The sequence below is a fragment of the Podarcis gaigeae genome (assembly GCF_964106915.1).
Source record: "Podarcis gaigeae genome assembly, chromosome: 12".
Classification (NCBI taxonomy): domain Eukaryota; kingdom Metazoa; phylum Chordata; class Lepidosauria; order Squamata; family Lacertidae; genus Podarcis; species Podarcis gaigeae.
In genome coordinates, this window is record NC_139688.1 from 25,701,681 (window position 1) to 25,938,998 (window position 237,318).

The following is a 237,318-nucleotide window of genomic DNA, read 5'->3' on the forward strand; positions in this document are numbered from 1 at the left end:
GTTTGGGATGGATGGATAGACAGTGAGACAGATGGATATCTCTCCATAATGTTTGACCCTGTAATCCCAGTGATCCACCATAGCTGTAATCTTTTATCATTCTTAATATGTAATTAGTGGATTTATTCCAATTTCAGCACATATTTTTCAGCATGTGAAGTCCCATCTCTCAGGTGCTCAGATGCTTTTCTGTTCCCTCTTACCTTGTCCAAGCTCACTGTTTACTACTGTCTCCACTCCTCCAAACAAGACAGCATCCCAAGACACAAAGGCGAACTGTATTCTATTCAGTAAATGTGGACTGCTCTGCAGCTCTGGTTCTGGGCTCAAGGAGACCCTTGGCATGTCTTGCTCTGGCAAGTGAATGAGGTGATAACAAGGTTTTCAACTTTGTGGCAAGTAAGCACTGAGGAAGTCAAAAAATGAGCAAAGTAATTGAGCAGAGGCTAGATACTCCCCCCCTTTCTTTTGATGGGGTTCCTACTTCTTTGCAATGCTGTCTGCTTTCCAAATTGCAGTTGCACTTCAGCTGCCTGGAGATCACTTGTTGAAGCTTAGTATGTTTGGCAAGTTGACCCTGTGCAGTAAAAAGGAAGCCCAACTGAGTTGCATGGCGTTTACTCCTGGGGAACTCTGTACAGGACGGTAAGTCATGTAAAACCTAATCAACTGGTTATTCTGCTATGTGCTGCTGCTGTTCGGCGTGGGTAGGTATGTCACCACAGCCACCTGCATTTTTGGACTGTTCTTGGGGATGTGGCTATGGGGCTGTCATGTTGAACTTCTGCACTTCCAGAATCACAACTGTGCCCCCAGTAGGGGCTTTGAGAGCAGCTTTTCCTTACATACAGACCCATAACTTGATGCAGCTGCATATGCAAAATCAGGGGAACTAATGCAGAGAGATTAGGAGCTGGATGCTGTCAGCCACAAATTATCATTTAACTTTGGATCTGATGCAAAAACATATCCGACTTACATCATACCATTGTAGTTGTCCATTGGTCACAGTCTCTGGAATGAATACTTTATGTACTAGCCATTATGATGGTACCTCAGATTGGCTCAGCTGTTTTTGCCATGCCCTGTTATGGTGTGCTGAGGGGTGTGGGTGTGTTTACAATCCATTGGAGAAATCTTTCATGGATTATCACTAATGCCTTTCCTCGATACAAAACAAACACACATACACACCAGATGAACTAAAAGCCTGCTGGAAAGGTCACATGAAAGGAAGTCTAGTAAAAATTTCTAAACTTAATTAAGGGCCTTTTTTTTAATTACAGAGACTTTTCACCTTAAAATTAGAACTCTTTGTAAGCTGAGGTTTGCTGGCTTTGAATGGAGGGTGACACACAAACACAAGATTTTCCATTCATCTAAGTATTTCAGCAGATGAGATAGTTTACACGAGAAATAACTTGCTGTTGAGATCATAAATCTTTATGAAGGCTTGGATCCTAAGGTAAGTTAATTGAAAGAAGTTCGGGGGGAATTTCCCCCTTCCCTCTCCCCTGCAGCCATCCATGTCCCCCCCCCCCCCCCCCGTTGTGAATTCCTCACAGCGCTTTTTAGCGAAACACTCAGAGCCCCAAGTTTCTTTTCAGTGCAGTCTTTTTAATGTGAGCTATATACAAGTATTTACAAAAACAGCCCATACAGAGTACCTGCTCCTTAAGGCAAACAAATACTCTCCATCACAGCACCACCACACTACAGCACAACCACCACACAACCACAACTACTGTTGAACAGGCTTTGCTTTTAAAATAGGTGATAGCCAATCACATTCCTGCTGAGTCACTCTGACCCAGCACTTCACAGAGTATTGCATCAGCCTGTTGAAGCCTGCAGACTTACTCATCATCCTGCGAATCCCAACACACACACCCCAAAATAGCATCTATGCAGTGTCATGTCGCCCTCCTGAACAATATGTGTTGGGGCACAGGGGACTCATATCCCTCAGAGTTGGACTTGGGTTGTAAGATATGTAAAGGAAGTTCATGGGGAGAAATTTTCCCAACCTCTCCTCCACCCATACATCCCCTCCCCATCATACATTGTTTTGAAGGGGTCCTTAATCTTCCAGGCAAGTTTTTTTTTGGGGGGGGGTCAAAAGCAGAAACGTTTAAAATGCTGCACAGTAGTTTACAGTGTCTGAGTACTGAGTACTGAAATAGCACTATTTCAAAGAAAGTCCAGAAATCCGTTCAAGCAAATCCCCCACTCATCTCAAAGAGAGAGAAATGTTATTGATGCTATGGGTAGAAATGTCTACGCTGTCCTTCAGTCGAAATACTTCATAGGCTAGCTAGACATCTACCGTGTCTTCTCAACACAAAATGGCAGCCATCTTGGATTTGACAGAGTCCTTCTTAGTCATGATGCTTATATCTAGGATAGCCAAAATGGTACCCTCCAGACAGTGCTGTACTATGACTTTCATCAGCCTAAACCAGTATGGATAAAAGTCAGGGATGACAGGAGTTGTTGTCCACATAAGCTAACCCTGGCTTTTGTGCTTCTGCCAGTGCTGAGAGCATTCTTCCAGGAGGCAGGACATTGTAATTTCACCTCAGGTGACAAAATGGGATGGGCCACCCTTGGTCAGTGCCTGTGGCTTTTGGAAATCAGGGTGTGGAAGGTACGCAGGAGTTGCCTTTTTTTTTTTTTTTAACAACACTGATGCCATTCCTCACCAGATCCTCTATTCTGGGAGGAAAAGTTGCTGGGTTTCATTTCCAGAACAAGTGGACTGATTTTTTTCACCCACCTGGGTTTTCTCAGGCTCCCCTCGCACTGTTTAAACTTGGCTGTACATATTCACTGGGTCGCCAGCATGACGACAGGCAAGTACAAATATAGTATAGTAAGATAAGATAATCCTTCAAACACCCCTCATTAGGAAGTAGTAGAACATCTGCTTTGCATACAGAAGATTTCTGGTTCGGTCCCTGGCATCTCCTCAGAAAGAAATCAATGTAGGCATTACTGAACTAGATGGGTCAATGGGTTGACTCAGTGTAAGAGAGCTTCCTATGTTCCTAACCTTACCACAGCCTTAAAGCACTGACCTTCATGAAAGGATTGCCTATTAATTTAAGAGAAAACCACATTGCGGTGGCTGTATTACCCTGACAACGCAACAAACTCAAGTACATTGTTTCACAGGAACTCTCTACCTAGAGTCTTAAACTCCCACCTTTAGGACTTGAATTTTATTCAGCCATGAAAATGCTTCCTTATTCATGACTTAATAGGACAAAATTGATTCCTTATGCCGACCCAGAGATAAAACGATCTGTTCTCTTGTTTCTGCTGAGTCTCTTTGTTAGTGCATGTGCTATCTGGACAAAAGAAAGAAAGGTTTGCTGGACATTTTGCATTTGTTAATCTCAGGAAATGCTTTTGAGATATGACACAGGACTCTGTACAGTAACAGATTGTTACAAATGGCTCTGATTCTCAAATACATCTGCCGGAGAAGTAGTATCCTTACAGCAGCATTTTGTGACATTTTATTTACTCACTCACTCACTTACGTGGAAGGTGCTGTGGAAGTCTCCACTGACACAAATAACACCATGCTAAATATTCCTCCAAAAAAAACTCTTTTGAGGTAGGGGAGAGATAAAAAAAATGTGTGTCATGAGAATTCTTCCTCAAAAGACAGACTCTTATAAGATTTAAATTCAGAATCATTTCAGATTAAATCAAAGTGGCTTCCTGTATAATCCTTTTCACATCTGCCCAGAAGTGAATCCTATTGAGCTTGATGAGACTTACTCCCAAGTCATTGAATAAAGGATTGCAGCCATACTGTGTTTAAAATAAAATGCATGAAATAAAATGCTTAGTTTGAAAAGGAAAGATAAAGCCCTCAAATAAGAATTAATAAAAACACACGTGAAACATAATCTTGCTTGCCTCTTCTACACCTAAGTATGTGTACATAGGATTGTATGCAGTCTTAACTAAGATTTACTTCGGAATAATCATGCATATGTTCTGCCAAAAAGAGCAGTGCAAAAAGACTGAGGGCAACCAATGAAATGCTCAATGTGATGCTTTAAAAGTTTTTGCTTCTTAAAAAATAAATAGTTGTGGATTAATATGGAAACAGGACAAAACCAACTTATGAACGAACACATGTGAATTGAAATGAACTGGCGACAGGCTGATCCATCCTTTTCTATACATCTGTAATGCATTGGTTTCAAAGGCTACATTTACTTTTGGAAGAACTTAAATTTCCTGATCATTCAAAAAAAGCATTTACAAGGGAAGCAGAAAACAATTGTTTCCAAGGCAGCCAACGCAAATACATTTCTGATTTCTCCTGCTGTAATAAGTACTTACAGTATAATGCCAGATATTTCCCAACAATTATTACTTCTCATGATAATAATGTCATACGCATTGACCGATAGTAGTCACATTTGAAAGAGTGGTATCATTACCATTGCTTCATTTAAAATCTGTTGAAAGTACACTATCACCATCTACTGCTCACTTGGCTGAACTACTGATAGGGTCTAAATAAGCCAATTTAGGTTGGGTTGGAGTTCAGCTGATGTACGCAACCTTTTAACTACCTAAATATCACAATAAGTTTTTTTTAGGGAAGGAACTTCTCAACGTTGTGTTCTTGCCATTCATCATATCTGTGCACTGAAGAGAAAGTGCCTTGTGTCAATTCATAGCAGTTACAGGTGTCACAGAATCCAGCTAACCTGAATAAGGACTGGCAAGAGAAGATAAGCAATAAATGGGAAGACCAACACAGGGTATCACAGCTGAGTCAAAAGTCTATTATCCTAGAGGCAAGTCCCTATGTAGTCTGGTGTCAGGAGACTCCATAATAATTTGTGACAAGGAGTGAATAAAGTTTTGCAGAGTCCTCAAGCTATGGGGTCATCTACAACCAATATCAAATAACCATATTATTTAAACCCATTAATTAAAAAATAGGATGTGGCCTGAGTTGGGTAATTAAGGTTCTTAATAACAATAAATAATATTGCTTAGGTAGAAGTAAGGAGTGTGGAAATCAAGAGTACAGTAAGCTGCCTTGTGCCAGGTTGGACTAAGATTTTGCTCATCATCACACCAGAGAATCAAAATTAAGTAAATTAAGAGTATGCCAATTGAAACTAACGAGAGAGTAACTTATGCTTAAAGTATATGTATGTATCCAACTTTTTGTATATAAAAGGGTTATCTTCAACCAACTTTTACTAAAATCAGACGCACTTAAATTAATGGACCCAAGTTAGTCATGGCCATTCATTTCAAGAGGTCTACTCTGAGTTAAAGTTAGTTGAATACAGCCCAAAGTCTCTTTAAGCAAGAGAAAGAACCCCCCCCAAAAAAAGTATTTCCTTTGGCTCACAATATCGACAACAAGGTTATCTAAGGAGATTAAATCCACAATATAAACAACGGGAGAAAGAACACTTTACAATATCTAAAAAAGCAGCAGCATATTTAGTGGATGGTTGCATGTCCTTAAAACCCTTTTTTGTACCACTTCACATAAAAGTGTTCAGAATTTGGATAAACGTATTTGAAATGTGACATTCTCCATTGTGACTTTGTTCTGAAATACAGGTGGGAAGTCTGTGGCTTTCCAGATATTGTCCAGCTCACATCAGTCCTGGTGGCTGTTCATACTGACTGGGGCTGATGGAAGATGGAGTCGAACAATTTGGAGTCCACGGGTTCTCCATCACTAGTGAAAGCCAGCAGGTGTCAAGGTAAGCACTGGTAATATTTAGTGAACTCCGTTTTCCATTCCCTAATCCATACTGTGGACTACTTTTCAGGTGAAATTTCCTTCCCCTTGTCCTTCAGCATTTCCAGCGCATGATTTTAATTAATACATTTAATATAGAAAAAGCAAAAACCTTGTAAACTATGCAGATGGAAACTAATTATTCAGAATCAGTGAGTGCATAATATTCTGAAGACTATGTCTCGGGATTAGTGCTAATATGTCACACTTGATGTGTCTGAAATCATCAAAGACAAGTATTGCACAAGACAATGTCAACAGCTGTTCAGAAAAGGGATGGTTATGAAGAAACACATTGTTGAGTCTATATAATCTCTTGCTTGTCCAAGCCACCACCAGCTGCTTGCACTGATTTCAGTCCTTAGAAAAAGGGGTTTAGAATGGGAATTAAAGAAGAGAGAGCAAGGGCTCGTTTATTGGCCCACGTTCTTGATATTTTCAAAGTTGCTCTTTTAAAAAGATTAGGAATTATGGCTGCATACACTCTGCGTTTAAAACACATTCAAAGCATGTCTTTCCCAAGAGTCCTGGGAGCTGTCGTTTGTTAAGGCTATTGGGAATTGCGGCTCACTGAAAGGTAAAAACCGTGTTCAGAATTCATTTGCGGGGGCTGCTTTAAATGTATGGTGTACATGCTTTGAAGAATGGTAACAAAACAGCTTCCAAGAACTGGAGCTGGGTTCCATAGTCTTGCATCGGTACCCAACCCTATATGCGACTAAGTGATTGCCTGAGTTCGTAGGCTTCGTAGTAGGTTTGAAAGTCAATAATTCAAAAGTCTCCATGTAAATTGTGGGCTGAGATAGTTGGCCAGAAGTGGGGTCTAGAGGCAGAGGCAGGGGAAGGAGACCCAGGACAGGGGGAAATGGACTGGATGGTGGACAAGGCCAACAGGTAAGTGAACTGAAGCCAGATGGATGAGTCAGTGGATACAGCAGGGAAAGAGAGAAACAGAGATCACATCCACACCATACATTCAAAGCAGGTAGCTTCCCCTCAAAGAATCCAGGGAACTGTAGTTTGTTAAGGGTGCTAGGAATTATATCTCTGTGAGGATTAAGCTACAGAGCTCAGGACTCTTTTGGGGATGGTGTCATGTGATTTAAATGTATGTTGTAAATAGGACCAGAACTAAGGGGAACTAAGTGGGAACTTAGGAGTGTTTGGAAAGGGAAAAGGCTGGGCTGGGGGAGAAGCTGGGCCTTGTGCCAGGGTATGGCAGGACTGACACTGAAGTCAAGGCCAGACAGTGACATTTTGCTGCCTGAGGTGAAGGACAAGATGATGCCCCCCTGCATTCCATGTGAGCAGGGCCAGCCCAAAACATTTTGGCACAGAATGGCACCCCCACCCAACCAGAAAAGAAGGGGTGAATGAAGACGGACATCAGGAAGAAGGGTGGAGTGAAGATCTACATCTGGGGGGGGGTAATGAAATCAACCTCACCAGAAGTGGGAATCAATGGCTGTTATGGGGCTGTTATGGGGGGGGGGGACAGGCCTACTCTGAATCATGTTGGCCAAGAAACCCCAGAGGGCAGCCCCCACCATTTCCTCCCTAGGGGATGGGCGACCAGCAATGTCTCCTACTTGCCAAGAGGCCACCAAGAGGCATTGGTGGGGGTGCTGCCAAGAAGCTGGCAGTTGTGGCCTCCAAGGAGTGCGCCGCAGCGATCACTGCTACCATGAAAGCAGCAGCAGCATGGGCCAACCTTGCATATGAAGCTCCCACTTTTGTTTTGGCTTCATGGCCGTTTGCTGTGATGCTTTACTTTGATGCCAATGTCACAGCTGTTAACACCTAAAGCAGACGTTTGCACAAAGGTCCAAGGAACTTTACACAAAAATGACACAGGTGTATGACCTAGTATCATCCATCTTAATCCATCGTGGCTGCTCTGCTGTGTGCATTAAACTTACTGTAACTGCTGAGTATGCAGGCCTAGCAGGGCCCAGATTAATGGGAGAAATCAGACTATAAGTGGAAATGGCAGAAATCACTGTTATCGCTCAGTGCATGTCTACTCATAAACAATGAGTTCAATGGAAAGCACTCCCAGTATGTCTAGCACAGGACTGCAGCTTTGGAAATCAAGTGAGATCAAAGACATCGGGTTTGTGTGAGATGCAGGATGTCCCTCAATGTTCTATTTACAAAACTCAGTTGATTGCTCAACTTTATAAATAAGAAGTTGAAATCAATAATGATGGTGGTCCTCTGCAACACATGTGCCATAAATGCAATGTCTTTGATCATACAGGATGTTTCTGTAATGACCATCCAAAACAGCTGAGGGGATTTGCTGGCACATCAAATAAGAAAAAGGCCGTCCTTACTGAGAACATGCAAAGGTCAGGCTAGTAGCTTATAATTACATTAAAATTTAATCATGCTATACCAAGGTGGATATTTTCTGTTTGCCAGCAGTGATAGATCTTGCCGGATGACAACATCCCACATTCTTACTTTAAGTTCAGTTGAGCAGATCCATCTATTCCCTGTTTATATCACTTGTGTGTGTGTTCATTTCATACGTCCATTCTTCCTTACTTCTGCACTAATCTGTGGCTTTTTGAAATAAGCACAGAAAAGACGTAACAGGAAACTGCGGCTAATCATCATGGCATCTGTTGACTCATGATGCACCAAGAAGGGAAGAGGGAATGCCGTGAAGATGGAGTCTGTTAACTTGGCTTAATAATGGGGCTAGTCCAAGACACAGCAGAAGATACCCTCTTTTTAAAAAGTCAAGATGTGTAGGCTAGCCGGTTATTTTGGCACCTGAGGCAAGAAAATCCCACAATGGCTTCTTCCCATCTCTAACAGTGAAATAATGCTAAATATCACTTTTCATGACACCCAAAATCAGTTGTCTCACTTTGCCTAATGATAGGGTTGGTCCTGCTTCGTAAGCTGTGATATGGACACGGGAACCAGGCTATAGACTTTTCTCATGTAAGTGTCTTTAGGTTTTCTATATAAAATTTCTATGCCTTGCTCACAGAATCATGGAGCAAGCCTACTCTGGTTGGTTGCCTGTGCTCTTGATGAAAAAATATGACTCTCCTGAACAGAATGCCCTTTCTTTATGATACATCCTCCCTTAGGAGTCCCTTTACCTCATTGTAACTGAAGGAAGCTGAGCATCAGAGATAACTAACATAGCACCCTCCAATATGTTCTTAGACTACAACTCCCATCAGCACTGGCCAGCAGGGCCAATGATAATGGATGCTGCCTTATGTAATCTAACAACATCTGGAGGGCATCATGTTGGATACTACTGCTCCAGGTGCTAGAGATCTAGGTGGGAACTTTTAATAAAGGGCAGTATAATAAAATAATAATGATGGTGGTGGTGGTGGCCATCTCACTGCAATTGAAATACTGGGCAGTCTTCCCAGAGAAGCACCTGCTTTCCCACAAATATTTGCCAGAGAGATAGAGAGAGAGAGAGAGAGAGAGAGAGAGAGAGAGAAGGTTTCACTGCAATTAGTGCTGATCTTGTTTATGTGACCCAGGGCACAATAACAGTAGTTTTAAAGTAGGCTTTGAAAGAAGATATTTCACCCTTCCCTTCAACCATCCGATACGTTTTTCGTACACCGAGGACATCCTGCACCAATTCGACAAAAACAGCCAGACACATTTACAGTCAGATAATGTATTAATGGTGAGTGTTGTTTGTGTGTGTTTTTTTAAAATGTGTTAACTAGGGTCAGGAACTTGAGCTGGCACACACATTTGTAATTTCGATTTCATGAGCACATTGCACAGCTTTGTTTTCTGTGATGCAACACTGTTGGCATTTGCTCTTAGGTCATCCATTTTCTCTTCGTGCAGACACAGAACTTTTCCTGTTCCTTACAGTTCTGATCCTGCAAAGAGGAAGAAGAAAGCAAATATCCAAATGGATCTTTAGATGGTGAAGAGGGCTGCACTGGAGGAGAGGTTTGCTTAATGGTGCTTCTGCTGCATGGTAACAACATGCAGTGTTAATTTATCGTGATTGTTTAGTTGCTTTTTTCACAAAAGTGACCAAAAATTACTTACAAAAAACAAATATTAAAAACAAGAATAAAAACTAGAGTAAAAACAACCTAAAATGCTGAACAATCATATGTATAAAAAGCCAGATCCAACTCAACCCACTAAAAAGGTGATTCAAATAAGAGCCCCAAAGCCTGCCTGGCTTCTCTGCCCAGGGAAAATGAAGGGGAAATGATTATGCCTTGGCAACCCAGTGAGATGAGTGGTGTACAGATAATAAAATTATAATTATTATTATTAATGGAAGGACCAGCAGGGCTGCATTGGGCTCTTGGGCGGGAGCTTTTCCACCTTTGCTCCAGATTTTTTTTTATTCTTTACAAGAGGGAGGTTTTCGGATGGCATTCCCCCGTCAAAAGTTGAGTGTAGCATAAACTCTGGCTTACTATAGCTACTGCAAAAAGAGAACTTTTCTGCAAGATCTTCAGAATGTAAATGCATTCAGAGGCCTGAACATTTATTTATTTTCAATTGGCACCTAGCACAATTGATAATGTTGGTCCCTTGATCAATAATGCCGTTTCTGTAACCGGGGTGTGTGTCAAAATGCCCCTCCCTCACCTGTTAAAGGTGTTGGGGTGAGGTGGGGAAGGGTTTCATTCAGAGTAGGAATCCATTGAACGATGTCTATTCACGCGCAGGTTCATAGCGGGGCTCATCTCTAAGACCTGCCGGAGGGTCAGGGAGGCCGGCGGGGGCTGGCGCCCACCTGCCTGCCTCCCCTGGGCAACAGCGGCAGGCCCTTTCCCCATCCGAGGCGGGCTTTTGTGCGGGCGGAAGCAAGCCCCTCGCCAGCCGGCAGATGGAGCTCCGACCCCCGGACTCCGCTCTTGGAAACCGGGGAGAGAGCCTGGGGAAGGGAGGAAGGGGTTAAGGAGCTGATGGTGGTGGTGGAGGAGCCTCGACGCCTCTGGAGGGAGACCCACCCGCCGCGCGCTCCCCCTCGCAGCCCACCCAGCCGCAGTGGTGGGAGCAAGGCGCGCGGGATGCTGCCGGGGCGCAGCGCAGGGGCAACGATGCAGCAGCAGCAGCTACCGGAGAGGGCAAGCGGGGCAGCGGCAGGAGGCGCGGAGGGAGGCGCGGAGCGGGCCAGCCCCTGATGCGGCTCTTTCTCCTCCTCCTCCCCCTTCTGCTGGGCAGCGGCTCCGGCAATTCCCTCCCTCCCACCTCCTCCTCCTCCACCTCCTCCTTTCCCGGTGGCGGCGGCGGCCGCTGTTGCCACGGCGGGGGAAAATGAGCAAGGCGGCGGCGGCGCTGCTGTTGTGTCTGCTGGGCTGCAACGTGTGGAAGGCGGTGACCAAAACCTTAGGAGCGCCCGGCGCCGCTCAAGGTCGGTGCGAGGGGGGCCCGCTTTTGTGCTGCGGCGACGGCGAACCGCAGCGCCCAGCGCGCACCCCGGCGAGGGTCTCGGGATGGCGGGCTGCGTTATTGCTGGGGGGGACGGACGGCGGAGGGGGGGTGCGGCTGGAGGGATCCGGGGGTTGCTGCATAGAGAGAAGGAGCGCCGGAGGTAGCTGCTTCTCTCGGCGCGAGGGGGCGGCGCCCGCCGTGACGCCCATCGCCGCCGAAGTGAGCTGCGGGGCGCTCGGTGGTGGTGGCGGCGGCGGGGCGCCTGGCTCGGAATCCGACGCCCCGGAGGCTATTGTTACCGCAGCCTCCGCTTCGGCTTTGTGCTTCCCGCACGCTTCGCTTTGCTTTTCCGCCTTCTCTCCCGCCCCCCCCCCAATCCTCCTTGCCTCCCCTTCGCAGGCTTTTTCTGCGCAAGTCTTGAGTCCCCTCCTCCCCCTTGACTCTTGTCGCGATGCTGCCACGGTGATGGGCGCTTCACTCTCTCTCCCCCCTCTCCCCCCCCCCAGTTGCTTCCTCTTTGAGGATTCGGATTGGTGTTAGGGCGGCTGGCCTCTGCGTGCATGTTTCTGCTGGAGGCTGCTTCGATTTGGGGGTTACTGGGTTGAATGAGGACGAATGGGAGCCTTTCTGTTCAACTGCAGGACTCACAAGGTCCTGAAATAAAATAATCTACTGTATTATGCAAGAAGGGGGTGCCTGACCCCCAAAAAACGTGGGGGAGAAGCGCCATCTGGCAAACCTTTGATTTCCACCCCCACCCCCGGAAAAAAAGACCCCTTGACAAACTGTTCTGCACTATTGGTTCCATAGGGCTTCGCTTCTTGCTAAAACCCCTTCCTGCTGCCGCTTTGCTCCACCAGGTGTTTGTTGTATTGTGGCTGGTTTTGCTCCTGTGGCCTTTCAGGTTGTGTGACACACACACACACACACACACACACACACACACACACTTTCTTTTGGTGGCATTGGCTGTCTTTTATGGACCCAGCTTGGCAGCGACAACCCCTGCCCCCGAAGGTTCAGATTCTCTTCTCTGCCGCCTGGCTCTATTAAGATTCTTACTCTGGGGAAAGCGGCTTTCAGAAGAGCTGCCCATCCTGTAGTCTTTGCACAGGGCCCTTTTGCAGGCTTTGCAAATACAAAAGCAGCGTGTGTGTCGCTTGCTAGTCACGCTTTGGGCTCATCTGTTCAGAGGTGACCATATGCGATTCTCATTTCTTGCTATGCTGATTTTATCCATCCCCGCCCCCTACCCCCGGCACAAATAGTCCTATATGGCAAAAGCCTTAAGTTTAGAGGGAGCATAGATGATGCCGAAGCCAAATCTGTAAAATTAGCACTTATTAGGCCTTATTTTTATTGGAACCAATTTTTGCCCATTAAGCTCCAACCTATTTGCTGCATATCCTTCCACCCACAAAATGCACCTGTGTGCTGTAAACCTGCCACTTCCACAACAGTGCTGGAGGTGGGAGAGCTGCTCAATCACCATTTAGTCAAGGTCCCGTGTGCATTTCTATCCTTCATTGTTGCCGGAATGTTTTCCCTTCTCCCCAGGCTTCTCTTTGCATCTTTTAGAAAAAGACCCTCTCAAAAGCCACTGATCTGCTGTGGCTTATATTTATGTTAACTTGCAGCAAACTAGAGGTTTTCTTGGAGGGGTGGGGTTCATGTTTTGGTTTAATTACCTGCTGCAGGATTGACTGCAAAGTAGCTGGTAATGAAACCATCAAGGGCATTTGCAAGAGTGTGTGCTTATTCTTGTAAAAAGCTTCATCAAGGCAGGCTAATAACATCCCACCAGTAATAAGGATGAGAAAGCAAGTGGTGCCATGGCAACAGTCCCTGCCTCCACTTTTGGTGGGTATGCATGTAAAGGCCAGTGACCTTTAAGTGACGCTGTTCTATACCCAATAAAAGATAGATTACAATAGTGCCTTTTACTACTGTTATGTCATTGTTTCTGAATAAATCATCCCCTCCCTTCTGCACTATGCACTCTTAACCTCCCCCCCCCAAAAAAAACCCCCATGGTCTGATTCTTATTTTGACAAGATCAGTTTTGCTTTGACTTCTTGAACTTTTGACTGCTGCTTTTGTTGTTTTGCTTTCTTGGGGACTCCACAAAGTGGTCTGTCCGTGTGAGTGTGTGTGTGTGTGTGTGTGTGTGTGTGTGAAGAATTCCTATTATGATTGAAAAACTGATCAATGAGTTGAAACAAATTGCTAATCTACCAGATTTTGTTTTTAAATGATACTCATTTGGACCTGCCCTGTGCAGGTAGGTATTAATATTCTCATTTCACACACACAATAATGTAACAATCCATCATGGGGAGAGAGGTAAACTTAAGCCCTGTTGGTTTTAGTGGGAATGAAGTTTGCATAGGTGCCCTGTATTGTGGCAATTGGGTTTTTAGCTGGTTTTCAAAACATTAATCAATGCCTGTTGTTTTGGTGAACGTAAAATTCATATTGCCATTAGGTTCCCATAAAATGTGACTTGGGATACTGTAGTACAGTGGTGAAGAAGTTGTGTTCTTGCAGATGCTATAGGACTCCAGCTCCCATCAGCCTCAGCCAGCCTGGCCGGTGGTGAGGGATGATGGGAGCTGTGGTCCAACACTGTAAGGAGGAGATTTCCCATCTCATCTATGGCATTTGTATGGATAAAGGTGAGGAGCTGCTTAACTTGTTGAAGGGCCATGAAGTAAGGCTAAGAGGCCTAAGTGATGCTATGTTCATGATTTTGCAATTGAAATTTATACCATAATGTGGAATGAAAGTACAGCTGTGATCCTGTCATTCTTGAGTGGGAGTAAGTCCCATTGACATACTTGTTTCCTAAAGCATTCTCTCATAGGATCAGGTTGTTGGTTATCGAATGAATGATAACATGGAAAATATGTGTGCCACATAATTCTTTTATGTAGTAGCTAAATTCCTATAGAATTCTTGATACATTTGCCAGATCATTCCTTTTTAAAATTTTACAGTGTCTCGTGTCTCCTCAGGCTTCTGTTTTATTGCTAAGATGACTTAAAGATTGGCCTAACCCAATATCCAGATGAAGGAACTATAAAATGCAGCAGCTACAGAATAGCTTGATTTGTAAATCAAGGGAAAGGTTTAAAGATGGAGAGTCAGCTGTTATTATCTAGCTGCTATCGTGAGGACTTGCTCTCTCTCATCCTCTTTGAAAAGTTGACCTCTTTTCTGCTTTGAGCTGTGTCACCCTTGAGTGAGCAGAGAACATTGATTTATGGTGAATAGAGTGGTCAAGTTCTGTCATCAGTAGTTGAAAATCCAGGGCTTACTGCTGTATAGTTTGTCAAGATACCAAACCCCATGGATTATTTTCTTGGTTTTCCTTCCTAATATAGATGGATTTATACACTGAGCAAGCTCTATGGAGTGATTTAGTATCAGGTGGGGGTAGATAAAGTGTTGGCAATACAAGCAGTAGCCTTGTTTTGATGTGCCGTCTATTTGATATTATAATCCAGTTCTTACTTACTCTTGTTTGTATTAGAGAACCCATGTTTATCTGTTGTACATGTTGGTACTCCTGTTTACTCCAGCTTTGTTAGGTAAGGTCAACACAACAGTTTGGAGGACTGGGGCTCCCTTTCTAGAAGTGTTATACACTCAATAGTAGAGCCCATGCAGGAGAGTTTGGGTTCAAACCCCAGGAACAGTGAACAGCATCAGGTGGGTTGGGGAAAGACCCCAATCCAAAACCACTGCTGCCAGCCAGAGTAAACATTGCTGCGCTTGATGGACCAGTGGGGAAGGGCCTTGCATAGCTCAGTGGTAAAACATCTGCCATGCATGCAGAAGGCCCTGGGTTCAATCCCCAGCATCTCCAGGTAAGGCTGGGAATGTCCTCTGCCTGGAAAGCTGGAGAGCTGCTGACCGTCAGTGTAGACATTGCTAAACTGGATGGGCCATTGGTTTGACTTAATACAAGGCAGCTTTCTGTGTTATGGATGGGTTTGTTAAGGGCAGAGGTTTTTGTTATTTTCTGTTTATTTGATTAGCTGACTCTTTGGACCTATCAAAACAACTTCTCAGACAAGCTGAGGAGCTTGCAGATTTCTGGCTACCTGTATAATGAAATCTAAGACCAATTTATTAGTGTCCACCACTCCAAAAAAACCAGTCTAGATGGGGTAGTGGTACCCTAGCTATGGAAGAGTTTTACCAGAAAGTTGCACCTGGTGCCTTCTCCAGGATATTTGCTAGGAAGCTTTTCGCTATCTGCTGCTTATGGTTGATCTTCATTATTATTTATTGTATTTGTAATGTGAACATAAACATGGAAAGGAAAACTAAAACCCAGTAAATGTTGTGATAAGAGCTGCTTTGAAGTGTTTGTCGGTTTTTCAGAGGACTTGGTTTGTACAGCTTTACTTAACGGGGCTAACGCAAACTTTGACAGAATTTGTTTAATTTGTATGGTGATGTTCCACCCCCACCCCCCGCACACATGCCGTCTAACTTAATGTCAGTTCTTATAGGATCATTTTGAAATTAGAGTTGATCTAAACTGAAATGCCTTGAACTCACTTGATGATTACCCCAGAAAATTTCACATTACTGTGATAAAGCCCAGCATGTTTCTTTGAGCAGACACAGTTATTCTATTTTTAGGACAATGTGTCTCTGTTTATTCAGATCGAGATGTTTGGTGATTTGACTTCTGGGCGTCATGCAGCATCCTCATTGCCAATGGGGTTTGGGTCACTGAGGTCCCTTAAAGCAATATTAGCTATGGTGTTTTGCGCACAGTTCAGTGGTGCTAGGAGAAAGAGAGAGAGAGCGCGCGCGCAAGCCCTGTATGGCTTTGGCCCAGCATAACTCAGAAAACTCTTCCTCTGTGCTCTGTCATGATTTCTTAGATCAGTAGTGTAGTACCTGGAGTGGCAAATTAGAGCAAACACCATGCAGAAAACTGTTTGCTGGCTGTTCCCGTTCTGTAGATGTTTGCCAGAGCCTGAGCATCTTCCAGAAGCAGACTGCAAACTTTGCTGCTTGGTGTAATACACAGCAGCTGGTGACAACCAATGATTTTTCCTTTTCTCCCCCTTGGTATAGTTTTTTAAAAGAGTGTGTTTACCTTTGCGGAAGCCATGCTGCTTCAGCATGATTTGTTCTTCTATGTGCTTGGTAATTTCATCCTTAACTATGCTTCCCACCCGCTTTCCAGCAACAGACACTAAGCTAAACAGCCTGTAATTTCTTGGATCCTTCCTGCATACCTTTAAAAAAAAATTACATTGCTCACTTTCCAGTCCTTGGGTATGGAAGCTGATCACAGGGACATTAATATTTTTATTTAAAAGGTAAACGGTTTTGCATTTGAGTTCTTTCGGGTGGATGCCAGTCTGGACATTGAGATTGTTTATAATTTCTGAATAAGTCCTGGAATTTTTGTCTCTTGTCACCACCACTTGCCTCAGTTCCTGAGACTCCCTTCCTGAAAATTTCAGCACAGGTGCAGGGACGTGCCCTGTATCTACCACTGCGAAGACAGATGCAGGGGGTGGGAGTGGGAAAATCATTTGGCTGCTGTGCAATCTCCTTTTCCTCCTTTAGCGCACCTTTTACTCCCTTGATACGTTTGCTGAACAAATGACAGCTGAGAGTATTTACAGACATTCTCCTGCAGTTGCTTAGGCATAGGTGCCACAGATGTGATGCCAATGGGATTTACCTCTGCATTTCTAGAAGCTGAATGCATTCTGCTTGCTCCGAACATTCTGAAATAATAATTTTTTTATGCCCATTAATTCTTACCTAGGTGGCAGAAAATGTCAAAGCTCAGAGATTTCAGAAGTGCCCTTTAATGCTTCTGAAAATCCTCTTTCCCCTCTCAGCAGCTACGGCTTTTGTATGTTTTCTAATAGCTTAATATTCTGAAGTCTGTTCCAATTAGCGCTTAATGAATGGCTTGTAGCTGTAAACAGGCTTGGAATTCAGTCTCCGAGAAACTCCTACATGAAGTCACACTCAGTCTGTTGTAAGGGTCTTTCAAGTTGCCTTTTTGTGCCTGAGCTGAGCCCTAATAATAGTCTTAATAGACACAGTGCCAAGTCAACTGCAGTGTGGCCAGTGAGAGATGGGAGAGTCCACTCCAGCTTAGAGGAGGAGGCCTGGGAGAGAGAGGGGGAATGTTGTGCTTTGGCCATATGTCTTCTCTCCTACCACCTCATTGTCCCACCTCTAAAGCCTCTTCAGATGTTTTGCCTGATGGGAAGGTGTCCTTAAACTGCTGCCTCTTGCTAGTCTGGAGGGAAGATAAGAGAGGTGTGCTTGCATGTGTTGAAACCTCTGTGTGACTCAAATGTAGTCTTTGGACAGCGGGTAACATCCATCCGGTTTTGCCACTGGCATGTGGCCCCTGGAACTTCACTTTTGAAGAATTGTGGCCCTTGGGCTGAAGCAAGTTTCCTACCTCGTGGCTTAGACTGACAGCTTGGACTGAGGAAGACCTGCACATCTCTTGGATCTCTCTGTTACCACTCTAAGCCAAGTGTAGCTCTGGATATATCCTATGCCAGGGTAGAATGAAGAAACTGATGATTATCGAGTGTATATGCATGTATCAAACAGTCTTGTCACTCCAGAGGCTTGCCCCCTTCTTGAAAATCTAGAATTATATCTGCGAAGAAGAAGAAAATGTTACTTTGAAGGGTCAAAAAATATCCCAGCGGTCTTGAGGACCTGGCATATGATGCGTTTACATGAAATATTTTCTTTTCATCCCAGTAAAAAGGCTGTTGTCTGACCTTTTGGTTGTGGTTGCTAAAATTTCAGGATGGTGCAAGGAATTCCAAAATATTTTTTTCCGCCACATTTTGGGCAACGCTATTAAACCAAAGGGTGGGATCCTTAAGCCACAACAGTACAGACTACAGTGGTACCTCGGGTTAATTACTTAATTCCTTCTGGAGGTCTATTCTTAACCTGAAACTGTTCTTAACCTGAAGCACCACTTTAGTTAATGGGGCCTCCTGCTGCTGCCACGCCGTCGGAGAACAATTTCTGTTCTCATCCTGAAGCAAAGTTCTTAACCTGAAGCACTATTTCTGGGTTAGCGGAGTCTGTAACCTGAAGCGTATGTAACCTGAAGCGTATGTAACCTGAGGTACCACTGTATAAGTGATGCAATTATCTCTGTGACTTGAAACAGCCTGACTCCCTCCAAGTCAGTGAAAAGAAGTGAAATGGAAACAGCAACCAACCAAGTTCACAACTGTTTCATCAACAATGGCACAAGATTTTAAAAAGACCAAGGCAGGCTTTTGGCCAGGTCAGCATGTCACCTGCTTTTTAAGCATTTCACAAAGCAGAAACAACAGCTGTCAAGCAAGTCCCAGGTCTTTGCCAGCCCATTCCCACGTGCAAAGTGTGTAAAAGAACAAATGCAGCTTTTCTTAATGCTCAGCTGCAACTTTATCCTTCATAATCTGCAGCAGCTCACAGTGAACTGCAGTGTAACCATCTAAATCAGTGCCTTAAAAGAAGCTTACTTTCGTTTTTCTCATGTGGTTATGGGTGGATGGGGTGGCTGCTTGTAGATCCAACCATGCAATTCTCTAAGCATGGCTTCACCAGTTACGTTATAAACAGCCTCTATGGAAACTTGGCCAGCTCTCCATGGCATTTGCCTAGTGACCCACAGTGACTTAAGACATAGCTGTCATCAATGTGGTTTCCAAATAGAGGCTTGTACCTTGTGCAAGTTACCTGAAATTCCGTCAAATAAAAAAGTGGTTTGAAGAGAGGAGATTGTGCGTACAGAGTGCCCACTGTAAATGGAAATAATCTCATTCCACCCTGTAAAATTATAACAATGCACTTATTTAGGTGCGTATCAAGAAAATTAAAAGTAAAGAAATCCAGCATGTCAAAATCAGTGTTACAATGAAATAATATAACTCTGTAATTAATACATATCAACTACAAATACAAGAACCAAAACTTGACAAGATCAAAGCCTGCTGTTCTTTAGCAGTGCCTCCAATCTGCTGTCTGAGGCAGGCTTGCTTCTCTCTGCCTAATGGTAGGGCCAGCTGTGCCCTAATCCATGATGTTGTGTTCCAAAGGTTATCTTATCATATCAGCATGGCTTGGCAGGATGTTATCTCTTGCGGCCTTTCCTAAATCCTAACACAACCATGTTAGCTGCTTTCAGTCTCTCCTGGAGACATGTGAGGCATGAAGTCTGACCTTCAGTTTCCCAGTGGTGACCTCCTCTGTTGCTGGTCTTCTGCAGTCATTGTGCCTTGCTTGCAATTCTATCAATCATTTTGCTATATGAGCACCTCAAGGGTTTAGCTGGTGTCTCTACCACATCAGCCTACTTCATCCAGCTTTCCCTTAATTTTTCTAATCGGTGCTCTGAGTGTATTTATTATCTCCATCCATCTCCCCCCCCCATCGCCTTCAGGGCCTGTCCTTGGCTTTCCTCACTGCATATTTTCTCCCTCTGGGAAATGTAATTGCTGTGTTCAGGCTTATGCCTCATTTCCTGAAGGTTTTTGGCTGACTTTACATATTCTTCTAAGTTCAGGTTCTCTACATTTGCCAGTTTGGTGTCTGTCTGGTCCATAGTTTTTTATTCCTCTTGTTTAAAAATAAAATAAAAAATAGGTTGGCTTTTATCCTCTTCTTCTGCCGCCTCTCCTCATGGCGAGTGTTCATATGATGAGACCCTCTTCTTTGAACGTGTCTTATAAAGTGTGAGGGACAATGCAGAAGAGAACAAATCTGGGAGAGAACGAAAGAAAACGCTGGACCTGTGAGTTCTGTATTTGCCCTGGTAAGCCTTTTCTGTAGTGTCCTTGTCAACTTACTTTATGACAGGATCCTATGCGTGTTTACTAGGGTGTATAGTAACTCAGCCATATCTATATACCCACATATATCCTCTGTAAATCAGTATATCAACACACCACTTTCCAGTCCCTCTCGTGTGTGTGTGTGTGTGTGTGTGTGTGTGTGTACAGTAATTGAGGGGAGGGGAATAGAGAACACTGGTACATGAATTTGAATACACATTCATCTGTGAGTACAGACAACTGGAGGTGTACCTGGGCTCCCTTTGCAAGTTGTAATAGTGCCACCAGTTGACTGAGGAGCAGGCTCCATAAGGCTTCTGCGATGGCCCCCACTCCAAGCCAGAGTGGAGACATGCCATTCTTGCAGCCCCTGGGCCTGCACCCTTGGTGGGGGTCAACCTGGTGAACCCCTAGGTACGCCCCTCAGAGCAACACGAATAGTAGCTGCTGCTTTAGAGGACATTATTGGTGAAGTTGTATACAATGGCAAATCCTAAAGGCACAGTGTGAAAAAACAATTCCTGTATGATTCAAAGGCTTTGTGTGAACACAGCCCCTTGGTGCCTCAGATTCTAGCCTCAGTCTCTTAGTCACACACAGGCTGAGGTCTCTACATTGTTTATTGCATTTCTTGCCCATCCTTCATCACAGGATGTCAGAACCGCGCACTTGGTTCTATTCTACCCTCGCCTTATTTTATCTCAGCAAAAGGTCTGTTGGGTAAGGTTGACCAGAAGAGAGCAGCTGGCCCTAGGTCACAGGGCAGTTTCATGACTGTGTAGGTGTAATGGTTATAGGGGTTGCTCATGCATAAGTTGCCGCCACTCCTGGCTAGGTTGCCTGGTTAAACCTTTTCTGTCTGGACAGCCCTTCACTTCGTGGCTGTTTCAGTCGCTAGCAGAATCCGTCAGTGGGCGTTTCTTGAACCTCTTCCAGCAAAGAAGTTCTTTGACGCCAAGTCTCCGCCTGCTCTCCCTGCGCGGAAGTCTTCTGCGCAGGGTGGGTGTGGGCAGCGGAGGACCCGTGCTCTCCCTGCTGGTCTCCGGCGAGGAGTCCTGGAGCCCCCTCGCTGATTCCCCCATCTGTCCCCCTTTATCCCTGGTGTTACGCTGATTACCTTCCCCAGCCGATGAGCTGCCTCTCTCCCTGCTGGGCCCTTCTCCAGCATCGCTTTGGAGCCTTGCCTCCGCCTCTGGCTCCGGTGGCAGTTCCCTGACAGTAGGGATTTGCACCAGGGTCCCCCCCGCCAATCCATGTCTGACCCTCTTAGGATAGGGGACCTTTTCCAGTCTTGAGACACTATTCTCTTCTGGGCAAGCTTCTGAGGACCACATTCCAGTGATGGTTCAGGGACATAGGCAATAGCAGATGGAGAAAATGATGTAAATTTCACATTGTACACCCTTGTGCAAATTAATTGAAACAAAGCATGTTTTCTATGCCACATCAATCAGTCTGTCATGCACCCACAAACAATATGCAAGCAATGAATTCAGTACAGTAGTTTATTGTACAAAACTCACATATACGTACATTAATAACGGAAATGACCTCTGCTATTTTAAAGCAGCATTTGAACACGGTTTGGCATGGAGTCTACTAGTTTCGAACAGTCACTGTTGATTTTCGGATCCCTGTACCACACTTGAATCAGCGCCTGAATGAGCTTCTCCATAGTCGTACAGTCTACAACACAGAGGCGACTTTTGCATATAGCCCACAAATTCTCAATGGGATTTATGTCCGGGGGTTTCCCTGGCCAATCAAATACCTGTATTTGCTGGTCTGTCATGAATTTCTTCTCCTGCCAACCTAGCAGTTCGAAAACACATCAAAGTGCAAGTAGATAAATAGGTACCCTTCCGGCGGGAAGGTAAACGGCGTTTCCGTGCGCTGCTCTGGTTTGCCAGAAGCGGCTTAGTCATGCTGGCCACATGACCCGGAAGCTGTACGCCAGCTCCCTCGGCCAATAAAGCGAGATGAGCACCGCAACCCCAGAGTTGGCCACGACTGGACCTAATGGTCAGGGGTCCCTTTACCTTTACCTTTACATGAATTTCTTCACCACATTTGATATGTGACAGGCGACTAGGTCCAGCTGCAATATCACAGTACTGTCAGGATACTTCTTTTCCAGCTCTGGAATAACACTCTTTCGTAGAACCTAGATATATTGTGGTGAGCGCATCATTCCTTCTATTGGCTGCAGGCTTCCAACACCATAATAACTGAAGCATCCCCAAAACATCATCTTTTGTGGGTGCTTGGCAGACTGATCAATGTTGCATAGAAAACATGCTTTGTGTCGATTCATTAGAAGTAGGGTGTACAGTCAGGCTAGTTTCCATACACACCTTTCTTGTCTTCTATCCAGACAAGAAAGAGGCATTATCAGAGTTCAAGGACACAGGCAAGCCAGGCAAAAACACTCATGGTACAAAACAGAGTCAGTGAGGGGTATGGCCTGGGAAGAGCTCCAGACCAAGAGGCTTGAAGGGCCACATTTGACCCCCACCCCCCCAGGTCTGAGGCTCCCTCCCCTTGCTCTGGTCACTTCCCCATGCTGTCTGGTGCCAACCATTGTGAGCCTGGAGAAGGACCAGAGAGCTCTCCAACACACATTGTGTTTGTTAGGGCTTTGCAGAACAGGAAGCTCTTTCTTTCTCTGAAGGCGAGAAATCCTTAAGGGTTTTAGTAGGGGATGGGAATGTGGGGACCTTTATGCGGAATATTATGAACTGTCCCAAAGTAGTCGCAGGAGAAGGCAGCCAGAACAAAGGATAGGAAATAAGTCAGCAAATTTTCGCAATAAGGGAGTTAAAATAGCAAGCAGCTCCTCATATTCACACACAGATGCATTCTGTTTAACGTTCATTTAAGATGCCTGCATAGGAAGTGGGCATTGCAAAAAATATTCAGTCATTCAGATAGACCCAAAGCAGAATACTGCTTGTTTGCTTATTTGTGGATATGTGTATCTTGTCTATGATAACATTCAAACTCCAAGCTGCTTATGATAATGATACAAATCATAAGAAAACTGAAAACCAACTAAACAGTAGAACAGGCAGCAGTAAAACAGTCTTGTGAGCCAACCCTAGGGATGTCCACATTCAACGCAACATGCTTCATGGGCGAACATGTCCCAAATGTGACTCTCCATTGCCAACACAATAGACAAGAGTGCAGTAACTCCAGCTTTCTGGGGGCTTTGGCCCTTCACACAGGTTCCTGCTCTCTTCCTCAGTTTATAATTTAAGGGTGCTGGGATTTGTAGCTCTGTCAGGGGTAAACTATAGTTTCCAGTTTTCTTTTGGGGAAACCATGTGCTTTAAATATACGTTGTGTATGTAACTTGGAGTTGCAGCCCTGGCTCCTGTAGAGATGGATTGGGGCCTTCTTAAGGCAATCCCCTGCAGATCTTTGCCATCATTATACAAACTAAATCTACACCAGCAAACTTGCAATTTATTCTTACTGTTTCGTCTTGCTTTTAATCTTCTTGCTCTTAAAATCATTGGGGCCTATCTTTAAAACGACAGCACATAAGCTCACACTTGTATTAATTTCGCTGCAAAAACTTCCAGCTGAGCAGCAGAAACTCAAATGGGCAACTCAAGTTCATTATCAAAGTTGCACATCTCTTCAGGCGGCATCTTCTCAGGTGACAGGTATAAAAATTAATTTGGTGACAGTCTGTTGATCACTGTGACACATGTAGTCATACCTGCCTGATCCGTTTAATGTTTAAGCCCATGGGTCTTAGATGCAACTGAGCATCACTATGATGGCCAGAAATGCTGAATGGGCTTTTGTTTAATTAGATCAAATTAAAAATTTTAAAAATTGGGCTAATCTTTATCAAAAGTATTCTATGGTTGCTGATTCAATAACAGAGGAAGAGGAATTTCACCCTTTCCTAGCAATGACATGAGAAAAATGCAAGCGATGGGTGTCAAGGTAGCAATATTCCCCTCCCGCATTTGTCAGGTGTTGACAAAACTAGGGATCTGGATCTACTGTAGGCAGACAAGGGGTCCATGAACTAGAGCAGGGATAGGGAACCTGTGGCCCTCCAGTTGTTTGTCTCCCATCATCCCTGATCATCGGCCAGGCTAGCTGACTTGATGGGAGTTGGAATTCAGCAACTCCTGGTGGGCTTCAGGACCCCCATTTTTGGACTGGAGGAGGAGGACGTGGTCTAAGACATGCTGGAGGTCAAGGTCAAGCCAGCAAAGGTGACCTGTGTGCTACTTGGGTGGAACAAATGGCTTAGACCAGCCTGTGCTGGCTAGAGTTCCTGAGAGTTGTAGTCTCAAACAGCTGGAGATTACCAGGTTGGTGAAGCCCAGCTTAGACTAATTAGCCAGGCCCCATAGTGTTGCATATATGTCACAACAGTCTTGGGATGACTTTGAACTTGACATTTTAGACCACCGAGTGTAGCTGATTTACTGCTTGGCTCTGGACATTTTTCAGACATTCACATAGCGTTTTAGACAGCTGAAATTGGTGTGTGGCACAGGCTTGCTCATGGTCCAATTTTTGTGTGTGCATGGAGAAATCACACATTTATTTTTGTATACGGGGGTTTTTTTTGTCTCTGAGAAGCTGGCAAATAGGCATGTCCCAGTTGGCCCCAGGGGAAGTTGTGGCTCTCCAAATCTTCCTGGCCTCCCAGCTCCCATTGGCTCCAGCCAGCAAGGTCAGCAGCCAGGAATGAATGGAGTTTTAGGGCAACAGTGTCTGGAAGACCACAAGTTTCCCCCTCCTGCTCTAGAGCAACTGCTTCTTTCAGCAATTTTAGCCTTCAAAACTGTTTCCAATGAAACAAGTTGTAGTATTTATTTATTTTTAGCTGTTAAATAAAAAATGGTTAATGTTGGGTACTTTTCCTCATGGTTTGTTGATAGTTTCTGCTGTACTTAAGTCATGCTTTTTAAAACAAAAAACAAAAAAAGACTAAACAACAAACCAGATGTTAGACATAGTAATGTGCAGGCTTTCACTTTGTCAGGCTTATAATGTCATGCAAGTTGACTCGGTGTGCTTATACTAGCAGTTTCACAATTACAATTCCATATGGATTTTGCTCTATATTTGGAAGCGCAATCAAATTCTTCCGTGAGGCAAGCCAGCCAGTTAGCCCATGGATGGAAACTCACAATACCAATGGGGTCCTGATTTTTGAATGGGTTTGAAAGCTAAAAAAAAATAGCAAGCTAAAACAAAAAACCCTGCCCTTGCATAGATCACAGAAATAATTAAACTAAGTTATTATAACACTCATTATGTGGCTTGTGGGGTGAATTTCAGTGGAGTCGTTATATATAGAAGCAGTGGTGTGTTTTGTCTTACAGACACTAGAGATATAAATGTTAAAGATTTGGTTTGGACAAGCTGAGGTGTCGTATTGAATTTTGCTACTTATGCTAATCATCTTTGGCTAAGCAAGGCCTTTTTTGTAGTGGTCCCAGTACCATGGAATGAGATGCTTCAGGAGGTGCAATTATGCACCTCACTCTGTTTAAATAGAAGCTAGTATGTCAAGAAAGAGACTGGACTTGAACCCTTCTGCCTGATACACTAATGTTCCATGTGCGGGGGATCAGACTATATAGTGGTACCTTGGTGTACAGACGCTTCAGATTACAGATGCTTCAGGTTACAGGCTCCGCTAACCCAGAAATAGTACCTTGGGTTAAGAACTTTGCTTCAGGATTAGAACCGAAATTGCGCGGCGGTGGCAGGAGGCCCCATTAGCTAAAGTGGTACCTCAAGTTAAGAACAGTTTCAGGTTAAGAACAGATCTGCGGAACAAATTAAGTTCTTAACCCGAGGTACCACTGTATTTGGAGAAGGTCTGTAGCATATTTTATTTATGCATGTTTGGCTCCTAAGAGTATAACTAATCTGGCAACTTATGCTTCAGGTTTGTCATTTTGTGTTGTTCAATAGAACAGAAATGCAAATAGAAGTCATAAGTGCAACCGTGCTGCCCACAAATATTAAGATGGCAAGGGTAAGGCCACCCTGTTCTCATTCAGTGGCCAAAGAAGGATCGGCTGAGATGAGCTTGCTCCCCACTCCATCCTGTCAAGGGGAGAACCTCTCTGCCCCACTGCTAGTTAGCATATTCTGGACTCAACGATTGGCTAGGACTGAGGTTGACAACACGAGTCCCTCCAGATGTTGCTGCCCACTGGCCATGCTGGCTGGGGCTGGTGGGCATTGGAGTTCAACAACATCTGGAGGGTAGCACATTGGGAACCTCTGGACTGGGGGACTAAAGCCTGCTAGGTTGTGTGACTCTGGTGTTAGTGTGTCCCTATTCTTCCATTATATTTTGTTTAAAATATAGCCCATTGTTTGTCTGCTGATCCCAGGGTGGGTTGCAAAACACACAAATATTAAAACAGTGTGGAGAAGATTAAAAAATGCTATATTTAACATGCTATCATAAACAACCCTAAAGCTACAAGGGAATCTTTCTTCTATAGGCTGGAAAAACGCCACAGGGCGACATAAATTTCTGGGCAAATAAATGTGTTTCCATCTATCGTAAGTCGCTTTGAGGATCAATTGAATGGTGTCGAGAGATAAATCTTGTAAATAAATGTGTACAGCTCCACCAATAAAGCAAATGCATTTTTAAACTAATGTATGATAATGCCAATTTGCACAATACATGATCATTTAATCATGTAAAGAATCCTAATGTTCTAATGTGTTCAAGTAGGAATATACTAGGGAACTGTTGTGTGGGAAGATGTTTGATTATAGTAATGCAACAAATGGACTAAACCTGAATTGAACCTGAACTATAAAATGGTGAATATTGGGCACTTTGCCTAGCGGTTTATTGACACTCTCTGCTCTTCAAAAACTGTACTAAAATGTTTTAAAAGCAAACAAACCAGATGTTAGATATAATAACGTGCGGACTTTCACATCGATGTGCTTATTGTGCTATACCAGTTGATGTAGTGTGCTCATATTAGCTGCAGGGAGAGTACTAGATGCCATATTTGAATGGATCTGCGCCACGTCCTTACAGCAATTTCCTTCTTGGGATATTGCCAGTCAAGACACTGACTTAATTCTGTCACACCAGATCTGTCAGGTGGACTCTACCTAACCTCTGGCTCCCTCCGAGCCTAAACTTGTGTGATTAAAACCCATATCTAACACACAAGCAGAAATCAATAAATGAATCAGTTCTGTGCTACATCTGCAGCTTGCTAAGTGCAATATATTGTGCTGTGTAGAAATCCTGTTGAATATACTCTTTACATAAACTTTCTGTAGAAAAGAAAAGATTCACCCTGATGAATTTGATTTCATCTTACTATTTATTGTTCTTACCTAAAGAACAGAAAACAGCCCCCTGGCTTTATCTCAATTTAGAGTTAGAATTTCAAGTTGAAATTAAAATATAAACTGGAAAATGTGTATAATGCAATTTAGTATCCCTAGACACAGATCAAATGTTGCACCTTATTATAGAATACTTAAATACTTTTTAATTGCAATGTATGGTAACAATAACATTCTTGATTGGCATTCCAAAGCAGATGTGGAGAATCTTTGGCCCTCCAGATGTTGCTAGACTACAACTCCCATCAGCCCCAGTCAGCTTGGCCAGTGGTCAGGGATGATGGGAGTTGTAGTCCCATCTGAAGGGCCACAGGTCCCCCACCCCTGAATTACATCTTCCATCTCAATGCTACCTAATTGTAGTATATGTCAGTGAAAGACTCTTGTTTTGTTTTGCGTTCATTTGACTTGACGACTTATTTCTAGTTTTGCATCCTCTAATACTAATGTATTCTTGCTTGATATCATGGAATATGGACGTTCAAGTGTGTAATCTATATGTGTAATCAAAATATGGGGACCACATTTTGCTAAGCTTTTTTTAATAATAATAATAATAATGCCAGCTTCTTGTACCATGTTTAGGAAATGTTAAGTTTGTTTCCCTTAATACATATTTAGGAAGGTGATGCTGGAGAATTAAAATCTGTCAACAATGACAAAAACCCACAACACTATAAACAAATAGTAGCTGTGAAATATGCTCCGAGATCTTCAATATAATATGTGAGAATAAGTATGGTTCCAAATATGCTGTATAGCTATGGCTGCCAAGTGGTATGAGTTGAATGGTTGAATAATGAAGTTTTGTGATACTTCTGTATTGTGCTTTGTGCTGATTGGGGTTTATGTATTCTCTGTGCATGAGCAAACTGCCTGAAATTGACGTTGGACTTGATAATATCGGATATCTTCTGTTCATTGTGTAGGCACCACCACAGTCTGCCAAGACATTTGGGTCCTTGTTAAAGATGACTAATGCTGGCTTTTCTTTAAAAAAAATGTGTTTTAATCATGTTATTCTTGCAAGGCCACATTGCAAAGAGATTAGATATTTCCCCCTAGAATTTGTAATTCTTAAGAATTAAAGTCTAGGTCTTTCATGTTGAGAAGGAGCAGTATTTTGACAAGAGTATGAAGACCTCTTCAGTTCTATAAAGTATTTATCGTTTATGCATTTATATAAGAGCTAGCATTTTTTTTTATAATTACTTGGTCAATTGCTTGGTATATTGCTCTTTATTAAATTTGTATCCCACCCTCCCTCCCAAAGGAACCCAGGGTGGCAAACAACAAGCAATAAAGCATCTTAAAAGCATCTTTGAAACAATTCCAGCACAGATCCAGACTGGGAAAGTGCACAGGCTACATATTGCTATGGCTCCTGTAAGAGAGTATTTCCTAAATACATTTGTCAATCAATGGCTCCTATACTGCCTTTCTTCCTGGTGGTGCACCTTACGAATCTTCTTACAGCAGTAAACTTGGATCCAAAACTCAGGTAGTGCAGAAGTGGCTAAACTTTTCCAGTCAGAGGGCTGTGTTCCCTTTTGGCAGCTCTGTTCCAGTGGGGGGGGGGGGTCCCAGCCTGATGCAATGGTGGGCAGGGGAGGAGGAAGGGGGAGCAGTGGGGGCGGTGCACCCCAAGTGTCACCACTGAGGGGGGGGTGACAAAATGCCGGGCAGCACCACCAGGGCCTGCAGCACGCCCAAGCCATGTGTCTCCCCTGGGAGAGACATGGTGGCTTGGGTACGCGCAGGCTCCCCGCTGCCCAAAAGGTCCGCCGGCTCTCCCCCCCCTCCAGCCGTAGGGCAGCTGAGTGGAAGGAGGCAGGCAGACACCTCGGAAGCCTCATGGAGCATCCTGCCCCAGCTCACCCCTCCCCGCAGGCAGCTGGCCCTGCCTTTGGGCACAGGGCACATGCATCGCTCCAGGCGCCTGATCGACTTGCTCTGCCACTGATGGTGGGTGGAACCCTGAACGTGAATCTTGGTACATAGGCTACATTTCAGCCTTCAAAAGTCCGAGGGTCCTGCATACACACTTCTCCATCCAGGCATGCAAGAGGTGTTGCTACAGTTCAAGGACTTCTTCCGACCAGGCAAAAATACTGGAGAAGCAGGCGGAGCAGAGCCAGAGAAATGTGTGTTCTGGGGAGGGAGCTATGGAGAGTCCTGAAAGCCAAATACAGTGGTAGCTCGGGTTACATACGCTTCAGGTTACATACGCTTCAGGTTACAGACTCCGCTAACCCAGAAATAGTACCTCGGGTTAAGAACTTTGCTTCAGAATGAGAACAGAAATCGTGCTCCGGCGGCGCGGCGGCAGCAGGAGGCCCCATTAGCTAAAGTGGTGCTTCAGGTTAAGAACAGTTTCAGGTTAAGCACAGACCTCCGGAATGAATTAAGTACTTAACCCGAGGTACCACTGTAGAGAATCCTGGAGGGCCTCATTCAGCCATCGGGCCTGAGATTCCTCTATTCTGTGCTAGCAGAAAGCCATTTCCACTTTTGGAAGGCCTTTTTGTAGCTTAACAGATGAGTGTGGGTGAGGAAAGTCATATCTAATCCAGGAAAGTAGGTCTTTGCAAGATTTTTTTTTTTGAGGGGGGGATAGGCCTCAAGAACAACCTTCCCCCAAATTGGGTCCCCAGATATTGTTGGATTATATTACCTTTGGTCATTGGACATGCTGGCTAGGGATGATGAGGTTTGTCAACATCTGGCTGGGCAAAGATGGCGAAGACAGCACTGGATCATATTTATTTTCTGCCTGCGTCATCTTTATTCACTCCTGCTGTAATTCAAACTCTAGGAACACTGGTACATTGCACTCTGGCCAAGTCTTCTGCTTTGGCCTGCACAAGAGTTCACAGAACAGCATGAATATATTTTTATCTTTCTGCTCATGGTTCTTTGGATCCAAGACAGAAACTGCTAGCTTGTCCACCTGCAAGCTCCTTCCTCTCTCACAGTTTGCCTAAGTTGCTGTGATGGAAACCTGGCGAAGAGGTGGGAAAGCATAAAGATGAACGTTGGGTAGAAAAAGTACCGTATTTTTCGCTCTATAACACGCACCAGACCACAAGACGCACCTAGTTTTCGGAGGAGGAAAACAAGAAAAAAAATATTCTGAATCTCAGATGCCAGAACAGCAAGAGGGATCGCTTCCCTCTTGCTGTTCTGGCTTCTGGGATAGCTGCGCAGCCTGCATTCGCTCCATAAGACGCACACACATTTCCCCTTAGGAAAAGGTGAGTCTTATAGAGCAAAAAATATGGTAGTTCTGAATGTGAAGACAATTTGGGGCCAGGGGGGAAAAGGGAGCAGGAGGAAAGAACGGAGCCTTTCAACAAGGGATGGAGGAGTTAGGGTGCAAGGGAAATGGAGAAAATAAATTGGAGGGGCACAGAGTGTAGGCTGCCAAAATTGTTTGAGATACAGTGGTACCTCGGGTTAAGTACTTAATTCGTTCCGCAGGTCCGTTCTTAACCTGAAACTGTTCTTAACCTGAAGCACCACTTTAGCTAATGGGGCCTCCCACTGCCGCCACGCCACAATTTCTGTTCTCATCCTGAAGCAAAGTTCTTAACCCGAGGTACTATTTCTGGGTTAGCGGAGTCTGTAACCTGAAGCGTATGTAACCTGAAGCGTATGTAACCCGAGGTACCACTGTATTATGTAGTCACCAAATGCGGGTGTAAAATCAGGGATTTGGGTAGGATTTTGGTGAGAGGAGGTACAGAAGGATAAGGAGGGCTCAATTTAGAGTAAAGCCATTAGAATAAACCTTGGTTCTTATCTGTATAGTGATAGGAACCCCCATGCATACTATGTGTGCTCTAAGCCCATTGTTGTGGCAATGTCGAGTTCATTTGACAGCTGTTAACAAAAGCTTTGCAGGGGGGAGGAAATCCCTTTAAGGTTGTGGTGCCTGTCACAATGTAATAATAAAAAAGGCATGCATTTTTTTTAAAAAAATGTAATCTCAAGGACTAGTAACACACGCACACATACAGCTGTCAAACTGTCAAAATCCTCTCTTTGAACTCTGAAGAGACTAGGAAGGCAAGGGCAGATTTAAGGTCTATCTATGTGTAACACGCAAATACCACTTCAAACGTATGTTTAGAAACCCTCCAATAGGAAAGGGGGCAGGGGAGGGAGCAGGGACAATTTGAAGTGGATAAGTGGGCATATATGCATTTTAATAATAATGTAACATGCAAGATGCTGCACTCTAAATCTCCATGCCAAAGCTGCTTTTCTTTTGTTGCTTTCATGTACACTGAGCATGTGGCTCTGCACTTGTCCTACATGAGCCCCAGCCTTAGGCCCTTAAACAGCCTTCGGTGTCTTCCTTTCAGTGTCCTTTCATCACCAGACCATCCCCCCAATACCCCATGGTTGTGGTCATTTTTGTAGGGTTGTGATTCCGCTTCTAAAATACTCATATTCAAAGCTCCACAAAGTTTGGCTGGCCATTGTGGCACACCCAACACCAGGACCATGACTGTACTTCTAAAATATAGGTCAGGGACGATGCCCTTCACTCACCAAGCCCTTGCTAAGAGACCAGGCCGCTCACCTGTGCCACCAACGTTCAGGTCAGAGATGGGTGAGACACGTGAAGGACTTGCTGTGTACTCCGAAGGCCTCTGCTCACATCCTCCAGCTTGAGGCCAGAGAGGACAAGCAAAGGCTTGCTTTGACTCTGTGCTTGCTGTTCATTGAGACTCTGGCTGAGCACAGAGCCAGCAAACCCCAGGCATCATCTGAAGGAGAGAGATGCAGAAAGTGCATCAGGGGAGCAGGAAAACCATGAGCTCATGGTGCTTGTTGGAGACTGAGCACTCACCTTGGCAAGTGTGGCTACTGAAATTGTAGAGCCCTGCAAATTGTTGTTGTTGTTTTCCTAAATTCAGAAGTTCCCTCATTGTAGTTAGCCAAAAGTAAGATTTTTCACCTGAGTTTTTGGCTTTCTGATCAGAATTCACAGGAAAACTTACGATCACATTATTTAACAAAACATTAATTCGCTCAAGATTCAGGTAGGTAGCTATGTTGGTCTGACGCAGTTGAAATATACCGTATAAAAAAATTAAAAAATTGTCCAGTAGCACCTTGCTTAGTTGGTCTCTAACTAAGTTTGTTCTTGGTACAGTATAAGCTTTTGTGTGCATGCCCGCTTCTCAAGATACACTGAAACCCTTATATGAGGGTCTGGTGACTTCTGTTTCAGTGTATCTGAGAAGTGTGCATGCACATGAAAGCTTATAACAAGAACAAACTTAGTTGGTCTCTAAGATGCTACTGGACAATTTTTTAATATATTTTGATTAATTCGCTCAGTTATTCTCTTGTCACACAGAAACATAGGTTTGTGCAGAGTGCCGTAATTGCAATTGAGGTCTTTAGCATTGCAAGTTCACAATGGATTATAAGTTCTGAAACAAAGGATAGTAGCTGGCCAACTTCCAAAATGTTACAGTTTCTACCATTGACAGACCTCCTGTCTCACCTGCTGCCAATTTTTGGACTTACTACATGCATCATACAAATGCATCTTAAACAACAGTGAAATTCTAAAGTGTTTTTTTAAAAAAATAAAAAAATAAAATGTTATGCTGAAAAGCCAACATGCACATGGCAATAATAGGCATAACAGCACAATCCTAAAACATTTAGTTTTAGTCATTTAGTCCCATTTAGTTGATAAGCAGCTTTAAAATGCCATTGAAGAAACTGAAGACTTGTTTTCTCCTCACTTGGGAAACAGCTTAATAATGAACTATGTGTGCATGTGTGTGATTGATCTTATCTATAAAAGAGAGAGGCACTCAGTTTTCTAAATGAGTGTTCAGGCTGCTTTAATGCTAGTTTAAAATCTCTTCCATTATATTCCATTACCGTGTTTTGTAAAGGTTTAAATAATATATGAAGAGGCACAGATGCTAGGTGAAGGTTTTTTTTTAGATCTTAACAAAGTAAAATGAAAGGAACTCTGTGTGCTTCAGATACAGAACTTTTTGCTTGTTGGAAAGTAACTTACTTGGAATCTGAAAATTCAGACAAGTAACCTGTTGACCGCAATGTAAATGTGTGCTTGAAATTCATTTTTATATAAACATGTGTAAAGCACACACTTGTGCTGCTTTTTTTGTATAACTTTACATTTTGTGGGATGCACAAATAAATTATTATGTATGATTGAAAATGCCAGCTAATTTCACCACTTTTGTTCTTTGATGGATAGTTGAGCCAAGATTGATCATAGGCCCCATACACACTATACATTTAAAGCACATTTTAAAGAGTCATGGCTTCCCCCAAATAATTCTGGGAGTTATAGTTTACTAAGGGTGCTGGAGGGTCATAGAGCTGCAATTCCCCCTGTGAAGGATTGATTGTTAAGCCACTCTGGGAATTGTAGCTCTTTGGAGGCTATTGGGGGTTTCCTAACAACTCTCAACATCCTTACCAACTACAGCTCCCAAAAGATGACCCCTAGTCTCCTCTCCCTGATTATGCTCTCTCACATGCAGAAGTTACAGGTGGGCAAAGGGTGTCGGTGATGACAAATAATACTTGGCTTATGCACCAAGCCAGAATATGTGGATTGCTGCATAGTGATTGCTGTGCTTTTTTCTTCTTTTTATTACTGTTTTAGCATTGTTCACCCAACAACTGACTTTTTGATGTTAGATAAATAGCAATAATCATATAATCTCAAGAACTAACTTCAGTTGGTTCTTTGTGCACTAGCTTAATGGCCCACCAAATGGAGGTACCTTTTTCACCATCAGTGAAGTAATTTGAGATGATTGAGCACTCGTTTTTAACGAGCAAATGGATTTATGGATCGGACTGTAAATGCTGACATTCTCTTTTTAAGCATGTAGGTTGGGAATATGAGTGTAACTGGAGCACGGTTTCGGCAGTCATTCAGAATTTTATAACTCTGCGCATTTATAACTTTGTGGATCTGAAGCTGATTTAATTTAACTTGGGAGAGGTTTCCCCTTTTTGTTTTTACAAAAATGTAGCAAATAAGTTGCCTGTTCTGTGCTGTTCATCCATACATATAATAGAGTAAAAGCTGTAGACTATTCATGCTGGACTGGGTGGAACCCTTGGGTATGAATGAGAATATCCAACAAAGACCCATAAAGCAAAACTGTACTATTCGGTTTCCATTGGTGTCATAGTGTATTAGACTTGTTTTTCCTAATTGGGGTTAAAATGTATAGAATGGAAAGGGAAAAACTTGTGTATTGGAACTCTTGGAGAGACATCATGTGGACAATATCCAAGGGCTAAACATTCTAATATGGAGATACTCTCTGAAGGCTCCTAAAGAGAGTTGGCAGTGATTGGATAAGATAATAGGGAGCAAAGATTAGGGAAGTTAACCACTCTGCTTCCCCTCCAATTTACTGCGGCTGCATAAACACCATACATTTAAAATACTGGTTTCCCTCCAAAATAATCCCTGGAACTATAGTTTAAGGGTGCTGGGACTGTAGTTCTGTGAGGGGTAGATTGCAGTTAGCACAGTTCTTTGGAGGAAGCCATATGCTTTAAATGTATGATGTGAACATTGCCTGTAACATATTTGTTCACTCATAATTCACATTTGCCAACACATAATGCTCCTGTGATTTCTTACTCTTCCTTCCGTTTCTCGTCACTTCCTAAACCTGGAGTTTTTAACAATGGAGGGAAGCACATAGCCATGTTCTTACGAACCTCTGTTAGGAGGACTAGATAAATTTACAGAATTCATAAACGATCTGAAACAGTGAGGCAGCCAAATTGCTTAGGATCCTGAATTCAGGTACAAAATGGTATGCCTCTGACTGACTGTAACCAACCAAAGAGAAAAACTTGTGGTTTCCATAGAAAGCTTTCTGAAAAGTTCCACTTAGAATTTACCGGAGGTGGTGGAAAACATTGTAAGGATGTTTGAAATCACAAAATTACATTCAGCAAGAAATTCTCTCTCAAAATGCTTGAACTTCCGGTCATCCCCTAAAACCTTGCTGAGTGGGTAGCAAACAAGTACGGCTCTGCTCCGCTTGCCAGATATTCTGTGGTACCCAGCTACCTAGATCTTTTGCATTTCTGACCCACACCCCCAGGCAAGAGTGGCACTGAGCTCAGCCAATAGGACGCTAGCTTTAAAGTTGGGGGACCATAAAGAGTATTGGAGTGGCAACGGGGTGGACCAATCCCTGTCAGTCCACCCCCTCACTGCTCTCCCTGCCGCTCTCAGTGTGGGATGAGGAAATGGTAGACAGTTGGAGCCTCGGCTGCTGATACAACTGTTCATGTGTTACTGCTGCTTATTGCTATTGTGCCAGGGAATCTCTGGGGTCATAAAAACGAAGCTGGTCTGCAACAGGGCACCAGACCAGCACCCTGTAGTCTGGCACCATAAAGTATAAGTATTGTTCTTAAAAGGGATGGTTATCTCTCCTCTGTCCCACTGGTGAATTTCCTCAACCTGTTGAGTTTGATGGGTAAAGGTTTATGGGTGTGGTGCTTCCTACTCCTCCTGTTAAAATAGGATCTGCCTACACAACATTTTCATGTGTCCAGCTGAATGAGTATACAAGGCCACAGTTGCTGCTCAGAACGTTTTCATATTTTGCAGCAGTCTTTCAGCCTAAACTACCTCAACAGGGTTGTTGTTGGGAATAAATTAGGGGGGGGGGGGACAATATATACTTCCTTGAGTTTCTTAGAGTGAGAAAAGTGTATATTTTGTTTGTTTGTTTGTTTGTTTTGTTTTGTTTTTTTATTCCTTATGCGGAAACGTTTTCTTATGAGGCAGCTAATATATATTTCAATGCCCGTTAATATTAGTGGGGTAAGAACTGCTAAATTTCATTGACCCTGCTGGCCATTACATTTAAAGTCCATTGATTTCTCCTGCCCACCTTGGTCCCTGCTCCAGCAAGGAAATTGTTACATTTTTTTCTTAAGTATGATCTGTTCCAAGATGCAAGATCAAAATAATTTGTTAGTGTGCCCCTTTGATCTAAAAATTATCTCTTCAGTTACCCTAGCATTGTTGAGCATTGTGTAGTATGGAGCCTGGGTGGAAGTATTCATCTGAAGAATAATTCAGAATGATTTGGAGGCAAATGGGGGCCTGCCTGACATTGAAAACAGGATGGAGGAATAAATGATAGCTATTATAAACGACTGTAGGTTATGCTAGAGGAGTTTTATTATAGTAACGGCTAAATAGGTTTTCTGCACCCGTCCTGTAATTTAATGTCTCTATTAATTATCTGGAAAAGGGCTGTGCAGCAGTTTAATTAAGCATTTTCTATTGAACAAGGAGACATAAACATGGCAGAGTGCAAATATAAGCATTTATGTTAAGAAATGCTAGGAGCGTGTGTAGGTAGGAAAGCAAGGTAAGCGAGATCTGATGCGAGAACAAAAATAAACTGGATAAATCCAATGAAAGGGGTGGGGAGTAAAAGCATATGCTCCAGACCAGGGGTAGGAAACCTAAGGCCCGGGGGCCGGATGCGACCCAATCGCCTTCTAAATCCAGCCCGGGACTCAGCATGTTTTTACATGAGTAGAATGTGTCCTTTTATTTAAAATGCATTTCTGGGTTATTTGTGGGGCCTGCCTGGTGTTTTTACATGAGCAGAATGTGTGCTTTTATTTAAAATGCATCTCTGGGTTATTTGTGGGGCATAGGAATTCGTTCATTTGCCCCCCAAAAATATAGTCCAGCCCACCACATGGTCTGAGGGACGGTGGACCGGGCCACGGCTGAAAAAGGTTGCTGACCCCTGCTCCAGACTGATTCTCTGCAAACTCTGTTGCATATAACTGAAAAGTATATTCCTGGCATCACTGGAAGGTGTGCTGAAATACCGTGCTGTACTTTACCTACTTTCTCTGGGTCCGACACAGAAAATTCTGCCAAGGAGAAACAGTGCTGGTAATGAAACAACATCAGCTCAGAGTTGCGTGTTTTAAGAATTTGTGGAAAGGGAATCAGTTGGGTGAGTTAATTTTCCAAGATGCTGCTTCTGCTGAATGACTATGAGGTTTCTTTTCCTGTGTGCCTTTCCTGTTGGAATTCTGCCTGGGTCAGAGGAATGTGCCACAGCGTAGGCACCGGCAGATATTCCTTGTCGACCTCCCCACTGCTACTCCTGGCAGATAAGCAGGCGAGGTCTCAGCGATTCTTCCCAGATGTGAGAAGAACACACCGTTTCTTCTCTCTCCCCTTTGGTATCCCCAGGAAGGGGAAAGAAGCAGACAGAAATCTATTTACATCCTTTATTTCTGTCTCTTACATCAGTACAGAGAAACATGTCTGCACTCAACAGCAGTGAGAAACAAACTCCACCCATGTACTTCCAGTACGGGTCACATGACACACACACTGAGCTAACATCCGGTGCTCAGTACAGAATGGACTGCCCCTATGTTCCCATGGCAACGGTCACAAACATCCTGTTTGGCTTCCCAGCCACCAGCAGCTGACTTGGCTGCTATAGCCTTTGCTTGCTGCTGCATTGGTGCTTTATGGTAACATTTCCTTCATCTAAAAAGGCAGAAATTATCTTTGTGGTAGTACGCAGATGCTTTTGGGGCCGGCCATCACATTTGCAAAATGGAGAAACTGCAATGGATACCACAACTATGCACACACAACCACCACCAACCCACAATTGTTTCCTCACCCACCTGCCACTGCCAGCAATTAGGCTTGGAAAAATGTGGTCTTCCTGGAGAGTTCAGCTGGGGAGGAAAGAGGTAACCATACCTCCCTTAGTGCAGTCTCCAGGAAGATATCACATCAACCACAACAGGTTTGGAGCCAATAGAAGGGGTGGCATTTGCAGTGGGGGGGGGGGTTTCCAGCTAGGCAGGGAAGGGGTAACTTTTCCCTACCCAGCTATAAGCCCCCCACCCAAATATTCTCTTCTATTGTAATCAGGCTTCAAAGAAACCTAATAGTGTAACTGATAGAAAGCATAGTTCCAGTTACAGATAGGTAGCCGTGTTGGTCTGCCATAGTCAAAACAAAAAAAATTCCTTCCAGTAGCACCTTAAAGACCAACTAAGTCTGTTCTTGGTATGAGCTTTCGTGTGCATGCACACTTCTTCAGATACACTGAAACAGAAGTTACCAGACCCTTCTATATAGTGAGAAGGTGGGGAGGGGTATTACTCAGAAGGGTACAGTATTACTCAATCTCCCAGGACATTCTATACAAGAACAATCTTCCAGGACATTCTATACAAGACAATCTCCCAGGACATTCTATACAAGATCTCAAAGTAGCTGTTTTACTACAAAGGAATTTCAGAAATAGACTGGAAAGAGAAGCTGCTGAATTGCAATTTATTACCAAACTTAAAACCATGGAGAGACCTGGTCTGAACAAAGACATTGGATTCTTATCTCATTATACATGACAAAGCCATTTTTCACCTTCTCACCCCTTGCTTTTTCCTGTAAGAACTATTGCAGTTGTTAAGAGTCATCAACAGGCTCATCACAGCTATCTGCCAATCACCCATTCCCACCACCCTTCTGAGTAATACCCCTCCCCACCTTCTCACTATATAGAAGGGTCTGGTAACTTCAGTTTCAGTGTATCTGAAGAAGTGTGCATGCACACGAAAGCTCATACCAAGAACTAACTTAGTTGGTCTTTAAGGTGCTACTGGAAGGAATTTTTTTTTTTTTTTTTTTTTTTTTTTTGATAGAAAGCATCTTTGAGATGTAATTGCATCATGGGGTTGGCTCGGTGTTTGTGGTTTTGGGTCGCAGCTTGGGAAGGGGGAGTTAATTCTTCCCTCCTGAGGTGTAAACCTCCCCCCCCCATGCCTCTATTAGGCTTGAAAGGTCTAATCCCAGTGGGGTAGAGAACAAACCCTATAGGTACCACAGAAGGCCTCTGGCCGGTTAGCTCAGTCCATAGGACACGAGACTCTTAATCTCAGGGTTGTGGGTTGGAGCCCAACCTTGGACAAAATATTCCTGCATTGTAGGGGGTTAAACTAGGTGACCGACGTCGTCCCTTCCAACTCTATGATTCTATAACCCATGGACACTGTGTTATGGCCCCATAAGTTCTGTAACCTTATGGGTTGCTTCTGAGTCACGTTAAAGCAAGAACAGGTATGTTTCAATAGCGGTAAGGAAAGAGGCCATAGCTGAGTGGCAGAGCACATGCTCTGCATGCAGAAGGCTGCAAGTTCAATTCCTACTGTCTCTACCTTAAAAGGTCAGGTGGCTGGTGATGGGAAAGACCTCCATCTGAGGCCTGAGGAGCCGCTGCCTGTCAAAGTAGACAGCAGTGAGCTAAATCAACACATAGTTTGACCTGATACAAGGTAGTTTCCTAGGTTCCTAAAGTTTCCCAAATGTGGCTTTCTGTTTTTCACCCCTACAGGCATCAGATCTTTAACATTTTTAAATCATCAGTGCTCCCTTCTCTCCAACTTGTGACCCAGCTTTGCTTCCACTAGGTATTTAACATACACATGACTTTACTGGTGCTGGAAGTCATGTGCAGATTAATTATTAAATATTTTTTCTTAAGTAGGGAAAGACTTAAAAAACATCCACTGCAGAGTGGGTTATTACAGAATACTGCTAGATTATCAATTTGAAAAACGTATTAGAGTTTATTATTTGGTAATATGCATAGAAATTAATGCCTCATTTCTGAAAATGTTGCAATCGATTTCTCATATCTTTTAATTGTTTTTCAAGAAACAGATTGTATTTTTTAAAGGGATCTCTTTCTAAAAATATGCTATGGGACAAGTTCAGGACATCCAGCCCGGTATTTTCTTATGGTATCATCATGCAATAACAGATATAAAATATGTGTTTATTTATTCCATAAAATTTATATACCACTTGATTGTAAAGCAAAACTTCAAAGCAGTTTGTTGAAAAAGATATTATGGTTCGGCATCTCAAAAGATCAAATATAAGACCATTAATGTGACTATAAATATTTGTTTCAACTTATTTATGAGTGTGGTTTTAATCACACAACAGAAGAACATCCACAGACTATGCCACCTTCTGGTTTTAAAAATTAAAAGAGAATTCTGCTGGGCTTGCAGTAAATTAGATATTAGGAACCTGATAGTGTAGGATTTAGAAATTCCCCTCTTACAGATGGACACCGTATTACAGTGTTTTTCCATCTTGGTGACAAAACAGTTTGGCAGCTAGTTGCCATTGGAGATAATGTAGGAGTTACTTAAGTCCCTTATAGAACAATCACTTATTTTGGGTAGCAGTGCTTGAATTATTTTTGAATATTTTCATGTATTGCATAACCAATCCAGATTGCGCCCAACATGTTCCCAAAGCCCATACTGTGTTTACAGATAAAATGCCATGGAATATATGCCCCTTCATGTTGACATTTCCTTTTGCATTGCACTTTTCCTCATTGTGAAATTGGCCAGTTCAGATCAAGTGGTGTTCGCATTAAATTTATTTGCTGATGTGTGTATAAACGTGTCTATTTGGGCAGATGCAAAGAAAGAACTTTGTGACAATGTTTGAGTTGACTTCTGTTTAAAAAATGGCAAATAGATGCAGCAGTGGGACAGATTGAACCTAAATTTGGAAAACATGAGAGATGAGGGCCTGAGAAAAATTATGGTCATCTTATTCTTAGGTGAAGTGTATCCTTTCAGAGCTATTGCTCAAGGGATTTTAGGGAGAAGGGTACAGTTGGACCAAGATGTAGTATCAGCCAACATTTAAGCCACAAATAGCCAATGTGGTACCCTATAGATGTTAAATTAGATATTTATACCCCCTTTTATATTAAAATAACACTCAAAATGACTTGTTGGACTGCAATGGAAATTTGGCCCAGTGAGCCATGGAAGTTCTAGTCTAATGGAAGGCACTGTGTTGAGTATCTCTGATTTAATCCATGATTATGCCACTGTTTCTCTGCCTCAGTAAAGAAGTACATTTGGAAATCGAGATTGATCCCACCTGGAAAGTCTTAAAGCAAACATCATGTTGAACATTTGTTATCCAAACACATTCTGTGCCGACAGTGAAAGCTAATGGCTCCATCCTCCCTAGATCAGCACTTGTCTGGCAGCCAGGAAACCTAGCTGCTTGCCAAGTGACTATTTCAAGTTGTTGCTTTGGGACATTTCATGGAAGAGCCTTTCTTTTTAGCAAACGTGTTTTAAACAGCGGAAAAATCTCCGTTTGCCAAAACAGATGGAGCAGCGAGGATTCGTGTCTAATCAAATGTAGGTTTTCCCTGAACTCTTTGAAACATCACATTGACAGTGCAGAAAGGATTGTAGGTTTTGGATTGTGGCCTGTTTTGGATTTACCTCTTCCCAAATGATAACCCACACCGTGGTTTCGTTGTTCTTTATATGAGAGAACAAATTTAGCAATAGGAAAGGGCAGCTATATTTGCGCGGCTGTATTTCACCCAAACCCAGTGATTTTGGTGTGCCGTCTTAAGTTGTAAAAACAAGTAGGGTATAATTTTTGCAAGGAGCTGAAGGAGAAGGAATGTAAATGGTAGGAAGTATGTGTAGTTTGTGAAGCCGCTAAATGCTACGTGACTTCTGGGGTTGTTCCCTTTACTGCTGACCTACAATATTGCTTGCTATTTGTAGCCCACATATTGTTGGTTTGATTTCGTTTCTTTAAAAGTGCTCTATGGCTTTAGAAGCACCTTGCAGGTGCACAGTCTTCTTCCACAGTGCTGTAGCTTAGGTTGACACACTGGGCAGCTGACTGGTCAAATATTGTCACATGACTGCTTAATATTTAACTATGGCCAAATATCATTCTAAAAGTTCCAAGAATGCCCCTGTGAAGATGGCAGCTTGCATTTATCTTGATTTCATTATTATTACATTCCTATCCCGCCTTCCTTTCAAGAGAGTACAGGGTGGCTACAGTGTTTTTTGCTCCATAAGACACACTTTTTCTCTCCTAAAAAGTAAGGGGAAATGTTTGTGCATCTTATGGAGCGAATGCAGGTGGGAGGGTCTGCTCAGAGCTCCTTTTAAAGAGCGTGTGGAGCGTATGTGCAGTTCTTGGGGGCTTTTCCCTGAGGAGGGAGAAGGGCAGCCCATCAGTCCCTTCTCCCTCCTGAGGAAAAGCCCCCAAGAGCTGCACGCACGCTCCACACGGCTTGTGAAAGGGAGCGCTGAGCAGAGCCTGGGATGCATGCGCTCCCTGTAAAGAATATTTTTTTTCTTGCATTCCCCCTCTAAAAACTAGGTGCATCTTATAGAGCAAAAAAATACGGTAAATGGTTCTTCCCCCTTCCCCTCTTGATCCTCACAACACCCCTGTGAGGCAGGTTTGGCTGAAAACCTTTGACCGGCCGAAGGTCACCTAGTGAACTTCATGGCTGAATAAGGATTTGGATCTTGGTACCCCAGATTCTAGTCCAGCACCTTAACCATTACGCCAGACTGGATCACATTACGGTTCCTATCTTCTTCCAAACAGGGAAGTTTTGTTTTCTTTGCCTGTTTGTTCTTTCAGTATAAAATGTGTAATTCTAGAATCGGTGCTTCTGAACAGTCTTTTGTAGCTGTAATGTTCACCTGCCCCTTTTATTACTTCACTATTGTTTCTTGCATGCCACATTATTCCTTGCTACACTGGTTCTTCTGAATTAATAGTCAAGTCAAAGGAAAATGAATGCTAACAGTGCATGCCCTAGCTATCTAGCTTTAGATCACAGAGCTTCAGTTTCTTACAAGGTGTTTCATATTCTGGAAAAGAGCTAATTTTGTTGCTTACTTTACAACTTGTAGAAGTACAGATCACAAATCGGTTTCTCCTTAATATACACAGCGTTTCACATTTGACAGGAATTTCTGAAGCATTTTGAGTGTGTGAGCTGGAAACTTCAACGTATTAATCCCAGAATTAAAGAATTGAAGGGCTGGAAGGGACCCAAAGGGAAATCTACTCCATCCCCTTGTAATATCCCAGACTAGGGCAGAGGGTAGCCAATATGGTTGGACTACCATTCCCATCAGCCCCAGCCACCATGGCCAGTGGTCAAGAATGATGGGAATTGTAGTCCAACAACATCTGAAGGGCACCGTGATGGCTGCCTGGGTTTCAATGGCATGCCTCATTGGTTTACATATAAACTGTCAAGGCTCAGGATTTCCAGAGAAAGTTGTTGTCTTTTGTAATAAAGTGGTATATAAATTTGGTTAAATAAAACAAATATTTAAGCACACCAGAGCTGATAGAAATGTAGTGATAGGTCTGTAAAATGAATTGGTTATTTGGTGCATCTGTAGCACAAATATGAATATGATGGAAGACAAGTTGTGTGTTCATACCATAAATTGGTAGAGATTTACCCCCTTGCATATAGAACACAGTGATATGGATGGTTTTGGGGGGGTTTTAATCATATGCTGTTGCTATGGTGACATTATTGAAGAATGGCACATGTGTGGGAGGCCGAAAAAATCTAGACAGCAAGTACTTGTTCTCAGAGTGAATTTTGGATCGTGACTGTTGTAAATAATAACACAGTGTATTTTAGCAAGGATGGGGTTGTGTAATGCATTCTTAAAGATCAGGAATGTCAATTCCTAATTGACCTATTAGCACCTAATGGTATCCATGCAATGGCACTAGCTTCTAGAACAGGATCAGATTGGCTCTTCAGAAACTTCTTCAAAATGGCAGCTTTTTGTGTATTTATAAGTAAGATATGCAGAGCTGAGTTACTGTGGTTGTAAATCAGAAGTACATAGGCAAAACCTCTACAGCAGGGGTAGCAAACCTGTGGCCCTCCAGATGGTGTTAGATTCCAGCTCCCATGAGCCCAATGGTCAACTTCTGGGGAGGCCACAACTTAGAAAAACACCTGCTCCACAGGCACACTGGAGTTGGATCTGGGATTTTTTCCCTTCATGGCATGAGGTCAAAGTGCTGTTGAAACTCTTTCCTCCCATCAGTTCTGCTTTTATAAAGCAGATGGGGAGAAGGTGGCACAAAAACTTTACAAATAAAAAATTGGGTGTGAAATTTCTGTTTGGCCTCCAAGCTGTTCTCCACCCCTCCAGTGTGATGTAGTGGTTAAGAACAGTAGACTCGTAATCTGGTGAACCGGGTTTCACGTCTCTGCGCCTCTGTTGTGGGGGAGGAAGGGAAAGGAGAAATCCGCTCCACTTCGAACTCTTCTTCTCCTCCTTCTCCTTCTCCTTCTCCTTCTCCTTCTTCTCCTTCTCCTTCTCCTTCTCCTTTTTTTCTTCCTGGTTTTACTTCCACCACAGAGACAGACAGACAGAGAAGGCGGGAGGAAGGGATTACTGTATTAAAATGCAGTTTTGGAATTGAATGGGAAAGCTTTCAGGAGGGGAAGCTGTCCCCCCTCCCCCGAAAACCCCCTAAGGTTCAATCATTCATCTCTCTGGATTCCAACCTACATTTTGTTAACATCTTTATAGCAGTGGTGGGTAGCCAAGGTGTGAAGGGCTGGAGCCAGCAGAAGGCTAAGAGCCAACATTAGACCACCCCCTTTTCTCTCTCTCTCTGCCAAGCCCCGCCAGCCGCTTTCCCCTTTTGTCTTTCTCCCCTTCTCATTGCCATCCTTACAGAACCCTCTGCTCCCTATTGGAATTAGACTTGCAGGGGGAGTTCCTGTTGGCATCAATGGGAGCAAAGGTACCTTGAGAAGGTGCTCAGGTGAAGATTATATGGAGTTTAATTAAGGAGTTTAATTAAGGTTAATCCTAGCATTTGGAATGGGTACTCCCGTTCCTTCAATACCTCATATATACCTTTTTTTTGGCACCTGTTTTGTGCAAATGTGGAATGTGAAGCTTTCCCCAAGGTTAACTGCTACGTTGTTGTTGTTGTTTGCAGATGTGACTCTGAAGGTCCACGTAAGTGATGCCAGCACACATCAGCCAGTCACCGAAGCCTTTATTGAGATTTTTACCAACCAGATCCCCATTGCCTCTGGAACCTCAGGAGCAGATGGCACTGCCTTCATCAAGTTTCAGTATAAGCTGGGCAGTCAGCTGATCGTTACTGCGACTAAACATGCTTACGTGCCAAACTCTGCACCATGGAAACCAATAAGATTGCCTGGTAAGAGATCTTTATTTTTGTTCTGAGGTAAGATTTTATTTCTAAAGGGGGGGTGCAAAACTGTGGTTGTTTTTTTAAGAACAAAAAAACCCCAAAAAACCCTGAATGCTGAAAATCATATTTATCGTTTATTTATTTATTTATTTATTCATTCATTCATTCATTCATTCATTCATTCATCATTTATATCCCATCCTTTCTTTCAAAGGAGCCCATGGTGACAAACACATCAATAATACAATATATATATTTTTTCAAGCATTCTAAAAGCACTTAAAATCAGTTATCTCAGGGCTGTCAGGAAAAAGGGGGCCTTTCAGCCATCAAATAAATGCCTGGGCAATGCCTGTTTTTAAATTGAAAGTCAGTGAGACAGGTGCACCTCTCTCAAATTGCAAATTGCCACTGAAAAAGCCCTGTCTTGGGTCAGTGCAAATCCAGCAGCCCCTGGTAGCAGCAGCACCAACGAGGCCTCATCTGCCAATTTTAGGGCCCAGTGTGGTTGATATGAATATGATAATAACCTGATGGTTTTCACATGAGAAGAATATGGATGCCCAGTAAGAAAAGTGCCTCTCCCCATAATCCTTTAGTTTGACTGTGCTTTCCTTAGCTTGGCTTCAGCGCCAGTGTTTTGTCTTGGATCATAATGAAGCTGAACATGTGAAGCCAGAATGAGGAATCTCTGATTCTCCAGAGGTTGTTGGACTCCAACTCCCATCAGCCCCAGTCAGTATGGCCAATGATCAGGAGTGATGGGAGCTGTAGTCCAGCAACATCTGGAGGGCCCATAGCTGTCAACTTTTCCCTTTTCTTGCGAGGAATCCTATTCAGAGTAAGGGAATTTCCCGTTTAAAAAAAGGGAAAGGTTGACAGCTATGGGAGGGCCCCGTCTTGCCTACCCCGGCCCTAGCAAATGGATGGGGCCAGACTATGGTAACTGGCAGTGGGGCAGAGAATTATTTCTGACCAGAGGGGAGAATTACTTCAGCTGATCTTTCTTTGGCCTCTGGATGAGGACGTTCTCGCCCGTTTTTTTCATCGATGTTTCCTCCATTTTGGAGTTAAAAGGGGCCTCTCTGATATTGGCTGACCTGGCATGCTTGAAAAGAGCAGTCATGCATTAAATAGAGCAGAGGTTCTCAAACTGATAGGTAGCTGTGAAATATAGAACAAAGGAAGCTGCTGTATAATGAGTCAGACCATTGGTCCAACTCACTCAGTGCGGCTACACTGACAGGCAGTACCTCTCCTGGGTTTGGGGCAGGAGGCTCTTCCAGCCCTACCTAGAGATGCCAATGATTGTATCTGGGACTCTCTGCATGCAAGGCTTCTGAGCTATGCCTTTCCTACAGGTGAGACATAGGGGCATGTATGAGGCACAGTTGCACCCTTTTCTAGTCAGTGAGTGAACAAGTGCCCTTCTGCTTGCATCAGAAGATGCTGCGGACTCAGTGCAGCCACTGTTGCTGTATTTGAAAAACGATGAACTAAAGAATATTGTTTTTCTTTTTTCATGTCTAATCAAAATTTTTGGCAGGGGGAGTGGGAGGGACTCGAGGGTGCCATTAGTGTGCAGGGTAGATTATTCCTTTTATTTCAGCCCATATTTCTTGTATATATGGGTCCTTACAGTGCATTTTTTTTGCCTTTAATATTGATTTTGTTTTAATTTTTTGAGGAAAGAACCAGTTTCGCAGAGCTTTTGACAAGTCATTGAAATCTGAACTAGGCTTTTTGTGCGTTTTCAAGAGAAGGCACTCGAAATGAGTGTCTGCTTCTGAAAGGAACGCTTGTTTGGGCATCCTCTGCCGAGTTCATTAGGCATTTTGCCACAAATTGCAGTGAGAAGGAGCTATTATTTTGTCCCCTTATTTGCACTTAGTTCCTCTGATAAATGACCAAATGAGATGAAAAGGGGGGGAGGGAGAAAAATGTGTGGTGCAAAACCATTCTTCTTTATGATTAATAATAAATTAATGCAGCTTAATGCAATCCACAAGTTTTAAAGTGTGCAAACATTATTATTTTCAAACTGGCTTTTACTTCAGTTCGGATACTGCCAACTGGGACACGGCTTTGAATGGAGGTAAAACAAGACTTTCATAAGCTCAGCTGTGAGCCGTGGTGGGAGAAGATTAAAGTTCCTCTACTGGGAACCCCAAAAACATTTAAGGGATGGTAGAAGAGCTTGAAGAAACCTAATAACAAAGCGGAAAACTAGGGAGACCTCCCTGACTTTGTGGCCTGGGTTTGGCCCTTAGTGAGAGGATGAACCAATGATCCTAGAGCAGCACTCTGTCCCCTGACTACATCTGCCGTCAACCCTGACCTTTACCTGTGACAGACGGGGCTGATGGGAGTTGGAGTCCTACAACTTCTGAAGGGCACCAGGTTGAGGAAGGTTGTCCCAGACTGTCCAACAACTAATCCATATAATAATCAGGACAGTAAAGGTAAAGGTACCCCTGCCCGTACAGGCCAGTCGTGTCCGACTCTAGGGTTGTGCGCTCATCTCACTTAAGAGGCCGGGAGCCAGCGCTGTCTGAGGACACTTCCGGGTCACGTGGCCAGCGTGACGGAGCTGCTCTGGCGAGCCAGCACCAGCGCAGCACATGGAAACGCCGTTTACCTTCCCGCTATAAAGCGGTACCTATTTATCTACTTGCACTTGGGGGTGCTTTCGAACTGCTAGGTGGGCAGGAGCTGGGACCGAAGATGGGAGCTCACCCCGCCGCGGGGATTCGAACTGCCGACCATGCGATCGGCAAGTCCTAGGCACAGAGGTTTTACCCGCAGCGCCACCCGCGTCCAATCAGGACAGTAGTAGTATATTTATATCCCAGGTACTCCTCCCAGGTACTGGGACGAGGTGGGCAGGGAATGAGGCTGAGGAACTGGGCGGACAGAGCTGTGTGATGAACCATGTAGTCTATTCTGCACCCACTAAACTTGCCTGCTGCCTTCAGGTGTGGTGGATGCTATTCTGTCACCGGTGTTAAAGTAACATTCGCCTGCCTGTCCAGTTGGCTTCTGGGTGCAGAATGAAGCAGACAGCATCTTGTCCTTTGTGCCAGGTGGAAAAATGTTTTGGGGCGGCCCTAATAATCACATTAAGGGAATGGAAATATAAAATATGGGGCTTTTCACTCATGATCGCATTAGTACCCTACACAAGAATAAATGAAAGAAGACAAAGTTGGAACAAATTTACTGCAAAATGGTCTCCACTTGTTTTTGCATAAATAATGCTCTAAATCCAAATACAGAAGCACTTTTCAGCGATTTAGAGTAATTTAAGATCTCTAATAATATACGCAATGTGCCTTAAATATTTTAAAGTATACTATAACCATGCAATGAATTGGTAATGGTGCAATTATGCAGCTGTGCTGTTTGTATAAGCTTGTAGTTAACGTGTTGTGTTGTGTTTTCTTTCTTGTTTGTTAAGGTTATTGTGTTAAGATTATTTTGGAAGTAAAAATAAAAAACAACAGACTTTTTACCAGATGTGTTCTATGGGACATGCTGTTATTTGTGAAACTTAATAATATGAGGACAATAAAATGTGATTTTTAATTATTGTATATTAATGTTTACAAATGGCTAATAAACTGTCAAAAAGGAGTCAAAATCTCAGGAACATTCATAGGCTGTGCTTGTTTTGATTTGCTGATTAATTGGGAACTGCGCTGGTACATATTCTTCATTTCTTCAAGCTATTTGAATTGCATTGGCTTTAATTCTTACCAATAAAAATTAGGTGCAAAAAAGAAATAAATTATTATATTTCTACCCTTCAGAGCTACCTATTCCGTAATTCATTCTCCTTGTAGTACATTATGCCTGACACATGCTTTTAGTATGAGCAAAGAAGTTATTGTGATGGAACAGCTGAAATTTGAGAAGATTCTGATTTATAGTGTGAATTTATTAATGCTTAGCAGAGCATTCTCAAATGTAAATGTGGTTATAGCAGTACTAGAAAAAAATCTTTATACATATAACGTTTACATGACTACTAGCGGGTATCTCCTGCTATTTTAAATACAACTAGTAGTTCCCCAACTTCATGAAGAATGTTTGGAATTCAGGGAAACTGCTCCTGACTTTTGAAAGATACAGATCGTCTTACAGATTAATACTTAGTGGTATTGACACCAAGCTCCTTTGTTTGCTGGGAAGAAAATCTGTTAAACAACACCTCAGATTTGGAGGGTGTGCTCCCATCTTCTGGAAAAATATGTTTTTCTTTCTTTCTAGATTTGGAGTTACAGGAACTGAAACATTTAATTTGATGCAAAATTTTAATGAACTCTGTTAATTACAGTATTTCCTTAGATTTTGAATTCTGTTCTTATTTTTAGAAAAATTGTGCTGTAACCACTGAATCTGAATTCCAGTACAACTTGCATTTAAGACTGGGTAGGGTGACAGCTCTCCAAATGTTTTTGGACTGCAACTTCCATCACCTCTGACCATTGACAATGCTGGCTGGGACTGAAGGGATCAGAAGCCCAGTAATATCTGGAGCAGGGTTTCCCAAACTTGGGTCTGCAGCTGTTTTTGGATTACAATTCCCATCATCCAAGACCACTGGTCCTACCAGCTAGGGATGATGGGAGTTGTAGTTCATAAACAGCTGAAGACCCAAGTTTGGGAGACTCTAGTCTGGAGGACACCAGGAGTTGCTGAGCTAGATCCTTATATAGACCAAATCTGCCATGTAGAGGAGACAATGAGACTGTATTTTCCATCGTGTGTTTAAAAAAGTGATCACATGTGGTGTACTGCTTGTGGAATGTTCGTCATTCCTCTCACTATACATCAGGATTCTTTAATTATTGCTGTCTTAAGTTGATCTTCTACTTGTGGACACATAATGTACAAACTCCTGCATACAAAAGTTGTTGAAGCCAGTGCATGTTGATATATTTGGTAGATGCAGTAGTTCAGAAAACAAATGCATTACCCAGATGCATTACCTAAAAAAGGCATTAGTTGGTAAACTTTGAAAGATTGGGGATCTGCAGGAAAGAGTTCTTTCAATATTACTTTATATTGCACTTAACCAATTTCCCTTCCACAGTGTTTTCTTCTCTAAGTCTTGGCCTTCTTCCTGAACGTTCAGCTACTCTAATGGTATATGAAGATGTTGTACAGATAGTCTCAGGATTTCAAGGTATGTGGTGTAAAGGGACCTTCTTTACTTTGTCATAATAGTTTTTACCTGTCTCACAGCTAGAGCTAGGACTTTAGCCTTTTCCCACCTTGACATCCTGATGGTGGCAGGAAGGTGTGTTAGCTGAGCTGAATTAGGTGATCTAGAGAGCCAGTAGAAGCCTCTACTGCCCTTACCTAATAATTTATTATGCCTGGCAAGTCACGTGAACAACTCATCCCTTTAAAAACAGATATTTGCTCTTTATAAAGCAAGTTTTAAGTTGTGCATCTCCCAAGATGGAATTGGAACACCCTGAGGTTTTCATAGTAGGTGACGAATAATACAGATAAATTGCAGGAGATTGGGTTGCTTGATTAATGACATATGCATAATCTGCATATGAATAAAGCAAACTCTCTGAGGAAAAAAAGCCGACTTTATTAGTGGTTTTGGATTACGCATGCACATTTGACAGCTGTAAATTCTTTAAAGTTGACAGTTGCTGTCTGTAGCAATTGTAGTTTTGTGATGGTGCTGACAATTCTGTCTTAAAAGAGATCCCACAATTCCTTGAGGGAAAGGAGCCATGGCAGTGGAACCGGTTTACGTCTGTACTGCTGTTATGGCCTGAAGCCACAGCCCAACACCTTGTACATCCTGTATTGAAGGAGCCAAAACTGTGCTTCTGCTCCACAGCATGAATTGTCTAAGCTGCAGCTGAGGATTCTTGGAGAGGTTTCTTTTCTTTTGCAATGAGTCTTCTGAGATAATAAAATTATTCTGCGTTATTCTGCTGCTTTTGTTTTTGTTGTGGATATTCATCCATATGCAAAGCAGCGCAGGCAGAGATTTATGACTGAGCAGAGCTATCCCTGAGGTAGAGCAAATATCACTACGTACTGTACAACATGGGGGAGCTATGCATGCTCCAGCGTTTCTCATAGTTAACTTCGCTAATATGCAAAAATAAAAAATGCTACCTTCAATTTGCCTTCGACTCCTTTAAAAGGGGACCTCTTGCTATTTGAGAAATCTTGGGTTACCAGCTACCTTTGCCACCTCCTGACAAAAGGGATGGTGAGTGCCAGGGAGGGGCTCAGGGGCTTTGCAAGCCCCCAGGGGCTTCATTGTACCCAAAGGTGCCCTGATAGGGATCCCAGATTTAGCAGCTGTCTGTGGTTTATGCTCGCATTGTGCTTCAGAAAGCTGCTGTAATTGTTCCAATACATTGCTGTTGTTCTAAGTGAAAACTGTTTATTATTTATTTTACTTTATTATTACATATATATTTCACCTTTCCTCCAAGGAGCTCAATACGGCATACAAAGTTCTCCCCCCTCTCCGTTTTACCCTCACAACATTTTGTCCTTACCTGGGAGTAAGCCCCATTGAACACAGTGAGGCTTTATTTTGACTAGGCGTAAGTTTGTACTGCAAGCTCTGGTTCTGAGTACATAACTGGATATGAATTTATTTTTATTGGCGGCAGGAAGCACTTAGTCATCTTAGTGGTCACTTGTGGCATTTGTAGCTCTCCCCATAGCATAAATTTCTCTGAGTGGCTTACAAATAAATAGGTAAGAAAAAGAATAGGTAAGAGAGCAATTTGAATACAAATAAGACAAAGAATCAAAAGCATCATAAATAGGAATGAAAACAAAATTCACTAGGCACCTTAAGTCAAGTCAACAGATTTTAAAACTGAAAGGCCCAGACTACATTGAATATTTGAAAGGCCTGAATGAACAGAAAGGTCTTCACTTGGAGCTGACAAGACTGCTAAGTTTAGGGTTGCCATGTGTCCTCCTTTTCCAGGACACATCCTCTTTTTCAGGAGTAAAATTTGAGACAAATTGCATTTATTTGCTTTGAATGGCTGTCATAGTGCCTTCTTTTTTGCTCTTCAAAATATGGAAACACTAGATGACACCAGTTGTACCTCCCTGGGAAGGTTGTTCCATAATTAGGGTGCCACTACTGAAAAGGCTCTGTCCCTGGTGATTCCCAGTCCCTGGTGATTTTAATATTTTGTTGGAAGCCGCCCAGAGTGGCTGAGGAAACCCAGCCAGATGGGCGGGGTATAAATAATAATAATCATTATTATTTCATTCTGGGGAAGCATTCATTTACAAAACTACTGTAAATGACAGAAAGCTGTTGAAAGTAAAGCTTATCTTTTGAGTAAGCATTAAAATTATGATTCCTCAACTCATTTTTACACAGATTTAAAGCTAGATGTATTGAATGAGGACCCCAAAGCAATATAGCTGGTCACCCTAGAACCACATACCATACCTTGTAATAAGGAGTTAATCCTTGATTAGCAGGGTTTTTTGTTTTCTTTAAGTACACTCCATGTATTGAAAAAGAAGCTCTTGGGAATACAGTAACAGCTGTTTTAAATCTTCATTTGCATGTTATGCAAAAGCTTGCAGATGGGGCCTGGCTGTGTTTGCTGCAAAGCTTTGTTAATGGTACAAATTTGTGGAGAAGTGCTTTTGGCTTCAGAAGCAGATACCTAATGGGACCTGAAATGATAAATACTACATGAAGCTGTCTCTAATCCTTCCAAGACTCCAAACCCTCCAATCCCATTAAGTGGCTTTGAACAAAAGTTCATTGTTGGTTGAGAGTTCAAGGAAAGCATAAATCATTAGAAGACGGCTTCCCCTACAGGGGATTTCCACAGGGGTGGAGGCTTGGTATATGACGGGCAGATTGTTTGAACTCTTCAACAGAATCAAGCCAAGTTGCTCTAGACCTGGAGGACGGAGGTTTGAGGTGATAGCTCTTTTCTTGACACTAGAGCCAGCAAAGACTCCTGCACTCCTGGCTTTCTGGAACTACTGCCCTGATTCAGTGACTATAAAGTAGCATGAATTTAATGAACGAGGGCCATTCAGAAACCTTGGGAGGACCATAATGGTTTCTCTGGGCATGATTCCACCCCAGAACTGCCTTCAAGCTGAGAGATGCTGCAGGCCAGTGGTGCAATGGCTTCCCTGTGTTCACATTATTCCCTCAAGAGGCATCCTCCTGGGGCCTCGATGCCAGTGGTGGGTGGGGTCATAGGCAACATTGGGTGGACCATAGGCTGTACTTAAGCCTTTCAAAAGTCAAAGATTTCTGCATACATACACACATGCATGCAGCCGTCACGTAACTTCCTCCTGCATTATTGCAGTTTAGTGACATGTTCTAGCTGAACATGGAGCAGGGTCTGCAAGTGGCCTTTGGAAGGAGTTTAACTTCTTACAGCAGGATGGTAAATGTAAGTGAAGGCACAGACAGAGAGAGAAAGCAAGTGAACACCTCGAGAACAAATGAGCCCCCCTACACATGGCACTGTGGTCTAAACCACTGAGCCTCTTGGGCTTGCTGATCAGAAGGTCAGCAGTTCGAATCCACGCAACAGGGTGAGCTCCCATTGTTCTGTCCCAGCTTCTGCCAACCTAGTAGTTCAAAAGCACGCCAGCGCAAGTAGATAAATAGGTACCGCTGCGGTGGGAAGGGAAATGGCATTTCTGTATGCTCTGATTTCTGTCACGGTGTTCCATTGTGCCAGAAGCAGTTTAGTCCTGCTGGCCACATGACCCGGAAAGCTGTCTGTGGACAAACGCCGGCTCCCTCAGCCTGAAAGCAAGATGAGTGCCACAACCCCATAGTTGCCTTTGACTCGACTTAACCGTCAAGTCAAAGGCAACTATGACTCAGGTGGACGCAGGTGGCGCTGTGGGTTAAAGCCTCAGCGCCTAGGACTTGCCGATTGAAAGGTCGGCGGTTCGAATCCCTGCGGCGGGGTGCGCTCCCGCTGCTCGGTCCCAGCGCCTGCCAACCTAGCAGTTCGAAAGCACCTCCGGGTGCAAGTAGATAAATAGGGACCGCTTACCAGCGGGAAGGTAAACGGCGTTTCCGTGTGCAGCTCTGGCTCGCCAGATGCAGCTTTGTCACGCTGGCCACGTGACCCGGAAGTGTCTCCGGACAGCGCTGGCCCCTGGCCTCTTAAGTGAGATGGGCGCACAACCCCAGAGTCTGTCAAGACTGGCCCGTACGGGCAGGGGTACCTTTACCTTTACCTTAACCATCCAGGGGTCCTTTACCTTTTTTACCTTATACTACTTTAGTAGTCATGGCTTCCCCCCCACCAAAAAATTCTGGGACCTGAAGTTTGTCAAGGGTGCTGAGAGTTGTTAGGAGAGCTCTGTGTTCATCACATACCTACAATTCCCATAAAGGTTTAACAGTCCTCCTTTCCAGGAAACACTGGGAATGGCAGTTCTATGTTTTAAATGTACTGTGCAAATGTACATTGAATTGCATTGCCCTGTCACATTACTTCTGTGTGCCTGATCGTTTGCTCACGTTCAGGATTTACATGTACTAAAACAATTAGCCGTTTCCTGCTGCAGATAACTTTAGACAGCAATCTTAGGCACATTTAACAGTGAATGCAATGGAACTTGCTTCTGAGAAGGTATACATAGGACTGCACCATTAAAGGTACATTTTGACTTTGAAGAGGGATGATGGCTTCCTTTTAGATGAAATAGCCAAACATCCTAGCTGAATTAACCATTGGGATCTTGTATCACTTATTGCTTGCTTAATTTTCGAATGCTAATTGCTGCTGGCGTTGTTTGCTTTCACTGGAATCCATTAAATTAAGCAAACCATGAATGCTGGCTATCTCCCATAGATATCATAAACGTAATCCTGTGGGGAATATGGGGAATATCATGGCTTTGCTACTAAAGTTATAATTGCATTTATAGAAAACTTGCTTCATGTAGATTCATTTGCTTAGTTGCTCTGTTCCTTTGCTTATTGCTAGGTGCACGGATCCAGCCCAAAGTTCATTTTCAAAGGAGAGCCTTGAAACTGCCAGAGAATACCAGCTTTAGCGACCTCACAGCATTTCTTACTTCAGCTAGTTCACCTTGGGAAGTGGATAGTTTTCCTTATTTACAAGGATATGATGGCAATGGAACTGGTAAACTTTTGTTCTTGTGATTATTAAAGCATGTTTTAAGTTCTATCGGACTAGTTTAGTTCGAGTATTACCAGAATAGTACCATTTCTGTGTAGCCACTAGTACTGTTATTTACTGCCTGTATTAACTTTTTTTCCTGATTTATTTATTTTTTTAAAAAGGATAACCCAACCCCCCCCCCAAATCATTTGTAGCCGTCCTATGAGACTTGTGACCCACCAAGCTGAAGTCAATCCTCCAGGGACTCTGCTGTTCTGCTTCATGGGTCACAGACTGTGCAGGCCTGATTTATGGCCTTTTAAAGTGCAAAGGATAAAAATAAAACCCTACATTTAATTTATACTTGGTCAGAATGGCCTGTTCCCCTTCCCTTCCTCAAGGCTGTCTGCATCTAGTTCTCTGCATCAATATTGAAATGATAGGGCACCTAGCAGGCACTCCTGCCATTGCAGAAATAAGGGGTCTTGTCCTAAGAGAGCTTGAGGCTCACAGGGAAAGCTGGACAGTGTCCCAACAAGAAGCTAAGTCAGGAATGCAAGGCACCCAAAGTATCTACAGGACCTTGGAGAGCTCCCAGGGTCCTGCTGAGCTAGCATTGCAAGCTGATGTCTCAGCAAGCATCTAGCACAGCCTTTCTCAACCTGTGGGTCCCCAGATGTTGTTGAACTACAACTCCCATCACCCCTAGCTAGCAAGGCCCAAGTTCAGGGATGATGGGAGTTGTAGTCCAACAACATATGGGGAGAACTGCTGATCTAGCAACAACAAATTTCTTATAAGTAGTCTGGACCTGTCATGCGGTACACCCCACCATCCCAAATGAACTGACTGGCTTTTAAGGGGCCGTCACCATATTCTGCAGCCCTTGGATCCTGATAGGCTGGGGAGACGGGTGCCATGTCTCAGTCAGGGGGGTCTGGAAGACAGTCCTAACTGTTCTTTCCCCAAGGCTAGAGCTGAAGCTTCATCATCCTCTGAACCCCCTGTGTTGCACAGTGCATGGTCTCTGGGTTGTGGATCACGGCAGGGTGAAGGGATGCAGCTGAATGGGGAAACTGACAGGTCATTCATATGTGCGTGAAAGTACTTTCAATTCACACCTTGGATTTATTTGCTAAATGTCCACATGCAGAGAAAGCATCGCCGCCGCAGGATGACAGGAACAACAATTGCTTGTCATTGTCATCCTTCGCTTGCCACTTCCTTTGTCACCAGCAAGCTGTCGGTGTATGGGATGGACAGAGCAAGACAATGTAATCAGTGGTGCTTTCATCTGAGAGGCATGTGGCCAAACTCTTAAGCAATTTGAAACAAGGAAGTTAAAACCTCTGTAGGATTGTAATGTTGAATTGGAATGAGCTGAAGGCCAAACTGTACATTAGTTAATGATGTGATTAGCAATCACGTTGTAGCTTTCTAAAATAAAAGTAAAAATTGGGTATTGTGGGGATGGTAGTCATCAGCCATATGGATAGGGGTGTTTAAGCCTTCCATCTCCAGCTGCAGTCATGAAGCCCATTTGAGTTTCCCCCCTCTAATGTCACATGGGAAGAGGGGGATTTTTACCAAGAACTAGCCCTTTTTATTTTTTAAAAAACCACATTGTGATTGTTAATCACACCATTAACGCAATGTTCATTTTGGCTCTGCCACTGCCTGTAAGTGGCCTCATATGCTTTAAATTTTGCAAAGAGGTGTCCAGGTCATGCCACCCTTAGGTAGCAAGAAGCTGATTCGTTAATAAAAATAGTGGGTGTTCATATAATCATTCTATGTATTAATTGGCTTTGAAAGTTATATTTTATGCATTTTCATACTGTTGTTCATTTGCTTACAGGAAATAACACTAGGTATGATCTTACTCCTGTCACTGCAGTTAGTGTTCACTTACTCAGAAGCGATGGGACTCCAGTTCCAGTGAATGGACCCATCTATGTAACAGTGCCTCTCCCTACAACCAACAACTTGAAGCATAGCACCCATGTGCCCGCTTGGAGGTTTGACCAAAAATTTGGTAAGGAGCCTTTTGTCACTAATCCTCAGTTTTCAAACACTTCATTAGATAATTCACAACCTCAGATTAGAACACAGCTGAAGTGTAATGAGAGGCAATTATTCATGATGGTTCAAGAATGATTTGTTGTTGCTTGATTATGAGAATTCTCCTTTGCGGTTCTTATTTTACAGTTTGGGGTAGAATTTTTATGGGAGCCTCCTATTTAAGTGAGACTTAGCATTTTGTGTTTCACAAAGCCAAGTGTGACACTGCCTTTATTGTTGTTTGCCAGTTGGATTTTGGCTGTCTTTTAGTTTAATTCCAGGATGTAGAATCCATTAATTCAAGAGCCCATTTACTTCAGTTTTCATTTACGATTCAAGATTGCCATTTTTACTTCTGTGAAGGGAGACAGAAAATTGACTCATGCTTGCCTGGTTTATTTCCTGCAAGTAGCAGTCCACCTTTTCCTGTATCCTGTTTAAAAGGTTGGCACATACATTTGCAAATGATTGCGAGGAAAGAGGCTTTCTGAATTAGATCATTAAGTCACAGTGGCCAGGCACTTAAATCTCTCGCTCTTCTGGTTATCTGCTTTATATATTGCTCCCTGCTGAGTATTTTTAAAAAATGCTACATGTGCAGCTGTAAATAGTATGCAGTTGGTAAGCTGAATGAAGGGAATTTCCTTATCTGGTATTTAAACATCTGTTTCAGCATATACGGATAGAACAGTCCTTGGCAAATTTAGCCATATTCACATTAATTTAGGGCAGTGGTGGCTAACCTCAGTACCAGTAATACTGGACTTCAGTACCCATCATCCCTGACCATTGACCATACTGGCAGAGGCTCATGGGAGTAGAAGTCCAACACCTAGAGAGTCACCATCCCTGGTTTGGGGCTTTTGTTTCCAATGGCATGGGGACACTTTTTATTTTCTCATGATAAATTTATTAAATATGACAATAGTTATGAGTAATATTCTTAATAACAGCAGTAATAATGAGCAGCATCTTTGCTATGAATAAAATTATTTTATTTCAAGAATTAGGACATAAAATTCAATACTTGTAATTTTTAGAAAATTTTATGAAGCTGATTTTTCAGTTTGCAGACAAAACAGTACATATACACAGAAGTAAACAAAGTACCATATCAGATATACTGTTAAATTACCAATGTTGATAAACAGGGGGAGGGATTTCCTAATATAATATCCTGCTTAGCATTCCAAAATCATCTTCAAATTTCTTAACACTTAAAATCTTCCTTGTCCAACACTCATGGACTGCATAACTGTATTTAACGTCACAAGATTGCAGAGTTTCATGTACCATTCTCTTAAATGTGCCAGCTCACATCTCCACCCCAATTTTTTGCCAAGCTGTTTTCTTCCCCTGTGCTTTATCGACTTATCAGCAATGACTGAAAACATCCATTTGGCCAAGCCTTGACTTTACCTGCCTGACATGTGACATCTTATATGTCATATGTGACATCACGATTAGGGCAGGTGGGAAAAATGGCAAAAATGGCCTCCCAGGCCAATTGGAGAGACTTGGTGGGTATAATTGAGCCCATGTGCCAGAGTCTCCTCACCTCTAAAGAGGAAGGACAACTTGTCAGACCACTTAAATCCAGAGTCTGAAATCAGCTGACTTCATCATTGACATGCATTGGCACATATCACTAGGGATGCTGTGCTCAGAAAGTGTCATGTGTTGTAACCCAGTGTAGGAAGATCCACTGAAATCAATAGCTCTTTCTTCCACACAAATGTCCTTAGAACTGTTATATTAAAGCAAGAAATAATAATAAATCACGCTGATCGTTTACTTTGCAATTATCCATTTATATGCCATATTACTCCAGGCAAGAATGAAGCATTGCAAACAAAACTTAACTGCCTTGGATGCAAAGCATACTATATTAAAGGAGTGGCACCTTTTGAATAATTGATAAAATTAAACAGCCTAATTGTGCCCTAGAGACATTTCGAAGTTTATTCCACGAGCTGGAGATACACTCCATGTCTTAATCTGCAGCAGTTGCCTCTACTGGAGATGACAGGCAGAGAGATGCATTAGTGGGATGTACTGTCACGCCTTTGAAGGAAGCCCTCGATTTTTTGGGTCTAAAGTAAGCATACATCCATTAGCCTGTGATTTTAATGTACAGGTGGAGATAGAATGGTAGCCTGCCAGATTTCCCACGACTTGATGACATTCACCGACTTATAGCGCAATGTGAATTATTTCTGATGTTTGTTAGAAGTCCATCAGTGGCCTTTTGACTTGTTCCCTTTCCTCTTCCTGCTCAAGCAGCTTTGCCAATGTTTGCTGTGCCTCGTATGCAAACAGGCCAAGGACAATGGGTTGCTCCTGGATTGCTCCTTGTGCCTCACCCTGAATACATTTTATGCCAACATCATTAGGAGTCCCACCAGACTGCTGTCGCTTTTGGCAGGTGTGTTCTGCAACACAATAATAGAGCTTTAGTGGTTTGATTTATACTGGGCCATCCACCCATCATTCTGCTTTATTTAGATGTTCTGCGACACTTCACCAATGTTGTTGCATTGCCGTTGTCTGGAGGGGTGCTCTCGCACTACAGCACAACTATAGTGGAGCAACCCACCCACTTCCCCAGAACATTTGCAATATTAAAAAGTTACAGGATTTCAGCAGGACATTTTGAGACATGCATCGCTTATGTCTCTGCTCCAAAACTTTTGCAGGCACTTAACAGTATCAGAAGTAGCATTTATTGGCTTTGTCTGCATGATAGGAAAGGGAATTTGCGTGCTTTGCTCTTGTGTGCTCTTTCCTTTTCAGTTTCCGTGAGATGCAGCTTCTTGTGTACCATCCTCCTTTTCCTGAACACTTAGCCGACATCCTGGACCATAACCGTGTTTTTAGCTCTATTTCATGCAAAATAGACCACTGTGACCCCCTCCTGAGTAAATCTAAACCAAGCGCCAGTTAATCCAAAAGTAATTGTGATGGACCTTGGTTTGCATGCCAAGGTGCTGCTCACCGGCTTAGTGTACTGAAGGTGCTTACCTGCACCGCTTTGGGATAAAGAGTTTGGAGGTGATCCTCAGAAAATGCCTGACATATTTTGAGTCAATGCGCACAGTTGGCCCTTCAGGACTGACTGTGCAATACCTACAAACGTCAGGCATTGCTTTCCCCAGAGATTTTCACCAGGAAAGATTGGAGATGAGCCTCATGTTTTCATACTTCCTCTTCCTGTGGTGAGGAGAGTGGAGAAGGGAAGTCCTACAGCCCACTGGATTTAAAAGAGGAGTAAACTGAATGAACAAATATAAACTGAATGAATAAATGCCGAACAAATACATTTTATATTGTTGGATCTAAAATTTGGCAAAGGTAGCATGTGGTGTACATGTTGTTGTTGTTTAGTTGCTTTTCTCACAGAGTGACCCAAAGCAGCTTAAGTTAAAACCAATTAAGAACAATAATAAAAGGGCAGCTACAAGACAGGACTACAACTCCAGTCTCAGTAAAAGAGGCCACAGCAGTACCCTTCAAATGAAGGGCCAGGATCAGATAGTTTTCTTTTCTTTTTCAAAGTGTTACTGTTTGCGATGGGCACAACTCATCCTGCTTTTGCCTTTGGTAAACAGGCTTTGGAAGATTCTGTATTGGTTGGAAAAAAAACTGCAAAGCTTGTTTGATCAGCTTTGGGGACAAAAGGGATATTTGGGGAGGTAGTAGAAAAGCCCTGCCTCTCCCAAAATGCTTTTCATTTGTTTCCATTTGTCTCCAGCCTCAAAATCCTCAGATGTGTACACCTACTCGGTGGTGAATGTGTTCAGGTTTAAGGTACACAAATGTATACAGAAGTGTGCAAATGCACAGCAGAACTGTGGTAAAAGACCACAGCGGCATACAAAACACATCTTAAGAAATTATCTTTCATCCGTTCAAGTCGTACCTCGGAAGTCAAACAGAATTCATTTCGGAAGTCCATTCGACTTCCAAAACATTTGGAAACCAAAGCTCCTGCAGCCAATCGGAAGTTGCAGAAGCCCCGTCAGACGTTCGGCTTCCAAAAATAGTTTGCAAACCAGAACAATCACTTCCGGGTGTGCGGCGTTCGGGAGCCAAAACATTCAAGAACTAAGCTGTTTGAAAACCAACGTATGACTATAGTCACTGTAGCCAAACCGTTTATTGTTGTGCCTACCGAAACAACATTGTTAACAACATCAGATTGCTTGTTATATAAGTATTGTTTTCAAGCTACAGAGGGGAAGTTGAGCCGCTGCAAAGTTCACAGCTCATGCTGTTTTTTATTTGGCAGTTGCTGATAACTTGCTTTGGACATCCTTTTCTGCCTTAAGAGAATATCATTGTTAAGTGCTTCTTTCTGAAATAAAAAAGAGACTATCCTGCCCAAGGATTATATGTTTTAACCATTTCCAAAGAGTGAGGTATTCCCTGGTTGCTATAGAAATGAACCCCCCCCCCCAATAGTTTTAAATCAGTTGCAGCAACTACATAATGCAATGGAGGCAAATATAATTGCATGGTAGCAGACGTGCTGTGGTGTAGGGAGGAAAAGATCTGCTGCTGTGTTGAATGCTTTGCATTCTGTTTAGGTTCTACTGGAAAGGAGCAATTAAAAGCTAAGGGTGCAGACATGTTGGTTTGATTTTCTGAAGTGCAGGTGTAAAAGCCAAAGTTGCATACAGCACTTGCAGCTAAACCTCCTCCTATAGACACAGCAGTCCAGTTTGCACATCACAGTAAACCATAGTTAATGGTTTGACATCAATGTACCTAAGAGGGTTCTTTTGCTCCTTTCCACATGCTGAGAAGAAACAAACTGCAGTCCCTGGCTTAGCGTTATATCTTTTCGTCGTAGTTTGTTCTGCTTCAAGTAAACCATGATCTGTAGCTGATGTTTGTTCTTGATTTTTTATTGTGGTTTCTTGTAGCACAGTCTCTGAGTCTGATATAACACTAAGTAGGGGATTGTGGCTTTTTTTCCCCCTTGTAAGAGCAGAGAGAGACAAAACAGACAGGTGTGATCATAGTAAAGCATAGTTAGATGTATGGTTTAGCATTATGAGGATTCAGTGCTGATGTCATATCAAACCATGGTTAAAGAATAATATATGTGGTTTAGTGTGTAGTTTGAGCTGATGTACACTGGTTTATGATTGACTGGCAAAATAATTGGAAGCCATGAGTTGGAGTGGATTTGTGCACCAAGATTTGTGCTAACTATAGTCTGGCATTCTTTCAGAATTGACAAACCATAGTTACTACTACTACTACTACTACTGCAATGGAGATGGTAGAGGGAATGTATTCACATTACACACTGAGTGCTGAAGAACAAAAAACAAAGTAGCAGCTCTGACTCGTGGTTTGCCTGTTGAACATTTCAAAGCTCAAAACATGGCATCGGGTTCTAAACTGTGGTTAGCGCAAACCATGGTTGAGCTGAGCCAGAGACTGCAGACAGCCACCAAAAAGAAAACAGCCTTGGAGAGACTGTTGCTGTAGGTAAAATAAGGCAAGTCTATGCTGCATTGGGATTGAAGCCTACAAGGAACAGATCCCCATTTTCAGTGAAACTTCGGTAGGTCTCTGGCAACAGCTCTCAAGGGTTTCAGGCAGAAATCTTTCCTTAAAAGTCTTAATTTTGCTTTATATGCATATACAGGGATCTCCCCGCTGTTAAAACAAAGCCTTCTCCTCCCTGGTGCCCTCCAGGTTTTGTGGACAACATCATCCTTGTCCATTGACCATGCTGTCTGAGGCTGATGTGAGTTGTAGTCTAAAACACCTGGAGGCACCAGGTTGGAGGAGGTTGGTGTTTTCATACAAATTAGCTCAGGTACACCTGAGTGATGGGTATAAGCTTTGGAAGCTGCCTTGCTACCAGGCCAAACTACTCACTTGTCAATTCTACTACAGTGCTACCTCGGGTTAAGAACTTAATTCGTTCTGGAGGTCCGTTCTTAACCTGAAACTGTTCTTAACCTGAAGCACCACTTTAGCTAATGGGGCCTCTCACTGCCGCCACGCAATTTCTGTTCTCATCCTGAAGCAAAGTTCTTAACCCGAGGTACTATTTCTGGGTTAGTGGAGTCTGTAACCTGAAGTGTCTGTAACCCGAGGTACCACTATAATATTGCCTGCTCTGGCAGCCACGGACTGATCCCTTGCTACCTGATCTTTTCGACGGCAGGGTTTGAATTCGGGCCCTTCTGTATGCAAAGCATGTCCCTTTCCACTGAGCTATGGTCACTCCCTGCCCATGATTTGCATTTATGGCCTCTGCCAGGCAAATCAGATGATCTCCCAGGAGGCTGCCTTCCTTTATAGGATTCGCTTCTAATCAAAACAGTGTGAATTGTGAACTGGGGTGGTGGCTGTGATGTGGTGTCTGAACGCTAACCGTGAAGAGTTGCAACTGAAAAAGAATCTTTTGCATTTATATTTTCTTTTCTTTTTTTCACCAGAGAAGGAAGCAGTATAGTCTATGCCAACCGTGAAGCAGTAATTTGCAGTATAATGTATAATGTCCCTGGAGCTCTTCCTTCGTAGTTTTCCCCCCACCCCCGGGAAAAAAAAAAGCATTTAGGGAGCAAAAACAATGGAAAGCTACCTGTGTGCATAATTCGCCCTCCCTCCTCCTTCAGATGTAATTAGAATTGCTAAGTGCAGGGAAGAGCTGTGTTCTTTTGTTCAGTATTAGACAGGTAATTTAAACATACAACGGAAATGCAGACTTAAAATGACAGCGGTAACAAAGGAGGGGGAAAATGAAAAGTTCAACTTGGATTTTAGTAATGAATCAAGCAGTTATCCTTTGCGGGGAGGGATTTCTTTTCCTGCACTTAGCAAAAATCATATAGATTGCATGTCAGAACAAGTGTACATGTGTGATTTTTAATTTGGTTATCCTAAAGCACGCAAAGTAGGGAAGCCCATCGATACGTTGTAGAGCATCTGAAGTATACCCATCATTCAGCCCGTACACTGAGGTCCAGCTCCGAGGGCCTTCTGGCAGTTCCCTCCCTGGAAGAAGTGAGGTTATAGGGAACCAAGCAGAGGGCCTTCTTGGTAGTGGTGCCCACCCTGTGGAACGTCCTCCCATCAGAAGTCAAGAAAATAAACAACTATCTGATTTTTAGAAAACATCTGAAGGCAGCCCTATTTAGGGAAGTTTTTAATGTTTGATGTTTTATCGTGTTTTTAATATTCTGTTGGGAGCCACCCAGAGTGGCTGGGAAACCCAGCCAGATGGGCGGGGTATAAATAATTTGTTGTTGTTGTTGTTGTTGTTGTTGTTGTTGTTGTTGTTGTTGTTGTTGCAGATGTTCAGACCCCAGCATCTCCAGGTAGGGCTGGAGGTCTGCTGCTGATCCATGTAGACAGTGCTGAGCTAGATGGATCTATTAAGAACATAAGGAGAGCTTGCTAGATCAGGCCAATCATAGATCATCCTATTCTCACAGGGGCTGAATGGATTCCTGTGGGATTTCAACAAGCAGAACATGAGCACAAGAGCAGGCTCCATTCCTGTGTCTTCCAGCAAATGGCATTCAGAAGCTCTGCTCTCTCCAAACTCTGGAGGAAGAACATCTTCTTCTTTGGCGATCATTCGTAGCCAAGTAAGATTGTCTTCCATAAACACAGTTTTAACAGTGAGTCCGTAAGTGACTGTGGAGGCCAATTCTGGATCCACACGTCCTTCCACTGTGGGTACATAGGTTTCCGGATGGGAGTTGATCACGGTGCAGGTTTGCTAAGCGTGCCTTCCTCTTAGTACATTTCTCCCTTTCGTCCCGAGTTCGAGCATCATCAAAGTCCATGACACTTCTGGTAAAGGCTGTTCTCCCATTGGAGCACGCGCAGGCCATTGTTTCCCAGTTGTCGCTGTTTATTTTTAAAGATTTGCCTTGAGAGAGTCTTTAAACCACTTTTGTTGACCACCAGCATTACGCTTTCCATTTTTAAGTTCAGAGTAGAGTAATAGCTTTCGAAGACGATAATCAGGCATCCGCACAACATGACCAGTCCAACAAAGTTGATGTTGAAGAATCATTGCTTCGACGCTGGTGATCTTTGCTACTTGCAATACACTGGCATGAGTTTGCCTGTCTTCCCAAGTGATGTGTAAAAGTGATGTGAGGCAGAGCATAGCCATCATGACTAGTAGCCACTGATAGCCCTTCCTCCATGGATTGGTACAAGGCAGCTTCCTATGTTTGTTGTTTGCCAAGCCATGATATTTGTGCTATGAAAAGGGTAGCAGGCTGAAGATAAAATGGTTCATCTGGCTGGAAGCCTTTAGGAAAAAATAGTCAGTGAAAGGCAGGAGTAATGAAAGTATGATCTCAGACTATATATGCTTATTTCTTCTGTTGCCTGGTAACTTCAGAACAATGGTCGGAGCCCCCTATGTATTACAGGAGCAGGGGGGTGCAGGGGGAGAACCTTAAGGCTGAACTGTTGCCACTGTTGTAATTGCCTAGGAGGAACTTCTGAAGTGTTTTATGTTCTCCACTGATAGCTTTCTACTCTAAACAAACCCCCTATATATATTTTTTTTGAGGAAAGCTTTCTCGGGCTGATTGATGGCAAGGCATTGTTCTGCCTGGTTTGAGGATAAATGTTTTAACTCTTCATGGGGAAGGTAATTTGCCCGCATTGGAGGAATTCTCCATGCTAAACGTCTTCTTTTTAAAAAATGTAATTAAAAGATGAAAGAAAAGTTGACCATAATGTTAATCCCTATAAGGTGGGGATATAACTTTGAAGTGGAGAGTTAACGTTCAAAGTGTGGTGCAGTGGTTAAGAGCGGTAGTCTCGTAATCTGGGGAACCAGGTTCGCGTCTCCGCTCCTCCACATGCAGCTGCTGGGTGACCTTGGGCCAGTCACACTTCTCTGAAGTCTCTCAGCCCCACTCACCTCACAGAGTGTTTGTTGTGGGGGAGGAAGGGAAAGGAGAATGTTAGCCGCTTTGAGACTCCTGAAGGGGAGTGAAAGGTGGGATATCAAATCCAAAGTGCTGCGTGCTAGATCGTTCTGTTTTTGTTCCCTCCGTACCTGTGTGTGTTTCCTAGAAACGTTGTGCAGGCTACCACCAAGTGGAGCAGGAGGTGGACAAAAATGAATTCTAACAGCTGCCCACACATACATGTGGAGGAATATCTGGCCTAGGCCCCCTAAATCTATACCACGGTTGGGGAACCTATGGCTCTCCAAATGCTTTTGGGCTACATCTCCTATATTTCCTGAACATTGGCCATTGGCAGCATCGAAAAGACTACGGTTTCCTCACCCCTGGTCTTACTCTGACTTAGCTGTAGCTCCCAAAGATATTTTCCCAATCCTGCTAAATGTATACCTTTGAAATGGAGATGTCAAAAATTAAACTTTGGAACTTCTGCATGCAAAATGTGCTCTGCTGTTGAGCTTGTTCTGTAAATCACAGAAGAGTGGGATTTGAACTTGTGCATGCAGAGAACATTGGATTTCCAGGCTGTTAACTTCCCCCTCCCACAGCCATCACCTTGCATGCCTTAATAAAAGTGGACATCTTTTCTAGCTGCCAGTATGGGAGAAGGTGAGATAATCTGTGGTCCCAGGAGCAGAAACTGAAGGCTGTGGGTTGTATTTAGCCAACTTTTGCTCAGAATAGACCCATTAAAATTAATGGGCCTAACTTAGTCATATTCATTCATTTTAATGTGTCTACTCTAAGACTTTAACTTGGATGCCATCCAGTTATCTCAACTATACCACAGCAGCTAAATGCCCATGATAGTGGGGCTTCAGTATTTATCCTAAAATACGGTAAGTTTTCACCTCTATCTTCAGTACATTTTATTTTGTTTAATTGCTATGGCTAGTGGCTGACGCAAATAAAGATTTTCTGATCAGCTCCTCTAACCCTGGAGAGAGACCAGTAGGACTTCGGATAGGGCAGATGAACTACCTTCTAGTTGTTTCCCAGGCCAGTCTTAGGATCACAAGGCAAACCAATTTTCCTGGTTATCATTCTGTGCAAATGTGACCACTCTCAAAACAAGAGGCTTGCATTTACTTTGGGCATGATCTACGCCACCAAGATAAATGGGACCAGGAGGTTGGCTAGATTGTGCCCTAGGCATTTTTACATGTGGTTGGTGGTACCTGAGTTAGGGCTCTTTGACAAGGCCAAAATCATAGCGATCATTTTTTAAGTGACATTCAATTGTGCATTTAACAATGGCTTTATCTTTTTCCTGCCTCTTCCCTTCTTCCTCTCGTCCCCCACCCCTTTGCTATTTTAATTCTTCGGTTTTGTTCAGACTTTCTGTAGCAGTTACAAACATCTCCTTAGGGAGGCCTGCCTCCCACTCTAAGAACTGAGAATCTCCATCTGAATTCCTGGGGAAAGGTAGCAATGAGCTACAGAGTCTCCTCTGCAATTCCTTTGGGGTTCTTATGCCGTAGATGTCCTTGGTAGTTTTTCCTATGTGCTTTCCTGAAGACTGCATGCTCATCTGTTTTCAGAAGGGAGGACATTGCCTTTTTTTTTTTACTAACAGTTTTCATATGCCACCCAATAACTGATATTATTTGGGCAGTTCACAATAAAATGTTAAGCCATAAAGATTAAAACGAAACAAAAATCCAAACCAAATAAAGCAAAACCAATGTAAAGTAAGGTTATTCAAAAACCAGCAGCAAGATTTTAACACACCTTGGGAAACAAAAATATCTTTTCTGGTGCCCAAACATCCATAACGTGTGTGCCAGGTAAATCTGTCTGAGGAAGGTGTTCCATAACCGGGGTGCCACCACCAAAAAGGCCCTCTGTGTAGTATTCAGCCATCACACATTGTTGGGTAGCATGCTGCTGAAGAAGGGCCTCTGAAGATGGTCTAAAGATCTGGGTACATAGTCCTGTTGGACAGCACAGTCAGAGATGCATGTGTGCATTGCGCCCCCCCCCCCCCCCGGCCACCCAGACACAAACACACTTAATCTGAAAACAGCTCTGTATCAAAAAGCTTTTAATGTCTGGTGTATTGTGTATTACCGTATTTTTTGCTCTATAAGACTCACTTTTTCCCTCCTAAAAAGTAAGGGGAAATGTGTGTGCATCTTATTGAGTGAATGCAGGCTGCGCAGCTATCCCAGAAGCCAGAACAGCAAGAGGGATTGCTGCTTTCACTGTCCCTCTTGCTGTTCTGGCTTCTGAGATTCAGAATATTTTTTTTCTTGTTTTCCTCCTCCAAAAACTAGGTGCATCCTGTGGTCTGGTGCGTCTTATAGAGCGAAAAATATGGTATGTTCTGTTGGAAGCCGCTCAGAGTGACTGGGGCAACCCAGCCAGATGGGCGGGGTACAAGTAATTTATTATTATTATTATTATTATTATTATTATTATTATTATTATTAAACATTTGTTGAATGTGTCAGGGGGCTTTGTAGTCACTCAGTGTAGACGTACGGCCCCTCCAGACAAACATTTTTAATACGTATTCATCATGCCTCATGCTTGTGGTTTCATGGCGGTTCTACACAATCCCACTTTCAATACGGCTTGTGCCTTCCAATGTTTTGGGGTTGAACCGTGTGTCCCGTAACTTCCTGCTGAAATCCTGTAGCTTGTTATACCACAAATATTCCCACTTAACTTGTTTATTTTTCAGCCCTAGCTGCGCTGTATAATGCAAGGGGGCCCCTCCAAACAGCAACCGTGTGGTAACATTGGAAAAGCATTGCGGAACAACTAATAAAACAGAATAATATGTAATATAAATCCACCATTAATGCACCATTATTGGGTAAATGATGTGCGGCAGAATATACCAGCGAAAAATACGGGTATAGAAAAATTGCTATTCTTAAAAACATAAGAAGGGCCTGCTGGATCAGGCCAGTGGCTCAACTAGTCCAGCATCCTGTTCTCACAGTAGCCAATCACATGCCTGTGGGAAATCTGCAACCAGGATTCAGGTACTCTCTCCTCCTGTAGTCTCCAGCAGCCGGTGGAATGCAGGTGGCACTGTGGTCTAAGCCACTGAGCCTCTTGGGCTTTTGCCAATCAGAAGGTCGGTGGTTCGAATCCACACAACAGGGTGAGCTCCTGTTGCTCTGTCCCAGCTCCTGCCCACCTAGCAGTTTGAAAGCATACCAGTGCAATTAGATAAATAGGTACCGCTGCAGCGGGAAGGTAAATGGTGTTTCTGTGCACTCTGGTTTCCATCACTGTGTTCTGTTGCACCAGAAGCAGTTTAGTCATGCTGGCCAGATGACCCAGAAAGCTGTCTGTGGACAAACGCTGGTTCCCTCAGCCTGAAAGCGAGATGAGTGCTACAACCCCATAGTCGCCTTTGACTGGACTTAACCGTCCAGGAGTCTTTTACCTTTTACTTTTTTATCTTTATTCAGAAGCATTGCTGTCTCAAACTGTGGAGGCAGAGCATAACCGTCATAGCTAGTAGCCACTGATAGTCTTCTCCGTGAGTTTGTCTCTTCTTCTTTTAAAGCCATTGAGTTTGGGGGCCCTCGCTGCTTCCTGTGGGAGCAGGTGCCATAGTTTAGCTAGGTGCTGCCTAATCTTCCTTCCTCTCTGCAGCAAGAGCAGCATTCCCTTATTCCTTTAACAATATTTATATGCCACGTAGTCAACAGAGGGCCTGCAAGCGGATTACAAAGAAGAATATGAGATGTGATTAAAAAAAAATTGATTAAAAGCAAACGTTTAAAAAAGTTAACATTAGAAAGATTAAACATAAATAAAAGCAGCATTTAAAGAAAAGCATACCCATGAAAATTGCATGTTGATATTACATGCTTGGGTAGGCTTGCTGAGACAAATAATGTCTTCCTTAGCAGGAAAAGAAAGTACCTTGGCTGGATGTTACCTGCTAACTCTGTCCCCTCACAAACAATTACATCACTTTTCTTTTCTTTTCTTTTCTTTTTTTAAAGTATTATAATATTGATAGCATATGTTTGGAGCGGAATCAGAAAGCATTATCTCATCTGGGTTTTGCTGGAGCCAAATGATCATTGATATTGGCCTATAAAAACCAGCTGCAGTATTTCCATGGAAAATTCCAGTTTTGTTTTTTTTAAGAAGTTCCGTTGTCTATGTGGATAAAAATGTATATATTGAGTGACTAGGTGGTGTGTTTTTTTAGGCCAGCGTTATTATGATAAAACGACCAGAGCTGTGTCTTAGTTCATATGAAACTGTCAGGCAGAGATTTAGAGGTTTTTTTAAAAAAAACAAATAAATAATAAATAAATAAATATGCCTCCCCTCTCCTCACTGTATTCTATTTATACTTTGGACCCATTTTCTGGCATGTTCAAAGATAAACATGGCGACGATAAAAGATTCCATCTTAGGTTTTTTGGCAGGAGGTGCCTCCCTACAGGAACTTAGAGAGATTTAATTGGGGTGACTGATTATGGGGCTGTCTGGGAGCTGGGTGGAATCCACTCGCCAGCTCTTGCCGTCTCCTCCTTGATGCATCCAGCAGAGATACCTAGATAAGAACAGAGGCAGCTTTTGTGACGAAGAAAGTAAGGGTGGAGGAGAAATTCAATTCAGCTCACATTTGCAGGCAAACTTACTGTACCTAGTTTTCACTTTCTTGAAAGTATTATCTGCACAACAAAACTCAGCCACCCGTCAAAATTCTCACTTCTCCAGATTTCGCAATGTGGTTCCCAAGCCAAGGAATGTGTACCAAAAATACATAAAAGCCTGTATTAAAATGCATGGATTAGTGAAAAATCACCTGCAGAAATGCATTCATTAAGGGAAAATGGTTCTGCCAAAATGTTTATGTTGACCAAAACTACATAAAAAGATGTGTCCAGTGGTACCTCGGGTTACAAACACTTCAAGTTAAAGACGCTTCAGGTTACAGACTCTGCTAACCCAGAAATATTACCTCAGGTTAAGAACTTTGCTTCAAGATAAGAACAGAAATCGTGCTCCGGCGGCGTGGCGGCAGCGGGAGGCCCCATTAGCTAAAGTGGTGCTTCAGGTTAAGAACAGACCTCCGGAACGAATTAAGTACTTAACCCGAGGTACCACTGTATATTGGATTTTGCTGGATGCTGGATTTTCACAAGGACTTGCTTCTTTAAAATCCTCAAACCAATGCAGAAACGTGGCAAAATGAACTAAAGAGTGAGGGGGGAAATGAAAAACTGAGCGAAACCAAAATTCACCCATCTCTACAAGAAAACAATTCTCTGTTTTAGAGCAGTTGCCGGCCTCCAGCTCCCATGAGCCTGAGCCCACACGGCCAGTAGTCAGGGATGGTGGGAGTTTGAGTCTAGCAACATCTGAGGGGCTGCAGCCCCACCCACCCAAATCCCTCTCCCACAGAGAAAGCGCTGCCCTAACCAGGACTGCTTTGTGTTCTGAGGGGTGTTCCTGACAGGGGCCCAAATGTTAAGGAGCAACAGCAGGCGGGCGGAATAAATGAGTATTGTACATGCAGGAAGACGGCCTCTTTTGTTGGCTACCTTCTTCCTCCACGGGTACAGTATTTCCTTTTGTTGGCAAATGCAAAGTGATCTGAGCCATTCCTTAATTCAGCTGGAACCATGGCCGAACTCTACCTTAAAAAGCTTGTTTGTGTGTGTGTGACCTCCGCCTGGCTCTTGATGGCTGCACTGCTCAGGGACAAAATTCACTCAGCGGCAGCAACAAAGAACTTTTAAAAGAGGGTTGGGAAGGATTTTGTTTGTATTAATGAAGTGTAACGTGAGTCAGGGAGGATGCAAGTCCTCCCTCACCCCCCCACCCCACCCCTCTACCCCCGCTGGCGGAATATCAGTCCTGCCGTAAACTCATATTTTGCCCGAGCTGTTAAATTAATGATTCCCTTTGGTTGTCCACGAGATCTTATCAGCATGCAGTGAGGAGCTGGGCACAGGCTGGCTTTGCATTCCCAAGTTACTCAAATATCCCTGGTTTTGTTGATGGTAACGTTAATCCATCTGAAATACAATTGCAGCGCAAGGATATACTTCTAATTTCAAGTGATTGTGGTGGTGGCACAGCCCATGTTTATATGATTTTTGAGAAGTGTGCAGGAGTCGTCCCACCAAATAAAAAAAATGACTAGGGCATGGGTATGCAAACTAAGGCCCGGGGGCCGGATCTGGCCCAATTGCCTTCTCAATCCGGTCTGTGGACAGTCCGGGAATCAGTGTGTTTTTACATGAGTGGAATGTGTCCTTTTATTTAAAATGCATCTCTGGGTTATTTTGGGGGCATAGGAATTCGTTCATTCTTTCCCCAAAAATGTAGTTTGGGCCCCCCATAAGGTCTAAGGGACAGTGGACCGGCCCCCTGCTGAAAAAGTTTGCTGTCTCCTGGACTAGGGTAATGAATACAGCAGAACTTGAATTGAGCTCATCTCCAGGTACTTTGCCTGCTTCCCTCCTTATTTGTTAGTTTTGGCGCCCACTGCTGACGGAAAGCAAAACTACTTGCGCTTGTTTAATAAAACTCTGCCTAAAAGTCACGATGGTTGTGCTACGATGGGCACGTAGACATTCTTTAAATTGAAAACAATGGGGCGCGTGCGCACACCTCCCTTTGCTAAAAGCTTGCTGCTGTTGCTCCTATGTGATAAACATGTAGCTTCAGAGGTTTGAGGGACACCAACAGAACACTCTTATACCCATAAGTCACATTGTGTCTAATTTGAGCTTACTTCCAGGTCAGTGCGCATAAGATTGCAGCCTTAATGACCTACGCTAACGTGGATTTTGATCACTGGGGCTGCTCTTTTCCTCCATGAATTCCTTCCTAGAAGTGCACTCACTGCATCCATGACAGCCCAGCATCTAAATGTTTGTACAGGAACTGCATCTACAGCCCCTATCATAAACTCCAAACATTGAGATTATAATGCTAAATGCCTTTGTGGGCCATTGGGGACCGTCTCTTCCTGGCCAATACCATCTTTGTTGGAACCAAGGAAAGGGTCAAATCTTACCTCCCAGCTCAGTCCCCTTCATCTTCTGTTAACTCTCTTGTTATTCAGCTAACGTATTTCCATGTGACTCATTTAGCATCACGGCCAGCTTTTGTCTTCATAGCACAGTCCTCTGCATGCTTACTCGGAAGCAAGAAGTCGCACTGTTTTCATTGGGGCTGAAGGGCCACGTAAAAGATAAATACAGCTGCAGCCTTGGTCTCTCTGTTATTTTAAAGCAAAGCAAAACAAACAAAAACCACCTCAAACAAGGCCTTTCACCACAAGGTGACTTGTGTCAATGCACAGAATTGTTAAGGCTTCCTTTTATGGTGTTCCTAAGTACATTTTGAATCCCTGTGTTACAGGAACATGGTTGAAAAGCAGCTTGGGCATCGTAGAACAAGAAGGAAGCGAGATGACCTGGACTTATATTGCCCCACAGCTGGGATACTGGGTTGCAGCCATGTCCCCTACAAATCCAGGTGAAATGAGAGTTTTCTTTTCTTCGTTCCATACATATCTGCACACCTTGCTGTGAATGGGCCTGTGTGTTTCACTATAGTATCAGTGCACCCGCCATTTTAATTACCCACAAGGCCCTCCCAGCGTACTACTGCTCTGGGGCATTGTGGGAAGTATGAATGGTGGGCCACTTGTCACTGTCTGGCGTGGGTGGCATCACTCCTGCTGCCTGCAGAAGCACCTACAGGGGAGCCCCTCTGAGAAGAGGTGGTTTTAGGATAGCATGATTGGTTCAGCTGCACTGGGTGCCAGCACTGCAACAATAATGTAGAATGGGGTGCAAGAGTTGGGGGCACTGAATTGTAGCATCACAGAGAGTGCCACTGAAATTTGAGAGACCAAAGTCTGCCCCTGTTCCAAGGAAGGGAGGGGTGCACACTAGGACCCAGAACCAGCCTGTCCCTTAAATATACACTCAAAGGGGAATTGGAAGGCTCTGTATTGGTTGGATTGCTTTTCTTCAGCCTTTTCAACTTTTTCTCTTCTAGGTCCCGTTGTAACCCAGGACATAAGCACTTACCACACAGTGTTTCTTTTGGCTATTCTAGGAGGGATGGCTCTGATACTTCTGGTTTTACTGTGCCTCCTCTTGTACTACTGCAGGTAAAAAAAAACCTCTCTTTTTTTTAACCAATTACGAGTTTTCCGGTAAATTTTCCATCCTACATTTCAAGCATCCATTAAAAAAAAAAAAACGCAACCTAAAACTGCAATGTAATTACATTGTCCATCTCATACTTCCTAAAAGGGTCTTTGTATACTGAGCATATTTTGGTCCATAGCAGTAAGTCACAATATCGGGACCACAGATGTTTGAGCAAGAGGTCATGTCAAAATGATTTGGGGGCCTCTGGAAGTTTCACAGTTCAATTTAGTCTTGATGTAACCATGGTAAGAGAATATGAAGTCCCTATGAAAGTGTATTGATTTTGCTGTCCTTCTAACTCGACTCACTTCTTTAGTTTCTCTACTAAGGCTAACTCTTGTACCTTGGAACCACCATCCTTGCAGCATGAATGGGGGTTTCTGGCGCAAATGTTTTGCTGCCAATAGGGAAGAAATTAAGTATAATCTCCACTGTGTTTCCTCAGTTTGTGTACAGAGACCATCCCATTTTGCTTTAATACTAAGGGGGAAAGAAACATTCCATCCTGATGAGTGATCCTTTAAATTTTCTCTCTCTTGGCACAGAAGCTCTCAAAAAGAAAAAGAAAAAAGCATTAGATCTCTAGGAGCACCTTGAGTGAGATAAAAACAAGAACTGAATGAGAGGGTCTGAACCATCTGAAACTAATTCAGACCAATGTCCCCTAGTTGAGCCAGTAACTGATCGGTTTGAATAGATGGTGCATTTTGTACAACCCTCTAGTTGTCCATTTCTTAAATTGCTTAAATTTTCTTTCCTCTGTGGTATAAAAAGGGGCACAATGGGGAACTAGGGAGTCACGCCCATATTCCCCATGTTACAAAAAGCTGGCTTTACGCAGGGGGTTATCAATTTCATTTAAACCATATGCAGTTATCTTTAGAAAGGGAAGCACTTTGTAATAGTGATCTTGGTCCCAGTTCAGCAGTCCACATCCTGATCTCCCCTTAAGATCTGTTTCAATTGCTTAAGGTGACAGGCATCGTAGTATAACTGGAGGAGAGGCATCCAAAGCCATCAGCTTCATGTCTATTGTTTGCCATTTCATTTTGCAACGAGGGGAAATGGTGCTTTCTCACAAACACTTTCAGTTGGTGCACTGATACGTATACCAGCTGCCATAATAGTCAAGCAAAATTACACCTTTGGATTTCAGTTCCCTGTTATAAGCTCTGCTCAGGCATTCTGAATAATAATAATAATAATAATAATAATAATAATAATAGTTTTATTATTTATATCCCACCCATCTGATTGCATTTCCCTCGGCCACTCTGGGCGGCTTACAACACATAAAAAATTGTAACACATCAAACATTTAAAACTTCCCGATACAGGGCTGACTTCAGATGTCTTCTAAAAGTCAGGTGTTTATTTCCTTGACATCTGGCAGAAGGGTGTTCCACAGGGCGGGCGCCCCTACCGAGAAGGCCCTCTGCCTGGTTCCCTGTAACTTCACTTCTCGCAGTGAGGGAACCGCATGTGATATCCCCCTAGTCCAAATGAGGGCCTCCTTTTCAAAGGGAAGAACAGCAATGGGAGAAAAAGGATTTCGTTTGAAGGAAGATTTGATTGCCATTATGTATTATTTATTTCCCAGCACTCCTGAGGCCTTTTCAGTGTGGCTTACAAAAGTGCAACAATACCAAAAAAACAACAACACACCATTAAACACAAAAAGCAGCAGCAATAAATTATATGTAAAAGCAGCATTTAAAAGCCATAGAAATAAAAACAACTTAGGCCAACACATGGAAATGGCAGAGCATGGACGGGCATGCTAACTCTGACTCCGTCGTCTTTGCCTCAGCATGTAACCTGGTGACTCTTTGTGCTGTGCCAAAACCTCCTTTACTTGTGAAGACTTCCCGCATTTTGAAACCTTCACCTCACACAATATTCTAGCCAGGAGAAACTCCCAAGACAGACTGCTGTCCCTCTGAGAGCAGAGGATGCATGGCTTCCACAGCCAGAAGGACAGTTTTGGATGCAACCCAGTGAACCTAAACAAGCTTACTGGAGGGTCACATATTAAAAAGAATCATCTTTTTTTTTTCTTTTAACATGTGAAATTAATGAAAATATAAGTAGTTGATGTATTCCAACGGAACTTTTAAAAGATAAAAAGCAGCACAGACATTTAGGAATTCTATTATCATCATCATCATCATCATCATTATGTCTCTTTTCACAAAAGTGACTCAGCAACTTAAATGGGGGGACAGGAATTAAAACCAAGTAAAAGAATGGAGAATAAAATAAAAATGTTCATATATATATATATATATATATTTGCTTTCGTAGATTTTCACGGGTACAGGAATGCAGGTTTTGGTGTCCTCGGGTGTCTTCCCGTGTAAAAGTTGGGGTGTCTAGGCGACGTTTCGACGAGGTCTCACTCGTCATCTTCAGGCTGGTGCTTTCGGCTTCTTGTTACTGGAACAGAGCTCTGTTCCAGTAACAAGAAGCCGAAAGCACCAGCCTGAAGATGACGAGTGAGACCTCGTCGAAACGTCGCCTAGACACCCCAACTTTTACACGGGAAGACACCCGAGGACACCAAAACCTGCATATATATATATATATATATATATATATATATATGTACAGTCGCACCTCAGAAGTTGAACGGAATCCATTCCGGAAGTCTGTTCAACTTCCAAAATGTTCAAAAACCAAAGTGTGGCTTCTGATTGGCTGCAAGAAGCTCCTGCAGCCAATCAGAAGCCACGGAAGCCCCGTCGGGCATTTGGCTTCCAAAAATAGTTTGCAAACCAGAACAGTCACTTCTGGTTTTCCATCATTCAGGAGCCAAAACATTTGGGAACTAAGCTGTTTGACTTCCAAGGCACAACTGTATATAGAAATAAAATGTACAGGCAAATCCAGCCTCACCTGCCCTACTAAAAAGATGAGCACAAAAATAGGCCACAAATATACAAATTAAGGGCCAAATGCCTGGGTAAATAATAATGTTTCTGCCTGGCAACCAAAAACAGATAAAGATGGTGATGGGCATGCTTCTCTAGGGAGAGCATTCCATGAACGGGGAGCCAACCAATAAAAAAACCTGTTCTCTACAGAGCTGTCAGGTTGGAACCCTGAATAGGACCATTCACTTAGCACCTGCAACAAGATATTGTCTTTTGTTAACTATTTTTGTTCTCTTTTTACGATAGGCGAAAGTGTCTGAAGCCACGTCATAAGAAACTGCAGCTGTCCTCAACGCTTAGTGGCGCTAAGAAGGATCAGTCGACCTCTATGTCCCACCTCAACTTGATATTTTCGCGCCGCGAGTCAGAATTCCCTGGTGGGTTGTCCGTTGCTAGCAATGGACACACAGAATCCTCCGGCCACAAGGAGCTGATGGGAGCTGTGCGCATGGAGAAAGTGTGTTCGGGGGGAGAAGCAGATATGCGCACTCCCATGCTCAAGCACACATACAGCACCTCGCAAGAGTTCAGTTCCCGAGAAGAGTTGCTTTCCCATAAGGAGAAGGATCAGAGCCGTATGTCTCTGGAGAACATGGCCTCTAGCGACACTCTGCGAAAAGACTACCTTAAATCAGTGGATAGCTTTCCTATAAACCCCAGGAAATCTATGGAGGCATCAGAAGGATATGACTCCCCTGACAAGGAAGATCACAGGAGGAGTTACAGTGCAATGTTGACTCGGCCTTTATTTGAGAAGCCAGAGCAGGCCTCCATGAACCATATTTCCACAGGAAGTAAATACAATCTCCAGGAACAACTGTACCCCATCCCTTCAGCACCCGAAACAGAACTGTTAGACTGCAGGCCCAGTGAATGTATGATGTCTCGCTCTGTTGACCACCTCGAGAGACCCACTTCCTTCCCTCGGCCAGGTCAGCTGGTCTGCTGTAATTCTGTTGATCAGGTTAATGACAGTGTTTACAGAAAAGTATTGCCTACGCTGGTTATTCCAGGCCATTATATGAAACTTCCCGGAGAACATCCTTACATTAGCCAGCCTCTGGTTGTTCCCACCGATCAGCAGATCGACATAGAAAGGCTCCAGGCGGAACTATCGAGCCCTCATTCTCAGCTCTTCCCACACTCGCAGCAACAGATGCAGCCCCAGCAGCTGGCCGCTCAAGCAATATCTCAGCAGCATTTGCAAGAAGCTGGAGCAAGCGAATGGAGCACCCAGAATGTCTCAATGTCTGAATCTGTATCCATTCCGGCATCACTCAACGACGCCTCTTTGGCGCAGATGAATAGCGAAGTGCAGCTTCTTACGGAGAAAGCTCTCATGGAGTTAGGAGGAGGCAAGCCTTTACCTCATCCTCGGGCGTGGTTTGTTTCTCTTGACGGGCGTTCCAACGCTCATGTTAGACATTCGTACATCGATCTTCAAAGAGCTGGGAGGAACGGAAGCAACGATGCCAGCTTGGATTCTGGGGTGGACATGAACGAGCCCAAATCCGCCCGGAGAGGAAGGGGAGATCATTTGTCCCTGCACCAAACCCACCTGCAAGTTCAGGTACATCCGCAAAAGGAGCAGAAAGCTCCCGACAGCACAGCTTACACGCAGCTTGTGTATTTGGATGATATGGACCAAAGTGGCAGCGAATGCGGTACAGCCGTTTGCAGTCCAGAAGACAGTGCGCTAAGGTGCCTCTTGGAGGCAGGGAGCAGAAGGACAGGCAGCCAGCTGCCCAGCCTGCAGGAGGAGACGCTAAAACGAACAGTGGAAAGTTCACCAGAGCCCTTAACGAGCCCAGAGCACGGAATGACTGTCCATAACGAAGCTGAAGATGATGAAGACGACGAGGATGACGATGACGATGACGATCAAGGAGAAGATAAGAAGAGTCCTTGGCAAAAGCGAGAGGAGAGGCCACTAATGGCATTCAACCTAAAGTGAGCTGCGGTCCATTCATCTTTTCCCCCACCGACCCAGGGGAGTATTAAAGTTGCCAAATATTTCTTTCGGCGGATGTTCTCAGTTTGTCTGTGGAAAAAGGAGAGGGGGGGAGAACCCTCAGGGTGGGGGCAATGGAGGAAGTGCAAAGAATTACTGTGCAGATTCAGATAGTTGCTCTGAAGAGGCCGCGCGAGGGACGCTTCCTACGAGAGAGCTTTTAAGAGTGTGACTCTTGATTCCATTTACTTGACATCAGCCATCAAGGACGTTTGGACATGTTTGGCATGCGGTATGGCGGATTATGACCTCAGATTTCCCCGGAAAGGGATCTATGTGAAACTTCATTGCGTTTTCTTAAACTCAATTGTATCATGACAGTGCTACTGAAAGGGTATCTTTCATTAGACTTTGAAACTTGACGTCTACCGATATGCATTATCTCCAAGGAAGGCTATGCATTGCTGCTTTTTAGTAACCTTTTTTTGCGTAAACTATGCTTTTCTTACTTATGTACAAGGTAGTTGTTAAACATTTTATGTCCTTACGATAAGTCTGCTCAGCAACTGATTTTTACCTACACAAAAGCCTGAGTAGAATCTCTTGGTATTTTGAAGAGCCTTTTTTTAACGAAGCCAAACTGAATTTTAAAGTCAGCTGCGATTCCTCTGGTTCCAATCCCCCACTCCCAAGTGCCTTTTTTACAGGAACAATGAACAGCCCCTTCTTTTTGCTAGCGCCTTGAATATTCAGATTTCTTTCTCTTTCTAAAGCTTTACATTTTCTTTTAAGAACTGCATGCCATCAAATGTCTGTGCTGATGGGACTCCTTTCACCACAGTGTGTTCCCTAGTTATGGTGTGTACTGTGGATTCTGTTTAGCAAAGATAGGCTAGAGGACATCTTTGGAAAAGCAAAAACCCGAAAGTAGCCAAGAAGATAGTTGCAATGACTGTAAATATGGTGTATATAGGCTGAAGTAACATGGACTATGGACCAAGCAAGTGGACTGAATGTGTGTTTTAGAGAGTTCGGGCAAAAGTTATTATGTACTATCCAAAAGTGCCAGATAAACACTTCTGTGCTTTCTCTATATAAAGCTGCTTGGTTATCCAAAAATTGTAAGTGAAAAATAAACTTTTTAAAAATTTAGGATTTTTTTTAATTCCTCCTTTTAGTTGCAGCATTATTATTATTTACTAGCAATTTGAACTCTACAAAGTGGCTGCTGAGGTTGGTGTGCTTGAATTTTATCACTTAATTCTCATGGAATCTCAATGCCCTCCTTGGTTCATCTATGGCAAGGGAGGGGCAATGCCAAACACCCGGCTTTCCATTTGCCACTGTTGCGGAAAACATTGTGGACATAGGAGATAATTGAACACAGAAAGTCCACTGACAGTGATTCAAAGGCCAAAGTGCAGCTCTAATGCAGAACCCCAAATGCAGTGCAGCCATATAAATCCTGTACATTTCCCCGGGGGTAATTTTAATACCTGTTGTGTTGTTTTTGAAAGAAAACTCAAGGCAATTAAAATTAACATTGCCATCTGTTTTAAATGGCTCCCTAAACTGGGGGGGGGGGGGCAAAGGTGAGTGTATCATTAAAGAACATAATAATTCTTGTGGTTTTCCCAGATGTTACACAATTTGCTTTGTATATTTTGTTCTAATGTTGTCGACAACAAATATTAAGAAAGCTATTATGCATACACTACTTGAGACCTTTGGGAATGCTTGTATTAAAGAATACATCTTTAACGTTCTTGCTATGTTTCAAGGGCAAGGGTGGTCTATACAGGATTGGAGATCCATAATGGATGTATTGCAGTACATTAAATAAGAACATAAGATGAGCCTGTTGGATCAGGCCAAAGGACAATTTAGCCTAGTGTCCTGTTCTCACAGTGGTCCAACATATGCTTATGGGAAGCCTGCAAGCATATTATAATATACATAATTCCTGTAAAAAGAAACTAAAGCTTCATTCATACATGGGGTTTATTACATTCATTTTACTGGTTATAATGAAAGAGCTTCTGTCCCAATTTGCAATGTTCCTTTTACACTGCAATTACCTATTGCGTTACAGAACTTTGGCTTTCTGATTAATTTACCAGAATCCCATGCTAAATTTTAAAAAACAGGAAAGAACTGCATGTTGGCATACCGCTTCAGATTTCATCGCATGAGCAGCTGAGTTGGAATCATGAAAAACCATGTGAAAATGGCAATGCAAAACTGCGATTTTCTGGAAACAGCATGGAAATGAGCAGTAGTCAACTTCCTCAAATTCTGCTACATTTCCAGAAGTGGCTTTTACATCATGTGATGAAAGAGCATACAAAATGTAAACATTTAGCAGGTAAGGAAACAAAGGTCTCTGATACGTAGTTACTCTTCTCATCCTGGGGGTCGAACAAAGAAGATACTCGGAGGAAAACTTTCTCCAGCTCTTCTCCAGAGTACCTGGTGTAACTTAGATGGCACTTCCCTCAGCCAACATATTCAAGAATCCCCCCCACACACCTTGGTAGGGCAAAGGACCCCTGTTTGTGGTATCAGGAAAGCTTTGGCATTTGCTTGGGGCAAACTACTCTCTCAGAATCCTACTTTTTTCCTCATCTCCCTTACTCCACACCTCAGCCGCTGCTCCTCGCTCTCCCTCACCATCATCTTGCAAAAAGGGGACACTTTATGGTTTTGTCCTCCCTAAGAGGTGTTGAAATGCATATTTACTCTGCACCCTGTCCTACAGGCTTCATAGTATAACATTTATACTAGTGGATGTATACCAGGGGTACCTAAGTCCTAGCCCAGGGACCTGATGTGGCACCCACAAAACAATTTCATATGACTCTGCAGACCGCTCACAATTTTGGTAGTAACCATGGCATACACAAAAAACAAACAAACACAACTATCCACCAGCAACTCTGGGCCACTGCTGTCACAGAGTGGCATTAGTTTCTGCCATGTTCACTGGCTGACCTTGGGCCAGGTCACTGTTTGAAGGACCTTGCAGGATTGTATTCAAAACAAAACGAAGTAACCTAACATTCCTCTTTGCTGTGTGAGCTTAGTGGAGAAAGAGGGTGGAGTCCAAATGTGAAGAATGTTCTAGGACAAATGTGTTCCTTTGTAATATATTTAATGCAGAGATCTGGTACTTTATAATACTGCAGGTATTTGAATGAATACGACATAATCCTGTCTTCCTAAACTCACCTCCCCACAAAAAAAGAGAGATTACCATATTGGCAAATACAGCTCCTGGAAATGTCAGCTGTACTGGCAGGAAGAGCTGAATGGAGTATGTGGCTAGGCCAATAATGAAGATGACTCCCACACCCAGTAGAGAAAACCCTCAATGGCAAATTCAGCTCCCCTGTTAATCACACAGAAGTGATGCAATCGTTGATTGATTGATTGATTGATTGATTGATGCAATGCCTACAACACCTAAACAAATCTGAACTTTGCCTCTCCTTCCTTGCGATGGCATTCTGCTTCTCCAGAGAGCCGTTTGAAAGTGCCACTGTTGTCTTTTTGACCTAGATGCTGGCACAAGGAGCAGTGCTTGAAATTAATTGGGCCAGCAGTCTTTTTGATAGTAACTCTCGGCAATAACCCTCAGTTACCCACCAAGGACCAGGTTATAGCTCAATAAACGGCGGCACCAGCTCCACTGTGCTTTTCGTGAACTTATTTCTGGCAGTTTTTTAATTTCAAGCAAAGGCTGTTAACGAACAGGATGTAATTAGTGTGTACAAATGAGGCACTTCTCGGGGATAAAACAGCTACCCAAACAAAAGCAATGATCCTAATTTAAGAAATCAAATCTCTTTAACACAAAAACCTGATAACAATAAGAGAGTCACTAAGAGAAGCACGTATTATTTCTTCAAAAGATTCATAGACCGTGTTTCAAACAAAATGCTTCCCCAAGTGATTTACAAACATGTTGTTTACAACAAACTAAAGCTCAGCCCAGATAAGATGAGGCACTGTTGGTGGGTGGTTCCCAAGATCAGATGGATGGGAGGTTTGCTTGCTCTTGATGGGGTTACGCTCCCTCTGAAGGAGCAGGTATGTAGCTTGGGGGTACTTAGGGATCCATTGCTGTCACTTGAGGCTCAGCTTTAGCCCAGCTGTGCCGCTATCTGGACAGGGATAACCTAATTTCTGTTGTCTATGCTCTGATAACCTCTAGGTTATAATACTGTAATGCATTATATGTGGAGCTGCCTCTGATGACAGTTTAGAAACCTCAGCTGGTGCAAAATTCAGCGAGGCAAGATGGTTTGAGCGTATTACACCAATCTTGGTCTGACTGCCAATTAGTTTCCAGGCCCAGTGTTTCCCAACCTTGTGCCTCCAGATGTTTTTGGCCTACAACTCCCATCATCCCTGACCACTGGTCTTGCTAGCTAGGGATGATGGGAGTTGTAGGCCAAAAACATCTGGAGGCACAAGGTTGGGAAACACTGCATTAAATGACTCCTTATGAACCTACCTACCCATTAAATGACTCTCCTTATGAACCTACCTGGACCCTGCAACCATCATCTGAGACCCTTCTTCATGTGCTGCCTCCATGAGAGATCTGGAGGATGGCAGTATGAGAAAGGGCCTTTTCTGCAGTGGCTCCCTGTTTGCACAATCCTCTCCCCAGGGAGGCTCACCTTGCCCCTTCATTATACCTATTTAGGCACTGGGTGAAAACATTCCTCTTCAACCAGGCCTTGGGCTGATTGGCATTCTATGGCCTTTTACATGTGTTGGGTTGGGTTTTTTGTTTTGTTTTGTTCTTGGTTTTGTTATGTATTTTGTATTTTTATGCTGTGAACCACACCATGAGATCTTCGGACGAAGGGCAGTATACAAATTTAATTGATAATAATAATAATGCATACAAGCAAACCACAATATAATTTTAAAATCAGATTAAAAACAGACATGTCATTGCATTTTAACTGTTACAGAATATGACTAAGGTCAGCATAAACTAGCACCAGACTAGCAATTAAAAGCAACAGTCAGAAGGTAGGTCTTCACACCCTTTTTAATTTGTTAAGGAATGGGCCCTGCCTAACTTTGTGCAGAATTGAGTGCCGTAATTGTAGGGCCACTGCTGAGAAGGCCCTGTTCCGTGTGCCCACTAACCTAATAGTCTTTGTAGGTGTGCACTTAAGTAGGGTATGTGAAACAGGGGCAGATTACTGGCTAGCTGCTAGAGGAGAAAAAAACAGTCAATCGTGTGGGCGGTTGGGGAGAGGTAGAATGGATCTGGCTAGCCACTCCACAGTTAAATGTTGTAATTTGCTACCACAATGTGTGTTGATGGCCAACTTATGTGGCTTTAAAAGCAGATTGGGTAAATCCATTGGCTATCAATGGATGCTGGTCACAGTAGCTGTATTATGTTACCTCCAGGTCCAGGTGCCTCTGAATAGCTGCTGAATAGCAGCAGTCGGAGAGAACCAGGGCACTCACTTCCTGCTTGTGGCTTTCCACTGGGGGGGGGGGACAAGATGCTGGAATTTGATAGGCTTTTGCTTAGTGGCTCTTCTTAGTCCAGCCTCGTCCTTGTGAATTTCCTCTAAAACTTCTATTCATGTAAGCCAACAGTGGGGAGGTAGTGCCCTTCCAAATGTTGCTGGAACTACAAATTATATCCCTATCGGCCATGCTGGCTGGGGCTGATGAGAATTGAAGTTCACCAACATCTGGAGGACCATAGGTTCCTCACTCCCTTACGTAAACAGTGGGCACACTGCTTTTTAGTATAACAGGCTTATTTAAAGAACGTGTGCATCCTTTGGCTAAAAGGTAAAGGTAAAGGTACCCCTGCCCGTACGGGCCAGTCTTGACAGACTCTGGGGTTGTGCGCCCATCTCACTCAAGAGGCCAGGGGCCAGCGCTGTCCGGAGACACTTCCGGGTCACGTGGCCAGCGTGACATCGCTGCTCTGGCAAGCCAGAGCCGCACACGGAAACGCCGTTTACCTTCCCGCTGGTAAGCGGTCCCTATTTAGCTACTTGCACCCGGAGGTGCTTTCGAACTGCTAGGTTGGCAGGCGCTGGGACCGAGCAGCGGGAGCGCACCCCGCCGCAGGGATTCGAACCGCCGACCTTTCGATCGGCAAGTCCTAGGCGCTGAGGCTTTAACCCACAGCGCCACCTGCGTCCCATCCTTTGGCTACAGAGGGTTTAATTTAAATGTGGGTTTAATTTCACACAATGGATGGAATGTTTTGGCCCCAATGCAGTGGATCCAGTACACATGCAGATGGCCACATGAAGCCCCATCTGTTAACCATACAGAGCTCAGGGTTGGGGACACCACCACCCATGCAATGGGTGCCTGCACAGGACTTTCCCCAACATAAAAACCATGGGTAATGTTAATATAAATTTATTTCTCATACTCTGCCCATCTGACTGGGTTGCCAACAAAAACACAGGAAAAACAACAACAACAAACATTAAAACTTACCTATACAGGGCTGCCTTCATATGTCTTCTGGAAGTCAGATAGTTGTTTATTTCCTTGATATCTGAAAGGAGGGCGTTTCACAGGGAGGGTGCCACCACCAAGAAGGCCCTCTGCCTGGTTCCCTGTAACTTCACTTCTTGCAGCGAGGGAACCACCAGAAGGCCCTCAGAGGTGGAGCTCAGTGTCTGGGCTGCATGATGGAGGTGGAGACAGTCCTTCAGGTATACAGGGAACTGAGGCCGTTTAGGGTTTTAAAAATCAGCACCAACACTTTGAGAAAACAGGGAAACACCTCTGCTTGAAGAGGTGCTGCCACACAGGCATGCATAGCTCCAAAGGAAACAATGTACATTATTCATCCTCCCCACTTTTAGAATGTTTTTTAATTGTGCCTCTGACCTATTTACATAAAACAATAAGGAATATTCATTTAACCCCGGTAAACCCACACATTAAAAACAAGTTGCCATAAAATTTATTAAAATGCAACCAGCAGTTTTAAAACGCATCTACGTAATAAAATTCCACGTTAAAAATATACAAATTTGTGCAGGCTTTTAGATATATATATAGCCTGCACAAATTTGTATATTGTATAGGCTCTGTCTTCTCATTCATCATATATATATATATATATATATATATATATATATATATATATGCAGGTTTTGGTGTCCTCGGGTGTCTTCCCGTGTAAAAGTTGGGGTGTCTAGGCGACGTTTCGACGAGGTCTCACTCGTCATCTTCAGGCTGGTGCTTTCGGCTTCTTGTTACTGGAACAGAGCGGGATCTCAATGTTTGAGTTCCTATAAATACTGTAGAGGGGGTGTGGTGTCTAGCCTCCAATGTTCTGGGCAGAGAGGAAGTTCCCAGGCTAGTGTGCCTTTTCTTCTTTTGTTCCTTAATTACTTGAGAGATACCTTGAGTGATTTCTTGAGTGATATCCTGAGTACCACTTAGGTGGGTCATTAGGTGTGGATTAGTTGCTAAAGTCTTTGTGTCTTGACCTCTTGAACTTTGTGAAGAGTTTTCCTGAGAAGATGGATGTATTGCACTTAGTTGTGCTTTGGCTTGGCTTCGTGTATAGGGGCGAGCTGTGGTTTTGTGGCTTGTGTCAGCCAGATCTGTGTAGGGATTGCAGGGGGGTGCAGCATCCGGAGGTGCCACCATGGATTGGCTACTGGATGGTGTCAGTAATTCATCTGTGGAGAGGGTCTGGGTTTGGGTCTGGTGTGGTTGATTGGTGTTGGCGTTCTGTGTGCCTCTGGATCTGGTGTCAGTTTTTGTGGAGAGGGCTAATTTCCAGATGTCTGGCAAGCGGGATGTGTCGTCACGCTTGTTCATGTTGTGAGGGTGTTTCTCTATCTCGATGGCTTCCATGATTATTCTCTTGTGGTGATGTTCCGTGTTAAAGAGCAATTTGGAATCTGCAAAATTAATTTCGTGTCCTGTTTCTTTCATGTGTTGGAAAAGAGAGGAAGTTTTTTCTTCTTTTTTGACGGCATTCTTGTGTTCTGCGATACGTGCATTTATTCGTCTGTTTGTTTGTCCAATGTACGTGGCTGGGCAGACTTTGCAGGGTATTTCATAGATCCCTTGGTTTTCCAACTGGATTTTATCCTTGGGGTTTCTGAGGATATTGGCTATTTTTTGGTTGGTGCAAAAGGCTGTTTTGATATTGTGTTTATGGAGGATTTTGCTAATTTTATCTGTAGTGCCCTTGATATAAGGAAGGAGGGCCATGCCATTGTTTTCTTCTGTGTCTTGGTTTTTGGGGGGTGTTTCCTTTTGGATTAGCTTCGTAATCCTGTTTTGCTGGTATCCATTGGCAATTAACACATTTGAGAGATTCTGTAACTCAGTTGTCAAGTGGTCTTTGTCAGCCAGGCGTTTGGTTCTGGAGATGAGAGTCTTGGCTACGGAGTTTATTTGTGCAGGGTGGTGGTGTGATTGTGCATGTAAGTAGCGGTTGGTGTGTGTTTTTTTCTGGTAGATAGTGTGTCCTAGGGAGCCATCAGGTTTTTTGTAGATTAGGACGTCAAGGAAGGGAAGTTGGTTGTTGGCTTCTATTTCCATAGTGAATTGTATTTTGGGGTGTAAGTTGTTGAGATGTGTGAGGAAGCTATCCAGTTTTTCCTTCCCGTGTGGCCAAATTACAAAGGTGTCGTCAAGGGATCTATGAAATACCCTGCAAAGTCTGCCCAGCCACGTACATTGGACAAACAAACAGACGAATAAATGCACGTATCGCAGAACACAAGAATGCCGTCAAAAAAGAAGAAAAAACTTCCTCTCTTTTCCAACACATGAAAGAAACAGGACACGAAATTAATTTTGCAGATTCCAAATTGCTCTTTAACACGGAACATCACCACAAGAGAATAATCATGGAAGCCATCGAGATAGAGAAACACCCTCACAACATGAACAAGCGTGACGACACATCCCGCTTGCCAGACATCTGGAAATTAGCCCTCTCCACAAAAACTGACACCAGATCCAGAGGCACACAGAACGCCAACACCAATCAACCACACCAGACCCAAACCCAGACCCTCTCCACAGATGAATTACTGACACCATCCAGTAGCCAATCCATGGTGGCACCTCCGGATGCTGCACCCCCCTGCAATCCCTACACAGATCTGGCTGACACAAGCCACAAAACCACAGCTCGCCCCTATACACGAAGCCAAGCCAAAGCACAACTAAGTGCAATACATCCATCTTCTCAGGAAAACTCTTCACAAAGTTCAAGAGGTCAAGACACAAAGACTTTAGCAACTAATCCACACCTAATGACCCACCTAAGTGGTACTCAGGATATCACTCAAGAAATCACTCAAGGTATCTCTCAAGTAATTAAGGAACAAAAGAAGAAAAGGCACACTAGCCTGGGAACTTCCTCTCTGCCCAGAACATTGGAGGCTAGACACCACACCCCCTCTACAGTATTTATAGGAACTCAAACATTGAGATCCCGCTCTGTTCCAGTAACAAGAAGCCGAAAGCACCAGCCTGAAGATGACGAGTGAGACCTCGTCGAAACGTCGCCTAGACACCCCAACTTTTACACGGGAAGACACCCGAGGACACCAAAACCTGCATTCCTGTACCCGTGAAAATCTACGAAAGCATATATATATATATATATATATATATATATATATATTCATCAGATATATATATTTGATGAATGAGAAGACGGAGCCGATTGCGAATATAACATTTATTAACGTATAAGCAAAGCCAGCAGTCTTAAAACGCACGTGCCCGTTAACACTACAAATTGGTGCAGGTTTAGCAAACTTCAGGAGCGGTTGAGTCGACTGCGCTCGAGCCAGCCTTGCAATCCTGAGCCCGGGGGATGGAGAGCAGGGAGCGCCTCCCCGGTGTTTCACCTGGTCAGCTGGGGCGGCCTCCCGGCGAGGGGGCGTCTCGCTCCCCGGGCTGCGTCTGGCGACGAGCGAAGGCGGAGCAGCGACGGGGGGAGGCCCACAGCTAGGGGGAGCTCCTCCGGCCGCCGCCGCCGCCGCCGCCGCCTTGCGCGCCCAAGCTGGTTGCCTTTCATAGGCTTGTGCCGGCGAGTCCCTCCTCCCTCCCTCCCCCCCCACCTTCCCCCCGTGATGGCGGAGGACAGCGAGTCCGCCGCCAGCCAGCAGAGCCTCGAGCTGGACGACCAGGACACCTGCGGCATCGACGGCGACAATGAAGAGGAGACGGAGCACTCCAAAGGGTAGGGACGCCACCCTCCTCTGCCCAGCCCGGCGCAGCTGCGCTCGCCTCGCCTGCAGCGGCGCCGGAGCCCGGGTGGGCCCGGCCTGGCGGGTGGGTGGGCGGCCAGCTCCGCCGACGGCTCCCTGCGGCATTGGCGGCGCGCGGCGTGGCCCGGGGAAGGCGGCGGCGGCGGCGGCCCAGGCGGGAGGCAGCGCGCAGGCCACGCGGGTGCAAGCGGCCGCCTTGGGCTCGGCCGCCGCTTTTGTGTGAGGTGGGAAGGCAGAGCGAGCCGCTCCCCTGCGCGCCTTGGGCGGGCGGAGGGGCGCGGGGCCCAGCGGCTGCTGCTCCTGCTGCAGCTGCCGGGTGGCCGCGGAGGAGGCAGTGTGCAAGCCGGGGTCCCTCCACGCGGACCCGACGCCTCCCTCGCCCGGCCCTTGGCCTGGCATTTGCTGCAGCTGGCGAGCAAGGGAGTCTGCTTGGGAAGGTGGCCTGGCCGCCCTCTGCACTCGCCGCCGCAGCAGCCGCCCCCCTTCCGCGGTTGCTTCTTTCTCTTCCCCCACCTTCCCGCGTGCTTCCTTTGTGGACAGTCTCTCGTGTTTTGCAGCCGTTTGTCTGCCGTTCAGAAGGGCGCCGTCAACATCCCTCAGTGCAGATCGAGTTGGCCCTTTTATCACACACACCTACATACACACAGAGCTAAATCCGGCCGCAAGGATATGGTCCCTCGCTTGCGCCCCCCACCCCGGGAGAAGGAAGGGCTGTTTGCACCGCTAAAGTGTCTGGGAGTGGTACCAGTCTCTGATGGATTGATGCAGAACCCAGGGATGTGGTCCACTCCATCACCCCCATGGAAATTAGGTTGCAGTGGGTTATCTGTAGCCCTGCTGACATCCCCCATCCCTCAAAGTCTTTCTTGCAGGTAAAGCAAAGAATGTGTGACTTCTCTAGCCAGAAAAAAACTGTAATCTATAATAAATAGGGTTTGGAGGAGAAAACTTGTATCAAAGAGTTATATGCAGTGTGTGGTTGGTTCTGAAAGCCGCAGCTCAGCTCTGATGCAGATAGAGGTAAAAGCCGGTAAACACATTGAGCATGCACAGAGTGCTTTTTAATATTATGGTTGATTCACTAATCAAGCCCTCATTTAAGGTGAAAGGGCTCGGGAGGGCTGAACTTGCAGTCAGATGTAAGCCACCTAGGGAGATTTCTGCTTCAGTGATATTTTCTTTTTGCAAATGTACCTGCTATGCATACATATACAGTGGTACCTCGAGTTAAGTACTTAATTTGTTCTGGAGATCCGTTCTTAACCTGAAACTGTTCTTAACCTGAGGTACCACTTTAGCTAATGGGGCCTCCCACTGCCGCTGCGCGATTTCTGTTCTTATCCTGAAGCAAAGTTCTTAACCCGAGGTACTATTTCAGGGTTAGCTGAGTCTGTAACCTGAAGCGTCTGTAACCTGAGGTACCACTGTACATTCAGCAAGCTGAGTGGTTCCAACTAGAAAAATCAATGAGGGGAAAAGTAGTTGTTTTCCCAGGTTAGTAACTACCTATCATGGGAAATGTGTTGGGTGCTAACTGACCAATTCGCTTGTGTTGCTGTGCAGACTCTCCTGAATCTGATAGTCAGACTTAGGATGCAATCCTTCCTTCCAGCTATGCAGGTTGGGAGAGCTTAGGATGTGCAATATAATCTTGTCCCATCTCCTCCTACCACTGGCTGAACTTAAGCTGGCATAAATAACTTTTCCTGATGTTTCTACTTAGGCCGGCTGAGGGACAGCTCATGGAAATTAAGCCAGTGGAAGCTGCACAGGTCCAGGACCAAAAAGGGGCATTTAAAGGGTATGGAAGGGGCATGTTGGAGATACGTAGAGAGATAAACAAAGTTACACTGCCTTCTAATTTCCTCTGTTCCCTGGTCTCGCTCACAGAGCATAGCATAACTTGCACCACCAGAAATGCAGGTTTCACTAAATTCAGCACCTAGGAGGTCTTTGAAAGGGCAGAAAACACAGTTAGGATGCAGCTTATCTTCTATATAGAGGATATCTGCCTGTTTAGGGTTGATCTGTTAGATGAAGAAGGAGCTTTGTCTTTAGATCATGGGTCAGCCAGACCCTCACCTTCATGATCAAACCCTTTGAGCCCGGGAAAAGGAAATTAGGCTATGCTGGCAAAGTCACAGGGATCTGCAGGAGCTACTGGTCAGCTCATTGGCGCTGCTTTCAAACTGTGTGCAACAGTGGGTTTGCAGGCACTGCCAGTGAGCTTTTTGGTGGCACCTGCAAACCCTGCCTTCATACATGATGCCTAGGTGTAGGGCAGATAGTTATGGCTGGTGCATCTTCTTATGTTCTGACATTGGTGCCACAAGAAGCAACAACTAAAGCGGAAGTGGGGGAGCCTCTGGTCCACGTGCCAAATTAGGATTCTTGCTGTGTCTAATTTGGCCTGCTGGATCAGACCAGTGGTCCAGCTAGCCCAACATCCTCTTTTCACAGTGGCCAGCCTGATAGATGCCTGTATGAAATCTGCAAGTAGGACAAGAACACTCTTCCCTCCTGTAGTTTCCAGCATCTGGTGTTCAGAAGCAGAGAACCTCTGGCCATAGAGGGCAGATCATGGCCTCCGTCATGGCTAGTAGCCATTGATCCTCCATAAATTTGTCTGAACTTACAAAGCCATCCAATTGGGTGGCCATCACTGCATCTTGTGGTATTGACATTAGAACATCGGAAGGTGCCTCGTACCTTGGTTCATCTTAGGATTTCCAAAAGTAATAAACAGTGACTATTTAGGGCAGGTATGAGGAACCTCAGACTGGGTGCCAGAACTCTCTCTGTGGCCTCTCCCCAGGCCACACAGCCTCTCTAGCCACACCCCTCACCAGTCCTGATATGTGCTGTCCTTGATTGTGGCTTTTTTTTTGCCTGGCTGATATGTTGTATTCTTATTTTGCATTTTTCTGTTGTGAACCGCTCAGGAGGTGTCTTCAGATGAAGGATGGTAGAATAATAATAATAATAATAATAATAATAATAATAATGTGTCCTTGCTAATATTTCCTGCTGTTTGGATGAATAGAGAGGGCTGTGTGAATGTGCAGAAACTTGCCCACTGAAAAAGGTTCCCCACCTCTGCTCTAGGGTTTTACACAGGAGTCTTTTTCAGCTGTGTTTGGAGAAGGCAGGGACTGAACTTGGCAGCATGTGCCCAACCACTGGACCCAGGTTGTGTCTAGTATATAATGGGAAACACCTCATTTCAGTTTGACCTCATCAGGGGAAAGCCCTTTTGCAACCCAAAACTATTTAACCCTGTATCTCGCAAATGAGAAGTATGATTCATGGGCTTTAAGGGAAATCACTTCTTACACTTTCCCCTTCTTTTTCTCAGATATGTTGGTTTCTTTTTATTTATTTTTAAAAGCTTCTAGTGTTTGAAAGAGAGGCATTCAGATTTTCCTAACTCAGATAAATTGTCTAAAATTAAAGGCAACTACACAAATAAAGCTGGAGGGCTGGAAAACAAGATTGTCTTGTTGCTCAGCAGACGTAAAATGTTTGCCAAGGGAATAAATGTGCTTTGCTGTTGAAAGAAGAAGTTAAGTTGTGGCAGAAGCAAAAGTATTAGATGATGCTTAGAGGTGTATCGAATCATCTTAGCAGGTGCCTTCTGCATCCTTCTGGCCAATGCATAGATTATACAAGACAAACTTGGGGTGTGCCCACTGAGTAGACACTTGGTGACCTGCAGATCTAGTACACCCCGATTACAAGTATGTTTGTCACTCTCACATTTATTGCTAAAATGTCCTGGGTGTATTTTCCCACACAACTCTCTCCCCATCCACTTTAAGATCTGTCAGCAAAGTCCTGCTTCAGATAATACCATCTTCTGTGGATGTTAATATCAGCATCTACTTGGAGCAGGGCCTTTTCAGTATCTGCCCCCAAACTCTGGAATGCCTTGCTTCAAGGAGGTGCATTTGGCCCCATAACATCTGGCAATGGAGGAATATTTTTGCTCCACAAGCACTTTGGTAGCAAGACCTCTGTTAATTGGAAGTAATATCCTAGGACAGCGAGGAAACCTCTGGCTTGTGGGTCTCATTACGGCTTCTACACCTCCCCATTTGGCATGGCAGACCCATTTTGGTCAAGCCACAACCCCATGCCAGTCACTGGACATCATGACACTGGACGTTGCCTGGTCAAAAGGTAGCTGGACTGACCAGCTGGACTTCAGAAGCATGGCACACCTGGCTTGTGTGAAGAGGCAGATTTGAGAATTGATGGATTCTGTGGCTATTTGGCTTCCTTTTTTTGATCTTGCTTGTTTGGTTTTGGTTCTGTTTTAAGATTGCCTCTTGGCATCAGTAATGCCTGTTTTGTTTTTATTCTTTAAACAGCTTTGGAGATTAGATAGAACTGTTGTAAATTTAGTTAAATAAATAAAACTGTAATGGATGATGATTCCCCTAGGCTCCTTATTCATTTTGGTTAAAGGATTTCTGAAGCTCACTGGTGTCTTGAAAGCCTGGGACCTGCTAGGTAACCACTGTCTTTGCAAACATTTTACAAGTATGCTGTGTGTATCCTCTTTAAAGGGTAATTTCAGCTCTCCATAGACTCCAGCTGTATCATTCAATTTGCACTATGCTGCTGAGATAACAAGAACTAATTAGAGCAGAGGTAGGCAACCTAAGGCCCATGGGCCAAACATCTCTTCAAAGTTTCCCCCAGCTTTTCTCTTCATTGAATCTTCTCTGCTTTGCTTCGCAATTTCCTTGAAATGCAGTTGCTTAAACTTTGTGCTAAATCACCTGAAATGCACAAGGCCCCTGGGTCAGCTGAAGTCCATCCAAATAAGGAACTGGATGGGCTTGGGATCCTGAGGTTACACCACCAGTGCCTGACATCTACACGAAGCTGCCTTATACAGACAGAGTCAGGCCATAAATCCACTTAGCTGAATATTGACTGCTGCCACAGGGAACAGTACTTTTAAATCAAGATGTAGAGGACTTAATCCAGTAACGTCTAGATGTGAAATGTGTGCTGTAATACTGAGGTAAAGGTAAAGGGACCCCTGACCATTAGGTCCAGTCGTGGCCAACTCTGGGGTTGCGACGCTCATCTCGCTTTATTGGCCGAGGGAGCCGGCGTACAGCTTCCAGGTCATCTGGCCAGCATGACTAAGCCGCTTCTGGTGAACCAGAGCAGCGCATGGAAACGCTGTTTACCTTCCCGCCAGAGCGGTACCTATTTATCTACTTGCACTTTTTGGCATGCTTTCGAAGTGCTAGGTTGGCAGGAGCAAGGACCGAGCAACGGGAGCTCACCCCGTCACGGGGATTCGAACCGCCGACCTTCTGATCGGCAAGTCCTAGGCTCTGTTGTTTAGCCCACAGCGCCACCCACGTATGGCACTCTAAAAAGGCCCCACTCAAAGGCTTCTTCTTGTAATCAAAGTATTTGGCTTAATATTTCCCATAAGGCGGTTCTCCCTGTGTGTAGATGGCAGCACAGCTTATTGACCTGAGGTTTCTATGGGTGTAATTCAGATGAAGGAGCCCAATGCCAGTAGTAAGAGAGGCCAGGCAGTCTAGACCTGAGGAGGCTTGTAAATAGCCACTAGCCTGGTTGTCGGTGGTAAGGAAAAATTGCTTCCAGGTGATCAGTCAACAACCCGCGGAAGCATACAGGCATTTGAACTACAGTATGCTTCTTTTGGACCATAGGTGTGCTCCAAATAACTAATGACAGTATCTCAAAATCCATATTAGGACAATGTCTTTGTGAGGTCGACCGAAACATTACAAAATGGTGTGTGAGCTTTCGTGTTCACCAGGCGAGATGGTACACGATTGTGGGGGGAGTTGGCTGATGCAGGAGCTGTGGGTAGAATCTGCATTTAGTCACAGTCTTAAGATGGAATGTGGGAGGAGGTAGCAGACATTCAGAAGAGGCTCTTGTTTGGTGCGTTACAGGTTTCAAGTTGTATTGGGAAGAAACATACAATAGTTAATGTCCCAGTTCTGAAAATACAAAATCCAGCTGTTACCTAGATTTGTCTCCATCCTTAGGCAATACACATAGGCCCTTGACAGATGGAAGACAGCAAAAATAGGCAAATTTTCACATCAACAAAACTGCAGATCAGTTTCGCTAGGTGAAAAATAATTTATAGAAGCCAAGTTAGGTTGCTTTACCTAATAATTGGAGGGAACATTCCCTCAGAGAATAAAGTCTCATCTTCCTTTTAAAAAGGAATGTGTATGTATGTAAGGGCTTGTGAAAATTCTTGCTTTTTAATTTATTTATAAAGCTCATCTAGGAAGGCTGACTCTACCGTAACTATTGGAGTTGCCTCTGGCTATTTCCCTGCCTCTCTATAGGTCTGCTTTTTAAAAAAATCAGCATTAGTTTGTAATTAAATTGCTGCTGGCAGTTTCTCCCCTGGGGTGTTTGAAATAATCGGTGTGCAAAGTTCTGAGGGCCAGACTCATGTCTGTACCCCTGATCAGAATTAGGTTGCGTTAAAATACGCCCCCCTCTCTTTTCATTCTTATTTAAAAAAATAAAATAAAAAATTCCTTTCAGTAGGACCTTGGAGACCAACTAAGTTTGTTATTGGTATGAGCTTTCGTGTGCATGCACACTTCTTCAGATACATTTTTTTAAGGCAGCCTTGTTCACGCATCCTAATTTAACGCAAGGGACTATGACATAGCTGCTGCTTTCTTTTTGTCATGAAGACAAATCAGGTTTTCAACCCCTATTTTCCTCTCTGCAAACAGAAGGTGCAAAGTGTATTGGTTGGAGTGAAAATTTCACTGCTGAAATGAATGTGCAAGTAGGCTGCAAGCAGTAGTTATGAACACTTTGTCTGCCTTGTAAATAAGTTGTTAAAAGCTACTAACCTCCCCACCCCACCCCCCAAAAAACCCAGTTCACTTTGTTTTTGTGCTGGACACAGAGGAGAGACACAGTGTACCATCTTTCCTCTACCAGCCTCCTTACAACTTCTTGTGCAATTCCTTGTCACTTATGGCGACTGCACAAATATTTAAAAACAAATCTGATTCAGGTGGTGTTTTTTTTAATTGCATGGGGTTTGGGGCAGTCTCCAACCCAGACCTGCTTAAAGTGCAACACAATTGCATGCGGTTAGGTCAGCTATTGCCAGCCTGATGCTGTCCAGATGTTTTGTACTGCAACTCATCAGCTGCGGCATCAGGTTGGCAAAAGTTGTGCTCTGAGTCCAGCTCGTATACACACCTGTGCCCAAGGACGAGAATTAGGCAGGTTCATAATCACTGGGCTTGATAACAACTTGCCACAATAGGAGTCCAGAGCCACTATATGGGCACATGGAATTGATGTTGCAGCTCCTTTGGATCCTGGCTGTTGATTCTGTCACTTCTACAGTATGCATATAGCAAGGTGCCATGTTCTATCAATTGCCTAGTGTTACGGGGCAGTGAATCATACCATTCACTTGTTGAAATTTGTTGAGCATAGTGATGCATCCTCAGTAAATAAGCAAATGACAGGAATACATCAGCAATTACTAATGAGCGATGGGATGCAGTAAATAAAAGCACAATGGAATTGATTGCCTCTCGTTCCTCAAAATGCAGAAAAATGTATACCTTGTATGTCATGAAAAGGAACAAATTATTGGGCTGGTTCATATTTAATGCTAACCGTGATTTAGTGCTGAGTGAACAAGCAGGCAAAGCAGAAGGGACCATGAGCTTTGCTTATGCATGTAGCATTAAACCATGTTTAGCAATATGCAGTATTCAAAATTAGCCAGGCATATTTTGCACCTGAGAAGGTGCCTGGGTGCCAGGATGGCACCTGACATCTCCACCATCTGGAGGTACATGCCAGGGGATCATTGGATCTGGACTGCTCTCACACACAAATACCATATCCTGTAGGAATAGGCCAATATATATGTGGACTATCCCTGGATAAAGGGACACGGGTGGCGCTGTGGGTTAAACCAGAGGACTTGCTGATGAGAAGGTCAGAGGTTCGAATCCCCGCAATGGGGTGAGCTCCCATTGTTTGGTCCCTGCTCCTGCCAACCTAGCAGTTCGAAAGCACGTCAAAGTGCAAGCAGATAAATAGGTACCGCTCTGGCGGGAAGGTAATCAGCATTTCTGTGCGCTGCTCTGGTTCGCCAGAAGCGGCTTAGTCATGCTGGCCACATTACCCGGAAGCTGTACGCCAGCTCCCTCGGCCAATAAAGCGAGATGAGTGCTGCAACCCCAGAGTCGGTCACGACTGGACCTAATGGTCAGGGATCCCTTTACCTTTACTTTACCTTTATCCCCGGATAAAGTGCCTTTTCTGCTTTAGGTTCTCAAACTTCTTACTCTAACTTAAGATTGTCATCTGAACTAGCCAGATGTTTAACTGAGAATCAATCACAGCCAGTCCATCATTTGGAATATAAGACTTTAGAGCCGCCTGGCCCCAAAATGGCAACCAGACATTCCATTTTGGTGACTGCAACCTTGGTTTAAGGAGCCATTTATATATCTGACACTGGATGCAAGAACTAGCTCATTGTATGAATATTTTGAGTTGCTGCTGAGGGTTTTGTAAGGGTAGATTTGGTGCCCTCCAGATACCGTAGAAATGCAAGTCCCATCAGCGCCAGTCAACACAGCAGTGGTCTAGGATGGTGGGAGTTTGAGCTCAACATCACAGGCTCTCCATCCTGGTTTTAAAGGGGGAACCATAAAATCAGAATGGGAACCTGTGGCCTCCAGATGTCGTTGGACTCCAAACTCGCTCAATCTCTGACCACCAACATCTCAAGGGCACCACCCTGGCTATATGAAGAGTCAATATGTTTCAAAGGAAACCAATTCACAGCAGAGGATGTTACAGAGAAGACATGACTCAGAGATGGTGGTAGTTATAGTCTGACAACATTTGGAAGACAACACTGTGATAGAGGATTGCGGGGCAGGGTTAGGTTCCTAGGCTCCATCATAAATTCTTCAAGGAACCAGATAGTAGGCCTACCTAGCTAATGGAAATTTCAGATAAAATGGGCTTACTTTCAAAATGAAATAGGTAAAGGTAAAGGGACCCCTGACCATTATGTCCAGTCGTGACCGACTCTGGGGTTGCGGCACTCATCTCGCTTTATTGGCCGAGGGAGCTGGCGTACAGCCTCCGGGTCATGTGGCCAGCCGCTTCTGGTGAACCAGAGCAGCGCATGGAAATGCCGTTTACCTTCCCACCGGAGCGGGACCTATTTATCTACTTGCACTTTGATGTGCTTTTGAACTGCTAGGTTGGCAGGAGCAGGGACCGAGCAACGGGAGCTCACCCCGTCACGGGGATTAGAACCACTAACCTTCTGGTCGGCAAGACCTAGGCTCTGTGATTTAACCCACAGCGTCACCAAAATGAAATAGGAGGCCTCTAATTCTGCAGGAACCCTAACTGTAGTTCTGTGTTTAGGGTTAGGGAGCACCAGTGGAAATTTTCATCACCACCCACTGCACAAAACAAAACAAAGAAACCTACCCTCCACTTCCCAGAATTTGTTGTGAGGGGTGAAGCCATAGCAGTAAACTGGTAGAAAACCAAAATAGATTTGCTAATAGTGTGTGAGTAATTGGGAAGCATAACAGTAACAGGTATCTTCCAGAAATGTAGAACACAGAAAGCCTTTTGCTGTTAACTACCAGGAAATTTCCTTTTTCAGTTTTTTGCATGCACCAATGTGCAGAGAAAGGTTTGCAAGCGAATAATGCTGCTTAAAAGATGTGATCATGTCAAATTCCTTGCTGTATTTAGAATCACCTGCTTTTGAGGTACTGAGCACACAATCCCTTTTGATCTCAAGCTTCAAGGGAGGGGACGACTGCAATATCTCTTTCATTCCATGGTGTGACGCGAACATTTAAATGAAGACATTTCCCCCTAGGTTGACACTTTAAAATTAGATTATACGCTGATGACCACAAAGCAGTTTCGTGATTCTGTGGAGGTGTGGTAAAAATAGTCCAGAGCAGATGAGGCTACATAAACTTGATACAGAAAATAATATCATGTGAGGGATACAGGTATCATCATTTTTCAAATATGATCTGTTCTGCTGGATGCTGGGAGTGTATGCAGTGCAATTCAGATAGCCGAGTCTTACATTTTTTTCTTCCCAAAGAACCTCATTCTATTATGATTCACTACAAAGAAGGTACTTCCATGTGCGGGTTGCATTGGGGGGGGGGGGGAGAGATGGAATTGTTTTGGGGAGGAAGATGATGTAATTTAGCTCCACTTTTAAATACAGAGACTGCATGAATGCACCTCTCTTCCAAGGTTTAATTTTATTTTTCCTTCTGTAGCAGAATTGGGGAATATTTTTGAATATGACAAAAAGAACCACCCTGAGTTACTTTTGGTACATTTTTGGAGGGGTGCATGCGTTTTAAAAAAGAACACCGGGTCATCTTTTTCCAACTCTCAATTTCTTTACAGAAGTCCTGGAGGAGACTTGGGAGCGAAAAAGAAGAAAAAGAAACAGAAGCGAAAAAAGGAAAAGCCAAATTCCGGAGGTACCAAATCAGACTCTGCATCTGACTCCCAGGAGATTAAAATTCAGCAACCTTCAAAAGTGAGAGCCTGGGCTTCATTTTAACTTTGGTAGCATAGTGTGAGAATCGTAATAGGCAGTGCTAGGTGAAGGGTGCCCTGAATGGGCTGCTTGTCACAATTGCAGGTAAACGCGACTGTCCGACAGAAAAAAAGCTACTTTAATAGACTTTTCGAGGTCTAAGTGTCTGGTTCTACTATCCTGTTAATCCAAAATTAGAACCTTTCCCTCGTCTCTTTTTGGCTCCTAAAATTCATTACCCTTGTTACCAACCATTTTGTAGAACTCCTCCCCCGGAAAGGTTCATATGTGCCAAATGTAAGAAATCTTCATTTAAATTTGTCTTATTTTGATGCACTGTAATTACGAGTCTATCTTCAAAACGTATTTTAAGTAGTTTTCCAAATTTTGGTAAGTTATTTGCTTGCTTTGCATTTGAATAACTGTTAAGGTATCACAGCCAAATTTTTGCACGATGGGTCCAAGGTACAGTCTTTTGTCTTATGTTTGGATATAATTGGATACCATTCAGAATCACTGGTTTGATCCCCCCCTTTTTTTAAAGCATCTAACAGTGCAATCCTGTATGCGTTTACTCAGAAGTAAGGCTCAATGAGTTCAAAGCGCCTTACTCCTAAGGAAAGTGGATATAAGATTATAACATCCATTATAGTTGGAGGCCTTTGACACAAATCTGCATTTTATCCAGTTGTTGTTTTGTGTAGTTACAGCACAAATTACTTTGAATTACTTGCTTTCTGGTTTTGCCTGGTGTTTGTTCTGCTGCTTCTCTGCATGTATCTCTCGCTGCGTATTTTGGAAAGTTATTTGCTTGCTTTGCATTTGAATAACTGTGAAGGTATCACAGCCAAATTTTTGCACGATGGGTCCAAGGTGCAGTCTTTTGTCTTATGTTTGGATGTAATTGGATGCCATGCAGAATCACCGATGGTGGGCTGAACCTTTCAAAGCTATCTTGGATTTTGACCAGGGATTACGAAAACACTGATATTTTGATTTCTTAGAATTCCTGGCAACACTGGGCATGAGACGGTAGGTGCTTTATAACACCACTTAGTCATAGCGGTTTCTAGTGAATACCACAGGACAGAGTGACAGAGAGTTCAAATACGAGAACCTCTGTGAACCTATTTCTTAGAACCTCCGTGAACCCATTTCTTTGAGCAACTCTCTGTCTCACTTGGCGCACCCCACCAGATTGCCTTGAGCATAACAACTGCTAGGTTGTTAAACCTCTTCCCGCAGTGCTGTAGAAATATAATTGCATACCTACCCACACAGAAAGGGCCTGTAGGTTTTTCTGCTAAATCACAAAGACCAAGTACTACTTTGTATGTCAGCAAACTTCAAGCCTGCCTGTGACCCATTGTGTTCTCCATAGCGTCGGGTTGAGGTTATTTTTATTCCATTTACAAACGATTGCAGCTTGTCGTAAGTTCTGAAGCTTCAGACTGAAACTGTTTACTGTTGCTGCCTTCTGTTGCCTCAACTTTATTCTGAGGGCAGCGATTCTAAACCGATTTCCTTGGAAGTAAGTTCCACCTGAATCTCAAAAGCCTCTTCTCCAAGTAAATGCTTTCCAATTGCCAGTACATCGCCTCCGTGTGCATTTCCTCTATGGTTGGTTTTCCCCTCAGACAAGTGCCACCTCAGGTTGGTATCTCGGGCAAATCTGACAGAACACAGGCCTCATCAAAATCCTCCTGTGGATGCCATGGTTGATTGGGTATATTTGATGTGCTATGGCAGTGGTTTTCAACCAGTGTGCCGTGGCGCCCTGGGGTGCCTTGAATGATGGTCAGGGGTGCTGTGGACAACACTGGCCTCTGTCCCTCTTTCTTTCCCTCCTTCCTCTGATGCCCGCTCACATCTCTGCCTCCCAAAGGTTTGCACAGCTGTTTGTTGCAGCAGCCCTGGCTATCAGCTCTGCAGGCAAATGGCACCTATCTTTGGGACAGGTGGTGGGAAGCCCAGAGACCAGGAGTGGGAGCAGCGGCTACCCAGAGGACTCCCAAGGAGAGGAGGCTAAGGGAACTCTCCACAAGGGAGAGTGTTTGAAAAAGGGTGAGAGGCTGCCAGTTCTGCAGGCAAAGGGTGACATAACTGGGCACCTGAGCCCCATAGGGGTGCCACAGAAAGAATGTACAGTGGTACCTCGGGTTACATACGCTTCAGGTTACAGACTCCGCTAACCCAGAAATAGTACCTCGGGTTAAAAACTTTTGCTTCAGGATGAGAACAGAAATCGTGTTCTGGCAGCGCGGCAGCAGCAGGAGGCCCCATTAGCTAAAGTGGTGCTTCAGGTTAAGAACAGTTTCAGGTTAAGAACGGACCTCCGGAACAAATTAAGTACTTAGCCCGAGGTACCACTGTATTTGGTCAAGAGAGCCATGGACTCAAGAAGGTTGAAAACCTCTGTGCTATGGTTATGTGCTGTGGATTGGTCATGCAGTATGGATTTCAAATTCATGGCTTTCTGTCCCATGTTTGGCAGATGTAGGTGGGGCAGAGCTACTGGCAGGTGGGTTGCATTTGCTTACAGGGAGCGGGAAAAGGCAGAGAGCTCACCATGTTGCAAATGCACCAGCAGGGCCAATATGGTGCTCCTGCCAGTGCATTTGCACTGCGCTGACCACACACCCCCAGCCCTGCTCCCTTGCACCTTCCCACCTCCCTCCCAGTAAGCAACTGCGACCCACCTGCCACACAGCTAGCATAGTGGCTCCGCCCTCCTTCTGATGCTTAGATGCACCTAATCAAAAGAAACTTTCAGTGGCTAGTCTGCTTAAGATTTGGGTCAGGTTCTGCTGTTTACATACAACTTCCTTTCCGAAGATTGCCGTCATGCAGATGAAGTGATGTCTGATCCAGCGCGCCCCCAGATCACTTTCGGGTGGCGTTGATTCCCATGAGTGCTGCAGGATATTTTCCAGCTGCTGTGTGTATAGAAACCACTTGGCAAAAGAGGTGGCTGAATATCTGGTTCTTGGTGTAGAGGGATTTGTCGGTGGTTATTCAAATGTGGGTTTGATCTCTTGTATTTTTAAAACGATAACACAGCATCTGAAACCTCTACCTCACCTGGTGCAGTTCCCTTTCTCAGGCAGGTGAAGGAAATGAGCCTGTGCTTACACCCCTATTTCTTTCCTAAATTGTATTTTAAGATAGATTAACAAAGTTTCAACCTATTATATGATATTGGAAAACAGCAGAGAAAACAAACAAGGCTGGCAAAGAGGATGTTTGAGTTAATCTGTTACCCATAAAGTGTATTCGTAAGTCAGTCGGGGCAATAGTTTAAGAAACAAGTTCATTTAAAGCAGTGGTTCCCAAACTTAACGTTTTTGTGGTTAAAATACCTAGATGGGTGTTAGAAGGATGTTGGAATGAAGTTATGTGGTTTTAGCAGAAATGTTATAAAGGATTAAGTAAAAATATTGTTAATTGGTGAAAGGAGGGAATGTAAAGTTACATTATATTAAGATAAATTATAGGACAAAAACTGGGAAAGATGGAAAGGATTTGCTGAAATAGCTAACCGAACTGGAATACAAAAAAGGGAGGTGTGAGGAGGTCAAGGAAACAAGTAAATGAAAGATAAGTTATGGGAAGGTCCGATGTGTTTTTTAATTGTTTCTATTTTTCTGTTTTTTGTTTTTTTTCCTTATTGTGATGTGTTGTCTTGTTTTTGCTTAATTTGGTGTTTTCTCTTTCTTCTTTTTGTAACCTTTAAAATTTTAATAAATATCACTTTTTTAAAAAAAAAACCTAGATGGGGATGATCACCTGACTTCAGTTACCTGTGCTACAATGCATTGTCTGTGGGGCCGCCTTTAAAAACAGCTAAGAAATCTGCAAGCTGCTACAGAATGTGGTAGCACAATTGTTAACTGGGAAACGGAGTAACGGTAGACTTTTCCCAAATTGGGGGGGAGGAGGGTTAAGTTAGTGGCTAGGATTTTTTTTTTAATTGTCTTGCAATCTCTTACATAAAAACCATCCATCTGACCAGGTTTCAGCTAATTCCATCTGTAGGAGTTGTTGTGCCAACAGCCCGATGTTTCTGTAATCAGCTCTTCAAAGTATTTAATTCTATTTCATTCAGGCTAAACACCTGTATTGATGGCAAAGATGACAGCCAACATCTCAGAGCTGAAGTTTCCTGCTGAGAGCACCTCAAAGTCCAGGTGCTCTGTGAATTGAAAAAGTGTGGGAATCACTATTTAAAGCGTTTAAAAAAAAGAAAAGAAAAGTGACTTATCTTGTCTTTTCCCTTATTATTCCAGTAGTTGACAAATAAAAGGCCATCATTATTGGACTGTTTCACGTTACAATTTTCATCACAGAGGTTTCCTGAAACCTGGAAGTCTCTCTTTTCCCGGGCATCATTTTGAGGGCTTCTCATATGATTACAATTTAACTTTTAACTAGCTCCGGAGTGTGGTAGGTCATGTACAAGCAGACAAGTGCAACAGTTTTTGTTCCATATGGTTTCAATCAGGCATGGCCAAACTTGGCTCTCCAGATGTTTTGGGACTACAACTCCCATCATCCCTGGCTAACTGGACCAGTGGTCATGGATGTTGGAAATTGTAGTCTCAGAACATCTGGAGGGCCGAGTTTGGCCATGCCTGGTTTAAAGCCTGCAGAACAGAATAGTTCAGGGTTGGGGGGGGGGATTCAGATTTTTAGAGGCAGCACTACATTTTGAGGTATGTTGTAAGTGGGTACCAAGTCCCAACTCACCTGCTTTGGGGCTTCACCTGAGAGGTATGAGATGGAAGACCAAGTGCTAGTGGACTAAGTTCAGTGAGCCATCCTAGTTGGTGGCTCATGAGCTGGTGGTCCACTGCGAGTGCTTCAGCATCATTGCATGATTGAGTTGAAACCATAGCCCTTGAGTTGGCCAGTTGTGGCTCTGCAATGTCCTCCTTGAAGTGAGGGAGGGGACTGTACACAGCATTCCAGGTGTGGTCGTGCCATATATTTCTATAACATTATGCACCAAAAGATTACTTATTCACAGTGAACCACAATGAGCCCAGCAACCCTGGCTTATAGTGACATTTGAATGTTGACATTTTTAAAAAAAACATTGGGGAGCCAAATTGGATTTGTTGGGTTATTCGTATTTGCTTTTTATACTATGTTTAGCTGCCGGTTTTAGATTGCTGTCTTCGTTTGATGCCTTTTGCATAATGGTGTTTGGTTTCAAATGGTTCTTTTTAAATAATATGGTATTGAGAAATAAGATATGGGCGGCATATTATTATTATTGGGGCGCAGGTAATGCTGTGGTCTAAACCACTGAACCTCTTAGGCTTGCCGATTGGAAGGTCAGCGGTTCAAATCCCCACAACGGGGTGAGCTCCTGTTGCCCTGTCCCAGCTCCTGCCAACCTAGCAGTTCGAAAGCATACCAGTGCAAGTAGATAAACAGATATTGCTGCGGCAGTGGGAAGTTAAATGGCGTTTCCGAGTGCTCTGGTTTCCATCACGGTGTTCTGTTGCACCAGAAGCGGTTTAGTCCTGCTGGCCACATGACCCGGAAAGCTGTCTACTGACAAACCCCGGCTCCCTCGGCCTGAAAGCGAGATGAGCGCCGCAACCCTATAGTCACCTTTGACTGGACTTAACCATCCAGGGCTCCTTTACCATTACCATTACCTTTTTTATTATTATTCCTCGTTTAAAGCCATTCAAGGTGGTAGCCATCACTACTTCTCATAAATCAGTTTATATTACAGTATTAATATGCTTGTGTATTTTTATCCTGGTTGTAAATCACTTTAGGTCTTTTTTTTGTCATGAGAAGTCATATAAATTTAATAAGCCCAAACTGAAGAGAGTTTTTGACATCTGTTTTTACATTTACTTTGTCTTTCCATTTGACCTTTATTTGCTTTGGTCAGCGGCTGGAAAGCAGGAGGTTGGGAGGTGATAAAATGCTCCTGCGCCCAGTTTTTGTATTGTAAACCCAGTGCTGCAATATTTGTATTGCAAACATCTCTTTAGGGCAAATGTAGATGCAAAGAAAAAGAGCTGAAAATTTCAAAAATAGAAAGGCTTGGCAAGTTTGTTTAAAAGAAAGCAGAAACTGTGGAGTGAACTGTCCCAGCTCCTGCCAACCTAGTAGTTCGAAAGCACATCAGTGCAAATATATAAAGAGGTACCGCTGCAGTGGGAAGGTAAACAGCGTTTCCGTGCGCTTTGGTTTCCGTCATGTTGTTCCGTTGCACCAGAAGCAGTTTAGTCCTGCTGGCCACATGACCCAGAAAGCTGTCTGTGGACAAACACCAGCTCCTTCAGCCTGAAAGCAAATGAGTGCACAACCCCATAGTCGCCTTTGACTGGACTTAACCATCCAGGGGTCCTTTATCTTTACATTTATCCTGTCACAGCAGCCAACCAAACATCCCCCAAGCCCACCTTGCCTGGTGCTCCAAGGCATTATCTGACCCTCCAGAGCAGCTTTCCATGGGGCTTCTGGGGGAAGATTACATTGGTCAAAACCACTCCCCCACCACCACCCCCACTCTTTCTGTGATACTAGGAAAAGTCTTATCATAAATCTGGATCGAACCCAATGCATCTCTAGAGCAGGGGTGGCCAATGGAGTACCCCCACCCACCGATGTTGCTGGACCACAGCTCCCATCATCTCTGACCATTGGCCATGACTGTGGAGCTGATAGGAGCTGAGGTCTGACCGCATCTGGAGGACACCCCACTGGCCATCTCTGCTCCAGAGTGTTCCAGACATTAGTGAAAGAGGAGAATAATTTCAAGACAGGCCAGCCATTCCTGGATGGGGAACCTGCAGGCAGTGTTAGAAATTACCTAGACGAGAGCAAGTGCAATATATGGCATTAATTCATTCATATATAATAAAAGTTACCATGTGACAAAAACTGTTAATTCCTGCAACATATTTGAGCTTTCACACAATCCTAAAAGCCATTTCCGGAAAGCTAAGGCAACATAGCATGTGTTTACTACTCATTTCCTCTTGTTTGATTCCAAGGGGTGGGGTGGGGGATCCATTTGTAGTCCCCTTGAACCTAGAAAATCACAGGAGAGAAGTGATGAAATTTGGAGCTCTATCCCGGCATATATTGTTGTTCCCTGTTGTTATCACGGGCAAAGAGAAACACACACATGTGTGTAAAGGGTGGAGGGGTAGTGACATTGCCCAATGGCAGTTGTTGTTGTGTCACACCACACCTACTGGTGCGAGTGAAATTCAGCATGATATATCGGTCAGGAAGCCACAGTTCCATAGCACAACAGGTAGTGTGCAGTGAGATCGGGACCTTGGAACACAGGGCAGTAGTCCTAGCATTTTAATCAGGAAAACTAATGCAATATTCCCATCAGGATGCACCCTAATTGACTCTGCATATCTCTCTCTCTCTCTTTCTCTCTCCCTGCAGAATCCAGCCATTCCAATGCAGAAACTGCAAGATATTCAGAGAGCCATGGAGCTCCTGTCAGCATGTCAGGGCCCAGCAAAGAACATTGACGAGGCGAGCAAACGTAAATACCAGTTTTGGGATACACAGCCTGTACCCAAGCTTAGTAAGTCTGTAGCCGGGACCGGGATAATGAAAGTATTCTGATTGACTGATTGAATATATCGATTTGCAGCCTGCCTTGTAAAGCAACCGTGTGAAATCCTAGTGCAACAACAACCAGAACGAAATAATAATAATAATAATAATAATAATAATAATAATAATAATAATAATTTGTACCCTGCCCATCTGGCTGGGGTTCCCCAGCCACTCTGGGCGGCTTCCAACAAAGATTAAAAATACATGAAAATGTCACACATTAAAAACTTCCCTGAACAGGGCTGTCTTCTAAATGTCAGGTAGTTGTTTATCTCTGTCATTTGATGGGAGGGCGTTCCACAGGGTGAGTGCCACTACCAAGAAGGCCCTCTGCCTAGTTCCCTGTAGCTTTGCTTCTCGCAGTGAGGGAACCACCAGAAGGCCCTTGGCACTGGACCTCAGTGACTGGGTAAAACAATGGGGGTGGAGACGCTCCTTCAGGTATACTGGGCCGAGGGCTTTAAAGGTCAACACAAAGAAGCAAGTGTATCGGCAGCATTAAAACCCAGTCTAATCGGAGGTTGAAACTTCTGGGGAAGGATGGCAAAAAGGCACCTGATGAACCAGCAGAGAGAGAGGAGGGCAGCCATGTTTGTGTTGTCCCTTCTGCCCCACTTTGGGGGACGCTGGTCAGAAAGTGCGATACATACCTACGATCCATTAGCAGTTCTACGACCCCTATCATCCTTTCGCTGTATATGGAACTTAATAGAGCAATTTAAGCAAAGGGGGCAGCAGAAAGGAGAGAGCTCAGACTCATTTCTGCGAGCTTGCAGTGGGATCCTGGGGGAGTTGACAAAGGAGAGGCAGAAGGGAAAAGAGCAAGCTTAACAGCAGATGGATTTTAACATCAGGTGCTGCTCCTCAGATATAGCCACGGCTTAAAAAAACAACAACTTACGTTATATCTGCCTACTTAGGGCCCTTTGACACAGGCCTCCTCTGCACTAAACATTTAAAGGAATATTATTCCACTTTGAACAGTCGTGGCTTCCCCCCCCAAAGAATCCTGGGAGTTCGTTAAGGGTACTGAGAGCAGTTGGGAGGCCTTTATTCCCTTTGTTGTTGTTTAGTCATTTAGTCGTGTCCGACTCTTCGTGACCCCATGGACCAGAGCACGCCAGGCACTCCTGTCTTCCACTGCCTCCCGCAGTTTGGTCAAACTCATGCTGGTAGCTTCGAGAACACTGTCCAACCATCTCATCCTCTGTTGTCCCCTTCTCCTTGTGTCCTCCATCTTTCCCAACATCAGGGTCTTTTCCAGGGAGTCTTCTCTTCTCATGAGGTGGCCAAAGTATTGGATCCTCAGCTTCAGGATCTGTCCTTCCAGTGAGCACTCAGGGCTGATTTCCTTAAGAATGGATAGGTTTGATCTTCTTGCAGTCCATGGGACTCTCAAGAGTCTCCTCCAGCACCATAATTCAAAAGCATCATTTCTTCGTCGATCAGGCTTCTTTATGGTCCAGCTCAGAAATACAATTCCCAGAGTTCCCTGGGAAGAAGGATCAATTGTTAGACCACTCTGGGAACTGTAGCTCTGTGGTCCCACCCCTGCTTTTTAACCCTTTCCTCTGTCCGGTCTTTTTTATGCTTAATTGGATTTGTGATGAAATGTCAAAGGAGAAAAGGGATGAGTAAGGACTGTAAAATGAGAAGTATAAAACCAGTTAAAGAAAAACTGCTTTTTTAAAGAGTATATAATTTCCAAAGGGAACCTTTCCTCTGACAGACAGGCAGGAGTCATACCAGTGGGTGTTGAATTCCCAGCCTCCACCATTCCATAGAAAATTATTACTCCTTTAATTGGGAGCCATGAGTCTGCTGTTGGGGTTTGAATATGCATTTGAAGTGATCTTGAGGAGCTGTCATGCTTATTATTTTGTTTATATCCCGCCTTTTCCCCTGACAGGCACTCAAGGCGGCTTACAGCTAAAATAGAAACAGCTAAAAAAAACAATTAAACATGCATTATAGCATTCAGCAAAAAGAGGCAAAAAGTGACAGGCTGACCAGTGACATCCAGGGAAATTGTGTACTCAGTGTGATTATGCTGATGTAACCAATCAAGATACAGTACATTGGACTGACTTGAGCAATTGAGGGCAGGCTGGGAGAATGCAACCTGAAGTTTACTTTACTATGACGTGTAATATTCTCACTTCATATTCGTTCCGTAAATCTTCCCCTTTTCACTTAAAAGTGGGGATTTTCAGAAGCATGCCTGTAAGCTACACACAATGCAAATTTTCCCCTCTTTCCCCGCTTCTTCTTTTATGAACTAGGTGAAGTTATTACATCTCACGGCGCAATTGAGCCTGATAAGGACAACATCCGCCTAGAGCCATATTCTTTGCCACAAGGTTTCACATGGGACACTTTGGACCTGAGCAACGCTGAAGTCGTAAGTAGAACTATTTACAGTCCTTAAAACACAAGCTGGGGAAGCCCATATATTTCACCGCTGGGCATGTTTTATGTGCACAGATGCACTTGGGCACCAGGGCAGTTTTGCACAGGTTGCGGAAGTAAATGCAGCACTACTATGTACTTTGAGCCACTGGACTACAGAGTCCAGTGCAGAGTTCTAGTTAGCGCATTGGGATTAATGTTTTCCCCTTAATGCCTTTTCAGCTCAAGGAGTTGTACATGCTGCTAAATGAAAACTATGTAGAAGATGATGATAATATGTTTAGATTTGACTATTCACCAGAGTTTCTCTTGTGGTGAGTAACAAAATTCCATGCTTTTCCAAGTAGCAAACTTTGAAAAAATTAGTACCTGACTGTACTTGTTTTCCTCGTCCCTCCTCAACTCTTTTTCCTTCTGTGTCATGTCTTGTTGCATAACAAGTCTGCAGGCAGGGATTTATTTATTTTTTAAAAAAATGTATATCTCAGAACCGTGCCTAGAAAGCTGTTAGGTTCTTTGTAAATAACAATAATAACCTGTGGTTTTCTTCTTTCCAGGGCTCTGCGGCCTCCAGGCTGGCTTCCGCAATGGCATTGTGGTGTCAGAGTATCATCCAATAGAAAATTGGTAGGGTTCATAAGCGCCATTCCTGCACACATACGGATTTATGAGAGGTAAGTCCTGACCATGCCTGATGTCAGTTTTGGCTAGGCATGTTTTTAAAAATCAGTTTCATCAATGACAGAAAGGGACATGTTGGAAAGATGTTCAGTGTTTTCTTAGGTCGAAATCCTGTATTCAGTTACACTAGCTGAAGTCCCATTTCCAGATTCCAGCTTTGGCATTTATTGGAAATGTCCTCGATACAAGTCTGTCCACCTCGGCAACTTCTTACTATTCAAAATAGTAAGGGATACTGCTCTATTTTGTGATAGTTCCGAACAAAAACCAAGATGTCCATCAAGGCCCTGGTCTGTGGGGTTCCACATATCCACCTGGGTGGAATTCAGGATCACCAAGAGCTACCAGGCTAGTGCTTAGAAGCAAGGTTGAATCAGAACGCCCTACATTTAAAAACACAAACCGTTAAGCCAGCAATATGAAGCTCTTCGAAAAAGTTTTTGAAAGTCAGAAGGCCCCAGTATGCAGCAGCAACCCAGATGTTTACAGTACAAAGGTCTGTATAATAAGGGAAGAACTTGTCTAGCCGTGCAAAAAAAAAAAAAAAAACCCTTTTAAGGGAATCATCCCAAGTGCACCTCCCCAGGAAAGAGGGTTCCAGAGAGCAGTTGCTGGCAAATTATTTCCAAAACATGTTTTGTTTATACAGCTGGAGGAAGGCAGGATTTTAAAAATGTGTTAAATAGTATATGGTGGTACATGGTCTGCAAAGAACACATTCCTTCCAATAAGAAACAGCCAACGTACCATTGGAATATTCTCTCTCTCGAAATAATTGAGCATTCCTTTTGCTGAACGGAGCCAGCTTTGAATTCTTCGTTGTTTTAAAAGAGGGGTGGCTCAACTCCTTTGGTCCAAAGGTCCTGCGTTCGCCCTTGGCCACCCCGTTAGATGTGACCAACAGCTACTGTGAGAGCCATTGTACTACAGGCTCGAGGTTGTCACCCCCACACACTTGTACACACACACTTACAGGTACACACACATAGCACACAGCTTCTTCCTTCTCAGCAGATCTGTGCAGATCCGCTGAGGAGGGAAGTTATTGCCCTCTTAACCACTTACCAAGTGACCTATTGGATGACCAGGGAGGGGGCAATTTGCATCCTCAGTGGGGCACTGGGCTCCCCACACCTGATGCTCCCTAGGCGGGGAGCATTCCACAAACGGGGAGCCACTGCAGAAAAGGCCCATCGCCTGCTGCCACCTCTGGACCCTCTCGTGGAGGAGGCACGCGAAGAAGGGCCTCAGAGGTTGATCTCAGGGTCCGGGAGAGAGGCAGTGAAAGTTGGGAGTGCAAGGGAATTATGCTTCCCCTGTAACCTGTGAAAAGGGCATTTTGCAGAAGTTCTAATCGTGAGAAGAGCTTGTGATTCCTAGTTCTGCAGCTGCATCTTTTGCACATTACATCAGTGCTTGAATTACTGTACAGAGAGAGGCCTCAACTCCCTTACATTCTGCAACAGCCTACTTGGGATGCTCTTTTGGTTTGCCCAGAATCAGGAGGTGAGGCCTATGGCCTCGCTTTCTCTCTCCCACCTCCTTGCAAATCCCTGCATTACGCTGGCAGCATAAGAGGAAGTGAGCCTTGCAGGCATCACCTCTCATTTATTTATCTTTGCAAAGGTTTATATTACATTTCTGCACCACAGGCAGAATATTAGAGAATATTTGGATTGTTGTTGTTTAAAAAATAAGTGGTGGCTTATAACTTTTTATTCCCAGTGAAAAGAAAATGGTAGAAATTAATTTTCTGTGTGTCCATAAAAAACTGAGATCTAAGCGAGTAGCACCGGTCCTGATTCGCGAAATAACCAGGAGAGTAAACTTGGAAGGGATTTTTCAGGCAGTTTACACTGCAGGAGTGGTACTTCCCAAACCTGTAGCAACTTGCAGGTAAGCAAAGGGTTTTCCTGAGATAAGGTTGCTTTTCCAAAAGCTTGCAGGTGGTGGTGGTGGTATGGGGTTTATACATGCAGATTTCAAAACACATCTTGTGTTTTGAAAGTTTCCAGTTTAATGATAAATCCCTTGCTGTGCACAAGCAGGTAAAAATAATTCAGCAAGAGGAATGAATAGCTTTATGTGGCGTCCAAACCCCGAGATTGTGGTTTGTTTATCCCTCTATAAGCCAGGATTGGTAAGCCAACCACAAGCCTTGATTTAAGTCTTAACTAGGGATCCTGGCTTGTTAGGGAGGAACCAACCACAATCCCAGACTTGGCTGTAACACTAAGCCATTTCCTTACTGATTTGTTTGCCTGCTCATGCAAAGCGGGAGCATTCAGGCTGTATGTGCAGCCCATAACTCACACACAGTATGGATTATTAAGCAAAGGCCCTTGGCTTAGGAACATCCCTAAAAGAGGAGATTGGTGCTGGAACAGTGAACCGGCATTGGGGGGGAAATATGATTGAGAATACTTTGAGCCAGTGAAAGCATCTTTTCATGCCCAGTGTTCAAAATGGTCAGTGTTGCCTCAGTATATGTTATTGCATCCATTTCTTTTTCTCCATCCTTCCGCTAAGAGAAACCAGCTTGCAGGTGAATCACTTTATGGTGTCAGTGTGAGGCTGCAAAGGGAGATTTAGTGGGCTGCGTGTTCAGCTGTCATTTCCTGTTAATGGAAGATGAAGTAGAATGCACTGTCCTCCTAAATTTTCCTGCCCACAGCCAGCATGGTGTAATGGTTCGAGTGTTGGTCTAGGACATGGGTAGGCAAACTAAGGCCCAGTGGCCGGATCCAGCCCAATCGCCTTCTAAATCCAGCCCGCGGACGGTCCAGGAATCAGTGTGTTTTTACATGAGTAGAATGTGTCCTTTTATTTAAAATGCATCTCTGGCTTATTTGTGGGGCATAGGAATTCGGTCATCCCCCCCCCCCAAAAAAAATATATATATAGTCATCGTCCCCCAAGGTCTGAGGGACAGTGGACCAGCCCCCTGCTGAAAAAGTTTGCTGACCCCTGAGCTAAGACCTAGGAGAGCACAGTTCAAATCCCCACTCGGCCATATATAAAGTTCACAGCTGACCTTGGACTAGTCACAGTGTCAAGGGAGTTTGGGGGGGCACATACCTTAAACAAACGAATTAATTCAGTAGATTGGTAGATTGTGCTTACGATATTAGCTGTCAGTGTGTTAAATTTGGTGGATGCTTTGCATGGAAACACATTTCAAAGACCGACATGAGATTTCTGCATATAAAAATTCTGCTCGGTTCTTTTCTAGGTCCTGTCCCAAGCAGTGGAGCAATAACTTGCCTTAAATTGGAGAATTTAGTTTAAGAATTTAATTTTACTTATAATGAAATGCAGGGGTTGCAGTTCAGGGACTGAGGTCAAGTGAGATAAATTTTATTTATTATATTAGGCGTTGTATTTTTAAAAAATGCACTGTATCCTGTTTGTAACAGTCAAGAGGGGTAGTAATAAATATTTTGAATAAATAAAATTAATATGTATATATATTAACATTTCTAGGTATTGGCATCGATCCCTGAATCCCAGAAAATTGGTAGAGGTGAAATTTTCTCATTTGAGTAGGAATATGACTTTACAGAGAACGATGAAGCTTTACAGACTTCCTGATGTAAGCATTGTGTCTGTTCACAGCACCCTCACTCTCACAGTGGGGCCCCAAGTCGCCTTCTGTCAATCCTTGACAAGGCAGGTTTTCATTTTGGGAAGGCAGGACTGTTCGAGAGATGTGGAAATAGTTAACTCTGGTTAGGAAGCGGCTTTCAGAGAGTTGTAGAGTTGAATGTACTAATGGCATATACCAGGCATGTCCAACTTTCAAGAGACTGCGATCTACTCCCACTATAAAAAAACTGGCAGTGATCTACCAAAGTTGAGCTTTTTGTGGGGGAGGGGTCCCGCAATCTAGCACAGACGCCCCATAATCTACTGGTTTATTAAGGGGAAATAACTATGGCCTGTGAACCTCCTGGATGTTTTGTTGGACTCCAGTTCCCATCAGTCCTGCCATTTTGGCCAGTGTTCAAGGATGATGGGAGTTGTAAGTCTAGTAATATTATTAATAATAATAATTTATTATTTGTACCCCGCCCATCTGGCTGGGCTTCCCCAGCCACTCTGGGCGGCTTCCAAAAAAATATTAAAATACTATAACACTAGCAGTAACTTCAAGGCCAGAGGTTGCCCATCCCTGTTTTAAAGGCAGGCTTTGTTCCATACTCATTATGCTCCCATTAAGCATTAGAGAAGACATGGCAGATATGCTGTGACAACACAGAACCCTGTGTTTTTCTGTAAAATCTGATGAGGCCATAAGGAGACTTAGAACACAGTACTCTTGAAGCCACTGTTTGTTTTCTACGAAGTCCCTCTTGGTACTCAGAAAACCGGGGTCATTTTTTTTTGCTGCCCAAACATCCATACGCATGCAGAACTTCATGAAGGATGACTTTCCTGCTTGGTTGGTGTCTCCTTGAAGGTGATGAATTTGCTGGGAGTTATGCAAAGCATCATTCGACAGCAGGGGTGGGCAAACTTCAGGCTTAAAGGATGTGCTTTGGATTTTACTGGTAACCTGAGATCCATCACCCAAAGCAAGATGCAAAATAGCAGCTCTGCTGGGTGGACATAAGCTAAGGAACAGAGTGTCTCCACGCGCAAGCTCAGCCAGGAATTTTCGAACAGTGCCAGAATCCAGCTCCAAAGCAACTTCACACAAAAATTCACTTCTGCTCTGCCCACCCCAGCATTATCAGCAACGTAATGGGGGAGACTGTGTTTTAGTTGTCGCTGTTCTCTTGCCAAGCCACCATAAAACACCTAGAGATCTCTTGGAAGTTCCCGATCTGTCTTCTGCCTGCCATAGTAATCTAGAGGATAGGCACAGTAGTTTTTCCTCACTGAATGCCCTAGCATTGTTTTTCTGCTTAATGTGTAAGTTCTCTCTCTTTTTAATCTCTGACCTCTTTCGTTATAACAAGGCCACAAAAACTTCAGGTTTGAGACCAATGGAACGAAAAGACATTAAAGCGGTGCAAGAATTAATCAACAATTACTTGAAGCAGTTTAAGCTCGCTCCTGTTATGGACGAAGAAGAAGTGGCCCACTGGTTCCTGCCTCAGGATCACATTATTGATACCTTTGTTGTAGAGGTAAGAGAGAGTCTGTCCCCTGCCTCCATCGAGAATGTCAGAAACACCCAGCTGCATCAGACCAAAAGCCAATCTAGTCCATCATCCGTTTCTCACAGTGATGGACCTGATGCCTGTGAGAAGCTCTTCCCTTACGTTAGGAACTCCTGCATCTCCATTTTAATCTATTATTTGAAAGTTGCTGGTTGTCAGCTGACTTGTGAACTCTTTGTTCTGGAAGACAGTGTTGAATTGTTCAAAATAAATGTTAAAGTCTCTCCCAGAAAACCGGCAATGGTCCTTTTCAGGTGCAACATTAAAATCCAGTTTTGTTATGGGCACAAACAGCAGTGAGCCTCAAGCTCAGATTTTTTCCTGTTCTCCTCCAGCACAGCTGTGTGGATATCAGAAGCATCCACTTTTGCTTTTAAACTAAACAGTTTCTTTTTACATCTGAACTTGATTAAACTCTGGATTGTTCAAAGAAGACCGTATCAACCAGTAATTCCCCAAGTGTAGATGTAATTGAGAGAAAGTGTGTAGTTTAAAAGCAAAGCAGGTGCTTCTGATTTCTCACCGAGGCAGGAGGAGTGTGCAATCCCAATATTTGCTGCTGCTTGTGCATGTAAAACTTTAAACTATGATTTAGCATTATGTCCTAGCTGGGCAATAGTAACTTCTCTCCTTTGAAGTAAAACTTGGATAATCCTATACTAAAACTTGGGTGATTTCAGATTGGCCTCCGTTGGCCTGATAATAATCACGATTACTTCTACCACTTGGAATTGGGAGCTGTTCTTCTTTTGTTTAAATAAGGATAAATATGCACAATGTATCTGGGATCTGCAACAAAATGATGCAGTGTAGAATGGTCATGTTGAGGATTCCAGGTATTTCATTCTACAGAGTTACATGTCCACTGAGCAATATTTACTTCTCATTGGACTGTTTGCTTGGGTTTTTCATACGTATGCAAAACTTGGGGTTCACCCAAGCATGCGGTTACCTCCTTCTTGTGTGTTGAGGTGACAGTTTGACCAATGCTCATACAGTTGAGATCACTCTTTTGCAATATATGATACAACTCAGCATGGATTGACGCTGCTGGGCTTGAGCCTTGCTGTTAATAGGCTGTGCTATGCAGGCTGCTGTTCTGCCTTTTTAAATGGCAGGCTGTGCACTTCGACACTAGAGAAGGAAGTGAGAGCCAACGTGATCATTGACTGGGGAGACCCTGGTTCAAATCCCTACTCAAGTCATGAAGCTCACTGGGACATAAATGTAATAAAGGAGACAGCCTGCACATTCAGCATCTTTGTTCTAGCTGCATGAACCTTTGGCCCTCCAAATCCCATCGTTCCAAGCCAGCATAGCCAGTGGTCAGGGATGATGGGAGTTTTAGTCCAACAACATATGGAAAGCCACAAGTTAGCCAACCCTTGGCCTAAAGCAGTGTTTCCCAAACTTGGGTCTCCAGCTGTTTCTGGACTACAACTCCCATCATCCCTAGCTAACAGGACCAGTGTTCAGGGATGATGGGAATTGTAGTCCAAAAAAAAACAGCTGGCAGCCCAAGTTCAGGGAAACACTGGCCTAAAGTAATGGCATTATAGATTGTGATCAGCGTGAGATTGTTTTGAAACAAGTTTAACAGGGCTAAAATAAGCCAGAGCTGCTGGCCATATTTATTTGGCTGGCTGTAAACTCTCAGCACATCAAATACCTCTTGGCTGCAGTAGTTTTTCTTGACCTGTAGTTCTGCCAGCCAGCTTGAGTTTCTTATGTCTCCAGAGTGCTATAGTGTCTTTTCGCTTTGATTTCTCAGTAGTGTCTTTTTCTTCCCCTTCCTTTCCTAGAGTTCAAATGGTGTTTTAACCGACTTTCTGAGTTTCTACACGTTACCTTCGACGGTCATGCACCACCCTGTTCACAAAAGCCTCAAAGCAGCCTACTCCTTCTACAATGTTCATACGGAAACCCCTCTCTTGGATCTCATGAACGATGCACTCATTATAGCAAAGCTGGTAAGTAGCCCTGGCATCGTCGGGTCACTTGGGCTGCTTATATGGAAAACAAGGTTGCCTCTCCCAAGTCTTCCGTGGCCAGGAGAGCTGGGAGAACACAACTCCTGGTGTGACACACCTCTTGGCGCTGGAGAGAGCAGGGCAGCCTCTGCTTATGGGCTTGAGCTCCCAGGAGGCCTTTGGGTTGTATGGAACAGCTCTCAGACAGAATCATAGAATTGTAGCGTTGGGACTACCAATGATCATCTAGTCCAACCCCCTGCAATGGCAGAATCTTGGCTAAAGCATCCATGGCAGATGGCCACCCTAGACTCTGCTTTAAGACCTCCAAGGAAGGAGAGTCCACCACCTTCCAAGGGACAGGGGATTAACAATACACCCACATATTCCAAGTCTATTATTTTCTGAGAGGCCTCTTTTTTGCCTGCATGCTGCTGCTGCTGCTATTTCTGGATGAAGAAACAACTGAATGTAAAACTGCAGCTTTCCTTCTCCCCGTTTCATATCATTCTCTTCATCCAAACTTAAGACACAGCAACAGTGGCTCATTACAGGGCTCTAGAGAGAGAAGAGCTCTTAACCTATTACAGTGGTACCTCGGGTTACATACGCTTCAGGTTACAGACTCTGTTAACCCAGAAATAGTGCTTCAGGTTAAGAACTTTGCTTCAGGATGAGAACAGAAATCGTGCTCCGGCGGCGTGGCGGCGGCAGAAGGCCCCATTAGCTAAAGTGGTGCTTCAGGTTAAGAACAGTTTCAGGTTGAGAACGGACCTCCGGGACGAATTAAGTTCTTAACCCGAGGTACCACTGTACCTTCCAATGAGCCCATGGGATGGTATTTGACACATTGATCCTGTCAGCACAAAGACTTGAGGCTGTGCAACAGAATTTCCCTGTTTTCTCACATTATCTGTTTTGTCAGTACTCAATTGAAAACCTGCAGAAACTTTTTTCAAAAAGAGCTCTAAATGAAATATAAACTAATGATAAAGTAACTTTCCATCAGTAGATGTCATTTTAGTTCCGGTTAAAGTAAATATAGCTCTTGGTCTCTCTCAGTTGTTTTTTTATACCCCCTGCCATCATTAAAAGTCTCGATGTATTGGTCTGATTACAGTTTTCATGTACAATAGATTGGCTTGCCAAGCGTGCTTCAGGTTTGTCCAGAACAACTTTGTCTTGCACAAACTACAGGTCAGAAGCTAGCAAACTTTTTTTAAAAAAAAAAATCGCTTTGCCATTTGTCACATGTAAGCTGGTTCCTCCTGTTTGTCAGGGGTGAGGATTCTGCAAACTGGACTCCTTTGGCACAGAACCTTGAATGTTGCCCATGGTGCATTGAGTCAAAGCGAATTTGTGTATCAATTCAATTCCACTTGCCCACCACTTGGAAGTTTTTGCATGCTTCAACATACATGTGACTAGCAACAGAATTGGGGAGCTAACCCCCAGACATGCCAGCAGGGGGGTTGCAAGAAATGGAGGGGTGACTATACCTACTGTGCAGGATGTGTACCAAATGATGGGATCACATTGTAAGCACAGCACCCTTTTATAGGTAACCTTGATGCAAATGCTACTAGAAAAAAAATCATTATTTTTTTCTCATATTGCCAGAAAGGATTTGATGTGTTCAATGCACTAGACTTGATGGAAAACAAAACATTCCTGGAAAAACTGAAGTTTGGTATCGGAGACGGCAACTTGCAGTATTACTTGTATAACTGGAGGTGTCCTGGCATGGACTCTGAAAAGGTAACACATTTCACAGAGGCCCAGTTGTCTATAGTGATTTGAATTACCTAGATGCCCTGTGACTTTGCTCTTTCTTGTACCATGGGGCAGGGGAGGCTGTGGCTCACCAGATGTCACTAGACTACATGTAAAATCATCCCTAACCATTGGCCATGTTGGCTGGGGCTTGTGGGAGTTAAGAGTCCAGCAACATCTGGAGGGCCAGAAGTTAGCAACAAGTGTGTCTGACAAAGCCCGTTCTAGTACTAAGTCATAAAATGGGTGGGGAACTGGATCTGTCCAGTGGGTCACTCTCTCACTCCCCATGGACTGCCTCCCTATTACTCACCTGGTGTCAGCTGATTGACACCTGTGTTCAAAGAGGATCACGTTAACAGCTACCTCCTTTAAGGGCCAGCTCCCAGTGCCAATCATCTGATGCCTTTAAAGGGGCATACTCTGCCAGTACAAATCAATTTGTATTGAATCCCAAGGGAGAACTCCCTAGTGCAGCCAATCCCCATGGGTCTCCCTGTCAGTGCCGATCAGCTGATTGGTGCTGACAGGGACTTCCGCTTGCAAAGGAACCGATAGGAGCTGCTGGTGGTTTCTTTGTAGCCTCATCCATACTTGCCCAACAGGTGGGGTGGAGCAGGCAATAATGGTTTCTGAAGAACTGTCTGCTGGGCCAACTTGGCACCTGTGCTGGGCCTAATGAAGCCAATGGGCTGGAGATTTCCTTACCAATGTTTTTATTTGTTACCCTTACCTGCACTGACTAACCCGCTGTTGTCTTTCTAGGTCGGTCTTGTATTACAATAATGAGGAAGGACACTTCTATTTATAGTTCTCGGAAGTAATCACCTGGGCTGATGGAAGCTCTTGGATCGGTACCGTTCAAGAGGAGAGAAGCACAAAGGCTGGTGAACTTTAAAATAATCCTTTGAACCTTGGGGCCACGCGGAGGGGAAGTGAGGAGACCCATGCCTGACCAATCCCTCACACCTTCAGCTCAGCTCGGACCAGAGAGATTAAAAGCTCATGAACCTTTTACTGTTTTGTCGATGAAACAAAATAAAAGCACATTTCTTTTAATTTCCAACGCTTAGCTCGCATCTTGATGGAAAAGGGTTTTCTCTTTTCCCCCCCTTCCCTTCCCCTGCGTAAAAGACTGTTTTTTGTACAACCAACTCGATTGCAGTGGTGGAATAGAGTACAAATTCTTTACTGTTAATGTGACTGAACTGCTGCATTTCTATTTATTAAGTGGTAGTGTACATTTATCAATGTAACAAAATGAAGGAGCCGATTTTGAGTGTTTCTGCTTATTTTCCATCACGTGGATGTCATCGTCGGAAGGAGGAAATCCTTGGGGAGTATTATGACTGTCTGTTAGGAAACATGGAAAACCTTGGATGTATTTTGTAACTGTGGAGTGGTACAGGAAATGCGCTGGTCTTGCCTAGTGCATTTGTTTCTCCATAAGCAATGCTGCCAAATCAATAAAATAAAAAAAAATTACAGATTTGTACTTCGATCTTCAGTAGATCACTGACTTGACTTCAAAAGTATTGCACTGTTTAGTGCGGGTGTTTATATGTTGCCTGAATTGTATATTACTCTATTAATCTTGCAGCGATGAAGGAGGAAAACCTTTCGGAGGTTTCTTTCGGTGGCAGAGTTATGAGCAGCCTGTACATAAAAAACTTAAGAATTTTAGTACTGTTATCAAGATGTTACAACTGAATGTGTTCAAGGCTTTTGCAAAATTGCACATATTCCTTTTGTCTACTTGTTGTTTTTTTAAAAGGGGGGGGGGGGAATGTCCATTTTAAACAAAAAGTATGTTTGTGTAAATAAGTAAAATTTGCTTATACTAGCAGTAGTATATCCTGGATTTTGGAGCAAAGGATTTCACTGTCCCTTGTGCTTATTATAAGCAAATGTTCAGAACCCTGTAAGTACCTTTTTTTGGTTGTTACCAGCCTTAACTAATATGCCATAATGTGTCTCTTTCTTTCTCTTTCTTCCTTTCTCCCACCCACCCACCCTTGTTCTTTAATTCTAATAATGGCAACCAGCCTAGAAAAAAAGCAAAGGCCATGCACAGACATTGCTTGCTTGAAACGAAGGTATTTCCCAAGCTAGACTCACCCCAGATTGATTTCTCAGTGAGTTGGTATAGGTTGAATGGCTCTTGTAAATGAGTCCACGCTTCTCTAAGCTTTCAATTTGATGCACCATGATTCAATCAAAGGTGAAGATGTTCAGTAGTGATCTGGATAAGTTCACATGATGGTTAAACAAGTGTGTGTGAGTGAGAGAAAGAACATTAAAATAGCACTGAATAGCTGAAGTTAGTGTGGATGTATGAGTGAGGAAAGCCTCAGAACTACGCAAGACTTCATAAGATTAATTATAACCCTTCATTTTTCTCCTTCACTAGACAACTGAGAACAATCTTCCCAATTATTATCCAATAAATTGCTGGAGCCAAGCAGGACTGGTCAGTGCTTGGATGGGTGACCACCAGAGAACCACCTAGGTTTCCATGGCAGAGGAAAGGCAGAATAGAAATGTAATAAAATTACAACAAATTAAATATTTGTGCTGGAAAGGTAAGAAAGCAAAGCACAGTTGGTGTAGACATGTGGTGATTTCGCCTTTCCATAACCATTTAAGCACAGACTACTGCAAGCACAAAGTTTTGCACCTGACTAAATAGGTAATAATTTAACTACACATCCTATATCCGGTTCTTGCTGCTGCTGCTGCCTCCTTACTGTCCCTACAACTTGCCTGTTTTCAGTATTAATATATTAATAGCAGCTGATTGAAACAAGATTCCTCTGAGCAGCTATTTTAAGTTGCATCCCCGTTTTAGCTGTTTAGGGGCATTTTTAGTTTTTAGATTCAATAGCATGCTGTTAAACTGAACATGGCAAGGCTGTAACCTCTGTTTAGGAAATCTGCATTGTGGGATCTGCAAGAACAGTTGTGACCTGCATCCCAAAATCCAAATCTGAAGTGCTTTTCTTCTTGCAGATATTTGGGCTGATTGACATGCTAAAGAAAATACTCCTCTATTAAAGGCCAAATGCATCTGGGGTCAGTTCTGCATGCATTATTTGACCAAATGCAAGTGTCCAAAGGATAACATTGTGCTATCAAATTTGCAGATGTTTTATGATTCCGGCATCTTAAAGAGATTACTAGCTATTGAATCTATCAGCACAGATGGATGTTTGAATAAACGTTATCACTTCCATACTATTTTGTTTTGAATTACATTTAATCCAGAAAAAGGCTTTGTTCCAAGCACTTTTAGATTTTATATAATGACATGTGTGCAGTACCAAGCTATTAGCTTGAATATCTTGCCACAAATATGAATTTTGTAATGTTGGTATATATTCTTAACTGCAAGCCTAGTTAATATTACATAGCTTTTACTGGCTTCTTAAACACACACACACACACACACAGAGGCAAATAAGAAATATGGGAACAAGCTAATATAATTGATTACTTTGAAATGCGCTTTTTAGTCTTGGGAAGCTTCCTTCGCTTGTTTGGATTGGGTACTATTTTTTTAACCTTGAGTGCTTGCAGGGCTGTAGCAGGAGAGGCAATCCTGCTGCAATCTGCTCTTTTCCGCTTGTGGTTGGGAGAGCGCTCTTCCGGGTCTGACTCTGTGCACTCGCCCGCCTGCAAGTTTGCCGGAGGAGCATCTTCAGTGGCCAGCAAACGTTCTGTCCCGTGCTGAATCCAGGGCACATCCAAATGTGGTATTCGCGGGATAATGGTTCTGGCTACCTCTGCAAAAGCATCGGTGTCCTTTTTAAACCCCAGGGCTAGGACGGATGTTAACCCGAGGAGCGGTGCGAGGCTTTCACTGAGACGTGGAACCTGGCCGGCTGGAGTGGCCCGGCTTGCGCAGAGCAGAATAAGGTGAGACGTTAGCATAGCAGGTTTGGCAGACTTGCAAACAAGCACCAGAAGCAGCTCATTTTTTTCCAGCGCTCTTGTTACTTCATTGATCCCAATAGCGAGTTGGTTCCTGATCTGCAAGTTTGTCCACCCATGTGCTTTAGCATCTCCAGGGCAATTCTCGTCTTGAAGTCTGCTGGTCTGGCCATCGCCTTGTTCTTTCTCCTGCTTCTTTCCAGAAGAGGGTTTCGTCCTTCTCCGAGTCTCTACCTTTTCTAACCCAGTCTGTTTCATAACATCTCCTAAGGCTTCCAGTATGTAGTGCATGTCTGCTCCATCCACAGGGCTCCACTGCAGAGTATACGGGTTGCTCAAAGATGTCTTTACAGTCATTTGCTTCGATTTACGGGCTGACGATCCCTTTGCTGCCTGAAGGGACATCTTTGATGCTCTTGGTATGGTTCGCCAACCTGAGCTGCGAATGAAAAAGCAGCAAAAAATTCTGCAAACTAAACCAGAGATATACACAACATCTATAGGCATGCATCCCCCATCCCAACACATTCTTGCTTCTTTAATATATATTTTTCTAACATATTTGGCGCTGCTAGGTTCTTAACTTCTACCTAGCCTTGAAACTGCAAAATAAACTGTTCATTTGCACAAAGCATGGTTGCTAATATCCAGCACTACACGCTTAGCCATACAAAAAGGGGAGTCTGCAAAAATTTGCAACGAGCATCTAAAAGTTGTAAGCGACAAATGTGTTTCCATTTGATGCTGAAATATTTTTGGAATTAGATTTTGGAAATAATGCACGATATACTAGAACAATGAAAAGTCTAGGAGGAAGAGCTAGTAACTTTAGAAGGACATTTAAATCCTAAATTTTAAAAAAAGAGTGTTCCTAAAGAAATCTCAGAAATGTGTCTTTCCACTGGGCTCTCTGATCTGTGAATTCAGTTCGATTTCTGCATTTCGTGAGATCTCTGCATATAGGCTACAATCTCAGGAGGGGGTTCCCTGTACTAGCCCCATTCAAATGAATGAAAACAACAAAACACTACCCTGGACTCTGCCAACAATGTACACTATCTAGTTAAGTTCAATATTTAAGCTTCCCTTGTCTCTCAAGAAGACATGTCACAACCCATCTGTATATCTGACTCCTGTCTCAATGCATCAGTGCAACGTCTCTCGATGTTAAACCATGTCTGTTCTATCATCAACTTTACTTATTTAAACCCTGCTTTTTTCTTCCCAGAAGCAGGACTTACAGCAGCTGATGAAAATAAAAACAAACATGGGTAAAACAGGAAGCTAAAAACATATAAAGGATAATAGATAAAAAGTAACGAGAATATCTAAACAGTAGATTTAGGAAGGCTGCTTGTTTGCTCAACATCTGTCGCTTGCATTTGAGATAGAGGCTGCAAGGCAAACTGTGGCTGCATGACTCCTACACTAAATAGGGGACTGCACTAGTTCAAGACAGTGGGCATAAAATTTATTAGTTATCAGGGGTCAACAAACTTTTTCAGCAGAGGGCCGGTTCACTGTCCCTCAGACCTTGTGGGGGACCGGACTATATTGGGGGGGGGGGGATGAACGAATTCCTATGCCCCACAAATAACTCAGAGATACATTTTAAATAAAAGGACACATTCTACTCATGTAAAAAAACGCTCAGTCCGCGGGCCGGATTTAAAGGCGATTGGGCCGGATCCAGCCCCGGGGCCTTAGTTTGCCTACCCATGGATTAGTATCTACTGGGAGATCGCTGGGTAATTTGCAATAGCTGATCAATAATTTCTGACTCCCAATTTTTCAGCAGCAGAAACATAATGGCTTTTCCCACAGAAAATATGTTGCTGAACTGCAGAAAGCTAACCAGGAGTGGACCTTTTATGCAAAAAGATCTTCGTTCGGATTTAGAAGGGAAACTGGAAGTCTAGACTCAGAATACGGTGCCGCGCACCCTGCTCTTTATACCTGGCCCTGATAGGCAGATCTACCGACACTGACATCTTGAGCATCCCTGCACTAAATCACTTCCGAGAATTTAAAATTCAAGGACTCCTTCGGGTTGCAGCTGAGATGAGCCTCTTTGAAAGCTTCCTTAAGCGTAAAAGGGGAAAAAGCACCTCTCTGCAAGTTGAACAACGAAGCCCAACCTTCCCTGTTAAAGAGACGTGCTCAATCCCGGCCTGCTCTCTCTTCTCCGGCAGCAAGAAGCATTCGGAAACGTTGCTACCACCTCTGGCCGCTGCACGTGTAGACTTGGCCATAACCCGCCCCCATTCCCACGTGGCAACAACCCACCACTACAGCAGACAGCAGGACTCCTTCCGACCCTCGTGGGAGTCCGCTCTCAGGCTCCTCTCCGGCGGCCGAGCGCGCTGCGGTGCCGGCTTCCCTCCCGCGGCCTCCAAAACCTTCCTGAGTGCGCGGAGGGAAGCGGAAGAGCCAGGCTTGCCTGGCCCAGGACCGCCCTCCTTCCAGGCGGAGCTTGCGCCCGGAAAGCCAGGCACAAGGCAGGCGCGCAAGCCGCGGTTTGCCCCTGCGGCGGCCGCCAGAGGGCGCTGCGAGCACAGTCTTCGCGTAGGTTTCGTGCGAGCTGTGCTCGACGGGGCTTTACTCCGAGGATAAGGTCACGCCTTTCTGCCGTACTAGTTCCCTCGGACTCCCCACAACCCAAGACATAGGGGAAGGGGGCCCTGGAACCCTCTAAGCCATGGGTAGGCAAACTAAGGCCCGGGGGCCGAATTCGGCCCAATCGCCTTCTAAATCCGGCCCGCGGACGGTCAGGGTGTTTTTACATGAGTAGAATGTGTCCTTTTATTTAAAATGCATCTCTGGGGTATTTGTGGGGAATAGGAATTCGTTCACCCCCCCAAAAAAAAAAATCAAAGTCCGGTACCCCACAAGGTCTGAGGGACAGTGTTCCGGCCCCCTGCTGAAAAAACTTGCTGACCCCTGCTCTAAGCGTTACTGGAGTCCAGCTCCCATCAGCCCCAGCAAGCATCGTCAGAGTCATAGAATAATTGTAGAGTTGGGACCCTGAGGATCATCTAGTAGTCCAACCCCCCTGCAGTGCAAGAATATGCAGCTGTCCCATACAGGGATTGAGCTTGCAACTGTGGCGTTATCAGCTCTAACCAAGTCCAGCAACAGCTGGCAAGGCATGGAATGCCCATCACTGCATAATATCAACCAAGAGACCTTCCCACCGTTTCCCTCCAGCTGGCAGAGGTTCCTGTGCTACACACACACACACAGAGAGAGAGAGAGAGAGAGAGAGAGAGAGAGAGAGAGAGTACAGTCATACCTCGGGTTGAAGTAGCTTCTGGTTGAGCATTTTCAGGTTACGCTCCACGGCGACCCGGAAGTAACAGAACATGTTACTTCCAGGTTTTGCCGCTCGCGCATGCGCACTCAAAATGACGTCATGCGTGGAAGCAGCGAATCGCAAACGCGGGTTGCGTTCAGCTCAGGATGTGAACGGGGCTCCGGAAAGGATCCCATTCGCATCCAGAGGTACCACTGTATATATAAATGCAGATCTGGGTAGTTCAACAGGTACAGCTTTCTCCTTTGGTAAGCAAATTGAAAACACTGTAGTGGAATATCTGCTTGCTATTCTGCTGTTAGAGACAAAGGACAGGAGTCCTACTGAAAGAGAGAAGTAACAGTTCTTAGATGGCTATTAAATAAAACCCAGCAGCATATGATCTAAGAGGGCCACCAAGTCCTTATTCAAAAACAGGAAATGGGTCTTATAACACTTGAAAGCATGGACAGCTGCCCCCCCCATCAAGTAAAACAACAGAAATACTCCTAACTGACCGATCACATTGGTTCTGCCCCCCCCCCCACAAAAATCCTGGCTGCACCCATGGTTTAAAGGCTGACAGCTCTATGGTGGCATAAGCCCTATTTCATCTGCCGAATGACTGAATGAATAAAGTTGAATGAACTTTATTGTTTAAAGCCTATAAATACAACAAAAAGTCACTTTGAGATAGTCTGAACAGACGTGTGTGTGCGCGCGCACACACACACACCAAAAACAAAACTGTTGCTCCCCCACGTAAACCACATATTACCCTCCTACAATAAACTTTAAAATACATTAAACATTGCTAACTTCATGGTTTAATGTGTGGCAAGACCAAGTGGGGCTGGGGAGAGAGCTCCTCTTCAAACCTGTACAATCTGTTAGCACAATGACACCCATTTAGCAAGTATAGGCAAACATGGTCCTCCAGATGTTTTGGGACTACAACTCCCATCATCCCTAACCACTGGTCCTGCTAGCTAGGGATGATGGGAGTTGTAGTCCCAAAACATCTGGAGTTCGCCTATGCCTGCCCATTTAGGATCAATGATGTAATGCAAGTGTGCATGACGCATCAGCCCTAATGGGCAAGAACGAACTAGCACTGCATGAAATAAACACTAGGTGGCACTAAACGAGCGATACGTACAATGGGATGCACATTGCAATCATTCCCGCTTCAGTGCATTCCAAGGGCACGGTGGAAATTCAATGTATGTATTCCTGTGCAAAACCTTTGTTGGCTGACATACAACATAGAAATAAACTGTAACATAATATTCAGAAGGAAGCAATACATTCCAGTGACCAAAGTCTTTTCTTTCAGTTTGCTTTGTTCCCATTTTAAACTGCAAATGCAAGAGGCCTGCTTTAAATTGCATTTTTTTTTGGGGGGGGGGGAGGTTGACACACAGAGAAAGGCAAGGATCTGTGTCGGACTGCTGCAACAAGTTTGTTTATTTTTTAAAAAGTTTTGGCGTAAGCTGAAGTTTGAGACATTAAGCGAAGAGATCCCTTGCACATTGGCGGAGTAAAGAATCCTTGGATTTGGGAGGTCAAAGGGCGCTGGGAAACAAATGAGGTAATTTGCATCGGCTGATAATGACATACCTCTCTCCGCTCTGGTGTACAGAGCAAAGTTAAATTGCAACTTGAAATGCATCAGGGGGGAGCAACCCTGCTGTGTTTTAAACTGCCAAAATGCATATAGACTAAATTTCCAATATGCCTTTGAACCCCACCCTCAAAATACTGACAAGTTTCGTTGGCAGCCAATGAGTCGCTGACTAACAATTCCATTCTGTTTTCTTGCCTCTCCTTGCTGTTAGATTTTTCCCACATCAACACCATACATATAAAGCACTATTATTATTATTGCTTTATTGGTTTAACAAAACAGAAAACAAAATCAAACTATATATAGCAATTAACAAGAAATAGCTTACGTACCCAAAAGAAAGACACAGAATTAATTGCATCCTTTACTAATTCTAATGTGATTTCCGGTCCGTCCCCCCTCATTGTGGTTCCTAAGTTCCCTTTCACTGCACACTTACCGGTAATTTTATCTCTCCTAGTTTCTCTATCATTTTGTTCTGTAACAGTCTCCTGTTTTCAAGCAGAAACTCAATCCAAGCCTGCCAATGAATTGATAATATTACAATATTCTTTTAAGTAATCTCTGTAAATATTGCACTCTCTGTTGAATATTTGATCTGTATGGTCTCGGAAGCTTGCTGTTAATCTTGCTAGTTCAGCATATTCTAGCATTTTACTTTGCCAATCTAACTTTGTGGGTGCAGAGTCCCCTTTCCATTTTTAGCAATAACGATCCTAGCTGCTACTACCACGTATATAAATATTTTCCTTAATCTTTTTGGGATTTCATTATTCATTATGCTTAGTAGGAAGGCTTCAGGCCTCTTTGGGAAGGTACATCTAAACATTTTTTAAAATTTCATTGTAAATTGTTTCCCAGAAATCCTTGATTTTCTTACAGTTCCACCACAGGTGGATCATGGTGCCTTCTGCCTCCCCTCATCTCCAACAGATGTTTGATCTAGTTTTATACATTTTGGCAAATTTAATTTTACAGGTGTTAAATACCAACTGTAGAGCATCTTCATGTAGTTCTCCTTCAAGTCATAGCATGCTGTGAACTTGAAGTCCTCCCTCCACAGCCTCTCCCATGATTCCATCTGGATGTTGTAGCCAAAGTCTCCAGCTCACGGCACCATAACACATTTCACTTCCTCCTCCTTGACCTCCCAGTCAAGAAGGAGCTTATACATATTAGAGAGCATTTTTTTATTTGTGCTTATTAAGTCTTTTTCTAATTTTGAAGGTTTCATGGAGAGTCCCTTCTGTTTATCCTTTTGAAATGTTTAATTTATCTGAAAAGCACTATCAACCTCTTTTTAAAATCATGGTTTGTTATTATTACTATTTAGTAAATCTGTACTACCCTTCATCCATAGAGCTCAGAACAGTTTTCCTAAAGTATCCTGGGATTTGAAAGTTTGCAAAGGGTGCTGAGAGTTGTTAAGAGACCATTATCCCCCCCCCCCAGTGCTGTTTAACAATCAATTCTTTTTCTTACCAGGGAACTCTGGGAATTGCAGCTCTGTGAGGGAAATAGGGAACTCCTAACAATTCTCAGCAGTTGTAATGTTGTTTTTATTTATATCCTGGTTTTTAAACCAACAGATATGCAACACAGCTTACAAGGCTTATAAACATATGCAATAAAACGAACCATAGACTAAAATGTACAATATGACAGACGGCGGAACAATAAATCAGCAATAAACAAAAGGCAGCTGAAAAATAAGTCAACCTAATTGGAAGACAATAATAACATGGGGAAATTAAAAAAATTCTTAAGCAACCACCTTGAAGCTATTAAAAGGGGGATCCAGTGGCTTTCTGCAGGGAGAGTATTCCGCAGGCATGCTACTGAGGAGAGCTGCAGTCTAACAAAATCTGGAGGAGACCAGTTCCCCAATCCCCATCGTCAGAATCAATGGTACACTGCAACATTTTGTTGCAGGTCGTACTTGAAGATCAGCCCATTGCGAGCGGGTCTGCAGCTCACAGCGTTCGGCGCTCTCGCGCGCTGCTCACCACTGCCCCCTAGCGACTCGACGGGCTGCTGCCGCAAAGCCCAGCCGCCAATCACCAAAGCGCGCTGCCTCTCCGCAGCTGGTCTGGTTTCCAAGGCGGCGAGGCAGCAGCAGCAGTAGCATCACCTACTTGGCTCACTTTTCGGGAGCTCGCGCCTCTGGTGCGACGTCACAGTGCCTTCTTGTCCAATGGGGACGCTTGGGCCGACGGCATTATAAATAAGGGCTGCGAGAGGGAGCAGCGGCTTCATTCCGGACGGGGGCGGGGCTTTGCTGAGAGCGCAGGAGCCGTCGCAGGTTGTGCACCATGACTCTGGAGGTAAGGGAACCTGGAGGGAAGGAGCGGGGCGGGGGGAAGCCCTGCGGCGCCTGAAGCAGCGGCGTGAGCGCAGCTTCCGGAGATGGTGGGCTCGCCTGGCGCCTCACCCGAGGGACCTGGACTGCGCCGAGAGTGGAACTTGGTGAGGAGGAGCGGGGGAGGGCGGCTGGTCCTGAGGTTTTGCAGCAGTATCCGGCGAGTGACCTGTGCTGTGCAGGATCGGCTGCTGGGTTCGATCCAATCCAGCGAAGCTATTCTTGGGCAAACCCTATGCCTGCACCGTGCAATCCTATACCTGGAAGGATTGAGCCTCATTGAACTCAATAGAACTTATTTTTGAACAGACGTGTATAGAATTGCTGTGTAATACACTCTTTTAAAAAAAGTACAGAGTAGTGCGTGATTTGGGTTTCCCTATTTGACTATTTCCTACACCTTTTGGTTGGAAGGGAATTCCCCCCCCCAGCTGTTTGGCTCAGGGCCCCCCCCCCCCACGTCACTATAACATTGCACCTCATGTCGAAGTATATAGGTGAGGAATTGAGGACTTAAAACTTTAGAACCTGGACAGTTATAGCCGTGCATTTGCAGCTCCTCCAGCTAGTACAGTGGTACCTCAGGTTACAAATGCTTCAGGTTACAGATGCTTCAAGTTACAGACTCCGCTAACCCAGAAATAGTACATCGGGTTAAGAACTTTGCTTCAGGATGAGAACAGAAATCGCACAGTGGCAGCGGGAAGCCCCATTAGCTAAAGTGGTACCTCGTGTTAAGAACAGTTTCAGGTTAAGAACGGATCTCCAGAATGAATTAAGTTCTTAACCCGAGGTACCACTGTACTGATTCATGAAGCATAATGTGATGAAATGAGTCCCTCCGTCCCCACCCAACCACACAAATGGGAGTTGCAATCCATTTAGTGTTGAAACCATAAACTTGGGCAAGTTTCCGTGCACAGTTGCAGAAGATCTGTGTAATTGCTTGGGGACAAGGCAGGGACCTACCTGCCTGATGGACTGGTTTAGGGTTTCAGCTTTAGAGAATTATAGGGGAGCAGTGGAGAGTCTTGTCTTTCAGGATTTGGGTGCTGCATGTTCATTTTTTGTTCATGTGCTAGCTAGTCTCCACTCCAAGTGTGACTGCACAAACACTTACGGCTTCCTCCATCGGAGCATTTATGGCTGGGGAGCAGAAAATTTTGAGGACTGCAACACTCCACTTGCATGCTAGGATCGGAAGCCGCAGCCTCTTCTCTTTCTGATGTGCAGACCTCAGCTTTTTCCTACATATTCTGCTGGGCCAGCATTAGCATCATGCAGAGAAAGGCTAGGATGAGCTAAAGTGATGCAGCTGGTGAAGGCAGATTCAGCAGCATCATAATCCCTCATTCAGAAGTACTCAAACTCTGCACACAGCAGCTCTGCTTAACTGCCTGGATTTTGGCTGAATCTTTCGCAAGGGGGATTTGAGGACTACAGATGATTGTTGTGTAACATGCAGTCTTTGTGACTCTGCACACAAGCAAGCCACAGCCCCCCGCTCCAATTTAAATGAATGGCTGCTAGCTTGTTTCTTATAATGCCATCTAGATGTAGAAATGTAATAAAGCAACGGAGCAATTTAGAATTAAAAACACAACTGTATTCAAACGTGATTAGCATCCAGTTAGAATACAATAGTTTTTCCACATCAGTTGCAACTGTAAATAGATTTTAAGATTTTTTTGTTTCTTTAATAATAATTGTATGCCACCTTTGTGATTTAATGGGGTTCCCCCCCCCCCATAAATGTCTTTTCCCCAAAGTGCATGGCCATGTAGGGGCCGCCTTCTCGGTTTTGGCATTCCAGAAAGGATGCTGCAGCATGCAGTCAGTCAATTGCAACCTATTTTATACATTTATTTAGGCAATTCTATATTGTGCAATCAAGCTATGCCTTCTGGGTGAGCTGTAATATGCTATTTGCAAAAGAGCTCACAAGGTGATTACAGAATATTTAGGGATACCTAATGAGATTACATATTCGTGGAAATTTTTTTTTAATGTTTCAGTGCCCCTGTAACAATACAGATCTTCTTTCTCCTATTCAAAGTAAGAGCATAAGTGACTTTATGCAAACAATCCTGAATATAGTTTATCAGATAATTTCAAAGCACCCGCACTAAGAAGTATGAGATTTTATGTTCTTAGCTAGAGGGGGAATTTACTGGGATTCCTTCTTTTTACAAAGCCATTGCCACCCTGGTTGGTATCTTTTAAAAAGCACAGGTAGGTCTGCATGCTGAAAAGGACGTCAGGGTTACATTGCACAATAGCAATCCCCCCCATGCTATTGCCCCTGGCAGACCACTTTTGAGGTGATAGTGCAGTCCTATGAGTAGTGCAGTCCCAGTAATCAATGGGGCTTACTTGTAAGTATACAGTATAGCATTGCAGCCAAAGGGTACTTTTAAAAGCATTGATTTAGGCCAGTGGTTCTAAAACATTTCCCCTCTAGGCCACAGTTTCAGAATAATAATAAAAAATGATAAGAAAATAAACTGGAAAAGAAATACATTGGAAAACAAAAAGAAGCACTCCTAGCAGTGCTTGATTTTGAAAATATAGCCATATTCTGCATATAAGAAAAAAAATATTTTGATACTATATTATCTTATACTATACTACACTGAAATTTTAAAATTTGATTGTTCTTTAATCTTCCCACCACACTTGACATCTCCTCCTGTAACACCAGTATGGGACCCCATGCCCTGTTAAGGCCACTGATTTAGGCTGTGTATAAATCATTGGGTTTAAAGTGTATTCTCTGGCCCCTGGAAAAATCACTAGAACTAATTTGCGCCTCACAGGCCTACAACATGAAGCACTCTTTAAAAACTACAGTTCCAACGATTCTTTAGGGAGGGGAAATGTCTTTTAAATGTATGATGTGCATGCTGGGGTGGGCAGGCTGCACAAAGTATATAAAAAAACAACTACTGGACTAACTTAAGCACTCCTTACTGTTGCTTGAAAAACAGCTCCTGGTGATCAAGTTTGTAATAATCCTATTGGCTATTCGTATTCTCTGGAACTGGATAAAGGTAAAGGGGCCCCTGACCATTAGGTCCAGTCGTGACCAACTCTGGGGTTGCGGCGCTCATCTCGCTGTATTGGCCGAGGGAGCCGGCGTACAGCTTCCGGGTCATGTGGCCAGCATGACTAAGCCGCTTCTGGCAAACCAGAGCTGGGCACAGAAACGCCGTTTACCTTCCAGCCAGAGCGGTACCTATTTAGCTACTTGCACTTTGACGTGCTTTCAAACTGCTAGGTTGGCAGGAGCAGGGACCGAGCAATGGGAGCTCACCCCATCGCGGGGATTTGAACTGCTGACCTTCTGATCGGCAAGTCCTAGGCTCTGTGGTTTAACCCACAGCGCCACCCGCATCCCTCTGGAACTGGACAGTTCACCATAATTTTGTGGCAAGCTTTTTATGGCTAGGTGTAGTTAAATCTACTATTCTAATATTAATAGAAGCATGTGGGAAGAAAGAATAGTGAGAATTAATCAACAGAAGGGTGGGAAACCAACTCTGAATTTGTAACGGTATTTGTATCAGTGGGTCTAAAATAGGATAGCATGAATGAATGAATGGATACTATGGTTACACATAGTGGACACAGTAATGAATGGGTGCCCTGTTATAACTGCTCTGTAATGGAACACAGTAGCTCATTGTTTAATTTCAGTGAGGTTTATAGTTGTTTCATCTAATGAATGTTTGTTGGGGGGAGAGGTTATGGGAATTTAAGAGTTGACGACTGCATCTTTGTGAGCCAAGGATGTTGATTAAGAGTCTGGATTTTAGTGCTGGCTGTCTGCCTATTTGGAAAGTTTCATACTGAATTATTTGTTTCTTTGCAGTACAGTATTTTACTTTCTGATAGGAGAGACAGGTTCCTTATGACACCTTTGTTAAAATAGTCACGATGCTTAACCTGACCTTTATTTCTCATAACAGACATTAGAGCACTTGTGAGGAAAGAGCCCGATTGATTTGCCACAGGCTGGCATGCAGTTCTGGCAGGATCATTGTGTCATGAGCTTTGTGCAAAATGTGCATCCTACTGCTCATGCATCATGCATATAACTGTAGGTCTGCCTGGATATTTCACAGTGCTAATCAAATAAATAACTTAGCAATGTAGCCATTGGGGCATAGGTAATGCATGTCAGTTGTTGGCAAAGAAGGGTCAAGACAAGAGCTGTACTACATATAGTGGAGCAGTATCTCCTTTCCTGCATCACTGTAATGCGTCTCTTGTGACTTAGAATCATAGCAAAGGCAGATGAGAGAATTATTGACACTGACTCAAGGTTACCCTGAAGTAGCAGAATAAAAAGATGCTGGGCATGTCTTGCTTTTTGTAAAATTAGCTCTGCTCTAAAGGGGAAAGGAGATTGCTAAACCATGTGGACTCTAGACTAGCATCTTTATTTTTAAGGGGGTTTTGTGTGGGGAAAAGTGGCCAATGTGTTATATAAATGAATATGTAAAACTAGTCAAGTTCTTCATTTAGAATTCTTGAAACATGATCTGTGATTCTTGGAGACTGACAAAGAGAACCGAAAAACAGACTTTCCAGTCCCATACATTTCTCTTTTTAAAAACATCATTGTTGTAGGAGCCAATTCACAAAAATGTACACTCGCTCTATCCTTGAGTTACTAGATTCACTTATTCAGAGCTTCCTGCTCTTGGGAGCTGTCATTAGTGCCACACACCTGGTCTTGAGAGGATTAGGGTGGAAGAAGTTGTTTGCAGCCAAAAACCATTCTCTCCCACCACCCATGGGAAGGAAACCTTTTTCTATAAAAAATAATATTGAACTTGGGATAACTGTCTTTTTTCAGCTCAAAGACAGAGGAACTTGGGTTGTTGATTGCGTGCAATATGTGGTTCCATCACTAGTGTGGTTATATGACAATGCAAGCTAACTGAGCATGCCCTTTATGGAGAAACAGGGGAGCAGAACTTTATCTGAACTTATCTGTGTTTCACATGTAATGTAGTTCTGACCTCAGTGTAGTCAAAAATCAGTAGAGCTGACAGAATATTGAACAAATGGCAGCCATGAAGCCCAAAATGAGGCCTTTTGGCAAGCTCATGGGTAGGCAAACTAAGGCCTGGGGGCCGGATCTGGCCCAATCGCCTTCTAAACCCGGCCCATGGGCGGTCTGGGAATCAGCATGTTTTTGCATGAGTATAATGTGTCCTTTTCTTTAAAATGTGTTTCTGGGTTATTTGTGGGGCCTGCCTGGTGTTTTTACATGAGCAGAATGTGTGCTTTTATTTAAAATGCATCTCTGGGTTATTTGTGGGGCATAGGAATTCGTTCATTCCCCCCCCGCAAAAAAATATAGTCTGGCCCCCCACAAGGTGTGAGGGACAGTGGACCGGCCCCCTGCTGGAAAAGTTTGCTGACTCCTGGGCAAGCTGCTAGCTCACCCTAGCCCGCCTGACAGAAATCTTAGGATAAAATGAGCATAAACCTGCTTTGTGGTGGAACACTGTGATACTGATATGGAAATAATAAAACCCCATGCCTTTTACTCAAATAAACCTGGGTAGGTAATTCCAGTCTATAAACATGCTTTAAAATCAGTGAGCCAAATTAGCCCCTTGCTGATCATTAAAGTGTTACAGAGAAATAAACCTGCATTAAGGCTGCCATTTTATACCACCTTCCTGGGAGCAGGTCCATTGGGACTTTTGAACCAACGTGCATAGGACTGAGAAGTAAGTGGTTTTAAATATTGGTCTTATCGCAGACGAGCATATTCTGGCCTGGTAGTATAATGTGACATTCTTGTAGCCATGTCAGACTGAAACCTTACTTCAAGTGAAACCTTATACCCAAGAATAGAAAAATACCAAGGCAAACAAAAAACAACCCAGCTTGCTGAGAGAGCTGATATTGAACAGACTTGGAAAGATGTCCAGTGTCTTCAGTATCTGCATTGCAGCTTACACAGAGAAAGAGAGTGAGATTCAAGCGATGCTGCAACTTGACTGCATGCAACTTGACTGGTTGCATGGGAAGCTTCTTAGCATAACTCGCTAGTAGAGCATTTGTCTTGTGTTTCAGAAGGTCTCAAGTTTGAAATGGCATGACCAGGTGGGGCTCAGAGAGACTCCTCCCTGAAGCATCACACTCCTTGGAAGCAATATATGGCTGTTTTAAGTGAAATTCCTATATATATTTTTTTGCCTCTCTTCAGGCCGACTTCAACACTGTGGCAGAAAAAGTAAAAAAACTAAAGACCAAACCAACTGATGATGAACTAAAAGAACTGTATGGACTCTACAAGCAGTCGACCGTGGGAAATATTAATATTGGTAACTTTGTACATACCTACATGTTTATATATTCATTTCAAAGATACTTTGCATGGGTTTTTATTGAAACTTAGTTGTTGTCTTTTGGCAGAGTGTCCTGGGATGCTGGATTTGAAAGGCAAAGCAAAATGGGAAGCATGGAACCAGAAGAAAGGTGATGGATTTATTACAGCTCTTCATTATTCTGATTCAAAACAATGTCATGTGAAAATAACAAATAAGGCATAGTAATAAAGCTGATTTTTTTTCCCCTTTACAGGTATGTCAAAAGAAGATGCCATGAAGGCTTACATTTCTAAAGCAAATGAGATGATAGAGAAATATGGACTGTAGATTTTCTTTGGACAATTAGTTCAAAGGCAAGGGCACTATTCATTTTCAGACTGATGTGAACATCATTATTTGCAATAAACTTTTTTCTTCTTTGGACATGGCTTGTTTGGATCCTCTTTAACCTAGTAATATTCATGGTTTTGGCTACTTAAATATTCACAGCAATCTTCTCCTTGCCCATGTCAATATAAAAGTTTGCACTCACGCGGTAGGAAAATAATAATTCAACAACTTTGGGAATGGCAGTGATGTTAGGCTATTATAATACATCTGATTAGTTCTACTTACAGGAAATACTGGTAGCACTTCTGTTCCAACTAGTGACACCAGAGATGCGGAACCTGTAGTGCAGCTCCCATCAGCCCTGCCAGTGCTGGCAGTGATAGGAGCTGTCTTGCACTGATGGACCATTTCAGATGGCATAAGGTTTTGAAATTGTGCATTTACACCTACACACCCATTGCAAAAGAAACACAAAACCACACACAAACTTCTCAAATGTGATAAGTTGCTTCTGGTTGCATGCAATTTCCTTGCCCGAAAATCAATTTACCTATTAATTAAACGAAACACTTTCTTCTTTAAAAGAACAAAATATTCCAATTAACAGGCAAAAATTTAATAAAGACTGATTGCAATCAAAACGTATTTGCAACTTATGACACAGTCCTTAAAATGTGAAGTAATCATCTCTGCTTCCGCAGATTTCATCACACCAGATTATCAACCGCTGTTACATCTTGAGATTTAGGAGGATATATTTGAGTTTTGGAGGAAGCATGTAGAGTCATACCCAGACAGGCCTCCATTGGCCTCATGTACATGACTGAACAATGTCTAATTAGAACAAGGATCAATTAAGGCCAAATGCCACCTCATTTCACTGCAGCTTTAGAGTCTTAAATTTTTGGACATACATTTATTTTGCTGAGGAGGTTGCTGACTAATGATTCTGAACACGTAGCGGTGGGAGGGAACTAGAATGCTCTTTGAATGTTCTGGTAGGGGTAAATCATTGAAGAAGGCTGTTGCTGATGGTGATATTTATCTGCCACCCATCTGAAACTTCTCGCCATGTAGGAAGTGGGACATGCTGAACTACTTCAATGGACTAACCAGTTCTTGAAATCTCAGTGTTTTTTTTCATGAGCTGTAACTGTTTGGGATAAAATGGAAATGGTTAGCCTGGACCTCTGCCAGAGGAACAAAAAAATATCCAAAGGAACGACTGACCTAATTCCAGATAAATTGCAAGAGGTTCACGTTTATGTAAGCCCTTCAGAAACAACATAGCGATACAAATATGCAACAACTTGCAGTGAGCTGTTCCCATTCTTCCAAGCTTGGTTCTGAACTAAACTGCTATAACACCCTGCTTATTTCTTTGGCCACAGTGAACATTATTCTACAGTTCAGGAATCTCTTTAACTGAACGTGTTCTTACATCTACTGAACAAAGGATTCAATTGTCTCAACACTTGCTTTCCTCTCCAAGTTTAGTTTACAAGTTTGGAAAGAAATTGGATGTGACTTGCACAACAAATTCAATAGAGCCATTCAGGGACCTACTCTATATTCATGATAATGTGCCCATTTGATGCCTGGTTGGTCTTTTTCCTTGAAACGGGTCTGGAAACTCCAGTTGCCAGTACAACACGATAGCCCTGGGAATTGCTTTACTCAGTAATTGGATGCTGTTTCATTGTTACAAAACCATTTAATGTTTCAAAATTAATAATTTTTGCCCTTTGCACAGGACAGAAAATTGCAGTTCACTGTTTTGTAAGAAGCTTGAGAATTTTCCCATGTAAAAGGTCTTCAAGTGAATGGACTTGCTGTTTATGGATTGTAAAAGGGGGGAGAATCCTAAAATAATTTTCTGCTTTCTAATATGTTTCTTCTGGCCTACCTAATGATATCTACCTAAATTTCTTTAGTGAATTGTACTTCTAATTTGAGAAATACTTACCCATCTGCTATTGAATTGTCCCTTTTGTCTCACCATGTGCAATATGAGGACCTTCACTGCCACTTGAAAGCAGATAAATAAACCATTAAATAACACTGGGCTTTCAGGCAGATGAATCTTTTCCTTTCTTTAAAAACAAACAAACCAATTGATGCTTTCATTTAAAATAAAATTCACTGAGTCTTTCAGAAGAGCCACTTCTATTTCAGATCTTCAATTTAGGTATTACCTGGTGTAATAATAGCAGTATTGATAATCTACATTAGCAGTTACATTCCCAGGCTAGGCAAAAATCCTCATTGGCCAGGGCCATGATGTCACCACCTTAAGGGCTGCAGTGAACATCAGCACCTGCAAAGAAAACACTGGTAAATATACCATTGCTACTGCCTGGGAGAGGACGCGGGTGGCGCTGTGGGTTAAACCACAGAGCCTAGGATTTGCCAATCAGAAGGTCGGCGGTTTGAACCTAGCAGTTCCAAAGCATGTCAATAGGTACCGTGTTTCCGTGCGAAGCTCTGGTTCGCCAGTAGCGGCTTAGTCATGCTGGCCACATGACCTGGAAGCTGTACACCGGCTCCCTCGGCCAATAAAGCGAGATGAGCACCGCAACCCCAGAGTCGGCCACGACTGGACCTAATGGGCAGGGGTCCCTTTACCTTTACTGCCTGGGAGAGAAGTTCATTAGTAGCAAGGTTGCATCTGTGAGTCCTTTTTTTGATGGGCAGCAAGGCTGTGCAGTAGCAACTGGTCACACTGCTAGGGCCATTTGTGACTCAAGTTTTTCTGAATGTTTAAAGGCTCCCTTAAATATGGTTAAAGACTTCACCCCCCCCCCCCAATGAGGATATTGGGAGTGTGATGTCATAACAGGAGATGGAATTCAGCAGGTAGGTCTCTCCTAGCCCAATACAGCAATATTGCAACCCCAACTACAAAAGCAACATAAATCTGACTCCACACCTTGCTTTTGAATATATATGTTTTCATTTCTAATTTGTTTCTCTCGTTCTCTTGAATGCTCAGAATTTAAAAGTCACTAATTTAGATTGCAAGTTCGGCATTCTACAATATCAGTTATGCTCTTTCTGGCTATCGCAAGCAGGTTAATGGAGTCACAAATACTCATCCAACTTGCTGGGCAAAACATCCTGATTTATTTATAGTGCGCTAAATGATGTCCACTGTTGCAGCTATGACCAACAGACAGAACTTAGAAGTTCAGAAACTGCCAATACACACGTTTTTGTTTTTTAAAGTAGGCAAAGAAGTCAAATGCAGAGGATGGTTTGAAAGAAAACAACTACATATTTTAGACAAACTAAACATAGTATAAGATTCTGCTGAAACTCTGGTAAGGACAAAAGATTTCAAAGTACAGTACTTGCGACTGTTGTAGGCAACACTGCCATCTTGTGGACATTCCAGCTGCAACATGCCCTACAGTCTGACTGTGAGAGGTTGCTGTTCTCCTGCGTGCTTCACTTAAACCACATGTACCTTTGCTTAACTATGTGGAAATACAACAGGGAGCTGGAACTAACTGAACCATCCCTGCAGTGGTTGCTGGTGCTTTTTGGGGCTGGGGGGGTGGAAGGCAGGGAGACCAACAGTAGGTGCAGCTGCTCCCTGACTGGTTGTAAAGTTGGCTGAGAGGTGGAGGCTAGTTGAGGGCAGACTGTGATGTGATATACTGAGGTTGATTCAACAAAAAAATACTGCATCAGGTCTGCTGGGCCACCAGTGAACTTTAAACATCTTAGCATTTTGCCAACTGATGGATGCTGGAAATGCAGACAGATCTGAAGCACCCCCTGTGGAAAGCCTCCCCCCACTCCCCGTAGATCCTTTTTCAAAGGAAGTACAAACCAGAATCAATTTGGATATAGTAGGTGTCAGTTCTACAATCTGTCATAAGGACAAAAAAGAGGCAAGGCAAGGCCACACCAGAAGCAAATGGAATAAACTTCCAGTACGTACTGGAAATACAGATATGGGAGACTGGATGCGAGACCATCTGCAGTTGGAAGACCATGAGAAGATCTAATCCAAGAAACTATTGACAAGTCACATGTAAAATGAAGGAAGTTGGTGGGAGTGTAGAAACTGGAGATTTTCAGACTGATTTTCTGACTTGGTTTGTTTACTTTACCTCACATTTGACTAATTACCGATCAATTAGCCACAGTTTGATAAATACCTGAGAAGAACCTCCATAGCTCATTTGGTAGAGCAACTATTTTACATGCAGGAGGTCTCCGGTGTCTCCAGGTAGGGCTGGGATTGGAAGGGACTGTTGTTTGAAATCCTGCCACACAATTCTAAACTAGTGTAGTACAAGTCAGCTTCCAATGTTTTGATGACTGACTGGCAGAAATATAACACTGTACAGCAGACCAGTGGGTCCATATTGTAGAAAAAGAGAAAACAAAAACCAGAATAAACTTAACATAACATACGAGAGCCAATTGTGAATGATCTGCCACCCTGCCTAGCTACACCCTAAGTCAAGCCACGTTTGGGGGTGGCAATGACCCAACAAACAATGGGGTTTCCACATTGACACAATGATTATATATGTCAATGTCAGGTAAGCTGGGTTCCAGAACTTTATTTCCTGAACAATTCAAAACACTGCAGGCTGTACAGAAACAAGATGCTATTTAAGCAGTGGGGTCTCAGTGGGAATGAACTCACTAGAGTTTGTATGAATCTTCCAGTGTGACATGATGGTTAAGAGTATTGGACTATGACCTGGGAGACCACCAGGGTCCAATTCCCCACCCAGCCATGAAGCTCACTGGGTGACTTTGGGCCAGTCACCATCTCTTAGCCTAACCTACCCCACAGGGTTGTTGTGAGGATGAAATGGGGAATAGGATAACCTTGAGCTCCTTGGAAGATAAAGGTGGTATATAAATTAAGTAAATAAATGGTTAGGTAAACCACATAGTAAAGATTACATTTGAAATTCAAAGCCTTGCCCCAAGGCTATTTTGCAAGTATTAAAAATGGCTTGTGCTTTAAATAAACATAAATACATGTTCCCTTAAGAAATATTAAATGCTATGGATTAATACAGATACAAATATGTTTAAAAGATGGCCTGGTGATCTGAAACAGGCAAGATGCAAAACTCAGCAGTCGGAATTGTCATAAAGTTTGTCAACTACGCATTTCTTTGTGGCCCACACTTCCAAGAAACAGATGAGCTATCAAGACATTTTATTTATATGTGGCAGATGCCTTTCACCATAGTTCAAAATGAAGACTGGAAATTAATTTGAATCTACCTTTTCCTGATGTGATGATAGCACATTATCCTGCAGGCAATCAGACTTGGCTAAATGATGATGTCACAAAGCCAGCTTGGAAAAAGGCCAGTGCTTCATACTTTCACTTTGAATGGGTGAACATTTCCCTCTTTTTGCAAGGCTCCAGAACAATAACTAAAATTGTGAAGTTTGGGGCAAACAAGGTTTCTCTCTCTCTCTCTCTCTCACAAACACACCAGTTTCAGCTGAGGCTTAATTTTAGCTTTGATTGTGTTACAGTACTTATATAATTGGTATTAGAAATGTTGTAGAGGGCCCTACTAATATCCTTACTAATACAACACCAAAAGTAAATTTCTGAGATGCGCAGACTAATTTATATACACTGTTCATGGGAATACCTCCATACCTTTTGCAATCTGTAGTATAGGTGTGGTAATAATTATGGTTGCATTATATTGTAGTTGTCATGCATATTTGTTAATGTTTGTATTCTTCTGAATAATATCGCTTCCAAAAAACTCTAATACCTAAGGTAAAGGTAAAGGGACCCCTGACCATTAGGTCCAGTCGTGACCGACTCTGGGGTTGCGGCGCTCATCTCGCTTTACTGACCGAGGGAGCTGGCGTACAGCTTCTGGGTCATGTGGCCAGCATGACTAAGCCACTTCTGGCGAACCAGAGCAGTGCACAGAAAGCAGTACCTATTTATCTACTTGCACTTTGACGTGCTTTCAAACTGCTAGGTTGGCAGGAACTCTAATACCTAGGATCAGAAAATCTACACATAAGACATCTATAAGAAAGTTCTGAAGGGAGTCACCCGGAAAGAATTGTTAGGGGGCATAGGCGCCGACTCCATGGGGCCTGAGGGAGCCCGAGCCCCCTCAAAAAATCGTTTGGGGGGGCTCTGCCCCCCAATAATTTAAGAAAATTATTACCGTAAATTTCGCTCTATAACACACAGATTTTTTCTCCTAAAAAGTAAGGGGAAATGTCTGTGCGTGTTGCTTTCCTGCATTCTGCCTCAGGGTCTTACTGCCCTCCCGCTTCTGTTGCTGCGTTTGCTCAAACTCAACAAAGAGCAGGGAATCCCCTGCCCTCCTGGCAAGCAGAGGGTTAAGGAAAGGATCGAGTCCTTCCTTCTAATTCTTTCCTAGTCACACTGCGTGCAGGCTCCAGCCCACCACCTCCTCCTCTCCGTGCTCTAGGGACTCGCACATGCAGGTGGGAGAGAGAGAGAGAGAGGGCTGGCTTGGGGGGGGGGGACTTTTGCCTTCCTTTCTTCCCCCCCACCCCGTTAAACTCCTCCCCTGCATTCTTAGCCAGCTGCTTCTCCGCACACCCCTCTTGTGCTTCTTGTCCCTTCTGTGTTTTTCCTTCCCTCCCCACTTAAAACGTGGTGACAAAGCATGGATCCACATGGATCCTCAGGATTTTTGCATTGGGTCACCCCAAATTCACCATCAGATCACATAGCATGTTCATGGCTACATCTTGCACCAAAAAAATCACGCACCCACTGTTGCCTAGGGTCACAGTGGTGCAAAAACGTGGTTACAAAGCACGGATCCACATGGATCCTCAGGTTCTTTGCATTGGGTCACCCCAAATTCACCATCAGATCACATAGCATGTCCATGGCTACATCTTGCACCAAAAAAATCACGCACCCACTGTTGCCTAGGGTCACAGTGGTGCAAAAACGTGGTTACAAAGCACGGATCCACATGGATCCTCAGGATCTTTGCATTGGGTCACCCCAAATTCACCATCAGATCACATAGCATGTCCATGGCTACATCTTGCACCAAAAAAATCACGCATCCACTGTTGCCTAGGGTCACAGTGGTGCAAAAACGTGGTTACAAAGCACGGATCCACGTGGATCCTCAGGATCTTTGCATTGGGTCACCCCAAATTCACCATCAGATCACATAGCATGTCCATGGCTACATCTTGCACCAAAAAAATCACGTACCCACTGTTGCCTAGGGTCACAGTGGTGCAAAAACGTGGTTACAAAGCATGGATCCACATGGATCCTCAGGATTTTTGCATTGGGCTACTCCAAACGCACTGTCAGATATTAAAAATCTTTATAAAATAGAGAATTAAATACATACAGAATGTTAAATTTTCAGTTTTGAAATATTAGTACTAGTTTAGTACTGTATTTCTATATTACTATAGTACTGTATTAGTTATTTTCAAATACTTAAATATTTTTAGGGTGTAAGACCCAATTAAAGCCCGTTATTTACATACAGTATTACAGTATTTACATACAGTATTAGGCATACTGTATTAACTTTATTAACTGTATTAAAGCATTAACTTTGAGATATTATATTTATTTAATGAACCCTCAGCCTTATTCAAAGTAAGCTTAAATTAGCTATTTCACTTATTAATCAAAGTGCTATTACTGTGCGACAGCAATATTTTATGTTTTATTCTTTTAATGATAGTTTAGGATTTATTTAAATATCATTTCAGTCTTTTCAGAGCTATATATTCACTGCTCTGTAATAGTCTATAAGCATAATTGTTACTGTAAATTAAATTAGCTTTTTATGAAAATACCGTTCGTGTTTTTGTTTTGTTTCTTTTTTCAAAGCCAAAAAGTGTTTCAGGCTTGTCGAGTTTCCCAGAGTGTGGAGTTATAGAGAGTCGAGTTTTCGGGGTTCTAATGTTGATCATATGACTCTAAAATACTTTTAAAAAACTTTAAAACTCACTAATTTTCATCTAAAATTTAGAAAACTTCCCGGGGCAGGACCCCGGTATGGGCCCCCCCCCCAATATTTTTTATAAGTCGGCGCCCCTGTTAGGGGGAAAGAATCACATATCAGATCACATCAGTGCCTATAGACTGCACTAGGAAAACCATGCACCAGGGGTTCCATGGTGTAAAAGTTTAAATAGCATGGATCTTCTGAGCTTCCAGAGGGGACCCTCCCCAAACCATGGTGTGTCCCACGGACTCAAATGTGATCCGTAATTAGAAGTTTTGGCAGCGGTAAGAAACCCTTAAGATTCTGGCTTTGTGCCTCTGGCTGCAGCATCAGCAAGCACAATTGCGATGTTTACAGTGTGTACCGTATATATCCTGTGGACACCTGGATGCGCTCTTCTTTTAAGAGTCGCTGTGAGTGGGTGTGGGAAAACCTGTTCAAAAACCCAACGAAATTCACGGGGTTCGTTGCGAAACTCCGCCTGAAAGTGCTTTTTCTTTTCGGTTTTTTTTTTTATTTTCGCGCACCGCTTCTTTAAAAGGAGCACGGCGTTTTAATAATAAAAAATAAGGAGCAGGTGTGGCGCGCAGCAGCTCTTCAGAAATGTAGCAAGTGGGTCGGGCGACGCGGAGCTGGAATGCGTGCGAGCCGACAGACAGCGGGGGCCGCCCGGACTGCTCTGCTTCCCGCCCCGCGCAGCTGCTCCCGGTGCCCCCGGGTCTCTCCCTCCGCGCCGGCCCTGCCCCAGCCCAGGCGACCCAAGGCCGGCCTCCAACCCGCCTTGCGCACCGCGCGCTCCGCCTTGGAGAAGCCCCGCCAGGCGCTGGCACTTCCTCCTTCCCAGCAGGCCTGGATGTGGGGTAAAGGTGAGAGGAGAAGCGAGCCAAGAAGCAGAAGACTCCGCCTCCCGCCGCTCCCGCCTGAGCAACTCCGGCTTCACTGTTTGGGCTGGAGGCCGAAGGACGGGCGGCGGCGAAGACCCCGACTGCTACGCGGAGGCCTCTCCGAACGCGAAAGCGAGCAAGCAGCGCGGCCTGCCAGGCGCCGGGGCTCAGGTAGGGGGAGGCAGCGCAGCGCTGTGGGAAGAGGAGGAGGAGGGCGCCCGGGCGGGGTGGGAGCCCCGCAGAAAGGTGGGGGCGCCCTGCAAGTGAATTTTTGGGGGTCTTGCTTGCTCCCCTGTCTCCTTCCCTCACCGTAAGTCGCCTGCTGTTGTTTCTGCAGCTCAGCAGCCAAAGGCAAACAAACTCGACACTTTGCAAAGCGCAACCCGATGAATTCTGTAAACAACAATAACGCGAAAACAGGCAAAGTTCGCGACGGAGCGTGACAGAGTTTTGTGCTATTGATTTGCTGTGCAATCAGCCGTCCTGGTCTAGGGCTGACGCCAACAGCAAAACTATTTTAGCCCACTACTGTCCCTGCAACTGCTTGCTGTAGAGCAACTTGGGCGCAGGGTACCTGACCGCGAAACTAGGGTTGCCTACACATTTAAAGCATATTTCCCCTCCCCCCCCCCCGAAAAAATCCTGGAAACCGTGGCTTGTTAAGGGTGCTGCGGATTGTAGGTCCGTGAATGAACGACTGTTCTTGGGGTTCGTTTGGGAGGGGGGAATGTATTTTCAACGCACAGTGTGTATATGCAGCCTTCTTAAGCTGTCAGCTGCCTTTGTAGTTTTACTTTTTGGGAAGCACTTAGGGCGTATGAACAAGAAATGATAGCAACGTTGTCAGGGTTCGGGAAGAAAGTGAAGTGTGTGTTTCTCAATCGCCCTGCAAAATAAATGCCTTTTAGATTACCTTTTGCAAAGGTGCCAGGCAGACAGAGCACACAGTCAGGGAACATTTTTGCCATGGGTGCCCAAGATGCTTCACAAAAACCAGTAAAGACTGGCTTGTTCTGGACTTGTGACACAACAACCTACTGGTGGTAAACAAAGGGCAGGGATCGAAATAATATAATGGAAGGTTGTCACAAAGAGGTATCGTCATATGTACCACAGAGGGAACATACATGTTGGGTAAACCCAATTGAATATGATATTAAGATCATGATGTATTATTACTATACATTAATTACTATAATTCATAAGCTGCACAAGGTGGTTTGGTTGTACTTAAATTTGCATATCATTATCAACTTCAGTGTCATTGAGAGCCCCTCTAGATTACAGTCATACCTTGGGTTACAGATGCCTCGGGTTGTGCGATTTCGGGTTGCGCACTGCACCGAACCCAGAAGTACAGGAACGGGTTACTTCTGGGTTTCGGCGTTTGCGCAGAAGCACTGAATCGCGATCCGCAGATGTGCAGGTCGCGGGTTGCGAACGCTGCAGGTTGCAAATGTGCCTCCTGCACGGAATCATGTTCGCAACCCGAGCGTCCACTGTATGATCTTTCAGAAGGGCGGGATTAATACCTTTTTCACTAGGCACACCCAGGACTTGGAGTTCTGTTTCCCATTCCCACAGATTAGAAGCTTTGCTGTGAGGGAATAGCTTTGAAGTTTTGACTTTTAAAAAAAGGTCTGTAGAAGATATGCACTCCAGCAGAAGGAGAGCGTGAAGTCTCTGGAGTAAAAGGTATGATTGTTTTTAAACAGGCAGGGACATTCAAATCGACTTGGATCGTGGGAGAGGTTTACATTGTAAATGACCCAAGTAAAATGAATTAATGACAGATCAGGAAGTGCAATCAGTTCATAGGAGTCTGATTATTTTTATTTTTTAAAAAAATACTGTTTTCTGCAGATCATCATGGAAAACCAAGTGACTGATTCTTCCGAAGAGCGTACATTTCAGTATCAGAGTTCACTCCCTTCACTGCCCGTTCCTGCTCTCGACGAATCTTTAAGGAAGTACCTCGATTCAGGTCTTAAACAAACGTTAATGTTTATTGTGGCTAAAGACTTAAGTAACATGGAAAGAATAACCTGCTTTTTGTCTGCTTAGTCAAATAACTTCATGCATGTTAAGAGTCTGAAAGTACTAAGGATTTTGAAACACAGTTACTATAATACATTACTTTATTTGCAGAGTTAGCACGAAATGTACCAGGATGCTTTCAATATTTAAAGCACATGAAGTCACAATAAAAATGTTTGTCACTGAACTGTGCAAAGGTTGTAAAGCATTATCCAACTCTGCACTTTCTAAAGTCAAATGGGAGCAGCTTGAAACAGTGACAGTGTCCTTGTTAAAATTACTTGGTTCCTACCCAAGACAAACAACCTTCAAAATACAGCAGATTTCAATATACTGAAGCTGTAAGTGACACCATGCTTAGAAACAATAATTAAGATGTTAATAAAGAACTTATTATCAGGTAATTGTGTATAGGGTTGCAGCCTAAGAGAGTACTATTGAACTCCGTGGCGGTTACTTCTGAGTAGGATTAAGCTGCAAATGTAAATAAATTTGTCTAGATTGTCTAGTATTTCGAACTAAAATGCCTATGAGATGTTACAGTTTAAAAGCCAAAAAATAGCAGTCATTACTAGAAGGAAAAAAATATTTTCTTATTCCTGTTACAAACCCTATAGCTTTAAAAAAAAAAGTTCCTTTTAACCTTAACTCTCATATTCACGATTTAAAATCAGGTGAGTTGTATCCACTGAGGGTTGGATACCTTGGTTGGAAATAAAATAGCTCCCATTGATTGCTTGATCGACTAAAGCCGTAGTTGATTAATATTTGCAACCCTTATTGTTGTAAGTTTTCATTTTTCATGAAACATTATTAGAAAAGAATGGTTGTTACCAAGGACTTGCATACTTCTTCTTTTTTAGCAACACTTCTGAATCAAAATAATTCCCACTGAATATCTTCCTAAACATTGGGTATTTATGCCAATGTATAAAGTTGTCATTGTACATTGTGCCTTTAAGTTTAATCTTTTAAAAGTTTCATAGTCCTAAGAATCAAATAGCTTCAGATTTCTCCAGGCAAGCACTGTAATGACTGTGTCCTTAAGAGTCAATTTACCAGCTACACCAGCCTGTTGGAATGCTCCTTAGAATTGCAGTGTAAGTCTCTGACAATATGGAGGCTTGAAAGAAGTTCAATAGAAAACAAGCAGACTTGGTAAATGGACGTAGGATTGCCAGCACGATTTAGCAATGGTGGATAATCACTGAGTGATTATTGCTGCCCGACTCTTCCATGGCTCACTGTTTTTTCTTCAGGTGTAATAATCTGAAACCAAGCCAGGGAATAGGGTGTGCATGGTATTTGGCTCTATTCTGATTTGGCAAAAGGGTAGGAGATAGCAATTTGCAGATTTTACAGTACAGAAATAGCCCTGGCTCAGTTATACTTAAAATATAGGCTTGGCAAAATATTCAAATATTGCCAAAGGACTTGACCATGTCGTTTCACTCTTCATCTTCTCAGGATTAGTTGTGGTGACACTTCTTCTCAAAGGAAAAAAACAATACCTTATATCTATGATATATCTACTGAACACTGGTTACTGTTCAGGCTCAATGTGAGCTTTCCATTTTACTTTGAGAGTGTAGTGACTGCAGGCTACCGTAATTCACCCAGGCATCTTCTTAGTCTTGTTAACTAAGCCACATGTGCAAACTCTGTCCATTCCAATAACATTGTGTTTCAGTTGATACTGGATGGTAATGGAAGTTTTGTTTGTGGTTATTAATTTATAACAATTCTTCTGCACAGGTCATTTAGTACGACAGAGATGGGTTTGCATGACCGAAAGCAGCAGAAATATGAGATGATTGGACCCTTACTGAACTCAAAGCATGGGAACCCCCAACAAAAATTTAAAATTTGGCAAAATATTTGGACTTAATGATATGTATTGGTATAATTTGGAATAACTAATGTGGTATGATTGGATTGTTAAATGGAAAGTTTAATAAAAATTATTTTTTTAAAAAAAGATGGGTTTGCATGTATGAACCTGCAATGTGTTTGTCTCGTTAACATTCAGCTGTTAAGAGATAACTATTTACAGATACTGTCAGCCATGGCAGTTGGTTTTTTGTTTGTTTTCTATACACTGATTTTGAACTTTGGAACATAAATGCAACTTGGAAGTACAGTCATAAAAAGGTTCAGAACATTTTTGTTTAACTAAACATTTGTGTTTTGCAGTGAGACCTTTCCTAAATCAAGAAGAATATCAAAGAACTTCTGACATAGTAAAAAGATTTGGAAATGGGATTGGGAAAGAGCTACATCAAAAATTAGTTGAAAGAGCTAAAGTGAAGAGGAACTGGGTATGTTTTAAGAAAGCTTGCATGGTTTGCTAATTCATGCTGATAATCAGTTTTCTAATGAAAGACAAGAAAAGGGTGCAAGGCTTATATCTTAGAAATATCAGTCATTGACTCAATACTTTGATCCTTACTTATACTTCTTCATCTCCTGTTGTGGGATGAACCACACATTCTAGCAGAATTTTCAGGACAAAACCCTCTTTTTATGTGTAGAAAACCAGCACAAATGCATAATAACCAGATCACCAGTTCAGTTAATCAAAAATACTATACAGTGGTACCTCAGGTTAAGTACTTAATGCATTCCGGAGGTCCGTACTTAACCTGAAACTGTTCTTCACCTGAAGCACCACTTTAGCTAATGGGGCCTCCTGCTGCTGCCGCGCTGCCAGAGCCCGATTTCTGTTCTCATCCTGAAGGAAAGTTCTTAACCTGAAGCACTATTTCTGGGTTAGCGGAGTCTGTAACCTGAAGTGTATGTAACCTGAGGTACCACTGTATTTTGATTTCCATCCCACTGAAGTCAATAAGTCTTGCAGAGCAATCCAATGCATGTTTACTCTCTATTGAAGTCCATCTGTGTTCAGTGGAATCATGTGTGCATAGGAGTGCAGCCTAAATTGATATAAGACCAATGCTTCACTTTAATTGTATTGTGGATCAATCTGGAACAAACATTTTAATGTGCTCAAGCACAGGCTGCTTTGCTTTGGTCTTAAATTTGTTGATTGAAGAAGAGTTTTAAAAAAATTGTTACATAATAATTCTTAAACTGGATTCCTGGTTTGTGATATTTTACCATTTCATATCTAAGAAACAGAAGGAAATCCTTTTTTCTTTCCTATTTTAATTGTGCAGAGATCCATATCAGGGTTTAGAAAATGGAGACAGTTTCACGTGAAATTTTAAATGCCATACTCAATATCTTCCGAAAATTCAAGCATCTGTTACTTAAAAACAAAACAAAAAACACTTCAGGTGTAGGATAATCCTATGTAGAGTGCTACATTTATAGATTCTAAACATGAGATAAATGTCTGATGTCCACATGTTCATTGTTGACCACAAGTAAGGTTTAACTGCTAGAAATGTTTGTTGTTTAGTCGTTTAGTCGTGTCCGACTCTTCGTGACCCCATGGACCAGAGCACGCCAGGCCCTCCTGTCATCCACTGCTAGAAATGTTAGCAAGGGCCAAAGCCCATTTGCATTTCCAGATAGTTGGACCAGGCATATGTGGTCAGCACATTGCTTGGAGCATGCACGGACCTCTGTGTAAGAGTACGAAAAGCAATTTAACTAAAATATAATAGGAACATGTTTTATCCAAATAACTACTTTAGGCACATTTATAGATATATAGATATAGATTCTTTGCATAGGAATCCCCCATGCCACATCAGAAACTGAGTCTCCCTCTACTTTCAAATGTTGTTTGTTGTGTGGCATGGATGGTGGCTGTTTGATCCTTATACAGTGGTACCTCTGGTTATGTATTTAATTCGTTCCGGAGGTCTGTTCTTAACCTGAAACTGTTCTTAACCTGAAGCACCAGTTTAGCTAATGGGGCCTCCCGCTGCTGCTGTGCTGCCACCGCACGATTTCTGTTCTCATCCTGAAGCAAAGTTCTTAACCCGAGGTACTATTTTTGGGTTAGCAGAGTCTGTCACCTGAAGCGTATGTAACCTGAAGCGTATGTAACCTGAGGTACCACTGTATGCCCAACCCTCTTTTGATGTGCAGAACTACTTGTGCCGATGCCAGTTATGAAGCTATACTTTCCCTGAGGCCATTCGGCAGAAGACAAATCTAATTGTCAGAGCTGTGCTCAAGGCTCCTTATGCTCTTAATTGCTGTTTCTTTTCAGCTGGAGGAATGGTGGCTGAATGTGGCCTATCTTGATGCACGTTTACCAACACAAATCTATCATAATTTTGGAGGGCCAGGCCCTTACCTCGAACATTACTGGCCACCCAAAGAAGGGACTCAGATAGAAAGAGGAAGCATTGCTGTATGGCATACCTTGAAATTCTGGGAACTATTGAGAACGTAAGAAACTTAAAAGCACCATGTATTAGTTCTTATATATAAGGATGATACTGGTCACTTTTTTGGGTGGGAGTATAAATATTGCTAATGTTCATTGCTGAATGTAGTCCCATTTGATTGTTTGAGGAGTTCTGTACCTGCTTACTTGGGAGTAAACCTCAGTAAACTCAATGGGATTATTTTTGAGCGGACATGTATAGGATTGCACTGTCTGTGTCCGTGTCTTGGAAGTCCAAACCTGTGTTGCTTCAAACATATATCAGCTTCTTGTGGATTAAGGCTGCAGGCTGGAGTAAGTCCCATTGAACTGTACGGCACTGCATGCAAGTTAGCATGCACAATAGGAGGCTGTAATTGTCATAAAAAGAGAGAACAGAGGACACCTCACTAGTGTTTCCTAATGAGCAGATAGCTTTGCTGACTTAGGTAAGCGATTCTTATCATGGGCTATAGAAAAATGGTATAAGGGTTCAGAACACTAGCTTATTTAATCAGGGAAAGATTCCTTCCTGGTGTCAAATCTGGTATCATCTTATCCTTGGGTTTGCTGCACTTTCTTTTCAACAGAATTTGAATATCTTAACAGTGTATTGTTGTCTTTATTACAGAGAAAAGTTGCCTGCACATAAACAGGGCAATATGCCTCTGGATATGAATCAGTTCCGAAAGTTGTTTAGCACCTGCAAGATTCCAGGAAGTACACAAGATTCCATTGCCAGTTATTTCAGGACAGGTAAAAAAAATGATTTTCTAGATTAGAAGAATTTTTTTTTTTTAACAAAGCATGTTTATATAACATCCATTGCATACAAAAGGGCTCACAAGTACATTTATTTTGCTGCTCTGGTTTTAAGAATTATTATTATTGTTTGGTTTCATTTTCTGGCCTCACAGTAATGTTTAATCTGCAGTGTAGGAATCCAGAGGCAAATAGTCACTTATTTCTTAAAAGTCCCAGTGAAATCTTTGTAACCCATGTAAAAATTACTTAGAAGGATAACTTCAGTTACCATAGTTTTCGCTCTATAAGACGCACCAGACCATAACACGCACCTAGTTTTTGGAGGAGGAAAACAAGAAAAAAAATATTCTGAATCTCAGAAGCCAGAACAGCAAGAGGGATCACTGACAGCGATCCCTCTTCCTGTTCTGGCTTCTGGGATAGCTGCGCAGCCTGCATTCGCCCCATAAGACGCACACACATTTCCCCTTTTTAGGAGGAAAAAAGTGAGTCTTATAGAGCAAAAAATACGGTAAGCATGGTCTTTGCAGCATCTTGGCACTAAAAAGCCACAAGATTTGACTTTTTGTCCAACTCTTCAAAGCACAGTAGCACCTTCAGTAACAGGATCTTGCAGTCCTACATAAGAACAAAAAGGTTCGGTCACATCTATAAATCTAAATGAAAAGAGGGTGGATTTCGTTTGGCCTGATTTGGTTGACCATAAAAAAGCTTCTTAAATTATGTTTGTACTTTGGTCACAGTGAATGCTAGCAGGTTGATTAAATTGCAATGATTGTAATGTCTATAAAAATAAAACTAATTGTAAAACTAGTTTATATAAAACAAACTTGGACACTAGTTATTAGTTGCACTAGTTCTTAGCTACAGAGTTCTTGCAATGTCCAGCTGGAATGGAAACAATTCAAGGAGACCAGGAGGCAAAAGTTGCTCATCTTTCTGGTGAGCCGATGGAGAGGCCTTTCCCACCAGTACAGCCATCAGTGCAAGAGGTTTCAGGGAATATGAATCGATGCCACAGTAAAGCAGTGTACTGACAATGTTATATTTACATTGATGCTGAATTGCCTCTCTTCATCCGTTTGAACACACAATCACCATGAATGTTGTTTACAGGTGAATAAGCTCTTGGTGAGATAATAATCTTTATAGGCACACCCTATTTGATTGCCTCTGCAAAACATGCCCTGTTGCCACTGTGCTCTTCAGTTATGCCAATACGTAGGTAGTTGCGATGTACAAACCGAGAATGCCTCCTTCCCATAACATTCCTGAAGGTAAAATGATCTGCCTGCTTCTTTATAAACCTGCACCATCTACTTAGGGCAGTATGCACTAATTGTGGGCTTTTGGCCGAGGAGCAGAGACCATTAGCAGCAATAACACTGAGCTGTAGGAATGAAGATGTCTCAAGTCAGATCCATGTTCCCATGTCCTAATGAGAACCTTTGAACTCTCCCATCCCCCTCCTGGAAGAGGCAGTGGTTAGGAAGAAAGCAAACGCTCACTCTCGTTTCTTTCTTTCCTTGGTTATTGAAAGACGAGACCATTCTTCAAAGGTCAGAAGTTTTTCTCTAGATCAACACAAGGGCTGCTTCTGTGGGCTGGCGTCTTTTCTATCAACCTGTCCCCTGAGTCCATCTGCAGTTGCTTCCACTTCCTCTCATCTCTAGGAAAGAGCCTGTAACCTGGACCATGTCATCAACGGCCGAGGACCAGCCAACTCTCTCACATGTTTATCTGTAATATTGCTTACCTGCCCCTTACCATTAAGTCCTGAGGCCGGTCACAATATATAGTTTTGAAAACAAGTGAAGCATTTCAAAGTGCTGTACTGATCAAAACACCAAATAGTACTGTATAGATTCAACAAAATGGGTGGGGCCCACAAAACAAAAATACCTTAACAGTCGAAGAATAGAGTAACAAGGTGTGGGCCTTCAGCATTTGGTGAAAGCCATACAGTGAAGATTAGCATGCCAGGAGTACTGGTTCCCTCATCCTCACTTTATATAAACACAGGTTTTTGGGTGTGTGGGTGTGTTACCATGCCTTAGGAACATGGATAGTAGGCCTAGGTGTGAGATGAACTCTACCACTAGACGGAGCATAAATTTTAAAATAATGTTGCTGATTTGTTAAAGGAGTACTGTATACATAAGGGAATGCAAATAATTATTTGGGAGTCTTAAAAGTGCTTGTTGACAGTTTCTGAAGATTTGAGAGGCCCTTACACTAGCTTCTTAAGTGGCTTTTGTCTCAGGCCAAATTCCCTAACACTCCACCCCAGCCTAATACTCTCACAAACAAGTCTAGCTACTGAGGTCAATTTGCCTTGGTGCCTCAAAGCTCGTCTGGGTGTACACATGGCTGCCTGGACCAGTTTAGCCAAGACCAGTTTAGCCAAATAATATCCCGCTTGTGTACCCATCTTCTGATAAGAGTACACAGTATTTCGAGCTTGTTTGTGTGGATGCTAATGCTCATATCATTTAAGAAAATGATCTTTAAAAAAAATACTCTGGTCACCAATGCATTGCTGTGATCAGAGTGTCCAAGCATCCGCTGGAAATCGCTCCAGTATTCATCCAGATAAAACAAAATGCACCCAACACCTGCTATGTTTTATTTCTTCCTTTCCAGAAGTAAACATTGCAGAGAATCCTAAATATTCAGCTGTGTTGTCACATCATGCTATAGAGCTTTTCTGTTTCAGTTATCTTTGCAGTGCAGACTTGTGTTGGACTGAGAAACACATTTCTCCATTGAACTGGGTAATGATTAAAAGAGGTTTTTGTATTGGTTTTATTTGTTGCAGCACCTTACCTGGCATTTTGCAGTGACTGCATCATGCTCACAGGCTTTTTTCTTTTTTCTTCTTTCAGACAGTGAAGGTGAATCCCCATCTCACTTGGTAGTCTTGTGCCAAGGTCGAATTTTTGCATTTGATGGGGTACACGATCGTCAATTATTGAGCCCACCAGAGATTTCTAGGTATATTTACAATAAGTACAAGTTAAAAATCAATGATCAAGTTTGTTTCTGTTACTTTGTTTCTATGTAGATTTAATGTGAGTTACACAACATGTTAAAAAGTAACATTTGTATTCTAAAAATGTCTCCATGAGATCACTGAGGGAACATTTTGCAAGGAAGATTATACATCTTCAAAGGAGTTTTGCAAGCTCCATTGAAATAAATGGCATCTGCATGGCAGTAGTGTTTTGTGGACTGTACTCTGATAGAGTTCCACTTCATCATGAGCTGCACAGTCGTACCTTGAATCCAGAATGCCCTGGAACATTCTTTTGGAACCCGAATGTCTGATGGGGCTCCCGCAGCTTCTGATTGGCTGCAGGAGCTTCCTGCAGCCAATCAGAAGCCGTGATTTGGTTTTCGAATATTTTGTAAGTTGAGTGGACTTCTGGAACAGATTCTGTTTGACTTCCAAGGTACGACTATATTATGTTTCTTTCACATTAACTCCTTCCTCTAAAATTCCTATCCGTTATTCACTCACTTTTTATGGAGGACCATTACGTCATTACAAGATCAATGCATTCCAGTGTTTTCTGTTTTGACTGATTTGTGACATTTTATTTTTTTTGCATTTTATTGCAAAAAAACCCAAAAACAATTGTAGCAAAGTGATATTGACACTATTAAGGGCTTACTGTGACTTTAAAAATTTCCTCCCTGAAGTTTCTGCTCCTCTTATTGTTTCCTGTTCAGTATACGTGGGGGACTCATGATGAATTGCCTCTTAATTAGTCGACTTCTGCTCCCCATGGGAACAGGCTTCAATTACTGATTTCAGAAAGAAAAGGAAAAGAAAAGAGAAAAGAAAAGAAAAGAAAAGAAAAGAAAAGAAAAGAGAAAAAGAAATAAAACTAATGCTTTTCTCCAGCCTCATGAAAAAAGGAAATAAACTGATTGCATTGTGAGTCACTACTAATTTCCCAAGTGTAGTGAACAGGAACTAATAAAAGAAGCGAAAGCTGAAAAGGAGCAAACTATTGCAAGAGACCTTGGCTCAGTGAGAGTTTCATCCATGGCGGTGGATGCTGCTCAATAAACTAGTGCTATATTGAACCATAGTTTTAAATTCAAATGACAACTTTGGGCTTAAAAAACAGGATGCCATTTTGGGTGCCTCTCTGGGTTTCTCTGAATAGTTGAATGGGCTGAGTGGTTATAGCAGCAGCTGCTGCCATTTGCCCTCTCCCCAGAGTGTCCTAAGAGTACAGCTAATAGGCGTGTGCTGTTGAGAAATGTGCGGTGGGAAAGGCAGGAGGGGATGACAATTTCCAGACAGCAGCTGCTACAAGGGCCACTGCTGCCACAGCTATCCCTCTCCTTTCAATCTTTTGTGCCCCATCTCCTGAAAACTACCATCTCTTCCATTCATGGTATCTGTGAATGTGGTGGTGAAAAGGAGATTTTGACACTGTTCTGTTTCCAGCCGCATTAAAGGGCCTTACTGCAGAAACAACAATTGACCTCTATCCCCTTTTCTCTGAAAAGGCAACACTACAGAGAGCAATTAAAATATTACTTAAAAAAAAAAAAACTCAAGGCGAAAAAGAGAACGTGCAGAAAAGAGAAACACATATGTGGTTGCGCTATGAATGTTGACCTGTAAGGACATATTTCCACAGAGAAGTAGTGCAAGATCCACTGAGCATAGGTGCGTCTCCTAGAAATCGTGGGGAACGAGTAGTTCTGTGCAATTTTTGCCATGGGTATATAGTTGTAAAAGGCATGAATCTGAAATGAATTCCAAGAAAGCATGCAAACAATTCGTCAGACCATCTTAGACTCCTAGTGGGGTCTGAGAGAAAGCATGTGGGCATATGAAGGTAGGCAAGGTGGCCTAGCTGATTGGACACTGGAACTTGAATTAGTTAGTTTCAAGTTCTGGGTAATCACAGGCATAAGAGAGCACCTTAACTGATATTTTGCACCTGAACCACTAACTAGCTTTAATTTCTCATTTTTTTATTTTTAATCCTTCAAGGCAACTTTCCTACATCAAAGAGAGATGCCAAAATGAACCCAAAGGGCCAGGATTGGCTGCCTTAACATCTCAGGAAAGAACCCCATGGGCAAAGGTTGGTACAGTTCATTTGTTTTCGTGGTGGAGGCAGTGATTGCCTGGATTGATGTGTTTTTTGATTTTTAATCATGACTACACTTGTCTCTTAGACACGTGACTATCTTATCAACTTGGATCCAAAGAACCAGTCCCTGTTGGAAAAAATACAGAGCAGTGTATTTGTAGTCTCCCTCGATGAACAGAGTCCTCAAGCTACACCTGAAAATTATACAGAGGTAATTATGGATTGCTGGATTCCATATTCTGTGCAGTTCTTAATAACCTGCTTCATGTTAAATAAACATTTGGCTCACCTCGTGTTGTGGTGGAGGCTGTAGGTTTCGCTCCACCCATCAATTACCCTAATATAATGATATTGTTTTAAGATAGGACATATCAGGCAGTATCAATGTTGACACAAAGCTGGCACAGCCCACCCTCTGCTAAATAATCCTCTCCTGCGCTCACAGGACAAACTGCAGCATATCACAAGTAAACAGTGGAAATGAACATGGTGCACAACACCAAAGTGTCTGCAGAGCAGTTATGCTCCTGAGCAGGTAGCATGTATCATGAGAGGGCAAACAGCCGTTCGCTCAGACCAAAATCAGGAGCATGTCAAATGGGAGCGAGAATGAGACCTGTGCAGCTGGATGCTATACAACAAAAACTCTGATAAAATACAAAACAGTTCCCAACTCGACGAAAATATTAAAGCAGGATCACAGTAATGATTACAAAACAACCATCAGAATTAAACATCAAAATTAATCCTCATGCCTTTTATATCTTAGCTTCTTTCAGTGGTTATATAGCAACATGGTTTCTACAGGCAGCTTTCGAGTACAGGCAAAGAGGGAAAACACTGATTAGCATTAAAAATAACTAATACTGAACTGTGGGAGTGTTGTGGTCATTTCTTAGGGCTAATTTGCATTTTTGGGGGGCAAGTGCTTGTAATGTTTAATAATACACTTCGGTCAGAAAACACATCTTCCAAATGAGGCTGAGGACCATTTGCTTGTGTTGGGAGCTTGGCATCTCCAGTTCAACCTTTTCAATATTTAGTTCTATAAAATACTGGTGTATACAGGCAAATGCACTCCCCATATACGTGTAAATCAATACTTTGGTCTATATTGAAAAGAGCTAATGAGAAGAAGAACTGTACAGTCATGCCTCGGAAGTCGAACAGAATCCGTTCTGGTACTCTGTTCGACTTCTGAAACATTCGACTGCTGAAGCATGGGTTCTGATTGGCTGCAGGAAGCTCCTGCTGCGAATCGGAAGCCATGGAAGCCCCACCGGGCGTTCGGCTTCCAAAAGAACATTCGAAAACTGGAACATGCACTCCTGGTTTTCGATCGTTGGGGAGGCGAAACGTTTGACTCCCAAGGCGTTCAGGAGCCGAGGTACAACTGTATTTTGAGCAACTGTTAGTCTGTTCTTTCTTTGCTCCATCAAAATGCCACTTTTCTGCTGAAGCACTTAGTTTAAACTAGTGGTCTACTGTAGCCTTATTAGACTTTACCGACTGGTGGGGTCTGCGTTGCTCCCGGGAGGGAGGAAGGAAGTGAAATGACACTGAGGTTGATTCAGAGAAAGAGTTTATTCTGCTCTCCGGATAGCAGAAGGCACTTGCGTGGTCAGTCCACAGCAAGTCCAAAGAAATGAGAAATTTCATGCAGTATATATATCCTCCAGGCACCCTCTCCCCCCTTCCTCAGGAATCCAGCCACATCAGTGTAAGAGACTTGAAAGAAAACTGAAAAGGAATGAAGAGAGAGGAGGAAAATAATGCAAATTAATGTGCAAACTGTTTCATACTGTTCTGTAATGAATGAATGGCGCCTGCAGTTCTGGGTGGGGAGGAATCAAAGGGCAGTTCGGGAATTTGCTGTCTCGTTTCACCCTTAGATGCAGCCAAGTGGTATGGGAACTGTATGATTTCATTTTGATCTTCTGTTCATTTTTTTGCCAACTTTGTCAAGGGTAACGTTGCAGGCTTTTCTTTTGGAACTTAAATGTTAACTTTTGACTTAGATCACCTCTTTGGCTCTATTGGGAGATCCAACGCTACGCTGGGGAGACAAATCCTACAATCTCATTATATTCTCAAATGGAGTGTTGGCTTCAAACTGTGATGTAAGTAGATTTTTTTTACCTGAGGCCCCATCAATTCTTTGTATTCCTTAAATGCTACATTTTTGGGGGGGGAGTTGGTGGTAAAAAAGGAGTTGTATCTTTTTGAATAGCAGTTTCTGTTTTAGCACTCTGCTTTCACAGATACCTCAAATAAATAACAATTTATAAAGAAGTTGCTTTATAGTCTGAGCTGGCTAGCTAAATACTGAATAAAAAATAAGCATAACATAATGAAAGAAACTCTCAGTGAATGCATTTGCACATAACAGTAAACCAGATTTTCAGGCCCTGTGTGGTTTATCTAGAAAGGGCAGTATGCTGACTGAACAGTCCCACTTTGCCTTGCAAATGGAATACACCAGTAAGCCTTGGTTTGTTACTCCCTAGTCAGCAAAACCAACAACAAAACATGGCTTCAGGTTGGCTAAGGAACATGGCTCGTTAGGGAGCAACAAAACGTAATCACTGTTACAGACATAAAGGAAAGCCAAGACTCTCTTGTTATGGGAGTAGCAAAGTGGGAGGAATTGCTCAGTGTTCGCCAGCACGCTTACTCATTTCTGATAAGCCAGACCTTCTGGTTTATGGTGGTTTATCATTGCAATACAAAACATTGCTGGTGCTACACCATGAGAGTCTTTTTGTGGAGGAATGCCAAAGAATCAAAATCAGTAAGTTTGGGCCCAAGTTTATGGTGCACTAATACAGCCATTTCTGTCTTGCGCATGTTCCAGCATTCTCCTCTAGATGCCATGGTTTTGGTAGTCCTCTGTTCTTACATCGATGCCAAGGTTGTTGAGTCGGAGGGAAGGTGGAAGGTATGAAAGATTTACAGTCCCAGCCTATCCTATGCCAGTTAATAATAAGATCCTCACGTTTATTGAAATAAATCTTGGAACTGCTCTCTCATCTTTTGAAATGAAAAACAGGGACCAGACAAAGTGCGGGATATCCCCTGGCCAGAGGAACTTGTGTTCAGGTTGGATCAGAAAGTGCTAAACAACATTGCGCACTCTAAGGAACAGTATGAGAAGCAGGTATGTCCTCACTCTGCATCTTTTTCTGTAGACACAGGTTCCTTTATTTAGACCTGTCGCGGGTTAGCTGCCTGACCAGCTTCACTGAGTTCTCAAAGCACAATGATATCTGGGAACAGGCACAGTTGATTAAACGTTAGAGCTTTCAGAACTCATTAGTACAAACCTCCTTCTCTCCCACAGCAATTTATTTGTGACTGTAAATTATTGCAACCTGATTAAAGCAACGAGTCAGTTGTATCAAATTGGTTTTAACTGATTAGAGCTAAAATCCTGTGCACACATGCTTTGAACTTAATAGGACCTACTGTTGAGTAAACTTGCATAGGATTGAGCTCTAAATCTACGTAAACTGGTAAACAATGAGAACAATCTTTTTGAAAGAAATAGCATGCTTCCTTTGGTTTTAGATGGTGCCCCCTACCTGCAATTAATCTAGGATGCCCCTTTAATTAAGGCTGCAGTCCTGTATCTGCTTAATTCCAGGCAAGTCCAGTTTAACTCAGTGAGGCTTACTTCTTGCATAGGGTTGCATTGTAAAAAGGTTGATCTTAAAAAAAAGAGTAAGATTTGAATGCATTCGAGTTCCTGTTTTCACCTGAATCCAATAGTGCTATGTAAGGGGTGCGGAGGGCAAGGAGGAAATAGAATAGTCAATATGCGTTATTGTGTAGAGTTTGGAAGTTGAAATTTTGGGTTTGGGTTCCCGCCCTTTATCCTGTGGTGACAGCATTTTCGTTTTTCTCAGGTGTCTGACATAGAGGTGGTGAATTACGCCTTTACAACCTTCGGCAAAGCACTGATCAAGAAACAGCAGTTGCATCCCGATACATTTGTTCAGCTTGCTCTCCAACTGGCGTACTATAAACGTCACGGACAGTAAGAAAAAAAAGTTATCTAGGCAAAATTGGAATCAAATAACTTTGAATATGTTGATTCCTAGATGATGTAAATTGTGGAGCAGATCCTTAGTAGCTCACCCAAAAATACCTATACAAGAGAGTGTGCAGCCACTTTGAATTTAGCCTGAAATACAACAGGATGCTTCAAAAGCATGCGGACCTCCTAAACAAAGTGGGATGTCCCTGAAGGATTTTGAGGCTCTGTAGGGAGACATTGGGGCTTTGACTACTGCCTTGGTATACGTGCTTTTAAAGCAGTCGCAGTACGAACTGCTCTGAAAGTACATATCGGGGTAGTCATCAAAGGGTGGACGTAAAGTAGGTGCACCCGAAAAATAGCTGCCAATGGGGCAAGGCCCCTCACATACACACCAAGGAGCCAGAGAGGATTAGGATCCTTTGTGAGGGGTGTGTTTTATCCCCACTCCCTGCCATTTTTGACGATGTCAGTCAGTATTCCACTGTGATACCTTGCTCCCCAGTCACAGCTACATTAAAATATTGGCTGCTTGGAATTGTTGTTGTTTTTTTTGTTGGGAAGCAATCACTTCACCACCAAGAAAAGCTTGCGTAAAAGTGCCGGCAGGGAGATTGGAAGATTGGGCACCTGCACCAGCAAAATCCAGTCCAGCACTCCTAACAGAGCTCCTGCACAGAGCTCACACGCAAACACACTGTGTTGATGGCTTGAGCAGTACCATTACCTTCATGTTTCTGGATCAGTTGGTCTGATTGGTTCTTTCATATATGGATTTCTGTTAAAACATTGAATCGGCAGGATCTTTAATATACCCTCACTACACCTCCAGTAACCTCTCTTCCACCCCCATTATTTGCACAATCCATCGACCAATGATAAATGCAGATGGTCACTCATCATTTAATCATTTAGAGTGGCTTGCATGCAACCATGCTGGAAATGTTGTGTTCAGCAGCAAGGAATTTTTTTTGCCACTGTCTTTACCTATGCCTATGTGATAATCCCCTCTCCATCCCCCAATAGACATGCTGCATATGACCAACTTTGCAGGAGTTGGTCCACACCTGGGTTCAAATACTCTCTCTGTCTGGAAGCACAGTGGGTGGCCTGTTAGTCTCAGCCTATCCCACTTGAGAGTTGCTTTGAAGATCAAATGAAAGCGGTGAAACGGTGTAATCCACCATAAGCTACTTAGAGAATGGGTGAGGCAGTAATATAATTAATAAACGAATGCACTGTGATTATGCTGCTGCTTTTAAAGGTTCACATGCATTCACCTTCTGTTCTTGCCCTTGAAAATCTTACTTTACTTACTGAATAAGCTTTCCAATTTGCCTGTCTCCTTTTACTCCCCGCTACTTCCTTAAAACATGCTTGAACAATTGGATACTTTCTCATTCAAGTGGAATGGGAGCTTTCTTTTTTGTAATTGTCCTAACATTCTTTTCTAGCCCAGGTTGCTGCTATGAAACTGCTATGACCAGACGTTTTTACCATGGCCGGACAGAGACTATGAGACCATGCACCATGGAAGCTGTTGAATGGTGCAAATCCATGGTAGATCCAGCCTTTACTGTAAGCATTGATAATGATAAGTACTTTAGAATTTCCAATTCTGCATGCTTTGTGTTGTTGCTATGAAAAGCAGCCGGGATGTGGGAATCAAGGCTGTCTATTCAAACCTTTTTGTAATAAAGGTTCAAATCCAGTGGATACATAAGCCCTTATGTTCCCTTGGTAGTTAAATCTTGGTTGCTGCCTCATACATCCCATTCACCACCTTTCTCCATGGCAGAGAGTAGAGAAAACTAAAGCAATCATGTTATGTAACACACAACTTGAGACCTAAGACTAAACCCATTCACCATGGGAGATGTAGCCATTTGTTGTTGTTTTTAAAATGCAGAACAAACTATATTGTTTCACTGGAATTAGATTTCCTTGTTTTTAAGTGGGGCAGCGATAGATCTCTCTCCTGCAGTTTGCTATCAAGTGGTAAGAATTAGAAATCTGGCAGAGAAATAAGGCGGCCATCTCACTTCTACCATTTTTTGGGTCTTCCTTTCTTCCTCCTGCTTTTCATTCTGTTCACTGTACTGTTGTGTTTTGCTTGCATTGGAGCTCTGGATTCATCCACTATTAACTGAACAGTTTGGGCACTTGGAAGCTAGGATTTCAATTTGCAGAAATCCCACAGGGCTCTGTTCAGGTTTCTCACACCACAGGATTGTTGCAAAACAAACAGCCAGAGATGGTGTAATAAAGCTTATCCCTTTTTACAGGGCTCATTCTGTGCCCATTTTAGTTTGGCATCTTGCAGTTTTGCTGCGGTCACTTTCCATTGCCATTTTTAAGGATCTTTTCCACATTTATTCACTGGGCTGTTTGGGGAAACATAAAACAAGGTTTTGTTCATTTAGCATATATGGATATTTAAGCATTACCTGGTCCCATTGAGGAAAACAAGCAAATTAAGAGATCCACTCTGATGGTTAGCTAGTTCTTCTGATGATCAGCTTGCAAGGAAACAGTTCTGGGAGAGGAGGAGGTGAAGCTGATCTCTCAGTTGAGTAAATGTGATGGACCCGCCTTCTCTCCCTCTGTTGCAGCCATAGGAAATGGCAGCTAACAGTTAAGGGGTGAGGAGGAGAGAAACACCAGCTCATCTGTCTGCTGAGCCAATGGAGCGGGTCCTGCTGTCCTGACACTCCTTAAGCATAGCTATAATGGATAGCGAGGAAGCAGGCCTAAGGTATGGATCAGGTGGTGTGCTGCATTTTCTTTTTTGCAGTGCTTTTTGAGCAAATGCCACCTGGGTAAGACCTCCATGACTTGACTGAGTGTACGTACTGATAATTAATAAAACAATGCATGCTCACTGTTTGTGTATGGATTCGCCTTTCATCTCTGCAGGACACGGCTATGAAAAGGTAGTGACTCCCTCCTGCTGGCTGATGTATTGTTAAATAGACAAGTGCCCTAAGTTGTTGCATTAACTCTAAAAGTGTTCGTTTTGTCCAGGGATTGCAGGTCATAAACGGCGACAAGGAAGAATTTCAGTTGGCTTAGAGGGGAACAGCAGGGATGTACGATTTTTCCCCCAGCGTCTTGCTTGAGGGAGGAGTCTTCAGTTTTATTCTGCTGGGCGCCACAGTCCGTTCAAATGATTTTTCTTTTCTTAACTTTCTGCAGCTCGGCCAACGAAAACAGCTTATGCTGAAGGCATTTGCAAAGCACAATAAACTGATGAAAGAATGCGAGAATGGAAAAGGTACTTTCCTTTTTTTTTGACGCTTGCCAAGGGATGTTTCTGGTGTGATAAGTTGGCATTTGTGTTCTCTCCACCTCTTTATTGCGACACGCTGCTGAACCGAGCTGAAAATATGGCATATTAATTCACCCTTCCATGCATTGGAGGCAGCAAGCTCTGCCTCCTAAGAGCATAAACTGCTGTCATTGCTACCCTTTTAGCAAATTCATGAGCATCCATAGTAGGGGGCAAGACGGCTAGTTAACTTCCCCCATGTGCCATAATTCTCTGATGTCCAGCTTTCATTTTAAAAGGAAAGTCTCCCGGACAGGGGTAGGGAACTGCTGACCTGCAGACCAGTCCTGGCCCATTAGGCCTCCTGATTTGGCCTGCTAGGCTGTTCTGGGGAAGCCACGCCTACCCACCCAAAGCTAGACATCATGTATGACAGGGCTTCAAAGGAACAACTGGAAGCTTAAAATGGGCTCCTGATCACTCCACTGCTGGAGCAGAATGTAGTCCCACCTGCCCGTCAGGTGATGATGGGTGGTCAGAGTGCACCTTGCTGAAGGACAGAGGAGCAGATTGCATATAATGGAAACAGTTTCTTCCTCCCAGTGCTGCTCTTTGAAGTGACCTCATTCTGCTCCTTAAACGTCTGAAAATTGGAGATTTTTAAAGGATCAGCTTGAGGCTGCTTGAAAAGGGCCATCAAACATTGCTGCGCTGCACTTTGATGTCCCAACAATTGGGACTGCAAAGCACAGCATCACCTGACATGAGAGACAGCAGATTTACCCACTGGGAAACAGGAGTTGACCTGGAATGTATGTTAATCAGAGGCCAGGCCTACTTAGGCCTTGTCACCATCCAGACCCCGTATTTACCAGAAATTGTTGACCAGTTCTTCTGTGCTAATTTGCATATTTTCTTTGCAGTATTTATCACACACACACCATTGAGAAATCCCTACAGATGGCCATAAGCATAATCCCCAATCCATTTTGGCCACTGCTCCTGCTGTAATCAGGAGGCCAATAGGCTGAACCAATTAAAGATTGCCAAAGTGCTTGAACTATACTTCTCCCACTCTCTTGCACAGAGAGCTGTGAAAATCTACAGCTGGCTATTGAGACAAGCAGTGAGTAAGAAATCCGTACAGTACATCTAAACCACATGGGATTATTATTTCTCTTTACAGGATTTGACCGTCATCTTTTAGGTCTCCTGCTTCTGTCAAAGGAGCATAGCCTTCCTGTGCCAGAACTCTTCTCAGATCCTGCTTTCTCTAGAAGGTACCTTTTAAAATGCTATGCCTTTGTCTGACAGTTGGGAGTGAGGTAAAGGTAAAGGTACCCCTGACCATTAGGTCCAGTCGCGGACGACTCCGGGGTTGCACGCTCATCTCGCTCTATAAGCCGAGGGAGCAGGTGTTTGTCCGCAGACAGCTTCCGGGTCATGTGGGTCATGTGGCCAGCATGACTAAGCCGCTTCTGGCGAACCAGAGTAGCGCACGGAAACGCCGTTTACCTTCCCGCCGGAGCGGTACCTATTTATCTACTTGCACTTTGACATGCTTTTGAACTGCTAGGTGGGCAGGAGCAGAGACCGAGCAACGGGAGCTCACCCCATCGCGGGGATTTGAACCGCCGACCTTCTGATCGGCAAGTCCTAGGCTCTGTAGTTTAGACCACAGCGCCACCCACGTCCCTTTGGGAGTGTGGGACACCTCAGCAAATCTCGCACCAAATCCCAGCGTGGCAGATTTGTCAGGGTTGACTGGGTGGAAACAGGATGAGTAACAGCCCACTATAGCAGCTGCTAATGTTGCCTTGGTGACAAGGCCAACTGCTTGTAGGCTGAGCAGTCCCAGATGCTCCAGCAGAGCCTGGAGAACAGCTGTGTAACTTGCAGTGCTCCCTTTAAAAATGTCCTTACCTGGTGCTTTCTTGAGTCTTTGCTGCTGGACCAGGAAGGATGCAGAGAAAGAGAGGACTTCCACCCACCTTCCAGCTAGTTCCTCCTCTTCCTTTGCTTTGCAATTCCTATCTTCTCCAGGTAGGACTGGGAATGATTCCCATGAGCTGGGATAGCTCAGTTGGTGGAGCATGATGCTCTTAATCTCAGGGCTGTGGGTTCGAGCCCCATGTTAGGCAGAAGATTCCTGCACTGCAGGGGGTTGGACAGCAATGACCCCTGCGGTCCCTTCCCACTCTTTTGTCTCTGTGAAACCCCTGCAGAGCTGTTGCCAGTCAGTGTAGACAACCCTGAGCTAGATGGACCAACCGCCTGACCTACGGCAACCTCTCTTAATGCTTTGATGTTGATGAGAGCGCATTCACTTCCTCTGGTGTAGCTTGCTAAGGATCAAAGGGAAAGCAGCCCCGGGTGTTTGTTTGATTCTGGATGGAAACGATTCGTTCTGCAATCGTGTTTCTTTTTAATTCGCAGCGGGGGAGGTGGGAACTTTGTGCTTTCGACGAGTCTCGTCGGCTACACGAGAATTGGGGGCGCTGTGGTTCCAATGGTGTACCAGGGCTACGGCTGTTTCTACAGAATTAGAGATGACAGGTGAGGATGCTCTTAGCCCCAACTCAACAACTTATACCTGCTCTCTGCGTTTCTCTCTGTGTGCATCGTCAGTGAAAGTATCAGCCCTGGCAGTATTTCAGTAGGCAAACCAAAAATCACAGGCTGCCCTCACAGCCAGCACTTAACTGGTTTTTATTTTTGTCAAATAAAAAGGAGGGGTTGAGGAAGAATGTAGGGTTGCTCCTTTTTTTGGGGGGGGGGGACAAAGTTTTTGAGCTTTCTTTTTTTTGGGTGGGGGGGGTGAGTTTTACCCAAAGTTGTTGAGCTTTTTTATTTACCAAATCTCAAAAAAGACATTTTTTGCTATTACAGTGGTACCTCGGGTTAAGTAATTAATTCGTTCTGGAGGTCCGTTCTTAACCTGAAACTGTTCTTAACCTGAAGCACCACTTTAGCTAATGGGGCCTCCTGCTGCTGTCATGCCACCAGACCACAATTTCTGTTCCCATCCTGAAGCAAAGTTCTTAACCTGAGGTACTATTTCTGGGTTGGTGGAATCTGTAACCTGAAGCGTATGTAACCCAAGGTACCACTGTATTTAGGAAAAATCAGCAGCAGCAAAAATGAGACTGCCGACATGGGTTGGCCATATGTCCAGATTTTCCCAGACATTTCCCCAATTTCTGCCCAGACACTGCTTCAGACTAGAGTCTTCCGTTGTATGTCTTGGAATTTCCGAACGTATGGCAACCCTAAAGAATGGGAGGGGGAAATGTCCTTCAAGGGGGAAAAACAAGGGTGAATGAGAAGTACAACAAGCATCTCAAGGAGAACTCGGGGTTGCTATTTCTGTTCCTGTCCTGGTGATACTGTAATATTTTCATTGCTGTGAAATACTAGTATGGCCATGGTATTCATTATGATGCTGAATGTGCTAGTAGAGAAAGATAACTGATTCTGGATTCACAGTTGACTTTGTAATATAAAAGTGACCTAGTGTGATTCACCAGATAGCGTGTTTGAGCTGGGAGGGGGGGGATACAGGGGAAAGTGCTCCCCTGAGATACTAAGAGGTCCAGTCAGAACTGGTGCTTTGAATCGGACCTGGAAATCCAGACATTTTAGCTAAGGGTGTAAATGGTTCTTCCATACTTATACCCTTTACATTGAAGCCATTGAATACTAGTATTCAGAATTGCTGTGTATAGTATGTCGCCTTGTCAAATCACAATGGCATTATCTGGGTGCTCAGCAGCTTCATCCATATGTGACTGAACATCTGTGTTGATTTTTAGAATGCTATTTATCTAAACAATTGGTTTTTTAACATTTCCACTGATAGGATTGTTGTGGCCTGCACCACCTGGAAGTCATGTTCAGAGACGGATGCAGAAAATCTGTGTCAAATTCTGTTCCAGTGTTTACAGGACATGGTCAAGTTAATGAGCACAGCCCAGCTGTAGAGAAGAAGCTGACACTATATAGTGCCTTTAATGCTTTGTGCAATTACTATGTCTGTGTATCCTGTACACTTGAGGAAGGAAAGTTTAAGCCAAGAGGAGTGTTTACAACTAGGTAAGCTACTTTCCGGTTGAACATAGGCAGAGAGAATGCAAAACTCTTCTTTTTTTTATAATGACCTTTACTGCAATAACAATGCAATAGTTTTCCTTGAATAATGTTGCAACATCAATGCAAAATGACAAACTCTTAGTAGAAACTATGCAATATTAAACCAAGCCTCAGCAATGCAAAAACATGAGCGAATCAGTGGTAGTTCAGAAAATGGTACACACTCTGTGCCTTTGCAAGGATTATGAATCATGATTCCTTTCAAGACAGGATGATTATCATGGCTCTTAGAATTTTTAGCTTCTAAAGCAGGGGTGGGTAACCTTTTCTGGACCATGGGCAAAAAAAATCACCCTTGGCCAGCCTTACATGAGCTGCTTGCTAGCAGTGGATATGCATGCGCGCACACACATACAGACCCCACTTGCCACACTCTCAGGCAGGTAAGCACCCAGCTGCTCATCAAATTATCAGTCTAGTGATGGGGAATGATTTGGACCCCAATACTATTTCTACCTTAAAAAAAAGAATGGCAGAAAAACTTGGTTTGGGGCTGGGTAAGCCCCCCCCCTCCCCAGGCTGGCTGTTAGTCACCCCTGGTGTAAAGTAATCATGATAGGTATTGGGATTATTTCTTTATGTGATTCTTCACTACTGTCCTATTTTCTGTGATGGGATCTTTGCAACTCAAAAACCACCACTTTAAAAAAGGCTTTTGAACAGAATGATCATGTGCGAAACTTGTTTTAAAATTTTGCTTTTATTTTCCAAAATAAGAATATTAAATGAAACTGTACTTGAAAGCTTGCAAAATATATATATATATATATATATATATAAGGTGATTATTAGAAAGTATGTATACCACTGTTGCTTCACGCGTATAGCTCCGCAAAATTCTCAGGACTTCCTTAGCATTTTAAAACAAAGCACCCCCTCCTAATTTTATCAATTATGTAATTTCTTCTCTTTGGAATAAAACCACATCAAAGACAGTGTTGGCTTGATTAATCTGTATGTACATATACACACTTCATTGTGAAGAAGGCAGGCAGGCTCCTGTCAAACTTGTCAAACTCCCGTCAAACTTGTCAAACTCCCCTAACCCATATGGTGCTTAAATTCTTCAGAACACTTAATGTGGATATTTATCTTTCAAACATATCTCTTTATACCCTATTCTTCCACAATGCAACTGTCAGTTAATGAAAAGCAATACAAAAAAGTGGTAAACTGTAAAATCCAGTCATTTATCCCAAAAAGGATATTGTGGACCTGGAAAAGATGCGGAGAGAAGAAACCGAAATGATCAAGGAGCTGGAGCAACTTGGATTTCTATTAAACATTAGGAAGAAGAGTTGTTCAACAGTATAACCCCCTTTGGAGGTTTTTAAGCAGAGGTTGGGTGGCTCTCTGTCATGGAGTCTTTAGTTGAGATTCCTGCATTGCAGAGGCATTGGATTAGATGTCTTTTGAGGTCCGTTCCCTGATTCTATGAAAGGTGACAACATTTGGGGGCTTTAGAAGAGAAAATGGGTAGGAAGGGATATATTTTGTGTATAAAAATTAGGCATGTTCTGGAGAAAGTGGACAGAAAAGTTCTCCCAGTAATACTAGAAGTTGGGAGTCCTCTACTAAAGAACAGAATGGAGTTATTCATGCAGCTCTTAGTTTAACTGCAGGATTTATTACCACAGAGCGTAGCAATGCCCACCAAAGCTTTAAAAAGCTCTTTCCCACAGGCAGATGCTGTTGACTGGTGCATTTGTGGGGAGGGGGACAGTCTAGGTAGGTCAGGCTCTATGGTCTTCTTCAGGAGTCTCGAATGAAAACAGCCACACAAGTAGATTTGCTTCCCAGTATGTTGTGAGGAAGCTATAAAGAAACGTTTTTAATGGAGTGAGGTTTCCACTGCAGCCATGCCAAGGTCAATCCAGGAAGTCTGACAATCACCAACTGAGACTTCATAAAAGTCCTTTTCACCGAGAACCCAACATAGTTGGCTTTGAGAGTACTCACCAATGTTGCTCCGGCACAATTGTCCATTTTTAAATTAGTAGATAATAGTTGGTCTTACTTCAATTAGCCATTCAGATGTCGACATTTCTTCTTGGTCTGTAGTTCTGGCTTCCAGGGTGCAAGGAAAGGGAGGGCTTGTCTCGTTCTTTCACTTTCAGGTGTGTGTATTTTTAAGCAAAGTCCTTGGAGTGATCTAACAACTGTAACTTTTGAAAAAGGACAGCAAACATGTGTCTCTAGACAGCTGAGAACGAAAGGTAAAGCACACCCTAGTGTATAAAATGGATCGAGATAGGAAAAGCTTCGGTTTGAGAAGCCTTGCTGCAATTCAGCCCATCCACCAATACTGGTTTATTTTGTTTAATATGGTGATGATACAAGTAGTGCCTCTTGCAATCGCCATCTCAAGAAGTGAATTCAGCTTTAGCAATATTCTGCTTTTGTTTTAATTTATGCAAGGGCTGATCCTGCTTGAACATTGACTAGAGTGTAATAGATTCCTTTTGCAGCCAGTAGCTGTTGATGGGTTCCTTGTTCTTTGACTTTCCCGTTCTGGATCACTGCTATACTGTCCGCGTTCTGCACTGTTGATAAGCGGTGAGCTATTACGATGCAGGTGCGGCCTTGCCTGGCTTTATCCAGAGCCTCTTGGACAACCTGTTAAAAACAGAAAATTGTTTTCAGTGAATGGGAAACAGAAATAGAAAGAGATTCAAGTAGTGAACAATATTTTTTAAATAAGGGAATTTCACCACCATGAGGAAATCGTGTAAGCTTTCATAACTGAACATTTTTGTAAATGCACCACCGGAAAAATAATGAGCAACCATAGTAAGAATGAAGAACCTCCTACCACCTTAGATCATAACAAATCATGGCCAGAACTGGGGAACTAGGGGCAGATTTGGGGGGGGGTGCAGGGTGTTTGCAAGCAGAGTAAAGGGGGGGAAGGGCCTGTTGTGCAATGCGACATTATTCCACCTGCCCTTTTGTTTTAGTTGATAGCAGAGTGTTACAAGACATGCACGGCTCCAGCACTGTGACTCTCAACATGAATAAGGGTGACTGCCATGACTGTAACAACTACCACGGAATCTCCCTGCTGAGTACCACTGGGAAAGCCTTTGCCTCAGATTACACTCACACGCTGACAAGATCCAAGTCACAATGTGGCTTTGGAGTTCAGAGGTAAACAATTTCCTCACAGCACTGGCTGCAGCAGAAATGCTGAGAGCAGAGACGCCTTCATAGACCTGGAGAAGGCATTTGATCTCATCAGCTGTAAAAGACTCTTCACAACTAGATAGGGTGCCCAACCTAAGCTCAACAAGATGACAGTGTCCTCCCATGGGAACATGCAGGAGTGAGATACTGGCAGACCAACGCTGTGTTACAAAGATGTTTGCAAACATGACACAAAGGCTGGTAGGTCAACAATGCCCTGTGGGAAACTCTTGCAGACGCAGTGCCTGGAGACAGTCAAGATGTGTATTCATGGCAGGGACCAGAGGAGGAATGACTGCTGGGAGGAGCACAGAGAGAAGAAACCCTGGGGTGCAGGAGCAGCTGCACAACCGGATGCTCCTGTTGCAGCAAAACATGTCTCTCCTGCATCGGTCTCTACAGCCACAGCAGGTGCTATAACCTTCCAACAGTTCGATTTCACCCCCAAAGGCACACTCCTCCATTGTCTTCTGAGAGAGACAGATGCCAACCAAAATGCCAACTGCCCAGGGTATTGACCTGCTAGCCCCTCTCTAGTTCGTAAAGGTAAAGGGACCCCTGACCATTAGGTCCAGTTGCGGACGACTCTGGGGTTGTGGCACTCATCTCGCTTTACTGGCTGAGGGAGCTGGTGTACAGCTTCCGGGTCATGTGGCCAGCATAACTAAGCTGCTTCTGGTGAACAGAACAGCGCACGGAAATGCCACTTACCTTCCTGCCAGAACGGTACCTATTTATCTACTTGCACTTTGCTTTCGAACTTCTAGGTTGGCAGTTCTTAGGTAGCCACAATTGAGGTGGTGTAACATACATGTTAAGAGGCTGAGCTATAAATTTGGCCTTAAGCAAGGTGATGCCCCTCCCAATTGCCCGCCTCTGCTATAGGAGATAATGCTAACTTAGCTTGCAGGCTTGTTGCCAGCATGACAATATGCAAGACACTTTGAATACTTCAAAGTGCTACTATACAAATAACTATTGTCGACCCGCCCAGTTAGGCTAGAACTGTTGCAGAGCAGACCCAGGTATGCTATAAAGTGAAACCCTGATGACTAGCAACCCATGCCTTTAATGCACCCAATATAAATACAAACATTTACCTTTTCACTTTCAGTATCAAGTGCAGAGGTTGCTTCATCCAGTAACAGAATTCTTGGCTGGCGGATGAGAGCACGAGCAATAGCAATGCGTTGCTTTTGACCCCCAGAGAGCTGAGTCCCTTTGTCACCTACAGGAGTATTGTATTTCTATGTGCAAAAAATATAAATCCAATAAAGACAGGTTTATATTAGCATAATACTGTACTTCTATCTACCTCAGTCCCATTAGATATACCAGCAACATAATAGGACTTTAGTTTTATTCCCCCCCCCCCTAGTTCTCCAATCAACATTTCCGAAGTGTGAGTGTGTACACATGCAGCAGGCTCGTCTTATTTTCTTATGCACTTACATCCGGTAAGCTATCAATGAAGGCATGGATGTTGGCTGCTTTGGCTACTTCAACGATTTCATCAAAGGACACCTTTCTGCTGTTATCTCCATACGCAATGTTCTCTGCAATAGTGCAGTCAAACAGGACTGGTTCTTGGGAGACAATTCCAATCTGGGATCGCAGCCACTGGACATTTAACTGTGTTGCACCGTTGCCATCCAGTAGCTGGAAAAAGAAGACTTGGTCAGTTTTATGAAGCAGGGTACTGTTAATGAACATTTCTGTTATGCATAGTGCGCAGTTGTTTAAAAGTATTGTCTGACGTTCCAAACGCTATTCCAATTCATTTTGATAACGTATGAAAACTTGAGAGTTTAGGTAAGACTTAGGCTGCAGTCCTAACCATGTCTGCTCATTCAGGTAAACAGGATTATACAACCTTTGAACCAGGAAAGCATGGTTTAAATATCATCATGTCATGGAATACACCAGGTAGCGTTAGGTCAGTGATTAGGAAACCTTTAGCTCTTCAGATACTGTTAAACTGCAGCCTGCATCATCCCTGACCATTGACCATGTTGCCTGAGCCTGATGGGAGTTGTCCTACAGTCTCGGGGGTGGGGAACACAGGTTACAACCCCACCTAAAGCAAATCATTCTCTCTGGGTCAAACGGCAAGTGGCATGAGAGTTCCAAGCAGGGTTGAAACTGCAGTACCGGCTGCAGCCTGGAGGAGGAGCAGAGAGACTGAGGAGCCATAGCAGAGTAGAGGTGACTGCCTAACTCTCAGATTCAAAGAGAGCTGCCTGCAGTGCCTACTTTTTGTAACAGAAAAAATATGTCAATCCAAAAACGAAAACAGGTAGGCAGAACATCTGTCTAAAAAATGCTGGCAGTATGCCCCGTGGAGGACCTTAAGGTCCACAAATGACAACATTTTGGAGGTCCCAAGTTGCAAGGTGGTTAGATTGGTCTCAACTAGGGCCAGGGCCTTTTCAGTACTGGCCCCGACTTGGTGGAACGCTCTGTCACAAGAGACTAGGGCCCTGAGGGACTTGACATCTTTCCGCAAGGCCTGCAAGACAGAGTTGTTCCGCCTGGCCTTTGGTTTGGACTCAGTCTGACCCTTATGTTTCCCTCCCCTTATGGTTTTGATCTATAGGCTACTTTTAATATGAGGCTGCATTTTAACCTGTATTTTAAATTGGTTTCCCCCTCCATTATGTTTTTACTGTAACTTTACTGGTGTTAGCTGCCCTGAACCCGGCTCTGGCCAGGGAGGGTGGGGTATAAATAAATTATTATTTTTTATTATTATTAATTATTATTATTACTACTACTACTACTACTACTACTACTACTACTACTAGGTCACATACACACCATACATTTTAAAACACTCATATCACTTTAACAGTCATAGCTTCCTCAAACAATCCCGGGAACCGTAGTTTACTCCCTCACCGAGTTACAATTCCCAGCACCCTTCACAAACTACAGTTCTCATGTACTTCCAATGTATGGTTTGTATGCAGCCTCAAACTTTGCTCCATTTTGCAAGTGAGAAGGTGCATCCCTGCTATGAAATGGATGAGAATGAGTGTTACATAATATATTCTGTGTTCAAAGTGTGTGGAAAACTCAGCCGAGTAATTTACCACTTCTCCACTGAGGGGATCGTAGAATCTTTCGAGCAACTGGACCAGAGTGCTCTTTCCACAGCCGCTGCTTCCTACGAGAGCCAAGGTCTGCCCCTTCTCTACTGCCACACTCAGTCCTTGGAGTACCGAAACATCAGGCCGGGTAGGATAGTTGAAGGCTACTTGCTTAAATGCGACATTGCCGCTAAAGTCGTCCTACAATGATAATAAACAAGACCTGCCTGTTACAGGAAAAAAATGGCCAAGCAATTCCATGTTAGCACCTCGTGGACTGGAAATGCCATTAATAGTTTGATGAAGGGGTGGAACTGAGGCGGACACAGAGGAATTTGCAACATCCCCTTGATGTTATGAGAAAGTACAGCTCCATCTCTGCATCTCGCACGGTTTCAAAAATTGGAAATCAGTGTTTTATAGGAGTAGTTGAGATTGAGGGCTGACTCCCTGCATGAAGATGGGTGGCCGAAGGACAAGTACGGTATGGGAACTGCTTTTAAACTAAATGATGTAAGTTTATTGTTCTTGCTAAATGACAAGCCCATAGTACCAATAAAACGATACGGCTCATACATCTATAACATCCAAGACGTAAAAGAGAAGTTACCAGAGAACCAACTAACTCAAATCCGGCTTAATTTCAAATTATACCTCTGAATGATCTTATTCATGTTTCCTGATTATTACAGTGGTGTCTCGCAAGACGAAATTAATCCGTTCCGTGAGGCTCTTTGTATAGCGGTTTTTTCGTCTTGCAAAGGAAGCCCATTGACAGCTTAGCGGATTAGCACTATTAGCGGTTTAGCGGCTTTTAGCGGATCAGCTGATAAGCGGCTTAGGGCTTAGGAAAAGGAGGGGAAAAGGGGGGAAAAACCCGCAGGAACTCGCAAGACATTTTCGTCTTGCGAAGCAAGCCCATAGGGAAATTCGTTTTGCGAAGCGCCTCCAAAACGGAAAACCCTTTCGTCTTGCGGGTTTTCCGTCTTGCGAGGCGTTCGTCTTGCGGGGCACCACTGTATTTTTTAAATTTTTGGCAGCCAGTGCATAAAGGGCTGCACTCTGTGTGTGTGTTACAAAGCTATTATTGTCACTCAAAAGAAATTGGACCATTTCTGCCTGGGTGTATTTGCTTGCTTGTATGAACAGATGTTTCAGAAAGTGATCTCTTGGGTCTCTATATAAGGTGCAAGCTAACAGATAGTGAGTGACGTCTTCCCCCTGCAGTTGACTACAAATACAAAGTCTGTATATGGCATTTTGTTGTAGCAGCCATCCAAGACTACAGTGGGCATTGCTTGGAGTATGGTATAGACTCACAAGCTTGTGGACAAGGGTTGATTCATGTATCAGTAACCTCATGATTAGACTACTGCAGTGTTTCCCAACCATGTGCCTCCAGATGTTTTTGGCCTACAACTCCCATCATCCCTGACCACTGGTCTTGCTAGCTAGGGATGATGGGAGTTGTAGGCCAAAAACATCTGGAGGCACAAGGTTGGGAAACACTGGACTACTGTAATGCACTGGGTTGGGTCCATAATGTGGTGGCTTAGGTTGTTGAGCAGAGCATCTGGAGGTACATCTATTGCACCTGTGCTGTGGGAATTACACTAGCTGTCAATCAGCTACCAGGCCATGTCCAAGGTATCGTTCTTACCATATAAAGTTCTGAATCAATGTAGACCAGGCTACCTGAAAGATGGCCTGTACTGGCAGAGACCAGTAAGATCACCTAGATCATCTGGGGAAATGGTACCACAGCCTACAAAATATCATTGGGCGATGACCCGAGAACAGGCGTTTTTTGCTATTACCCCCGTACTGCAAAATGCCCCTCCCTCTGCCATGCACGAAGCATCAGCCATCACTGGTTTCAGGCATCTCATAAAGACTTAATTTTTTGCCCAGGCTTTCCTTGATTCTTAAGAATGGACCCTGATTTATGTAAATGAATTTCCTGAATTTGTCACATTTACTTTTATATGGTTTTATATTGTTGTTTCATTAGCATCAGGTTGTATTTTCATTTTAATGGATAATGTTCCTATATCATACATAGTGTACCCCACTCAGAGATTTTTGAAATGTTGTGTGGTTTAGAAGTGCTTTTAAATCAATCCATCAATAAAATACAATAACTGAACCAGCACTGAAGGCCCCTATGTCTCCAGATTGCCCATTAAAAACTGCATCTAAGCTTGGACCATGAACAAAGCCTATATATAATTGAAACAGAGAAGGACGGTGGAAATGTGTTAAGACTACATCAATAGGAAGAAAATGGCACAAATTCTAATTCTCTGGATCCATCAATGAATTGCTCATAAGCTTCAAACCCAGAAGGCAACAAACTCAAGTGCTGAAACTTTTTCTGTGTTTTCTTGGAAGGTAATACAAAAATGCCCAGGGATCAACTTACAGGCTTGTGTCCTTCAACACTGTAATTGTCTATTAAGGGTACAGTCTCAAACAGCTGGAACATGTGAGCTGCAGATATCTTCGCTTTGGCATAGTCTGGTGTAAATGAAGCTGTCTGTCCTAGCGCCATGGCACCAAAGACAATGCATGAGAATACCCTAGAAGTGCAAACAATTTATTTTTAAAAAATTAAAAATAATAATAATAGTTTTAAATTTTTACCCTGCTTCCATTTTTGTAATGAATTTATTCTGATCTCTCTGATGAAGGCTACATGCAACAAGGGGAACAAGACTTTTCCCCTTTACCAATGCACTTGTCCTAGGTTCAAATATCGGCACTTCCCATTAGAAGACATAGATAGCAGGCGATGTGAAAGTCCTCTGCCTAAGACTCCCCCAGGGAGTCTTTGCAAGTCAAAATAGACAATTTTACACTAGATTAGGTGCCTAACCCATGACCCTCTAGATGATGCGAGACTGTTGGCCATGATGGCTGGGGCTGATGGGAGTTGGAGTCCAACAATCTAGAGGTCCACAGGTTGGCCACCCCTGGTCTAACGAGCCAGTAATCTGACATACATATGTAAAACCCAGCATGTGGACCTCCAAAGAAAGAATTAATTCCCATATTGGCTTTGGGGTACAGAGTATGCATTTCAGGTCCAGGGCCATTGGATTTTAAGTGCATAGAGCCCACATGTGAACACCCAACAGGCCAGTTTTGTCTGGGGTAAAGGAGCAGCAGGGGAGGCTTGAGTTCTCCTCCATCAATTATACAGCTTCGATTTAGGAAATAGATCCACCCTGATCCAGCCCATATATCAGCTGAGAAAGCAACCTCAAGCCCTGGTAAAATGCAGGAAAATCCACACCTATATTACTGCTGATTCTATGATAGTTTGTTTCTTTTAAACCCCAATAAAAAAAAGAAAAGCAGCAGAGATCTTACAAGAAAACGTTCTTAGCATCCATGTATCCCCCTTCCACAAGGAAGGCACCAAATTGAAAACAAGCGGCGTAGGTGAAGTACATTATGCCTTGGGAAACGCCATAAGTTAGTCCGTGGATATGCGCTTTCTTTAAGGAATTCCTGTAACGAGATGAAGGGTGTTTTGCTTATTTGTGTGTTGATTCACACATTACGGCCGTCTCAGTATAAAACATGGGAAGCTCTGTATGAGATGCAACAGCTCTATAATATGAAGAAGAAGTGAAGAGTTTGGATTTGATATCCCACTTTATCACTACCCGAAGGAGTCTCAAAGTGGCTAACAATCTCCTTTCCCTTCCTCCCCCACAACAAACACTCTGTGAGGTGAGCGGGGCTGAGAGACTTCAGAGAAGTGTGACTAGCCCAAGGTCACCCAGCAGCTGTATGTGGAGGAGCTGGGAAGCGAACCTGGTTCACCAGATTACGAGTCCACTGCTCTTAACCACTACACCACGCTGGCTCTCTTATGCAAGAGCCATAAGGCCAGCTAGATGATATCCCTGCTGCAGTGCAACCACCTACCTGCCACTCACATTTCCCACAGATCACATCATTGGTTGCTGCTGGAAGGGGAGGCAGGAATATGCACAGCACTGGCATGCAAATATAGGTAAGTTGTCCTTGATACTATGGACTTGAAGGGTAGCTATGAGTTCAATATAACTTGTAAATCTTGCCCAGGACTCTGAAATTTAGCTCTGGATGTTTGCCAGTCTCAGAACTAATGACATCAGTGGTGGGGAACCTTTTTCTGGGTTCTGGGCAAATTTCCAGAGACCATATGCCAGTGAGGGTAAAGCAATAAATGTAAAGGTTTTCTTCCTATAGTATTATCCGATTCAAGGACACCTTGCAGCCAGGCAAGGCTGCATCAGAGGCAAAACAGGACCAGTGAGAGGTGTGGCTTGCAGAGAGAAGGTGTGGCCTCAGAGTTCCAAGGGCCAGACAGAGAGGTCTGAAGGGCCACTCTTAAAAGCCATTCATCCAGAGTAGCAGAGGTTTTCTTTTTTTCATTTGAAGCTTAAAGCTATGCAAGCAGCAGTCAAGAAGTGAATTAGTAGTTAGGTATCTTATAATAAAACAATGATTTGAATAAGATTTTAACAATATATAATTATTTGGTCAAATGGCAGTTCAGATCCTGCGATTGTCTTAATTTTCTTTGTAACAGATATCCAAAAAGTCTTTGTTCCAAGGCACAACCAGAAGCTCTAAAATGCATCTGCCTTAGGAAGACCGTATCTCCAAAAACCGTACAAGACCTGAGTAGGTTCTATACAATTTGACAAGATTGCTCATAACTCTGAGAGCAGTTTCAGCAACCCTTCTCTCGCACCAAATGGGCAGCTATATTTCTCAAGGGTAGCACCTGAGAGGCAAAGGCAAGACTGCTTGGCCACCACTTGAACAAGCCACAAGAAGGAACTCAGGACAAAACATTTGGGATTGGATCCAGGCTGAGTCATACTTAGAGAAGAGTGAATGAGCTCAGTGGGTCTACTCTTAAGGCATGACTAAGACTGCAACCCTAACCCATTTTGCTTGGAAGTAAGCCCCACCATATTCAACAGGACTAACTTCCGAGAAGGCACGGTTAGGACAGCAGTGTAAGTCTGGCTCAAACTTGAGAAGCAATTGTCCTGAGAATTAAGAAGTTAGATCCAGACTTAACAGCAAAATCCTAAGCATGTCATTTCAAGAGCTGATCAAAACGTTCGCTGGCTGTTACCTGTATGGTCCTTGCAGACTGTCTCCATACTTTTGTTCAAATTTTATTTCCTGAGTAAGGGAAACAACCGTTCGGATATTCCCTATTGCTTCTGTTGCAATCTGTAAGAGAGAGAAACACACTGGCTAGTGGGAAAGCAACAAGTTTCCCCAAGTATGACTTTCTTGAGGAAAGAGCTATAAAGAGCAAAACACCAGCACACTCTTACAGTGTGGCTCTCCACTGATTCTGAAGTGCTCCAGGCTGATCTTCAAGGAGCAGTTACAGGCACCAGTGCATAATTGTTTCCAAGAACCAGTCACAGCCCAGCAAGTCTACTATAGCGGGATTTCTTCTCTTTGCTCAAAATGGCACTCTGATCCCACATTAAAGCACCTGCAAAAGGGAGGGGATATGGAAAGTGCAGGATCCTCTCACTTTCTCTCTGCCTCTTCTTTGGTTTTCAGTCTCATGAAGGTGAGACACCATCCTCTTGTTTCTCAGCACCCCTGTTTTGGTTCTAATTCTGGTGGCACTCAACCAGCTGTGTTTGCTGTCAGAGGGAATGGTTTAGCAGAGACTTACCTTCCCTGCACCTTCAAGTTCCTTCTTATCTTTCCTGGCATGTCCAGCCAACATTCTCATTTCAATGAGTCCTCCAATGGCAACAAGTGGCACAACAGCCAAGATGACGAGGGTCAGCTGCCAGCCATACACCAATGATATAATTATTCCTGTCCCGAGGTTAGCAATGTTTTGGGCAAGCATACCTAGCCTGGCCCCTGTAGCCTGAATGAAGGAGGGGGAAACAACATGTATTAATTTTTTTTGGGGGGGGGGGTGTTCCTGATGGCTGAACATCTCTCTGTGGGCTTTGGAGTACAACGCCTCCCAGAGTTTGTGAACATGCCATTCCTCAGCTAGTAGGACAAGGCAGAACAGTGCAACATGTTTTTTTCCATTTCTATTTGAGAAGAATGGAACAGAGGGAGAATGTAGGGCAAACTGCTGCACACTTACTGAAGACGAAGTATCTTTGGGTACAGAAAGTCGTTCTGGCAATCTGATGCAAGGTTAGCATATTTGCTGCCCACTGCAGTAGTGCCCGTTAGTCTCCAAAATAGTCTGTTCGTATATTTGTAACAAAACCTTGAGCCACACACTGTATCTCAGACTACCCTACCTCACAGGGCTTTTGGGAGGATAAAATGGTGGGTGGGAGTGTGGGAAACCATGTATGCTGCCCTGAGCTTCTTAGAGAAAGGATATAAATGGAGTAAATAAGTTAAGTAAATATTACAGAAACCCCATAGTATCTCTCATCCAAAGGCTTCATCATACCCCTCAGTGCTGCCTCTGAAACTATGCATTGGTCTGTGAAGGGCTAAGGAAGCATGTGGCAAAAAAATTATTTCAGAAACCTTGACCTAGAAGCAAGAGGTGAGTGGAGAAACTTGGTAGAAGCTGGTTTCTCTAAATCAGCGATGGAAAACCTAAGAACCTCCATATGTTGTTAAATTACACCTCCCATCATCTTTGATCACTAGTCATGCTGGCTGGAGCCAATGGAGGTTGAAGCAAGAAGAGGAATACTCTGACGATAGTGAGATTCAGGCTATTTCCTTGTTGGGGGTGGGGGAAGAGAATTGCGAGTCACTTATTCATCACCCTTCCTTATTCATCTGGAGGACACAGTCCTGCTATCCTTCTCTAACTCAGAGAATGTGTCCCTGCAATACTATTATATCCCCAATCACAGAGAGTTTTCTGTAGCTGCCTTAGGAAAAGAAAGCTTCCGCCAGAAGGGCCACTTTGGAGCTGTCCAGGGTATCTTCTCGTATTGTTCCCCTGCTTCCCTCGAGAGCTTTGCTAGAACTGGACAGCCCACCCAACTCTAAGTCAAGTTCAACGTCTCAGAAGTGATGCCTATGTCCAGGGTTTCTGCAAAACTACTTCTCAGTTATTGATAAACTTTCCAACTGCACAAAAACCCAACAAAGTTGCCTTTGAGCGCAGCCTGTTTAAGCCTCTCGCTTTAGTCATCTCTTGTTGGGAGTGTCTTTGAAATTCACAACTGGAAATGACTAAAATATGGTTTAGTGCCACGTACAAACTTAGTTAGCATGTGGAACTCAGGTGTGAGGGTTGCACTGGATAGCCTACAACACAACTACGTAGAATCATCAAGAGAATGAGAATTGGGGGGAGGGTACAGATGAGTATTACTTACACCTTTTACTTCAGACGCATCAAGAGCAAGTCTTGTAGTCAATGCTCCAGTATTGTTTTTAGGATCATCAAACCAAGCAATGTCCTAGAAATACACAATATATTTTAAGGTACCAACACAATCCTGGCTACAATAGCATTGCAAATTCAGTTTTTGCTGTTCAGATTCTGGAGGGCAAGATATTTTAAAATATATTTAATTAGGGTCATTATTCATTTGTAGAGTTGTAGTCTTGCACCTAACAACTAATTCCTAAAACCCAGCAAAGTCAACAGATTTCTCTCCCCCCCCCCCCATCTAAATAGACAGATTGGGTCAATCACGCTCTTGTGGTTTCTGAGCTCAAAGGTTTCCAAACATGTTGGCTGAGAGTAATACAACTAATTAAGGGTTTGTATGAGTATTTTTTTTCTTTGAACATCTCCATGCCATATAGACTTCTTAGTTTTGACACTTTCAAATGCAATTACCACTGAAGAAAGTCGCTGTTCAAGGAACACAACTCAACCCCCTCCCAGATGAAAGGAACTACTTGGGTGATTTTCTTGGATGTGGGCTGTAGATCAGGTGTGGAGAACCTTTTGCCCTCCAGATGTTGCTGAACTACAACTCCCATTATCCCTGGCCATGTTACTAGGGCTGATGGGAACTGCAGCTCAGTGACACCCGAAGGGCCAAACTTGCCATGGATTGGCAAATTTCCCAAACTTGCCATGGATTATTGGATTATTGCAATTTTGGAAGGGGTGATGGCACAGTTCAATATTGCAACCCGTTTATTGGGCTAGCGCAGGATAAAAACTAGCTCAATAAAGCAAACAAATCTCTCCCTTAGAATACCTGTCTAAGCATTGCTTGGAATCCCATGTAGCGAAGCTTCAATGTAAGGATCTCTCCAGCTCTGCCAAAGGTGAAACCCTGAAAGAGAAGGTTTCCTGCATAATTGGATGCTGCCGGCTTTGATACTCTTTTTTTGTATCTTTATTTTATACCTTATTATGATTTAATAATACAATAGCAACAACAACCTTTGTACCCCGCCCATCTGACTGGGTTGCCCCAGCCACTCTGGGCAGCTTACAGCATATATAAAAACACAATTTTTAAAAATTTGGTTGTGTCCTTTTGGATGTTTTATTGTTTATGACTACTTTTGTTATGTTTGCAATTATGTATTTTTTCATGTTGTAAGCCACCTTGAGCATGGTTTTAACAATGGAAAGGTGGCATACAAATAACATTATGTATGTATGTAAGCAAACCAGAGTACAAGCAACTTAGCTACTTTGCATTCCGTATGAGAACTGTTATGTACTGAAGTTCTCACCCTGGGCCAGCAGGGGGATACTGTAGATAGTTATGCAAATGAAGGATCGAAAGTGACGTTCAGTGATTGGATAGTTTGTATGCAAATGAAGGATCGAAAGTGACATTCAGTGATTGGATAGTTTTAGAAAGCTGCAACAGTTACAATTGTTCTGGAGCTCTATATAAGCAGGCTGACGGAGCTCTTCAGTTCAGTTCTGTTCCAGCTTACAAATAAAGAGCTGTTTTGGAAGAATTGCTGTGTAGTCTGATATGTTCGCCCCCAACTTAACAAGAACAGTCATCCTGCCAGAGGGATCAACAGGTTTGTTGTTTAGCTCCTTCCCCACTTCAGTCTCTACTCCTCTGATCTTGATCTGAGTTCCTGAAAGGGCTGCAATGGGGCACTAGGCTGCAAAATTCTCCGAGCATGCCATTCGCTGAAACGACTGGAGCCATATGGCTCAAGCAGATATTGCTTTCTTATAACAGGAAGGAAATCACAACAATGTATAATATGGGCAGAATAATTCAAAATAAGTTGTACTGGCATGACAGCCAAGCACAATGTTTTCCAAAAGCAAAATATCTATTTTCTTTGAGCCACACAAGATTTGCATCAGTTTATGATAATACTACAAGAATGTTTTTCCAGTACTGAATTTAAGATTCAAGACTCAAACTACTGGCTCTTCCTGGAAATGCCAGAAGTATCCCATGACAAGTGTATGGGCCTTATTCTGTAGTTAGAAGAACTGTTCTGTATTCAGGGTCTAAATAGAATGTACAGGATATATGATGAAGCTCCCAGGCCAATGTGTTAAGATCAAGGCTTCTGACATTAATAACTTGTTTTGTTATCCGATATGTTTATGATATAATCATGGATATTTTGATGGAAAGCTTATGCTGGGCACACCTAAAACATTGTTGCATTCAAATATTTTGCCTTATTTGCAGTTTTGCAATTTCAACAGCAAATCAATATTCTGCACATTTGTCAATTCAAATTTGCTACAGTGATCCTTGTGAATTTGAAAGATGTCTGATATAGTTCTGCACACAAATGAACTATATAATCCTCTAGAATTAAATACACTATGTTGGTCCATCTTCAAAAATTAATCTAAATTCTTTGGATTAAAAGTAATGTCACTTCTTCAAAACAAAAACAAACAATAGTTCTGTGAGTTTCTGAATACTTTCAGGATCTGGCCAGAAACAGTAAGAACAAAGCAAATGCAACTTACCTGAAGGAAAAATGTTACAAAGGATATAACCCCAAGTGCTAAGAATAGCAATGAATACATATTGCTCTTTTCTCGTACTATGTCTGGATCATTCAGTGTAAAAATCTATGGAACAGTAATCTCAGTGTTAATTTTCTTTCATTAACTTATCTCTAAATACTTCACCTTGCTTACTTGTACTGAAACTCATTCTCTTAAGTATAAAATGTGCAATATAAAAAGTAAAATCATATATATCTCTAAACAGATGAATTACTGCTTATCAGTTATTAATTAGCTGGTACATATCAATAACCCTAAAAACAATGTTCTGAGTAGATATTGCTCACTTAGATTTTCTTTGCATTGTGCTGCAATGTTTCTCCTGAGGCTATATAATAGTACAAGAGAGACATACATTGAAAAGATGTAACAAAAAAATACATCAATTTTTGCTCCCAGAAGGAGGTTTCCTGTTATTGGCTGCAGCCCAGAGGGCCATTGGAGGAACTGTATATTTATGGCTTCCAAGTCTGCATTTGCCATTGTTATTAGACTCTATAATAGTAGTCATGCACAAAGACTGGCAAGCCACTTTCAAAACATGGGCAGTTAAGAGCAGGTTCCAATGATGATCAAGAAACTGAGTTCATTTTGAGTGAGAAGGCCAATTCTGAGCTTGCCTAAATAAATGAGGAAACATTTGGTCTGAAGGCAGTTTAACACACATATTTTTGGTACACTTATTTGCGGGGATGGCTGTTAGGGCCAAAAGGCAGTTTGGAAATATTTTTATGAATAGCTTCAAAAAGGTAGGAACAATCATCTGCTCAGTAATACAGAAGTACAGTGGACACTCAGGTTGTGAACGTGATCCGTGAAAGAGGCACGTTCGCAACCTGCAGCATTTGCATCCCTCAGCGGCGTGTCTGCGCATGCGCGGGTTGCAATTCGGCGCTTCTGTGCATGCGCAAAGTGCAATTTAGCACTTCTGTTCATGTGCAACCGCCAAAACCTGGAAGTAACCCGTTCTGGTGCTTCCGGGTTTCGGCGCATGCGTAACCTGAAAAAACACAACCTGAAGCGCCTGTAATCCGAGGTATGACTGTATTATGAAAATCTCCATGGGGACATTGAAGCGCCTAAGAGCAAGCACTATGTATTGCATTCTGTGAAAGTAATCCCCAATTGAGAATGGGAAAATCTGTCGGGTTTCGTTTCTCCCAGTTTTTTATTCCTCCAATCTTAATTTCAGTTATCCACATTTCCACGTAATTTTGTGGGTGTGTTTTTTTTTAAGTCCTGATGAAAAATCATCAGCATTTTAGTGTGAATTTCCCCTAATAAGTCCACATCTGTATACAATTTTGCCTAGTAAACTCATTTCACAGACATGTGCATTTTTAGGCACACCTTATCTTAGCAAATGCATTTTTGCACACATTACTTGGCTGCAATGTTGCATTCCAAATTTCGGAGATGTGTGAATTTCAAAGGAAGGTTGCATTTCAGTCCTTGTGTTGTTTCCGAAACTGCAAATCAGGCAGCTTTCCTTTAAATATGGACTGAATTGAAATTAACCATCATCCATACCATCAACTAACATTCACCTACATTCTGCTATAGAAGAACTGCCCCCTAATCTTCCTTCTACACAGATCCAAGTTTCTAAATGCAAATTCTCTCTTGAAGGCTCAATTCTGGCCTGAATGTTTTCTACATCTAAATGTCGTTTTGGAATGGATGTCAGAGACAGAACGTACTATATACTCACCCCTATGATTTCAGAGAATATGACTGAAAACGCAGGCTGCAACGCTCCATTGATGATTGCAGAAAACGTCCCCACCAAAAAGTAAGGCCATTCAGACACATTCAACCTCATGATCTTCAGAAATGAAACTGAGGGCAGATTTTCATTCTAGAACACAGGAGAATGTTTTATGCAGTGCTCTCTGCCCTTTTCTGGCCTCCATTCATAAACTCTCTATACTTGTTGCTTTTCTTTTTACAGGAAAGATGGTGTTGATCTAGAAAACGCCCATGGTTCTGTTTGCTCCCTGTAGACCTTTGTCTATTTCAATTACCACATTCTCTCCAGGGTATTGGGCAGAGCTAATTCTTGTCACCTATTCTTAACCTGCATATTAGGCTTTCTGTACAAAAAACCTGTACCACTGGATTATGACCCTTCCCTTAAATGAAGAGAAATCAACTGGTGGACCCAAAGTGGCTCTAGAAAGACTTTGTGATGGGTCTTCACTAAGGAAAGTCTCGAAAAAGGAGGGAGGAAGATCTTTTAACTGAGAGTGGTTACACATTTTACATTCTGTTTGCTGTTGCATGTGTTTCCTTCAACAAATTTGTAAAGTGTGAACCGCAGACACACATCCTTCAACATCCAGGCTCAGACTTTGGGGATCCCCCCACCAAATCAAGGCTGTCGGGTGTATCCACAACAAAGCCACTCTTATGGAGGGGAGAAACTACTGGGGATGCAGTAAGGTAGGAGACGAGCCCTGAAAACCAAAGGGGTCATCGAAGCAAGAGCCTGCATAGAGGAACATATAAGAAAAGCAGAAGAAAATAAGATCAGCCAGGAACAGCAAGATGCAGACCTGAAAATAAGTCTTGGCACATGTCTTGGTGTACAAAGGTAAAGGTTAAAGGTCCATTAGGTCCGGTTGCGGATGACTCTGGGGTTGCGCGCTCATGTCGCTCTATAGGCCGAGGGAGCCGGTGTTTGTCCACAGACAGCTTCCGGGTCATGTGGCCAGCATGACTAAGCCGCTTCTGGCAAACCAGAGCAGTGCATGGAAACGCCATTTACCTTCCTGCTGGAGCAGTGCCTATTTATCTACTTGCACTTGACGTGCTTTCGAACTGCTAGGTTTATCTACTTGCACTTGACGTGCTTTCGAACTGCTAGGTGGGCAGGAGCTGGGACCGAACAACAGGAGCTCACCCTATTGCAGGGATTCGAACTGCCAACCTTCTGATCGGCAAGCCCTAGGCTCTGTGGTTTAGACCACAGCGCCACCCGCGCTTTGGTGTACAAACAAAGCACAATTAGGACTGTTGCAATTTAAAGCCGAGACACTTACAGGCTGAACAGTTTGGACCTCAAGGTCTTTGTCCTGCTCTTCTGGCCTTTTCAAGCTCTTGCGGGTCGAACGCCGTCGCACTCCATTTGCAAAGAAGTCTTTTAATGCCTCTTTTGACATGCCTTTTCCGTCAGTGAGCTCATTTTCATCTGAATGAACCTCAGTTTCAATTGACTGAAAAAAGAGAGCAGAAGTTTTGAAAGAGATTTGGATTTCAAAATGCTGGTGTGAAATGCTTATAGAATTACCGTATTTTCCTGTGTATAAGACTAGGTTTCCCCCCTAAAAATAATATCAAAAATTAGGGGGCATCTTATACACGGATAGTGCCAAGGGTGGACTGCCTATTGGTTGTTGCCGCAAAAATAGGGGGCATCTTGTAAATGGGGGTGTCTTATAAACGGAAAAATATGGTACATACACTGAACTGAGAACAATAAAAACTGAATATATTAAACAACTCTGAGGACCCTTAACAGGCTACAGCTCCCAGAATTCTTTGCAAGGAGCCACAACAGTCTCTAGGACTGTGCATATAGGAAAAGAGGTTGCATTGCAGCGTCAGTTCCCAAAGGACTTGGTGGACTTGGGCCACAGGGACGAATAGGAACAGAACTCAGTTCAAGAGGACTTATATGCCAACATGACAAAAGGGGAGGAAAAGAAAAGAAATGAACCAGTACCTGCATATTAACAAGTTTGAAATAAACTCCTTTCTTTGCCATGAGCTCATTATGTGTCCCTTGCTCTGTGATGGAGCCATCTTCAAAAGCAGCTATGAGGTCTGCGTTGCGGACCGTAGATAACCGATGAGCGATTACAATAGTTGTGCGACCTTCCCTTGCCTAAAGAGACATATTCAGATTCAGTTAACATTGGTCTTTGCATCACATTTTACAGCTTTCATTAACTTGGCAAAGGAACATAAGAAGCTGTCTTACACAGAGACATTAATCCATCAGGGGCAGCCCAGTCTACACTTACTGGCAGTAGCTCTCTAAGATGATCTGCCATTGAGCTATGGGCCTTGCTCAAAACTGCAAAGGGAAAAGCAGTCAGAATGCAGCAGGCACACCAACTCAATATTTGTTTGAAGGGGGTCCAGCCCCCCACCCCAATATTGAGGGGGTCCGGTGCACCTGCACTGGCCTGTGCAGTGTCGGGACACATGTGATATCAAGCGATGCACACATGACAACACACGCACCAGCCCCCTCCCCCAATCTTGGAGGGAACCTGGTGCCACTGGTACGTAGATGGACTAGCATCTGGAAGCTTTCTACCCCAGTACCGTCTATCCCAGGGAATGCAGCCTTAGAGCCATGCAGGCATTGTCCTAATTCCATATGAGTAGCAAGTAGGGAAAGCAAAGATGGGAAAGTATGTTTCAGAAAGGGCAGTGGCAGAAAGATGCTGAGAGATGAAAGGGGAGCCAGCACCACCCACTTTTGGCACTGACCCCATTCACCAACACTATGCAGTCCTCAAAAGATCATCTCTGTGGGGATGAGACGCTTGGCAGGAAAAAGGCTTCTGTGCTGTTTGGTAGTTCCAGGCAGGAGTCATTCCCAGCCCCAGAGGACTGAATCCAACACCTTTTGTATCACTGAGCTTTGATTCTTCAGTTTCTAAGGATCTCTCACACAGTCATCATGGCTTAGTTCTGCCCTCTTCCTGGTTTATTAGCAGAAGAAAGGTACTCTGCACATGCTCAGATGCACCACCTGTTGCGTTTAAAACCACTTGCGCCAAACTCTTCCAGTGCACAAAAATATTTTTACTTTTATTTGACCTCAACAGAAACTCAGCAAGAGAGCAACTGATCAGCCCAAGTACAGCCAAAGAGTGGCACACCCAGGAATGGAGCTGAATTTGGATCTTCCACAAGGTAATTCAGTAACGCACTGCATGACATTGAACTGATTTGACCTGAAGCCTTCTCTGGTTCTGGTCCAGGAAGAGGTGAAAGGATGGTTAGCTGTGCCTAGCCAGCTTTCAAAGTCGTCTTCTTCTCTCTTTTTTTAGTGTACTATTTAGCACATTACTTTTGTGCTAAAACCTTTTGGCATCCGGTTATCCTGCTCATTAATCTTTAATTTGAGTTAACATTCCTCACAGCCAGGAACAATCCATAGAAACCCCGGGAAGGTAACTAATTAACCAGATATTGCACCATCGCTTCCCATCCTTATCTCACATGCCCACAGTCCCCCTTCAGCTTTCAACACCAGAAACAAAAGCAGGTACAGAGGCTTTCTGGAACCGACTCCTGGGCTTCTCTGCAATTCCCATAGGGATCTGTCAATATTGATTACAACACACCTGCTCTGTTTTGGGATGGTGACCCATCCATCCTTCAAAACAATCAATATTCTCGATTTCACTTTCAAGTGAGGCATGCTTTAATTGCCTCTCCTAAACTGAAATATGCATACAGAAGACAACCAGATCCTTATAAGCGGCTCCCTTTTAAAACAACACTGTATCTGTTTTTGAAATGCATCTAAGCGTATTTGCTGGCATCCATGAGAGTGCCCTGTATAGAGAGGCTGGCGTGAGGAAGACCCCTCCATTCTGTCAATTCCCTCCTCCAACGTCAGTCCCCTGCTGTAACTCATCACAGGCTCTTCATGGAGGTTCCATGACCTTCAGGTAGGGCTGGGCAAAGGCAGATTTTGCTGCCTAGTGTGGAGCAAATGCCCACCCTGCAAATCAAAGTGCAAGGCTGGCTCCTGCGGCAGAAAATCCCATGTCCCAAGCAGCTGGCATCTCAAGGGACAAGGGAGTATGCCTCCAGGGGTGACGTCAAACCGCTGGAGAATCACAGTGCCTCCTGTGGTGCAGAAACCGGTAACTTGTAACTGCTCCCAGATAGGTTTTGCTATTAGTAGCACAGAAGTGACCTCTCTTAGGTGCAAGCCTGGGTTGCCCAAATGACAAGGCCCAGCCCCTGCCTTAGCCTTGCTGATGTGGCCCAAAGGAAATCAGAGCAATATGTTTGACACCAGCTTGGCTGCAGGAGTTGCCAAAAGGGACTCCACTCTGGATTTGTGCAGTGTTTACTTCTTAGCCTTTTCTTCTCCTGAAGATGTCCCACAAGGCAGTAGGTATGGGTTTACTCCAAAAGCCTTTCTCACCCATGAGTATAGCCACAAGGCAGCAGAGGAGCAGGATCAGAGTTTTCCTTCTCCTAGACGGGCTACTTTCCCAGCCCCATCTGCCCCTCACTTCCCTCTATAGCACACGAAGAAACCACATGATTGACTGTTGAACCCACTATTGGTCTCGTCCATTCAATCTGTCAGAGCCTTTCTTCGCATGCAGGGGGAGGTCCCTATCTCACTAGGGGTTTGAGACCCATCAGCTACCCTCACCTGGTTCAGCTGGCCAGTCAAAAGCCATTTCCTGAGGTGTGGTCGCTGTGGCATGTTGACAGCTTCTGGGAGACACAGGTGAGAGCTGAGTGGTGGGGACCAAAGATGGACAAACTACCCCAGAAGGAGCACAACAACATGTTCTTCACCCCTCCCCTAACACCCCTCCCATACATATACAGTGGTACCTCAGGTTAAGAACTTAATTCGTTCTGGAGGTCTGTTCTTAACCTGATACTGTTCTTAACCTGAGGTACCACTTTAGCTAATGGGGCCTCCCGCTGCCACTGCACCACTGGTGCGCGATTTCTGTTCTCATCCTGAGGTAAAGTTCTTAACCCGAGGTGCTATTTCTGGGTTAGCAGAGTCTGTAACCTGAAGCATCTGTAACCTGAAGCGTCTGTAACCCAAGGTACCACTGTACTCCCTAACAGTATAAATGCAACAATAAGTTCAAATGACTGAAACTTTGCTGCCCTTTCATGTCAGTGGGAGAGAAAGAGGCAGGAAAGGCCCACCATGCAATGAGATCGCTGCTCTTATAAGGAAACCTGTTATTCATCTTAAGTTATTTGTAAACCATTCATTTTCTACTATGCAAGGTTTTCACAGGGAAACAGACCTTGTCCAAAGCTGCCTGAACCACAGCTTCACTTTCGGTATCCAAAGCTGACGTAGCCTCATCCAGCAACAGGATCTTGGGGTTGCGGACAAGAGCACGGGCAATTGCTATCCTTTGCTTCTGTCCTCCACTTAGCTGGGCTCCTCTTTCTCCAACCATAGTGTGAAATGTCTGCAAAACAGGGGGGAAAACCAGCAGCAGCTAAGAACCAATAAATGATGTTATGGCCTGATATATTATATCAGGGTTAGGGAGTAATTTTTGGCCCACAGATGGCATTTTCTCTTGGCCAGCTCTTGGGGAGGAGGACTGCATGCTAATAGTGGGTGGAGCCAATGCAAGAGTGGGTGTGGCCAGCATGTCCACTTCGGTCACACCCACTCATGTTTTGGCTCCACCCACCACTGGCAGAGGGCTGGCTAAAAGAGGACATGTGTTTACTCCACACACACATGTCCACACTGACATTGCACACCCCTTCCTGCATGAAGGTCATCTCTACTTAGGAATTCTGAGGCACAGATCTTAAGTCATCCTGGAATATTTAGTCTAAATAATTGAATAAATGTACAAGCGTGTTATGTGTGTTTTGCTTGCTGAAAACACACCACGAGTTCAGTGGCTAGAAAAATACTTGCACCAAGCACCAGGCATTTCAAGAAACATTTATGGGTTGTTCATTTGCCTAAGAAAGTTCATCTATATTTAGAGAAATAACAATAATAGACCTTATAGCCAACATGCACAGGAAGGTGAAAATAAACTAACTCTCAGTTTACAGGACGCCCTTGAACCACTGCCCTTTCTAACAATTGAACTTAAAAAAATAGATTAAAACATGAGGCCTGTATTTAAACTTTGACAACTGATTTTAATATTTAAAAAAGTCTTGTTTTAGTGAATCTTTTGCTAGCAGTAGTGGCAGCCCTAACGCACACAGGCCTCATTGGTATTACACATTTAAATCAGTATCATGTCGTTTTAAACAGTCATGGCTGCCCCCAAAGAATTCTGGGAGCCGTAGCCTGTTACAGGTGCTGAGAGCTGCTAGGAGTCCTCTATTCCCTACGAACCCACCCCCAAACAACTATTCCCAGTGTGGTCTAACAATAAATTCCTCTTCCCGGGAACACACACTTATTCCACTGTTACCTTCAACCTCCAAGGTTTCCCCCTGTCTTTGTCAATCCCCTCGCATTGATTTTACATGTGTTGCTTTGTGAAGCATTGTGTGCATGGTGCTCATAAATAATAAAGACCTTCAACCTTTAACTTAAAAAAAATAAATCCCCCAAGATATAGGAAGCACTGTTAATTCTTCTTCCAGACTCCACATGAGACTTTTAAAAAGCTGCAGCCTTCCCTAACCTGCTGCCCTCTAGATGTTTTGAACTACAAAGCCTATCAGCCCCAACCAGGATGGGCAATGGTTAGGGATGATGGGCACCTTAGTCCAACAATATATTGAGCACACCGGGTTGGATAACAAGCCTCATATAACCCGTGCTATACCTCAAAGGAAAATCTATTAAAGATGATATATAGATTGTATTTGACCCCTAGCAAGCTCATCAAGATGTATGAAAAGGATCTAACTTATGCTGGAAGTTCCAAGAGACCGAGGGTACCTTCTTTCACATGTGGTGGAAGTGTAAGCAAGCCAAAAAATATTGGGATATGATTTATGGAGAATTCAAAAATATTTTTAAGACAACAATCCCAAAAAATCTGGAAGCTTTCTTATTAGGAATAACAAATGTTGACATCCCATAGAAGGTACTCAACCTCTTTCTCTATGCAACTACAGCTGCAAGAACCATCTACGTGCAAAAATAGAAAGAACAAGAAATTCCAACAAAAAAGGATTGGTTAAATAAACTAATAGAATATGTAGAACTGGCCAGCATGACAACTAAAATCAGCAAGTAAGACGAGACTTGGCTGAGGGAGGAGTGGAAACTATTTGTAGATTATTTAAAAACGATATAATTGTCAGATACCGTAAATCTACAAGCAGGATTTGGTATGTGAGAAGCAGTAATTAACAACTGGGCTAGAGATTAGAGTGAAAATGGGTGGTTAAAAAGGAGGCGCAGCACAACAAGGAACAAAAGGGAAGCCGTGGAGGGGTGGGATGGGAAGCTTAGAAGTATTGGGTTGATAAAAGTATTCACAACTGTATATATTGAAATTATGGGAAAGTTATAAATAACATTTTAAAAAAACCAAGCCTCATATAACCAACATGCTTAAATCTAATTGATGCATGAAGGGGTTAACATCGTAGAGTAAGCTTTCCTGCCAGGCTTGGCTAGGCACACCCCCTCACCTTGGGAGGAGGGAGCAATCAAGCCTATTGTTCCTCTTCTGTCTGCTTGAGTGCCTCAGCGTGATGTGGTCTAAGCTCAGACCACATGGCTTTTATAAGCCATTCTTGAGTTCCTGTACCAACAATTCATGAACTTCCACCATTGTAACGAAGCCAAGTTTTGCTGTCTGTGTTTTCTGACTGGTGTATGGAAAACACATGAACATGACCTTTGGAGAGTTTGTAAGTAACCCATTTTAAACTTATCAAACACGGGGTCTTTTCTATGCTAAGGGAAGAGGGATGTTTTGGAACTCACAAGGGCATATTTTAAAGCTCTTACAGCATATATTTCCATGCTTTACTTTGCTATATATCTTGTGATTTTAAATTGAACCTGGGGTTCTCTCACCAAAGAGTACTTGCCCCAAAACTAGGATCTTGACACCCAGCGAATTCTCTAACACTGGTTAGAGAAGGCAGCCCTCAATCAATATTTCATTCTGCTTGGTTTATTTCAGCTTTTAAAAAATCACACAAGGCATTAAAATAAGATAAGCAGAGGAAGGTATCCTAATTTCTCACATTGGGCAGTTTCATGATGAAGTCATAAGCATTGGCTTCCTTGACAGCTTTTTCAATCTCTTCCATGGTGACGTCTTCACGGCCGTATCGAATGTTTTCTGCAATCGTGGTTTGAAATAACACAGGCTCCTGGTTCACCACACCTATAATCTCCCTCAGGTACCTTACGTTCAGGGTCTTGATATCCTGATCATCAATGGTAATCTAAAACGAAGCACACACAAATCGCACAAGAGAGTTCCACTCAGAACTCAGAATAAATATTGGCAAACTGTCATAAAAAGAATGTGTGAAGTAAAAGGAAAAATATTATCATGGGTATAGTACATAGTTTGAAAAGGGGAGTGGAAGAAAGGAGCAGGAAAGTAGGGGAGAGGGTGTTGGATAGGGACAGGATCAGACAACAGCCTATTACTAGTGGTAGTCAGCTGCAAGGTTTTTGTGGAAGAGGGACAGACAAATTTGAGATAAGCCTGACAAAGCGAAGAAAAAAAGGAAATAGACAGTCCGCCTAGTCAAGGAGGACGGCATGAACATGTAAAGCAGGGGTGGCTAAATTTCTTTCTTTAGGCACCCTGTGAGCTTCATGGTTGTGTGGGGATTTGAACCCTGGTCTCCCAGATCCTGGGACGCGGGTGGCGCTGTGGGTTAAACCACAGAGCCTAGGACTTGCCAATCAGAAGGTCGGTGGTTCGAATCCCCGCGATGGGGTGAGCTCCCGTTGCTCGGTCCCTGCTCCTGCCCACCTAGCAGTTCGAAAGCACATCAAAGTGCAAGTAGATAAATGGGTACCGCTCTGGCGGGAAGGTAAATGGCATTTCCATGTGCTGCTCTGGTTTGCCAGAAGTGGCTTAGTCATGCAGGCCACATGACCCAGAAGCTGTACGTCGGCTCCCTCAGCCAATAAAGTGAGATGAGCGCCGCAACCCCAGAGTCGGCCACGACTGGACCTAATGGCCAGGGGTCCCTTTACCTCCCAGCTCCTAGCCTCTCACCACCACACCACACTGCTACAGTTTGAGGGCTGCATTCAGCCTTGGCCAACCCTTTGGTGGTTGTGTGCTACTGGTGGGTGCGGCCAACCCACAGTCTCACATGCACACACAAGATACACAGCCCCTGACACACATACACCTCCGCAGCTGATCTATGCAGATCAGCTAAGGGGAGAATTATTGCCTCCTCCCTGCTCATCAAATTATCAATGTAATGACTAGCAAAGGAGTAAATTGCCTCTCCCCACCACTGCATCTATTTGTTTTCCTTCTTTGTTGTCATAAAAATAAGTGAAGGGTGGTTTTGGGGGGGGGGGGGTTGGAGGGAATAGATCTGCTCCTGAACTGGGAGTTAGCCACCCCTGATGTAAAGAAACACAGTTTTGGTTCATTTAGGCTGGATTTGGAGAAGGAGATGTCAGGAAAAGTTGTAAGACAATGGAGGGGAGGCGGGCAGAGGTCTAGGAGGAAGAAGAGCTGTTACCACTTGAGACCTGAGACTCTCTCACAAACTCGCCTTGCAACTGATTCTGAACCCCACCTTCTCTATTGCAGCACACATGCTGCCCCATATTTAAAGCACATGGCTCTCTCGCCAAATAATCCAGGGAACTCTACATTCCTTGGGGGAAGCCATGCATTTTAGATGCATGGTGCGGATGTGGAACTTCATCCCTAGAGTGTTCTGTCCTGCTCCTTCCTGTTGAACTCCCAAGACCTTGTTATATTTCCTGGTTTTCATTCTGTACAGCCCAGAGTTCTGCCTCCCAGTTTTTATGCTGAATTGTTTTATCCTGCTCTTGGTTTTATTGTTTGAAATAGGTTTCAGCTCCATTTCAACTGTTTTTACTGCATTTTATGTGTTTTACTAATTCTTTCATAGCTAGGTTTGAGTTTATATTATAAAGAAAAACAAGTGTAAGAATTTCATCTGAAGAATATTAACAGCAAGACTGACACTATTTACCCTGAATACTTCAGGGCAGATATAGGATATCAGACTTTTAAACCCAGGTCAAATAAAATATCCATAATCTGACATTTGATATTGACAGTGCTCATGAAAAAAACCAAAACATTTTATGGGCATTTGAATCAAGTATCTTACCATGCCTTCAATAGGATCATAAAACCTCTGGATCAGCTGAACAGTCGTACTTTTCCCACAACCGCTACTGCCTACCAAGGCTACTGTCTGTCCACTGTTAACTTTCAGATTCAAGCCTTTTAACACCTGGATGAGGGGGGGGGGAAATACAATGAGAGCTGCTATAATTTTATTTTATTTGCAAGGGTTGTGCAGTATCCAGGTCCTTGGAATGCACAGTCATGATGCAAGCTCAGAGAAAAGTGAGCAACAGTGGAGCACATTCATAAGTACAAATCAGACACAGCAAGTTTCCCTGACACAAACACCTGTAAATGGAGGCAGCGATGCTTCGGAATACCAATTGCTAGGTGCTCACTGGAGGGACAGATCCTGAAGCTGAGGCTCCAATACTTTGGCCACCTCATGAGAAGAGAAGACTCCCTGGAAAAGACCCTGATGTTGGGAAAGATGGAGGGCACAAGGAGAAGGGGACGACAGAGGACGAGATGGTTGGACAGTGTTCTCAAAGCTACCAGCATGAGTTTGACCAAACTGCGGGAGGCAGTGGAAGACAGAAGTGCCTGGCGTGCTCTGGTCCATGGAGTCACAAAGAGTCGGACACGACTAAACAACAACAACAAGGAACCACAGGAGGGGAGAATGCTCTTGTGCTTGAATCCTGCTTGCTGGCTTCCCGCAGGCATCTGGTTGGCCAGTGTGAGAATAGGATGAAGAGTTAGATGCCTGACCCAGCAGGCTCTTCTTATGTTAATTGCCTTGAAACAGATTTCATCACAGCAAGTCTGATTGGGCCATATATGGAGGTATGTGTGTTTTTGTCTGTGTTTGTCTAGCTTTAAAGGACAAAAGCCAGGAAGTGTTAAAACCAGCCTTCAGTACTGAGCTTCAAAAACTCAAAAAATTAGATGACAGCTCAAAAAAACTAGATAACAGTTTACAGCACAAAAGAACCCAGTGTTTATACCATTATGTCTTTATGGGTGGGGGTTATTGGTGTTTATTGACGTTTTAATTCTACTGTGTTTCTATATGCTGTAACTGGCCCTGGGAGAATCTGGGGAAGGGCAGGAAAGAAATAATAACGAAAATGAACAGCAAATACATTTGCAAAAATACCGATAAGAGGATGCCTCACAAACAAAAAGGATTTTCATGCAGATTGTACCCAAGACGTCCAACATTTGTATTGGTGTGAAGAATCTACTTTCAGTACGGGGGTCAGTGGGACTCAGTTATTGTTCAGCTCCAATAGGGTTTTGAGCCCTGCTTTAGGCAAAAGGTTCTTGCATTGCAGGGGGTTGGACTAGAGGACCCTCATGTCCCTTCCAACTCTACGATTCTATGAGTCTATGTCTACAAAAGCACTTAGAACAGCTGAGCTTAATTATGCATTTTAAACACCATTCGGACTGTGTATTGATTTTCCCCTTAACACTTGCAAACATGTTAAATTTTCAACGGCGGTAAGTGGGAATTCGTATGGATTTTAACTCATAGAGTACCTGAACATCTGGCCTTGAAGGATACTTGAAATGCACATTTTGGAAAGCCAGATTTCCTTTAATTTGGTCGGGTTTGTAGCCAGCTGGTGAATAACTGTCAATTTTAGGTTCCTGTAGAAAAGAAAAGAAAAGAAAAGATAAAAAAATCAAATTCAGGTCAGTTTCATTCTTCTGAAACTTGGAAGCAAAGTGAAATTTTGGATACCAAGCTAGCATGTAAAGATTCTGTTCACTTCATACACCCATCACCAGTGGAGACCCATCTAGACTAGATGCTACTGTCCTTAGCAAACTTGTCAAGTTTTTTCCTTTTAAAACAAACAGTTCCTCATTTTAATCAGGAACACAGCCATGGTAAAGAGAGGTTTAACTCTTTCTTCCCTACCACAGCCCCAACTAACAGCCAACCTCATCTAAGGCCATCATTAGCCAGGAAGAAAATCTTCCACCGACAGGATTTCTTCCCAACACCAACATCAGAGGAAGGATTTTCCTTGCAACCATAGCAGGGAAGGAAAAGGGGTATGTTATTATTACTACCTATACGCGGGTGGCGCTGTGGGTTAAACCACAGAGCCTTGGGCTTGCCGATCAGAAGGTCGGTGGTTCAAATCCCCACAATGGGGTGAGCTCCCGTTGCTTGGTCCCTGCTCCTGCCAACCTAGCAGTTCAAAAGCACACAGTGCAAATAGATAAATAGGTACCGCTCCGGCAGGAAGCTAAACGGCGTTTCCGTGTGCTTCTCTGGTTTGCCAGAAGCGGCTTAGCCATGCTGGCCACATGACCCGGAAGGTGTATGCCAGCTCCCTCAGCCAATAAAGTGAGATGAGCGCCGCAACCCCAGAGTCGGCCACGACTGGACCTAATGGTCAGGAATCCCTTTACCTTTATACTGCAATTATACCCTACCTTTCCTCCAAGGGATCCAAAGTGACATACATGGTTCTCCCCCTCCACATTTGATCCTCACAACAACCCTGGTGAGGTAGGCAGATCTCAGCCAGCAGTGAAGACAAACTTACAACAGATCTCAGACATTTTGGCTCACTATCATTTCAAGCTATGGCTCTAAAAAGGAGGCTTACATTGTCTATGATGTTGAATATTGCATAAGCTGCTCCCCTTGCAATAGCAAACGCTTCTAGGTTTGGAGTCACCTGACCAATGGAAAAGGCGCCAATCAGAACAGCGAAGAAGACCTAAACAGGAATATTTTTCAAAACAGAAAGAAAATATGTTTATGAATCCTTTTTGCCGGATAGGATCCACATTCCGTAACTGTGATGTGGCTGATCTCCAGCAAACAGACATGTATCTAGCAGATAACAAAGGCTGGCTGGTGCTTTCAGACTGTCGTTTTTTGCAGATGGGATCACATACCAGCAAACACAGGTTGCATAATTAAAGCGGATTTGACATTTTGGTCACTCCACCCACTAAAAAGATTAGAAAGCAATGGGGAAATACACTTTTTTAAAAATAATAATACTGGGATAACAATAGCATAATCTCCCCACACAGAAATACTGTAATGAAATCTCAATAAGTAGCCAGCATTAAACACCCTCCCCACAAACTTGGTGCAAATCAGGATGAAAGCTCAATAAAAAGTACTGAGGATTAAATATTTGATGAGATCCTTGATTGAGTGCAATTCAGAGAAATTCCAAGGAACTTCTAAAAGCCCAGTTCTAAGCATATATACTGAAAAGTAAATCATCAACCACCATCATTTTATTTGTATGTCGCCTTTCCATAGTTGAAACTATGCTCAAGGCAGCTTACAACATGACAAGATTTACATAATTACCAACATAACAAAAGTCATAAATAATAAATAAAACACATCAAAAGGTACACAACCAAATGGAAAACCATTTCCACATAAATCATAAAATCTAAAACTAAAACATTAATATCAATAACAATTTAAAATGACATAGATAAAAAATAAAAACAATATTAAAAAAGAAGCCCTCTCTGTCGAGCAGCAGCAGTCCTTTATGGAGCCTGTCAGGCCCAACCTCAAGCCAAATGGAGAGAGGTAGGAAAGGGCCCTTCAGGCTCCCAGTAGGTAATTACAGTTTCTAGAAAGCACCTTATACCTCCAAATAAACAACAAGAACAACAACACAAAACATAATCCAGTGGCAACTTGATTTGCTGTCCCCTTAAAAATAATGCAGTCCAGAGAAGGTTATATCCAATTTTAATGAGATCAAGCAGGTATAAGCACCAGGGGCGCCGACTTATAAAAAATATTGGGGGGGCGGGGGCCCATACCGACTTATAAAAAATATTGGGGGGGCCCAAGACCTCCAAACCGCTGCTGCTGGGGGAACGAAAGGGGCGAGCCCCGGGCTGCCCCGACCTTAAGTGAACCTGTGAGGGCCCGCCCTTTGCAGCAGCCGTGGGCGGTAAATATTAATGAGCTAGGGGGAATCCCCGCTTCTCGCGGGGCTGACGCCAGCCCCGCGAGATTGTTGATGGGTCGAGAGCCCGCAACCCCACCCCCTCTCTAGATCGGGAGTGGCTTTGTTTTAACTCATTACTGAATGTATTTTAAAAGGTAACTATCGTCAAACAAGGAAAATAAAAAATACCAACATAATTTTGTGATTTTACAAAGCATAATATAACTAATAATTTTCTTAAATTATTGGGGGGGCAGAGCCAATTTTTGAGGGGGCTCAGGCCCCCTCAGGCCCCATGGAGTCGGCGCCTATGATAAGCACAGGGAAAGGTTTAAGTACAAGGGAAAAGTTCCACTGCAAAATAGTCTTTTTAGATTCTCTCTGCATAAAATGCCATGCTAACCTTGTCAATAGTGGAGTATCACCAGGCAACTCTGTGTCACTTGCTTCATGAAAGATCACCCTATTCTAGAAAACCCACAGTGGAAACCTGCACCAATGCTGTTATGTACTGAGTTGAATAGGATCCAAAATGCAGCAGTCTGATTGGTCCTAGAACAATAGGATTCAGAATGCAGCAGTCTGATTGGTCCTAGAACAATGCAGCAGTATGATTGGTCTGCAGGAGCCACCCAACCCAGCTCCAGATGGAAGTGAATCCACAGCCTGATTGGCCTACAGGAGAATTCTGGAATTAGCCAATCACGTGCAGCCCATTGTGTAAATAATGTATATAAAGCAGATACTTTGGGGGAACTTCCATTCCTCCTCACCACTATGAGCTGAATAAAGAGCATGAAATCCACTCTCGAATCCGAGTATATTTCAAATGCTCAGGTGCTAAAGTCAACCTCACAGCCACCAGCCCCAGGGCCTTCACCCGACAGGCTTGTGCAGTGGCTTATGAACTGATGAAAATTATCTTGAGATGATGCTTCTGGATCCCCTTAAGTTATCAAGCCACAAACCAACTATTCTACTAAATCAATGGAAAATCCTTCTGTTCCTAAAAGCATTATTTATGAGGCCTAGAGCAGCTCCGTATGCATTATTTTTTTCCTAATGCCCGGTTCCACATTTTGGAAGGCAGAACAGGGGAGGGGATGAAAAACACTGTACCTGCCCCCCAAACTTATGCCTTTTCATGCTGTGCCAGCAAGTGAACGAGAGATATGCGGAGCCTCCCCAAATCATAATATACAGCCCCTTTCCTCCTCCTTGCTTAAATTGGCAGGGGGAGCATAGCACCACAATGCTCAGCTGCACAATGGAAGGAAGCTAGCGCATGTGTCAGGGGATAAACCAGGATGCACTTGGCGTCACTGGCCTGGGAACTTGAAGTAGAAAGTTCAGGCAAGGTCAGGGACACAGAAGAAAATGAGGCAGCGATGGAGCAAGCAGACCAAGTCATCACAGACTTGGATATGGGGAAAGCAAAGCAAAGCTATGAATCAACAGACTGGTCCAAAGGTACACTCTCAAAGTGACAGATAGGGACAGTGTCAAGTGTTGGCAAGGTTGGACATTTGCAGACAGCCCACAATCCCAGCATGGGTTTCCACTGGCAAAAACGTCCTGGAATCTACTGCAGTTAGGTGGTAGACCTGCTGAATTTGGCACATGGAGGGTGTCTTGCTCAAGGACCCCCCAGAGCCTGGGGGGAAATAGGAAGCTGCCTTATACTGAGACCATTGATCTATCTAGCTCAGTATGGTCTAGACCAGGTGTGGGGAACCTTTGCCCCTCAAGATGCTTCTGTACTACAATTCCCATCAGCCCCAGCAAACAGGGCCAATGTTTTTTCCAAAATGGCATAGTTTTGCTGTCTGGCAGCCTTAGCTCTTTTGGGAGGAGGAGGAGGAGCATAAAAAAATACAATACTTTATTTATTTTGTGGGTGCTTTTAAGCGTCTACCAATATGACAGTTCATAGGTAGCGAAATGTACAGAGCCTCATCATTCATCACAAAGACCCACTTAGCCTCTGAGCAATCCTGAATTTCAGTGCAGAATATGTCCTTTTTTTGGTGGGGGGTATGGAGAGAAGACTGAACAGCTGTTCACCAACACTTACTGTCAGGACTTTCCCAATGCTGTAACCTTCATCCAGTATCAAGGTAGTTCCATACCAGAAAGCCAATGCATATGCAGCATATATTAATAAGAAAGCAATCCCCATGGACATATTGGCAGTCACAGCCTTTTTAATTCCAAGTCTTTTAGCATCTTCTAAATTTTTATGATATCTGAAAGAAAAATAGCCAATTGTATTATATGATCTCCAATTGATAGGAAAATGCATTTTCTCTCCCATTTTTATTATTTATTTTTGCTAGAATTTATTTGGAAATACCCAGTCCATTCACACATAAAATATTTTTTGTAGTCAACATATCTATGTACAGTACATATATTTTAAAATCCCACACAGAAGTGATAAAAATGTATGTTTAGTGGTTCCAAAAGATCACTCCTTCTGCAGAAATTTATGCAATTTGCTAAAAGAAAAAACAACAACTAGCCAGTTAGGTCCTAAACAAATGCAAAGATAGTTGTCTGTTAACATAATCATTCCAACTTTTAACATTTTCTCTCACACACTCTAGTTCAACAATTGCCCCTACAATATTTTGAATGGTCAACACAATTGCCTCTGCTATATCAGAGCTTTCCAAACTGTGTGTTGTGGCACGTGTGTCGGCTGTAGTGTGTAGGTGTGTTGTGCAAACTTTCCCCACGCTCCAGAGTTGGAAAGGGGTTAGTTTAACCTCCAGTTTGCTAGTAAAACTGAATGACTGTCGCGAAGTGATGCATGTCTAAAAAGTGTGTCAGTAACAGGAAAAGTTTGGATAGTTCTGTGCTATATGATGTGGTCAAGACATGACATTCTAGGAGCCAGAAACAGTGGAAGGATCACTGTACGGCCTCACTTCAAATTCAGTTTGCCACCTATCTCTTGTCTGCCAATTACCTGTAGGCAGGAGTAGCTACATAGGGAATGTTTAAATTAGGGATCAGGAGCCTCAAGCCCAGGGGTCGTAGCTCCATAGGCATCTCAACTTCTCAGGCCACTGAGCTATAGCCCTTCTCATTTTATATCATCAACAAGCATGGGGGGTGGGGTGGTTTACTGGCCTACTGCTCACTAACCTTTGGTGGCACTTAGCCAGGGTTCAGATTTTATCATTTAGAGTTTGGTAGGGTTGCCATATTTCAAACAGAGAAAATCCAGACAGAAAAGTTGTTGTTGGGTTTTTTTTGGCCAAAGTTGTTGACCCTTTGGGGCAAATTTGCAGAAAAGAAAGAAGAAGCTTTTGAGCTATTTTTAAGCAAAATCACCAAAAATGACACTGCCCACATGGGTTGCCATATGTCTGCATTTTCCCAGAATTTTTTAGCAATTTCCATCCAGTCACTGCTTCCAAATGTCTGAGAAATTCCGGACATATGGCAACCCTAGGTCTAGAAAAGGTCAAATACAGAATAATCCAGGTGTATATCTATAGCCAGTGGCCACAAAACATAACCTGACCTCTCAATTTCTTTCTTCTGTCCTCCAAAAGCCATCACTGTCTTAATTGATGAGAGAACCTCCTCAGCAACAGATCCAGCTTTTGCATATGCAGCAAGCTCCTTGTTGGTGAATGCAGTGAGGACCTGTGAGATAGAGACATTGCCAATTTCAATGCTAAGATCCAATACAATTGTGTGTGAAACACTTGCTTCTTTTCCTTCCCCTATACTTCCCTATTAAATGAAACAATGCTCCAAAACAATTGTGGTGTAATACAGTGGTCGAGAATCTGTGTCCCTGCATATTCTAATCAATATTCACAAAGCAGGGGCCAACAATGGAGAGACCACACAGGCAATACCCAATCACTCAATACTCCCCTCCCCGAGAAAAGCTTCACATGCTCTTCATGTGATAGCGATGTTGTAGACATGTACATATTGTGGGGAATTATCTAGGTCAGGCTTTCCAAAACTTGGGGTCTCCAACTGTTTTTTTGACTACAACTCCCATCACCCCTAGCTAGCAGGACCAGTGGTCAGGAATGATGGGAGCTGTAGTCTCAATGCAGCTGGAGAGACTCAAGTTTGGGTAACCCTGATCTACGTCATGGGTAGAGAAACTCAGGCCTAGGGGCCAAATGTGGCCCTTCCAAGCCTCCCTATCTGGCCCTCAGAACCGTCCCCTCAGTGTCCCACCTCTCTCCAGGCCACCCCCATCACTGGTCTTGCTTTGCATCCCAAATGCTTTTGACTAGCTGAAATGTGGCCTTGAACTTTGACATCGCCTCTTGCTTGTCTGGACGAAGGATAGTGTGGTGCATGAGCAGAAACTAAGGTCAACATTCACATCCATTGCTCCATCCATGTTTGCCTCTGGCCTCACCCCCACTGGCATCCCTCTGAATGTTGCCCAGAAGGGAACATGGCTTCTGGGCTAACCTGATGCTACGAGGAAGTAAAGAAGCTTGCCAGAAAGATAAAAGCCCTCACTGACCTTAGTTATCTCTGCTCAACACAAAAACCATTGGAAGCAAAGTTTTAGAGGTAGCCAGAGTGGTGTTTTCATGACCGAACAATACTTATTGTGCACGGTACCCTAGCATTTCAGCAAAATTATACCCACCTTTGCCCAGATTGCAGCTGAGAGCCCCAGAACAGGACTGACCGCAAGTATTACAAGAGTCAATTTCCATCCTTTAGCAAACCCGACTATAAATCCTGTTAGAAATGTAGCTACTCCCTGGATGAGCATTGACATTTTGTCACCAATTCCTTCGTTGATCTTGGAGACATCGCTAAAAACAAATCAAGGTAAACCGATCAGGGCAAAATTTAGGTCAGGAAAACCAACAGGATGCATTTCTACAAGGCATTCCTGTTACGCTGCTACTGAATTCACAACTCAAATGCTACAAAATATTCATTTAGCCCCAGAGATACGGATGCCAATGCTACAGGTTTTCATCGAAAGTAAAAAAGTAGTAATTACTTTTATTCTGATCCCCATCCCCTTCCTGCAAAGCCTTTCAGATCTACGTGGATATTTTACAAGAGTCATGGGACACTTTAAGGGCAGGTTTATCGCAGCATAATCTTCAATGAACTAACAATATTCTTCCACAGTTGACAGCAGTAGCACTATTAGGGACTGGCCTTCGGGACACGGGGCTGTATCCAGCATTCTGTATCTGCTAGAAGGGAAGGGCCATAACCCAGTGGTAGAATGTCGGCTTTTCAGGTGTAATCCCTGGCATCTCCAGGTAGGACTGGGAGACCCTGGAAAGCTGCTGCCTGTCAGTGTGGACAAGATTGAGCTACATGGATTCAGTATAAAGCAGCTCCCTACCTTCCTAGTGCAAAGGCCCTTGTGCAAGCGGGCAACGCTGCGCAACAGAGGAATCCAATGCAACAGTTGCACTAGGAGAAACTCGTTGTGCAATAGATTGCACCGAAATGGCTGACCTGCGCTGCCAGCAGTCTCCTTTTCTGGCTCCCAGCTCCGCCCCCGGATTGGCTGGTGGTGCAGGCCAGGTGGAAGCCCTGCAGCCTATGGGGACAGCCCAGGGGGAGGAGCAACGGGCAGCCAATGTAGGCGTGACCCCATGGGCCAGGGCAGCCCGTGCCTGGTCACAAAAGCTGCCCATGTCAGGAATGATGAGCAGTCATTGCCAACAAAGTTACCAGCAACCAGCTTACGCACTCTCTTGCGCAACAGAATCCCACTGCCGCAAAACATTTCACCCAAGAAACAAATACACCATTAAGTGACTTTAGCTTAGCGCTACATTGGATACAACCCATTAGGTTTTTTGCACTGGATCCTAAACCTCTTGCCCTTTCCCCCTTATTAATTTTTTTTCTCTCTCAATTTTAATATTCCTCTCTGCTTTAATATGAACAATACAGTGGTACCTCGGGATAAGTATTTAATTCATTCCGGAGGTCCGTATTTAACCTGAAATTGTTCTTAACCTGAAGCACCACTTTAGCTAATGGGGCCTCCTGCTGCTGCCATGCCGCTGGAGCACAATTTCTGTTCTCATTCTGAAGCAAAGTTCTTAACCTGAAGCACTATTTCTGGGTTAGCAGAGTCTGTAACCTGAAGCGTATGTAACCCGAGGTACCACTGTACTACTTTAAGCTGAGCAATTCTACTTTAAAAACTGAACACCTAAAACCCTACCAATATCTGTAGGGTATTGCTTTTGTGCTTTTGCTCTGCTTGCTTTTGTGCTTTTATTTATTTCATAAAATTTATATTTTGCTTGTATGTAGAAAACCTCAAAGTGCTTTGCAAAAAGAAGAAAACAAGGTAATGGTTAAAAAAACACACCAATTAAACATTCAGAAAATCAAAACCTGCAATAAACTAAAAACGCATCAGCATTCTGGAAAACTGCGTCAAAAAAAATGCTTTTAGTAGGCATCAAAAAGAGTATGGTGTAGATGACTTCCTAATTTCAATAGATAGGGGCTTCCAAAGTATAGGTCGTCCAGATGCGTGACTGGTATTATGTGATACATGGTGCAGTTCCGCAGATTGAGTTGGTCACAACGGCATTTATAGGGTAAGGCAATCTCACAGATACACTGGTCACAAAGTTGTTATGGGCTTTATATACTTGGACTTCACCCGGCAGCAGATTAGAAACCAGTTGAGCACAGGTGCTATATGCTAGCAAAGTCTCACTCCAATCAGCAATTGTGCCACAGCATTCTGCACTAACTGCAGCTTCTGGAACGAGCACAATTTTTTTACGCGGATTAATCAAGCCAGTAACAGAATTAAAATGTGGTTTTCTGTTGAAGAAAATACATCAGCCACGTATTAAATAGATATACTCACTCTATAAGACGAGTATTCAATTCCCCGACATCATTTACATCGAACCATCCAATTTCTTGCCGCATGACGGCATGGAAAAAGTGTTGCCTAATTCTCTTGATCTGGCGGCCGGCTGCCAGTGTCCAGCATGCAATGTGAGCATAGGCAGCAATAAGGACACCAGCTCCTATTCCTGAGTAATAGTATGAATGTCTGAAAGCACAATGTTGCAGAGGCAAGTTCAAGAAGGGCACCCGTGCAAGTCTTTATCATCACAAAATGGTCTTTGGGAAGAATCTTTTTCATTTGTGAGTATAAAATACATTCAATATGCACAGCTAAAATGGTTGTCTCAATGCTGGAGCCCATCGCGATCTAGTCCAGCATCTCCTCCTGCCCCCTGCGGCTAACTAAAGTGCCTGTGGGAATTCCACAAGCAGGACAGGGAAGTGATAGTTTTATTATTTATTATTTATTATTATTATTATTTTATTATTTACATTTACTGTACATTTTCCTCCATGGTTCTCCTCTTCCCCCCATTTCATCCCCGTGAGGTAGGTTAGGCTAAGAGATGGTGGCTGGCCCAAGGTCACCCAGTAAGGTTCACGGCTGAGTGGGAATTTGAACCCTTGTCTCCAGCACTCTTAACCATCACACCATTCTGGCTCTCTGAAGCTGGGACTCACCACCTGGTATTCTGATATTGGAGATACCACTGTCATTCACTCACGACTAGAGCTATTGCTAATGTGATCTCCCATGAATTTCTCCAGTTCCCTTTCCGTGCCATTTGAGGTTGAGTTTGCCAACTATCAGTGCGACCCTAATCATGCCTACTCAGAATTAAGTCCTATTGAATTCAGTGGGGTTTACTCCCAGGTAAAGAGTTAGGATTGCAGTTTTAATCACAACATTTTATGGTAGCAGTTTCCATAGCTTAAATGTGTGTTAATTGAAGATGTCCTTCCAAGGCTGGCTCCAGAAGGGGGCAAAAGGGAGTAAACCCCCTCCAAACAAGAAGCTTGCCCCCTCTCCCCCCCTCATGTCATTAACTGTTACTTTCCTTTCAGTGATCTTAGCTTGTTGCACTAAGAGGCAAACGAGAAGGGTGGGGAGTTGGAGGTGTAAATGATTATGAGACTTTGAAAAGCTGGTATCACTGACTAGCAGCAATACCATGGTTGTTGAATTAATTATCATCATTGTTAATTACCGGAAGCTAAATAGCTTTAATTGGGTTTTGAATAAATGTACAATTAATTGTTATTATTCCAAATTTTATTGCACTATTTATTGTGCTAGTGGGTCATTATATTTTAAATAATGCTTTTTTATACGGTAGAGTAGGGGGGCACTAGAGTTGAGTTTATGGAACCAAGCTGGGGGGCACCCTTTAAAACAATACCTTTGTTGCAGTGGCATAGAATAGATTGCCGGCTCCTGGGACGGGCAAGAGGCACCAGCCCAGCCCTCACTGCCAACGCCACCAGGGCAATCCCACCCCCAAAGCAGCAAAGCAGGGCTATGTTGACCCACTTGCCCGCCTGCACAGGAGGAGCCCAAGAGGCTGACGTGGCTCTTGGCGGGCAGAGAGGAGCAATGGGGTCATGGGGGGGTTGCCTGGTTCGCATTGCCTCAAGAACTTTGCTCCCGGGGCCATGGCACCCCTGTTTAGGAATACATAAATAACAGGGTATAAATCCTGAAGCAGCTGAGGTGCAAGACAGCAAGAGTTCATTGTAGTGAGATGTCCTCATTGAAAGGTGAGGTTTTGACAGAGCATGTGAAGGAAATGGCATGCCTACTTAACACGTACAGTGACAACCCTACACATTTTTCAACTCTAGTCTTTTGTGCTTGTGAAATCACTTGGGCTTTTCTTTTTTCTCTCCTCTCATAGGAGACATAATTTATTGCGCTTGCAATGATAGATTGATTTCAGAAGCAAACAAGTTCAGGCTTTCATCCAGGATGCATTCTGCCCTTTGTACATATGGGCTGGGCCTTCAAGAGGCCAAAGTTTCAACTATGTATACGAAATGAGTTGCATTAAGGCTTGTATTCACATTCATAATGAAGGTCACAAGGTAACTGGAAGGGAGAGGGCGAAAGGCAAAAAGGGAGAAGAAATGGGAAAGGAGAGTTTAATAGGCTTTAACTGTTTTATATGTTACTCCAGCCATGTGGAAAACATCCCTGAGACAGTGCTCAACATGGGAATCATAATATATATAAATAAATATGATTACCTAACTATGTTCTGTGACCATACTGGAGTTCTCTTGGCTGGTAGCGGCATTTTTCTGCACAGGAATGTTTTCCTCCCACCATTCTGGGTGACTGAACCACACCCATGCAGGCATGGTTCTCAAGACTGCAGTACAGTCATAAAGGTCTACCAGGGATGGCCCTACCATTAGGTGGAGTGAGGCTGTTGCCTCAAGCAACAAATGCAAGGAATGGGAGCCAATGGCAGTGAGGTACTGAAAGGGGCCAGAGTTGTAAGTACCATCTGGCCTGCTCAATACTCCTTATGCTAGCCTGTTGTCCACAGGTGTGGTAGAAGGTGCTTTCTTGTTGCCAGTGTATCAATCTAGTCAACTTGTACTCATGGATCTAGCTAAATTCTATTCATGGAAAGGGGATGAAGGGCACTGCTGCCACAGACAACAAAATATCTGAGGGTCAGTCCGATTCCTTCAAGCAACTGTTAAGATTTTTTGATACCTGTTAAACATATGCAGACCACAAGCTGACTTTCAGACTACTGCCATACTGTATTCAGGATCACACCACCTGCCTTGTTATATTAAGGGACATCTAAGATACGGAACAAAATACCGGTATATGTAATGATCAAAATGCTTTAAAAAATAAAATAAAAAGGTACCTTGTCATTTGCTGTTGCAGGGTTTCAGAAATATTAGGAAGAGATACATTAACTAAAGATCCATTACCTAAATGAAAGGAAATGGGGGGAAAGATAAGTGATTATTATTAAAGATAGCACTATCACACGACCAACTCATTTTTGCTCGTTGTTTGGTGCAGCTCAGCCTATTTCCCATCCATGACAGACCATGATCAGAGCCACACTTCTCAGTCACTTTACGGTTAGGACCTCAAAACAGTTGCAAAGCCCCACTGATGTCCTTTGCTCATATCTGGGTGAATGTCTCAGGCTGCCCTCCTTTCTGGCTCTTCCCTCTTCTCCTCCTGGAAACTGATTTACTTTTTCTAGCTGAACGTGAATGTAAGGTCCTTTTGAGGGGGGGCGGGAATTGAATTTGATATATCCTCTCAGTCATCATTAGCAGTTTCTACGGTTAGTTTATCAGGAGCATTATTTCAAACACTGCACAACTTCAGCTACTGTATTTTCTAACCCCATAGTGAAGGGGCTCCTAGCCTACTTGGACACCTGGGCACATTGGGAATTCTCCCCAGAAAACTGTTATGGGCACCACAAAACAGCCATTTCACCATAGAAAAACAGGTGGCGCTCAAAACTTTCCACACACCCCAAAAACCACCACCAACAAGCACCTCAAAACAAATCAGAGAGAAAAAAGTAAGCAACACTCCTCAACCCACCCTAGTTGGAAGTGGCTGGAAATCTTAGCATTAATGGGGAGGGGTTCCTCAAACCAGCATGGTGCCCATCGTCACCACGTTAGAGACCCCAAACATAGTGAAATCCCATGGTTCCTATTCTGCAGCGCTTTTCCTTGAAACCAAGACAGAATGGTTTCCAAAGGAAGAAGCCAGCTGAGTCAAAGAACTGTAAGATCAGCTAGACAATTGATCAGCTATAAAGATAAGTGGTTTCAGGACATGGTGCAAAGGTACACGAAAGAAACACCTTGCTGAAGCAAAGCAAGCCTGGGTCTGGTCAATGCCTGGATGGGGAGGCATCTAGGAACTCTATATAAGCCACCACGAGTTGCATGAGGATATAAAGGATATATATAATATGTATACACTTATCATTACAGGAATTGATTCATAAACAATTAGGCACTAAATAAGCAGTGGTGTGTGTTTAACTAAGTAATGCTGTTTTTAAAAATAAAATAAAATAAAGTAAGTTGGGTTAAATGCCTTCTTTAAAAAGCACTTTGAGCCTCTGTGTTGTTCTGCATCATTTACTTGAGTTATTAGGGCCCTCTAATTCAGTCTTTGCATTTAAATAACTAAAATAATTTTTTAAGACACTGTATTCAAGATTGCAAAGCAAGAACCTTGGACAGATCATTTTTCAATGTAATTAACAGAGTTTGATCTTTTTTTTAAAAAAAGTTACATTTTCTAAAGGACTACAGATGAGAAAGAGAAATTAGGGTAAGTAACAAAGACCAAAATATGAGAAAAGAATACTAAATACGCCCCTAGATGCCACCTTTTCATTAAATCAGTGCAAATTATATTTCTTGTTTTCTTCAAGGGCTTTATTAACAGAATGCACACTAGTTCCATCTTCTTATTAAATCAATGCTAAAGATGCTGTTTCTTCCTTAAGAGCTTAATTAAGGGAATGACTGCTCCATCTCCCAATAAACTCTCTTATGAGTTTGATATGAATAGACTTCAATTGAAAGCTATTAGCATTTTGGCTAGATATTCTCCTTGGAGAGAGGCTTCCAGGAAAACCAATATAATTCAAAAGACTCACTGTCCTAACAAAATAAACAGTTAGCTATATTAAGAAACAGCTTTTCACACCCCAGTATGGTATAAAAGAGAACAGTTTGTGCACACTTTCAGACTGTAGATTGCAGGACTTTGGAACAGGGGCACTTCTCTTTTATTTCAAGATACTGTAAGTTGATTAAATACTTATATACAACCAAATAACAGGTTTTATTGACTACTGCAATGAATATGAGCTTAGTTTTGAAGGTGTTAGATATGTCATTCCCACGAAATAAATGGAGCATGCAGTCCAGTCTTCCATTTTAATCAGACATTTGTTTAATCAAGTTCAGTTAGACTTCTAAGCAAATGTGCATCCTTAGACATGCCCTAAAAATGTACCTAATGAAGTGTAGTTGTTCAGGGCAATTGATGAGCACCTGCCTTAAGAGCTTAACTACGTACTCTTAACTATAAGTGTGATACTGTTTCTTATTTTGTAAAGTAGCCCATAGGCCATTTGCCATCTCCCCTTTCAATATGTCAAGCCAATCTTGAAGGGAAGAAAGCAGGGCAGGGAGTTTGCCTAGTCAGCAGTAACAGGTGGCAAGGTTAGACCAAGCCTGATGGTGCTAGCTGGGACTGATGGAAATTTCAGTACAAAAGACACAGAGGGGACACAGTTGTCGAAGGCTGGCCTAGACAGAACCAAAGAATGAGCTGAAGCAAGAATTTTCTGTTTCTTTTTCTTGGATGCAGCTGGGAAGTCAGAGACCTGAGGAAGCTGCTCTGGCTTCTGTTCCTTAGCGAATTATTTATTTTCTCCCAGTTTTATATCCAAAGTTGCCACGTTAAAAAATAATAATAATAATAGAAAAAACAGAAACACACATTTACTATATGAAAACTTCAAAAATGATTGCTCCCTAAGATAGCACTTACTTGTAGGGAAATATTTTGCTGCATTAACAAAGCTGTCTGTCATGTCTCCGAAAACAATCATCATGAGAGGAAGGGAGGCTCCATGAAGGGCTGACATGACGGTGCCTAATATCATTAGCAACTTATCCAAGCAGTCAGCGTAACGAAACTGAAAACAAAAAAAAATACACACACATTGTTTTAAGTAAAGTGCATTTACAAAGCACATAAAACATTTGATTGTGTCAGTGTTTCACAGATAACACAAAATCACAAGAGAAATCTACTGATTTTTTCCCCCATTCCTTCTCACTGGCATTAAATCAAGTACAGAACTGTGGCACTGTTCTGTTATTGTTCCTCTTCATGCTGGAGAAGAGTGACTAGTGGGGTGCCACAGGGTTCTGTCTTGGGCCCGGTCTTATTCAACATCTTTATCAACGACTTGGATGATGGACTCAAGGGCATCCTGATCAAATTTGCAGATGACACCAAACTGGGAGGGGTGGCTAACACCCCAGAGGACAGGATCACACTTCAAAACGACCTTGACAGATTAGAGAACTGGGCCAAAACAAACAAGATGAATTTTAACAGGGAGAAATGTAAAGTATTGCACTTGGGCAAAAAAAGTGAGAGGCACAAATACAAGATGGGTGACACCTGGCTTGAGAGCAGTACATGTGAAAAGGATCTACGAGTCTTGGTTGACCACAAACTTGACATAAGCCAACAGTGTGACGCGGCAGCTAAAAAAGCCAATGCAATTCTGGGCTGCATCAATAGGAGTATAGCATCTAGATCAAGGGAAGTAATAGTGCCACTGTATTCTGCTCTGGTCAGACCTTACCTGGAGTACTGTGTCCAGTTCTGGGCACCACAGTTCAAGAAGGACACTGACAAACTGGAACATGTCCAGAGGAGGGCAACCAAAATGGTCAAAGGCCTGGAAACGATGCCTTATGAGGAACGGCTAAGGGAGCTGGGCATGTTTAGCCTGGAGAAGAGGAGGTTAAGGGGTGATATGATAGCCATGTTCAAATATATAAAAGGATGTCACATAGAGGAGGGAGAAAGGTTGTTTTCTGCTGCTCCAGAGAAGCGGACACGGAGCAATGGTTCCAAACTACAAGAAAGAAGATTCCACCTAAACATTAGGAAGAACTTCCTGACAGTAAGAGCTGTTCGACAGTGGAATTTGCTGCCAAGGAGTGTGGTGGAGTCTCCTTCTTTGGAGGTCTTTAAGCAGAGGCTTGACAACCATATGTCAGGAGTGCTCTGATGGTGTTTCCTGCTTGGCAGGGGGTTGGACTCGATGGCCCTTGTGGTCTCTTCCAACTCTATGATTCTATGATTCTACCTTGATCACTTGAGATCCTCTGATGGGGCACTCCTAGTAGTTCCCTATGCTCCTGAGGTAGCTCAAATACAAGTTTTCCTATTGGTTGTGAACAAGTACTTTGGCAAGAGGATGAACACAACTAAAAATGGCCCAATGTAGTATGGGAGCTTTGGCATTCTGCTTTGTGCAGAAGATGTGCTGTTAAGATGCTGGTGGGGTGGTTATGTCCACGTCAGAAAATATCTAAACCATCTATGCTTTCGACAAATAGGAGAGACGGGCTGCTTGCTAAAACAGGGGCAGTGTCAGGCATTGGGGTTCCTCTCTTCCTCTTTGCAACCATCCAACAAGCCCAATATTTTGTTGGGCAAAATGTTCTTGCATTGCAGAGGGTTGAACTAGATGGTCCTCGTGGTCCTTTCCAACTCTATAATTTTGTGAGTCTAAAAGCAGGGGATTCCAGTGGTCAGCAGCACCCCCTCAGCTTCCCCTATTCAGACATTCAGATGGTATGCATCAATCTGTTTGCATAAATTAATGTGCATGCATTGCTGTTTACTGTATTGTTAATGAGCTAATTGTTGTTGTTTTTCTTGTGTTTTTATTATTAAAGAAAAGAATATGACCGCTCTTCAGGTTCCCTCCTCAGTCTCCTGTTCTCCAAGCTAAATCCCCAGTTTCGTCAAACTTTCTACATAGAACTAGCTTTCAACCCTGTCCTCCTCAGAACCCCTTCCAATGCATCCACACTGATTTCAAGGTGCAGAACTGAACGCAATACAGTAGTACCTTGGTTGTCAAACTTAATCAATTCTGGAAGTCCGTTGCAAAACCAAAGCATTCCAAAACCAAGGTGTGCTTTTCCATAGAAAGTACTGTAATGCAAAACGGATTAATCCGTTCCAGACTTTTAAAAACAACCCCTAAAACAGCAATTTAACATGAATTTTACTATCTAACAAGACCATTGATCCATAAAATGAAAGCAATAATCAATGTACTGTACTATAAAATAAATAAGACAGTATTGTAGATGATGAAAATTATCATCCACACAGTCACTAAAACAAATTAACCGAAAAAGCCTCAAAAACAAAAATGCAAAATAAATAGCAAAAACAAAAACACCAAACTTAATCTGTTCTGGAAGTCCATTTGACTTCCAAAATGTTTGAAAACCAAAGCGCAGCTTCTGATTGGTGCAGGCACCCTGGAAACAATAGCTGACAGTCGCACTGGACATCCGGCTTCCAAAAAAGTTCGAAAACCGGAACACTTCGGGTTTTCGGTGTTTGGGAACCAAGGCGTTTGAGAACGAAAGCGTTTGAGAACCAAGGTACCACTGTACTCGCAAAATAGGTCTAGCAAATAGTTGACTCAGTAGTTTGTTGGTTTTTGTGCTGCCTGATCTGACAAACGAACATCGCATAAATTTAATAACTGCAATTGCCAAACTGCACTCTACTTGTAACATAGTTGTGGGATTTAATTTTGGGAGGCTGAAGAATCTTGAGCTGTTGATTTGCACCAGTTTAACAAATCAGTCTCTGGCATCAGGAAATGGGATGGGATAAAAACGAAGGCTTCCAGTACTATAGAGAGTTGAACAAATGCACATTTCTATGCAAATGAAATGTCGTTCTTTAGGGTTGATGTTTCCTAACATAAGCACCCTATGGATAGCAATCAGTCATACTTATGTCCTTACTCACCTAATATACATTTAATATTTGACACAATAGCCTAGTGCAAATATTATGCAGCCATTCACTACCATATCCTTGCCTCTCCATGTAAACTATTTCTTTCTTCCGATAGCATTACATCATCAAGACTAACTATGCTGTGTACACATTCTTGTTTACTCTGCATATAGTGTGCTCCCACAGCCGCTTTCGGAAGTGGTGTACACATAAGGTTATTCACAACCAATATCACTCCTGTTGTTTCTAATAGAAATACTGCGATTTGATGTGTTTTCTCCCAAATGAGCTTCAATCCTAATTGAGAAAAAGAACAGCCTTGCTGTGTTTTAAGCATGCAAAGTGCACACAGCCTTAATTTAACCATGAAGGCTTACCCTAATTAGTGTTTAACGGACTCTGCAGATCCTGGTTAAAGCTAACCATAGTTAACACTGCACCACATAATTAATGCTGATAAGAGAATAAGGGGTGAAATTTGCACTTGAGGGAAAAAAGAGGTGAGAGTCTACAGTTGATGTCTTATCTATTAAAAGATCACCAGTGCTACATCTGCAATGGGCCTGTAGAAGTGTGCATCGATTGAAGTACAGTACAATATACACATGGAACAGAGCTTACCATTGTAAATGGGCTGACCTTCTTAGGCTTCTCTTTGCTTGGCTTTTCTTTACTGCTGAACAAATAATAAATAGCTTTGTGAGATTTCAGAGAAGAACCAAGTTTAACCGTTAACGATAAACAAAAACAAAATTTACCCTTGAAGGCATAAAATAAAAGCAAATTGCATTTGTTCTTGTGTGATGCATTTTGCAGCTATTTCTAAAGCCCCTTTTAAAATGTGTGTGCATGTAACATCTCTTAAGTAAGTCTCATATCACCACAAAATTATGGTCAGACACCAGTAAGAGCAGGCATTAAAATACAAAATCTAAAATCCCTTTCTGCTCCTCAGAATTGGCGGCTCTGTAATTTTGGGTTGACATAGGATTTCAAACTAGCACAGCAGGGCCGGCAACATTATACTAGGGTTGTGTATTCTCAGAGGGATTTAAGGCTTTCCCCAATTGAAACAGGTATCCATCAAAGCATCTGAACTGAATAGGTCTGCTCCTGAATCCTGGGATTGCACCAGAGCTTCTGAGATTTCAGAGGGCTCAGAGGACCATGTCATCGGTTTATTTGCATGTCATTTCCACACAACATTTCCCCCCAAATTGGCTCAGAACATATCAAATGAATAGCAGTGGCAAGTCAAAAATTATACATTACAAGCATTCTACAAGGCATTCAACAAATATTTGCCCTAGTTAGTTTAAACCAGGCTTCCTCAACCTCGGCCCTTCAGATGTTTTGAGACTACAATTCCCATCTTCCCTGACCACTGGTCCTGCTAGCTAGGGATCATGGGAGTTGTAGGCCAAAAACATCTGGAGGGATGAGGTTGAGGAAGCCTGGTTTATAAATTTTAGATAGCAGCCATATATCTCACTAGCACACACACCCTGCCCCAGATAATCTCATCTTTCAGTTTAGTTCTCATCTCTCATTTCTCCACTTCTCATCTGTGTTTTTCTTTTAGGCTGAACTTTACATATTTATATTATCGTATGTGTTTACAGCATCTGTTTTGCTATTTCAAACAAATCACGGTTTCCCATTACAGCTGTACGCAGAGGACAGCATGGTTTGTCCAAACCACAATGATTTAAACCAGGATTTGAAACCACAGTTTTGATCCTGGATTGCTATATTCTTATGTAACCTATTCAGACATAACAGGACCCCGAAATGTATTCCAAAGAGCAAAAGGAAGCTTTAAACATCTTCTCCTAGGGCAAAAAGGGGAAGGGAGAGCATGTGAGCCTCACTTGCTTGTCATAATTCTGAACCAGAGTTGTTTAGAATTATGAGCACATCCATGGCATATGCTTCAAGCAATCTTATACCTCTTTAGCAGGCATATGACTTCACCCAAAGTAACCAGTAATTTGTTATGGGTACTGAGAGTTGTTAAGAGACCCCTTTAAGCTCCCATGACTCTTTGAGGGATGCCAAGACTGGTAAAGGGGTGAAGATCAAACCTATCCATTCTGAAGGAAATCAGCCCTGAGTGCTCACTGGAAGGACAGATCCTGAAGCTGAGACTCCAATACTTTGGCCACCTCATGAGAAGAGAAGACTCCCTGGAAAAGACCCTGATGTTGGGAAAGATTGAGGGCACAAGGAGAAGGGGACGGCAGAGGACGAGATGGTTGGATAGTGTTCTCGAAGCTACCAGCATGAGTTTGACCAAACTGCAGGAGGCAGTGGAAGACAGGAGTGCCTGGCGTGCTCTGGTCCATGGGGTCATGAAGAGTCGGACACGACTAAACGACTAAACAACAACAACAATAAATGTATAGTGTGGATGTGACTATTTATGAACTGATCCAAACACATCTAATCAGTTTCCCCTCCATTTGATATATAGAGATAGAAAAGAAAATGTGTGTGAGAGGAGGGATCAGGGAGGCCTCCTTTCTAGCATACTGAGGTGTTGATGGTCCAGCCCTACTGGAATCAACAAAGCAGGGAGACCATGCTGAAGATGCCAGGTCACTCAGCCTTGCAGAGGATAAGGTGGGGCTCGAGGGGCTTTGGGTGTGGATTCCAGCCATGGAGAAAGGGAAATGAAGGGGAATATGTGAGTGAGTGGAACTGAGGAGGAATAAGCAGAGGCCCTGGAAGTAAACAGGGTGAGGAAACGAGGGAAATTAACAGCAGCTGAGAGCAAGATGCTGAGAGCAAGATGCTGACCGTGATAGGAATAAGGGGAAACAGCATCACCTGTGGTAAATTCAGAGGTTACAGCTGGAAAAAAAAAGGAAATGGCAAATACCACCAGAGAAGGAGGAAACAAGGAAGAGAGGAAGGAGGGGCCGCAAGTCTGGGGCATCCTACCTCAGCAATGGGCTAAGTAGCAAAAGCATAACGAAGCCACCCTAAGAGGGTGTCTGGAAATGAGAAGAGCCCGAAACATTAGAGGGCACTGGGGCTCTTAAGGCATTTGGGACCCACAAGAAAGTGAGATGGGAATCTTCACAGCACAATCCTTACTCGCCTGCAGGCTTGGCAATTTGTCCTTGATTTCACCTCCCACACAAAACTAGACATGAAGCTTCCTAAAAGGTTAAAGTGAGCCGCTTTGCATTGCAACAAACACCCACATTATTTTTTTACTGTTAGAACACAATAGAGCAACATAATTGACGTGTGATGTCCTGTCTCCCGGCAGGTTTGTGTTTCTAAGAGCTAGACAGTATCACTAGACAGTAATGCAGCAGGTGAAGCTTTCTCCTAGCAGTTAGCGGCAATGATGGGATAAGGTACAAGTGCCGAACTTCTGCCTATAAGCACCGATTATTATCTGTAAGGAGGGGGGATTAGTAAAATCTGAGCAAATTCATACATGGCTGGCAAAGTGCCAAATGTGGTTTCAAGCTTTCTGAATTAATCAAGATCCAGAATCGTAAATATATTTGTAATGCCCCAAGGCCTTGCCAAAAAGTAGTCAAAAAAGAACATACCAATGATTAAATATATAATGTCAGAACTGTTTCTAGGTTGTTGTATTTTTGAACAATGTTTATTTTAAAAAAACCAAAAAACCTTATACTTTTTACTTGGGATGGACAAATTAGTCAGTTCTGGTTCTCCGGTTCTCATTTATGATTTTTGCCTTTTTTAAAAAATGAAAATTTGTCAGCATCTCAGGATGTATTTCTCCTAATGTACACATTTTTTGTTGGGAGTTTTTCCTAATATTAGTGTATGTTATTTTCACCTATCTATGCCTTTAAAAGATTCTTCTATGGATTAGATTAGAAGGATGGAGAATTAGATTGTGAAATTCAGAGAAGTGTGAATTTCAAAAGATGCTTCACATACTGCTTTGGAAAATGCAGTTTGTTAAGTTTGCCTTTAAATATGAACAGGATTTAATTTCTACCCGAGCCTTAATTTTGACAAACAAACCATGTAATAACATACAGACAGTAAAGCTACCAAGATGACAATATATTATTCTACCATGTCTGCAGATCACAAATTAATGTCTAGATACACCAAAAGAGATACAGTATTAGATGTTGCTGGCTTCCCTAAAATCCAAGAGTCAGCCGGCAAATAACTTGAACAGACTAGTTGCATTTGAAAGGCTGTGTATAAGTAGGTGATGTTTTCCTCCATGAACAGGAAGCATTATGAAGCAAGTAAGACAAACTCATGGGCTGTAAATGCAGGAAAATACCCACCTTTTCCTTTCATCTTGAGAAGCATTATTTCTTTCAGCCATCTCTTCAAGCTTTCCGTTCATGTTTGCCTTTGCTTGGCTCTCTGATGCCATTTCTGCCTGATGAGCAAATGGAATCTTTCAGGAAATTAAATAACAAACCACTTTAGGTCTTAAAGAAACATGCTGCTAATGGGACTACAACATGCACGCACGCACACACGCAAGCAAATGCTGCTTTTAAAACAAATGGACTTCTCCAAAAATAGCATTCAGAACAACCGGCCAGTAATTATTTTATATTAAATAAAATGCTACATTGGACAGCCTTCAGGTGGAGTAACATGAAATTCACCAGAGTAGTTTTTTTTTAAAAAAAATAAAACCCTGTTGTGTTGTTTCATTTAAATTTGGGCATACATTAATATGGATTTTGGATCCCTGATTGAAATAGTTTTGTGGAATTAATTAGAGTGAAAAAAGGACCAAAGTACAGTTTTCTGTTTAATAGTTTGGCACTCTCACTCTCACTTTCACACACTCAGTCTCTGCTTTTTTAAAACACAGCATTTAAGTGTACATGATACACAAAACCAGTGCTTTTTTAAATAAAAAAATATTTAGGGGTACTCTAATTTTGACTCAAGAAAATAACAATTTTATAGTTCAAATTGGGAAAAATAAACACAGTAAATGGACAAAAGTACAAAGATTCACAAAATGTTTAGGGGTATGCGTACCCCTGCATCCACCCAGAAAAAAAGAACTGCACAAAACTCAGAAAAAAGTAGAAAAATCCAGACTTACCAAAAGTTGGGGTTCTTCTTTCTTGTCTTTAATTCTTGAAATGTTGAGAAGCTATGAGTTGCAGTGAAATGGCCGGTGATGGGAGGTAGGTGATATGGCAAGTTACTGTTCTGTTACATAAAGCAGTGAGTGACAAGGCAAATGCTTGTTATAACAGATATTTGCAGGCAGTTCCTGCTCCCCTTGGACCTTGTCTACTCCCAGGCAGACTCCACCTCCTTCCAGACTTAATGTTTAACACAGTCAGAGCTGTCACTTAGGAACCTCTCTCACTCATAATTCCACATGAATAAAGAGCCCTTCCTGTTTTCATGATGCTTTATAAGGTCAGAATCTGCTTCCCAAAATATCAGTATCAACTACTATTTTCTTCTTTCTCATTTTTGGTAGTTTTAAAAGCACTCTCTAGTATTACAGAGCACAAATGGTAGAAGAATAGGTAAACTATTGGAGATAAAAGGACAGGAAATCTCAAAATGGGAGAGATGGAAATAATGTTTTAGGGAAGGGATTGAAGATTCCAGAAAGGGAGTAGTCAAAATATATATATGTATATCCCCTGACCGTTAAGTCCAGTCGGGACGACCATGGGGTTGCGGCACTCATCTCACTTTATAGGCCGAGGGAGCTGGTGTTTGTCCACAGACAGCTTCTGGGTCATGTGGCCAGCATGACTAAGTTGCTTCTGGTGAACCAGAGCAGCACACAGAAACGCCGTTTACCTTCCCGCTGAAGTGGTATCTACTTGCACTTTTGACGTGCTTTCAAACTGCTAGGTTGGCAGGAGCAGGGACCGAGCAACAGGAGCTCACCCCGTTGCGGAGATTCGAACCACTGACCTTCTGATCAGCAAGCCCTAGCATGTTTACTTAGAACTATATTTCCTAGCACTAGCTGGACCTGAAGGGAGTTGGAATCCAAAGCATCTGGAGAACACCAGCTGGGCAAAATCTGCCACAGTAAGTTTGTTTCACAGGGGTCAGCAAACATTTTCAGCAGGGGGCCGGTCCACTGTCCCTCAGGCCTTGTGGGGGACTGGACCCACCCTCTCCCGAAAGGGGTAAGAGTGCCCCTGCCCACAGCAAGAGTGCCCAATGCACGCACAGACACCCCACCGCCACTCATGGCATCTCCTGCTCTGCTCTGTCTCCAATGTCGGCGATGAGAAAGCCAAACTTTTTGACGTGGCGCTCGTTGTCGGATAATGGGAGTCGTAGTCTCAAAACATCTGGAGGGCCGGGTTTGGCCACCACAGGTTTACGACATTGATCTTTGGGTGGGACTTACTTTAGAGTAAATAATATGTCCACAGAATTGTGATGTAAGTCTTCCAAAGTGTTTCTTCATATTGTCTGTAAACATGTCTCATGGTATACAGTCATACCTCAGGTTGAATGTGCTTCAGGTTGAGTGCTTTTGGGTTGCGCTCTGCAGCAACCCGGAAGTAACAGAGTGTGTTACTTCCGGGTTTCGCTGCTCGTACATGTGCAGACATTCAAAATGACGTCACACGCATGTGCGGAAGTGGCAAAACGTGACCCACGCACACACAGACATGCCGTCGCGTCTTACGTTCTATTCAGGATACGAATGGGGCTCCAGAACGGATCCCGTTCACATCCCGAGGTACCACTGTATGCTATTTTTTTAAAAAAGGTAAAGGACCATTGCTCTCAACTGTTATGTACTGAAGTTTTCACCCTGGGCCAGCAGGGGGATACTGTAGATAGTTCAGGTCCACATATGCAAATAAGGGATCGAAAGTGACGTTCAGTGATTGGATAGTTACAGAAAATGGTTACTGTTGCGTTCTAGTGGAGCTCTATATAAGCAGGCTGGCTGAACCCTTCAGTTCAGTTCTGTTCTGGCCTGTGAATAAACAAGAGCTGTTTGAAGAATCGCTGTGTTGTCTGATATGTTCACCCACAACTTAACACTGGCGATGAAGGTGGGATGGATGGATAACAGAGCACAGCATACAAAAATGAATTATATTAAGGGAAATTGCTTACAGAAATCTGTGCATTAGTCAAAACGGCATACAAAAATGGATCTGTTGGGAGAAATTTGCACTAAAATACAAATGAATTTTCCTGAGGCTTTAAAAAATAATAATAAATTGCTGCCAAAATTTGTAGAATGGAATTTAAGATTGGAAAAATGAGAAAGAGAAAGAACCTAAATGGACAAATCCATCCATCCCTTCTCACCTATAACACCACCTCCAGCTGGGGGGGCTGTCTCCTTTTCTTCACCTACTGGAAAAAACTTTAGCTAGTAGTTTCTGTGGCAGTCAGTCATCTGTGCTCCTCAGTCATACAAACGGATACTTAATAGAGCTATTGACTTAACAAAGGGACTGGTTTGATCGCTTTAGCAGCCTCCTTTGTTACAGCCCCTTACTTTATAGATTTGAACCACAAGTTTGGAGGGGACCCCAGGATGACATTCGGACTTACCACCACCACCCCAGCAATTTTATAGTGATACTTTTCAGATAAACAACCCAGAAATGCCATTACTGTATTTTAAGGGATGAATGCATTTGTTCTTCTACAGACCTCATGTCAGACTAATTATATTTATTGTTATATTATTATGCTATTCTTTATACAAAGATGACAGATCATGGGTGTAGCTGGGGGGCAGGGAGGGGCAGCTGCCCCCCCCTAACTAAAAATCAATAAAAGGAAGTTTTTAATGACTGATGTTTTAATGTATTTTTAATCGTTTGTTGGAAGCCGTCATAAATGAAGACGAAGACGAAGACGAAGACGAAGACGAAGAAGAAGAAGAAGAAGAAGAAGAAGAAGAAGAAGAAGCTAACTGAGGTTCTGCCCCCCATAACAAGAGTCCTACCCCCTAACAAAAGGCTTGCCCCAACAAAAATCCTGGCTACACCCATGTGACAGATAGAACCCATTTTTATTTTAACTAAGTAAGTAGTTCTGTCAGTACAAGAATTTTTTCCTCCTCCTCCTCCTGCGATCCCCCCCTCGCATCTCTTCTAGGGTTCCCTCAACACTCTGGAGCATATGTCGGGAGGGTGCAGGGTGTGGGTGTGTGTAGCGTAGGGAGGAAATCCTGTTGCACTAGTGATAATCCTTGAGTTGATGGGAGAAGATAGTAGAATAGCACCATACATTCTGGCCATACTGTCCTAAATATGTCTACTCAGAAGCCAGACCAACAGAGTTCAATGAGTCCATTAGTCTTAGTCAAATATAAGTAAGCCTTCCTTTTTAAACCCACTTGCTATGGAATAAGACCCATTGAACATAGAGAGGCTTATTTCTATGTAAACACGCATACGATTGCCTTGTTAAGTTTTCCAGAATGCATTTGAACACTTGTGAATGTACATAACAATTATCTTGATGGATCAGACGAAAATCTATCTACCGTATTTTTTGCTCTATAAGACTCACTTTTTCCCTCCTAAAAAGTAAGGGGAAATGTGTGTGCGTCTTATGGAGCGAATGCAGGCTGCGCAGCTATCCCAGAAGCCAGAACAGCAAGAGGGATTGCTGCTTTCGCTGCGCAGCGATCCCTCTTGCTGTTCTGGCTTCTGAGATTTAGAATTTTTTTTTTCTTGTTTCCCTCCTCCAAAAACTAGGTGCGTCTTGTGGTCTGGTGTGTCTTATAGAGCGAAAAATACGGTAGTTCAGCATACTGTCTTTAGCTGAGTCCTGGGCACCTCTAAGAAGGAAGTGCCCATGAAGGGCACATGAAGGCAATGACTGTGCCATGTTCTTTGCACTCTGATTTGCTGAGGTATACTACCCCTGTACATGTAGGTTACATTGACCTACCATGATTGATAGACATTAATAAATCTATCCTCCATGAATTTGTCCAACCCGGTTCAAAGCCTTATAAGGTAGCTTCATATTTGCTGGATGTGGAAAGACACCCAACACCCACATCCTCACAACTAGGTAAAAATTAACAAATATATATTATGCAACTTTTGATTACACACAACTTTTTTATGACCCAATCTAATTTATATCTGCAATTATATGAGCCATAGAAATCATCTAAACCTGCCAGGTGTTTATGCGGCAAGATAATACTTGAAGAATTAAAACATGCCAAGAAAAGGATAGCAAACAAAAAAAAAGTTAGCAAAAAAAAGTTTTCTTTGGGACTAGACAGCTCTAGTCCCTAAAACAGCTCTTTGGGTTGTGGCTTCCATGTTGCTGGAAGTCAACACGGATGCTACAATCCAAAGAGCTACTTCAGACACACATGCCATTTTGTTTTATTTATAAACTCCTTTAGGTGTGCTAAATGCCACATGGCAAGCAGCTTTGGTTATTGATGTGGTATAGGTAAAGGTAAAGGGACCCCTGAGCGTTAGGTCCAGTTGCAGATGACTCTGTCTGGGGTTGCGGCGCTCATCTCGCTTTATTGGCCAAGGGAGCCAGCGTACAGCTTCCGGGTCATGTGGCCGGCATGACTAAGCTGCTTCTGGCGAACCAGAGCAGCGCATGGAAACGCCGTTTACCATCCCGCCAGAGTGGTACCTATTTATCTACTTGCACTTTGATGTGCTTTCGAACTGCTAGGTTGGCAGGAGCAGGGAGCTCACTCCGTTGCGGGGATTCAAACTGCCAACCTTCTGATCGGCAAGCCCTAGGCTCTGTGGTTTAACCCACAGCGCCACCCGTGTCCCACTGACGTGGTATAGAACTGTCTGCCAGATTTCATTTGAAAAAAACAGATGGGTGGGTAGGCGGGTGGATGGATGGATGGAAGGAACAGAAAAGGAACTGGGGACACCATTCTATCACATTTTCCTAAAGCAGCAATCCTATTCTCACTTGTCTGGGAGTAAGTTGCACTGAACTCAGTACAGCTTACTTCTGAGTTATGTATAGGATAGCATTGTAAAGGCATTTCAGCAATATTGGGGCCACCTCTGAGCACATACAGCTGTGCTCCTGATTAATGGCAATAACCTGACGGTATTCTATCAGATGACAGACATTAGGCAGCTACTACTATTACTACTAGTAAAGGTAAAGGTACCCCTGCCCATACTTGACAGACTCTAGGGTTGTGCGCTCATCTCACTCTATAGGCCGGGAGCCAGCGCTGTCCGCAGACACTTCCGGGTCACATGGCCAGTGTGACAAGCTGCATCTGGCGAGCCAGCGCAGCACACGGAATGCCGTTTACCTTCCCGCTGGTAAGCGGTCCCTATTTATCTACTTGCACCCGGGGGTGCTTTCGAACTGCTAGGTTGGCAACTATTACTACTACTACTACTAATTTATTGTTTATACCCCACCCAGCTGGGTTTCCCCAGGCACTCTGACTTATGTCAGGCTGCACTGTATGCCTTTTTGGGTGCCTGCTAAAACTACTTTTGTTTAGGCAAGCCAATCCAGACCTGTAGCATGTTGACATGTGTTTTAATCTGGTTTTAATTTAATTTCTTTTTAATGTTTTAAATAGTTGTGTTTTACTGATAACTTCATTATTATTTTCTTTTTGTAAACTGCTTTGAGGTTTGTTTTTATGATCAGGCAGTATATAAAGTTTGTAAAATAAAACAAAGAAATTAGCAAAACAGGTTATTCTTGACTCAAGCAGGAAGCCGTTGTGGCTACATCGGCCAACCTGCACACGCTTTCTTCTATTAGGAAGGGCCACTAAATGTTTGACAGCAACATATGCTTTTTTGTGGGGGAGGTCTGCTAATAATTTGTGGACTGAAAACACACATTTATGAGAAATGAGAAATGTGCACATTAGAACCCTGGAAATATGAACAAGTTCAGCTACCACCACATTTTTTTAATGGCAGCACTTACTTTTTTATAGGCTTGTCATTCCCCAAAGTTTTCTCAGCTACTTTAATACATTTTACATATTTGCTAGCCAAGGGAAACAGAAACAGAAATTCATATCTACAGCTTACTTTGTGCAAGGGAAAAATAAAGTTTATAAAACAACCACTTCATTAGAAAGCTTTATCTGTAGGCACAGCACTTTCCAGAACCATTTCCACCCCACCCCACCCCCGGAAGGTTAACTTGTACTGTAGGTGCAATCTTCTATAACATCACTAGTTTGTTGTTTGTCAAAAAATATGTGTAGTGATTGGATCGATGTTCTTCTCTCTGTTGAACTCCCCCACCCTCACATCAATAACGACAAAGAAAAACCTGGATGTTTATTGATGTTTCCCAAAGAACCACAGGAAGCCAATTACAGTGGTATCTCAGGTTAAGTACTTAATTCGTTCCGGAGGTCCGTACTTAACCTGAAACTGTTCTTAACCTGTAGCACCACTTTAGCTAATGGGGCCTCCTGCTGCTGCCACACTGCCGGAGCACGATTTCTGTTCTCATCCTGAAGCAAAGTTCTTAACCTGAAGCACTATTTCTGGGTTAGCGGAGTGTGTAACCTGAAGCTTATGTAACTAGAGGTACCACTGTATACTGAGTCGGACAACCATTATCTCAGCACTGACTGGCAGCAGCTCTCCATGGTTTTAGACACAGGTCTTATGCAGTCCCACCTGGAGATGCCTAGAACTGAGCATGTGCTGTGCCATTGAGCTATTAAAAAAAATTAGAGTCCTGCCTGGTGGCTTTGTCTGTAAGGCAATTTTCAGATTAGACAGACAGTCAGGAACTTTGTCTTCGCGTGGGAATGTGCTTGCTACCTGCAAGATGGCTGGCCATTGTTTTGAATTGCTCCCTGTGGCTGCTGCTTCAATGTGGCAACAAGGTGCTTTTAAGCGGTGATTTGACCCAGAAATAGAGGGGTTTTCTTGTGCCAAGGCAAACCTCCAAAACAAGAGATTTTTCAGCAGCACAGAGCAAATCCTCATATTCCTGTGGTGAGCTGCTAATCCCAAACAAGGTTCCTACATGTAGGCAGTTCTCCTTGCCTTTTATTAGGGGCTAAGAACTTGGAGGAGGAGTAACCATGTCAGAATAAATGTTCATCAACAGGTTCCAAGCTCTTGCTGTGCAGGTTCATTTCCTTGTGCACATTCACTGGGGTTATTACTGGATGCATGGCATATTGTCATTAGATGTATCACATGCTATGACCAACAGGTGTGATGTCATGTATCCCTCATTACTTGTGTTATCAAGGCTGTGGACAATTGTTAAGGAGGAAATGTGCCTGGTAGGTTTGTGTGTGTTAGGCAGGGCTTAGTTACTCTCCATACAACCAAATGCTGTTTGTTTCTTGCATTGGGAAGCCTGCTTCTGCTTATTTTTTTTATATTGTGAGGTTAAGAAGCTCTTTGAAAACCACATGCAGAGGACTTGCAGGTTATTTTCTAAATCATAGGCTACATTTGTTGGCTAATGGGTCTCTCGTGGGTTGAAATCCATCTTGGCAGATTTAAAAAAGGAAATAGGGGAAGCAATTAGCCTGAGCTGCTCTTTGAGAAGGATCCTGGTGGGTTTTTTTTTAATGCATTGGTTATTTTTGTTGTGTTTTAAAAAATAAGTATTTTAACTTGTTAGCTACCTTGGGAGGATTTGTTTCCTGGAAAGCAGAATGATGGGTGATGATATCATCATCACCATTGAGGTTGAGTGGACACATTTGTTCATTTTAAGATTTAGACATCACTAGACTCTAGGTCTAGTGAAGATCAAACCTCTCCATTCTTAAGGAAATCAGCCCTGAGTGCTCACTAGAAGGACAGATCTTGAAGCTGAGGCTCCAATACTTTGGCCACCTCATGAGAAGAGAAGACTCTCTGGAAAAGGCCCTGATGTTGGGAAAGATGGAGGGCACAAGGAGAAGGGGACGACAGAGGACGAGATGGTTGGACAGTGTTCTCGAAGCTACAAACATAAGTCTGACCAAACTGCGGGAGTCAGTGGAAGACAGGAGTGCCTGGCGTGCTCTGTTCCATGGGGTCACGAAGAGTCGGACACGACTAAACGACAACAAAGACTCTAGATCTTCTTTGACATATACCTTCTTGTCAATTTCATACTAGTTCCTCAATCTACCAATCACATTCCTGAGTTTCTGGGCAATGTTGCATTCTCCCTATATGTAAAAACGCTAGCCTAGCACACAGCACACCCTTCTGCAATTTATCTGAGCAATCTGTAATCTAAACAGAGGAGGCAACCAGGTTTCGCTTTACGTTTAACAAGTTTTATATACTGCTTTATTGGGGGGGGGGGGAACTCTCTTAAGTGGCTTACATAAAAAGTATAAAATTGACTATTATTATTATTATTATTATTATTATGGCTTCTAGTGCTCAAGGCTATTTGCCCCAATGACTCTGCTCCCAGATATGTTGGAGTTTGCTATGGTTATGCAAAAAAGAAAAAGCACTTGGCACAAGCTCAGATGATTAAACAGCACAATCCAAGAAAAAGCCCTGAAATTAAAAAACAACAAAGAAACACCAGTTTCTGTAGCTGAGTTGTGGCTCCAATTAAACTGCGCTCTAGCTATCCCCAGGAATATGCTTATTAATGCCCAGATTTGGAAGTCAGATGGAATTGGGCTAGGATTTCACACTGTACTGTGACAAGGAAAAAACCTTTGAAAATGTTATCATGGATACCAGAGCAAGAAAATTATTTCTCTCTTTCTACGTAAAGTCTGCAAGGTAGAAACCATTAGCATTGCCAAAATGACAAAAATCTTCATGGTTTTCTTTTCTGGCTAATTAATGTATGTCTGACTGTTAAGTACCTTCTTACTGCTTGGCTAGCATTGTTTGCGTTAGGGCTATTTTGCTTAAAAATGGATGTCAGTGAACTCAATTCACTGAGAAAGAAATATTATGGCACTAAATCTATATAGTGTATAACATCAGCCTTTGAACTGAGGAGGTAATAAATACCTCATTCGCTTGCTTTGTTCCCTTATATCATGTGCTCTTGTAAATGAAAAATAAAACATTTATGAAACCTTGTAGCTGTAAAATATTAAACAACTTGTGTCCAATGTACGTAAGTGTGATCACACTGAGATCTCTAGGAATAAACTGGAGCTTACCATCTGCATGACATATTTGGTGAATAAGGACAAGGAGAGAGGCTTTTTAAAATTCTATTCTAAAATAAGTGGATTTAGGGCAGCACAACCAGAATCTAGGGGGCACTACAGAGCATAGCAACTATTGAGCAGAATGGAAGGCAAGAAGCAGAGGATAAATTTTGGCCTCGCACAGGACACTGCTGAAATTTGAAAGACCGAAGTCCTCCCTTGCTAAAATTGTAGAATATATTTTCAAAGATCTGCCATAGTGGAGGCTAGTGCACAAGGGTAAATGGGGCACTGCCCCACTAACCTGAGTCCACCCTCAGCCCAGCTCTCGCCTGTCTGCCCTCTACCTTACAACCAGTCCAGAAGATAGCACTATCTTGTTCTCTTCCCTAGTCCATAGTCTCAGGAATCATTCATGCTGTTATTTAATGTGGGTAACAAGGGAAATTACAAGGAGAAGGGGACGACAGAGGACGAGATGGTTGGACAGTGTTCTCAAAGCTACCAGCATGAGTTTGACCAAACTGCGGGAGGCAGTGGAAGACAGGAGTGCCTGGCGTGCTCTGGTCCATGGGGTCACGAAGAGTCGGACACGACTAAACAACTAAACAACAACAACAAGGGAAATTAGGGACGTGGGTGGTGCTGTGGGTTAAACCACAGAGCCTAGGACTTGCCGATCAGTAGGTCGGCGGTTCGAATCCCCACGATGGGGTGAGCTGCCGTTGTTTGGTCCCTGCTCCTGCCTACCTAGCAGTTTGAAAGCACGAAGTGCAAGTAGGTAAATGGTGTTTCCGTGCACTGCTCTGGTTCGCCAGAAGCGGCTTAGTCATGCTGGCCACATGACCTGGAAGCTGTACGCCGGCTCCCTCAGCCAATAAAGCAAGATGAGCGCTGCAACCCCAGAGTCGGTCACGACTGGACCTAATGGTCAGGGGTCCCTTTACAAGGGAAACTGAGTATTTCCTCCTTTGTTGTTATTGTTTTTGCTGCTGCTGCTGTTTTACTACACTTTAGCTGAATAGTGTAGAAAGAAAGAACCCTACTGTTAGGTTTATAAGCTAAGGAAATACATAACACAAAGGGGAAAGGGGTTGGGAAGGAAGGGGGGGGGAGCAAACTTGCGCACTAGTTATTAGTTACAAAGTAGATCAGGTAGTACCGTAATTGAGCTGGTAGGGTGATGGAGCTAAGCACAATGGAAAAGCTACTGCTTCCTGTCCCTCTGAGGGCCTGAGTGGGGGCTGATGGTAGCTGGAAGGAGCAAGATTCTCAGCTCAGATACATGGACTATATCAGTATCTGCTGCTCATACGACTCATCACATGAGTAAAAGCAATTTCCCTCTTCAGATATGACATGGCAGCATGAAAAAACAGATGTTCAAGGTGATCATGCATCCTATTTTCCCCTACTTTACCATAATAATTGAAGCCACTCTCTCCTTTTAAGATTGAGCTTATTTTTTTGAAGACACTTATTTGACTCATTGCTGTTGGATCCAGTGGCGTAGCGTGGGTTGTCAGCACCCGGGGCAAGGCAAGTAATTTGTGCCCCCTAACCCGTGGATTTGCGCCCCCTAACCCTAACCCCCAGATGTTGCGGCCGGTGCAGCCGGGCCCCCCCCCTGCACCCCCCATGCTACGCCACTGGTTGGATCAGTTTAAATTTGAGAACTTCAGTTAAATTGGGTATGTGAATTATGGGGCCATTATGAATCATTTTGATACTGCAAGAGACTACAGCCCCAACCTTTCTCCCTTCTTAACACCAAAAACAGGACATCCTAAACAACACAGGATGTCTGGCGATTCTTTGTACAGCTACCAAAAAACGTATTTCCTACCACTGAGGAATCTTGTGATATTTCAAGCTTTGAACTCATAGCTGAAGAAACAGGCCATTCTTATCTGGGAGCACTTTAAACACCAGTTTCCCTATGTAACCTGCTGGGACTTAGGAAGTCTTGTGTATATATTCAAATGTATCATGTAGAAAGTCTGCTGATAAGGTCTGCCCTGGAAAATAATAGCAGTTATCAGAAGGAACAGCAGAGAATAAAAGAAATTTGTTGTTGGTTAAAACTTAAACAAATCATATTAAGGTGGAAAATCAGTTTGCCGAACATAAAAAGTCCCATGTAAAAAGAAAGGGGGGTGGTGGTTAAAACCATTTCTTTGGGTTGCAACATGTCTCTTCGTGACATAACCGTGAGTGAAATGCCCTTTGTTCAATGACATCACTTGCAAAATTAATCTATAACATCCGTTTCTCATTCAGTTCAGTGGAAATCCCCTTAATTTAGAACAAAATGTTATAGTCTGAATTGTTATGACTCATCATGGGATCAGAAATATCTCTGTTCAGCTCTGTCTATATCTTCATCGGTGGGATTTACCTTCTGCAGGACTGGGAGGTTGTTGGTTTGTGCTTTGTCAACCACATCCTTTTGAAATTAGAGGTTTGGGTTGCCAAAGTTATAAATGATAGTTTCACAGGAGCAGCTCTGAAACCCCACCTCTCTGCTCCTTCCCCTCCCACCCAATTGCTCCTTCCCTCTTACTTGCAGGAGTAAGCAGAAGCAAGCAGGATTCCATTTGCCTCCGGAGCCAATAGGTGAAAGCCCCAAATGCAGCAATTTTTGCTACTACGAAACTTTTGAAGCAAAACTTCCTCTGAAGGAGCAGCTTCGCAGTTTCGGGGTCCTCCTGGATCCTTTGCTGTCGCCCAAGGCTCAGATGGCCTCAGTTGTCCGGAGTGCCTTCCATCAGCTTCGGCTGGTGGCCCAGCTATGCCCCTATCTGAACAGGGATAGCTTAACTACTGTTGTCTACGCTCTGGTAACCTCAAGGTGGTTATATGTAGGGCTGCCTCTGAAGACTGTTCGGAAACTTCAGCTAGCACAGAATTCAGCAGCCAGGTTGCTCACCGGAGCAAGAGGGTTTGAGCATATTACACTGACCCTGGTCCGACTGCACTGACTACCAATTCAAAGTGCTGGATTTGACCCATAAAGCCTTAAACGGCTCAGGACTGCAATACCTCAAGGACTACCTCTTTCCATATGAATCTACCCAGACCCTGAGATTATCTTTTGAGGCCCTGCTTTGTGTGCCTCCTCCTTGAGAGGTCCGGAGGGTGGCAGCACTCACAGGCCTTCTCTGCAGTGGCACCTGTGGGATAAATGGGTAAGAAAAGCTTAGCATAAATAACCATACCTTGCTGTTGTAACTGCTTACATTGCGAAGGAACAGGAAACTCGTGGTAATAAGTCAAGTTAAGAAATCACTGAGAGTAGCCAAAAGATAATGCCTTATAAGGTACTAGGAAGGTGTGTGGGTGGTTCAGAACCACAAGGGGAAAAGGAAGAGAACAGTTAAAAAACTCTTGTGCATGCTTAAATAGGCTATGAATATTAGTGAAACCGCCCCTGGTGGAGCTAGAGCTAATCAGCATGATCATGGGATGTACTGTATTTAACGGAGGGGGTACATATCAAAGGGAAAATATGGCACCTTCATTATACAACTTTAGGTGCCAGGCAAAAACCTTCCTTTTTAACCAGGCCTTTGGTTGATTTGACTGACATCCTATGCCCTTTTAAATGTGGGGAGTTTTGTGGGGGGGGGGGAGTTATTGGATTGTTATTTTTAATTTGATTGTGTATTTTGTGGTGTTATATTTTGATTTTCTTCAGTGAACCGCTCTGAGACCTCCGGCTATAGGGCAGTATATAAATTCAATAAACAACAACAACAAGGCACACTCTGGCTGCATACACACAATACCTTTAAAGCACATTCAAAGGACAAATTCCCCCACCCTCAAAGAATTCTGGGCACTGTAGTTTGTTAAGAGTTGTAACTCTGTAAGGGGCAAATCACAGTGCCTAGATTTCTTAGAGAAGGAAAATGTGCTTCAAATGTACACTGTATATGCAGTTTCTATCATAAGTGAAGAACTCTGGTGCTGCAAAGTTGTAACTTTTGCCTAAAAACTGGGTGCTTATTTCAAAATAAATTGTGTGTGTCTCCCTATTGAAAATGTGTTTTGTGTTTTGTCATAGCATTTCAATGTTGTTTTGTTTATCAAAGAGGCCAGTAATTTAAAGAAAAGAAAAGATAAGGTTATCTCTAACGATAGCTATTATACAGCCTCATTGCATAGCACCAGCTTCTCAAACAAATGTATGAGAGCATCCACAATAATTATATCCCATAGTGAACTCTGTTGACTCGCCTGGAGAGACCTGGATTGGTTCCACATAATACGACTTGCAAAAAATATTATCACCACCAGAGGAAGCTCTTGCACAAACATGGTGGATCGCTTCAGTTCACCATTGCAAAGCCCTCAAGCTGAACTATAATAGTAAGTGAACACCCCCACAATCAGTGGGAAATCTGTCTGGATCTTGCCATGTGGAACGAAGGTAGGCAGCAAATGGATCTGCCGGCCAGGCTTACTCTTGTCTATGACTGATGCCAGACAACTCAAAGGAAAGGGAAAAAATAAGATCTTGTAAAGTGTGGGTTTTGAGAAGTCAATGGGGAAGAAAAAATGTCTTCAGGGGAAAAAAATAGAACGGACGTCCTCCATCACTGTCATCTAACAATAACTGGCAGGCACACCAAACATGTAATCACTCTTAATGACTAGGGGAGGATGATAGATCATGTCACTCCCCACAAAAAAGTGCATGTGGCAGTGGGGAGCACCCAGATCTCTCCACTTGGTGCTATGTGAGTTGTGGTGCTGTGAGAAAGATACTTAAATAAATAAATCCAGGATGCACTTTAGGGAAACCTTCAACCTTTTTAATTGCAGGATGGTGAAACTTCCTCTGTGCTATCAGCCTCTGGCTTTTGGTCATTCTGGTTTTGATTATATTACCCATTCTGGGTATA

General features: G+C 43.3%; 6 protein-coding genes and 2 long non-coding RNA genes across 18 annotated transcripts; 5 read left to right on the plus strand and 3 right to left on the minus strand.

Moving 5' to 3' along the window:
* Positions 1-226: 226 nt before the first annotated feature.
* Positions 227-8,140, plus strand: LOC310828131. Its single transcript, XR_014556705.1, has 4 exons — positions 227-399; positions 1,287-1,465; positions 5,614-5,759; positions 8,058-8,140. It is a non-coding gene; the product is annotated as an uncharacterized lncRNA (long non-coding RNA).
* Positions 8,141-10,712: 2,572 nt separating this feature from the next.
* FAM171A1 (family with sequence similarity 171 member A1) lies at positions 10,713-80,917 on the plus strand. Of its 4 annotated transcripts, XM_083704756.1 has the most exons (9): positions 10,715-10,874; positions 10,988-11,177; positions 45,332-45,559; positions 50,649-50,741; positions 55,555-55,713; positions 57,551-57,727; positions 74,079-74,195; positions 74,724-74,838; positions 78,061-80,917. In XM_083704756.1, exons 2-9 carry the CDS (start codon positions 11,081-11,083, stop codon positions 79,766-79,768), a joined length of 2,694 nt encoding a protein of 897 aa, XP_083560882.1. In that variant the 5' UTR covers positions 10,715-10,874; positions 10,988-11,080; the 3' UTR covers positions 79,769-80,917. The 4 variants fall into 4 exon arrangements, with proteins under 4 accessions (XP_083560881.1, XP_083560882.1, XP_083560883.1 ...); XM_083704755.1 differs by having other exon boundaries at positions 10,713-11,177; XM_083704757.1 differs by having other exon boundaries at positions 10,770-11,177; positions 57,590-57,727.
* Positions 80,918-89,808: 8,891 nt separating this feature from the next.
* NMT2 (N-myristoyltransferase 2) lies at positions 89,809-123,482 on the plus strand. 4 transcript variants are annotated; one of them, XM_083705023.1, is made up of 12 exons: positions 89,809-89,999; positions 100,504-100,639; positions 108,071-108,215; positions 110,533-110,651; positions 110,882-110,973; positions 111,217-111,333; positions 113,066-113,236; positions 114,824-114,932; positions 116,302-116,472; positions 118,308-118,475; positions 120,096-120,233; positions 121,014-123,482. In XM_083705023.1, the coding sequence occupies exons 1-12, from the start codon at positions 89,890-89,892 to the stop codon at positions 121,032-121,034; spliced, it is 1,497 nt and encodes a 498-aa protein (XP_083561149.1). In that variant the 5' UTR covers positions 89,809-89,889; the 3' UTR covers positions 121,035-123,482. The 4 variants fall into 4 exon arrangements, with proteins under 4 accessions (XP_083561149.1, XP_083561150.1, XP_083561151.1 ...); XM_083705024.1 differs by having other exon boundaries at positions 89,875-89,999; positions 108,071-108,173; XM_083705025.1 differs by having other exon boundaries at positions 89,875-89,999; positions 100,504-100,580.
* A 232-nt stretch (positions 123,483-123,714) lies between these two features.
* RPP38 (ribonuclease P/MRP subunit p38) lies at positions 123,715-126,598 on the minus strand. The gene is made up of 2 exons (XM_083705139.1): positions 126,465-126,598; positions 123,715-124,617 (listed from the first exon to the last, which is right to left on the minus strand). Exon 2 carries the CDS (start codon positions 124,581-124,583, stop codon positions 123,738-123,740), a length of 846 nt encoding a protein of 281 aa, XP_083561265.1. The 5' UTR covers positions 124,584-124,617; positions 126,465-126,598; the 3' UTR covers positions 123,715-123,737.
* A 4,664-nt stretch (positions 126,599-131,262) lies between these two features.
* ACBD7 (acyl-CoA binding domain containing 7) lies at positions 131,263-138,232 on the plus strand. Its single transcript, XM_083705164.1, has 4 exons — positions 131,263-131,421; positions 137,686-137,803; positions 137,895-137,957; positions 138,063-138,232. The coding sequence occupies exons 1-4, from the start codon at positions 131,410-131,412 to the stop codon at positions 138,134-138,136; spliced, it is 267 nt and encodes an 88-aa protein (XP_083561290.1). The 5' UTR covers positions 131,263-131,409; the 3' UTR covers positions 138,137-138,232.
* LOC310828107 lies at positions 137,963-148,407 on the minus strand. Its single transcript, XR_014556676.1, has 5 exons — positions 147,916-148,407; positions 140,550-140,773; positions 140,335-140,456; positions 140,106-140,232; positions 137,963-139,292 (listed from the first exon to the last, which is right to left on the minus strand). It is a non-coding gene; the product is annotated as an uncharacterized lncRNA (long non-coding RNA).
* CROT (carnitine O-octanoyltransferase) lies at positions 146,830-171,654 on the plus strand. Of its 2 annotated transcripts, none has more exons than XM_083704912.1 (17): positions 146,830-147,173; positions 148,866-148,986; positions 151,233-151,357; positions 153,223-153,404; positions 154,013-154,137; positions 157,032-157,140; positions 159,164-159,257; positions 159,352-159,477; positions 161,285-161,386; positions 162,121-162,204; positions 162,316-162,423; positions 163,172-163,302; positions 164,757-164,880; positions 166,498-166,576; positions 167,757-167,850; positions 169,007-169,126; positions 170,430-171,654. In XM_083704912.1, exons 2-17 carry the CDS (start codon positions 148,872-148,874, stop codon positions 170,548-170,550), a joined length of 1,839 nt encoding a protein of 612 aa, XP_083561038.1. In that variant the 5' UTR covers positions 146,830-147,173; positions 148,866-148,871; the 3' UTR covers positions 170,551-171,654. The 2 variants fall into 2 exon arrangements, with proteins under 2 accessions (XP_083561038.1, XP_083561039.1); XM_083704913.1 differs by lacking the exon at positions 146,830-147,173 and adding an exon at positions 148,561-148,697.
* Positions 171,401-235,666, minus strand: ABCB1 (ATP binding cassette subfamily B member 1). 4 transcript variants are annotated; one of them, XM_083704640.1, is made up of 29 exons: positions 235,630-235,666; positions 223,415-223,524; positions 222,630-222,723; positions 218,956-219,007; positions 215,311-215,458; positions 212,627-212,693; positions 209,755-209,946; positions 207,532-207,703; positions 206,425-206,549; positions 204,967-205,138; positions 201,564-201,677; positions 200,479-200,589; positions 198,974-199,099; positions 196,871-197,074; positions 193,978-194,148; positions 190,665-190,826; positions 189,982-190,155; positions 188,652-188,798; positions 186,899-187,003; positions 185,184-185,261; positions 184,344-184,427; positions 182,699-182,902; positions 182,135-182,235; positions 180,364-180,504; positions 179,414-179,570; positions 176,995-177,192; positions 175,355-175,561; positions 175,003-175,149; positions 171,401-173,335 (listed from the first exon to the last, which is right to left on the minus strand). In XM_083704640.1, exons 3-29 carry the CDS (start codon positions 222,719-222,721, stop codon positions 173,129-173,131), a joined length of 3,858 nt encoding a protein of 1,285 aa, XP_083560766.1. In that variant the 5' UTR covers positions 222,722-222,723; positions 223,415-223,524; positions 235,630-235,666; the 3' UTR covers positions 171,401-173,128. The 4 variants fall into 4 exon arrangements, with proteins under 4 accessions (XP_083560766.1, XP_083560764.1, XP_083560765.1 ...); XM_083704638.1 differs by having other exon boundaries at positions 218,956-219,010; positions 222,630-222,727; positions 235,630-235,655; XM_083704639.1 differs by lacking the exon at positions 235,630-235,666 and having other exon boundaries at positions 222,630-222,727; positions 223,415-223,554.
* Positions 235,667-237,318: the final 1,652 nt, after the last annotated feature.

What these genes read in the sequence shown, in the direction of transcription:
- FAM171A1 (XM_083704755.1), top strand. Translation starts at nt 11,081, where the DNA reads ATGAGCAAGGCGGCGGCGGCGCTGCTGTTGTGTCTGCTGGGCTGCAAC. An exon ending in CATGTCCCCTACAAATCCAG is followed by an intron (nt 74,196 to 74,723) that starts GTGAAATGAGAG and finishes TTTCTCTTCTAG; the next exon opens with GTCCCGTTGTAACCCAGGAC. An exon ending in CTCCTCTTGTACTACTGCAG is followed by an intron (nt 74,839 to 78,060) that starts GTAAAAAAAAAC and finishes TTTTTACGATAG; the next exon opens with GCGAAAGTGTCTGAAGCCAC.
- ACBD7 (XM_083705164.1), top strand. An exon ending in CGTGGGAAATATTAATATTG is followed by an intron (nt 137,804 to 137,894) that starts GTAACTTTGTAC and finishes GTCTTTTGGCAG; the next exon opens with AGTGTCCTGGGATGCTGGAT. An exon ending in AGCATGGAACCAGAAGAAAG is followed by an intron (nt 137,958 to 138,062) that starts GTGATGGATTTA and finishes TCCCCTTTACAG; the next exon opens with GTATGTCAAAAGAAGATGCC.
- ABCB1 (XM_083704638.1), bottom strand. Translation starts at nt 222,721, where the DNA reads ATGGCATCAGAGAGCCAAGCAAAGGCAAACATGAACGGAAAGCTTGAA. An exon ending in TCATCATGAAACTGCCCAAT is followed by an intron (nt 194,149 to 196,870) that starts GTGAGAAATTAG and finishes CCTGTTTTGCAG; the next exon opens with ACATTTCACACTATGGTTGG. An exon ending in ATGCGTCTGAAGTAAAAGGT is followed by an intron (nt 182,903 to 184,343) that starts GTAAGTAATACT and finishes TCCTTCATTCAG; the next exon opens with GCTACAGGGGCCAGGCTAGG.
- RPP38 (XM_083705139.1), bottom strand. Translation starts at nt 124,583, where the DNA reads ATGTCCCTTCAGGCAGCAAAGGGATCGTCAGCCCGTAAATCGAAGCAA.
- CROT (XM_083704912.1), top strand. Translation starts at nt 148,872, where the DNA reads ATGGAAAACCAAGTGACTGATTCTTCCGAAGAGCGTACATTTCAGTAT. An exon ending in TTCTGGGAACTATTGAGAAC is followed by an intron (nt 153,405 to 154,012) that starts GTAAGAAACTTA and finishes TCTTTATTACAG; the next exon opens with AGAAAAGTTGCCTGCACATA. An exon ending in CACCTGAAAATTATACAGAG is followed by an intron (nt 159,478 to 161,284) that starts GTAATTATGGAT and finishes CTTTTGACTTAG; the next exon opens with ATCACCTCTTTGGCTCTATT.
- NMT2 (XM_083705023.1), top strand. Translation starts at nt 89,890, where the DNA reads ATGGCGGAGGACAGCGAGTCCGCCGCCAGCCAGCAGAGCCTCGAGCTG. An exon ending in CACTCATTATAGCAAAGCTG is followed by an intron (nt 118,476 to 120,095) that starts GTAAGTAGCCCT and finishes TCATATTGCCAG; the next exon opens with AAAGGATTTGATGTGTTCAA. An exon ending in CTGGCATGGACTCTGAAAAG is followed by an intron (nt 120,234 to 121,013) that starts GTAACACATTTC and finishes TTGTCTTTCTAG; the next exon opens with GTCGGTCTTGTATTACAATA.